Source organism: Hyperolius riggenbachi, chromosome 10, assembly GCF_040937935.1.
Source record: "Hyperolius riggenbachi isolate aHypRig1 chromosome 10, aHypRig1.pri, whole genome shotgun sequence".
In the NCBI taxonomy this organism is placed as follows: domain Eukaryota; kingdom Metazoa; phylum Chordata; class Amphibia; order Anura; family Hyperoliidae; genus Hyperolius; species Hyperolius riggenbachi.
In genome coordinates this window covers 293,958,605-294,246,962 of record NC_090655.1, presented here as the reverse complement: position 1 = coordinate 294,246,962, position 288,358 = coordinate 293,958,605, and the positions used below count along the sequence as shown (strand labels likewise).

General features: G+C 48.5%; 3 protein-coding genes across 3 annotated transcripts in view; 2 read left to right on the top strand and 1 right to left on the bottom strand.

Moving 5' to 3' along the window:
• Positions 1–20,981, bottom strand: part of LOC137537311 (oocyte zinc finger protein XlCOF22-like) — a 24,800-nt gene extending 3,819 nt beyond the window's left edge. The window contains exons 1-4 of the mRNA XM_068259385.1: positions 20,877–20,981; positions 20,711–20,789; positions 17,285–17,382; positions 16,821–17,181 (exon numbers count right to left, since the gene is read on the bottom strand). Of these exons, the coding sequence (XP_068115486.1) occupies positions 16,821–17,181; positions 17,285–17,382; positions 20,711–20,789; positions 20,877–20,981 (643 nt within the window). The remainder of the gene's footprint in view (positions 1–16,820; positions 17,182–17,284; positions 17,383–20,710; positions 20,790–20,876) is intronic.
• A 39,193-nt stretch (positions 20,982–60,174) lies between these two features.
• LOC137536599 (oocyte zinc finger protein XlCOF22-like) lies at positions 60,175–87,409 on the top strand. Its single transcript, XM_068258850.1, has 3 exons — positions 60,175–60,256; positions 70,349–70,983; positions 86,314–87,409. The coding sequence occupies exons 2-3, from the start codon at positions 70,398–70,400 to the stop codon at positions 87,402–87,404; spliced, it is 1,677 nt and encodes a 558-aa protein (XP_068114951.1). The 5' UTR covers positions 60,175–60,256; positions 70,349–70,397; the 3' UTR covers positions 87,405–87,409.
• Positions 87,410–118,426: 31,017 nt separating this feature from the next.
• Positions 118,427–284,532, top strand: LOC137537310 (uncharacterized). The gene is made up of 11 exons (XM_068259384.1): positions 118,427–118,489; positions 120,342–120,448; positions 120,538–120,660; positions 120,780–120,877; positions 120,989–122,849; positions 154,269–155,717; positions 187,379–187,501; positions 188,825–188,922; positions 191,341–191,488; positions 205,830–208,090; positions 283,653–284,532. Exons 3-11 carry the CDS (start codon positions 120,576–120,578, stop codon positions 284,445–284,447), a joined length of 6,918 nt encoding a protein of 2,305 aa, XP_068115485.1. The 5' UTR covers positions 118,427–118,489; positions 120,342–120,448; positions 120,538–120,575; the 3' UTR covers positions 284,448–284,532.
• The last annotated feature ends 3,826 nt before the right edge of the window (positions 284,533–288,358 follow it).

Here is a 288,358-nt window from a genome sequence, read left to right as displayed (position 1 = left end):
CTGGCTACCTATGCTGCGGCCACCTACTACTGGCTACACCTATCCCTGGCTATACCTATGCTGCGGCCCCCTACTACTGGCTACACCTATCCCTGGCTATACCTATACTGCAGCCCCCTATTACTGGCTACACCTATCCCTGGCTATACCTATGCTGCGGCCCCCTACTACTGGCTACACCTATCCCTGGCTACCTATGCTGCGGCCCCCTACTACTGGCTACACCTATCCCTGGCTATACCTATGCTGCGGCCACCTATTACTGGCTACACCTATCCCTGGCTATACCTATGCTGCGGCCCCCTACTACTGGCTACACCTATCCCTGGCTACCTATGCTGCGGCCCCCTACTACTGGCTACACCTATCCCTGGCTATACCTATGCTGCGGCCACCTACTACTGGCTACACCTATCCCTGGCTATACCTATGCTGCGGCCACCTACTACTGGCTACACCTATCCTTGGCTACCTATGCTGCGGCCACCTACTACTGGCTACACCTATCCCTGGCTATACCTATGCTGCGGCCCCCTACTACTGGCTACATCTATCCCTGGCTATACCTATACTGCGGCCCCCTATTACTGGCTACACCTATCCCTGGCTACCTATACTGCGGCCCCCTACTACTGGCTACCCCTATCCCTGGCTATACCTATGCTGCGGCCCCCTACTACTGGCTACACCTATCCCTGGCTATACCTATACTGCGGCCCCCTATTACTGGCTACACCTATCCCTGGCTATACCTATACTGCGGCCCCCTACTACTGGCTACCCCTATCACTGGCTATACCTATGCTGCGGCCACCTACTACTGGCTACACCTATCCCTGGCTACCTATGCTGCGGCCACCTGTTACTGGCTACACCTATCCCTGGCTACCTATGCTGCGGCCACCTACTACTGGCTACACCTATCCCTAGCTATACCTATACTGCGGCCCCCTACTACTGGCTACACCTATCCCTGGCTACCTATGCTGCGAGCACCTACTACTGGCTACACCTATCCCTGGCTATACCTATACTGCGGCCACCTACTACTGGCTACACCTATCCCTGGCTATACCTATGCTGCGGCCACCTACTACTGGCTACACCTATCCCTGGCTATACCTATGCTGCGGCCCCCTACTACTGGCTACACCTATCCCTGGCTACCTATGCTGCAGTTCCTACTACTGGCAACATCTATTCCTGGCTACCTATACTGCGGCCCCCTACTACTGGCTACACCTATCCCTGTCTACCTATGCTGCGGCCACCTACTACTGGCTACCCCTATCCCTGGCTATACCTATGCTGCGGCCACCTACTACTGGCTACACCTATCCCTGGCTACCTATGCTGCAGCCACCTACTACTGGCTACACCTATCCCTGGCTATACCTATGCTGCGGCCACCTACTACTGGCTACACCCATCCCTGGCTACCTATGCTGCGGCCCCCTACTACTGGCTACACGTATCCCTGGCTATACCTATACTGCGGCCACCTACTACTGCCTACACCCATCCCTGGCTACCTATGCTGCAGCCACCTACTACTGGCTATACCTATCCCTGGCTACCTATGCTGCGGCCACCTATTACTGGCTACACCTATCCCTGGCTATACCTATGCTGCGGCCACCTATTACTGGCTATATCTATCCCTGGCTACCTATGCTGCGGCCACCTATTACTGGCTACACCTATCCCTGGCTATACCTATGCTGCGGCCACCTATTACTGGCTACACCTATCCCTGGCTACCTATGCTGCGGCCACCTACTACTGGCTACACCTATCCCTGGCTATACCTATGCTGCGGCCCCCTACTACTGGCTACACCTATCCCTGGCTATACCTATACTGCGGCCACCTATTACTGGCTACACCTATCCCTGGCTACCTATGCTGCAGCCACCTACTACTGGCTACACCTATCCCTGGCTACCTATACTGCGGCCCCCTAGTACTGGCTACACCTATCCCTGGCTATACCTATGCTGCGGCCCCCTATTACTGGCTACACCTATCCCTGGCTATACCTATGCTGCAGCCACCTACTACTGGCTACACCTATCCCTGGCTACCTATGCTGCAGCCACCTACCACTGGCTACACCTATCCCTGGCTATACCTATGCTGCGGCCCCCTATTACTGGCTACACCTATCCCTGGCTATACCTATGCTGCGGCCACCTATTACTGGCTACACCTATCCCTGGCTATACCTATGCTGCAGCCACCTACTACTGGCTACACCTATCCCTGGCTATACCTATGCTGCGGCCCCCTATTACTGGCTACACCTATCCCTGGCTATACCTATGCTGCGGCCACCTATTACTGGCTACACCTATCCCTGGCTATACCTATGCTGCAGCCACCTACTACTGGCTACACCTATCCCTGGCTACCTATACTGCGACCACCTACTACTGGCTACACGTATCCCTGGCTATACCTATGCTGCAGCCCCCTACTACTGGCTACACCTATCCCTGGCTACCTATGCTGCGGCCCCCTACTGCTGGCTACACCTATCCCTGGCTACCTATACTGCGGCCCCCTACTACTGGCTACACCCATCCCTGGCTATACCTATGCTGCGGCCACCTATTACTGGCTACACCTATCCCTGGCTATACCTATGCTGCGGCCTCCTATTACTGGCTACACCTATCCCTGGCTATACCTATACTGCGGCCCCCTACTACTGGCTACACCTATCCCTGGCTATACCTATGCTGCGGCCACCTACTACTGGCTACACCTATCCCTGGCTATACCTATGCTGCGGCCTCCTATTACTGGCTACACCTATCCCTGGCTATACCTATACTGCGGCCCCCTACTACTGGCTACACCTATCCCTGGCTATACCTATACTGCGGCCCCCTACTACTGGCTACACCCATCCCTGGCTATACCTATACTGCGGCCCCCTACTACTGGCTACACCAATCCCTGGCTATACCTATGCTGCGGCCCCCTACTACTGGCTACACCTATCCCTGGCTACCTATGCTGCGGCCACCTATTACTGGCTACACCTATCCCTGGCTATACCTATGCTGCAGCCACCTACTACTGGCTACACCTATCCCTGGCTATACCTATACTGCGGCCACCTACTACTGGCTACACCTATCCCTGGCTACCTATGCTGCGGCCCCCTACTACTGGCTACACCTATCCCTGGCTATACCTATGCTGCGGCCACCTACTACTGGCTACACCTATCACTGACTACCTATGCTGCGGCCCCCTACTACTGGCTACACCAATCCCTGGCTATACCTATGCTGCAGCCACCTATTACTGGCTACACCGATCCCTGGCTATACCTATGCTGCGGCCACCTATTACTGGCTACACCTATCCCTGGCTATACCTATGCTGCGGCCACCTATTACTGGCTACACCTATCCCTGGCTATACCTATGCTGCGGCCACCTATTACTGGCTACACCTATCCCTGGCTACCTATGCTGCGGCCACCTACTACTGGCTACACCTATCCCTGGCTATACCTATGCTGGGGCCCCCTATTACTGGCTACACCTATCCCTGGCTATACCTATGCTGCGGCCACCTACTACTGGCTACACCTATCACTGACTACCTATGCTGCGGCCACCTACTACTGGCTACACCTATCCCTGGCTATACCTATGCTGCAGGCTCCTACTACTGGCTACACCTATCCCTGTCTACCTATGCTGCGGCCACCTATTACTGGCTACACCTATCCCTGGCTATACCTATACTGCGGCCACCTACTACTGGCTACACGTATCCCTGGCTATACCTATGCTGCGGCCCCCTACTACTGGCTACACCTATCCCTGGCTATACCTATGCTGCGGCCACCTACTACTGGCTACACCTATCCCTGGCTATACCTATGCTGCGGCCCCCTACTACTGGCTACACCTATCCCTGGCTACCTATGCTGCGAGCACCTACTACTGGCTACACCTATCCCTGGCTATACCTATACTGCGGCCACCTACTACTGGCTACACCTATCCCTGGCTATACCTATGCTGCGGCCCCCTACTACTGGCTACACCTATCCCTGGCTATACCTATGCTGCGGCCCCCTACTACTGGCTACACCTATCCCTGGCTACCTATGCTGCGGGCACCTACTACTGGCTACACCTATCCCTGGCTACCTATACTGCGGCCCCCTACTACTGGCTACACCTATCCCTGGCTATACCTATGCTGCGGCCACCTACTACTGGCTACACCTATCCCTAGCTATACCTATGCTGCGGCCACCTATTACTGGCTACACCTATCCCTGGCTACCTATGCTGCGGCCACCTATTACTGGCTACACCTATCCCTGGCTACCTATGCTGCGGCCACCTATTACTGGCTACACCTATCCCTGGCTACCTATGCTGCGGGCACCTACTACTGGCTACACCTATCCCTGGCTACCTATGCTGCAGCCCCCTACTACTGGCTACACCTATCCCTGGCTACCTATGCTGCGGCCACCTATTACTGGCTACACCTATCCCTGGCTACCTATGCTGCGGCCCCCTACTACTGGCTACACCTATCCCTGGCTATACCTATGCTGCGGCCCCCTACTACTGGCTACACCTATCCCTGGCTATACCTATGCTGCGGCCACCTATTACTGGCTACACCAATCCCTGGCTATACCTATGCTGCGGCCACCTACTACTGGCTACACCTATCCCTGGCTACCTATGCTGCGAGCACCTACTACTGGCTACACCTATCCCTAGCTATACCTGTGCTGCGGCCACCTATTACTGGCTACACCTATCCCTGGCTATACCTATGCTGCGGCCACCTATTACTGGCTACACCAATCCCTGGCTATACCTATGTTGCGGCCCCCTACTACTGGCTACACCTATCCCTGGCTACCTATGCTGCGAGCACCTACTACTGGCTACACCTATCCCTGGCTACCTATGCTGCGGCCACCTACTACTGCCTACACCAATCCCTGGCTATACCTATGCTGCGGCCCCCTACTACTGGCTACACCTATCCCTGGCTACCTATGCTGCGAGCACCTACTACTGGCTACACCTATCCCTGGCTATACCTATGCTGCGGCCACCTATTACTGGCTACACCTATCCCTGGCTATACCTATGCTGCAGGCTCCTACTACTGGCTACACCTATCCCTGTCTACCTATGCTGCGGCCACCTATTACTGGCTACACCTATCCCTGGCTATACCTATACTGCGGCCACCTACTACTGGCTACACGTATCCCTGGCTATACCTATGGTGCGGCCCCCTACTACTGGCTACACCTATCCCTGGCTATACCTATGCTGCGGCCCCCTACTACTGGCTACACCTATCCCTGGCTACCTATGCTGCGAGCACCTACTACTGGCTACACCTATCCCTGGCTATACCTATGCTGCGGCCACCTACTACTGGCTACACCTATCCCTGGCTACCTATGCTGCAGCCACCTACTACTGGCTACACCTATCCCTGGCTATACCTATGCTGCGGCCACCTACTACTGGCTACACCTATCCCTGGCTATACCTATGCTGGGGCCCCCTATTACTGGCTACACCTATCCCTGGCTATACCTATGCTGCGGCCACCTACTACTGGCTACACCTATCACTGACTACCTATGCTGCGGCCACCTACTACTGGCTACACCTATCCCTGGCTATACCTATGCTGCAGGCTCCTACTACTGGCTACACCTATCCCTGTCTACCTATGCTGCGGCCACCTATTACTGGCTACACCTATCCCTGGCTATACCTATACTGCGGCCACCTACTACTGGCTACACGTATCCCTGGCTATACCTATGCTGCGGCCCCCTACTACTGGCTACACCTATCCCTGGCTATACCTATGCTGCGGCCACCTACTACTGGCTACACCTATCCCTGGCTATACCTATGCTGCGGCCCCCTACTACTGGCTACACCTATCCCTGGCTACCTATGCTGCGAGCACCTACTACTGGCTACACCTATCCCTGGCTATACCTATACTGCGGCCACCTACTACTGGCTACACCTATCCCTGGCTATACCTATGCTGCGGCCCCCTACTACTGGCTACACCTATCCCTGGCTATACCTATGCTGCGGCCCCCTACTACTGGCTACACCTATCCCTGGCTACCTATGCTGCGGGCACCTACTACTGGCTACACCTATCCCTGGCTACCTATACTGCGGCCCCCTACTACTGGCTACACCTATCCCTGGCTATACCTATGCTGCGGCCACCTACTACTGGCTACACCTATCCCTAGCTATACCTATGCTGCGGCCACCTATTACTGGCTACACCTATCCCTGGCTACCTATGCTGCGGCCACCTATTACTGGCTACACCTATCCCTGGCTACCTATGCTGCGGCCACCTATTACTGGCTACACCTATCCCTGGCTACCTATGCTGCGGGCACCTACTACTGGCTACACCTATCCCTGGCTACCTATGCTGCAGCCCCCTACTACTGGCTACACCTATCCCTGGCTACCTATGCTGCGGCCACCTATTACTGGCTACACCTATCCCTGGCTACCTATGCTGCGGCCCCCTACTACTGGCTACACCTATCCCTGGCTATACCTATGCTGCGGCCCCCTACTACTGGCTACACCTATCCCTGGCTATACCTATGCTGCGGCCACCTATTACTGGCTACACCAATCCCTGGCTATACCTATGCTGCGGCCACCTACTACTGGCTACACCTATCCCTGGCTACCTATGCTGCGAGCACCTACTACTGGCTACACCTATCCCTAGCTATACCTGTGCTGCGGCCACCTATTACTGGCTACACCTATCCCTGGCTATACCTATGCTGCGGCCACCTATTACTGGCTACACCAATCCCTGGCTATACCTATGTTGCGGCCCCCTACTACTGGCTACACCTATCCCTGGCTACCTATGCTGCGAGCACCTACTACTGGCTACACCTATCCCTGGCTACCTATGCTGCGGCCACCTACTACTGCCTACACCAATCCCTGGCTATACCTATGCTGCGGCCCCCTACTACTGGCTACACCTATCCCTGGCTACCTATGCTGCGAGCACCTACTACTGGCTACACCTATCCCTGGCTATACCTATGCTGCGGCCACCTATTACTGGCTACACCTATCCCTGGCTATACCTATGCTGCAGGCTCCTACTACTGGCTACACCTATCCCTGTCTACCTATGCTGCGGCCACCTATTACTGGCTACACCTATCCCTGGCTATACCTATACTGCGGCCACCTACTACTGGCTACACGTATCCCTGGCTATACCTATGGTGCGGCCCCCTACTACTGGCTACACCTATCCCTGGCTATACCTATGCTGCGGCCCCCTACTACTGGCTACACCTATCCCTGGCTACCTATGCTGCGAGCACCTACTACTGGCTACACCTATCCCTGGCTATACCTATACTGCGGCCACCTACTACTGGCTACACCTATCCCTGGCTATACCTATGCTGCGGCCCCCTACTACTGGCTACACCTATCCCTGGCTATACCTATGCTGCGGCCCCCTACTACTGGCTACACCTATCCCTGGCTACCTATGCTGCGGGCACCTACTACTGGCTACACCTATCCCTGGCTACCTATACTGCGGCCCCCTACTACTGGCTACACCTATCCCTGGCTACCTATGCTGCGAGCACCTACTACTGGCTACACCTATCCCTGGCTATACCTATACTGCGGCCCCCTACTACTGGCTACACCTATCCCTGGCTACCTATGCTGCGGCCCCCTACTACTGGCTACACCTATCCCTGGCTATACCTATGCTGCGGCCCCCTACTACTGGCTACACCTATCCCTGGCTACCTATGCTGCGAGCACCTACTACTGGCTACACCTATCCCTGGCTACCTATGCTGCGGCCCCCTACTACTGGCTACACCTATCCCTGGCTACCTATACTGCGGCCCCCTACTACTGGCTACACCTATCCCTGGCTACCTATGCTGCGAGCACCTACTACTGGCTACACCTATCCCTGGCTACCTATACTGCGGCCCCCTACTACTGGCTACACCTATCCCTGGCTATACCTATGCTACGGCCCCCTACTACTGGCTACACCTATCCCTGGCTACCTATGCTGCGAGCACCTACTACTGGCTACACCTATCCCTGGCTACCTATGCTGCGGCCCCCTACTACTGGCTACACCTATCCCTGGCTACCTATACTGCGGCCCCCTACTACTGGCTACACCTATCCCTGGCTACCTATGCTGCGAGCACCTACTACTGGCTACACCTATCCCTGGCTACCTATGCTGCGGCCCCCTACTACTGGCTACACCTATCCCTGGCTATACCTATGCTGCGGCCCCCTACTACTGGCTACACCTATCCCTAGCTACCTATGCTGCGAGCACCTACTACTGGCTACACCTATCCCTGGCTACCTATGCTGCGGCCCCCTACTACTGGCTACACCTATCCCTGGCTATACCTATGCTGCGGCCTCCTACTACTGGCTACACCTATCCCTGGCTATACCTATACTGCAGCCACCTACTACTGGCTACACCTATCCCTGGCTACCTATGCTGCGGCCCCCTACTACTGGCTACACCTATCCCTGGCTACCTATACTGCGGCCCCCTACTACTGGCTACACCTATCCCTGGCTACCTATGCTGCGAGCACCTACTACTGGCTACCCCTATCCCTGGCTATACCTATGCTGCGGCCCCCTACTACTGGCTACACCTATCCCTGGCTATACCTATGCTGCGGCCACCTATTACTGGCTACACCTATCCCTGGCTATACCTATGCTGCGGGCACCTACTACTGGCTACACCAATCCCTGGCTATACCTATGCTGCGGCCACCTACTACTGGCTACACCTATCCCTAGCTATACCTATGCTGCGGCCACCTATTACTGGCTACACCTATCCCTGGCTATACCTATGCTGCGGCCACCTATTACTGGCTACACCTATCCCTGGCTATACCTATACTGCGGCCACCTATTACTGGCTACACCTATCCCTGGCTATACCTATGCTGCGGCCCCCTATTACTGGCTACACCTATCCCTAGCTATACCTATGCTGCGGCCACCTACTACTGGCTACACCTATCCCTGGCTATACCTATGCTGCGGCCACCTATTACTGGCTACACCTATCTCTGGCTATACCTATGCTGCGGCCCCCTACTACTGGCTACACCTATCCCTGGCTACCTATGCTGCGGCCCCCTACTACTGGCTACACCTATCCCTGGCTACCTATGCTGCGGCCACCTATTACTGGCTACACCTATCCCTGGCTATACCTATACTGCGGCCACCTACTACTGGCTACACCTATCCCTGGCTACCTATGCTGCGGCCCCCTACTACTGGCTACACCTATCCCTGGCTATACCTATGCTGCGGCCACCTATTACTGGCTACACCTATCCCTGGCTATACCTATACTGCGGCCACCTACTACTGGCTACACCTATCCCTGGCTACCTATGCTGCGGCCCCCTACTACTGGCTACACCTATCCCTGGCTACCTATGCTGCGGCCACCTATTACTGGCTACACCGATCCCTGGCTATACCTATACTGCGGCCACCTATTACTGGCTACACCTATCCCTGGCTATACCTATACTGCGGCCACCTACTACTGGCTACACCTATCCCTGGCTACCTATGCTGCGACCACCTACTACTGGCTACACCTATCCCTGGCTACCTATGCTGCGGCCACCTATTACTGGCTACACCTATCCCTGGCTATACCTATGCTGCGGCCCCCTACTACTGGCTACACCTATCCCTGGCTACCTATGCTGCGGCCCCCTACTACCGGCTACATCTATCCCTGGCTACCTATGCTGCGAGCACCTACTACTGGCTACACCTATCCCTGGCTACCTATGCTGCGGCCACCTATTACTGGCTACACCTGTCCCTGGCTATACCTATACTGCGGCCCCCTACTACTGGCTACACCTATCCCTGGCTATACCTATGCTGCGAGCACCTACTACTGGCTACACCTATCCCTGGCTACCTATGCTGCGGCCACCTATTACTGGCTACACCTATCCCTGGCTACCTATGCTGCGGCCACCTATTACTGGCTACACCTATCCCTGGCTATACCTATACTGCGGCCCCCTACTACTGGCTACACCTATCCCTGGCTATACCTATGCTGCGGCCACCTATTACTGGCTACACCTATCCCTGGCTATACCTATGCTGCGGCCACCTATTACTGGCTACACCTATCCCTGGCTACCTATGCTGCGGCCACCTATTACTGGCTACACCTATCCCTGGCTACCTATGCTGCGGGCACCTACTACTGGTTACACCTATCCCTGGCTATACCTATACTGCGGCCACCTATTACTGGCTACACATATCCCTTACAGATCTATACACAAGTCCTGCCTGACCTACATCTCTGACCTGGTCAGCAGATACACACCTGGCTGCCCACTCCACCCCTCCAACAACCTCCTCCTATCAGGGTTCACTATCCTATGCCTGGCCTACAGATCTATACACAAGTCCTGCCCGACCTACATCTCTGACCTGGTCAGCAGATACACACCTGACTGCCCACTCCTCTCCTCCAACAACCTCCCCCTATCCAGCTTCACTATCCTATGCCTGGCCTACAGATCTATACACAAGTCCTGCCTGACCTACATCTCTGACCTGGTCAGTGATACACACCTGGCTTCCCACTCCACTCCTCCAACAACCTCCCCCTATCCAGCTTCACTATCCTATGCCTGGCCTACAGATCTATACACAAGTCCTGCCTGACCTACATCTCTGACCTGGTCAGTGATACACACCTGGCTTCCCACTCCTCTCCTCCAACAACCTCCTCCTATCCAGCTTCACTATCCTATGCCTGGCCTACAGATCTATACACCAGTCCTGCCTGACCTACATCTCTGACCTGGTCAGCAGATACACACCTGGCTGCCCACTCCTCTCCTCCAACAACCTCCTCCTATCCAGCTTCACTATCCTATGCCTGGCCTACAGATCTATACACCAGTCCTGCCTGACCTACATCTCTGACCTGGTCAGCAGATACACACCTGGCTGCCCACTCCACTCCTCCAACAACCTCCTCCTATCCAGCTTCACTATCCTATGTCTGGCCTACAGATCTATACACAAGTCCTGCCTGACCTACAACTCTGACCTGGTCAGCAGATACACACCTGACTGCCCACTCCACTCCTCCAACCACCTCCTCCTATCCAGCTTCACTATCCTATGCCTGGCCTACAGATCTATAAACAAGTCCTGCCTGACCTACATCTCTGACCTGGTCACTGATACACACCTGGCTGCCCACTCCACTCCTCCAACAACCTCCTCCTATCCAGCTTCACTATCCTATGCCTGGCCTACAGATCTATACACAAGTCCTGCCTGACCTACATCTCTGACCTGGTCAGCAGATACACACCTGACTGCCCACTCCTCTCCTCCAACAACCTCCTCCTATCCAGCTTCACTATCCTATGCCTGGCCTACAGATCTGTACACAAGCCCTGCCTGACCTACATCTCTGACCTGGTCAGCAGATACACACCTGACTGCCCACTCCTCTCCTCCAACAACCTCCTCCTATCCAGCTTCACTATCCTATGCCTGGCCTACAGATCTATACACAAGTCCCGCCTGACCTACATCTCTGACCTGGTCAGCAGATACACACCTGACTGCCCACTCCACTCCTCCAACCACCTCCTCCTATCCAGCTTCACTATCCTATGCCTGGCCTACAGATCTGTACACAAGCCCTGCCTGACCTACATCTCTGACCTGGTCAGCAGATACACACCTGGCTGCCCACTCCGCTCCTCCAACAACCACCTCCTATCCAGCTTCACTATCCTATGCCTGGCCTACAGATCTATACACAAGTCCTGCCTGACCTACATCTCTGACCTATTCAGCAGATACACACCTGACTGCCCACTCCACTCCTCCAACAACCTCCTCCTATCCAGCTTCACTATCCTATGCCTGGCCTACAGATCTATACACAAGTCCCGCCTGACCTACATCTCTGACCTGGTCAGCAGATACACACCTGGCTGTCCACTCCACTCCTCCAACAACCTCCTCCTATCCAGCTTCACTATCCTATGCCTGGCCTACAGATCTGTACACAAGCCCTGCCTGACCTACATCTCTGACCTGGTCAGCAGATACACACCTGACTGCCCACTCCACTCCTCCAACAACCTCCTCCTATCCAGCTTCACTATCATATGCCTGGCCTACAGATCTATACACAAGTCCTCCCTGACCTACATCTCTGACCTGGTCAGCAGATACACACCTGGCTGCCCACTCCTCTCCTCCAACAACCTCCTCCTATCCAGCTTCACTATCCTATGTCTGGCCTACAGATCTATACACAAGTCCTGCCTGACCAACATCTCTGACCTGGTCACTGATACACACCTGGCTGCCCACTCCACTCCTCCAACAACCTCCTCCTATCCAGCTTCACTATCCTATGTCTGGCCTACAGATCTATACACAAGTCCTGCCTGACCTACAACTCTGACCTGGTCAGCAGATACACACCTGACTGCCCACTCCACTCCTCCAACAACCTCCTCCTATCCAGCTTCACTATCCTATGCCTGGCCTACAGATCTATACACAAGTCCTGCCTGACCTACATCTCTGACGTGGTCACTGATACACACCTGACTGCCCACTCCACTCCTCCAACAACCTCCTCCTATCCAGCTTCACATCCTATGCCTGGCCTACAGATCTATACACAAGTCCTGCCTGACCTACATCTCTGACCTGGTCAGCAGATACACACCTGACTGCCCACTCCTCTCCTCCAACATCCTCCTCCTATCCAGCTTCACTATCCTATGCCTGGCCTACAGATCTATACACAAGTCCTGCCTGATGTACATCTCTGACCTGGTCAGCAGCTACACACCTGGCTGCCCACTCCACTCCTCCAACAACCTCCTCCTATCCAGCTTCACTATCCTATGCCTGGCCTACAGATCTATACACAAGTCCCGCCTGACCTACATCTCTGACCTGGTCAGCAGATACACACCTGACTGCCCACTCCACTCCTCCAACAACCTCCTCCTATCCAGCTTCACTATCCTATGCCTGGCCTACAGATCTGTACACAAGCCCTGCCTGACCTACATCTCTGACCTGGTCAGCAGATACACACCTGACTGCCCACTCCACTCCTCCAACAACCTCCTCCTATCCAGCTTCACTATCCTATGCCTGGCCTACAGATCTGTACACAAGCCCTGCCTGACCTACATCTCTGACCTGGTCAGAAGATACACACCTGACTGCCCACTCCACTCCTCCAACAACCTCCTCCTATCCAGCTTCACTATCATATGCCTGGCCTACAGATCTATACACAAGTCCTCCCTGACCTACATCTCTGACCTGGTCAGCAGATACACACCTGGCTGCCCACTCCTCTCCTCCAACAACCTCCTCCTATCCAGCTTCACTATCCTATGTCTGGCCTACAGATCTATACACAAGTCCTGCCTGACCAACATCTCTGACCTGGTCACTGATACACACCTGGCTGCCCACTCCACTCCTCCAACAACCTCCTCCTATCCAGCTTCACTATCCTATGTCTGGCCTACAGATCTATACACAAGTCCTGCCTGACCTACAACTCTGACCTGGTCAGCAGATACACACCTGACTGCCCACTCCACTCCTCCAACAACCTCCTCCTATCCAGCTTCACTATCCTATGCCTGGCCTACAGATCTATACACAAGTCCTGCCTGACCTACATCTCTGACGTGGTCACTGATACACACCTGACTGCCCACTCCACTCCTCCAACAACCTCCTCCTATCCAGCTTCACATCCTATGCCTGGCCTACAGATCTATACACAAGTCCTGCCTGACCTACATCTCTGACCTGGTCAGCAGATACACACCTGACTGCCCACTCCTCTCCTCCAACATCCTCCTCCTATCCAGCTTCACTATCCTATGCCTGGCCTACAGATCTATACACAAGTCCTGCCTGATGTACATCTCTGACCTGGTCAGCAGCTACACACCTGGCTGCCCACTCCACTCCTCCAACAACCTCCTCCTATCCAGCTTCACTATCCTATGCCTGGCCTACAGATCTATACACAAGTCCCGCCTGACCTACATCTCTGACCTGGTCAGCAAATACACACCTGGCTGCCCACTCCACTCCTCCAACCACCTCCTCCTATCCAGCTTCACTATCCTATGCCTGGCCTACAGATCTATACACAAGTCCTGCCTGACCTACATCTCTGACCTGGTCACTGATACACACCTGACTGCCCACTCCACTCCTCCAACAACCTCCCCCTATCCAGCTTCACTATCCTATGTCTGGCCTACAGATCTATACACAAGCCCTGCCAAACCTACATCTCTGACCTGGTCAGCAGATACACACCTGACTGCCCACTCCACTCCTCCAACAACCTCCTCCTATCCAGCTTCACTATCCTATGCCTGGCCTACAGATCTATACACAAGTCCTGCCTGACCTACATCTCTGACCTGGTCAGCAGATACACATCTGACTGCCCACTCCGCTCCTCCAACAACCTCCTCCTATCCAGCTTCACTAGCCTATGCCTGGCCTACAGATCTATACACAAGTCCTGCCTGACCTACATCTCTGACCTGGTCAGCAGATAAACACCTGGCTGCCCACTCCGCTCCTCCAACCACCTCCTCCTATCCAGCTTCACTATCCTATGCCTGGCCTACAGATCTATACACAAGTCCTGCCTGACCTACATCTCTGACCTGGTCACTGATACACACCTGACTGCCCACTCCACTCCTCCAACAACCTCCTTCTATCCAGCTTCACTATCCTATGCCTGGCCTACAGATCTATACACAAGTCCTGCCAGAGCTACATCTCTGACCTGGTCACTGATACACACCTGACTGCCCACTCCTCTCCTCCAACCACCTCCTCCTATCCAGCTTCACTATCCTATGCCTGGCCTACACATCTATACACAAGTCCTGCCTGACCTACATCTCTGACCTGGTCAGCAGATGCACACCTGACTGCCCACTCCACTCCTCCAACAACCTCCTCCTATCCAGCTTCACTATCCTATGCCTGGCCTACAGATCTATACACAAGTCCTGCCTGACCTACATCTCTGACCTGGTCACTGATACACACCTGACTGCCCACTCCACTCCTCCAACAACCTCCCCCTATCCAGCTTCACTATCCTATGTCTGGCCTACAGATCTATACACAAGCCCTGCCAAACCTACATCTCTGACCTGGTCAGCAGATACACACCTGACTGCCCACTCCACTCCTCCAACAACCTCCTCCTATCCAGCTTCACTATCCTATGCCTGGCCTACAGATCTATACACAAGTCCTGCCTGACCTACATCTCTGACCTGGTCAGCAGATACACATCTGACTGCCCACTCCGCTCCTCCAACAACCTCCTCCTATCCAGCTTCACTAGCCTATGCCTGGCCTACAGATCTATACACAAGTCCTGCCTGACCTACATCTCTGACCTGGTCAGCAGATACACACCTGGCTGCCCACTCCGCTCCTCCAACCACCTCCTCCTATCCAGCTTCACTATCCTATGCCTGGCCTACAGATCTATACACAAGTCCTGCCTGACCTACATCTCTGACCTGGTCAGCAGATACACACCTGACTGCCCACTCCACTCCTCCAACCACCTCCTCCTAAACAGTGCACTTATCTCACACTCTCATGCACGACTACAGGATTTAACTAGAGCTGCCCCCTTCCTCTGGAACTCTCTCCCACTCCCCTTGCGATGCCCTAACTCTTCTATTGCACCACCCCACCCTCTAGATTGTAAGCCTTTGGTAGGGCTCTTCCTCCATGTGCTTCCTACCTGACTGTGCACTTATTACAGGCTGGTAGAATGAATATAAACCACACACATGGTAGATTTCTATCACGTGAAATGATCGGTGATTATAGCTACATGTGACAATTTAGTGGCTGTCACAGTTGGAAAGTCCTCCCCTGATCAGCATTGTATTGCTGCTGTGAGATGTAGCCGGATGCTCCTCCCTCCATCGCCCCCTCCCCTCTCCAAAGAACAGAACAGGGAACTCCAATCAGCGTGTCTGTACTGTTATTGTTAGTAAGATGTCGCCAAACACAATCACAATATCTGAGTACAAATAACATCTCCTAACATGGCCAGTCTGTGAGCAGCAATACAGCCACACCAGCAATATACATACACAATTATTCTTCTCGCTCTTCCTCTGCTGCTCCTCTCTGCCAAGCTCTTCACTGGCTGCCAATTAACCAGAGGATCCAGCTCAACCTCCTAACCCTAATCTACAAAGCTCTCCACAACCTCTCTCCCCGGTACATATCCTCACTAATTTCCAGATACAAACCCAATCGCAATCTCAGATCAGCACATGATCTTCTGTTGTCCTCCTTTAGAATCACCTCCTCACATTCACGTTTACAAGACTTCGCACGCGCTGTACTCCTTCTCTGGAATCCCCTCCCCCAACACATCCGTCACTCAGCAACCTTTTGTTACCTTTAAACGCTCTCTAAAAACTCATTTGTTCCGATAAGCATATGCGCTACCTTAGGCCACTTCCCATGTTTGTTTCTTACTTTGTACAGCGCCAGGGAATATGTTGGCGCTTTATAAATAAATAATAATAATACAATAATTCTATATTACTGTTGAATACTCACCTGTTCTGCCCTCTGTAATATTGTCCTCCTCTTTACTTGTCCTCATCAGGTCTCCCTCCTCCATAGACTGCTGATCACTCCTCACATATGTCTCTTCTTCTTCCTCTTTACTTGTCCTCATCATGCCTCCCTCCTCCATAGACTGCTGATCACTCCTCACATACATCTCTTCTTCTTCCTCTTTACTTGTCCTCATCATGTCACCCTCCTCCATAGACTGCTGATCACTCCTCATATACAGCTCTTCTTCTTCCTCTTTAATTTTCACCATTATGACACCCTCCTCCATAGACTGCTGATCACTCCTCACATACATCTCTTCCTCTTTAACCACAGCACCTACATGTATCAGCTCTTCACCCTAAGGTCACAAAAAGAGAACAAACAAATTATGAAGACATATATGAGCTTATGCAGACTACAAAATACAGTTTAGAGTATATGGGGACCCCAATTCCACCTACCTGATAATGGTGGGGGGTGGTTTGACCTTCCTGTGGGCAATCCTGGGAATAAAGAGGACCTGTACATCTCTCTAGAGGGTTTCTGTTACTGGAGACATCTGTAGGAAACACACACACTGACTGAATACATTGTCTCTATGTGATTATCAGATGATGGGGGATCTAGGTGGGCAATCCTGGGAATAAAGAGGACCTGTACATCTCTCTGGTGGGTTCCTATTACTGGATCCATCTGTAGGAAACACACACACTGACTGAATACATTGTCTCTATGTGATTATCAGATGATGGGGGATCTAGGTGGGCAATCCTGGGAATAAAGAGGACCTGTACATCTCTCTGGTGGGTTTCTGTTACTGGATACATCTGTAGGAAACACACACACTGACTGAATACATTGTCTCTATGTGATTATCAGATGATGGGGGATCTAGGTGGACAATCCCGGGAATAAAGAGGACCTGTACATCTCTCTGGTGGGTTTCTGTTACTGGATACATCTGTAGGAAACACACACACTGACTGAATACATTGTCTCTATGTGATTATCAGATGATGGGGGATCTAGGTGGGCAATCCTGGGAATAAAGAGGACCTGTACATCTCTCTGGTGGGTTTCTGTTACTGGATACATCTGTAGGAAACACACACACTGACTGAATACATTGTCTCTATGTGTTTATCAGATGATGGGGGATCTAGGTGGGCAATCCTGGGAATAAAGAGGACCTGTGAATCTCTCTGGTGGGTTTCTGTTACTGGATACATCTGTAGGAAACACACACACTGACTGAATACATTGTCTCTATGTGATTATCAGATGATGGGGGATCTAGGTGGGCAATCCTGGGAATAAAGAGGACCTGTACATCTCTCTGGTGGGTTTCTGTTACTGGATACATCTGTAGGAAACACACACACTGACTGAATACATTGTCTCTATGTGATTATCAGATGATGGGGGATCTAGGTGGACAATCCTGGGAATAAAGAGGACCTGTACATCTCTCTGGTGGGTTTCTGTTACTGGATACATCTGTAGGAAACACACACACTGACTGAATACATTGTCTCTATGTGTTTATCAGATGATGGGGGATCTAGGTGGGCAATCCTGGGAATAAAGAGGACCTGTGAATCTCTCTGGTGGGTTTCTGTTACTGGATACATCTGTAGGAAACACACACACTGACTGAATACATTGTCTCTATGTGATTATCAGATGATGGGGGATCTAGGTGGGCAATCCTGGGAATAAAGAGGACCTGTACATCTCTCTGGTGGGTTTCTGTTACTGGATACATCTGTAGGAAACACACACACTGACTGAATACATTGTCTCTATGTGATTATCAGATGATGGGGGATCTAGGTGGACAATCCTGGGAATAAAGAGGAGCTGTACATCTCTCTGGTGGGTTTCTGTTACTGGACACATCTGTAGGAAACACACACACTGACTGAATACATGGTCTCTATGTGATTATCAGATGATGGGGATCTAGGTGGACAATCCTGGGAATAAAGAGGACCTGTGAATCTCTCTGGTGGGTTTCTGTTACTGGATACATCTGTAGGAAACACACACACTGACTGAATACATTGTCTCTATGTGATTATCAGATGATGGGGGATCTAGGTGGGCAATCCTGGGAATAAAGAGGACCTGTACATCTCTCTGGTGGGTTTCTGTTACTGGATACATCTGTAGGAAACACACACACTGACTGAATACATTGTCTCTATGTGATTATCAGATGATGGGGGATCTAGGTGGACAATCCTGGGAATAAAGAGGACCTGTACATCTCTCTGGTGGGTTTCTGTTACTGGACACATCTGTAGGAAACACACACACTGACTGAATACATGGTCTCTATGTGATTATCAGATGATGGGGGATCTAGGTGGACAATCCTGGGAATAAAGAGGACCTGTACATATCTCTGGTGGGTTCTGTTACTGGATACATCTGCAGGAAACACACACCGACTGAATACATTGTCTCTATGTGATTATCAGATGATGGGGGATCTAGGTGGGCAATCCTGGGAATAAAGAGGACCGGTACATCTCTCTGGTGGGTTTCTGTTACTGGATACATCTGTAGGAAACACACACACTGACTGAATACATTGTCTCTATGTGATTATCAGATGATGGGGGATCTAGGTGGACAATCCTGGGAATAAAGAGGACCGGTACATCTCTCTGGTGGGTTTCTGTTACTGGATATATCTGTAGGAAACACACACACTGACTGAATACATTGTCTCTATGTGATTATCAGATGATGGGAGATCTAGGTGGGCAATCCTGGGAATAAAGAGGACCTGTACATCTCTCTGGTGGGTCTCTGTTACTGGATACATCTGTAGGAAACACACACACTGACTGAATACACTGTCTATGTGATTATCAGATGATGGGGGATCTAGGTGGACAGTCCTGGGAATAAAGAGGACCTGTACATCTCTCTGGTGGGTTTCTGTTACTGGATACATCTGTAGGAAACACACACACTGACTGAATACATTGTCTCTATGTGATTATCAGATGATGGGGGATCTAGGTGGACAATCCTGGGAATAAAGAGGACCTGTACATCTCTCTGGTGGGTTTCTGTTACTGGACACATCTGTAGGAAACACACACACTGACTGAATACATGGTCTCTATGTGATTATCAGATGATGGGGGATCTAGGTGGACAATCCTGGGAATAAAGAGGACCTGTACATATCTCTGGTGGGTTCCGTTACTGGATACATCTGCAGGAAACACACACCGACTGAATACATTGTCTCTATGTGATTATCAGATGATGGGGGATCTAGGTGGGCAATCCTGGGAATAAAGAGGACCGGTACATCTCTCTGGTGGGTTTCTGTTACTGGATACATCTGTAGGAAACACACACACTGACTGAATACATTGTCTCTATGTGATTATCAGATGATGGGGGATCTAGGTGGAGAATCCTGGGAATAAAGAGGACCTGTACATCTCTCTGGTGGGTTTCTGTTACTGGATACATCTGTAGGAAACACACACACTGACTGAATACATTGTCTCTATGTGATTATCAGATGATGGGGGATCTAGGTGGACAATCCTGGGAATAAAGAGGACCTGTACATCTCTCTGGTGGGTTTCTGTTACTGTATACATCTGTAGGAAACACACACACTGACTGAATACATTGTCTCTATGTGATTATCAGATGATGGGGGATCTAGGTGGGCAATCCTGGGAATAAAGAGGACCTGTACATCTCTCTGGTGGGTTTCTGTTACTGGATACATCTGTAGGAAACACACACACTGACTGAATACATTGTCTCTATGTGATTATCAGATGATGGGGGATCTAGGTGGACCCCAAGTACTGCTCTCTCCTGTACAAGAAATGAAAGTCTCCTCTTACCCGGTGATGTGAGGGGCGGCTGACTCTCCATCATGGCGTCCTTGTCGAGGTCCTGCTGTCTTTCTATATACTGCCCCTCCTCCAGGGTGACATAGAGGGTGACAATGTGACAAGTTAGAATTAGGGCTTCAGCAGAGGGGATAGAAATTCAGAAATAACTTATTACCTTCTCCTCTGACAGATCCAGCAATGGCTTCTCTCCACTTCCTCCCACATCACCTCTAACCCCTGACTTCCCTTCTGTGCCAAACAGCACTTCCTGTCTGGCCATCTTGTGGAGAATATGAGAAATGCAGCCTGTTTTATGTTTATTTTTACTGTCCAAGTTTTTCCTGATTGCATTTCTCCTAACTATGAGGTTTGTCCAGAAAGAAAAAGCCATTTTCAACGAATCAGATATCATGGTTTCATGAAAACTGTCCTGGCTTGGTAGGCGTGGTCCCCTGGCACGCTCTGCGATTTCCTGTATTCCTGCAGAGCGATACTTACTTGCCACATGGCAAAATGCATTACAGCCAGGCCAGTGTGCGACTGATAGAGCGATGCTAGAACATCACTATTTTGTTTTATATTTCATAGAATTGTTTATGGTTCTTCCAACTGAACCAGTGTTAGGGGTAAAATATTGGGGGGCTAGTGTTAGGATTAGTTAGGAGGGGTTATTGTTAGGAGTAGGTAGTTGGGAGGTTATTGTTAGATGTAGGTAGTGGGGGAGTTAGTTTTAGGAGTAGGCAGGGGTGGTTAGTGTTAGGAAGGGTTAGGGTTAGGAGTAGGTAGAGGGAAGTTATTGTTAGGAGAAGATAGGAAGGGCTAGTGTTAGGAACATACCTCCCAACTTTTTGAGATGAGAAAAAGGGACACTTAAAGAGAATCTGTACTCTGAAATTCTTACAATAAAAAGCATACCATTCTATTCATTATGTGCTCCTGGTCCCCTCTGTGCTGTTTCTGCCATTCTCTGCTGCAAACCTGGCTTGTAATTGCCAGTTTTAGGCAGTGTTTACAAACAAACTAACCAGCTTCTAATAGGCTCAGCTAAGCAGAGTGTGTTAGTCACACAGAGCCTGCAGGGGGTGTGTACAGCTTCTAGCTAATCACAAGCAGCCCTGCACATTCCAGTCTGACTGCCTCAGCCTGACTGTGCCGACTATAGAGAGAAGATTAGATCATATAACAGAGATAACACAGCTACTGTGCAATTAGGAAAAGCTGCAGTAAGCCAGACCACATTAGAAAAGGCATAGGAACTTATAGCATAGAAGAAATAAAGATAAACAATTTGTTACAGAGTCTCTTTAAGCCATGCCCCTACCACACCCCTGGCCACGCCCTCACCACGCCTCTAGTCACACATACCATAAAGATTTTATAAGAAACATATGTTGTTTTATAATTCAAACCAAACTGGTCCTTTCTATCCTGGTTCAGGAGGGTAAGGGTGCCCGTGGGTGGGGAGGGTGCCCATGGGAGGGGAGGAGGGTAAGGGTGCCTGTGGGTGGGGAGGAGGGTGAGGATGGCCGTGGGTGGTGAGGAGGGTAAGGGTGCCCGTGGGTGGTGAGGAGGGTGAGGGTGCCCGTGGGTGGTGAGGAGGGTGAGGATGGTCATGGGTGGGGAGGAGGGTGAGGATGGCCGTGGGTGGGGAGGAGGGTGAGGATGGCCGTGGGTGGAGAGGAGGATGAGGATGGCCGTGGCTGGGGAGGAGGATGAGGGTGCCCGTGGCTGGGGAGGAGGATGAGGGTGCCCGTGGCTGGGGAGGAGGGTAAAGGTGCCCGTGGGTGGGGAGGAGGGTGAGGATGAATGACCGTGGGTGGGGAGGAGGGTAAGGGTTCCCGTGGGTGTTGAGGAGGGTAAGGGTGCCCGTGGGTGGGGAGGAGGGTAAGGGTGCCCGTGGGTGGTGAGGAGGGTGAGGATGGCCGTGGGTGGGGAGGAGGATAAGGGTGCCCGTAGGTGGTGAGGAGGGTGAGGATGGCCGTGGGTGGGGAGGAGGGTAAGGGTGCCTTTGGGTGGTGAGGATGGCCGTGGGTGGGGAGGAGGATAAGGGTGCCCGTGGGTGGTGAGGATGGCGGTTGGTGGTGAGGAGGGTGAGGGTGCCCGTGGGTGGTGAGGAGGGTGAGGATGGCCGTGGGTGGGGAGGAGGGTGAGGGTGCCCATGGGTGGTGAGGATGGCGGTTGGTGGGGAGGAGGGTGAGGGTGCCCGTGGGTGGTGAGGAGGGAGAGGATGGCCGTGGGTGGGGAGGAGGGTGAGGGTGCCCGTGGGTGGTGAGGAGGGTGAGGATGGCCGTGGGTGGGGAGGAGGATAAGGGTGCCGGTGGGTGGTGAGGATGGCGGTTGGTGGGGAGGAGGGTGAGGGTGCCCGTGGGTGGTGAGGATGGCCGTGAGTGGGGGGGAGGATAAGGGTGCCCGTGGGTGGTGAGGAGGGTGTGGATGGCCGTGGGTGGGGAGAAGGGTAAGGGTGCCCATGGGTGGTGAGGAGGGTGAGGATGGCCATGGGTGGGGAGAAGAGTAAAGGTGCTCGTGGGTGGTGAGGAGGGTGAGGATGGCCGTGGGTGGGGAGGAGGATAAGGGTGCCCGTGGGTCTTGAGGAGGGTGAGGATGGCCGTGGGTGGGGAGGAGGGTGAGGGTGCCCGTGGGTGGTGAGGAGGGTGAGGATGGCCGTGGGTGGGGAGGAGGGTGAGGGTGCCCGTGGGTGGTGAGGATGGCCGTGGGTGGGGAGGAGGATAAGGGTGCCCGTGGGTGGTGAGGAGGTTGAGGATGGCCGTGGGTGGGGAGGAGGGTGAGGGTGCCCGTGGGTGGTGAGGAGGGTGAGGATGGCCGTGGGTGGGGAGGAGGATAAGGGGGTCGGTGGGTGGTGAGGATGGCGGTTGGTGGGGAGGAGGGTGAGGGTGCCCGTGGGTGGTGAGGAGGGTGAGGGTGCCCGTTGGTGGTGAGGAGGGTGAGGATGGCCGTGGGTGGGGAGGAGGATATGGGTGCCGGTGGGTGGTGAGGATGGCGGTTGGTGGGGAGGAGGGTGAGGGTGCCCGTGGGTGGTGAGGAGGGTGAGGGTGCCCGTGGGTGGTGAGGAGGGAGAGGATGGGCGCCACTTTTAAAAAAAAAATTATTGAGGCGCCAGCCACGGGTAAGTGGGATGCGGGACGTGTGCATCCCATTACTACCTCCCTTGGAATCTGGCCCCTGTGTGTCCCCCCGTTAGCAGAGTGCGGAGCGGGCTGTCATTACCTGCCTCCATGCATACCGATGTCCAGCTTCATTCAGCCTTCCTGCTGTAATGATCCGCTCAGCTGGCTGCACAGGCAGACAGCTGTTTGACCATTCCTTATGTCTGAGAGATGCAGGTCACTATTTTGTTTTATATTTCATAGAATTGTTTATGGTTCTTCCAACTGAACCAGTGTTAGGGGTAAAATATTGGGGGGCTAGTGTTAGGATTAGTTAGGAGGGGTTATTGTTAGGAGTAGGTAGTTGGGAGGTTATTGTTAGATGTAGGTAGTGGGGGAGTTAGTTTTAGGAGTAGGCAGGGGTGGTTAGTGTTAGGAAGGGTTAGGGTTAGGAGTAGGTAGAGGGAAGTTATTGTTAGGAGAAGATAGGAAGGGCTAGTGTTAGGAACATACCTCCCAACTTTTTGAGATGAGAAAAAGGGACACTTAAGCCATGCCCCTACCACACCCCTGGCCACGCCCTCACCACGCCTCTAGTCACACATACCATAAAGATTTTATAAGAAACATATGTTGTTTTATAATTCAAACCAAACTGGTCCTTTCTATCCTGGTTCAGGAGGGTAAGGGTGCCCGTGGGTGGGGAGGGTGCCCATGGGAGGGGAGGAGGGTAAGGGTGCCTGTGGGTGGGGAGGAGGGTGAGGATGGCCGTGGCCCTGCTATTTATGAGCTCTGAAGCGAGATTTATTCTCGCTTCAGAGTCTCTTTAAGGGCTATCTTGCCCTGCGTTTCTTTCTTCGTACAATTCCTGTCTGGCGTCTGTGGCAGGGCAGAGGATCTGTTCCTCTGCACTCCACAGCTCCATCTGCCGACAGGAATTTCCCTCTACAGGTGCGTTGCACCTTTTGCTGGGTTCTCTCAAATTATACGCTTGTGGAGGATTTCCGTAGTGTCAGCGCGCGTCCTGTGAGCTGACCACGGAGAGAATTCCACCGTCGTTACACCTGCTTCCTGTGACGTGACAGGAAGCAGAATGAAGCTGGACATCGGTATGCATGGAGGCAGGTAATGACAGCTCGCTCCGCACTCTGCTAACGGGGGGACACACAGGGGGGCCAGATTCCAAGGGAGGGAGGGAGGTAGTAATAGGATGCACGCGTCCCGCATCCCATTTACCCGCGGCTGGCGCCTCAATCATTTTTTTTTACCCTCACTGGTCACTGCCGCCCGGGACTTGGGGGCTCATACTGTGATAGCGGGAGAGCCCCCCAAAATCGTGACAGTTCCGACGAAAACGGGACGGTTGGGCCCTATGTAGGAATAGGTAATGGGAGGTTAGGATTAGATAGTGGGAGGTTAGTGTTAGGAGTAAGTAGGAGGGGGATAGTGGGAGGTTAGTGTTAGGAGTAGGTAGGAGGGGATAGGAGTAGGTAGTGGGAGGTTAGTGTTAGGAGTAGGTAGGAGGGGTTAGGAGTAGGTAGTGGGAGGTTAGTGTTAGGAGTAGGTAGGAGGGGGTTAGTGGGAGGTTAGTGTTAGGAGTAGGTAGGATGGGTTAGGAGTAGGTAGTGGGAGGTTAGTGTTAGGAGTAGGTATTAGGGGTTAGGAGTAGGTAGTAGGAGGTTAGTGTTAGGAGTAGGTAGGAGGGGTTAGGAGTAGGTAGTGGGAGGTTAGTGTTAGGAGTAGGTAGGAGGGGTTAGGAGTAAGTAGTGAGAGGTTAGTGTTAGGAGTAGGCAGGAGGGGTTAGGAGTAGGTAGTGGGAGGTTAGTGTTAGGAGTAGGTAGGAGGGGTTAGGAGTAGGTAGTGGGAGGTTAGTGTTAGGAGTAGGTAGGAGGGGGTTAGTGGGAGGTTAGTGTTAGGAGTAGGTAGGATGGGTTAGGAGTAGGTAGTGGGAGGTTAGTGTTAGGAGTAGGTAGGAGGGGGTTAGTGGGAGGTTAGTGTTAGGAGTAGGTAGGAGAGGTTAGGAGTAAGTAGTGAGAGGTTAGTGTTAGGAGTAGGTAGGAGGGGTTAGGAGTAGGTAGTGGGAGGTTAGTGTTAGGAGTAGGTAGGAGGGGTTAGGAGTAGGTAGTGGGAGGTTAGTGTTAGGAGTAGGTAGGAGGGGGTTAGTGGGAGGTTAGTGTTAGGAGTAGGTAGGATGGGTTAGGAGTAGGTAGTGGGAGGTTAGTGTTAGGAGTAGGTATGAGGGGTTAGGAGTAGGTAGTAGGAGGTTAGTGTTAGGAGTAGGTAGGAGGGGTTAGGAGTAGGTAGTGGGAGGTTAGTGTTAGGAGTAGGTAGGAGGGGTTAGGAGTAGGTAGTGAGAGGTTAGTGTTAGGAGTAGGTAGGAGGGGTTAGGAGTAAGTAGTGGGAGGTTAGTGTTAGGAGTAGGTAGGAGGGGTTAGGAGTAGGTAGTGGGAGGTTAGTGTTAGGAGTAGGTAGGAGGGGTTAGGAGTAGGTAGTGGGAGGTTAGTGTTAGGAGTAGGTAGGAGTGGTTAGGAGTAGGTAGCGGGAGGTTAGTGTTAGGAGTAGGTAGGAGGGGTTAGGAGTAGGTAGTGGGAGGTTAGTGTTAGGAGTAGGTAGGAGGGGTTAGGAGTAGGTAGTGAGAGGTTAGTGTTAGGAGTAGGTAGGAGGGGTTAGGAGTAGGTAGTGGGAGGTTAGTGTTAGGAGTAGGTAGGAAAGGTTAGGAGTGGTAGTGAGAGGTTAGTGTTAGGAGTAGGTAGGAGGGGTTAGGAGTAAGTAGTGAGAGGTTAGTGTTAGGAGTAGGTAGGAGCGGTTAGGAGTAGGTAGTGGGAGGTTAGTGTTAGGAGTAGGTAGGAGGGGTTAGGAGTAGGTAGCGGGAGGTTAGTGTTAGGAGTAGGTAGGAGGGGTTAGAGTAGGTAGCGGGAGGTTAGTGTTAGGATTAGGTAGGAGGGGTTAGGAGTAGGTAGTGGGAGGTTAGTGTTAGGAGTAGGTATGAGGGGTTAGGAGTAGGTAGTGGGAGGTTAGTGTTAGGAGTAGGTAGGAGGGGTTAGGAGTAGGTAGTGGGAGGTTAGTGTTAGGAGTAGGTATGAGGGGTTAGGAGTAGGTAGTGGGAGGTTAGTGTTAGGAGTAGGTAGGAGGGGTTAGGAGTAGGTAGTGAGAGGTTAGTGTTAGGAGTAGGTAGGAGGGGTTAGGAGTAGGTAGTGGGAGGTTAGTTGTAACGATTGGGTGTTGCAACTCAGACATCTGATTATTGTGTGACCTGCAGAATTATCAATAATACAGACTCTGTGGGCTTTATTCACAAAAGAGTGCTAACTGTTAGCACGGCCGTTTTTGTGCGAATTTTCGCGTTGCGCGCGATCGTGAATTTTCGCGCGAAACGATAACGGTTTTCACGTAAAAATTTGCGTTTGCGCGCAAAATCGTTATAGCTTCACACAAAAAATTCGCGATCGCGGGCAATGCGAAAATTCACGCGAAAACGGCCGTGCTAACAGTTAGCACTCTTTTGTGAATCAAGCCCATTACCTGATTATGTGGTGATCTGCAGTATCACCAATAATGCAAGTATAGCTAGCAGATATATAAAGGTGTATGGTGTTTGGTGCACAGTAGAATAAATAGATAGACCTCACCAGAGGAGCTGGCGAGCACTATCCACAACAACAAGGCTAGACCTCACCAGAGGAGCTGGTGGGCACTATCTGCAATTAACGCTAGGCCTCACCAGAGGAGCTGGTGGGTACTAGCTGTAAGAGTAACTGATAGTTTAATGAGACATCACCAGGGGAGCTGGTAAGGTACTATCATCAACAGTAACAGTATAGTTTGGCTAAACCTTACCAGAGGAGCTGGTAAGGTACTATCTGCAAAAGTGACTGTATAGTTTGGCTATACCTTACCAGAGGAGCTTGTAAGGTACTATCAGTCACAGTAACTGAATAGTATAGACTAAACCTCACCAGAGGAGCTGGTGGGTACTTTAGACGAGCACCTCACCAGTGGCAAGGGCCCACTGGTGAGTAGAGTGGTCAGACAGGCAAGGTACGGCAATAGAGAGGCAGATAAAGTACAGAATCGTGAGGCAGAAGAGTAGTAGATAATCAGGCAGAGGTTCAGCAACAAGATCAGATGGGCAGAAGTACAGAATCGATGAGCAATAGCAAGGTCAGAGTATAGCCAGAATCATACACAGGTAATCAGTAATACAATAATAATAGTCCTAGTCTTGTGTGAAATTCCTGGTTTCCTCCCAGATCAAAGCACACCGGATACTAGTCTAAGGTCTGAGCGCTAACACGAGTGTATTCGCAACCGCAGACAACTTGCTAATGACCAGTGAAGGCTTAAGAAGCCGAGGAGAGCTCACAGCCACGCCCCTTACCAATCAGGCAATCCGAGCGGCGTGAGTCACCTCTGACGTCAGCCGCCTAGCAGGTCAGCTGACGCGCCTTCTTCCAGCATAAAGGTCCTGTCTCCGCGCGCTCCCACGCTATACAGCGACCCTATAAGCACGAGACAGTGCCGTTCCCAGCGTGCTAGACGCCAACGGAACGGATGAGGCCTGAGAACAGGGAACAAAGGCGGCTGCGGGTATACCCTGCGTGTCCGCAGCCGCCATAGTTGCAGATGTTACATTAGTGTTAGGAGTAGGTAGGAGAGGTTAGGAGCAGGTAGTGGGAGGTTAGTGTTAGGAGTAGGTAGGAGAGGTTAAGAGTAGGTAGTGGGAGGTTAGTGTTAGGAGTAGGATGGGTTAGGGATAAGTAGTGGGAGGTTAGTGTTAGGAGTAGGTAGGAGGGGGTAGTGGGAGGTTAGTGTTAGGAGTAGGTAGGAGGGGGTATTGGGGGGTTAGTGTTAGGAGTAGGTAGGAGAGGTTAGGAGTAAGTAGTGAGAGGTTAGTGTTAGGAGTAGGTAGGAGGGGTTAGGAGTAGGTAGTGGGAGGTTAGAGTTAGGAGTAGGTAGGAGGGGTTAGGAGTAGGTAGTGTGAGGTTAGTGTTAGGAATAGGTAGGAGGGGGGTAGTGAGAGGTTAGTGTTAGGAGTAGGTAGGAGGGGTTAGGGATAAGTAGTGGGAGGTTAGTGTTAGGAGTAGGTAGGAGGGGTAAGGAGTAGGAAGTGGGAGGTTAGTGTTAGGAGTAGGTAGGAGGGGGTAGTGAGAGGTTAGTGTTAGGAGTAGGTAGTGTGAGGTTAGTGTTAGGAGTAGGTAGGAGGGGGATAGTGGGAGGTTAGTGTTAGGAGTAGGTAGGAGGGGTTAGGAGTAGGTAGTGTGAGGTTAGTGTTAGGAATAGGTAGGAGGGGGGTAGTGGGAGGTTAGTGTTAGGAGTAGGTAGGAGGGGTTAGGGATAAGTAGTGGGAGTTTAGTGTTAGGAGTAGGTAGGAGGGGGGTAGTGGGAGGTTAGTGTTAGGAGTAGGTAGGAGGGGTTAGGGATAAGTAGTGGGAGGTTAGTGTTAGGAGTAGGTAGGAGGGGTTAGGAGTAGGTAGTGGGAGATTAGTGTTAGGAGTAGGTAGGAGGGGGGTAGTGGGAGGATAGTGTTAGGAGTAGGTAGGAGGGGTTAGGGATAAGTAGTGGGAGGTTAGTGTTAGGAGTAGGTAGGAGGGGGGTAGTGAGAGGTTAGTGATAGGAGTAGGTAGGAGGGGGGTAGTGTGAGGTTAGTGTTAGGAGTAGGTAGGATGGGTTAGGGATAAGTAGTGGGAGGTTAGTGTTAGGAGAAGGTATGAGGGGTTAGGAGTAGGTAGTGGGAGGTTAGTGTTAGCAGTAGGTAGGAGCGGTTAGGAGTAAGTAGTGTGAGGTTAGTGTTAGGAGAAGGTAGGATGGGTTAGGGATAAGTAGTGGGTGGTTAGTGTTAGGAGAAGGTAGGAGAGGTTAGGAGTAGGTAGTGGGAGGTTAGTGTTAGCAGTAGGTAGGAGGGGTTAGGAGTAGGTAGTGAGAGGTTAGTGTTAGGAGTAGGTATGAGGGGTTAGGAGTAGGTAGAAGGAGGTTAGTGTTAGGAGAAGGTTGTGGGAGGTTAGTGTTAGGAGTAGGTGTGATGGGTTAGGGATAAGTAGTGTGAGGTTAGTGTTAGGAGTAGGTAGGAGGTGGGTAGTGAGAGGTTAGTGTTAGGAGTAGGTAGGAGGGGTTAGGAGTAGGTAGTGTGAGGTTAGTGTTAGGAGTAGGTAGGAGGGGGGTAGTGGGAGGTTAGTGTTAGGAGTAGGTAGGAGGGGTTAGGGATAAGTAGTGGGAGGTTAGTGTTAGGAGTAGGTAGGAGGGGTTAGGAGTAGGTAGTGGGAGGTTAGTGTTAGGAGTAGGTAGGAGGGGTTAGGAGTAGGTAGTGGGAGATTAGTGTTGGGGGTAGGTAGGAGGGGGGTAGTAGGAGGTTAGTGTTATGAGTAGGTAGGAGGGGGGTAGTGGGAGGTTAGTGTTAGGAGTAGGTAGGAGGGGGGTAGTGAGAGGTTAGTGTTAGGAGTAGGTAGGAGGGGTTAGGGATAAGTAGTGGGAGGTTAGTGTTAGGAGTAGGTAGGAGGGGTAAGGAGTAGGAAGAGGGAGGTTAGTGTTAGGAGTAGGTAGGAGGGGGTAGTGAGAGGTTAGTGTTAGGAGTAGGTAGTGTGAGGTTAGTGTTAGGAGTAGGTAGGAGGGGGATAGTGGGAGGTTAGTGTTAGGAGTAGGTAGGAGGGGTTAGGAGTAGGTAGTGTGAGGTTAGTGTTAGGAATAGGTAGGAGGGGGGTAGTGGGAGGTTAGTGTTAGGAGTAGGTAGGAGGGGTTAGGGATAAGTAGTTGGAGGTTAGTGTTAGGAGTAGGTAGGAGGGGGGTAGTGAGAGGTTAGTGTTAGGAGTAGGTAGGAGGGGGGTAGTGGGAGGTTAGTGTTAGGAGTAGGTAGGAGGGGGTAGTGAGAGGTTAGTGTTAGGAGTAGGTAGTGTGAGGTTAGTGTTAGGAGTAGGTAGGAGGGGGATAGTGGGAGGTTAGTGTTAGGAGTAGGTAGGAGGGGGGTAGTGGGAGGTTAGTGTTAGGAGTAGGTAGGAGGGGGGTAGTGAGAGGTTAGTGTTAGGAGTAGGTAGGAGGGGTTAGGGATAAGTAGTGGGAGGTTAGTGTTAGGAGTAGGTAGGAGGGGTAAGGAGTAGGAAGAGGGAGGTTAGTGTTAGGAGTAGGTAGGAGGGGGGTAGTGGGAGGTTAGTGTTAGGAGTAGGTAGGAGGGGGGTAGTGAGAGGTTAGTGTTAGGAGTAGGTAGGAGGGGTTAGGGATAAGTAGTGGGAGGTTAGTGTTAGGAGTAGGTAGGAGGGGTAAGGAGTAGGAAGAGGGAGGTTAGTGTTAGGAGTAGGTAGGAGGGGGTAGTGAGAGGTTAGTGTTAGGAGTAGGTAGTGTGAGGTTAGTGTTAGGAGTAGGTAGGAGGGGGATAGTGGGAGGTTAGTGTTAGGAGTAGGTAGGAGGGGTTAGGAGTAGGTAGTGTGAGGTTAGTGTTAGGAATAGGTAGGAGGGGGGTAGTGGGAGGTTAGTGTTAGGAGTAGGTAGGAGGGGTTAGGGATAAGTAGTTGGAGGTTAGTGTTAGGAGTAGGTAGGAGGGGGGTAGTGAGAGGTTAGTGTTAGGAGTAGGTAGGAGGGGGGTAGTGGGAGGTTAGTGTTAGGAGTAGGTAGGAGGGGGTAGTGAGAGGTTAGTGTTAGGAGTAGGTAGGAGGGGTTAGGAGTAGGTAGTGGGAGGTTAGTGTTAGGAGTAGGTAGGAGGGGTTAGGAGTAGGTAGTGGGAGATTAGTGTTGGGGGTAGGTAGGAGGGGGGTAGTAGGAGGTTAGTGTTATGAGTAGGTAGGAGGGGGGTAGTGGGAGGTTAGTGTTAGGAGTAGGTAGGAGGGGGGTAGTGAGAGGTTAGTGTTAGGAGTAGGTAGGAGGGGTTAGGGATAAGTAGTGGGAGGTTAGTGTTAGGAGTAGGTAGGAGGGGTAAGGAGTAGGAAGAGGGAGGTTAGTGTTAGGAGTAGGTAGGAGGGGGTAGTGAGAGGTTAGTGTTAGGAGTAGGTAGTGTGAGGTTAGTGTTAGGAGTAGGTAGGAGGGGGATAGTGGGAGGTTAGTGTTAGGAGTAGGTAGGAGGGGTTAGGAGTAGGTAGTGTGAGGTTAGTGTTAGGAATAGGTAGGAGGGGGGTAGTGGGAGGTTAGTGTTAGGAGTAGGTAGGAGGGGTTAGGGATAAGTAGTTGGAGGTTAGTGTTAGGAGTAGGTAGGAGGGGGGTAGTGAGAGGTTAGTGTTAGGAGTAGGTAGGAGGGGGGTAGTGGGAGGTTAGTGTTAGGAGTAGGTAGGAGGGGGTAGTGAGAGGTTAGTGTTAGGAGTAGGTAGTGTGAGGTTAGTGTTAGGAGTAGGTAGGAGGGGGATAGTGGGAGGTTAGTGTTAGGAGTAGGTAGGAGGGGTTAGGAGTAGGTAGTGTGAGGTTAGTGTTAGGAATAGGTAGGAGGGGGGTAGTGGGAAGTTAGTGTTAGGAGTAGGTAGGAGGGGTTAGGGATAAGTAGTGGGTGGTTAGTGTTAGGAGAAGGTAGGAGAGGTTAGGAGTAGGTAGTGGGAGGTTAGTGTTAGCAGTAGGTAGGAGGGGTTAGGAGTAGGTAGTGAGAGGTTAGTGTTAGGAGTAGGTATGAGGGGTTAGGAGTAGGTAGAAGGAGGTTAGTGTTAGGAGAAGGTTGTGGGAGGTTAGTGTTAGGAGTAGGTAGGATGGGTTAGGGATAAGTAGTGTGAGGTTAGTGTTAGGAGTAGGTAGGAGGTGGGTAGTGAGAGGTTAGTGTTAGGAGTAGGTAGGAGGGGTTAGGAGTAGGTAGTGTGAGGTTAGTGTTAGGAGTAGGTAGGAGGGGGGTAGTGGGAGGTTAGTGTTAGGAGTAGGTAGGAGGGGTTAGGGATAAGTAGTGGGTGGTTAGTGTTAGGAGTAGGTAGGAGGGGTTAGGAGTAGGTAGTGTGAGGTTAGTGTTAGGAATAGGTAGGAGGGGGGTAGTGGGAGGTTAGTGTTAGGAGTAGGTAGTAGGGGTTAGGGATAAGTAGTGGAAGGTTAGTGTTAGGAGTAGGTAGGAGGGGGGTAGTGAGAGGTTAGTGTTAGGAGTAGGTAGGAGGGGTTAGGGATAAGAAGTGGGAGGTTAGTGTTAGGAGTAGGTAGGAGGGGTTAGGGATAAGTAGTTGGAGGTTAGTGTTAGGAGTAGGTAGGAGGGGTTAGGAGTAGGTAGTGGGAGGTTAGTGTTAGGAGTAGGTAGGAGGGGGTAGTGAGAGGTTAGTGTTAGGAGTAGGTAGTGTGAGGTTAGTGTTAGGAGTAGGTAGGAGGGGGATAGTGGGAGGTTAGTGTTAGGAGTAGGTAGGAGGGGTTAGGAGTAGGTAGTGTGAGGTTAGTGTTAGGAATAGGTAGGAGGGGGGTAGTGGGAGGTTAGTGTTAGGAGTAGGTAGGAGGGGTTAGGGATAAGTAGTGGGTGGTTAGTGTTAGGAGAAGGTAGGAGAGGTTAGGAGTAGGTAGTGGGAGGTTAGTGTTAGCAGTAGGTAGGAGGGGTTAGGAGTAGGTAGTGAGAGGTTAGTGTTAGGAGTAGGTATGAGGGGTTAGGAGTAGGTAGAAGGAGGTTAGTGTTAGGAGAAGGTTGTGGGAGGTTAGTGTTAGGAGTAGGTAGGATGGGTTAGGGATAAGTAGTGTGAGGTTAGTGTTAGGAGTAGGTAGGAGGTGGGTAGTGAGAGGTTAGTGTTAGGAGTAGGTAGGAGGGGTTAGGAGTAGGTAGTGTGAGGTTAGTGTTAGGAGTAGGTAGGAGGGGGGTAGTGGGAGGTTAGTGTTAGGAGTAGGTAGGAGGGGTTAGGGATAAGTAGTGGGAGGTTAGTGTTAGGAGTAGGTAGGAGGGGTTAGGAGTAGGTAGTGGGAGGTTAGTGTTAGGAGTAGGTAGGAGGGGTTAGGAGTAGGTAGTGGGAGATTAGTGTTGGGGGTAGGTAGGAGGGGGGTAGTAGGAGGTTAGTGTTATGAGTAGGTAGGAGGGGGGTAGTGGGAGGTTAGTGTTAGGAGTAGGTAGGAGGGGGGTAGTGAGAGGTTAGTGTTAGGAGTAGGTAGGAGGGGTTAGGGATAAGTAGTGGGAGGTTAGTGTTAGGAGTAGGTAGGAGGGGTAAGGAGTAGGAAGTGGGAGGTTAGTGTTAGGAGTAGGTAGGAGGGGGTAGTGAGAGGTTAGTGTTAGGAGTAGGTAGTGTGAGGTTAGTGTTAGGAGTAGGTAGGAGGGGGATAGTGGGAGGTTAGTGTTAGGAGTAGGTAGGAGGGGTTAGGAGTAGGTAGTGTGAGGTTAGTGTTAGGAATAGGTAGGAGGGGGGTAGTGGGAGGTTAGTGTTAGGAGTAGGTAGGAGGGGTTAGGGATAAGTAGTTGGAGGTTAGTGTTAGGAGTAGGTAGGAGGGGGGTAGTGAGAGGTTAGTGTTAGGAGTAGGTAGGAGGGGGGTAGTGGGAGGTTAGTGTTAGGAGTAGGTAGGAGGGGGTAGTGAGAGGTTAGTGTTAGGAGTAGGTAGTGTGAGGTTAGTGTTAGGAGTAGGTAGGAGGGGGATAGTGGGAGGTTAGTGTTAGGAGTAGGTAGGAGGGGTTAGGAGTAGGTAGTGTGAGGTTAGTGTTAGGAATAGGTAGGAGGGGGGTAGTAGGAAGTTAGTGTTAGGAGTAGGTAGGAGGGGTTAGGGATAAGTAGTGGGTGGTTAGTGTTAGGAGAAGGTAGGAGAGGTTAGGAGTAGGTAGTGGGAGGTTAGTGTTAGCAGTAGGTAGGAGGGGTTAGGAGTAGGTAGTGAGAGGTTAGTGTTAGGAGTAGGTATGAGGGGTTAGGAGTAGGTAGAAGGAGGTTAGTGTTAGGAGAAGGTTGTGGGAGGTTAGTGTTAGGAGTAGGTAGGATGGGTTAGGGATAAGTAGTGTGAGGTTAGTGTTAGGAGTAGGTAGGAGGTGGGTAGTGAGAGGTTAGTGTTAGGAGTAGGTAGGAGGGGTTAGGAGTAGGTAGTGTGAGGTTAGTGTTAGGAGTAGGTAGGAGGGGGGTAGTGGGAGGTTAGTGTTAGGAGTAGGTAGGAGGGGTTAGGGATAAGTAGTGGGTGGTTAGTGTTAGGAGTAGGTAGGAGGGGTTAGGAGTAGGTAGTGTGAGGTTAGTGTTAGGAATAGGTAGGAGGGGGGTAGTGGGAGGTTAGTGTTAGGAGTAGGTAGTAGGGGTTAGGGATAAGTAGTGGGAGGTTAGTGTTAGGAGTAGGTAGGAGGGGGGTAGTGAGAGGTTAGTGTTAGGAGTAGGTAGGAGGGGTTAGGGATAAGAAGTGGGAGGTTAGTGTTAGGAGTAGGTAGGAGGGGTTAGGGATAAGTAGTGGGAGGTTACTGTTAGGAGTAGGTAGGAGGGGTTAGGAGTAGGTAGTGGGAGGTTAGTGTTAGGAGTAGGTAGGAGGGGGGTAGTGGGAGGTTAGTGTTAGGAGTAGGTAGGAGGGGTTAGGAGTAGGTAGTTGGAGGTTAGTGTTAGGAGTAGGTAGGAGGGGTTAGGAGTAGGTAGTGGGAGATTAGTGTTAGGAGTAGGTAGGAGGGGGGTAGTAGGAGGTTAGTGTTATGAGTAGGTAGGAGGGGGGTAGTGGGAGGTTAGTGTTGGGAGTAGGTAGGAGGGGGGTAGTGAGAAGTTAGTGTTAGGAGTAGGTAGGAGGGGTTAGGGATAAGTAGTGGGAGGTTAGTGTTAGGAGTAGGTAGGGGGGTTAGGGATAAGTAGTGGGAGGTTAGTGTTAGGAGTAGGTAGGAGGGGGGTAGTGGGAGGTTAGTGTTAGGAGTAGGTAGGAGGGGTTAGGGATAAGTAGTGGGAGGTTAGTGTTAGGAGTAGGTAGGAGGGGTTAGGAGTAGGTAGTGAGAGGTTAGTGTTAGGAGTAGGTAGGAGGGGGGTAGTGAGAGGTTAGTGTTAGGAGTAGGTAGGAGGGTTTAGGAGTAGGTAGTGGGAGGTTAGTGTTAGGAGTAGGTAGGAGGGGTTAGGAGTAGGTAGTGGGAGGTTAGTGTTAGGAGTAGGTAGGAGAGGTTAGGTGTAGGTAGTGGGAGGTTAGTGTTAGGAGTAGGTAGGAGGGGTTAGGAGTAGGTAGTGGGAGGTTAGTGTTAGGAGTAGGTAGGAGGGGAGTAGTGGGAGGTTAGTGTTAGGAGTAGGTAGGAGGGGTTAGGAGTAGGTAGTGGGAGGTTAGTGTTAGGAATAGGTAGGAGGGGGTAGTGAGAGGTTAGTGTTAGGAGTAGGTAGGAGGGGGGTAGTGGGAGGTTAGTGTTAGGGGTAGGTTGTGGGATGGTGTTAGCAGTAGGTATGGGGGGGGTTAGGGGTAGGTTGTGGGATGGTGTTAGCAGTAGGTATGGAGGGGGTTAGTGTTGGGGGCAGGTTGTGGGATGGTGTTAGCAGTAGGTATGGAGGAGGTTAGTGTTAGGGGTAGGTTGTGGGATGGTGTTAGCAGTAGGTATGGAGGAGGTTAGTGTTAGAAATAGGTATGGAGGAGGTTAGTGTTAGGGGTAGGTTGTAGGATGGTGTCAGCAGTAGGTATGGAGGAGGATAGTGTTAGGGGTAGGTTGTGGGATGGTGTTAGCAGTAGGTATGGAGGAGGTAAGTGTTAGAAATAGGTATGGAGGAGGTTAGTGTTAGGGGTAGGTTGTGGGATGGTGTCAGCAGTAGGTATGGAGGAGGTTAGTGTTAGGGGTAGGTTGTGGGGTGGTGTTAGCAGTAGGTATGGAGGAGGTTAGTGTTAGGAGTAGGTTGTGGGATGGTGTTAGCAGTAGGTATGGAGGAGGTTAGTGTTAGGAGTAGGTATGGAGGAGGTTAGTGTTAGGGGTAGGTTGTGGGATGGTGTTAGTAGTAGGTATGGAGGAGGTTAGTGTTAGGAGTAGGTTGTGGGATGGTGTTAGCAGTAGGTATGGAGGAGGTTAGTGTTAGGAGTAGGTAGGGGGATGGTGTTAGCAGTAGGTATGGAGGAGGTTAGTGTTAGGGGTAGGGGGATGGTGTCAGCAGTAGGTATGAAGGAGGTTAGTGTTAGGAGTAGGTTGTGGGATGGTGTTAGCAGTAGGTATGGAGGAGGTTAGTGTTAGGGGTAGGTTGTGGGATGGTGTTAGCAGTAGGTATGGAGGAGGTTAGTGTTAGGGGTAGGGGGATGGTGTCAGCAGTAGGTATGGAGGAGGTTAGTGTTAGGAGTAGGTTGTGGGATGGTGTTAGCAGTAGGTATGGAGGAGGTTAGTGTTAGGAGTAGGTATGGAGGAGGTTAGTGTTAGGGGTAGGTTGTGGGATGGTGTTAGTAGTAGGTATGGAGGAGGTTAGTGTTAGGGGCAGGTTGTGGGGTGGTGTTAGCAGTAGGTATGGAGGAGGTTAGTGTTAGGAGTAGGTTGTGGGATGGTGTTAGCAGTAGGTATGGAGGAGGTTAGTGTTAGGAGTAGGTTGTGGGATGGTGTTAGCAGTAGGTATGGAGGAGGTTAGTGTTAGGAGTAGGTTGTGGGATGGTGTTAGCAGTAGGTATGCAGGAGGTTAGTGTTAGGAGTAGGTTGTGGGATGGTGTTAGCAGTAGGTATGGAGGAGGTTAGTGTTAGGAGTAGGTTGTGGGATGGTGTTAGCAGTAGGTATGGAGGAGGTTAGTGTTAGGAGTAGGTTGTGGGATGGTGTTAGCAGTAGGTATGGAGGAGGTTAGTGTTAGGAGTAGGTTGTGGGATGGTGTTAGCAGTAGGTATGGAGGAGGTTAGTGTTAGGAGTAGGTATGGAGGAGGTTAGTGTTAGGGGTAGGTTGTGGGATGGTGTTAGCAGTAGGTATGGAGGAGGTTAGTGTTAGGGGTAGGTTGTGGGATGGTGTTAGCAGTAGGTATGGAGGAGGTTAGTGTTAGGAGTAGGTTGTGGGATGGTGTTAGCAGTATTTATGGAGGAGGTTAGTGTTAGGGGTAGGTTGTGGGATGGTGTCAGCAGTAGGTATGGAGGAGGTTAGTGTTAGGGGTAGGTTGTGGGATGGTGTTAGCAGTAGGTATGGAGGAGGTTAGTGTTAGGGGTAGGTTGTGGGATGGTGTTAGTAGTAGGTATGGGGGAGGTTAGTGTTAGGGGCAGGTTGTGGGGTGGTGTTAGCAGTAGGTATGGAGGAGGTTGGTGTTAGGGGTAGGGGGATGGTGTTAGCAGTAGGTATGGAGGAGGTTAGTGTTAGGGGTAGGTTGTGGGATGGTGTCAGCAGTAGGTATAAAGGAGGTTAGTGTTAGGAGTAGGTTGTGTGATGGTGTTAGCAGTAGGTATGGAGGAGGTTAGTGTTAGGGGTAGGTAGGGGGATGGTGTTAGCAGTAGGTATGGAGGAGGTTAGTGTTAGGAGTAGGTTGTGGGATGGTGTTAGCAGTAGGTATGGAGGAGGTTAGTGTTAGGAGTAGGTTGTGGGATGGTGTCAGCAGTAGGTATGGAGGAGGTTAGTGTTAGGAGTAGGTTGTGGGATGGTGTTAGCAGTAGGTATGGAGGAGGTTAGTGTTAGGAGTAGGTTGTGGGATGGTGTTAGCAATAGGTATGGAGGAGGTCAGTGTTAGGAGTAGGTTGTGGGATGGTGTTAGGGGTAGGTTGTGGGATGGTGTTAGCAGTAGGAATGGAGGAGGTTAGTGTTAGGAGTAGGTTGTGGGATGGTGTTAGCAGTAGGTATGGAGGAGGTTAGTGTTAGGGGTAGGTTGTGGGATGGTGTTAGCAGTAGGTATGGAGGAGGTTAGTGTTAGGAGCAGGTTGTGGGATGGTGTCAGCAGTAGGTATGGAGGAGGTTAGTGTTAGGAGTAGGTTGTGGGATGGTGTTAGCAGTAGGTATGGAGGAGGTTAGTGTTAGGGGTAGGTTGTGGGATGGTGTTAGCAGTAGGTATGGAGGAGGTTGGTGTTAGGAGTAGGTTGTGGGATGGTGTTAGCAGTAGGTATGGAGGAGGTTAGTGTTAGGAGTAGGTTGTGGGATGGTGTTAGCAGTAGGTATGGAGGAGGTTAGTGTTAGGAGTAGGTTGTGGGATGGTGTTAGCAGTAGGTATGGAGGAGGTTAGTGTTAGGGGTAGGTTGTGGGATGGTGTTAGCAGTAGGTATGGAGGAGGTTAGTGTTAGGGGTAGGTTGTGGGATGGTGTTAGCAGTAGGTATGGAGGAGGTTAGTGTTAGGGGTAGGTTGTGGGATGGTGTTAGCAGTAGGTATGGAGGAGGTTAGTGTTAGGAGTAGGTTGTGGGGGTGGTGTTAGCAGTAGGTATGGAGGAGGTTAGTGTTAGGGGTAGGTTGTGGGATGGTGTTAGCAGTAGGTATGGAGGAGGTTAGTGTTATGGGGTAGGTTGTGGGATGGTGTTAGCAGTAGGTATGGAGGAGGTTAGTGTTAGGGGTAGGTTGTGGGATGGTGTTAGCAGTAGGTATGGAGGAGGTTAGTGTTAGGGGTAGGTTGTGGGATGGTGTTAGCAGTAGGTATGGAGGAGGTTAGTGTTAGGAGTAGGTTGTGGGGTGGTGTCAGCAGTAGGTATGGAGGAGGTTAGTGTTAGGGGTAGGTTGTGGGATGGTGTTAGCAGTAGGTATGGAGGAGGTTAGTGTTAGGGGTAGGTTGTGGGATGGTGTTAGCAGTAGGTATTGAGGAGGTTAGTGTTAGGAGTAGGTTGTGGGATGGTGTTAGGAGTAGGTATGGAGGAGGTTAGTGTTAGGAGTAGGTTGTGGGATGGTGTTAGCAGTAGGTATGGAGGAGGTTAGTGTTAGGGGTAGGTTGTGGGATGGTGTCAGCAGTAGGTATGGAGGAGGTTAGTGTTAGGAGTAGGTTGTGGGATGGTGTTAGCAGTAGGTATGGAGGAGGTTGGTGTTAGGAGTAGGTTGTGGGATGGTGTTAGCAGTAGGTATGGAGGAGGTTAGTGTTAGGAGTAGGTTGTGGGATGGTGTTAGCAGTAGGTATGGAGGAGGTTAGTGTTAGGGGTAGGTTGTGGGATGGTGTTAGCAGTAGGTATGGAGGAGGTTAGTGTTAGGGGTAGGTTGTGGGATGGTGTTAGCAGTAGGTATTGAGGAGGTTAGTGTTAGGAGTAGGTTGTGGGATGGTGTTAGGAGTAGGTATGGAGGAGGTTAGTGTTAGGGGTAGGTTGTGGGATGGTGTCAGCAGTAGGTATGGAGGAGGTTAGTGTTAGGAGTAGGTTGTGGGATGGTGTTAGCAGTAGGTATGGAGGAGGTTAGTGTTAGGGGTAGGTTGTGGGATGGTGTTAGCAGTAGGAATGGAGGAGGTTAGTGTTAGGAGTAGGTTGTGGGATGGTGTTAGCAGTAGGTATGGAGGAGGTTGGTGTTAGGAGTAGGTTGTGGGATGGTGTTAGCAGTAGGTATGGAGGAGGTTAGTGTTAGGAGTAGGTTGTGGGATGGTGTTAGCAGTAGGTATGGAGGAGGTTAGTGTTAGGAGTAGGTTGTGGGATGGTGTTAGCAGTAGGTATGGAGGAGGTTAGTGTTAGGGGTAGGTTGTGGGATGGTGTTAGCAGTAGGTATGGAGGAGGTTAGTGTTAGGGGTAGGTTGTGGGATGGTGTTAGCAGTAGGTATGGAGGAGGTTAGTGTTAGGGGTAGGTTGTGGGATGGTGTTAGCAGTAGGTATGGAGGAGGTTAGTGTTAGGAGTAGGTTGTGGGGGTGGTGTTAGCAGTAGGTATGGAGGAGGTTAGTGTTAGGGGTAGGTTGTGGGATGGTGTTAGCAGTAGGTATGGAGGAGGTTAGTGTTATGGGGTAGGTTGTGGGATGGTGTTAGCAGTAGGTATGGAGGAGGTTAGTGTTAGGGGTAGGTTGTGGGATGGTGTTAGCAGTAGGTATGGAGGAGGTTAGTGTTAGGGGTAGGTTGTGGGATGGTGTTAGCAGTAGGTATGGAGGAGGTTAGTGTTAGGAGTAGGTTGTGGGGTGGTGTCAGCAGTAGGTATGGAGGAGGTTAGTGTTAGGGGTAGGTTGTGGGATGGTGTTAGCAGTAGGTATGGAGGAGGTTAGTGTTAGGAGTAGGTTGTGGGATGGTGTTAGCAGTAGGTATGGAGGAGGTTAGTGTTAGGGGTAGGTTGTGGGATGGTGTCAGCAGTAGGTATGGAGGAGGTTAGTGTTAGGAGTAGGTTGTGGGATGGTGTTAGCAGTAGGTATGGAGGAGGTTGGTGTTAGGAGTAGGTTGTGGGATGGTGTTAGCAGTAGGTATGGAGGAGGTTAGTGTTAGGAGTAGGTTGTGGGATGGTGTTAGCAGTAGGTATGGAGGAGGTTAGTGTTAGGGGTAGGTTGTGGGATGGTGTTAGCAGTAGGTATGGAGGAGGTTAGTGTTAGGGGTAGGTTGTGGGATGGTGTTAGCAGTAGGTATTGAGGAGGTTAGTGTTAGGAGTAGGTTGTGGGATGGTGTTAGGAGTAGGTATGGAGGAGGTTAGTGTTAGGGGTAGGTTGTGGGATGGTGTCAGCAGTAGGTATGGAGGAGGTTAGTGTTAGGAGTAGGTTGTGGGATGGTGTTAGCAGTAGGTATGGAGGAGGTTAGTGTTAGGGGTAGGTTGTGGGATGGTGTTAGCAGTAGGTATGGAGGAGGTTAGTGTTAGGAGTAGGTTGTGGGATGGTGTTAGCAGTAGGTATGGAGGAGGTTAGTGTTAGGGGTAGGTTGTGGGATGGTGTTAGCAGTAGGAATGGAGGAGGTTAGTGTTAGGGGTAGGTTGTGGGATGGTGTTAGCAGTAGGTATGGAGGAGGTTAGTGTTAGGAGTAGGTTGTGGGATGGTGTTAGCAGTAGGTATGGAGGAGGTTAGTGTTAGGAGTAGGTTGTGGGATGGTGTTAGCAGTAGGTATGGAGGAGGTTAGTGTTAGGAGTAGGTTGTGGGATGGTGTTAGCAGTAGGTATGGAGGAGGTTAGTGTTAGGGGTAGGTTGTGGGATGGTGTCAGCAGTAGGTATGGAGGAGGTTAGTGTTAGGAGTAGGTTGTGGGATGGTGTTAGCAGTAGGTATGGAGGAGGTTGGTGTTAGGAGTAGGTTGTGGGATGGTGTTAGCAGTAGGTATGGAGGAGGTTAGTGTTAGGAGTAGGTTGTGGGATGGTGTTAGCAGTAGGTATGGAGGAGGTTAGTGTTAGGGGTAGGTTGTGGGATGGTGTCAGCAGTAGGTATGGAGGAGGTTAGTGTTAGGAGTAGGTTGTGGGATGGTGTTAGCAGAAGGTATGGAGGAGGTTAGTGTTAGGGGTAGGTTGTGGGGTGGTGTTAGCAGTAGGTATGGAGGAGGTTAGTGTTAGGGGTAGGTTGTGGGATGGTGTTAGCAGTAGGTATGGAGGAGGTTAGTGTTATGGGGTAGGTTGTGGGATGGTGTTAGCAGTAGGTATGGAGGAGGTTAGTGTTAGGAGTAGGTTGTGGGATGGTGTTAGCAGTAGGTATGGAGGAGGTTAGTGTTAGGGGTGGGTTGTGGGATGGTGTTAGTAGTAGGTATGGAGAAGGTTAGTGTTAGGAGTAGGTTGTGGGATGGTGTTAGCAGTAGGTATGGAGGAGGTTAGTGTTAGGGGTAGGTTGTGGGATGGTGTTAGCAGTAGGTATGGAGGAGGTTAGTATTAGGAGTAGGTTGTGGGGGTGGTGTTAGCAGTAGGTATGGAGGAGGTTAGTGTTAGGGGTAGGTTGTGGGATGGTGTTAGCAGTAGGTATGGAGGAGGTTAGTGTTAGGGGTAGGTTGTGGGATGGTGTTAGCAGTAGGTATGGAGGAGGTTAGTGTTAGGAGTAGGTTGTGGGATGGTGTTAGCAGTAGGTATGGAGGAGGTTAGTGTTAGGGGTAGGTTGTGGGATGGTGTTAGTAGTAGGTATGGAGGAGGTTAGTGTTAGGGGTAGGTTGTGGGATGGTGTTAGTAGTAGGTATGGAGGAGGTTAGTGTTAGTAGTAGGTATGGAGGAGGTTAGTGTTAGGGGTAGGTTGTGGGGTGGTGTCAGCAGTAGGTATGGAGGAGGTTAGTGTTAGGAGTAGGTTGTGGGATGGTGTTAGCAGTAGGTATGGAGGAGGTTAGTGTTAGGGGTAGGTTGTGGGATGGTGTTAGGAGTAGGTATGGAGGAGGTTAGTGTTAGGGGCAGGTTGTGGGATGGTGTTAGCAGTAGGTATGGAGGAGGTTAGTGTTAGGAGTAGGTTGTGGGATGGTGTTAGCAGTAGGTATGGAGGAGGTTAGTGTTAGGGGTAGGTTGTGGGATGGTGTTAGCAGTAGGTATGGAGGAGGTTAGTGTTAGGAGTAGGTTGTGGGATGGTGTTAGTAGTAGGTATGGAGGAGGTTAGTGTTAGGGGTAGGTTGTGGGATGGTGTTAGCAGTAGGTATGGAGGAGGTTAGTGTTAGGGGTAGGTTGTGGGGTGGTGTTAGCAGTAGGTATGGAGGAGGTTAGTGTTAGGAGTAGGTTGTGGGGTGGTGTCAGCAGTAGGTATGGAGGAGGTTAGTGTTAGGGGTAGGTTGTGGGGTGGTGTCAGCAGTAGGTATGGAGGAGGTTAGTGTTAGGAGTAGGTTGTGGGATGGTGTTAGCAGTAGGTATGGAGGAGGTTAGTGTTAGGGGCAGGTTGTGGGGTGGTGTTAGCAGTAGGTATGGAGGAGGTTAGTGTTAGGAGTAGGTTGTGGGATGGTGTTAGCAGTAGGTATGGAGGAGGTTAGTGTTAGGAGTAGGTTGTGGGATGGTGTTAGCAGTAGGTATGGAGGAGGTTAGTGTTAGGGGTAGGTTGTGGGATGGTGTTAGCAGTAGGTATGGAGGAGGTTAGTGTTAGGAGTAGGTTGTGGGATGGTGTTAGTAGTAGGTATGGAGGAGGTTAGTGTTAGGGGTAGGTTGTGGGATGGTGTTAGCAGTAGGTATGGAGGAGGTTAGTGTTAGGGGTAGGTTGTGGGATGGTGTTAGCAGTAGGTATGGAGGAGGTTAGTGTTAGGGGTAGGTTGTGGGATGGTGTCAGCAGTAGGTATGGAGGAGGTTAGTGTTAGGAGTAGGTTGTGGGATGGTGTTAGCAGTAGGTATGGAGGAGGTTAGTGTTAGGGGTAGGTTGTGGGATGGTGTCAGCAGTAGGTATGGAGGAGGTTAGTGTAAGGGGTAGGTTGTGGGATGGTGTCAGCAGTAGGTATGGAGGAGGTTAGTGTTAGGGGCAGGTTGTGGGGTGGTGTCAGCAGTAGGTATGGAGGAGGTTAGTGTTAGGAGTAGGTTGTGGGATGGTGTTAGCAGTAGGTATGGAGGAGGTTAGTGTTAGGAGTAGGTTGTGGGATGGTGTTAGCAGTAGGTATGGAGGAGGTTAGTGTTAGGAGTAGGTTGTGGGATGGTGTTAGCAGTAGGTATGGAGGAGGTTAGTGTTAGGAGTAGGTTGTGGGATGGTGTTAGCAGTAGGTATGGAGGAGGTTAGTGTTAGGAGTAGGTTGTGGGGTGGTGTCAGCAGTAGGTATGGAGGAGGTTAGTGTTAGGGGCAGGTTGTGGGGTGGTGTTAGCAGTAGGTATGGAGGAGGTTAGTGTTAGGAGTAGGTTGTGGGATGGTGTTAGCAGTAGGTATGGAGGAGGTTAGTGTTAGGGGTAGGTTGTGGGATGGTGTTAGCAGTAGGTATGGAGGAGGTTAGTGTTAGGGGTAGGTTGTGGGATGGTGTTAGCAGTAGGTATGGAGGAGGTTAGTGTTAGGAGTAGGTTGTGGGATGGTGTTAGCAGTAGGTATGGAGGAGGTTAGTGCAGGGCCGGCCCGCCCATGAGGCGGGGTGAGGCGGGTTCCTCAGGCGGCAGGAAGTGGAGGGGCGGCACCAGGCATTAAGAGGAAGTGCCTGTGCCTGGTTCTTGCCGCCCTCTGGAGAGACTGGACTGGTCACTGGAGGAGTGGCACTGTGCTATCGCCGCCGCCCGCCTCAAGTGCTGCAGAGCCTGCAGTGAAGTCTCCGTCCGACCCTGCTGCTGCTGGCACAGTGGCACACTGAATCGGTGAGTCCCTGGCCGGCCTGGCTGCACAGACTGTGACGCACCAGCCCTGACTGACGTGCCGCCCACGCCCGGCCCAGGCCCACCCACCCCACCCACCATGCCGGAGTCCGGACTTCCGAGTCCTGAGGCGGGCGGCAGCTCTGCGGCGGCGGCCTACTAGGTCTAGGCCTCTGTGAGGCTTTCCTGGCTGCACCTGCACGCTGCCGCCTACCGCCCGTGACCGTGACAAATTGAGCCCGCCGACCGCCGTTGCAAGCCCCCCCCCCCCCCCCCCCCCGGCCTTGCCCGCCCAGAGATGGAGCATGGAGGAGCAAGCCCGCTGCCCTCTTGCCGCCGGCGCAAGATGGATGCTGGGCTGGCTCGTGTGCCCTCCGCCTGGCCTGCCCTCCGCCATCATCGTCGCCGGACCCCACCGCACCATCCCCGGTGAGTCAGCTTTTGCTGCGGGCTGCGGCTGCCTCTGGGCCTCTGGCTGCTGCTGGGGTCGGATCGGGTCGGATTCCGTTTTTTGTATCTTTTTAATGTAGTATGTGTAGTCAAGGGTGATGAGGATGATGAGGATGGCTGGGGAGGAGGATGATGAGGAGGGCTGGGGAGGAGGATGATGAGGATGGCTGGGGAGGAGGAGGATGAGGATGGCTGGGGAGGAGGAGGATGAGGATAGCTGGGGAGGAGGAGGATGAGGATGGCTGGGGAGGAGGAGGATGAGGATGGCTGGGGAGGAGGAGGATGAGGATGGCTGGGGAGGAGGAGGATGAGGATGGCTGGGGAGGAGGAGGATGGCTGGGGAGGATGAGGATGGCTGGGGAGGAGGAGGATGGCTGGGGAGGATGAGGATGGCTGGGGAGGATGAGGATGGCTGGGGAGGATGAGGATGGCTGGGGAGGATGAGGATGGCTGGGGAGGATGAGGATGGCTGGGGAGGGGGAGGATGAGGATGGCCGTGGCTGGGGAGGATGAGGATGGCCGTGGCTGGGGAGGATGAGGGTGCCCGTGGCTGGGGAGGATGAGGGTGCCCGTGGCTGGGGAGGATGAGGGTGCCCGTGGCTGGGGAGGATGAGGGTGCCCGTGGCTGGGGAGGAGGGTAAGGGTGCCCGTGGCTGGGGAGGAGGGTGAGGATGAATGACCGTGGGTGGGGAGGAGGGTAAGGGTGCCTGTGGGTGGTGAGGAGGGTAAGGGTGCCTGTGGGTGGTGAGGATGGCCGTGGGTGGGAAGGAGGGTAAGGGTGCTCGTGGGTGGTGAGGAGGGCGAGGATGGCCGTGGGTGGGGAGGAGGATAAGGGTGCCCGTGGGTGGTGAGGATGGCCGTGGGTGGGGAGGAGGGTGAGGGTGCCCGTGGGTGGTGAGGATGCGTGCATCCCATTACTACCTCCCTCCCTCTCTTGGAATATGGCCCCTGTGTGTCCCCCCCCGTTAGCAGAGTGCAGAGCGGGCTGTCATTTCCTGCGTCCATGCGTACCGATGTCCAGCTTCATTCAGCCTTCCTGCTTCCTGTGACGTCACAGGAAGCAGAATGCAGCTGGACATCGGTACGCATGGAGGCAGGTAATGACAGCCCGCTCCGCACTCTAACGGGGGGGACACACAGGGGCCAGATTCCGAGGGAGGGAGGTAGTAATGGGATGCACGCGTCCCGCATCCCACTTACCCGCGGCTGGCGCCTCGATCATTTTTTTTTTTTTACCATCACTGCCCACTGCCGCCTGGGACTTGGGGGACTCATACCGTGATAGCGGGAGAGCCCCCCAAAATCGTGACAGTCCCGCAGAAAACGGGACGGTTGGGCCCTATGCGTCAGTGCCTAGAATAGTGGTATTGGTATGCAGGCCCAGCCCTGCATATACAGGCTGCGGCCCTGCATTGCAGGGGGGGTATATCTAACATCCTGTTGGCGTATATATATATATATATATATATATATATATATATATATATATATATATATATATATCTATATCTATATCTATATCTATATCTATATCTATATATATATATATATATATATATATATATCTATCTGTGTTTGGTCCACAAAAATGAAATAAACCAATCAATTAATAGTTAGTTGTGCTGCAGACATTCCCTGTATTTTTAAGTCAGATATACATATCTGATTGTGACTGTATATATGATGTGTACACAGGAATCTCATATATACTAAAAATCATTTACGCTGTAAGAATAAAGCCTGATGTGTAGCCGTGTCACTAATAGAGATGGTCAATGAAATGGAAATAATTCTGCGTTGATGCTGATTTATGCAAATGTATGCACTCTTTGCTCATGAAATCAAATAATTTGATATGTCGGTAAAATTTGGTTTGGTGACTACCTGAGAAGGATGAAAAGAAAAGTTTTATACATACCGGGGGCTTCTTCCAGCCCCCTTCCGGCTAATCAGTCCCTCGCTGTCCACCTCCACCACCTGGGTCTTCTGCTATGAGTCCTGGTAATTCAGCCAGTCAGCGCAGTCCGTCCGCATGCCGCTTCCACAGCCAGGAGCGTTCTGCACCTGCGCAATAGTGCTGCGCAGGTGTAGTACTCTCCCGGCGGCGGAGTGTGTGCATGCACGCTACGCCAGACTGCCTCAAGTACCTGGACTCAGCAGAAGATCCAGGTGACGGAGGAGGACAGCGAAGGTCTAATTAGCCTGAAGGGGGCTGGAGGAAGCCCCAGGTACGTATAAAACTTTAATCTGTCTCAGGTTTACTTTGTTACACAGCAGTACTATACTCTACATATGCACTCCCCACAGAGCTGCAGGGAATCCACTGAGAATGTTGTGCACATTGAACACAGAAGTGTCGTCTATCACCCATAAACCTGTTTCAGATTGTACATGAAGAATGTGTAATAGAGGAAGAATCCCCATATTCCCCTGCAGAGTACCTGCACATCACTCTTACATGTACCCACAGTTACATTGCCTAGGGCCTGATAAATGTTCTTTGTTCCGGTTTGTACCGTCAAGTACTCTTACCAAGGACTAGTTTTAGTGTATGTCTACAAGTATTAGAGGCAGAAGATCAGCCTTATAGCCAGGTAACTGGTATTGTTTAAAAGGGAATAAATATGGCAGCCTCCATATCACTCACACTTCAGTTGTCTTGTAAAATTCCTAAGTGTTGGCAGTGAAGAGATGCATTTTATGTTACATACTTTCAATCAACAAGATTGTAATATGCAAATTAGAGGATTTGGAGTCGGTGGATTTTTGTACCGACTCCACAGCCCTGCATTTCCTCCACATTTACCCTTGATAAGAGCTCTTCCCAAGGGGCCATTTAACTCTGCATCCTAAATGTCAGATGCAGGCCAGTTCTCCTGTACTGTGTGCTTCCTTGTTTGTCAGTCAGGCAATTAATCTTACTATTTCTGCTAATGAGACTCTGCTGTTGCTGCCAGCCGGACTCTGAGCCTGTGTGAGAACAGGAGCTCAGCTACCTATGAGGCTCACTGAGCCTCATAGGTAGCTGAGCTCGTCTCATAGGTAGCTGAGCTCCTGTTCTCACACAGGCTTCATAATGCAGCCTGCATTATAACAGCAGCTTCTCTTGTCCCATCCTGATGCATCCATCCATTCACCTGCATAGGCATGATAGCAGCAGCTTCAATCTGCCCAATCATGGCTTCCATCCATCCACACACAGGCTGCATACCAGCAGCTTCTCTGCACCATCATGGCCCCATCCATCCACAGAGCAGCTTGCGCCCCCTCCCCCCCCCCCCATAGCCCTATCCATCCAACAGCTTTTTTGCCTCTCCTGGAGCTACAGCAAGAGCAGCAGCCAGACACCACAGTCACTGCCTCTGTGCTTCACTCAGACTGCCTGGATGAGATGGCGGCAGGGAGCGAGAGGCCTTAGCCTTAACGTGCATCATTTTGTTTCTCATGGTCTGAATCCTTTAGGCTAATTTCACACCAGGACGTTGCGTTAGAGGGGGCGTTAAGGTCGCATAACGTCCCCCTAACGCAACGCCTGGTGGTGCTGGATCTGGACGTCAGAGTGAGCCGCGTTGTGCAGCTCACTCTGGCGTCAGTGATGCCGTGATGCGTACTCTTGTGCGCATGCGGCATCACGTGGTCCCGCCGGCCAATCGCCGCACAGAGCGGCCGCTCCAGGAAGTAAACACTGCACGTCACACCGTGCAGTGCATATTAATTAGCCATGTGCCTGGCCACTCTCCGCTCCTCCACAAGATTACTGAGCATGTGCAAGCAGTCTAACGCGGCTCAGCCGTGTCTAAAGTACTGCATGCAGTGCGTTGTCTTGTGACGCAGCGTTACAATGTAACGCAACGTCCGCACTGTGAACAGCCCCATTGATTTTTCATTACTGTGAGTTGGGGTGCGTTACAGGCTGCTCTAACGTGCGCCTGTAACGTCCCACTGTGAAACCAGCCTTAGGTGTATTTTGTCACATGCCTTTTACTAAGGAGTGGCTTCTGTCTGACCACTCAAACCATACAGGCTTGATTGCTGCAGAGATGGTTGTTTCTGTCAGTGTAGTTAGCGCTAGGAAGTGTCATGGTTTTGAACCTCTTCCACTTACGAAAAATGAATTTAAAAAAATGATGTGCAGTGAATATTTTGCAGAAGCATTGTATAAATGTATGTATACTGTATGTTTATTTTTCCTTTATTTTTTTTTTTCCTTTCTCTTCTTTCTTCCCCCACGTTCCCCCCGCCCCCCAGATTACATCAAAATGTCAGACGGGCGGAAACGCCTCTCTGGGGCAGCATACAAAAAGAAGAGGGAGGCTAAAGCTTCTGCTCTGGCAAAACAGAAAGGCTCGATGCTGAAGTTTCTTTCACCAGAAACATCAGAAGGAACAACACAACCTGAAGAGACACAAGCATCTAGTTCTGATACTGGCGGAAGTGCTTCGATAATTAGTATTTCTCACTCTTCAGATCTGCATATTGCTGGCGATGAAGGTTCAAGAGATACCAGTCAAGCGTCTACTAGTGCTACCTCAAGAGTGCAAATGGATGTAGAGATGGAAGAAACTGAGGAACAAACCTTGTCAGAAGAATCACAATTTGATCCATCAGTGCTGCAAGACCCTGGCCTATGGATGGATTTGAGCAGCAAATTGAGAGATTATCTGGTACTGCATGGTCCAAAGCAGGTCAAACTTGCTCGTTTCCCAAAAGATAAAAAACACAGAAGCTTTCATCGCAAATATTACAAACGCCACCTGCCAAACTTGGAGACAGCAGAAAGACAGTGGCTGATGTACTCAGAGAGCAGAGATGCTGTCTTCTGCTTTTGTTGCAAGTTATTCCCACCTAAAGTTCCAGTCTCTTTGCTGTGTTCAACAGGATTTAGTGATTGGAGCAATCTAATAAGGAATCTGGAAAGTCATGAGCGAGCAGAATACCATACCATGGCATTCCACAAATGGAAAGACCTAGAGATTAGACTGAGACTCGGATTGACCATTGCTGACACAAATAGAGAACTTATTGATTCACAAACACAGCATTGGAGAAAAGTGTTAAAGAGACTAATGGTGCTCGTTAGAACTATGGCTATGCAGAACCTAGCTTTTCGTGGAAATAGTGACAAAATTTTTCAACCAAACAATGGCAACTTTCTAAAATTGGTGGAGGCAATTAGTGAATTTGATGAGGTAATGAAGAGGCATTTGGACAGAATTACCAACAAGGAAATGCACAATCATTATCTTGGAAAAAGAATTCAAAACGAAATTATACAGCTACTAGCTCAGCAGATCAAGGAGAAGATTTTGGCACATCTTCATGCTGCAAAGTATTATTCTATTATTTTGGATTGTACTCCCGATATAAGCCATAAAGAGCAGATGACATTAATTGTGCGATTTGTCACAGCAACCGAAAGTACGGAAAGCAACTCTGCAGCTGTCTCCATTAAAGAACACTTTTTAACATTTATTGATCTAGATGACACGACAGGAGCTGGCATGACAACAGTACTGCTTCAGGAACTGGAATCATTTGGTATTAGTGTTCATGACATGCGGGGCCAAGGTTACGATAACGGTTCAAACATGAAAGGCAAAATTAATGGTGTGCAGGCTCAAGTGCGCCGGATAAATTCACGAGCTTTTTATGTCCCATGCAGCTCCCATTCATTAAACCTGGTTGTTAGTGATGCTGCATCTACCTGTATTGAGGCAGTCGAGTTCTTCAATATAATACAGAGTTTGTATGTTTTTTTTTCTGCTTCAACACACCGCTGGACTGTTCTAAAGGAACACCTGTCAGTAACACCGCAATGGATTACACTCAAGCCATTGAGCACCACTCGCTGGGAGAGCCGAATTGATGCTGTTAAAGCTGTCCGGAATCAAATTGGAAAAGTAGATGCTGCGCTTTCTGCTGCCATGGAAGATTCCGCTTTGACAGGGGCAACTCGATCAAAAACCATAGCGGAAGCAAGAGGCATCCAAAAAAATATTTGCAGCTTTAAATTCTTGTGTGGATTAGTGTTGTGGTATGATATCTTGTTCAACATTAACATCACAAGCAAGAGACTCCAGGAAATTGAAGCTGATCTTTCGGGAGCAATGGAACAGCTTGAAAAAACAAAATTGTTTCTGCAAAATTACCGTACAGATGAGGAGTTTGAAAAGGTCATCAAGACTGCTCAAACATTGGCTGAAGAGCTGAAGATTGAAGCTAATTTTCCACCTGCTCCGGTTGGGAGAATCCATCGCACTAAAAGGCACTTTGACTATGAATCATTGGATGAGCAGGTCACTGATCCAAAACAGAATTTTAAAGTGCAGTTTTTTAACAGCATTCTAGACTGTGCACTCCAGTCAGTGGAGGACCGTTTCCTGCAGGTTAAAGAATATAGCAGCATCTTCGGTATACTGTACAAAATTCCGACAGTTAAGGAACTGACTGCAGAAGAAGTACGTGAGCAATGTGATCAGCTGGACACAGCACTTTGTCAAGACAAAAAACGAGATATTGAAGCTGCAGACTTGTGTTATGAGCTTCATACACTGTGTAGATATTTACCCAAAGACTGCATGACACCAAGGGCTGTTCTGGAGTACATTTACAAAACCAAAATGTCTACCATATATCCAAACACCTGCATTGCTCTTCGTATTCTCCTTACACTTCCTGTCACTGTTGCAAGTGGTGAACGTAGTTTTTCGAAGCTGAAATTAATTAAAACCTATTTGCGGTCTACAATGACACAAGAGAGACTTCTGGGGCTTGCTACAATATCAATAGAGCATGAGTTGGCCGAGAATATTAATGTGGATGAAGCAATTACAGCCTTTGCCTCCGCCAAGGCACGAAGGGCACCTTTCTTGTAATTCAAGTTTTTTAAAAGTTGACGTTTATAACGAGTTGAAGATGCACAAGTTGACGTTTTATAACGAGTTGAAGATGCACGAGTTGAAGATGCACGAGTTGAAGATGCACGAGTTGAAGATGCACGAGTTGAAGATGCACGAGTTGAAGATGCACGAGTTGAAGATGCACGAGTTGAAGATGCACGAGTTGAAGATGCACGAGTTGAACATGCACGAGTTGAAGATGCACGAGTTGAAGATGCACGAGTTGAAGATGCACGAGTTGAAGATGCACGAGTTGAAGATGCACGAGTTGAACATGCACGAGTTGAAGATGCACGAGTTGACGTTTATAACGAGTTGAAGACTAAAGTTGCCATGGGTTGGGCATACTAAGAAGAAACTGTTTAAAGAATGTTACAGAAGTTAAAGAAACGGGTGTCACTCTTTGGATTCTCTTCACATGCATCTAAGGTATTTTGATTCCACCTTTATAAAACAGAGACCATGTGACCTTCTCTCCTCTTCCCTCTCCATTCTCCTCCTCCTTACCTTCCCTCTCCCCTTCCCTTTCCTCCTTCCCTCTCCTGTTCTGTTTTACGATTTGACTCCATTATTTATTTCTTATAGGTGTCAATTTGGAGGCCTGGACGCAAACTTCTAGAGGTCTTTGGGCCTACAATATGGCTTCAACGTCACACTCTGGATTTCCCTAACATGCATGCAAGGTAAACAATGTGTCCTCCTCTGCCCCCTTCCCTTTCCTCTGCCCCCTTCCCTTTCCTCTGCCCCCTTCCCTTTCCTCTGCCATCTTCCCTTTCCTCTGCCATCTTCCCTTTCCTCTGCCATCTTCCCTTTCCTCTGCCCTCTCCCCTTTCCTCTGCCCTCTCCCCTTTTACGATTTGACTCCATTTATTTATTTCTTACAGGTGGCAATTTGGAGGCCTGGGAGCAAACTTCTAGAGGTCTTTGGTTCTACAATATGGCTTCAACGTCACACTCTGGATTTCCCTAACATGCATGCAAGGTAAACAGACCATGCGTCCTCCTCTGCCCCTTTCCTCTTCCCTTTCCTTTTTCCCCTTTAATTTCCTCTTTCAGTTCCCCTTTCCTCTTTCAGTTCCCCTTTCCTCTTTCAGTTCCCCTTTCCTCTTTCAGTTCCCCTTTCCTCTTTCAGTTCCCCTTTCCTCTTTCAGTTCCCCTTTCCTCTTTCAGTTCCCCTTTCCTCTTTCAGTTCCCCTTTCCTCTTTCAGTTCCCCTTTCAGTTACCCTTTCCTCTTTCCTTTTCCCCTTTCAGTTACCCTTTCCTCTTACCTTTTCCCCTTTCAGTTACCCTTTCCTCTTTCCTTTTCCCCTTTCAGTTACCCTTTCCTCTTTCCTTTTTCCTTTCCTCTTTCATTTCCCCTTTCAGTTACCCTTTCCTCTTTCATTTCCCCTTTCCTCTTTCATTTCCCCTTTCCTCTTTCATTTCCCCTTTCCTCTTTCATTTCCCCTTTCAGTTACCCTTTCCTCTTTCATTTCCCCTTTCCTCTTTCATTTCCCCTTTCCTCTTTCATTTCCCCTTTCCTCTTTCATTTCCCCTTTCCTCTTTCATTTCCCCTTTCAGTTACCCTTTCCTCTTTCAGTTCCCCTTTCCTCTTTCAGTTCCCCTTTCCTCTTTCAGTTCCCCTTTCCTCTTTCAGTTCCCCTTTCCTCTTTCAGTTCCCCTTTCCTCTTTCAGTTACCCTTTTCCCCTTTCAGTTACCCTTTCCTCTTTCCTTTTCCCCTTTCAGTTCCCCTTTCCTCTTTCAGTTCCCCTTTCCTCTTTCAGTTCCCCTTTCCTCTTTCAGTTACCCTTTTCCCCTTTCAGTTACCCTTTCCTCTTACCTTTTCCCCTTTCAGTTACCCTTTCCTCTTTCCTTTTCCCCTTTCAGTTACCCTTTCCTCTTTCCTTTTTCCTTTCCTCTTTCCTTTTTCCTTTCCTCTTTCATTTCCCCTTTCAGTTACCCTTTCCTCTTACCTTTTCCCCTTTCAGTTACCCTTTCCTCTTTCCTTTTCCCCTTTCAGTTACCCTTTCCTCTTACCTTTTCCCCTTTCAGTTACCCTTTCCTCTTTCCTTTTCCCCTTTCAGTTCCCCTTTCCTCTTTCCTTTTTCCTTTCCTCTTTCCTTTTTCCTTTCCTCTTTCATTTCCCCTTTCAGTTACCCTTTCCTCTTACCTTTTCCCCTTTCAGTTACCCTTTCCTCTTTCCTTTTCCCCTTTCAGTTACCCTTTCCTCTTTCCTTTTTCCTTTCCTCTTTCCTTTTTCCTTTCCTCTTTCATTTCCCCTTTCAGTTACCCTTTCCTCTTTCACTTCCCCTTTCAGTTACCCTTTCCTCTTTCATTTCCCCTTTCAGTTACCCTTTCCTCTTTCATTTCCCCTTTCCTCTTTCATTTCCCCTTTCCTCTTTCATTTCCCCTTTCCTCTTTCATTTCCCCTTTCAGTTACCCTTTCCTCTTTCATTTCCCCTTTCCTCTTTCATTTCCCCTTTCCTCTTTCAGTTACCCTTTCCTCTTTCATTTCCCCTTTCCTCTTTCATTTCCCCTTTCCTCTTTCATTTCCCCTTTCAGTTACCCTTTCCTCTTTCATTTCCCCTTTCAGTTACCCTTTCCTCTTTCATTTCCCCTTTCAGTTACCCTTTCCTCTTTCATTTCCCCTTTCAGTTACCCTTTCCTCTTTCATTTCCCTTTTCAGTTACCCTTTCCTCTTTCATTTCCCCTTTCAGTTACCCTTTCCTCTTTCCTTTTCCCTTTCCTCTTTCCTTTTCCCCTTTCAGTTACCCTTTCCTCTTTCCTTTTTCCTTTCCCCTTTCAGTTACCCTTTCCACTTTCCTTCCCCCTTTCAGTTACCCTTTCCACTTTCCTTTTTCCTTTCCTCTTTTATTTCCCCTTTCCTCTTTCATTTCCCCTTTCCTCTTTCATTTCCCCTTTCAGTTACCCTTTCCTCTTTCATTTCCCCTTTCAGTTACCCTTTCCTCTTTCATTTCCCCTTTCCTCCTCTACGATTTGACTCCATTTATTTCTTATAGGTTTCAATTTGGAGGCCTGGGAGCAAATTTCTAGAGGTCTTTAGTCCTACAATATGGCTTCAACGTTACTCTGGATTTCCCTAACATGCATGCAAGGAAAAAAAGACAATGTGTCCTTCTCTCCCCCTTCCCTCTTCCCTCTCCTGGTTTACTATTTGACTCTCCATTTATTTTTATAGGTGTCAATAATTTGGACCTTATGCTGAACAAGCTGTTTATCTGGATTAAGGGACTAGAAATTTTGCCCTGACTGGGCTACGTTACTCTGATAAAGAGACTGTTTTTTTTTAGGTGGCGCTAAAGGTCAGCCTAATCTCTAGCGTTCTGGCAAGCTATGCATATTGTGAATCACAAGAACTTATGGTGTTTGATATTGCTTGGTTACTAGACTGCATACCTCTTTCCTGCTACAGGTTATATTTATGACTTTTAACTATTTGTTATGTTTTGTATTCAATAAATGTACTCATGATTTTACTTTATGGCCTATTGAGTGTGTTTGGATCGCAGACGGGGTTCTGCCACACCAATCTTCAATAATGTGGAGGCCTGGCCCTGGGGAGAAAACTTCTAGAGGTCTTTGGTCCTAAAATATGGCTTGGCTTCAATGGCACTCTGGACTTAACGAACGTGCATGCAAGGTAAACAGACCATGTGACCCTCTCCTCTCCTGTTCCCTCCTCTCCCGTTCCTTTTTGTCTCACTATTTGACTGCACTATCTCCTCTTTTCTCTCCTTCCCCTCTTCCCTTTCCTCCTCCTTCCCTCTCCCATCCCCTCTCATGTTCCTCCTTCTGTCTCACTATTTGACTGCACTATCTCCTCTTCTCTCTCCTCTCTTCCCCCCCCCCCCCTCTTCCCTCTTTGATGTTCCTCTTCTCTCTCCTCTCATTTTCTGTCTTTCTAGTTGACTGCACTACTCCTCTCTTCCCTCCCCTCTCTCCTCCCCTCACCTTTTCCTCTACTCCTCCCTCTCCTCTTCTGTCTCACTATTTGACTCAATTATTTTTATTTTTATAGGTGTCAATCTTTTGGAAGCCTAACTCTTCCTAGAGTTCTTTGGTCCTCGAATACCTTTTCAATGACTTGTTGGATTCTCTTCACATACATGCAAGATAAGGTATCTACTTTACAGAGTAAACACACAGACTATGTAGCCTTATCCCTCTCCTCTTTTTGTCTTTTCCCTTTCTCTCCCTCTCATGGACTATTGAATTAAACTTTCTGTAATTTTTTTTTTAGGATTGCCAATCTGGAGCCCTGAAACCAAACTTTTCATTCTCCTTCAAAGCATACTCTTCCTACAGGTCTCCAGTAATGCAAGGTATGTGATAGTTAATTCACTGTAGAGCAGAAACTGAAGCGGTCTTCTTTAATTCTTTAATTTTGCTTTAAGGAGGGGGGGAGGGGGGGGCCTGGGGCCCGGGGGGGGGGGGGGGGGGGCGCCTTCACGATCTTTGCCTCAGGCAGCAGAAAGTCCAGGACCGGCCCTGAGCACGCATCCCGCATCCCACTTACCCGCGGCTGGCGTCTCGATCATTTTTTTTCACCCTCACTGCCCACTGCTGCCCGGGACTTGGGGGGCTCATACCGTGATAGCGGGAGAGCCCCCAAAATCGTGACAGTTTCGACGAAAACGGGACGGTTGGGCCCTCTGATTACCTCCGATACATTAACTACAACAACCATTACCTCTTACACATGAAATGCAACCACCATTTCCTCCCACACATGACATGCAACTACCATTACCTCCCACACATGAAATGCAGCTAACGGGGAAATGAGGCAAACATTACCTCCCACATGTTAAAATTCTGTAAATGTTACCCCCCACGGACACACACGTAAAATGCAGCACACGTGAAATGCACATACAATTACCCCACATATAGGAAGTGCAGCAAATGTTACCTCAGACGTCAATGCATTAAATGTTACCACCCACTGGATGCTGGTGGGACGGATCTGCTGAGTGGGGTGCGACGTGAGAGGGCAACCCTGAGCAGGGAGGAGGATGACAATGGATGGAAGGAGGGTAACACTGGGTGAGTAGAAGGGTAATACTAGGTGGGAAGGAAGGTGACGCTTTGCCCGGAGGACGACTGGCAGTCGGCCGAAAACGAAACTTAGCCACCAGGGACGGATCTAGGGAGGGGGCAGGCAGGTCTCTTGCCCCAGGCGCAGTTTGGTGAATTCTTAAAAAGGCGGCAAAATGAATGGCAGTTTAGGCGCCAAAACATGACCTTTAGGAGCCAAAACCTGACCTTGCCCCAGGCGCAACTTGGTCTAGAGCCGTCCCTGTTAGCCACGGAGGGAGACCGGAGGGCACCGAAGGACCGGCGCGGGCACAAGACGGCTGCAGGAGGCTTGGGAAAGCCCCAGGTAAGTGAATTTTTTTTCCCGACAGTTAAAGTGAACCAAGCTCCTTTTTTATCATTCAGGACATTTCTATAGCACATGAAAAATGCATGCCGACAATCTGTTTCATTATTAAAATAAACTTTCATTCAAAGTAGATTAATTACCCTGTTTCAGCAGGGCTGCCCGGCTGTCCCCGGCCGCAGAGCTTTCAGGTTACTAATTGTTTTATTGGGCTAATTACCAAGAGGTAAACAATGCTATTAGACAACAAAGGGGGTTAGTAATTAGGACTGTTTCTTGAAAGACCTAGTTTGTGTCAATGTGTCAAGATAGCATCTCTTACTTCTGTAAATAAGGAATGTGAGAAGGGGAGGGGGGAACATGGCAGCTTCTATGCCAGGAGAGATTCCATTGAAAGAGAATGTGCTCAGTTCCCTTTAAAGGAATACTTAAGGGAAACAAAAAAAATGACATTTACTCACCCGGGGCATCCCTCAGCCCCCTGAAGCTGGATGGTGCCCTCGCAGCCCCGCTCCGATCGTCCTGTCCCCGCCGGCGGTTACTTCCGGGTTCGGCGACAGCCGCCGACAGGCTGGGAACGCGGCTGATTTTCCGCGTTCCCACTCGCTATATGCTGCTATAGTGTAGCTATATACGCTATAGCAGCATATAGCGAGTGGGAACGCGGAAAATCAGCCGCGTTCCCAGCCTGTCGGTGGCTGTTGCCGAACCCGGAAGTAGCCGCCGGCGGAGACAGGACGATCGGAGCGGGGCTGCAAGGGCACCATCCGGCTTCAGGGGGCTGAGGGATGCCCCGGGTGAGTAAATGTCATTTTTTTTGTTTCCCTTAAGTTAGAGTGACCATATTTTTGTGGGTCCAACCTGGGACGGGGGGGGGGGCGGCGCGCGTAGCGTGCCACGGCGAAAAGTGGGAAGGAGTAAGGAGCACGCAGCGGCGAAGACTGGGGGAGGGGGGCTGCGGCGCGCGCAGCGCGCCGCGCCGAAACAATGGGCGTGGCCATGACATTGTATGGGCAGAGCTAACGTAATGATGTAACAGCGAGGCATAAGAAAGCAGTGTTTACGCCATGATGTGGACAAACGAGACTTTGTATCATGGGTGTGCAGAAACTGTGTAATGCTAATAGTATACCGTAACCACAAAGCAGCAAACATAGCCATCTATGACCATTAAATAATAAATGCAGTAACAGTTACCCCGGACACCAGAAAATAAACGCAATAGGCAACATGTCAGTATAAAATAAATGCAATGCGGGCAAACATGTCAGTACAAAATAAACGCAATGCGGGCAACATGTTAGTACAAAATAAACGCAATGCGGACAAACATTTCACCAGACAATAAACGCAATGCGGGCAAACATGTCAGTACAAAATAAACGCAATGCGGGCAACATGTCAGTACAAAATAAACGCACTGCGGGCAAACATTTCACCAACAAAAAAGAAACGCACTGCGGGCAAACATTTCACCAGAAAAGAAACGCACTGCGGCCAAACATTTCACCAGAAAAGAAACGCACTGCGGGCAAACATTTCACCAGAAAAGAAACGCACTGCGGCCAAACATTTCACCAGAAAAGAAACGCAATGCGGGCAAACATTTCGCCAGAAAAGAAACGCACTGCGGGCAAACATTTCGCCAGAAAAGAAACGCACTGCGGGCAAACATTTCGCCAGAAAAGAAACGCACTGCGGGCAAACATTTCACCAGAAAAGAAACGCAATGCGGCAAACATTTCGCCAGAAAAGAAACGCACTGCGGGCAAACATTTCGCCAGAAAAGAAACGCACTGCAGGCAAACATTTCGCCAGAAAAGAAACAATGCGGGCAAACAATAACATTTCACTAGAAAAGAAACAATGCGGGCAAACATTTCACCAGAAAAGAAACAATGCGGGCAAACATTTCACCGGAAAAGAAACAATGCGGGCAAACATTTCACCTGGAAAAGAAACAATGCGGGCAAACATTTCACTAGAAAAGAAACAATGCGGGCAAACATTTCACCAGAAAAGAAACAATGCGGGCAAACATTTCACCTGGAAAAGAAAGCATTTACTCACCTGGCAGAAGTGTCCGGCCTCTGGCGCGCTGCTCCGTCCCGGGACCGTCTTGTTCCTCCTGCTCTTCTCTCCCGCGCTGACAGGGCTACGGCAAGATGGCGCCCGAAGCCCTGTACTAGTGACACAAATAGGTCTCCAGTACAGGGCTTCGGCAGCCATCTTGCCGTAGCCCTGCTCGCCTGCCGGTGTCGGAAACAGACACCGGAAGAGGAGGCTGGAGCGGGGCTGCGGGCAATGAACTGGCACGGCGTCTATAGACGCCGCTGCTAGTTCATTGAGGAGAGAGTGGCCAGAGTCCCGAGGCCGGGACGTCCCGCTGCTGAAAGCGGGACGTTTCCCGGGACCTCATTAAGCCTGGGACAGCGGACCCCGAATCCGGGACGTGTCCCGGGCAATCCGGGACGTCTGGTCACTCTACTTAAGTATTCCTTAAGGTTCCCTTTATGTGGACATTCCAGTCCGGACAGTTTCCCAATCTGGTGCAAGAAACTGACACTTCCTGTAACTATGAAGCTCCAGCAACTATCAGGGGGCTGATAATGATAAATAATAATAATAACAATTATTATTATTATTATTAATCATTATGGAATGGGATAGTATTAGATGACTGACTGCAGGTAATTCCACAGAGGCTGCAGTTAGCTTAATGACCACAAGATGGCAATCTTTCCTCTCCCAGATGGAACGCAAGAAAGTAAGCCAAAACACAGGTAATGCTGAAACAAAGAAAGGAAGTGATGCAGCCCAGGCAGGAAGTGATGCAGCCCAGGCAGGAAGTGATGCAGCCCAGGCAGGAAGTGATGCAGCCCAGGCAGGAAGTGATGCAGTACAGCTGGAGGAGGAGTTGCAGGAGGTGGAGGGAACTCTCGGCTAGAGAGGTAATTGTGTGGCTTTTGTTATTTAGTTATATTATACATTGAGGGGAGTGACACACTTTGTTACAGAGGAGGCCATAGTACCAGTGGGGTAACTGAGGAGCTCTGGGCCCCGGTGCAGGACTCACATGGGGCCCCCAAGCACTCTAACTATTGGTACAGCGTCCCAAATCCTGCCAAGGACACCCCCAGTGCCAGAGGGGCAGGAAGGGGGTGGGGAACAGCTTGTGAAAGTGGAACTGTACTCAGAACTCCCCCCTTCCTTTCTGAAAGATAAGCAGCAGCATAATAACCTTTAAAGAAAAGCATTTCTTTGCTACAGCTGATACAAATCCAGTGATAAATCTGCAGTGTGTCTACTTCCTGCTTTCATGGAAGCAGACATACTGTTAACAACCTGTGCTTTTAAATCAGCTTATCTGCCATGGCAGTCATGTGACATGGGGAGAGATTAAATTATAACTTGTGATAAGACACGGATGAGGGGGGATTAGATTGGCTAAACTCTCTATGTATATACAGGGAGCATTTCTCTGTGTTTTCTTTCTGCCCTGTACAAGAGTACAGGTGCACTTTAATGATTAATACTATTCAAAGCATTTATAGAAGTGATTACTAACACAGGAACAATTGAGGGTGGGCCCCTCTGGCCCAAGGGCCCTCAGTGCAGTTGCAATCTCTGCAACCCTTATTGCTACACCCTGCGTGGTACGACTGTCACTCTCCTGATCCACCCCCTGGAAGAAACATGTATATAACTGCTGTGATTTGTTTGCCAGTTTCTAGTGATCCCGTACATGTGCCAAAGATTATGTCTGGCATCTCACCTTCCTAGTAATAACTCACATCACAGAGACAGGAGAAGATGTATATGGAATATAGCCATGTCCTTCCAGTGCCGGCATCTCACCTTCCTAGTAATAATTCAGTCACTTCACAGAGACAAGAGAAGATGTATATGGAATATAGCCATGTCCCTCCAGTGCCGGCATCTCACCTTCCTAGTAATAATTCACATCACAGAGACTAGAGAAGATGTATACGGAATATAGCCATGTCCTTCCAGTGCCGGCATCTCACCTTCCTAGTAATAATTCAGTCACATCACAGAGACATGAGAAGATGTATATGGAATATAGCCATGTCCCTCCAGTGCTGGCATCTCACCTTCCTAGTAATAATTCAGTCACATCACAGAGACAAGAGGAGATGTATATGGAATATAGCCATGTCCCTCCAGTGCCGGCATCTCACCTTCCTAGTAATAACTCACATCACAGAGACAGGAGAAGATGTATATGGAATATAGCCATGTCCTTCCAGTGCCGGCATCTCACCTTCCTAGTAATAATTCAGTCACTTCACAGAGACAAGAGAAGATGTATATGGAATATAGCCATGTCCCTCCAGTGCCAGAATCTCACCTTCCTAGTAATAATTCACATCACAGAGACAAGAGGAGATGTATATGGAATATAGCCATGTCCCTCCAGTGCTGGCATCTCACCTTCCTAGTAATAATTCAGTCACATCACAGAGACAAGAGAAGATGTATATGGAATATAGCTATGTCCCTCCAGTGCTGGCATCTCACCTTCCTAGTAATAACTCACATCACAGAGACAGGAGAAGATGTATATGGAATATAGCCATGTCCTTCCAGTGCCGGCATCTCACCTTCCTAGTAATAATTCAGTCACATCACAGAGACAAGAGAAGATGTATATGGAATATAGCCATGTCCCTCCAGTGCCAGGATCTCACCTTCCTAGTAATTACTCACTTCACAGAGACAAGAGAAGATGTATATGGAATATAGCCATGTCCCTCCAGTGCCGGCATCTCACCTTCCTAGTAATAATTCAGTCACTTCACAGAGACAAGAGAAGATGTATATGGAATATAGCCATGTCCCTCCAGTGCCAGGATCTCACCTTCCTAGTAATTACTCACTTCACAGAGACAAGAGAAGATGTATATGGAATATAGCCATGTCCCTCCAGTGCTGGCATCTCACCTTCCTAGTAATAACTCACATCACAGAGACAAGAGAAGATGTATATGGCATATAGCCATGTCCTTCCAGTACTAGCATCTCACCTTCCTAGTAATAATTCAGTCACTTCACAGAGACAAGAGAAGATGTATATGGAATATAGCCATGTCCCTCCAGTGCTGGCATCTCACCTTCCTAGTAATAATTCAGTCACATCACAGAGACAAGAGGAGATGTATATGGAATATAGCCATGTCCCCCCAGTGCTGGCATGTCACCTTCCTAGTAATAATTCACATCACAGAGACAAGAGAAGATGTATATGGAATATAGCCATGTCCCTCCAGTGCTGGCATCTCACCTTCCTAGTAATAATTCAGTCACATCACAGAGACAATAGGAGATGTATATGGAATATAGCCATGTCCCCCCAGTGCTGGCATGTCACCTTCCTAGTAATAATTCAGTCACATCACAGAGACAAGAGGAGATGTATATGGAATATAGCCATGTCCCTCCAGTGCTGGCATGTCACCTTCCTAGTAATAATTCACATCACAGAGACAGGAGAAGATGTATATGGAATATAGCCATGTCCCTCCAGTGCCGGCATCTCACCTTCCTAGTAATAACTCACATCACAGAGACAAGAGGAGATGTATATGGAATATAGCCATGTCCCTCCAGTGCTGGCATCTCACCTTTCTAGTAATATCTCAGTCACATCACAGAGACAAGAGAAGATGTATATGGAATACAGCCATGTCCCTCCAGTGCTGGCATCTCACCTTCCTAGTAATAACTCACATCACAGAGACAAGAGAAGATGTATATGGAATATAGCCATGTCCCTCCAGTGCCGGCATCTCACTTTCCTAGTAATAATTCAGTCACATCACAGAGACAAGAGAAGATGTATATGGAATATAGCCATGTCCCTCCAGTGCCGGCATCTCACCTTCCTAGTAATAATTCAGTCACATCACAGAGACAAGGGAAGATGTATATGGAATATAGCCATGTCCCTCCAGTGCTGGCATCTCACCTTCCTACTAATAATTCAGTCACATCACAGAGACAAGAGAAGATGTATATGGAATATAGCCATGTCCCCCCAGTGCTGGCATGTCACCTTCCTAGTAATAATTCACATCACAGAGACAAGAGAAGATGTATATGGAATATAGCCATGTCCCTCCAGTGCTGGCATCTCACCTTCCTAGTAATAATTCAGTCACATCACAGAGACAATAGGAGATGTATATGGAATATAGCCATGTCCCCCCAGTGCTGGCATGTCACCTTCCTAGTAATAATTCAGTCACATCACAGAGACAAGAGAAGATGTATATGGAATATAGCCATGTCCCTCCAGTGCTGGCATCTCACCTTCCTAGTAATAATTCAGTCACATCACAGAGACAAGAGGAGATGTATATGGAATATAGCCATGTCCCCCCAGTGCTGGCATGTCACCTTCCTAGTAATAATTCAGTCACATCACAGAGACAAGAGAAGATGTATATAGAATATAGCCATGTCCCTCCAGTGCCGGCATCTCACCTTCCTAGTAATAATTCAGTCACATCACAGAGACAAGAGGAGATGTATATGGAATATAGCCATGTCCCCCCAGTGCTGGCATCTTACTTTCCTAGTAATAATTCGGTCACATCACAGAGACAAGAGAAGATGTATATGGAATATAGCCATGTCCCTCCAGTGCCGGCATCTCACTTTCCTAGTAATAATTCAGTCACATCACAGAGACAAGAGAAGATGTATATGGAATATAGCTATGTCCCTCCAGTGCCGGCATCTCACCTTCCTAGTAATAATTCAGTCACATCACAGAGACAGGAGAAGATGTATATGGAATATAGCCATGTCCCTCCAGTGCCGGCATCTCACCTTCCTAGTAATAATTCACATCACAGAGACAAGAGAAGATGTATATGGAATATAGCTATGTCCCTCCAGTGCCGGCATCTCACCTTCCTAGTAATAACTCACATCACAGAGACAAGAGAAGATGTATATGGAATATAGCTATGTCCCTCCAGTGCCGGCATCTCACCTTCCTAGTAATAATTCGGTCACATCACAGAGACAAGAGAAGATGTATATGGAATATAGCCATGTCCCTCCAGTGCCGGCATCTCACTTTCCTAGTAATAATTCAGTCACATCACAGAGACAAGAGAAGATGTATATGGAATATAGCTATGTCCCTCCAGTGCCGGCATCTCACCTTCCTAGTAATAATTCAGTCACATCACAGAGACAGGAGAAGATGTATATGGAATATAGCCATGTCCCTCCAGTGCCGGCATCTCACCTTCCTAGTAATAATTCACATCACAGAGACAAGAGAAGATGTATATGGAATACAGCCATGTCCCTCCAGTGCTGGCATCTCACCTTCCTAGTAATAACTCAGTCACATCACAGAGACAAGAGAAGATGTATATGGAATACAGCCATGTCCCTCCAGTGCTGGCATCTCACCTTCCTAGTAATAACTCAGTCACATCACAGAGACAAGAGAAGATGTATATGGAATATAGCCATGTCCCTCCAGTGCTGGCATCTCACCTTCCTAGTAATAACTCAGTCACATCACAGAGACAAGAGGAGATGTATATGGAATATAGCCATGTCCCCCCAGTGCTGGCATGTCACCTTCCTAGTAATAATTCACATCACAGAGACAAGAGAAGATGTATATGGAATATAGCTATGTCCCTCCAGTGCCGGCATCTCACCTTCCTAGTAATAACTCAGTCACATCACAGAGACAAGAGGAGATGTATATGGAATATAGCCATGTCCCTCCAGTGCTGGCATCTCACCTTCCTAGTAATAACTCAGTCACATCACAGAGACAAGAGAAGATGTATATGGAATATAGCCATGTCCCTCCAGTGCTGGCATCTCACCTTCCTAGTAATAACTCAGTCACATCACAGAGACAAGAGGAGATGTATATGGAATATAGCCATGTCCCTCCAGTGCCGGCATCTCACCTTCCTAGTAATAACTCAGTCACATCACAGAGACAAGAGGAGATGTATATGGAATATAGCCATGTCCCTCCAGTGCTGGCATCTCACCTTCCTAGTAATAACTCAGTCACATCACAGAGACAAGAGGAGATGTATATGGAATATAGCCATGTCCCTCCAGTGCTGGCATCTCACCTTCCTAGTAATAACTCAGTCATATCACAGAGACAAGAGAAGATGTATATGGAATACAGCCATGTCCCTCCAGTGCTGGCATCTCACCTTCCTAGTAATAACTCAGTCACATCACAGAGACAAGAGTAGATGTATATGGAATATAGCCATGTCCCTCCAGTGCTGGCATCTCACCTTCCTAGTAATAACTCACATCACAGAGACAAGAGGAGATGTATATGGAATATAGCCATGTCCCTCCAGTGCCGGCATCTTACTTTCCTAGTAATAATTCAGTCACATCACAGAGACAAGAGAAGATGTATATGGAATATAGCCATGTCCCTCCAGTGCCGGCATCCCACCTTCCTAGTAATAATTCAGTCACATCACAGAGACAAGAGGAGATGTATATGGAATATAGCCATGTCCCTCCAGTGCTGGCATCTCACCTTCCTAGTAATAACTCAGTCACATCACAGAGACAAGAGGAGATGTATATGGAATATAGCCATGTCCCTCCAGTGCTGGCATCTCACCTTCCTAGTAATAACTCAGTCACATCACAGAGACAAGAGGAGATGTATATGGAATATAGCCATGTCCCTCCAGTGCTGGCATCTCACCTTCCTAGTAATAACTCAGTCATATCACAGAGACAAGAGAAGATGTATATGGAATACAGCCATGTCCCTCCAGTGCTGGCATCTCACCTTCCTAGTAATAACTCAGTCACATCACAGAGACAAGAGTAGATGTATATGGAATATAGCCATGTCCCTCCAGTGCTGGCATGTCACCTTCCTAGTAATAACTCAGTCACATCACAGAGACAAGAGAAGATGTATATGGAATACAGCCATGTCCCTCCAGTGCTGGCATCTCACCTTCCTAGTAATAATTCAGTCACATCACAGAGACAGGAGAAGATGTATATGGAATATAGCCATGTCCCTCCAGTGCTGGCATGTCACCTTCCTAGTAATAACTCACATCACAGAGACAAGAGAAGATGTATATGGAATACAGCCATGTCCCTCCAGTGCTGGCATGTCACCTTCCTAGTAATAACTCAGTCACATCACAGAGACAAGAGAAGATGTATATGGAATATAGCCATGTCCCTCCAGTGCTGGCATCTCACCTTCCTAGTAATAACTCACATCACAGAGACAAGAGAAGATGTATATGGAATACAGCCATGTCCCTCCAGTGCTGGCATGTCACCTTCCTAGTAATAATTCAGTCACATCACAGAGACAAGAGAAGATGTATATGGAATATAGCCATGTCCCTCCAGTGCTGGCATGTCACCTTCCTAGTAATAACTCACATCACAGAGACAAGAGAAGATGTATATGGAATACAGCCATGTCCCTCCAGTGCTGGCATGTCACCTTCCTAGTAATAACTCAGTCACATCACAGAGACAAGAGAAGATGTATATGGAATATAGCCATGTCCCTCCAGTGCCGGCATCTCACCTTCCTAGTAATAACTCACATCACAGAGACAAGAGAAGATGTATATGGAATATAGTGTGTCCTGTCCGCCACTCATACACAAGAACTTCCTGATTTGTACGAGACCTTACAGCCATATCAATCAGAACGTCCTCCGGGGGAAACCCCCTGATGTTGATTATGTACCATTGCATCTCCAACTCCAGATGCTACAGATCTTTCATGAGTCCAAACTAGCAGGGCACCCAGGGGAAACCAAGACTGTGGAACTTATGTCCCGTCATGTGTGGTGGCCTTCCATTAAGAAAGACTGTAAGGCATTTGTGGCAGCCTGCGCCACTTGTGCCGGGAATAAGGTATCTGGGGTGGCTCCCCGAGGTCATCTTGTACCTTTGCCCGTTGCATCGAGACCTTGGTCTCATCTTTCAATGGATTTTGTGGGGGATTTACCTTCTTCAGGAGGTAAAAAAGTTATTTGGGTCACAGGCGAACTGATTTAGTAAAATAGCACATTTTGTACTCGAGAACTAGCTAAGCTATTTATTACACACATTTTCCGTTTGCATGGTATTCCAGAAAACATTGTGTCAGGCGGGGGGGTCAGTTTGTGTCTCGTTTCTGTTGTGCTTTTTGTGATCTTTTAGGCATTAAACTCTCTTTCTCCTCCGGGTTTCATCCGGAAACTAACAGGCAAACAGAGAGAACCAACAAGCCCCTGGAGCAGCATCTCCGCTTTTTTGCATCTGACTATCAGGACTCTTGGTTGGATTATTACCATTTGCTGAATTTGGTTTTAATAACCTCCCTAGTTCATCCACCAAACTGTCACCATTTTGGGTTGTCTCTGGTCAGAATCCTAAGTTTACTTTTTTCCCCTCTTCTCCTTCTCCTCTTCCAGCTTTAGCGGATTGGCGTACTCACATTCAGCGGATTTGGCTCCAGGTACAGCAAAATCTACGCAGTGCTGTATCCAGACAGAAAAGATATGCTGACGCTAAACGTTCACTTGAATTTGAATTTTCCCCGGGGGATATGGTATGGGTTTCTATCCATAATATCCCGTTACGTCACCCTTCTGTGAAATTGGGACCTAGGTTTATAGGTCCTTATCCCATTCAGGAGAAGATTAATGATGTGGTTTATAGGGTAACACTACCTCAATCTATCAGAGGAGTTAACTCATTTCATGTTTCCCTTTTAAAACCAGCAGCAAACACAATTCCATCCTCAGCCCCTCCTCCACCCGTAGAGGTGGATGGTGAAACAGAATATGAAATTGAGAACATTTTGGACTCCAGGAGAGTTTGGGGATTTATACAGTATTTAGTGGATTGGAAAGGTTATGGGCCGGAGGCAAGGTGTTGGCTTCCGGACCGTCAGACACATGCTGATCAGTTAATTCAGGAAATTCATCGGGAATCCCCCAATAAGCCTGGAGGAGAGTGTTCGGAGACCACTCCTCAAGAGGAGGGGGGGAATGTGACGTGCTTACCTTCCAGCGACCTCCGCGCTGGAATCCTCTGGCAGCATCCCCGGCTTCCCTCCGGCCGTGTCTTCTGGCTCGCGCGCGACCCAAAGGTCGCATCGCGCACGCGTGAGTTCTAGTGAGCCTTATAGGCTCAGGAGGAGGATTTAGGATGAGAGCAGGTGATGTCATAAGTGACATCACCAAATGGGAGTGGCCACTGATTGAGGAGTTTTGTATTTAAAGGGGAACTGAAGAGAAAGGTATATGGAGGCTGTCATGTTTATTTCCTTTTAATCAATACCAGTTGCCTGGCAGCCCTGCTGGTCTATTTCTCTGCAGTAGTATCTGATTAAAACCAGAAACAAGCATGCAGCTAGTCTTGTCAGATCAGACTTCTAAGTCTGAACCACTGAAACACCTGATCTGCTGCATGCTTGTTCAGGGGCTATGGCTAATAGTATTAGAGGCAGAGGATCAGCAGGGCTGCCAGGCAACTGGTATTGTCTAAAAGGAAATAAACATGACAGCCTCCATATACCTCTCTCTTCAGTTCCCCTTTAAGGCCAGAGCATTCAGTGCCCGCTGACCTTGATACTAATCAGTTTGCTGGTTCTCGGTCTAGTTAGCTACTTTGAGCTACATTAATATATTGTGTAGACGCACAATATATATGTACTCCAGTTAGTCAGTCTTTGTTGTTTTCTATATGTATATATTTGTAATTCTTTCATAATATCCTGATATTATTGTAGTAACATCTTACTGTATATTTATCTGTGTACTGACTTCTTGCTTGTTTCCTGACCTCGCTCTAGTCTAGTCCTTCTGTACCGCTGCCATCTGAGTTACGTTACTGACTCGGCCTGTCCCTGACTCTGTTACTGCCTGATCCTTGCTATACGACTGACATCTGATACGCGTGTATGACCCGGCTTGCCTCCTGACCTCGCTCTAGTCTAGTCCTTCTGTACCGCTGCCATCTGAGTTACGTTACTGACTCGGCCTGTCCCTGACTCTGTTACTGCCTGATCCTTGCTATACGACTGACATCTGATACGCGTGTATGACCCGGCTTGCCTCCTGACCTCGCTCTAGTCTAGTCCTTCTGTACCGCTGCCATCTGAGTTACGTTACTGACTCGGCCTGTCCCTGACTCTGTTACTGCCTGATCCTTGCTATACGACTGACATCTGATACGCGTGTATGACCCGGCTTGCCTCCTGACCTCGCTCTAGTCTAGTCCTTCTGTACCGCTGCCATCTGAGTTACGTTACTGACTCGGCCTGTCCCTGACTCTGTTACTGCCTGATCCTTGCTATACGACTGACATCTGATACGCGTGTATGACCCGGCTTGCCTCCTGACCTCGCTCTAGTCTAGTCCTTCTGTACCGCAGCCATCTGAGTTACGTTACTGACTCGGCCTGTCCCTGACTGTGTTACTGCCTGATCCTTGCTATACGACTGACATCTGATACGCGTGTATGACCCGGCTTGCCTCCTGACCTCGCTCTAGTCTAGTCCTTCTGTACCGCTGCCATCTGATTTACGTTACTGACTCGGCCTGTCCCTGACTGTGTTACTGCCTGATCCTTGCTATACGACTGACATCTGATACGCGTGTATGACCCGGCTTGCCTCCTGACCTCGCTCTAGTCTAGTCCTTCTGTACCGCTGCCATCTGAGTTACGTTACTGACTCGGCCTGTCCCTGACTCTGTTACTGCCTGATCCTTGCTATACGACTGACATCTGATACGCGTGTATGACCCGGCGAGAATTTGACTACGATTTAGCTTAATTACTTTGTACCTCGATATCTCTAACTTGTGCACAAGTTCTGACCGTTAGATTACGCCTTGAACTTTTGTCGACTATTTATCTGTATGTTAACTCATCACACTCCAGCGTTATGAATTCATACATATGAAACATGAGTATTAAACCACAAAGTAATAATGAGAACCTTTATTATCTTTTTCCTGTCTAAGATCTGAGCTCAAGGAGCAAGAGACATATGTGAGGAGTGATCAGCAGTCTATGGAGGAGGGTGACATGATGAGGACACGTAAAGAGGAAGAAGAAGAGACATATGTGAGGAGTGATCAGCAGTCTATGGAGGAGGGAGACACGATGAGGACAAGTAAAGAGGAAGAAGAAGAGACATATGTGAGGAGTGATCAGCAGTCTATGGAGGAGAGTGACACGATGAGGACAAGTAAAGAGGAAGAAGAAGAGACGTATGTGAGGAGTGATCAGCAGTCTATGGGGGAGGGTGACATGATGAGGACAATTAAAGAGGAGGAAGAGACGTATGTGAGGAGTGATCAGCAGTTTATGGAGGAGGGTGTCCTGATGGTGAAAATTAAAGAGGAAGAAGAAGAGACGTATGTGGGGAGTGATCAGCAGTCTATGGAGGAGGGTGTCATGATGGTGACAGTTAAAGAGGAAGAAGAAGAGACGTATATGAGGAGTGATCAGCACTTGGTGGAGGAGGATGTCATGATGGTGACAATTAAAGAGGAGGAAGAAGATGCGTATGTGAGGGGTGATCAGCAGTGTATGAAGGAGGGTGACATGATGAGGACAACTAGAAAGAAGGACAATGGTACAAAGGGCAGAACTGGTGAGTAATCAAAAATATACATTGAAAATGTTTCTAGTTATTATGACTGCGTCACTGCTCACAGACTGGCCTGATTCCGCAATATGCTATGTACTCCTATTTAGTTACTTTATACAATCAGATTTTTATCCACTGAAGCTATCATTCCGGTTGTATTTGTCGACAGCTTAAAAAAACAAACACTTATAGACTGTGTGATTGGGGGGGGGGGGGGGGGGGGGCGATCTAGGTTTCATCTCTTTTTCTTCTTACTTCTTCTCTCCTCTCTTCTCTAATAAGCTATGTAACTAGCCTGACTTGATTGAGACGTTACAACTTGAAATAATTGGGTTATAATAATTGACATGGACACTATCTTTGGATTCCGGCTTCTGAGACTTTATTAAGACTATTTCTGATAAGATGATTACAAGGAATGACCGCAAGTTATACAATATATGCTGAGTATTAAGAAGTTGTCAACTTCACGTTTGTATACAAGCTTATATCTGTCTATGTTCATTTTCTGTTGGCCTTTGGCACTGGTCTTTGTTTTAAAAAAAAACCTCATTAGGGCCCTTTTCCACCAGCGACTGAATCGCAAAACCGCAAACCGCTAGCGATTTTACAATCGCTACGGTTTGCTTTTTAACATAGGAATCGCGGTAGGTCATTTCCACTACCGCGATTCGCTTTTGTCGGGAACGCGAACGCGCGGCGGAGCGATAATTGCCGCGATTTTGCTATGCAGTGCATAGCATAGCAAAATCGTGGCCGCAAACGTCGGGGGAATCGCCGGTTTTGCGATTCAGCAATCGCTAGCGTTCAGCGTGAACGCTAGCGATTGCAGGTGGAAAAGGGCCCTTAAATTGATTTGTTAAAAAAAACCCAAAAAATAACAAACAGATACTGTGCAGACACGCTGATGGCTTTAATATATAATAATACAGTGTTCTCCCCAGAAATGTTTTCCAGCCGGGTGGCATGAAAAAGTAGCCGGGTGGCGTGTGACGGGGGAATTCAGGGCCAATGCAACTCTGCTTACCGCACAGGATGAGGAGGAAAAACGATGACAGCCGGTGCTTACCAAAATTAGCTGGGTGAAGCACCCCTTTAAAAGTGCCTGATGAGAACACGGAATATTGGTCACTGTTATAGTTTCATTTCATACTAGGGGTGATCGTTTGCATTTAATATGTTGGTTAATTTCACGTACCATACAACAGTGTTTGTTGCATTTCAAAGGGGGAAGGGGGGGGGGGGTAATTATGGCTTTTCATATGGATGTTATTTGTTGCTGGGGTATTGCAGATAGTGTACAGGGGTCAGTATCGTACTAAATTATCTGCAATACCGCTGGACCACAGCAGTAAATAACATCCATATGAAATAACATGCATGTGAACTCTGCGAGAATCACTCCCCACCCACACACTGCCCTTTCAAGCCGGCACCTGCACACACCTTCAACACAGGAACCGTGTTCCATATTTACTTTTTTTGCATCAGTGGGGAACTTTTAACAGACTTTGCACAACTACCACATCCAGATTTGTGCTTTGTACAGTTGTAAATCAAGTAAAGTATAAGCACTTATGGGCAATCAGGCAGGCTGACACAGACAGCATTCAGCACCATCCTCCATCTCCAGCAAGTCAGCTTATCTAAATTGCAGCTGACTGCAGTCATTGTTTGCTTGTTTTCCCAGGTCCCCTATAGCTTGAAAGCTCTGCAGACTGAAATATATCAGATAAAAAGTGCTCCTGCTCATTAGTGGACACATAGATCTAATACCAGTAGAAGGAGTTCCTGTGCAGGATTCCAGGCATCAGAGCGGCATAAATCAGAACAGCTTCTGTTGAAGAGAAGCATCCGGGATACAGAGGGGGCGGGGCGGCTGAGCTCAATGTCGCGTGCACTGCCTGATCTTATCTGTGCACTGCCTCGGAGCTGCACGGAAGGGATGGGACTGGCTGCTGATGACATTCATCCAGCCAGTCCAGGACAGAGGGAACACACTGGTTTTGCTAGGTGTGAGAGAGAATCTGCCCGCAGCTTCGCCTCCCCCCACACAGCAGTAGCCTGCCTGCACTTCACTCAATCACACTAGACGTCCGCCTCCACTAGCTGAGCTGCCTGCGAGTTAACACATGTGAATGCAATGCAGACACAGGCAGCCAGCAAAGCGGGGCGGACTAGCAGAGTATAAACACAGCACTACTAGGGAGAAGCTGAGGCTGACACACTCCGTGAGAAGTTTGGATCTCAGCTCACTCCCGTATGCAGAGCATGGTCCCGCCCCTTACAACTTACCCAGCCAATCGCTGTACCAGGTCACACAGGCAGAGAAGTCTCCTGCAGTGTATATAGCGCAGGCTTTCGCTATTGTCTGAGACGGCCACTGATAGAAGGCAACGAAGTGCTCATGGCTGCAGTTTTACAGCACCACTTTTTTCTAGTTAGACGAGCAGGAAAGCAGGTGGGCGGGCATTCAAATCAGCCGGGCGGCCCGCCCACTTAATTAGGCCTGGGGAGAACACTGTAATATGTTCTCCGCTCTGCCTTCAGTCTCCCATCGGAGATCGACGCTCGGAGACTGTTAGACGGCGAAACCGCCGCCTTTTTACTTTTACTAATCTGCAGCAGCGCTGCACTGGGGACAGCCTTTTGGGCACAAGAAAGCCATCGGCTCTCATAGGCTGAAGCCTATGACAGCCGATCGCCATGATTGGCTGGCTGCGGGGAGGGAGGGAGGAAAAGAAATAATAAATTGTTATATTTATTGAAAAATAAATAAGAAAAATATTGATAAAACATAAATAAATACAGGGGGAGCGATCAGACCCCACCAACAGAGAGCACTGTTGGTGGGGAGAAAAGGGGGGATCACTTGTGTGCTGTGTTGTGCAGCCCTGCAACTTGGCCTTAAAGCTGCAGTGGCCTATTTTGACGAAAATAGCCTGATCTTTAGGGGGGTTTAGCACTGTGGTCCTTAAGTGGTTAAAGGACAACTGTAGTAAGAAGAATTTTGGAGGCTGCCATATTTATTTCCTTTTAAATAATTCCAGTTACCTGGCAGCCCTGCTGGTCTATTTCTCTGCAGTAGTGTCTGAATCACACCAGAAACAAGCATGCAGCTAATCCTGTCAGATCTGACAACAATGTCAGAAACACCTGATCTGCTGCATGCTTGTTCAGGGGCTATGGGTAAAAGTATTAGAGGCAGAGGATCAGCAGGGCTGCCAGGCAACTGGTATTGCTTAAAAGGAAAAAAACATGGCAGCCTCCATATACCTCTCTCTTCAGTTGTCCTTTAACCACTTGACGACCGCAGTGCTAACTCCCCCTAACTTTTGTTATGCTGGGCTGTGCAGGCTTTTCAGCCTTTTGCTCAGCCCAGCTATAATGCCCAGTGATCAGACTCCCCTCCTTTTTTATCCCTAAGGGGACATGCCGCCGGAGGGGACCGATCACTGTGGCCGTGTTTTTTTTTTTTCTTGTTTTTTTTTTCCCAAGCCTCTATGAGGCTCTCTCTCCCTTCCTCCCTCCCCTCCTCTCCTCCCCTCCGTAATCTTTATGGAACAGGACGGTGATCCGTCCTGTTCCGCCTCTCATAGGCATCACCCTATGAGAGGATGGTGATCCCCGGCCAATCAGAGGACGGGGATCGCCGATCTCATACAGAGCTGCCGGGGACTGCAGTGCTGTACGCTTGTAAACAAAGGTGATTTCTTTCCCCTTACGTTTACAAGCAGCCTGCTAGCTGCGATCGGCGTCTAGCAGGCTATTCATGGAACTCCGCTTCGTGAAGGGGCAGGGAACGATCGCACATGCGCGTGGCCATTCCCTGGGAAACTGCAGCCCAAAGACTTGACGCCAATCTCGTCCACGCCCATCGGCATCAGGCGGCCCCCAGATGGTTAAGAAGGGGAGCTCCAGATGCTAGTCCCCTCTCCAGTAGAAATGAGTATAGAGGTACATAGTACCCCTTACCCATTCCCATAAAGGATTAAAGAGTAACTGTCAGGCTGCAGAAGCTAATTTAAACCTCTATTCTCCTGTGTTAAACAGTTTAGAAGGAAGCTCAAAAGCCATTAGTGAAGATAAACATTTCAGTTACCTTTGATGTGTGCTTATCTTAGTCTGTTATAGACCCATAAAGACGCAAGCCGCAGCTAAACTGCAAAGCATTCTGGGGCCCTCCCCTCGGCTGCTAATGAGACGGTACAGGAGCTTCTAATCAGTCCATCGCGAAACACTGATAAATCTCGGGGCAGAGTTTCACTGCAGGAGTCAGCTATTGTTCCTAGCCACATGGCTCATTAATATTCACTGCACACCGTGTTGTTCAAGAACCAGCTTATCTGTGATCAGAAGCAGGCAGGACATGACGACACATTTGGCTTCACAAACATGGAGCCTGCCATGAGCTGTCAGGAGCATCTATCTCTGCATATACTATATACAAATTCTGTGAAATCCAAACGTGGACAGTGAAATGCATATGTAATGTAAGTACAGCCAATCTTTAGCTACTGATATATGTGTTTATTTTCTCTGAGACCCTATACCTAACAGCTCCTCTTTAAAGGAATAAAAACACAACAACGAAAAAAGTCCTTTATTAGTCTTAATTAACCATGAATACTTACTGTACCTTTGTAAAAAATGATCCCACGCCAATATCCTTGAATATGTCCCACGCCAATATTCTCTAGATACCTTGATTGAAGATCTCAGTGCACCGCTGTCACACACTGCCTCTCCCAGCGCAGCTCTAGCTATACTAAGTAGCTACAGCATATAGCTAGAACTTAACCATCTGTAACCACTTCAGGACCACAGTCCTAAACACCCAGGTCATTTTTTTTACTAAAAGAGTCACTGCAGCTTTAAGGGGTCACTGCAGGGCCGCACAACTCATCACACAAGTGATCCTCCCCCCCCTCCCATTTTCTCCCCACCAACAGAGTTTTCTGTTGGTGGGGTCTGATCGCCCCCCAGATGTTTATTTGTTTTTTTATAAATATTTATTGTATTTATTTTTTATTATTTAAACATATTTTTTAGTATTTTTCACATACACCCTCCCTACCTCTCCCGGCCAGCCTATCACTGCCGATCGCTCCTGTGTCCCACGGGGGGACAGCCGTATCACATGGCTGTCCCCAATACAGCGCTGCAGTAGATCGCAGCGCTGTACTTTGTTTATAGACGGCGTCTAACAGTCTCCGGGCGGCGATCACCACTGGGAGACTGAAGGCGGGGCGAAGCTCTGACATCCAAGCAGGAGATGCGCGCAGCTTGCACGCAATCTCCTGCACAAGCAAGCTCCAGGACCTGACGCGGTCCTGGGGCTGCCGCCGCGGTAACGCCCGTTGGCATGAGGCGGTCTTAGGGTAGTTACATTTCCCTCCAGGGCTCCGAATTGGTCTATTAACAGACCAAAGTGAATCTGGAGGATTACCATTGGTCTGTTAATAGACCAGTGGGGAGCCCTGGAGGGAAATGCAAACATTCTTAAAGGGAACCTTAAAGGAGAACTGAAGTGAGAGGTATACAGAGGCTGCCATATTTATTTCCTTTTAATCATTACCAGTTGCCTGGCAGCCCTGCTGGTCTATTTCTCTGCAGTAGTGTCTGAATCCCCCGCCGCCTGCCCCCTGCAGCTGTCCTGTGCCCTAGCAATCACACACTGATCCTCCAGCCCCCCGCCACCAGCCCCCTGCAGCCATCCTGTGCCTTAGCAATCACTCGCGGATCCTCCGGTCCCCAGCTGCCAGCCCCCTGCAGCCATCCTGTGCCCTAGCAATCACACACTGATCCTCCAGTCCCCCGCCGCCAGCCCCCTGCTGCTGTCCTGTGCCCTAGCAATCACACACTGATCCTCCGGTCCTCCGCCGCCAGCCCCCTGCAGCTGTCCTGTGCCCTAGCAATCACACACTGATCCTCCGGTCCTTCGCCGCCAGCCCCCTGCAGCTGTCCTGTGCCCTAGTAGCAATCACACACTGATCCTCCGGTCCTCCGCCGCCAGCCTCCTGCAGCTGTCCTGTGCCCTAGTAGCAACCACACACTGATCCTCCGGTCCTCCGCCGCCAGCCCCCTGCAGCTGTCCTGTGCCCTAGCAATCACACACTGATCCTCCGGTCCTCCGCCGCCAACCCCCTGCAGCTGTCCTGTGCCCTAGTAGCAATCACACACTGATCCTCCGGTCCCCCGCCGCCAGCCCCCTGCAGCCGTCCTGTGCCCTCGCAATCACTCGCTTATCCTCCTGTCCCCCGCCGCCAGCCCCCTGCAGCCATCCTGTGCTCTCACAGTCACTCACTGATCCTCCAGTCCCACTGCAGCCGTCCTGTGCCCTCCCAGTCACTCACTGATCCTCCGGTCCTCCCCCCCCCCCCCCCCCCCGCCAGTCACCTGCAGCCACCCTGTGCCCTCGCAATCACTCACTGATCCTCCAGTCCCCCGCCGCCAGCCCCCTGCAGCCATCCTGTGCCCTAGCAATCACACACTGATCCTCCGGTCCTCCGCCGCCAGCCCCCTGGAGCAGTCCTGTGCCCTAGCAATCACACACTGATCCTCTGGTCCCCCGCCAGCCCCCTGCAGCCGTCCTGTGCCCTAGCAATCACTCGCGGATCCTCCGGTCCCCGGCCGCCAGCCCCCTGCAGCCATCCTGTGCCCTAGCAATCACTCACTGATCCTCCGGTCCACTGCCGCCAGCCCCCTGCAGCTGTCCTGTGCCCTCGCCGTCACTCACTGATCCTCCGGTCCCCCACCGCCAGCCCCCTGCAGCCGTCCTGTGCCCTCGCAATCACTCGCGGCTCCTCCTGTCCCCCGCCACCAGCCCCCTGCAGCCGTTCTGTGCCCTAGCAATCACTCACTGATCCTCCTGTCCCCCGCCGCCAGCCCCCTGCAGCCGTCCTGTGCCCTCGCAATCACTCACTGATCCTCCAGTCCCCCGCCGCCAGCCCCCTGCAGCGGTCCTGTGCCCTAGCAATCACTCGCGACTCCTCCTGTCCCCCGCCGCCAGCCCCCTGCAGCCGTCCTGTGCCCTAGCAATCACTCACTGATCCTCCGGTCCCCCACTGCCAGCCCCCTGCAGCGGTCCTGTGCCCTAGCAATCACTCACTGATCCTCCGGTCCCCCACTGCCAGCCCCCTGCAGCCGTCCTGTGCCCTCCCAGTCACACCCGGATCCTCCAGCTCCCTGCCACCAGCCCCCTGCAGCCGTCCTGTGCCCTAGCAATCACTCGTGTATCCTCCAGTCCCCCGCCGCCAGCTAGTTTCATCTTTGCTGACTCGGAGTCGGGGGGCCGCCACGTATAGCTTTGCATTTCTGCTGGTGCAGGAAGCAATCGCGGACGTTAACACGTACAGTTTTACGCGTTAATCTCCGCGATCCCTTCCTGCACCAGCCGTACCTGATATTTATCTCTTTCAGGCAGAGAAAGAAAAAAAGGAACATAGCCTAGTTATTTGTGTGCTAGGCACTGTACATACCCATGTCTATCTCATCATGTCACACGTCACTTCGGGCATCCTTTAACATACCCTGAAAATGTGGTGTTTCTGGCACATACATGGGCTTTGCTATTAACTGCTACATTTGGCAGCGATTGACTTTAATGTTAAATGTGAATGCTGATTTTTGACAGAAATGTTTGCATTAAAGTGAATCGGTGAACGGCCGTTGTTCGCAGGAAACTGTCCTCTTGTGAACTTTTTGGTCCGTCACTAAATAAGAATGTGTAAGTGACACCACATTGCTCTACAAACATAACACAGATGTCTTGCTATAAGTACATAGAGGTCTGTTGTCACAGGAGTAACACATTGCTGCCATTGTTTCATCAAGCTCTACAATTTACTGCTTACCATGTATGGCCAATGCTTTATGTGTAGGGAGGGGCAATGACATGCAAATAACCCTGACTTGTATGCAAATGTGATGCAAATTGTATGCAAATAATCAGATTTGCCAGGAAATGCATTTGATTGGCTGAATTCCTAGCTACATTTTTTTTCATGCAAGGCAACGTTATTGCCATGTGATTGGCTGTCTGTTTTGAGTACAACCTTCTGCATTGTTTTGTCAGGCTGATGATTAGTGATGGTCAGTGACATGCCAATAGCTCTGAGATGGTGCAAATGATATGCTAATTATATGCAAAGTAATGCAGCTGCTATATTTGGTCCATTTCCAATCAGCTTAAAGAGACACTTAAGCCAGAAAAAAAATGAGTTTTACTCACCTGGGGCTTCTACCAGCCCCCTGCAGCAGTCCTGTGCCCTCGCAGCCACTCACTAATCCTCTGGTCCCCTGCCACCAGCTAGTTCTGCTTCTACCAGCCCCCTGCAGCAGTCCTGTGCCCTCACAGCCACTCACTAATCCTCTGGTCCCCCGCTGCCAGCTAGTTCTGCTTCTACCAGCCCCCTGCAGCAGTCCTGTGCCCTCGCAGCTACTCACTAATCCTCTGGTCCCCCCGCTGCCAGCTAGTTCTGCTTCTACCAGCCCACTGCAGCCATCCTGTGCCCTCGCAGCCACTCACTAATCCTCTGGTCCCCCACAGCCAGCTAGTTCTGCTTCTACCAGCCCCCTGCAGCAGTCCTGTGCCCTCGCAGCCACTCACTAATCCTCTGGTCCCCCGCCACCAGCTAGTTCTGCTTCTACCAGTCCCCTGCAGCAGTCCTGTGCCCTCGCAGCCCCTCACTTATCCTCTGGTCCCCCTCTGCCAGCTAGTTTCGTTTTTGCCGACAGGCCCGTCAGGACTGGCCACGCGTAGCTTTTTCCGCATTCCCGACTGTAATTAGCACTATTGCAGGCCACAACGCATATCTATGCGTGCGTAATGCGGCAACGCGTATTTTTGTACGCATTGCGGCCCGCAATAGCGCTAATTACAGTCGGGAATGCGGAAAAAGCTACGCGTAGCCAGTCCTGACGGGCCTGTCGGCAAAAACGAAACTAGCTGGCAGAGGGGGACCAGAGGATTAGTGAGGGGCTGCGAGGGCACAGGACTGCTGCAGGGGACTGGTAGAAGCAGAACTAGCTGGTGGCGGGGGACCAGAGGATTAGTGAGGGGCTGCGAGGGCACAGGACTGCTGCAGGGGACTGGTAGAAGCAGAACTAGCAGGCAGCGGGGGACCGGAGGATTAGTGAGTGGCTGCGAGGGCACAGGACTGCTGCAGGGGGCTGGTAGAAGCAGAACTAGCAGGCAGCGGGGGACCGGAGGATTAGTGAGTGGCTGTGAGGGCACAGGATGGCTGCAGGGGGCTGGTAGAAGCAGAACTAGCTGGCAGAGGGGGACCAGAGGATTAGTGAGTGGCTGCGAGGGCACAGGACTGCTGCAGGGGACTGGTAGAAGCCCCAGGTGAGTAAAACTCATTTTTTTTCCTGACTTAAAGAGAACCAGAGATGAAGCACCCTCATGTATTTTATTACATTTATCAGTGGGAACATGACAGTAAACACCTACCCTGCTTTTAGTTTCATTGTTATCTGCTTAATTAGTCTATTAGCAACTGTGATAAGAATCCACCGACTATTCAGTCGAGGTTTGACCTGGAATCATTATAGCTGAGTCACTTTTCTGTGGAGTCCTTTCAAGCCCAAGCCTTCCCCCTCCTGGCTTAGATCTTCTGCTTTGCATACTGAGAGCTGTGATGACTGGGAGAGGCTGCTGCTCCTGAGAGAGAAGCTCTGTGGCTGTAATATGATCCCTGTGTGCTCTGTCTGCACTAGATACTGATAATAACGGCAGTTTCATTCCTATGAGAGACACTCCCTACAGGCAAGCTGTACATCATACCAAAATGAAAGCACATAGATGAAAGGCTGCATTTAGCCTAGATAGCAGCATAGTCTCATATAGCCTAGACAGCACATCCAGAACAACTGATAACCCGGAAGGAGAAGGGATATGAGCCGGCGGCCATATTTGATTTTTCCTGGAGCAATAATGGATAAAAAACACTAAAAAAGGCACACCAGAGCGGCAAAATTATCAGGTAGAGCATTTATTCTTTACAAGCTATCAACTGATATGTTTATTTTGTGTGAAACGTTCATCTCTGGTTCCCTTTAAGGTTCACTTTAAAGGACAACTGTAGTGAGAAATATATGGAGGCTGCCATATTTATTTCCTTTTATACAATACCAGTTGCCTGGCAGTCCTTCCGGTCAGAAATGAGGGTGCAGCTAATCTTGTCAGATCTGACAACAATATCAGAAACACCTGATCTGCTGCATGCTTGTTCAGGGGTTATGTCTAACAGTAGAGGCAGAGGATCAGCAGGGCAGCCAGGCAACTGGTATTGCTTAAAAGGAAATAAATATGTCATCCTCCATATCCCTCTCACTCCAGCTGTCCTATAAACTTTGCACCAACTTGGATTTATCAGCAGCTCACTGACCCTCCCTAATGATAATCGCTCCTTTGTCAAGAATATTTTATCTTTATTATCAAGTTGTCATTAGGTACTTATCAAGTGAGCTGTAAGAATCAGAAATATATATGCTTATCTCATGGTATATGACTAATGCATCTGTTAGCATTATTATATCATGTGTAGTGTGTGTTTAACAATCCTAGTTATACCTGGAGTGCTGTGACTTATAATACCAAATATACAAATAGGGTCAGCAGCAAACACCACTTAGCAATTTATATAGATAGTGTGCAGAACAGATTATGAACCGCATATATGAATAGAGCAAGAAAAAGCAGATCTGATTACAGTGCACCACTCCCCGCACACCGCACCACTCCCCGCGCACCGCACCACTCCCCGCGCACCGCACCACTCCCCGCGCACCGCACCACTCCCCGCGCACCGCACCACTCCCCGCGCACCGCACCACTCCCCGCGCACCGCACCACTCCCCGCGCACCGCACCACTCCCCGCGCACCGCACCACTCCCCGCGCACCGCACCACTCCCCGCGCACCGCACCACTCCCCGCTCACCGCACCACTCCCCGCACACCGCACCACTCCCCGCACACCGCACCACTCCCCGCACACCGCACCACTCCCCGCACACCGCACCACTCCCCGCACACCGCACCACTCCCCGCACACCACTCCCCGCACATCGCACCACTCCCTGCACACTGCACCACTCCCTGCACACCGCACCACTCCCTGCACACCGCACCACTCCCTGCACACCGCACCGCACCACTCCCCGCACACCGTACCGCACCACTCCCCGCACACCGCACCACTCCCCGCACACCGCACCACTCCCCGCACACCCCACCACTCCCCGCACACCGCACCACTCCCAGCACACCGCACCACTCCCCGCACACCGCACCACTCCCCGCACACCGCACCACACCCTGCACACCGCACCACTCCCTGCACAGTGCACCACTCCCTGCACAGTGCACCACTCCCTGCACAGTGCACCACTCCCTGCACAGTGCATCACTCCCCGCACAGTGCACCACTCCCCGCACAGTGCACCACTCCCCGCACAGTGCACCACTCCCCGCACAGTGCACCACTCCCCGCACACCGCGCCACTCCCCGCACACCGCGCCACTCCCCGCACACCGCGCCACTCCCCGCACACCGCGCCACTCCCCGCACACCGCGCCACTCCCCGCACACCGCGCCACTCCCTGCACACCGCGCCACTCCCTGCACACCGCACCACTCCCTGCCCTCGCACCACTCCCTGCACACCGCACCGCACCACTCCCTGCACACCGCACCACTCCCTGCACACCACACCACTCCCTGCACACTGCACCGCAACACACCCTGCACACCGCACCACTCCCTGCACGCCGTACCACTCCCTGCACACCACACCACTCCCTGCCCTCGCACCACTCCCTGCACACCGTACCACTCCCTGCACACCACACCACTCCCTGCCCTCGCACCACTCCCTGCACACCGTACCACTCCCTGCACACCACACCACTCCCTGCACACTGCATGCCATTCCCATTCCCATTGTTAATCTTTACTGCATGCTGCATTTTTCCGTTTTTCTGTTGAATGTATTCAGGGAAAATCGGAATAGACAATCGGAAACGGAATCAGAATGGGATTTGCAGTGTACAGGGAGCCTAATCCATTAGAAAATACATCTTTATTCATATCAAAAAATGACATACATCTAAAAACAATGAAAACACCAAATAAGTGGCTGTCACGCTCCAATAGTAGATTACACGTAAATAATACTGGTAAAACATCCCTAAACCATTCCACTGGTAATGCAAACAGAGGACATATATACCAAAATATACATTATTATATTCAAACAACTTCAAGAGGTAAAAAAGGCTAATATTGCACTAATGGTGAACATGGACTATGCCACAATGTGTCCAAAGTGATGACCAAAGTAATAAACAGGAGCCAGAAGTTGTGTAAAGCGAGTAAGACACAGAGAAATGGAATAAGTCAAAGATTGTGCTAAGGGGATGCAGGGGTTGCCAAATAGTGAGTCTGGAGATAGATTGTGCTAAGGGGATGCAGGGGTTGCCAAATAGTGAGTCTGGAGATAGAGTAAGAGAGGAATAAAGGCTGGGAAGTCTCCGCTCTGGAGAAGAATGTGAAGGGTGTTGAAGTGGAAAAAATGGGGTGTAAAGGTGAGGAGTAGTAGCTCGCCCACCTTGGGTACGAGTTTATCTCCCAGTTTATTTCAAAGTACTGATAGGCCTCAGCCCACATGGCTAACACACAGGGGGTCCTATAGATGTGGGTATAACACATGTAGGTATTGCAGAGTTCATAATCAAACACGTCAAGTGGTCTCACTCTCCCGACATAGCAGCCATGATATGAGACAATATATCAATTGTCAGACTTGTAGTGTTGTTTATTTGGTTACATGTGTGAAGTGTGAGACACGGTATGTGGGCTGTACTACCCGTCCCCTTCGTCAAAGAATTTCAGAGCATTACAACGGGGCAGGTAGATGTCTCAGGAATGCTGCATATATTACTAGTGCCTCTAGTGTTTCCAAACATTTTTACTTTGATCATTCCAGTGGTATGTCAGGGTTTCAGTTTCAGGGTATAGAGAGAGTGGCGCACTCTGCAAGGGGGGGAGATCTATATAACAGGCTTTTGAAAAGAGAGGCATTCTGGATTTGGAAATTGGGAACGCGTTCCCCTTTGGGACTCAATTCCAGAATGGACCTCAATACATTTTATGATAAATAACCAACAGTTTGTATTCCTTTTCTGTTTGTTCTCCCCCCCCCCCCCCCCCTTTGCATGGAGAGATCTTTTTCTAGGTTTGCTGGATTCTACTTTTGATTCTGGACTTGCTTTTCTTTTCTTTTTGTCCTTCTCCTCTTTAGTACTTAGCTGCCACATACATGAATACAAATAATTGTTTCATAATAACCGATTTGCGACAATACGATGTGGATTTGCATGTGTTTTTATATGTAGTTTTATTTACAATGTATTGGTTCACACCATTTTAGATTTGTGATGTCTGTAACTTTAAGGCCTAGATGGACACCCAGATGGGTGTGGCCTTGTATACTATATAACTTGTAATTAGCCAAGTTTAACATGTGATCTATGCAAAAAGTGCACTTTACATGGTAAGGGCTCCGCAAAGGACTACAGAGTCATCCAGTGGTGAAGAATAACATTGCAACTATTCCATACAGCAGGAACATGCAATTAATGTTAAGCAAAAACCACAAAGGGTATATTATACTTTGCATGCAAACTATAGTGGAAGCCAAAGTTCCTCCATAGTATAATAAATGTACAATTTGTTTTGGATGCAGGGCATGCATTTTCAACCTAATAGAGGTGGTGCATGCCTGAGTGATTAACCAGTCAATTTCAGCATGTTTGTAGGTATGCGCAACCCCCCCCCCCCCCCCCCCCCCTCCTTTTCATAATGTTGCTAGTATGTAACTACCAGGTTGTATTCTTGAGTTTCCCGTTTGCATGGTAAGTAATAGTAGTTATGCATATGATTTGCATCTGAATTGAATGCGAAGTGTGCAGATAGCTTATTATAGGTGCTGCACATGTGAGCTGGTGGTCATTTCAGATGCAGCCTTTGTGGTATGCGCTGGCCCTCTCCTCGCTGTTCATTAAAATGTAAGTTACACATTTTTGCTTAGCTGCTCCCCAGGTTATACATATGTTGTTTTTAATTTAGGTTAGGCCACTTGCCCGGAGGTCTGCCTCACCGTGGCGCAAGTGTCAAGTATATTATGCTTTTGGACGCAGGGCATGCATTTTCAGCCTAATAGAGGTGGTGCAGCCTGAGCGATTAACCAGTCATTTGCAGCATGTTTTTAGGGATGCGCAACCCCCCCCCCCCTTTTTCCTTATTTTGTAATAGAGGTGGTGCATGCCTGAGCGATTGATATTGTAGATGTTAGAACAATATTTAGTTCATTATTTCCAAGATTTGTAATAAATTCCTGTGCCAGCATTTCTGGTCCATCCCAGAGTATTAAGATATCATCAATGAAACTGTACCACCCCAAAATGTAGGGGTGATACCGTTCCAGGGACTGGGTCCAGACAACTTCTCGCTCCCACCAACCTAAGAATAGCGACTGTGAAAACTGTGACTTCTAATAGTCGTATGACTCGCTTTTAAACTGGTATACTTTTCACCTACTTAAATATGAACTGTCTGAACGACAATAGAACTCTCAACTGAACTTAGTATGAACTTTGAGTGAACTGCAGAATGAACTGTGGTTGAACCTCAAAATGAACTCTGTTTCAACTTTGAGAATACAGTTCATGCACCTGCAAAGTGTATATTCTAAGTTGGCTCAAATTCCAGGTCAGGCGCATCACGTGGTGAGACAGGTCTAGTCATGTCTTTCTAGTTAGACCCGAAACTCACAAGAGTATAAATATGGCCTTGAAAAGCTCTGTTGGGATTCATTAAAGGCACCCTATGTCATATGGCTTAGAATGAGACTCTTCATTTCAGGATCGTAGGTTCGGACACACAGGAATGAGAGTTTGTGTAAAGTAGCTTTTTAAATTCATGTACTTCAGCTGACCAAAGCTGTTAGATATTACTTATGTTACTTCAATGTTTTTATAACAATTCACTATGTAATGTTGTATATCATTTGTATATAACTACAAGAATACATTTTTATACAAAAGGATCTACGTCTAACACTCTATTATTTCAATGGCGATATCTGTGATACTACAAATATATATTGTTGGTATGACTGGTTAAGAACCCATCTGACCAATCTTAGGAGAACTAACACTTCACTGAGTTAATATTCTCCATAGTTGGTTACCTATTTTATATAGGAACTGGCACCTCCCCTCAGAATTCTCTAACAGGAAGTGATGTTGTTTCTCTATTTGCAGCACGGAGTCCCGTCATCAGGAAACTCTCAAAGACTCGTCTCTCTGTATCCACAGACTGTACAGCGGATGATGATGTCACTGGACAAGCGTCTCCTGCAGACTCCCCTCACCTGTCCAATACCAGGGCATCTCATACCAAACGCAGTGCTCCCACTGCTCGAGGTTCTTATTTCTGTTCCACGTGTGGGAAATGTTTTGTGCACAAATCACATCTTGTTGTACACGAGAGATATCACACTGGTGAGAGGCCATATTCATGTGCTGAGTGTGGGAAATGTTATGCACAGAAATCAGATCTTGTCAGACATGAGAGATCTCACACTGCTGAGAAGCCCTATCCATGTGCTCAGTGTGGGAAATGTTTTGCTTATAAATCAGACCTTGTTGTACATGGGAGAATTCACACTGGTGAGAAGCCCTATCCATGTACTGAGTGTGGGAAATGTTTTGGGCATAAATCAGAGCTTGTCACACATAAGAGATTGCATACTGGAGAGAAGCCCTATTCATGTTCTGTGTGTGGTAAATGTTTTGTACAGAAATCACAGCTTGTTGGTCATGAGAGAACTCACACTGGTGAGAAGCCCTATTCATGTGCAGAGTGTGGGAAATGTTTTGTATGGAAATCAAAGCTTGTCATACATGAGAAATCTCACACTGGTGATAGGCCACATGCATGTGCACAGTGTGGGAAATGTTTTATATTGAAATCACATCTTGTCAAGCATGAAAGATCCCACACTGGTGAGAAGCCCTATTCTTGTGCTGAATGTGGGAAATGTTTTGTTAACAAAACAGACCTTGTTAAACATGAGAGAACTCACACTGGTGATAAGCCATATTCATGTGCTGAGTGTGGGAAATGTTTTTTACAGAAATCCCATCTTGTCAAACATGAGAGATCTCACATTGATGAAAAGCCATATCCATGTGCTCAGTGTGAAAAATGTTTTGCATTTAAATCACAGCTTGTCCGACATGAGAGATCTCACACTGGAGAAAAGCCCTATCCATGTGCTGAGTGTGGGAAATGTTTTGCACATAAATCAGATCTTGTCAAGCACAAGAGATCTCACACTGGTGGTAAGTAAGGGTCAGTGATAGCTTTCCAGTGAACCTGAAGTGGCCACAGCATACTGCTCTCCATCTCCCCAGCATAGCAGGCAGTAGGGAGGATGGAGAGGGGGGGTGCAGCAGCCAATAACAGGCTTGCTCAGTTCCGCTTATCCCTCTCTCATCACTGGGAGAAGCTCTATTACTGCTCTGAGTGTGGAAAATGTTTTGCGCATAAATCATATCTTGTCAGTCATGAGAAATCTCACACTGGTGAGAAGCCATATTCATGTGCTGAGTGTGGGAAATGTATTGGCTGGAAATCACATCTTGTCAGACATGAGAGATCTCACACTGGTGGTAAGTAAGGGTCAGTGATAGCTTTGCCTCCAGTGAACCTGAAGTGGCCACAGCATACTGCTCTCCATCTCCCCAGCATAGCAGGCAGTGGGGGGGATGGAGAGGGGGGGTGCAGCAGCCAATAACAGGCTTCCTCAGTTCCGCTTATCCCTCTCTCATCACTGGGAGAAGCTCTATTGCTGCACTGAGTGTGGGAAATTGTTTGGCCATCAGTGTTGTTTTCCATTATATATGTAGCCTGGCAGCTAATAATTAATGAGAAATGGGGAAGTATAATTGTGCCAGCCGCTAAGGAATGGCAAAACCGATGCTTTGAACTCTAAAATATAGAAACTAGCTATACTGGCCCTGCTAGTGCCAGGTGGGAAACCGCCAAAAATACCTGGGATACAAGAAACCAAAACAAAACTGCTCACACATATATTTATCTGGGGGGGGGGGGGGGGGGGGGGTAGTTACATGCACGCTGTTCCTTTTTGTATTTGTGTTTTTATTCTCATCTTCTCCACCTTTTCTCACTATCCTCTCTTCTCTCTTTGCTCACTCTTTTCACCGCCCAACTGATTCTTAAAAAGATAAAAAAACAACAACAAAAACTGAAAAAAAGTAGTTGTTTTCCAATGTTACTTCTATTCCTTGCTAGATGCACACGACAGCATATTTACCAAATAAGTAATGATGGCCACTCGTTTTCCTTTACTTAGCTGCTTTTTTCTTGCCATAATACAAATTCTAACAGTCTATTCAGTAGGACTATCAGCTGTGTATCCACCTGACTTCTCCACAACGCAACTGATGGTCCCAACCCCATTTATAAGGCAAGAAATCCCACTTATTAAACCTGACAGGGCACACCTGTGAAGTGAAAACCATTTCATGTGACTACCTCTTGCAGCTCATCAAGAGAATGCCGAGAGTGTGCAAAGCAGTAATCAAAGCAAAGGGTGGCTACTTTGCAGAACCTAGAATAGGACATATTTTCAGTTGTGTCACACTGTTTGGTTATGTACTATACTTCCACATGTGCTAATTCATAGTTTGGATGCCTTCAGTGTGAATCTACAATGTTCATAGTCATGAAAATAAAGAGAACTCTTTGTATGAGAAGGTGTGTCCAAACTTTTATTCTGACTGTATATGTAAGAAATGTGCTGCTTTTGGCCCACAGCATGCTTCAGTGCCGCAGCCATTTTAGGTCTGACCTCATGGACTTAAACAATAACCTTTACTTCCTGTGAAGTCTGACCTTAGGGGGAGTTAAGTTTTAAACCTGCTGAAAAAAAGTCTTTAGCCAATCCCTGAGGCTTCTGGAAGGGAAGCTGAGGGGGTGGAGTCGGGGGATGCGTGCTGAGGGGGTGGAGTTGGGAGATGCGTGCTGAGGGGGTGGAGTTGGGAGATGCGTGCTGAGGGGGTGGAGTCGAGGATGTGTGCTGAGGGGGTGGAGTCGAGGATGTGTGCTGAGGGGGTGGAGTCGAGGATGTGTGCTGAGGGGGTGGAGTTGGGGGATGTGTGCTGAGGGGGTGGAGTCGGGGATGTGTGCTGAGGGGGTGGAGTCCAGGGATGTGTGCTGAGGGGGTGGAGTCCAGGGATGTGTGCTGAAGGGGTGGAGTCCATGGATGTGTGCTGAAGGGGTGGAGTCCAGGGAGAATATACACTGCACCAGGTGGCTTTTAGAGGGGTCTTTTGGTGTGCTTGTGGCTGGGTGAGCAGCAGTAAGGGTGTGCAGTGTGCTTGCGGCTGGGTGAGCAGCAGTAAGGGTGTGCTGTGTGGTTGCAGCTGGGTGAGCAGCAGTAAGGGTGTGCAGTGTGGTTGCGGCTGAGTGAGCAGCAGTAAGGGTGTGCTGTGTGCTTGTGGCTGGGTGAGCAGCAGTAAGGGTGTGCAGTGTGGTTGCGGCTGGGTGAGCAGCAGTAAGGGTGTGCAGTGTGGTTTTGGCTGGGTGAGCAGCAGTAAGGGTGTGCAGCGTGGTTGCGGCTGGGTGAGCAGCAGTAAGGGTGTGCAGTGTGGTTGCGGCTGGGTGAGCAGCAGTAAGGGTGTGCAGTGTGGTTGCGGCTGAGTGAGCAGCAGTAAGGGTGTGCTGTGTGCTTGTGGCTGGGTGAGCAGCAGTAAGGGTGTGCAGTGTGGTTGCGGCTGGGTGAGCAGCAGTAAGGGTGTGCAGTGTGGTTTTGGCTGGGTGAGCAGCAGTAAGGGTGTGCAGTGTGCTTGCGGCTGGGTGAGCAGCAGTAAGGGTGTGCTGTGTGGTTGCAGCTGGGTGAGCAGCAGTAAGGGTGTGCAGTGTGGTTGCGGCTGAGTGAGCAGCAGTAAGGGTGTGCTGTGTGCTTGTGGCTGGGTGAGCAGCAGTAAGGGTGTGCAGTGTGGTTGCGGCTGGGTGAGCAGCAGTAAGGGTGTGCAGTGTGGTTTTGGCTGGGTGAGCAGCAGTAAGGGTGTGCAGCGTGGTTGCGGCTGGGTGAGCAGCAGTAAGGGTGTGCAGTGTGGTTGCGGCTGGGTGAGCAGCAGTAAGGGTGTGCAGTGTGGTTGCGGCTGAGTGAGCAGCAGTAAGGGTGTGCTGTGTGCTTGTGGCTGGGTGAGCAGCAGTAAGGGTGTGCAGTGTGGTTGCGGCTGGGTGAGCAGCAGTAAGGGTGTGCAGTGTGGTTGCGGCTGGGTGAGCAGCAGTAAGGGTGTGCAGTGTGGTTGCGGCTGGGTGAGCAGCAGTAAGGGTGTGCATTGTGGTTGTGGCTGGGTGAGCAGCAGTAAGGGTGTGCAGTGTTCTTGCGGCTGGGTGAGCAGCAGTAAGCGTGTGCAGTGTGGTTGTGGCTGGGTGAGCAGCAGTAAGGGTGCGCAGTGTGGTTGTGGCTGGGTGAGCAGCAGTAAGGGTGTGCAGTGTGGTTGCGGCTGGGTGAGCAGCAGTAAGGGTGTGCAGTGTGGTTGCGGCTGGGTGAGCAGCAGTAAGGGTGTGCAGTGTGGTTGCGGCTGGGTGAGCAGCAGTAAGGGTGTGCAGTGTGGTTGCGGCTGGGTGAGCAGCAGTAAGGGTGTGCAGTGTGGTTGCGGCTGGGTGAGCAGCAGTAAGGGTGTGCAGTGTGGTTGCGGCTGGGTGAGCAGCAGTAAGGGTGTGCAGTCTGGTATGTATTTTGTGAAGTGTTTGGGAGCTGCACTAAGGCTCGTTATGAACTGTATGTGAAATGCTGCTTCCTGCAGCGGATCTATATCTGTACCTGCATTATAAGTCTCACATGCAATAAACTCTCATTATACTGGTGTTGTGTCTCCTTCTTCTGCCAACTGACCACCTAGAAGTGACATTGAAATTGTTGGGAATATTGCATCAACAATGAGATATTTATAAATACAACATTATCAATTTCTTGTAAATTCAATTTCTGCGCAGAAGCCACGGGAGCACGATGATGGGGGCACACACATGGCCAGGCCACGCAGAATGCTTCCAGCCACGGGAGCACGATGATGGGGGCACACACATGGCCAGGCCACGCAGAATGCTTCCAGCCACAGGAGCACGATGATGGGGGCACACACATGGCCAGGCCACGCAGAATTCTTCCAGCCACGGGAGCACGATGATGGGGGCACACACATGGCCAGGCCACACAGAACGCTTCCAGCCACGGCAGCACGATGATGGGGGCACACACATGGCCAGGCCACGCAGAATGCTTCCAGCCACAGGAGCACGATGATGGGGGCACACACATGGCCAGGCCACGCAGAATGCTTCCAGCCACAGGAGCACGATGATGGGGGCACACACATGGCCAGGCCATGCAGAACCCATCCAGCCACGGGAGCACGATGATGGGGGCACACACATGGCCAGGCCACACAAAATGCTTCCAGACACGGGAGCACGATGATGGGGGCACACACATGGCCAGGCCATGCAGAATGCTTCCAGCCACAGGAGCACGATGATGGGGGCACACAGGTGGTCAGGCCATGCAGAACCCATCCAGCCACGAGAGCACGATGATGGGGCACACACATGGCCAGGCCACGCAGAATGCCTCCAGCCACGGGAGCACGATGATGGGGGCACACACGTTGCCAGGCCACGCAAAATGCTTCCAGCCACAGGAGCACGATGATGGGGGCACACACGTGGTCAGGCCATGCAGAACCCATCCAGCCACGGGAGCACGATGATGGGGGCACACACATGGCCAGGCCACACAGAATGCTTCCAGCCACAGGAGCACGATGATGGGGCACACACATGGCCAGGCCACGCAGAATGCCTCCAGCCACGGGAGCACGATGATGGGGGCACACACATGGCCAGGCCACGCAGAATGCTTCCAGCCACGGGTACACGATGATGGGGGCACACACATGGCCAGGCCACGCAGAACCCATCCAGCCATGGGAGCACGATGATGGGGGCACACACGTGGCCAGGCCACGCAGAACCCATCCAGCCACGGGAGCACGATGATGGGGGCACACACATGGCCAGGCTACGCAGAATGCATCCAGCCACGGGAGCACGATGATGGGGGCACACACATGGCCAGGCCACGCAGAATGCTTCCAGCCACGGGAGCACGATGATGGGGGCACACACATGGCCAGGCCACGCAGAATGCCTCCAGCCACGGGAGCACGATGATGGGGGCACACACATGGCCAGGCCACGCAGAATGCTTCCAGCCACGGGAACACGATGATGGGGGCACACACATGGCCAGGCCACGCAGAACCCATCCAGCCACGGGAGCACGATGATGGGGGCACACACATGGCCAGGCCACACAGAATGCCTCCAGCCACGGGAGCACGATGATGGGGGCACACACGTAGCCAGGCCACGCAGAACCCATCCAGCCACGGGAGCACGATGATGGTGGCACACACATGGCCAGGCCACACAGAATGCCTCCAGCCACGGGAGCACGATGATGGGGACACACGTGGCCAGGCCACACAGAACCCATCCAGCCACGGGAGCACGATGATGGGGGCACACACGTGGCTGGGCCAGGCAGAACGATGATGGGGCACATGTAACCAGTCCACGTAGAAGAGCATAACTGGCCACGAGAGCACAATGATGGGGGCACACACATGTCCAGGCCATGCAGAATGCATCCAGCCACAGGAGCATGATTATGGGGGGGCACACGTGGCCGGGCCACGCAGAAGAGCATGACTGGCCACGACTGCTCAGAAAGGGAGAAGAAAGCAGCTAGGAAAGATGGACCTCATGGCCTGGAGGAAATCCCAGGTAAGTATATATCCTGCAGAGCTGGGACCAGGTCCTCCAGCACCCAAAGCTGAGACACCAAAGTGCGTCCAATCCATCCCTCCCACCCCAGCCGTCACACTGATTGCTATTAGACTAAGAGGCGCCCCAAGGCCCACTTATTTCTCAGGAGGAAGAAATAAGAAACACAATAGGGGAATGATAGCTGAGTGAGTTGTGCGCCCCTCCTACACTGCACCCTGAGGCTGGAGCCTCTCCTTCCTCAGCCCTGCTCTGCACTCCCTCCAACACTGCGCCTTGGCCCGGCACTCACTGACAACTGCTCTGCAGCTTCCTCCTCTCTCCCCTCACTGACACTGCCCTGCACCTTCCTCCTGTCTCCCCTCACTGACACTGCCCTGCACCTTCCTCCTGTCTCCCCTCACTGACACTGCCCTGCAGCTTCCTCCTTTCTCCCCTCACTGACACTGCCCTGCTGCTTCCTCCTGTCTCCCCTCACTGACACTGCCCTGCAGCTTCCTCCTGTCTCCCCTCCCTGACACTGCCCTGCAGCTTCCTCCTGTCTCCCCTCACTGACACTGCCCTGCACCTTCCTCCTGTCTCCCCTCACTGACACTGCCCTGCACCTTCCTCCTGTCTCCCCTCACTGACACTGCCCTGCAGCTTCCTCCTGTCTCCCCTCACTGACACTGTCCTGCAGCTTCCTCCTGTCTCCCCTCACTGACACTGCCCTGCAGCTTCCTCCTGTCTCCCCTCACTGACACTGACCTGCAGCTTCCTCCTGTCTCCCCTCACTGACACTGACCTGCAGCTTCCTCCTGTCTCCTCTAACTAACACTGACCTGCAGCTTCCTCCTGTCTCCCCTCACTGACACTGACCTGCAGCTTCCTCCTGTCTCCCCTCACTGACACTGACCTGCAGCTTCCTCCTGTCTCCCCTCACTGACACTGACCTGCAGCTTCCTCCTGCCTCCCCTCACTGACACTGCTCTGCAGCTTCCTCCTGTCTCCCCTCACTGACACTGCCCTGCAGCTTCCTTCTGTCTCCCCTCACTGACACTGCCCTGCAGCTTCCTCCTGTCTCCCCTCACTGACACTGCCCTGCAGCTTCCTCCTGTCTCCCCTCACTGACACTGCCCTGCAGCTTCCTTCTGTCTCCCCTCACTGACACTGCCCTGCAGCTTCCTCCTATCTCCCCTCACTGACACTGCCCTGCAGCTTCCTCCTGTCTCCCCTCACTGACACTGCCCTGCAGCTTCCTCCTGTCTCCCATCACTGACACTGCCCTGCAGCTACCTCCTGTCTCCCCTCACTGACACTGCCCTGCAGCTACCTCCTGTCTCCCCTCACTGACACTGACCTGCAGCTTCCTCCTGTCTCCCATCACTGACACTGACCTGCAGCTTCCTCCTGTCTCCCCTCACTGACACTGACCTGCAGCTTCCTCCTATCTCCCCTCACTGACACTGCCCTGCACCTTCCTCCTTTCTCCCCTCACTGACACTGCCCTGCAGCTTCCTCCTGTCTCCCCTCACTGACACTGACCTGCAGCTTCCTTCTGTCTCCCCTCACTGACACTGCCCTGCACCTTCCTCCTGTCTCCCCTCACTGACACTGCCCTGCAGCTTCCTCCTGTCTCCCCTCACTGACACTGCCCTGCAGCTTCCACCTGTCTCCCCTCACTGACACTGCCCTGCAGCTTCCTCCTGTCTCCCATCACTGACACTGCCCTGCAGCTACCTCCTGTCTCCCCTCACTGACACTGACCTGCAGCTTCCTCCTGTCTCCCATCACTGACACTGACCTGCAGCTTCCTCCTGTCTCCCCTCACTGACACTGACCTGCAGCTTCCTCCTGTCTCCCCTCACTGACACTGCCCTGCACCTTCCTCCTGTCTCCCCTCACTGACACTGCCCTGCAGCTTCCTCCTGTCTCCCCTCACTGACACTGACCTGCAGCTTCCTTCTGTCTCCCCTCACTGACACTGACCTGCACCTTCCTCCTGTCTCCCCTCACTGACACTGCCCTGCAGCTTCCTCCTGTCTCCCCTCACTGACACTGACCTGCTGCTTCCTCCTGTCTCCCCTCACTGACACTGACCTGCACCTTCCTCCTGTCTCCCCTCACTGACACTGACCTGCTGCTTCCTCCTGTCTCCCCTCACTGACACTGCCCTGCAGCTTCCTCCTGTCTCCCCTCACTGACACTGCCCTGCAGCTTCCTCATGTCTCCCCTCACTGACACTGCCCTGCAGCTTCCTCCTGTCTCCCCTCACTGACACTGCCCTGCTGCTCCCTCCTGTCTCCCCTCACTGACACTGCCCTGCAGCTTCCACCTGTCTCCCCTCACTGACACTGACCTGCAGCTTCCTCCTGTCTCCCATCACTGACACTGCCCTGCAGCTACCTCCTGTCTCCCCTCACTGACACTGACCTGCTGCTTCCTCCTGTCTCCCCTCACTGACACTGCCCTGCAGCTTCCTCCTGTCTCCCCTCACTGACACTGACCTGCTGCTTCCTCCTGTCTCCCCTCACTGACACTGCCCTGCAGCTTCCTCCTGTCTCCCCTCACTGACACTGACCTGCAGCTTCCTCCTGTCTCCCCTCACTGACACTGCCCTGCAGCTTCCTCCTGTCTCCCCTCACTGACACTGCCCTGCAGCTTCCTCCTGTCTCCCCTCACTGACACTGCCCTGCAGCTTCCTCCTGTCTCCCCTCACTGACACTGCCCTGCAGCTTCCTCCTGTCTCCCCTCACTGACACTGCCCTGCAGCTTCCTCCTGTCTCCCCTCACTGACACTGACCTGCAGCTTCCTCCTGTCTCCCATCACTGACACTGACCTGCAGCTTCCTCCTGTCTCCCCTCACTGACACTGACCTGCAGCTTCCTCCTGTCTCCCCTCACTGACACTGCCCTGCACCTTCCTCCTGTCTCCCCTCACTGACACTGCCCTGCAGCTTCCTCCTGTCTCCCCTCACTGACACTGACCTGCAGCTTCCTTCTGTCTCCCCTCACTGACACTGACCTGCACCTTCCTCCTGTCTCCCCTCACTGACACTGCCCTGCAGCTTCCTCCTGTCTCCCCTCACTGACACTGACCTGCTGCTTCCTCCTGTCTCCCCTCACTGACACTGACCTGCACCTTCCTCCTGTCTCCCCTCACTGACACTGACCTGCTGCTTCCTCCTGTCTCCCCTCACTGACACTGCCCTGCAGCTTCCTCCTGTCTCCCCTCACTGACACTGCCCTGCAGCTTCCTCATGTCTCCCCTCACTGACACTGCCCTGCAGCTTCCTCCTGTCTCCCCTCACTGACACTGCCCTGCTGCTCCCTCCTGTCTCCCCTCACTGACACTGCCCTGCAGCTTCCACCTGTCTCCCCTCACTGACACTGACCTGCAGCTTCCTCCTGTCTCCCATCACTGACACTGCCCTGCAGCTACCTCCTGTCTCCCCTCACTGACACTGACCTGCTGCTTCCTCCTGTCTCCCCTCACTGACACTGCCCTGCAGCTTCCTCCTGTCTCCCCTCACTGACACTGACCTGCTGCTTCCTCCTGTCTCCCCTCACTGACACTGCCCTGCAGCTTCCTCCTGTCTCCCCTCACTGACACTGACCTGCAGCTTCCTCCTGTCTCCCCTCACTGACACTGCCATGCAGCTTCCTCCTGTCTCCCCTCACTGACACTGCCCTGCAGCTTCCTCCTGTCTCCCCTCACTGACACTGCCCTGCAGCTTCCTCCTGTCTCCCCTCACTGACACTGCCCTGCAGCTTCCTCCTGTCTCCCCTCACTGACACTGCCCTGCAGCTTCCTCCTGTCTCCCCTCACTGACACTGCCCTGTAGCTTCCTCCTGTCTCCCCTCACTGACACTGCCCTGCAGCTTCCTCCTGTCTCCCCTCACTGACACTGCCATGCAGCTTCCTCCTGTCTCCCCTCACTGACACTGCCCTGCAGCTTCCTCCTGTCTTCCCTCACTGACACTGCCCTGCAGCTTCCTCCTGTCTTCCCTCACTGACACTGCCCTGCAGCTTCCTCCTGTCTCCCCTCACTGACACTGCACTGCACCTTCCTCCTGTCTCCCCTCACTGACACTGCCCTGCAGCTTCCTCCTGTCTCCCCTCACTGACACTGCCCTGCAGCTTCCTCCTGTCTTCCCTCACTGACACTGCCCTGCAGCTTCCTCCTGTCTTCCCTCACTGACACTGCTCTGCAGCTTCCTCCTGACTCCCCTCACTGACACTGACCTGCAGCTTCCTCCTGTCTCCCCTCACTGACACTGCCCTGCAGCTTCCTCCTGTCTCCCCTCACTGACACTGCCCTGCAGCTTCCTCCTGTCTCCCCTCACTGACACTGCCCTGCAGCTTCCTCCTGTCTCCCCTCACTGACACTGCCCTGCAGCTTCCTCCTGTCTCCCCTCACTGACACTGCCCTGCAGCTTCCTCCTGTCTCCCCTCACTGACACTGACCTGCAGCTTCCTCCTGTCTCCCATCACTGACACTGACCTGCAGCTTCCTCCTGTCTCCCCTCACTGACACTGACCTGCAGCTTCCTCCTGTCTCCCCTCACTGACACTGCCCTGCACCTTCCTCCTGTCTCCCCTCACTGACACTGCCCTGCAGCTTCCTCCTGTCTCCCCTCACTGACACTGACCTGCAGCTTCCTTCTGTCTCCCCTCACTGACACTGACCTGCACCTTCCTCCTGTCTCCCCTCACTGACACTGCCCTGCAGCTTCCTCCTGTCTCCCCTCACTGACACTGACCTGCTGCTTCCTCCTGTCTCCCCTCACTGACACTGACCTGCACCTTCCTCCTGTCTCCCCTCACTGACACTGACCTGCTGCTTCCTCCTGTCTCCCCTCACTGACACTGCCCTGCAGCTTCCTCCTGTCTCCCCTCACTGACACTGCCCTGCAGCTTCCTCATGTCTCCCCTCACTGACACTGCCCTGCAGCTTCCTCCTGTCTCCCCTCACTGACACTGCCCTGCTGCTCCCTCCTGTCTCCCCTCACTGACACTGCCCTGCAGCTTCCACCTGTCTCCCCTCACTGACACTGACCTGCAGCTTCCTCCTGTCTCCCATCACTGACACTGCCCTGCAGCTACCTTCTGTCTCCCCTCACTGACACTGACCTGCTGCTTCCTCCTGTCTCCCCTCACTGACACTGCCCTGCAGCTTCCTCCTGTCTCCCCTCACTGACACTGACCTGCTGCTTCCTCCTGTCTCCCCTCACTGACACTGCCCTGCAGCTTCCTCTTGTCTCCCCTCACTGACACTGACCTGCAGCTTCCTCCTGTCTCCCCTCACTGACACTGCCATGCAGCTTCCTCCTGTCTCCCCTCACTGACACTGCCCTGCAGCTTCCTCCTGTCTCCCCTCACTGACACTGCCCTGCAGCTTCCTCCTGTCTCCCCTCACTGACACTGCCCTGCAGCTTCCTCCTGTCTCCCCTCACTGACACTGCCCTGCAGCTTCCTCCTGTCTCCCCTCACTGACACTGCCCTGTAGCTTCCTCCTGTCTCCCCTCACTGACACTGCCCTGCAGCTTCCTCCTGTCTCCCCTCACTGACACTGCCATGCAGCTTCCTCCTGTCTCCCCTCACTGACACTGCCCTGCAGCTTCCTCCTGTCTTCCCTCACTGACACTGCCCTGCAGCTTCCTCCTGTCTTCCCTCACTGACACTGCCCTGCAGCTTCCTCCTGTCTCCCCTCACTGACACTGCACTGCACCTTCCTCCTGTCTCCCCTCACTGACACTGCCCTGCAGCTTCCTCCTGTCTCCCCTCACTGACACTGCCCTGCAGCTTCCTCCTGTCTTCCCTCACTGACACTGCCCTGCAGCTTCCTCCTGTCTTCCCTCACTGACACTGCTCTGCAGCTTCCTCCTGACTCCCCTCACTGACACTGCCCTGCAGCTTCCTCCTGTCTCCCCTCACTGACACTGCCCTGCAGCTTCCTCCTCTCTCCCCTCACTGACACTGCCCTGCAGCTTCCTCCTGTCTCCTCTCACTGACACTGCCCTGCAGCTTCCTCCTGTCTCCCCTCACTGACACAGCTCTGCAGCTTCCTCCTGTCTCCCCTCACTGACACTGCCTTGCAGCTTCCTCCTGTCTCCCCTCACTGACACTGCCCTGCAGCTTCCTCCTGTCTCCCCTCACTGACACTGCACTGCAGCTTCCTCCTGTCTCCCCTCACTGACACTGCCCTGCAGCTTCCTCCTGTCTCCCCTCACTGACACTGCCCTGCAGCTTCCTCCTGTCTTCCCTCACTGACACTGCCCTGCAGCTTCCTCCTGTCTTCCCTCACTGACACTGCCCTGCAGTTTCCTCCTGTCTCCCCTCACTGACACAGCTCTGCAGCTTCCTCCTGTCTCCCCTCACTGACACTGCCTTGCAGCTTCCTCCTGTCTCCCCTCACTGACACTGCCCTGCAGATTCCTCCTGTCTCCCCTCACTGACACTGCCCTGCAGCTTCCTCCTGTCTCCCCTCACTGACACTACCCTGCAGCTTCCTCCTGTCTCCCCTCACTGACACTGTCCTGCACCTTCCTCCTGTCTCCCCTCACTGACACTGACCTGCAGCTTCCTCCTGTCTCCCCTCACTGACACTGTCCTGCACCTTCCTCCTGTCTCCCCTCACTGACACTGCCCTGCAGCTTCCTCCTGTCTCCCCTCACTGACACTGCCCTGCTGCTTCCTTCTGTCTCCCCTCACTGACACTGCCCTGCAGCTTCCTCCTGTCTCCCCTCACTGACACTGCCCTGCAGCTTCCTCCTGTCTCCCCTCACTGACACTGCCCTGCAGCTTCCTCCTGTCTCCCCTCACTGACACTGCCCTGCAGCTTCCTCCTGTCTCCCATCACTGACACTGCCCTGCAGCTTCCTCCTGTCTCCCCTCACTGACACTGCCCTGCAGCTTCCTCCTGTCTCCCCTCACTGACACTGCCCTGCAGCTTCCTCCTGTCTCCCCTCACTGACACTGCCCTGCAGCTTCCTCCTGTCTCCCCTCACTGACACTGCCCTGCAGCTTCCTCCTGTCTCCCCTCACTGACACTGCCCTGCTGCTTCCTCCTGTCTCCCCTCACTGACACTGCCCTGCTGCTTCCTCCTTTCTCCCCTCACTGACACTGCCCTGCAGCTTCCTCCTGTCTTCCCTCACTGACACTGCCCTGCAGCTTCCTCCTGTCTTCCCTCACTGACACTGCTCTGCAGCTTCCTCCTGACTCCCCTCACTGACACTGCCCTGCAGCTTCCTCCTGTCTCCCCTCACTGACACTGCCCTGCAGCTTCCTCCTCTCTCCCCTCACTGACACTGCCCTGCAGCTTCCTCCTGTCTCCCCTCACTGACACTGACCTGCAGCTTCCTCCTTTCTCCCCTCACTGACACTGCCCTGCAGCTTCCTCCTGTCTCCCATCACTGACACTGCCCTGCAGCTTCCTCCTGTCTCCCATCACTGACACTGTCCTGCACCTTCCTCCTGTCTCCCCTCACGGACACTGACCTGCAGCTTCCTCCTGTCTCCCCTCACTGACACTGCCATGCAGCTTCCTCCTGTCTCCCCTCACTGACACTGCCCTGCAGCTTCCTCCTGTCTCCCCTCACTGACACTGCCCTGCAGCTTCCTCCTCTCTCCCCTCACTGACACTGCCCTGCAGCTTCCTCCTGTCTCCCCTCACTGACACTGCCATGCAGCTTCCTCCTGTCTCCCCTCACTGACACTGCCCTGCAGCTTCCTCCTGTCTCCCCTCACTGACACTGCACTGCACCTTCCTCCTGTCTCCCCTCACTGACACTGCCCTGCAGCTTCCTCCTGTCTCCCCTCACTGACACTGCCCTGCAGCTTCCTCCTGTCTTCCCTCACTGACACTGCCCTGCAGCTTCCTCCTGTCTTCCCTCACTGACACTGCCCTGCAGCTTCCTCCTGTCTCCCCTCACTGACACAGCTCTGCAGCTTCCTCCTGTCTCCCCTCACTGACACTGCCTTGCAGCTTCCTCCTGTCTCCCCTCACTGACACTGCCCTGCAGATTCCTCCTGTCTCCCCTCACTGACACTGCCCTGCAGCTTCCTCCTGTCTCCCCTCACTGACACTACCCTGCAGCTTCCTCCTGTCTCCCCTCACTGACACTGTCCTGCACCTTCCTCCTGTCTCCCCTCACTGACACTGACCTGCAGCTTCCTCCTGTCTCCCCTCACTGACACTGTCCTGCACCTTCCTCCTGTCTCCCCTCACTGACACTGCCCTGCAGCTTCCTCCTGTCTCCTCTCACTGACACTGCCCTGCTGCTTCCTTCTGTCTCCCCTCACTGACACTGCCCTGCAGCTTCCTCCTGTCTCCCCTCACTGACACTGCCCTGCAGCTTCCTCCTGTCTCCCCTCACTGACACTGCCCTGCAGCTTCCTCCTGTCTCCCCTCACTGACACTGTCCTGCACCTTCCTCCTGTCTCCCCTCACTGACACTGACCTGCAGCTTCCTCCTTTCTCCCCTCACTGACACTGTCCTGCAGCTTCCTCCTGTCTCCCCTCACTGACACTGCCCTGCAGCTTCCTCCTGTCTCCTGTCACTGACACTGCCCTGCAGCTTCCTCCTGTCTCCCCTCACTGACACTGCCCTGCAGCTTCCTCCTGTCTCCCCTCACTGACACTGCCCTGCTGCTTCCTCCTGTCTCCCCTCACTGACACTGCCCTGCTGCTTCCTCCTTTCTCCCCTCACTGACACTGCCCTGCAGCTTCCTGATGTCTCCCCTCACTGACACTGCCCTGCAGCTTCCTCCTGTCTTCCCTCACTGACACTGCCCTGCAGCTTCCTCCTGTCTTCCCTCACTGACACTGCTCTGCAGCTTCCTCCTGACTCCCCTCACTGACACTGCCCTGCAGCTTCCTCCTGTCTCCCCTCACTGACACTGCCCTGCAGCTTCCTCCTCTCTCCCCTCACTGACACTGCCCTGCAGCTTCCTCCTGTCTCCTCTCACTGACACTGCCCTGCAGCTTCCTCCTGTCTCCCCTCACTGACACTGCCCTGCAGCTTCCTCCTGTCTCCCCTCACTGACACAGCTCTGCAGCTTCCTCCTGTCTCCCCTCACTGACACTGCCTTGCAGCTTCCTCCTGTCTCCCCTCACTGACACTGACCTGCAGCTTCCTCCTGTCTCCCCTCACTGACACTGCCCTGCAGCTTCCTCCTGTCTCCCATCACTGACACTGCCCTGCAGCTTCCTCCTGTCTCCCATCACTGACACTGTCCTGCACCTTCCTCCTGTCTCCCCTCACTGACACTGACCTGCAGCTTCCTCCTTTCTCCCCTCACTGACACTGCCCTGCAGCTTCCTCCTGTCTCCCATCACTGACACTGCCCTGCAGCTTCCTCCTGTCCCCATCACTGACACTGTCCTGCACCTTCCTCCTGTCTCCCCTCACGGACACTGACCTGCAGCTTCCTCCTGTCTTCCCTCACTGACACTGCCATGCAGCTTCCTCCTGTCTCCCCTCACTGACACTGCCCTGCAGATTCCTCCTGTCTCCCCTCACTGACACTGACCTGCAGCTTCCTCCTGTCTCCCCTCACTGACACTGACCTGCAGCTTCCTCCTGTCTCCCCTCACTGACACTGCCCTGCAGCTTCCTCCTCTCTCTCCTCACTGACACTGCCCTGCAGCTTCCTCCTGTCTCCCATCACTGACACTGCCCTGCAGCTTCCTCCTGTCTCCCCTCACTGACACTGCCCTGCAGCTTCCTCCTGTCTCCCCTCATCAGACACTGCCCTGCAGCTTCCTCCTGTCTCCCCTCACTGACACTACCCTGCAGCTTCCTCCTGTCTCCCCTCACTGACACTGCCCTGCAGCTTCCTCCTGTCTCCCCTCACTGACACTGCCCTGCAGCTTCCTCCTGTCTCCCCTCACTGACACTGCCCTGCAGCTTCCTCCTGTCTCCCCTCACTGACACTGCCCTGCAGCTTCCTCCTGTCTCCCCTCACTGACACTGCCCTGCTGCTTCCTCCTGTCTCCCCTCGCTGACACTGCCCTGCTGCTTCCTCCTGTCTCCCATCACTGACACTGCCCTGCTGCTTCCTCCTGTCTTCCCTCACTGACACTGCCCTGCAGCTTCCTCCTGTCTTCCCTCACTGACACTGCCCTGCAGCTTCCTCCTGTCTCCCCTCACTGACACAGCTCTGCAGCTTCCTCCTGTCTCCCCTCACTGACACTGCCTTGCAGCTTCCTCCTGTCTCCCCTCACTGACACTGCCCTGCAGATTCCTCCTGTCTCCCCTCACTGACACTGCCCTGCAGATTCCTCCTGTCTCCCCTCACTGACACTACCCTGCAGCTTCCTCCTGTCTCCCCTCACTGACACTGTCCTGCAGCTTCCTCCTGTCTCCCCTCACTGACACTGTCCTGCAGCTTCCTCCTGTCTCCCCTCACTGACACTGTCCTGCACCTTCCTCCTGTCTCCCCTCACTGACGCTGCCCTGCAGCTTCCTCCTGTCTCCCCTCACTGACACTGACCTGCAGCTTCCTCCTGTCTCCCCTCACTGACATTGACCTGCAGCTTCCTCCTGTCTCCCCTCACTGACACTGCCCTGCAGCTTCCTCCTCTCTCTCCTCACTGACACTGCCCTGCAGCTTCCTCCTGTCTCCCATCACTGACACTGCCCTGCAGCTTCCTCCTGTCTCCCCTCACTGACACTGCCCTGCTGCTTCCTCCTGTCTCCCCTCACTGACACTGCTCTGCAGCTTCCTCCTTTCTCCCCTCACTGACACTGCCCTGCAGCTTCCTCCTGTCTCCCCTCACTGACACTGCCCTGCAGCTTCCTCCTGTCTCCCCTCACTGACACTGCCCTGCAGCTTCCTCCTGTCTTTCCTCACTGACACTGCCCTGCAGCTTCCTCCTGTCTTTCCTCACTGACACTGCACTGCAGCTTCCTCCTGTCTCCCCTCACTGACACTACCCTGCAGCTTCCTCCTGTCTCCCCGCACTGACACTGCCCTGCAGCTTCCTCCTGTCTCCCCTCACTGACACTGCCCTGCAGCTTCCTCCTGTCTCCCCTCACTGACACTGCCCTGCAGCTTCCTCCTGTCTCCCATCACTGACACTGCCCTGCAGCTTCCTCCTGTCTCCCCTCACTGACACTGTCCTGCAGCTTCCTCCTGTCTCCCCTCACTGACGCTGCCCTGCAGCTTCCTCCTGTCTCCCCTCACTGACGCTGCCCTGCAGCTTCCTCCTGTCTCCCCTCACTGACACTGCCCTGCAGCTTCCTCCTGTCTCCCCTCACTGACGCTGCCCTGCAGCTTCCTCCTGTCTCCCCTCACTGACACTGACCTGCAGCTTCCTCCTGTCTCCCCTCACTGACATTGACCTGCAGCTTCCTCCTGTCTCCCCTCACTGACACTGCCCTGCAGCTTCCTCCTCTCTCTCCTCACTGACACTGCCCTGCAGCTTCCTCCTGTCTCCCATCACTGACACTGCCCTGCAGCTTCCTCCTGTCTCCCCTCACTGACACTGCCCTGCAGCTTCCTCCTGTCTCCCCTCATCAGACACTGCCCTGCAGCTTCCTCCTGTCTCCCCTCACTGACACTACCCTGCAGCTTCCTCCTGTCTCCCCGCACTGACACTGCCCTGCAGCTTCCTCCTGTCTCCCCTCACTGACACTGCCCTGCAGCTTCCTCCTGTCTCCCCTCACTGACACTGCCCTGCAGCTTCCTCCTGTCTCCCCTCACTGACACTGCCCTGCAGCTTCCTCCTGTCTCCCCTCACTGACACTGCCCTGCTGCTTCCTCCTGTCTCCCCTCACTGACACTGCCCTGCTGCTTCCTCCTGTCTCCCCTCACTGACACTGCCCTGCAGCTTCCTCCTGTCTCCCATCACTGACACTGCCCTGCAGCTTCCTCCTGTCTCCCATCACTGACACTGCCCTGCAGCTTCCTCCTGTCTCCCATCACTGACACTGTCCTGCACCTTCCTCCTGTCTCCCCTCACTGACACTGACCTGCAGCTTCCTCCTGTCTCCCCTCACTGACACTGCTCTGCAGCTTCCTCCTGTCTCCCCTCACTGACACTGCCCTGCAGCTTCCTCCTGTCTCCCCTCACTGACACTGCCCTGCAGCTTCCTCCTGTCTTCCCTCACTGACACTGCCCTGCAGCTTCCTCCTGTCTTCCCTCACTGACACTGCCCTGCAGCTTCCTCCTGTCTCCCCTCACTGACACAGCTCTGCAGCTTCCTCCTGTCTCCCCTCACTGACACTGCCTTGCAGCTTCCTCCTGTCTCCCCTCACTGACACTGACCTGCAGCTTCCTCCTGTCTCCCCTCACTGACACTGCCCTGCAGCTTCCTCCTGTCTCCCATCACTGACACTGCCCTGCAGCTTCCTCCTGTCTCCCATCACTGACACTGTCCTGCACCTTCCTCCTGTCTCCCCTCACTGACACTGACCTGCAGCTTCCTCCTGTCTCCCCTCACTGACACTGCCATGCAGCTTCCTCCTGTCTCCCCTCACTGACACTGCCCTGCAGCTTCCCCCTGTCTCCCCTCACTGACACTGCCCTGCAGCTTCCTCCTCTCTCCCCTCACTGACACTGCCCTGCAGCTTCCTCCTGTCTCCCCTCACTGACACTGCCATGCAGCTTCCTCCTGTCTCCCCTCACTGACACTGCCCTGCAGCTTCCTCCTGTCTCCCCTCACTGACACTGCACTGCACCTTCCTCCTGTCTCCCCTCACTGACACTGCCCTGCAGCTTCCTCCTGTCTCCCCTCACTGACACTGCCCTGCAGCTTCCTCCTGTCTTCCCTCACTGACACTGCCCTGCAGCTTCCTCCTGTCTTCCCTCACTGACACTGCCCTGCAGCTTCCTCCTGTCTCCCCTCACTGACACAGCTCTGCAGCTTCCTCCTGTCTCCCCTCACTGACACTGCCTTGCAGCTTCCTCCTGTCTCCCCTCACTGACACTGCCCTGCAGATTCCTCCTGTCTCCCCTCACTGACACTGCCCTGCAGATTCCTCCTGTCTCCCCTCACTGACACTACCCTGCAGCTTCCTCCTGTCTCCCCTCACTGACACTGTCCTGCACCTTCCTCCTGTCTCCCCTCACTGACACTGACCTGCAGCTTCCTCCTGTCTCCCCTCACTGACACTGTCCTGCACCTTCCTCCTGTCTCCCCTCACTGACACTGCCCTGCAGCTTCCTCCTGTCTCCTCTCACTGACACTGCCCTGCTGCTTCCTTCTGTCTCCCCTCACTGACACTGCCCTGCAGCTTCCTCCTGTCTCCCCTCACTGACACTGCCCTGCAGCTTCCTCCTGTCTCCCCTCACTGACACTGCCCTGCAGCTTCCTCCTGTCTCCCCTCACTGACACTGCCCTGCAGCTTCCTCCTGTCTCCCCTCACTGACACTGCCCTGCAGCTTCCTCCTGTCTCCCATCACTGACACTGCCCTGCAGCTTCCTCCTGTCTCCCCTCACTGACACTGCCCTGCAGCTTCCTCCTGTCTCCCCTCACTGACACTGCCCTGCAGCTTCCTCCTGTCTCCCCTCACTGACACTGCCCTGCAGCTTCCTCCTGTCTCCCCTCACTGACACTGCCCTGCTGCTTCCTCCTGTCTCCCCTCACTGACACTGCCCTGCTGCTTCCTCCTTTCTCCCCTCACTGACACTGCCCTGCAGCTTCCTGATGTCTCCCCTCACTGACACTGCCCTGCAGCTTCCTCCTGTCTCCCCTCACTGACACTGCCCTGCAGCTTCCTCCTGTCTCCCCTCACTGACACTGCCCTGCTGCTTCCTCCTGTCTCCCCTCACTGACACTGCCCTGCAGCTTCCTCCTCTCTCCCCTCACTGACACTGCCCTGCAGCTTCCTCCTGTCTCCCCTCACTGACACTGCCCTGCTGCTTCCTCCTTTCTCCCCTCACTGACACTGCCCTGCAGCTTCCTCCTGTCTCCCCTCACTGACACTGCCCTGCAGCTTCCTCCTGTCTCCCCTCACTGACACTGCCCTGCAGCTTCCTCCTGTCTCCCATCACTGACACTGCCCTGCAGCTTCCTCCTCTCTCCCCTCACTGACACTGCCCTGCAGCTTCCTCCTGTCTTCCCTCACTGACACTGCACTGCAGCTTCCTCCTGTCTCCCCTCACTGACACTACCCTGCAGCTTCCTCCTGTCTCCCCGCACTGACACTGCCCTGCAGCTTCCTCCTGTCTCCCCTCACTGACACTGCCCTGCAGCTTCCTCCTGTCTCCCCTCACTGACGCTGCCCTGCAGCTTCCTCCTGTCTCCCCTCACTGACACTGACCTGCAGCTTCCTCCTGTCTCCCCTCACTGACATTGACCTGCAGCTTCCTCCTGTCTCCCCTCACTGACACTGCCCTGCAGCTTCCTCCTGTCTCCCCTCAATGACACAGCTCTGCAGCTTCCTCCTGTCTCCCCTCACTGACGCTGCCCTGCAGCTTCCTCCTGTCTCCCCTCACTGACGCTGCCCTGCAGCTTCCTCCTGTCTCCCCTCACTGACGCTGCCCTGCAGCTTCCTCCTGTCTCCCCTCACTGACGCTGCCCTGCAGCTTCCTCCTGTCTCCCCTCACTGACGCTGCCCTGCAGCTTCCTCCTGTCTCCCCTCACTGACGCTGCCCTGCAGCTTCCTCCTGTCTCCCCTCACTGACACTGACCTGCAGCTTCCTCCTGTCTCCCCTCACTGACATTGACCTGCAGCTTCCTCCTGTCTCCCCTCACTGACACTGCCCTGCAGCTTCCTCCTCTCTCTCCTCACTGACACTGCCCTGCAGCTTCCTCCTGTCTCCCATCACTGACACTGCCCTGCAGCTTCCTCCTGTCTCCCCTCACTGACACTGCCCTGCAGCTTCCTCCTGTCTCCCCTCATCAGACACTGCCCTGCAGCTTCCTCCTGTCTCCCCTCACTGACACTACCCTGCAGCTTCCTCCTGTCTCCCCGCACTGACACTGCCCTGCAGCTTCCTCCTGTCTCCCCTCACTGACACTGCCCTGCAGCTTCCTCCTGTCTCCCCTCACTGACACTGCCCTGCAGCTTCCTCCTGTCTCCCCTCACTGACACTGCCCTGCAGCTTCCTCCTGTCTCCCCTCACTGACACTGCCCTGCTGCTTCCTCCTGTCTCCCCTCACTGACACTGCCCTGCTGCTTCCTCCTGTCTCCCCTCACTGACACTGCCCTGCAGCTTCCTCCTGTCTCCCATCACTGACACTGCCCTGCAGATTCCTCCTGTCTCCCCTCACTGACGCTGCCCTGCAGCTTCCTCCTGTCTCCCCTCACTGACACTGACCTGCAGCTTCCTCCTGTCTCTCCTCACTGACATTGACCTGCAGCTTCCTCCTCTCTTTCCTCACTGACACTGCCCTGCAGCTTCCTCCTGTCTCCCCTCACTGACACTGCCCTGCAGCTTCCTCCTGTCTTCCCTCACTGACACTGCTCTGCAGCTACCTCCTGTCTCCCCTCACTGACACTGACCTGCTGCTTCCTCCTGTCTCCCCTCACTGACACTGCCCTGCTGCTTCCTCCTGTCTCCCATCACTGACACTGCCCTGCTGCTTCCTCCTGTCTCCCCTCACTGACACTGCCCTGCTGCTTCCTCCTGTCTCCCATCACTGACACTGCCCTGCTGCTTCCTCCTGTCTCCCCTCACTGACGCTGCCCTGCAGCTTCCTCCTGTCTCCCCTCACTGACGCTGCCCTGCAGCTTCCTCCTGTCTCCCCTCACTGACGCTGCCCTGCAGCTTCCTCCTGTCTCCCCTCACTGACGCTGCCCTGCAGCTTCCTCCTGTCTCCCCTCACTGACGCTGCCCTGCAGCTTCCTCCTGTCTCCCCTCACTGACGCTGACCTGCAGCTTCCTCCTGTCTCCCCTCACTGACATTGACCTGCAGCTTCCTCCTGTCTCCCCTCACTGACACTGCCCTGCAGCTTCCTCCTCTCTCTCCTCACTGACACTGCCCTGCAGCTTCCTCCTGTCTCCCATCACTGACACTGCCCTGCAGCTTCCTCCTGTCTCCCCTCACTGACACTGCCCTGCAGCTTCCTCCTGTCTCCCCTCATCAGACACTGCCCTGCAGCTTCCTCCTGTCTCCCCTCACTGACACTACCCTGCAGCTTCCTCCTGTCTCCCCGCACTGACACTGCCCTGCAGCTTCCTCCTGTCTCCCCTCACTGACACTGCCCTGCAGCTTCCTCCTGTCTCCCCTCACTGACACTGCCCTGCAGCTTCCTCCTGTCTCCCCTCACTGACACTGCCCTGCAGCTTCCTCCTGTCTCCCCTCACTGACACTGCCCTGCTGCTTCCTCCTGTCTCCCCTCACTGACACTGCCCTGCTGCTTCCTCCTGTCTCCCCTCACTGACACTGCCCTGCAGCTTCCTCCTGTCTCCCATCACTGACACTGCCCTGCAGCTTCCTCCTGTCTCCCCTCACTGACGCTGCCCTGCAGCTTCCTCCTGTCTCCCCTCACTGACACTGACCTGCAGCTTCCTCCTGTCTCTCCTCACTGACATTGACCTGCAGCTTCCTCCTCTCTTTCCTCACTGACACTGCCCTGCAGCTTCCTCCTGTCTCCCCTCACTGACACTGCCCTGCAGCTTCCTCCTGTCTTCCCTCACTGACACTGCTCTGCAGCTTCCTCCTGTCTCCCCTCACTGACACTGACCTGCTGCTTCCTCCTGTCTCCCCTCACTGACACTGCCCTGCTGCTTCCTCCTGTCTCCCATCACTGACACTGCCCTGCTGCTTCCTCCTGTCTCCCCTCACTGACACTGCCCTGCTGCTTCCTCCTGTCTCCCATCACTGACACTGCCCTGCTGCTTCCTCCTGTCTCCCATCACTGACACTGCCCTGCTGCTTCCTCCTTTCTCCCCTCACTGACACTGCCCTGCAGCTTCCTCCTGTCTCCCCTCACTGACCCTGCCCTGCTGCTTCCTCCTGTCTCCCCTCACTGACACTGCCCTGCAGCTTCCTCCTGTCTCCCCTCACTGACTCTACCCTGCAGCTTCCTCCTGTCTCCCCTCACTGACACTGCCCTTCACCTTCCTCCTGTCTCCCCTCACTGACACTGCCCTGCAGCTTCCTCCTGTCTCCCCTCACTGACACTGCCCTGCAGCTTCCTCCTGTCTCCCCTCACTGACACTGCCCTGCAGCTTCCTCCTGTCTCCCCTCACTGACACTGCCCTGCAGCTTCCTCCTGTCTCCCCTCACTGACACTGCCCTGCAGCTTCCTCCTGTCTCCCCTCACTGACACTGCCCTGCAGCTTCCTCCTGTCTCCCCTCACTGACACTGCCCTGCAGCTTCCTCCTGTCTCCCCTCACTGACACTGCCCTGCAGCTTCCTCCTGTCTCCCCTCACTGACACTGCCCTGCAGCTTCTTCCTGTCTCCCCTCACTGACACTGCCCTGCAGCTTCCTCCTGTCTCCCCTCACTGACACTGACCTGCAGCTTCCTCCTGTCTCCCCTCACTGACACTGCCCTGCAGCTTCCTCCTGTCTCCCCTCACTGACACTGCCCTGCTGCTTCCTCCTGTCTCCCCTCACTGACACTGCCCTGCAGCTTCCTCCTGTCTCCCATCACTGACACTGTCCTGCACCTTCCTCCTGTCTCCCCTCACTGACACTGACCTGCAGCTTCCTCCTGTCTCCCCTCACTGACACTGCCCTGCAGCTTCCTCCTGTCTCCCATCACTGACACTGCCCTGCAGCTTCCTCCTGTCTCCCATCACTGACACTGTCCTGCACCTTCCTCCTGTCTCCCCTCACTGACACTGACCTGCAGCTTCCTCCTGTCTCCCCTCACTGACACTGCCCTGCAGCTTCCTCCTGTCTCCCCTCACTGACACTGCCCTGCAGCTTCCTCCTGTCTCCCCTCACTGATACTGCCCTGCAGCTTCCTCCTGTCTCCCATCACTGACACTGCCCTGCAGCTTCCTCCTGTCTCCCCTCACTGACACTGCCCTGCAGCTTCCTCCTGTCTCCCCTCACTGACACTGCCATGCAGCTTCCTCCTGTCTCCCCTCACTGACACTGCCCTGCAGCTTCCTCCTGTCTCCCCTCACTGACACTGCCCTGCTGCTTCCTCCTGTCTCCCCTCACTGACACTGCCCTGCTGCTTCCTCCTGACTCCCCTCACTGACACTGCCCTGCAGCTTCCTCCTGTCTCCCCTCACTGACACTGCCCTGCAGCTTCCTCCTGTCTTCCCTCACTGACACTGCCCTGCAGCTTCCTCCTGTCTTCCCTCACTGACACTGCTCTGCAGCTTCCTCCTGACTCCCCTCACTGACACTGCCCTGCAGCTTCCTCCTGTCTCCCCTCACTGACACTGCCCTGCAGCTTCCTCCTCTCTCCCCTCACTGACACTGCCCTGCAGCTTCCTCCTGTCTCCTCTCACTGACACTGCCCTGCAGCTTCCTCCTGTCTCCCCTCACTGACACTGCCCTGCAGCTTCCTCCTGTCTCCCCTCACTGACACAGCTCTGCAGCTTCCTCCTGTCTCCCATCACTGACACTGTCCTGCACCTTCCTCCTGTCTCCCCTCACTGACACTGACCTGCAGCTTCCTCCTGTCTCCCCTCACTGACACTGCCCTGCAGCTTCCTCCTGTCTCCCCTCACTGACACTGCCCTGCAGCTTCCTCCTGTCTCCCCTCACTGACACTGCCCTGCAGCTTCCTCCTGTCTCCCATCACTGACACTGTCCTGCACCTTCCTCCTGTCTCCCCTCACTGACACTGACCTGCAGCTTCCTCCTGTCTTCCCTCACTGACACTGCCCTGCAGCTTCCTCCTGTCTCCCCTCACTGACACTGCCCTGCAGCTTCCTCCTGTCTCCCCTCACTGACACTGCCCTGCAGCTTCCTCCTGTCTTCCCTCACTGACACTGCCCTGCAGCTTCCTCCTGTCTTCCCTCACTGACACTGCCCTGCAGCTTCCTCCTGTCTCCCCTCACTGACACAGCTCTGCAGCTTCCTCCTGTCTCCCCTCACTGACACTGCCTTGCAGCTTCCTCCTGTCTCCCCTCACTGACACTGACCTGCAGCTTCCTCCTGTCTCCCCTCACTGACACTGCCCTGCAGCTTCCTCCTGTCTCCCATCACTGACACTGCCCTGCAGCTTCCTCCTGTCTCCCATCACTGACACTGTCCTGCACCTTCCTCCTGTCTCCCCTCACTGACACTGACCTGCAGCTTCCTCCTGTCTCCCCTCACTGACACTGCCATGCAGCTTCCTCCTGTCTCCCCTCACTGACACTGCCCTGCAGCTTCCTCCTGTCTCCCCTCACTGACACTGCCCTGCAGCTTCCTCCTCTCTCCCCTCACTGACACTGCCCTGCAGCTTCCTCCTGTCTCCCCTCACTGACACTGCCATGCAGCTTCCTCCTGTCTCCCCTCACTGACACTGCCCTGCAGCTTCCTCCTGTCTCCCCTCACTGACACTGCACTGCACCTTCCTCCTGTCTCCCCTCACTGACACTGCCCTGCAGCTTCCTCCTGTCTCCCCTCACTGACACTGCCCTGCAGCTTCCTCCTGTCTTCCCTCACTGACACTGCCCTGCAGCTTCCTCCTGTCTTCCCTCACTGACACTGCCCTGCAGCTTCCTCCTGTCTCCCCTCACTGACACAGCTCTGCAGCTTCCTCCTGTCTCCCCTCACTGACACTGCCTTGCAGCTTCCTCCTGTCTCCCCTCACTGACACTGCCCTGCAGATTCCTCCTGTCTCCCCTCACTGACACTGCCCTGCAGCTTCCTCCTGTCTCCCCTCACTGACACTACCCTGCAGCTTCCTCCTGTCTCCCCTCACTGACACTGTCCTGCACCTTCCTCCTGTCTCCCCTCACTGACACTGACCTGCAGCTTCCTCCTGTCTCCCCTCACTGACACTGTCCTGCACCTTCCTCCTGTCTCCCCTCACTGACACTGCCCTGCAGCTTCCTCCTGTCTCCTCTCACTGACACTGCCCTGCTGCTTCCTTCTGTCTCCCCTCACTGACACTGCCCTGCAGCTTCCTCCTGTCTCCCCTCACTGACACTGCCCTGCAGCTTCCTCCTGTCTCCCCTCACTGACACTGCCCTGCAGCTTCCTCCTGTCTCCCCTCACTGACACTGCCCTGCAGCTTCCTCCTGTCTCCCCTCACTGACACTGCCCTGCAGCTTCCTCCTGTCTCCCATCACTGACACTGCCCTGCAGCTTCCTCCTGTCTCCCCTCACTGACACTGCCCTGCAGCTTCCTCCTGTCTCCCCTCACTGACACTGCCCTGCAGCTTCCTCCTGTCTCCCCTCACTGACACTGCCCTGCAGCTTCCTCCTGTCTCCCCTCACTGACACTGCCCTGCTGCTTCCTCCTGTCTCCCCTCACTGACACTGCCCTGCTGCTTCCTCCTTTCTCCCCTCACTGACACTGCCCTGCAGCTTCCTGATGTCTCCCCTCACTGACACTGCCCTGCAGCTTCCTCCTGTCTCCCCTCACTGACACTGCCCTGCAGCTTCCTCCTGTCTCCCCTCACTGACACTGCCCTGCTGCTTCCTCCTGTCTCCCCTCACTGACACTGCCCTGCAGCTTCCTCCTCTCTCCCCTCACTGACACTGCCCTGCAGCTTCCTCCTGTCTCCCCTCACTGACACTGCCCTGCTGCTTCCTCCTTTCTCCCCTCACTGACACTGCCCTGCAGCTTCCTCCTGTCTCCCCTCACTGACACTGCCCTGCAGCTTCCTCCTGTCTCCCCTCACTGACACTGCCCTGCAGCTTCCTCCTGTCTCCCATCACTGACACTGCCCTGCAGCTTCCTCCTCTCTCCCCTCACTGACACTGCCCTGCAGCTTCCTCCTGTCTTCCCTCACTGACACTGCACTGCAGCTTCCTCCTGTCTCCCCTCACTGACACTACCCTGCAGCTTCCTCCTGTCTCCCCGCACTGACACTGCCCTGCAGCTTCCTCCTGTCTCCCCTCACTGACACTGCCCTGCAGCTTCCTCCTGTCTCCCCTCACTGACGCTGCCCTGCAGCTTCCTCCTGTCTCCCCTCACTGACACTGACCTGCAGCTTCCTCCTGTCTCCCCTCACTGACATTGACCTGCAGCTTCCTCCTGTCTCCCCTCACTGACACTGCCCTGCAGCTTCCTCCTCTCTCTCCTCACTGACACTGCCCTGCAGCTTCCTCCTCTCTCTCCTCACTGACACTGCCCTGCAGCTTCCTCCTGTCTCCCATCACTGACACTGCCCTGCTGCTTCCTCCTGTCTCCCCTCACTGACACTGCTCTGCAGCTTCCTCCTTTCTCCCCTCACTGACACTGCCCTGCAGCTTCCTCCTGTCTCCCCTCACTGACACTGCCCTGCAGCTTCCTCCTGTCTCCCCTCACTGACACTGCCCTGCAGCTTCCTCCTGTCTTTCCTCACTGACACTGCACTGCAGCTTCCTCCTGTCTCCCCTCACTGACACTACCCTGCAGCTTCCTCCTGTCTCCCCGCACTGACACTGCCCTGCAGCTTCCTCCTGTCTCCCCTCACTGACACTGCCCTGCAGCTTCCTCCTGTCTCCCCTCACTGACACTGCCCTGCAGCTTCCTCCTGTCTCCCATCACTGACACTGCCCTGCAGCTTCCTCCTGTCTCCCCTCACTGACACTGTCCTGCAGCTTCCTCCTGTCTCCCCTCACTGACGCTGCCCTGCAGCTTCCTCCTGTCTCCCCTCACTGACGCTGCCCTGCAGCTTCCTCCTGTCTCCCCTCACTGACACTGCCCTGCAGCTTCCTCCTGTCTCCCCTCACTGATGCTGCCCTGCAGCTTCCTCCTGTCTCCCCTCACTGACACTGACCTGCAGCTTCCTCCTGTCTCCCCTCACTGACACTGACCTGCAGCTTCCTCCTGTCTCCCCTCACTGACACTGCCCTGCAGCTTCCTCCTCTCTCTCCTCACTGACACTGCCCTGCAGCTTCCTCCTGTCTCCCATCACTGACACTGCCCTGCAGCTTCCTCCTGTCTCCCCTCACTGACACTGCCCTGCAGCTTCCTCCTGTCTCCCCTCATCAGACACTGCCCTGCAGCTTCCTCCTGTCTCCCCTCACTGACACTACCCTGCAGCTTCCTCCTGTCTCCCCGCACTGACACTGCCCTACAGCTTCCTCCTGTCTCCCCTCACTGACACTGCCCTGCAGCTTCCTCCTGTCTCCCCTCACTGACACTGCCCTGCAGCTTCCTCCTGTCTCCCCTCACTGACACTGCCCTGCAGCTTCCTCCTGTCTCCCCTCACTGACACTGCCCTGCTGCTTCCTCCTGTCTCCCCTCACTGACACTGCCCTGCTGCTTCCTCCTGTCTCCCCTCACTGACACTGCCCTGCAGCTTCCTCCTGTCTCCCATCACTGACACTGCCCTGCAGCTTCCTCCTGTCTCCCCTCACTGACGCTGCCCTGCAGCTTCCTCCTGTCTCCCCTCACTGATGCTGACCTGCAGCTTCCTCCTGTCTCTCCTCACTGACATTGACCTGCAGCTTCCTCCTCTCTTTCCTCACTGACACTGCCCTGCAGCTTCCTCCTGTCTCCCCTCACTGACACTGCCCTGCAGCTTCCTCCTGTCTTCCCTCACTGACACTGCTCTGCAGCTTCCTCCTGTCTCCCCTCACTGACACTGACCTGCTGCTTCCTCCTGTCTCCCCTCACTGACACTGCCCTGCTGCTTCCTCCTGTCTCCCATCACTGACACTGCCCTGCTGCTTCCTCCTGTCTCCCCTCACTGACACTGCCCTGCTGCTTCCTCCTGTCTCCCATCACTGACACTGCCCTGCTGCTTCCTCCTGTCTCCCATCACTGACACTGCCCTGCTGCTTCCTCCTTTCTCCCCTCACTGACACTGCCCTGCAGCTTCCTCCTGTCTCCCCTCACTGACCCTGCCCTGCTGCTTCCTCCTGTCTCCCCTCACTGACACTGCCCTGCAGCTTCCTCCTGTCTCCCCTCACTGACTCTACCCTGCAGCTTCCTCCTGTCTCCCCTCACTGACACTGCCCTTCACCTTCCTCCTGTCTCCCCTCACTGACACTGCCCTGCAGCTTCCTCCTGTCTCCCCTCACTGACACTGCCCTGCAGCTTCTTCCTGTCTCCCCTCACTGACACTGCCCTGCAGCTTCCTCCTGTCTCCCCTCACTGACACTGCCCTGCAGCTTCCTCCTGTCTCCCCTCACTGACACTGCCCTGCAGCTTCCTCCTGTCTGCGTACATTTGAAATCGGCGCCGGTAGACTTGGGCGCAGGATACAGCGGTATATGGCTGATCCTGCTTCTGCACAAGTCCGGGCCGATTTAATTACTATTCCCCCTCCAGGCCGACATGGATAGTGGGGGAATGAAATAATTCGGCTTCCAGCGATTGCTGGAGGCCGAATTATTATGTTTTTAAGCAACTTCGGCTCTGTCTTCTGACGGAGCCGACGTTACTCACTGAGCGCTTCAATAGGAATGATTCCTATTGAAGTCTATGGAGGCGCCGGCTGCGCCCAAATCTAGCAGCGCTGAAAAGCACTGCTCCGTCCTGTCTCCCCTCACTGACACTGCCCTGCAGCTTCCTCCTGTCTCCCCTCACTGACACTGCCCTGCAGCTTCCTCCTGTCTCCCCTCACTGACACTGCCCTGCAGCTTCCTCCTGTCTCCCCTCACTGACACTGCCCTGCAGCTTCCTCCTGTCTCCCCTCACTGACACTGCCCTGCAGCTTCCTCCTGTCTCCCCTCACTGACACTGCCCTGCAGCTTCCTCCTGTCTCCCCTCACTGATACTGCCCTGCAGCTTCCTCCTGTCTCCCCTCACTGACACTGCCCTGCAGCTTCTTCCTGTCTCCCCTCACTGACACTGCCCTGCAGCTTCCTCCTGTCTCCCCTCACTGACACTGCCCTGCAGCTTCCTCCTGTCTCCCCTCACTGACACTGCCCTGCAGCTTCCTCCTGTCTCCCCTCACTGACACTGCCCTGCAGCTTCCTCCTGTCTCCCCTCACTGACACTGCCCTGCAGCTTCCTCCTGTCTCCCCTCACTGACACTGCCCTGCAGCTTCCTCCTGTCTCCCCTCACTGACACTGCCCTGCAGCTTCCTCCTGTCTCCCCTCACTGACACTGCCCTGCAGCTTCCTCCTGTCTCCCCTCACTGACACTGCCCTGCATCTTCCTCCTGTCTCCCCTCACTGACGCTGCCCTGCAGCTTCCTCCTGTCTACCCTCACTGACACTGCCCTGCAGCTTCCTCCTGTCTCCCATCACTGACACTGCCCTGCACCTTCCTCCTGTCTCCCCTCACTGACACTGCCCTGCAGCTTCCTCCTGTCTCCCCTCACTGACACTGCCCTGCAGCTTCCTCCTGTCTCCCCTCACTGACACTGCCCTGCAGCTTCCTCCTGTCTCCTCTCACTGACACTGCCCTGCAGCTTCCTCCTGTCTCCCCTCACTGACACTGCCCTGCAGCTTCCTCCTGTCTCCCCTCACTGACACTGCCCTGCAGCTTCCTCCTGTCTCCCCTCACTGACACTGCCCTGCAGCTTCCTCCTGTCTCCCCTCACTGATGCTGACCTGCAGCTTCCTCCTGTCTTCCCTCACTGACACTGCCCTGCAGCTTCCTCCTGTCTCCCCTCACTGACACTGCCCTGCAGCTTCCTCCTGTCTCCCCTCACTGACACTGCCCTGCAGCTTCCTCCTGTCTCCTCTCACTGACACTGCCCTGCAGCTTCCTCCTGTCTCCCCTCACTGACACTGCCCTGCAGCTTCCTCCTGTCTCCCCTCACTGACACTGCCCTGCAGCTTCCTCCTGTCTTCCCTCACTGACACTGCCCTGCAGCTTCCTCCTGTCTACCCTCACTGACACTGCCCTGCAGCTTCCTCCTGTCTCCCATCACTGACACTGCCCTGCAGCTTCCTCCTGTCTACCCTCACTGACACTGCCCTGCAGCTTCCTCCTGTCTCCCATCACTGACACTGCCCTGCAGCTTCCTCCTGTCTACCCTCACTGACACTGCCCTGCAGCTTCCTCCTGTCTCCCATCACTGACACTGCCCTGCACCTTCCTCCTGTCTCCCCTCACTGACACTGCCCTGCAGCTTCCTCCTGTCTCCCCTCACTGACACTGACCTGCAGCTTACTCCTGTCTCCCCTCACTGACACTGCCCTGCAGCTTCCTCCTGTCTTCGTTCCTGCGCAGGCATACTAGCATCACTTTAGACTGGAAACAGCCGAGCCCCATCGTATCCGCTCTACTTCGTGAGTCCTTTGCGTCTGCGCTGTAGAGTGGATCGATCAGGGTCGGCTATTTCTGTCTTAGCCTGAACGGAGAGTCGCTAGTGCGCCTGCGCAGGGTTGCAGTAGCGCCAACATGTTACGCAGCGCTGGACAATAAATACGTACACAGGATAACCCCGCCCCTTTCTCGCCTCGTTGGTCTCCAGTTCTTTCCTCTTCACATGAAGCATAATAGAGGCTGCAGTGATCTTACTGACCACAAGATGGCGATCACAAGCTTTCCCCTCCAGCGGCTGGAACGCAGAGGCTAGATGGGCTGGAACGCACAGACAGGAAGGGAGGGGAGTGGCGGGAAATGGAGACAAGACTTTGCTGGGACTGGCAGCAGAGGAGGTGATGGGAGACTTTTATTCCAATATTTTCACTTAAACCAACATTATTATAACTTATAGAATATACAAGTCATATGATGGGGAGACAGATATTGGGGTGGGGAGTACAGGTTTGAAGTTGGGGAGCACTTAGAGGGGAGGACAGGTATTGGGGTGGGGGAGGAGCATATAGTGGGGGAGTGGAGGACAGGTATTGGGGTCGGGGAGGAGCACATAGTGGGGAGGGGAGGACAGGTATTGGGGTGAGGGAGGAGCATATAGTGGGGAGGGGACTGGTATTGGGGTGGGGGAGGAGCACATATTGTGGGAGGGAGGACAGGTATTGGGGTGAGGGAGGAGCACATAGTGGGGGAGGGGAGGACAGGTATTGGGGTGAGGGGAGGAGCATATAGTGGGGGAGGACAGGTATTGGGGTGAGGGAGGAGCACATAGTGGGGGAGGAGAGGACAGGTATTGGGGTGAGGGGAGTACAGGTATTGGGGTGAGGGGAGGAGCACATACTGGGGGCGGGGAGAGCACGTATTGGGGTGAGTGGAGGAGCACATAGTGGGGGAGGGGAGAGCATGTATTGGGGTGAGAGGAGGAGCACATAGTGGGGGAGGGGAGGGCAAGTATTGGGGTGAGGGGAGGAGCACATACTGGGGGCGTGGAGGACAGGTATTGGGGTGAGGGGAGGAGCACATACTGGGGGAGGGGAGGACAGGTATTGGGGTGAGTGGAGGAGCACATAGTGGGGGAGGGGAGGGCAGGTATTGGGGTGAGGGAGGAGCACATACTGGGGGCGGGGAGGGCAGGTATTGGGGTGAGGGAGGAGCACATAGTGGGGAGGGGAGGACAGGTATTGGGGTGTGGGAGGAGCACATAGTGGGGAGGGGAGGACAGGTATTGGGGTGAGGGAGGAGCACATAGTGGGGGAGGTGACAACAGGTATTGGGGTGAGGGGAGGAGCACATGGTGGGGCAGGGGAGGACAGGTATTGGGGTGGGGGAGGAGCACATAGTGGGGGAGGGGAGGATAGGTATTGGGGTTGGGGAGAAGCACATAGTGGGGGAGGGGAGGATAGGTATTGGGGTGGGGGAGGCGCACATAGTGGGGGAGAAGAGGGCGGGATAGGTATTCGAGTGGGGAAGGGCAGGACTGGTCAGCGGTGGGCTCTCCAGTCCCTAAGGACTTGAATTTGTGATTGAAATTAGGCTTAATTGGCTCAGCTGTGCGGCTGGGAGAGAAGGGGTTACTTACCCATAAGTCCATTGTCTTCTATGCGTTCCAAACGTCTTCAAGTTGGAAGGAGAAAGTGTGCGGTAGTGAGTCTTGCATCCAACAGGTTGCGTGCGAGACATTGGGAACGCATAGAAGACAACGGACTTACCCATAGGTAAGTAACCCCTTCTCTCCCAGCCACACAGCTGAGGCAATTAAGCCTCATTTCAATAACGAATTTGAGACCTTAGGGACTGGTGAGCACAACCCTAGGACTGGTATTGAGGTGGGGAAGTGTTTAGTGTAGAGGATATTCTGTGCACTTCCTGTCCGTCACATGAAGCTGATAGACACCCCCTGTAGACGTGACTGGAGAGGTGAGGAGGGTTCTGGGAGTGTCACATGACTGGAGAGGTGGGGAGGATTCTGGGAGTGTCACATGACTGGAGAGGTGGGGAGGATTCTGGGAGTGTCACATGACTGGAGAGGTGAGGAGGATTCTGGGAGTGTCACATGACTGGAGAGGTGAGGAGGGTTCTGGGAGTGTCACATAACAGGAGAGGTGAGGAGGATTCTGGGAGTGTCGCATGACTGGAGAGGTGAGGAGGATTCTGGGAGTGTCACATGACCTTACCTTCAGTCTCTCCATACAGAGTCTCCCTTCTGTGAAGTCTGGTGACCATCGCGGTGCCCCCACCTCTCCCCCTGATATCTGAGAGACACGAGACGCCCACAACATCCTCACTGATCTGCTGTCGGGGTGAGTTGAGCATTACCAGGAATTATGGGACAGTATCCAGTGACAGCTAGTGATTTATATGGTGGTGACTGTATCATTCTGTGTGTTAGGTTCCTATAAGGAGGCTCATTGTCTCATCTATTTCTCCATGGAGGAGGGGCAGTATATAGAAGGACACCAGGACCTCTACAAGGACGCCATGATGGAGAGTCAGCCGCCCCTCACATCACCAGGTAAGAGGAGACTTTCATTGTACAGGAGAGAGCAGTACTTGGGGTCCACCTAGATCCCCCCCATCATCTGATAATCACATAGAGACAATGTATTCAGTCAGTGTGTGTGTTTCCTACAGATGTATCCAGTAACAGAAACCCACCAGAGAGATGTACAGGTCCTCTTTATTCCCGGGATTGTCCACAGGATGATCTCGCCCCCCTCGGCCATTATCAGGTAGGTGGGACTGGGGGTCTTCAGAGGCTCTGTACTGTATTATATTATCCTTCTGGATGTGCTGTTATCTGTGTTCACATTTTAAATTATTTCACATTTTGGGGCACTTAGGGTGGAGAACTGACACATGTAAGTGCTGTGGTTAAAGAGGAAGAAGAGGAGACATATGTGAGGAGTGATCAGCTGTCTATGGAGAAGGGTGACATGATGAGGACATGCAAAGAGGAAGAAGAAGAGACATATGTGAGGAGTGATCAGCAGTCTATGGAGGAGGGTGACATGAGGAGGACTATTAAAGAAGAAGAAGAAGAGACGTATGTGAGGAGTGATCAGCAGTCTATGCAGGAGGGTGACATGAGGAGGACAAGTAAAGAGGAAGAAGAAGAAACATTTGTGAGGAGTGATCAGCAGTCTATGGAGGAGGGAGACGTGATGGGGACAAGTAAAGAGGAAGAAGAAGAGACGTATGTGAGGAGTGATCAGCAGTCTATGGAGGAGGGTGACAAGAGGAGGACAATTAAAGAGGAAGAAGAAGAGACGTATGTGAGGAGTGATCAGCAGTCTATGGAGGAGGGAGACGTGATGGGGACAAGTAAAGAGGAAGAAGAAGAGACGTATGTGAGGAGTGATCAGCAGTCTATGGAGGAGGGTGACATGAGGAGGACAATTAAAGTGGAAGAAGAAGAGACGTATGTGAGGAGTGATCAGCAGACTATGGAGGAGGGTGTCATGATGAGGACATGTAAAGAGGAAGAAGAAGAGACGTATGTGAGGAGTGATCAGCAGACTATGGAGGAGAGTGACATGATGAGGACATGTAAAGAGGAAGAAGAAGAGACATATGTGAGGAGTGATCAGCAGTCTATGGAGGAGGGGGGGGACATGATGAGGACATGTAAAGAGGAAGAAGAGGAGACATATGCGAGGAGTGATCAGCAGTCTATGGAGGAGGGTGACATGAGGAGGACAATTAAAGTGGAAGAAGAAGAGACGTATGTGAGGAGTGATCAGCAGACTATGGAGGAGGGTGAGATGATGAGGACATGTAAAGAGGAAGAAGAAGAGACATATGTGAGGAGTGATCAGCAGTCTATGGAGGAGGGGGGGGACATGATGAGGACAAGTAAAGAGGAAGAAGAAGAGACATATGTGAGGAGTGATCAGCAGTCTATGGAGGAGGGAGGCATGATGAGGACATGTAAAGAGGAAGAAGAGGAGACATATGTGAGGAGTGATCAGCAGTCTATGGAGGAGGGTGACATGATGAGGACATGTAAAGAGGAAGAAGAGGAGACATATGTGAGGAGTGATCAGCAGTCTATGGAGGAGGAAGACATGATGAGGACAAGTAAAGAGGAAGAAGAAGAGACGTATGTGAGGAGTGATCAGCAGTGTATGGAGGAGGGAGGCATGATGAGGACAAGTAAAGAGGAAGAAGAAGAGACGTATGTGAGGAGTGATCAGCAGTCTATGGAGGAGGGTGACATGATGAGGACAAGTAAAGAGGAAGAAGAGACATATGTGAGGAGTGATCAGCAGTCTATGGAGGAGGGTGACATGAGGACAAGTAAAGAGGAAGAAGAAGAGACGTATGTGAGGAGTGATCAGCAGTCTATGGAGGAGGGTGACATGATAAGGACATGTAAAGAGGAAGAAGAAGAGACGTATGTGAGGAGTGATCAGCAGTCTATGGAGGAGGGTGACATGATGAGGACAAGTAAAGAGGAAGAAGAGACATATGTGAGGAGTGATCAGCAGTCTATGGAGGAGGGTGACATGAGGACAAGTAAAGAGGAAGAAGAAGAGACGTATGTGAGGAGTGATCAGCAGTCTATGGAGGAGGGTGACATGATAAGGACATGTAAAGAGGAGGAAGAAGAGACGTATGTGAGGAGTGATCAGCAGTCTATGGAGGAGGGAGACATGATGAGGACAAGTAAAGAGGAGGACAGTGTTACAGAGGGCAGAACAGGTGAGTAATCAGCAGTAATACAGGATAATGTGGATGGTTATTGCTGGTGTGGCTGTATTGCTGCTCACAGACTGGCCTGATTTAGGGTTATGCTTTGTAGAATTATTAGATTGTTATCATCTTCAAAGATCACTATCCTGAAATAATGTAATGAGAATACAATACAGGTGTAAATAGCCAGTATCTGAGAATCCTAATGAGGCAGCACTTACACAGACGTTATATAGTCTTATACATCTGCAAAGGATTATAGTCTCATCAGATTCCTGATATATGAGAACAAGGAGATTAAGCGCTAATAAACTAGCAAAGTGTCACTCTTCATACTATACATCTGAACAATGTCCTGCCATAAATATACACACCAACAAAGTCCACATAAATATCTCTTAAAATGTCCTCCAGTACACCGTCAGTATCTTTAAATGATTCCACAGCTTTTCATGTATCAAATAGTACAGTGAACGTTCACCAGATTGTATGGCTGAGCACATTAGGATCAGCAATCTGCGCCTCTGGCCTTGCCAGTTTAACAGGAATCCTGCAGCTAATCGTCCTCCAATCTTCAAAACTCCATACATGGCAATAGTGTGATACTGTATGGCTTAAGCATACAAAATGCCACCGGTGCTCTCCAATTGTACTGCAAGCACCCAGTGTTCCCCCACCAAGCAATAACTTAAGCCTCTCACCAGATCCTTTTGCCAATCCAATACAGATCAGCAAACTGCGCTTGAATATGAGTCACGATCATTTCTTCCAGCAGATCAGTTCCTAAGACTCAAACAGGCTTATAGTGTGAATCCAGCTTTATTTGAAAAGGTTAAGAAGCACTTACCAATTTCCAATTTCTATGCGCATATACAAAACGTTTCTCCCGGACTCGTCCTAGCGTCTCCTCGCTACTTTGTTGAGCGCACTGTGTTTAGTTTTGTTGAATTCTCTTTAAAGAGAATCTGAAGCGAGTATAAAACTCGCTTCTTCTCTTATATTCAGCAGGGGCATGTGTGCCCCTGCTAAACCTCCGCTATCCCGCCGCAGAATGGGGGTCCCTTACCCCCCAAATCCCCTCTGTCCTTGCCGGGGATCTCTTCCTGGTGGGCAGGGCTAATAACCGCAGCCCTGCCTCTCACACGTCTGTCAGCGCATATCTCCGCCTCTCGCCCGCCCCTCTCCCTCTTCCTTCACTGAGAGGGGCGGGGAGAGGCTGAGATCCGCCGCTGATAGACGGCGCTGAGAGGCAGGGCTGCGTCTATTAGCCCTGCCTCTAGAGCAGCAAAATCTACGACCAAGTTGGTCGTAGATTTTGCAGGGGGGGAATTGGGAGGTAAGGGACCCCCGTTGTGCGGCGGGATAGCGGCGGTTTAGCACGGGCACACATGCCCCTGCTGAATATAAGAGAAGAAGCGAGTTTTTTACTCGCTTCAGTGTCTCTTTAAAGTGTTATGCACACTTAGGTAACAGGTGCGATCCAACCTACGGGGGTAGATCAATTTTATTAGGTTATCTGGTAACAAAATTGAGGAGCGCACTTTGTGGCGCCATTTTATTGAATACACTCAAGTTACATCATTTCCAGGAGACAGCTGGACATCAGCGTTGGTTAAAGGCCTGTCAGATAAGATGGATTACAAGCAAGAAATATTCATGGAAATATTAATGGTCCCTGTACATTACTGTACACAGATTGGTCACAGTAGGGGTGACTTAGTGTTACTGGCCTGTAATAAGCTGATAATGGTCACTGTACATTACTGTACACAGATTGGTCACAGTTGTGGTGACTTAATGTTACTGGCCTGTAATAAGCTGATAATGGTCACTGTACATTACTGTACACAGATTGGTCACAGTGGGGGTGACTTAGTGTTACTGGCCTGTAATAAGCTGATAATGGTCACTGTACATTACTGTACACAGATTGGTCACAGTGGGGGTGACTTAGTGTTACTGGCCTGTAATAAGCTGATAATGGTCACTGTACATTACTGTACACAGATTGGTCACAGTATGGGGTGACTTAGTGTTACTGGCCTGTAATAAGCTGATAATGGTCACTGTACGTTACTGTACACAGATTGGTCACAGTAGGGGTGACTTAGTGTTACCGGCCTGTAATAAGCTGATAATGGTCACTGTACATAACTGTACACAGATTGGTCACAGTAGGGGTGGCTTAGTGTTACTGGCCTGTAATAAGCTGATAATGGTCACTGTACATTACTGTGTACACAGATTGGTCACAGTAGGGGGTGACTTAGTGTTACTGGCCTGTAATAAGCTGATAATGGTAACTGTACATTACTGTACACAGATTGGTCACAGTAGGGGTGACTTAGTGCTGCTGGCCTGTAATAAGCTGATAATGGTCACTGTACATTACTGTACACAGATTGGTCACAGTAGGGGTGACTTAGTATTACTGGTCTGTAATAAGCTGATAATGGTCACTGTACATAACTGTACACAGACTGGTCACAGTAGGGGTGACTTAATGTTACCGGCCTGTAATAAGCTGATAATGGTCACTATACATTACTGTACACACATTGGTCACAGTAGGGATGACTTAGTGTTACTGGCCTGTAATAAGCTGATAATGGTCACTGTACATTACTGTACACAGATTGGTCACGGTAGGAGGTGACTTAGTGTTACTGGCCTGTAATAAGCTGATAATGGTCACTGTACATTACTGTACACAGATTGGTCACAGTAAGGGTGACTTAGTGTTACCTGACTGTAATAAGCTGATAATGGTCACTGTACATTACTGTACACAGATTGCGAACAATAGGGGTGACTTAGTGTTACTGGCCTGTAATAAGCTGATAATGGTCACTGTATATTACTGTACACAGATTGGTCACGGTAGGAGGTGACTTAGTGTTACTGGCCTGTGATAAGCTGATAATGGTCACTGTACATTACTGTACACAGATTGGTCACAGTAGGGGTGGCTTAGTGTTACTGGCCTGTAATAAGCTGATAATGGTCACTGTACATTATTGTACACAGATTGGTCACAGTAGGGGTGACTTAGTGTTACTGGCCTGTAATAAGCTGATAATGGTCACTGTACATTACTGTACACAGATTGGTCACAGTAGGGGTGACTTAGTGTTACTGGCCTGTAATAAGCTGATAATGGTCACTGTACATTACTGTATACAGATTGGTCTCAGTAGGGGTGACTTAGTGTTACTGGCCTGTAATAAGCTGATAATAGTCACTGTACATTACTGTACACAGATTGGTCACAGTAGTGGTGAGTTAGTGTTATTGGCCTGTAATAAGCTGATAATGGGCACTGTACATTACTGTACACAGATTGGTCACAGTAGGGGTGACTTAGTGTTACTGGCCTGTAATAAGCTGATAATGGTCACTGTACATTACTGTACACAGATTGGTCACAGTAGGGGTGACTTAGTGTTACCAGCCTGTAATAAGCTGATAATGGTCACTGTACATTACTGTACACAGATTGGTCACAGTAGGGGGTGACTTAGTGTTACTGGTCTGTAATAAGCTGATAATGGTCACTGTACATTACTGTACACAGATTGGTCACAGTAGGAATGACTTTGTGTTATCAGCCTGTAATAAGCTGATAATGGTCACTGTACATTACACAGATTGGTCACAGTAGGGATGACTTATTGTTATCAGCCTGTAATAAGCTAATGGTTACTGTACATTACTGTACACAGATTGGTCACAGTAGGGGTGAGTTAGTGTTACTGGTCTGTAATAAGCTGATAATGGTCACTGTACATAAGCTGATAATGGTCACTATACATTACTATACACAGATTGGTCACAGTAGGGGTGACTTAGTGTTACTGGCCTGTAATAAGCTGATAATGGTCACTGTACATTACTGCACACCGATTGGTCACAGTATGGGTGACTTAGTGTTACCAGCCTGTAATAAGCTGATAATGGTCACTGTACATTACTGTACACAGATTGGTCACAGTAGGGGGTGACTTAGTGTTACCGGCCTGTAATAAGCTGATAATGGTCACTGTACATTACTGTACACAGATTGGTCACAGTAGGGGTGACTTAGTGTTACCGGCCTGTAATAAGCTGATAATGGTCACTGTACATTACTGTACACAGATTGGTCACAGTAGGGGGGAGTTAGTGTTACCGGCCTGTAATAAGCTGATAATGGTCACTGTACATTACTGTACACAAATTGGTCACAGTAGGGGTGACTTAGTGTTACCAGCCTGTAATAAGCTGATAATGGTCACTGTACATTAATGTACATAGATTGGTCACAGTAGGGGTGACTTAGTGTTACTGGCCTGTAATAAGCTGATAATGGTCACTGTACATTACTGTACACAGATTGGTCACAGTAGAGGTGACTTAGTGTTACCGGCCTGTAATAAGCTGATAATGGTCACTGTACATTACTGTACACAGATTGATCACAGTAGGGGGTGACTTAGTGTTACCGGCCTGTAATAAGCTGATAATGGTCACTGTACATTACTGTGCACAGATTGGTCACAGTAGGAATGACTTAGTGTTATCAGCCTGTAATAAGCTGATAATGGTCACTGTACATTACTGTACACAGATTGATCACAGTAGGGGGAGTTAGTGTTACTGGTCTGTAATAAGCTGATAATGGTCACTGTACATTACTGTACACAGACTGGTCACAGTAGGGGTGACTTAGTGTTACCGGCCTGTATTAAGCTGATAATGGTCACTGTACATTACTGTACACAGATTGGTCACAGTAGGGGTGACTTAGTGTTATCAGCCTGTAATAAGCTGATAATGGTCACTGTATATTACTGTACACAGATTGGTCACAGTAGGGGTGACTTAGTGTTACTGGCCTGTAATAAGCTGATAATGGTCACTGTACATTACTGTACACAGATTGGTCACAGTAGGGGTGACTTAGTGTTACTGGCCTGTAATAAGCTGATAATGGTCACTGTACATTACTGTACACAGATTGGTCACAGTAGAGGTGACTTAGTGTTACCGGCCTGTAATAAGCTGATAATGGTCACTGTACATTACTGTACAAAGATTGGTCACAGTAGGGGTGACTTGGTGTTATCAGCCTGTAATAAGCTGATAATGGTCACTGTACATTACTATACACAGACTGGTCACAGTAGGGGTGGCTTAGTGTTACTGGCCTGTAATAAGCTGATAATGGTCACTGTACATTATTGTACACAGATTGGTCACAGTAGGGGGTGACTTAGTGTTACCGGCCTGTAATAAGCTGATAATGGTCACTGTACATTACTGTACACAGATTGGTCACAGTAGGGGTGGCTTAGTGTTACTGGCCTGTAATAAGCTGATAATGGTCACTGTACATTATTGTACACAGATTGGTCACAGTAAGGGTGACTTAGTGTTACTGGCTTGTAATAAGCTGATAATGGTCACTGTACATTACTGTACACAGATTGGTCACAGTAGGGGTGACTTAGTGTTACTGGCCTGTAATAAGCTGATAATGGTCACTGTACATTACTGTATACAGATTGGTCTCAGTAGGGGTGACTTAGTGTTACTGGCCTGTAATAAGCTGATAATAGTCACTGTACATTACTGTACACAGATTGGTCACAGTAGTGGTGAGTTAGTGTTATTGGCCTGTAATAAGCTGATAATGGGCACTGTACATTACTGTACACAGATTGGTCACAGTAGGGGTGACTTAGTGTTACTGGCCTGTAATAAGCTGATAATGGTCACTGTACATTACTGTACACAGATTGGTCACAGTATGGGGTGACTTAGTGTTACTGGCCTGTAATAGGCTGATAATGGTCACTGTACATTACTGTACACAGATTGGTCACAGTAGGGGTGACTTAGTGTTACTGGTCTGTAATAAGCTGATAATGGTCACTGTACATTACTGTACACAGATTGGTCACAGTAGGGGGTGACTTAGTGTTACTGGTCTGTAATAAGCTGATAATGGTCACTGTACATTACTGTACACAGATTGGTCACAGTAGGGGTGAGTTAGTGTTACTGGTCTGTAATAAGCTGATAATGGTCACTGTACATTACTGTGCACAGATTGGTCACAGTAGGAATGACTTAGTGTTATCAGCCTGTAATAAGCTGATAATGGTCACTGTACATTACTGTACACAGATTGGTCACAGTAGGGGTGACTTAGTGTTACTGGTCTGTAATAAGCTGATAATGGTCACTGTACATTACTGTACACAGATTGGTCACAGTAGGGGGTGACTTAGTGTTACTGGTCTGTAATAAGCTGATAATGGTCACTGTACATTACTGTACACAGATTGGTCACAGTAGGGGTGAGTTAGTGTTACTGGTCTGTAATAAGCTGATAATGGTCACTGTACATTACTGTGCACAGATTGGTCACAGTAGGAATGACTTAGTGTTATCAGCCTGTAATAAGCTGATAATGGTCACTGTACATTACACAGATTGGTCACAGTAGGGATGACTTATTGTTATCAGCCTGTAATAAGCTAATGGTTACTGTACATTACTGTACACAGATTGGTCACAGTAGGGGTGAGTTAGTGTTACTGGTCTGTAATAAGCTGATAATGGTCACTGTACATAAGCTGATAATGGTCACTATACATTACTATACACAGATTGGTCACAGTAGGGGTGACTTAGTGTTACTGGCCTGTAATAAGCTGATAATGGTCACTGTACATTACTGTACACAGATTGGTCACAGTAGGGGGTGACTTAGTGTTACCGGCCTGTAATAAGCTGATAATGGTCACTGTACATTACTGTACACAGATTGGTCACAGTAGGGGTGACTTAGTGTTACCGGCCTGTAATAAGCTGATAATGGTCACTGTTCATTACTGTACACAGATTGGTCACAGTAGGGGGGAGTTAGTGTTACCGGCCTGTAATAAGCTGATAATGGTCACTGTACATTACTGTACACAAATTGGTCACAGTAGGGGTGACTTAGTGTTACCAGCCTGTAATAAGCTGATAATGGTCACTGTACATTAATGTACATAGATTGGTCACAGTAAGGGTGACTTAGTGTTACTGGCCTGTAATAAGCTGATAATGGTCACTGTACATTACTGTACACAGATTGGTCACAGTAGGGGTGACTTAGTGTTACCGGCCTGTAATAAGCTGATAATGGTCACTGTACATTACTGTACACAGATTGGTCACAGTAGGGGTGACTTAGTGTTACCGGCCTGTAATAAGCTGATAATGGTCACTGTACATTACTGTACAAAGATTGGTCACAGTAGGGGTGACTTGGTGTTACCAGCCTGTAATAAGCTGATAATGGTCACTGTACATTACTGTACACAGATTGGTCACAGTAGGGGGTGACTTAGTGTTACCGGCCTGTAATAAGCTGATAATGGTCACTGTACGTTACTGTACACAGATTGGCCACAGTACTGGTGACTTAGTGTTACCGGCCTGTAATAAGCTGATAATGGTCACTGTACATTACTGTACACAGATTGGTCACAGTAGGGGGTGACTTAGTGTTACCGGCCTGTAATAAGCTGATAATGGTCACTGTACATTACTGTACACAGATTGGTCACAGTAGGGGTGACTTAGTGTTACTGGCCTGTAATAAGCTGATAATGGTCACTGTACATTACTGTACACAGATTGGTCACAGTAGGGGGGACTTAGTGTTACTGGCCTGTAATAAGCTGATAATGGTCACTGTACATTACTGTACACAGATTGGTCACAGTAGGGGTGACTTAGTGTTACTCCCCTGTAATAAGCTGATAATGGTCACTGTACGTTACTGTACACAGATTGGTCACAGTAGGGGGTGACTTAGTGTTACCAGCCTGTAATAAGCTGATAATGGTCACTGTACATTACTGTACACAGATTGGTCACAGTAGGGGGAGTTAGTGTTACTGGTCTGTAATAAGCTGATAATGGTCACTATACATTACTGTACTCAGATTGGTCACAGTAGGAGTTACTTAGTGTTACTGGACTGTAATAAGCTGATAATGGTCACTGTACATTACTGTACACAGATTGCTCACAGTAGGGATGACTTAGTGTTACCGGCCTGTAATAAGCTGATAATGGTCACTGTACATTACTGTACACAGCTTGGTCACAGTAGGGGGTGACTTAGTGTTACTGTCCTGTAATAAGCTGATAATGGTCACTGTACATTACTGTACACAGATTGGCCACTGTAGGGGTGACTTAGTGTTACTGGCCTGTAATAAGCTGATAATGGTCACTGTACATTACTGTACACAGATTGGTCACGGTAGGAGGTGACTTAGTGTTACTGGCCTGTAATAAGCTGATAATGGTCACTGTACATTACTGTACACAGATTGGTCACAGTAGGGGTGACTTAGTGTTACCTGACTGTAATAAGCTGATAATGGTCACTGTACATTACTGTACACAGATTGCGAACAATAGGGGTGACTTAGTGTTACTGGCCTGTAATAAGCTGATAATGGTCACTGTATATTACTGTACACAGATTGGTCACGGTAGGAGGTGACTTAGTGTTACTGGCCTGTAATAAGCTGATAATGGTCACTGTACATTACTGTACACAGATTGGTCACAGTAGGGGTGGCTTAGTGTTACTGGCCTGTAATAAGCTGATAATGGTCACTGTACATTATTGTACACAGATTGGTCACAGTAGGGGTGACTTAGTGTTACTGGCCTGTAATAAGCTGATAATGGTCACTGTACATTACTGTACACAGATTGGTCACAGTAGGAGTTACTTAGTGTTACTGGACTGTAATAAGCTGATAATGGTCACTGTACATTACTGTACACAGATTGCGAACAATAGGGGTGACTTAGTGTTACTGGCCTGTAATAAGCTGATAATGGTCACTGTATATTACTGTACACAGATTGGTCACGGTAGGAGGTGACTTAGTGTTACTGGCCTGTAATAAGCTGATAATGGTCACTGTACATTACTGTATACAGATTGGTCTCAGTAGGGGTGACTTAGTGTTACTGGCCTGTAATAAGCTGATAATAGTCACTGTACATTACTGTACACAGATTGGTCACAGTAGTGGTGAGTTAGTGTTATTGGCCTGTAATAAGCTGATAATGGGCACTGTATATTACTATACACAGATTGGTCACAGTAGGGGTGACTTAGTGTTACTGGCCTGTAATAAGCTGATAATGGTCACTGTACATTACTGTATACAGATTGGTCTCAGTAGGGGTGACTTAGTGTTACTGGCCTGTAATAAGCTGATAATAGTCACTGTACATTACTGTACACAGATTGGTCACAGTAGTGGTGAGTTAGTGTTATTGGCCTGTAATAAGCTGATAATGGGCACTGTACATTACTGTACACAGATTGGTCACAGTAGGGGTGACTTAGTGTTACTGGCCTGTAATAAGCTGATAATGGTCACTGTACATTACTGTACACAGATTGGTCACAGTAGGGGTGACTTAGTGTTACCAGCCTGTAATAAGCTGATAATGGTCACTGTACATTACTGTACACAGATTGGTCACAGTATGGGGTGACTTAGTGTTACTGGCCTGTAATAAGCTGATAATGGTCACTGTACATTACTGTACACAGATTGGTCACAGTAGGGGTGACTTAGTGTTACTGGTCTGTAATAAGCTGATAATGGTCACTGTACATTACTGTACACAGATTGGTCACAGTAGGGGGTGACTTAGTGTTACTGGTCTGTAATAAGCTGATAATGGTCACTGTACATTACTGTACACAGATTGGTCACAGTAGGAATGACTTAGTGTTATCAGCCTGTAATAAGCTGATAATGGTCACTGTACATTACACAGATTGGTCACAGTAGGGATGACTTATTGTTATCAGCCTGTAATAAGCTAATGGTTACTGTACATTACTGTACACAGATTGGTCACAGTAGGGGTGAGTTAGTGTTACTGGTCTGTAATAAGCTGATAATGGTCACTGTACATAAGCTGATAATGGTCACTATACATTACTATACACAGATTGGTCACAGTAGGGGTGACTTAGTGTTACTGGCCTGTAATAAGCTGATAATGGTCACTGTACATTACTGCACACCGATTGGTCACAGTATGGGTGACTTAGTGTTACCAGCCTGTAATAAGCTGATAATGGTCACTGTACATTACTGTACACAGATTGGTCACAGTAGGGGGTGACTTAGTGTTACCGGCCTGTAATAAGCTGATAATGGTCACTGTACATTACTGTACACAGATTGGTCACAGTAGGGGTGACTTAGTGTTACCGGCCTGTAATAAGCTGATAATGGTCACTGTACATTACTGTACACAGATTGGTCACAGTAGGGGGGAGTTAGTGTTACCGGCCTGTAATAAGCTGATAATGGTCACTGTACATTACTGTACACAAATTGGTCACAGTAGGGGTGACTTAGTGTTACCAGCCTGTAATAAGCTGATAATGGTCACTGTACATTAATGTACATAGATTGGTCACAGTAGGGGTGACTTAGTGTTACTGGCCTGTAATAAGCTGATAATGGTCACTGTACATTACTGTACACAGATTGGTCACAGTAGAGGTGACTTAGTGTTACCGGCCTGTAATAAGCTGATAATGGTCACTGTACATTACTGTACACAGATTGGTCACAGTAGGAATGACTTAGTGTTATCAGCCTGTAATAAGCTGATAATGGTCACTGTACATTACTGTACACAGATTGATCACAGTAGGGGGAGTTAGTGTTACTGGTCTGTAATAAGCTGATAATGGTCACTGTACATTACTGTACACAGACTGGTCACAGTAGGGGTGACTTAGTGTTACTGGCCTGTAATAAGCTGATAATGGTCACTGTACATTACTGTACACAGATTGGTCACAGTAGGGGTGACTTAGTGTTACCGGCCTGTATTAAGCTGATAATGGTCACTGTACATTACTGTACACAGATTGGTCACAGTAGGGGTGACTTAGTGTTATCAGCCTGTAATAAGCTGATAATGGTCACTGTATATTACTGTACACAGATTGGTCACAGTAGGGGTGACTTAGTGTTACCGGCCTGTAATAAGCTGATAATGGTCATTGCACATTACTGTACACAGATTGGTAACAGTACTGGTGACTTAGTGTTACTGGCCTGTAATAAGCTGATAATGGTCACTGTACATTATTGTACACAGATTGGTCACAGTAGGGGTGACTTAGTGTTACTGGCCTGTAATAAGCTGATAATGGTCACTGTACATTACTGTACACAGATTGGTCACAGTAGGGGTGACTTAGTGTTACTGGCCTGTAATAAGCTGATAATGGTCACTGTACATTACTGTACACAGATTGGTCACAGTAGAGGTGACTTAGTGTTACCGGCCTGTAATAAGCTGATAATGGTCACTGTACATTACTGTACAAAGATTGGTCACAGTAGGGGTGACTTGGTGTTACCAGCCTGTAATAAGCTGATAATGGTCACTGTACATTACTGTACACAGATTGGTCACAGTAGGGGGTGACTTAGTGTTACCGGCCTGTAATAAGCTGATAATGGTCACTGTACATTACTGTACACAGATTGGTCACAGTAGGGGTGGCTTAGTGTTACTGGCCTGTAATAAGCTGATAATGGTCACTGTACATTATTGTACACAGATTGGTCACAGTAAGGGTGACTTAGTGTTACTGGCTTGTAATAAGCTGATAATGGTCACTGTACATTACTGTACACAGATTGGTCACAGTAGGGGTGACTTAGTGTTACTGGCCTGTAATAAGCTGATAATGGTCACTGTACATTACTGTATACAGATTGGTCTCAGTAGGGGTGACTTAGTGTTACTGGCCTGTAATAAGCTGATAATAGTCACTGTACATTACTGTACACAGATTGGTCACAGTAGTGGTGAGTTAGTGTTATTGGCCTGTAATAAGCTAATAATGGGCACTGTACATTACTGTACACAGATTGGTCACAGTAGGGGTGACTTAGTGTTACTGGCCTGTAATAAGCTGATAATGGTCACTGTACATTACTGTACACAGATTGGTCACAGTATGGGGTGACTTAGTGTTACTGGCCTGTAATAGGCTGATAATGGTCACTGTACATTACTGTACACAGATTGGTCACAGTAGGGGTGACTTAGTGTTACTGGTCTGTAATAAGCTGATAATGGTCACTGTACATTACTGTACACAGATTGGTCACAGTAGGGGGTGACTTAGTGTTACTGGTCTGTAATAAGCTGATAATGGTCACTGTACATTACTGTACACAGATTGGTCACAGTAGGGGTGAGTTAGTGTTACTGGTCTGTAATAAGCTGATAATGGTCACTGTACATTACTGTGCACAGATTGGTCACAGTAGGAATGACTTAGTGTTATCAGCCTGTAATAAGCTGATAATGGTCACTGTACATTACACAGATTGGTCACAGTAGGGATGACTTATTGTTATCAGCCTGTAATAAGCTAATGGTTACTGTACATTACTGTACACAGATTGGTCACAGTAGGGGTGAGTTAGTGTTACTGGTCTGTAATAAGCTGATAATGGTCACTGTACATAAGCTGATAATGGTCACTATACATTACTATACACAGATTGGTCACAGTAGGGGTGACTTAGTGTTACTGGCCTGTAATAAGCTGATAATGGTCACTGTACATTACTGTACACAGATTGGTCACAGTAGGGGGTGACTTAGTGTTACCGGCCTGTAATAAGCTGATAATGGTCACTGTACATTACTGTACACAGATTGGTCACAGTAGGGGTGACTTAGTGTTACCGGCCTGTAATAAGCTGATAATGGTCACTGTTCATTACTGTACACAGATTGGTCACAGTAGGGGGGAGTTAGTGTTACCGGCCTGTAATAAGCTGATAATGGTCACTGTACATTACTGTACACAAATTGGTCACAGTAGGGGTGACTTAGTGTTACCAGCCTGTAATAAGCTGATAATGGTCACTGTACATTAATGTACATAGATTGGTCACAGTAAGGGTGACTTAGTGTTACTGGCCTGTAATAAGCTGATAATGGTCACTGTACATTACTGTACACAGATTGGTCACAGTAGGGGTGACTTAGTGTTACCGGCCTGTAATAAGCTGATAATGGTCACTGTACATTACTGTACACAGATTGGTCACAGTAGGGGTGACTTAGTGTTACCGGCCTGTAATAAGCTGATAATGGTCACTGTACATTACTGTACAAAGATTGGTCACAGTAGGGGTGACTTGGTGTTACCAGCCTGTAATAAGCTGATAATGGTCACTGTACATTACTGTACACAGATTGGTCACAGTAGGGGGTGACTTAGTGTTACCGGCCTGTAATAAGCTGATAATGGTCACTGTACGTTACTGTACACAGATTGGCCACAGTACTGGTGACTTAGTGTTACCGGCCTGTAATAAGCTGATAATGGTCACTGTACATTACTGTACACAGATTGGTCACAGTAGGGGGTGACTTAGTGTTACCGGCCTGTAATAAGCTGATAATGGTCACTGTACATTACTGTACACAGATTGGTCACAGTAGGGGTGACTTAGTGTTACTGGCCTGTAATAAGCTGATAATGGTCACTGTACATTACTGTACACAGATTGGTCACAGTAGGGGGGACTTAGTGTTACTGGCCTGTAATAAGCTGATAATGGTCACTGTACATTACTGTACACAGATTGGTCACAGTAGGGGTGACTTAGTGTTACTCCCCTGTAATAAGCTGATAATGGTCACTGTACGTTACTGTACACAGATTGGTCACAGTAGGGGGTGACTTAGTGTTACCAGCCTGTAATAAGCTGATAATGGTCACTGTACATTACTGTACACAGATTGGTCACAGTAGGGGGAGTTAGTGTTACTGGTCTGTAATAAGCTGATAATGGTCACTATACATTACTGTACTCAGATTGGTCACAGTAGGAGTTACTTAGTGTTACTGGACTGTAATAAGCTGATAATGGTCACTGTACATTACTGTACACAGATTGCTCACAGTAGGGATGACTTAGTGTTACCGGCCTGTAATAAGCTGATAATGGTCACTGTACATTACTGTACACAGCTTGGTCACAGTAGGGGGTGACTTAGTGTTACTGTCCTGTAATAAGCTGATAATGGTCACTGTACATTACTGTACACAGATTGGCCACTGTAGGGGTGACTTAGTGTTACTGGCCTGTAATAAGCTGATAATGGTCACTGTACATTACTGTACACAGATTGGTCACGGTAGGAGGTGACTTAGTGTTACTGGCCTGTAATAAGCTGATAATGGTCACTGTACATTACTGTACACAGATTGGTCACAGTAGGGGTGACTTAGTGTTACCTGACTGTAATAAGCTGATAATGGTCACTGTACATTACTGTACACAGATTGCGAACAATAGGGGTGACTTAGTGTTACTGGCCTGTAATAAGCTGATAATGGTCACTGTATATTACTGTACACAGATTGGTCACGGTAGGAGGTGACTTAGTGTTACTGGCCTGTAATAAGCTGATAATGGTCACTGTACATTACTGTACACAGATTGGTCACAGTAGGGGTGGCTTAGTGTTACTGGCCTGTAATAAGCTGATAATGGTCACTGTACATTATTGTACACAGATTGGTCACAGTAGGGGTGACTTAGTGTTACTGGCCTGTAATAAGCTGATAATGGTCACTGTACATTACTGTACACAGATTGGTCACAGTAGGAGTTACTTAGTGTTACTGGACTGTAATAAGCTGATAATGGTCACTGTACATTACTGTACACAGATTGCGAACAATAGGGGTGACTTAGTGTTACTGGCCTGTAATAAGCTGATAATGGTCACTGTATATTACTGTACACAGATTGGTCACGGTAGGAGGTGACTTAGTGTTACTGGCCTGTAATAAGCTGATAATGGTCACTGTACATTACTGTATACAGATTGGTCTCAGTAGGGGTGACTTAGTGTTACTGGCCTGTAATAAGCTGATAATAGTCACTGTACATTACTGTACACAGATTGGTCACAGTAGTGGTGAGTTAGTGTTATTGGCCTGTAATAAGCTGATAATGGGCACTGTATATTACTGTACACAGATTGGTCACAGTAGGGGTGACTTAGTGTTACTGGCCTGTAATAAGCTGATAATGGTCACTGTACATTACTGTATACAGATTGGTCTCAGTAGGGGTGACTTAGTGTTACTGGCCTGTAATAAGCTGATAATAGTCACTGTACATTACTGTACACAGATTGGTCACAGTAGTGGTGAGTTAGTGTTATTGGCCTGTAATAAGCTGATAATGGGCACTGTACATTACTGTACACAGATTGGTCACAGTAGGGGTGACTTAGTGTTACTGGCCTGTAATAAGCTGATAATGGTCACTGTACATTACTGTACACAGATTGGTCACAGTAGGGGTGACTTAGTGTTACCAGCCTGTAATAAGCTGATAATGGTCACTGTACATTACTGTACACAGATTGGTCACAGTATGGGGTGACTTAGTGTTACTGGCCTGTAATAAGCTGATAATGGTCACTGTACATTACTGTACACAGATTGGTCACAGTAGGGGTGACTTAGTGTTACTGGTCTGTAATAAGCTGATAATGGTCACTGTACATTACTGTACACAGATTGGTCACAGTAGGGGGTGACTTAGTGTTACTGGTCTGTAATAAGCTGATAATGGTCACTGTACATTACTGTACACAGATTGGTCACAGTAGGAATGACTTAGTGTTATCAGCCTGTAATAAGCTGATAATGGTCACTGTACATTACACAGATTGGTCACAGTAGGGATGACTTATTGTTATCAGCCTGTAATAAGCTAATGGTTACTGTACATTACTGTACACAGATTGGTCACAGTAGGGGTGAGTTAGTGTTACTGGTCTGTAATAAGCTGATAATGGTCACTGTACATAAGCTGATAATGGTCACTATACATTACTATACACAGATTGGTCACAGTAGGGGTGACTTAGTGTTACTGGCCTGTAATAAGCTGATAATGGTCACTGTACATTACTGCACACCGATTGGTCACAGTATGGGTGACTTAGTGTTACCAGCCTGTAATAAGCTGATAATGGTCACTGTACATTACTGTACACAGATTGGTCACAGTAGGGGGTGACTTAGTGTTACCGGCCTGTAATAAGCTGATAATGGTCACTGTACATTACTGTACACAGATTGGTCACAGTAGGGGTGACTTAGTGTTACCGGCCTGTAATAAGCTGATAATGGTCACTGTACATTACTGTACACAGATTGGTCACAGTAGGGGGGAGTTAGTGTTACCGGCCTGTAATAAGCTGATAATGGTCACTGTACATTACTGTACACAAATTGGTCACAGTAGGGGTGACTTAGTGTTACCAGCCTGTAATAAGCTGATAATGGTCACTGTACATTAATGTACATAGATTGGTCACAGTAGGGGTGACTTAGTGTTACTGGCCTGTAATAAGCTGATAATGGTCACTGTACATTACTGTACACAGATTGGTCACAGTAGAGGTGACTTAGTGTTACCGGCCTGTAATAAGCTGATAATGGTCACTGTACATTACTGTACACAGATTGGTCACAGTAGGAATGACTTAGTGTTATCAGCCTGTAATAAGCTGATAATGGTCACTGTACATTACTGTACACAGATTGATCACAGTAGGGGGAGTTAGTGTTACTGGTCTGTAATAAGCTGATAATGGTCACTGTACATTACTGTACACAGACTGGTCACAGTAGGGGTGACTTAGTGTTACTGGCCTGTAATAAGCTGATAATGGTCACTGTACATTACTGTACACAGATTGGTCACAGTAGGGGTGACTTAGTGTTAACGGCCTGTATTAAGCTGATAATGGTCACTGTACATTACTGTACACAGATTGGTCACAGTAGGGGTGACTTAGTGTTATCAGCCTGTAATAAGCTGATAATGGTCACTGTATATTACTGTACACAGATTGGTCACAGTAGGGGTGACTTAGTGTTACCGGCCTGTAATAAGCTGATAATGGTCATTGCACATTACTGTACACAGATTGGTAACAGTACTGGTGACTTAGTGTTACTGGCCTGTAATAAGCTGATAATGGTCACTGTACATTATTGTACACAGATTGGTCACAGTAGGGGTGACTTAGTGTTACTGGCCTGTAATAAGCTGATAATGGTCACTGTACATTACTGTACACAGATTGGTCACAGTAGGGGTGACTTAGTGTTACTGGCCTGTAATAAGCTGATAATGGTCACTGTACATTACTGTACACAGATTGGTCACAGTAGAGGTGACTTAGTGTTACCGGCCTGTAATAAGCTGATAATGGTCACTGTACATTACTGTACAAAGATTGGTCACAGTAGGGGTGACTTGGTGTTACCAGCCTGTAATAAGCTGATAATGGTCACTGTACATTACTGTACACAGATTGGTCACAGTAGGGGGTGACTTAGTGTTACCGGCCTGTAATAAGCTGATAATGGTCACTGTACATTACTGTACACAGATTGGTCACAGTAGGGGTGGCTTAGTGTTACTGGCCTGTAATAAGCTGATAATGGTCACTGTACATTATTGTACACAGATTGGTCACAGTAAGGGTGACTTAGTGTTACTGGCTTGTAATAAGCTGATAATGGTCACTGTACATTACTGTACACAGATTGGTCACAGTAGGGGTGACTTAGTGTTACTGGCCTGTAATAAGCTGATAATGGTCACTGTACATTACTGTATACAGATTGGTCTCAGTAGGGGTGACTTAGTGTTACTGGCCTGTAATAAGCTGATAATAGTCACTGTACATTACTGTACACAGATTGGTCACAGTAGTGGTGAGTTAGTGTTATTGGCCTGTAATAAGCTAATAATGGGCACTGTACATTACTGTACACAGATTGGTCACAGTAGGGGTGACTTAGTGTTACTGGCCTGTAATAAGCTGATAATGGTCACTGTACATTACTGTACACAGATTGGTCACAGTATGGGGTGACTTAGTGTTACTGGCCTGTAATAGGCTGATAATGGTCACTGTACATTACTGTACACAGATTGGTCACAGTAGGGGTGACTTAGTGTTACTGGTCTGTAATAAGCTGATAATGGTCACTGTACATTACTGTACACAGATTGGTCACAGTAGGGGGTGACTTAGTGTTACTGGTCTGTAATAAGCTGATAATGGTCACTGTACATTACTGTACACAGATTGGTCACAGTAGGGGTGAGTTAGTGTTACTGGTCTGTAATAAGCTGATAATGGTCACTGTACATTACTGTGCACAGATTGGTCACAGTAGGAATGACTTAGTGTTATCAGCCTGTAATAAGCTGATAATGGTCACTGTACATTACTGTACACAGATTGGTCACAGTAGGGGTGACTTAGTGTTACTGGTCTGTAATAAGCTGATAATGGTCACTGTACATTACTGTACACAGATTGGTCACAGTAGGGGGTGACTTAGTGTTACTGGTCTGTAATAAGCTGATAATGGTCACTGTACATTACTGTACACAGATTGGTCACAGTAGGGGTGAGTTAGTGTTACTGGTCTGTAATAAGCTGATAATGGTCACTGTACATTACTGTGCACAGATTGGTCACAGTAGGAATGACTTAGTGTTATCAGCCTGTAATAAGCTGATAATGGTCACTGTACATTACACAGATTGGTCACAGTAGGGATGACTTATTGTTATCAGCCTGTAATAAGCTAATGGTTACTGTACATTACTGTACACAGATTGGTCACAGTAGGGGTGAGTTAGTGTTACTGGTCTGTAATAAGCTGATAATGGTCACTGTACATAAGCTGATAATGGTCACTATACATTACTATACACAGATTGGTCACAGTAGGGGTGACTTAGTGTTACTGGCCTGTAATAAGCTGATAATGGTCACTGTACATTACTGTACACAGATTGGTCACAGTAGGGGGTGACTTAGTGTTACCGGCCTGTAATAAGCTGATAATGGTCACTGTACATTACTGTACACAGATTGGTCACAGTAGGGGTGACTTAGTGTTACCGGCCTGTAATAAGCTGATAATGGTCACTGTTCATTACTGTACACAGATTGGTCACAGTAGGGGGGAGTTAGTGTTACCGGCCTGTAATAAGCTGATAATGGTCACTGTACATTACTGTACACAAATTGGTCACAGTAGGGGTGACTTAGTGTTACCAGCCTGTAATAAGCTGATAATGGTCACTGTACATTAATGTACATAGATTGGTCACAGTAAGGGTGACTTAGTGTTACTTGCCTGTAATAAGCTGATAATGGTCACTGTACATTACTGTACACAGATTGGTCACAGTAGGGGTGACTTAGTGTTACCGGCCTGTAATAAGCTGATAATGGTCACTGTACATTACTGTACACAGATTGGTCACAGTAGGGGTGACTTAGTGTTACCGGCCTGTAATAAGCTGATAATGGTCACTGTACATTACTGTACAAAGATTGGTCACAGTAGGGGTGACTTGGTGTTACCAGCCTGTAATAAGCTGATAATGGTCACTGTACATTACTGTACACAGATTGGTCACAGTAGGGGGTGACTTAGTGTTACCGGCCTGTAATAAGCTGATAATGGTCACTGTACATTACTGTACACAGATTGGTCACAGTAGGGGTGACTTAGTGTCACCAGCCTGTAATAAGCTGATAATGGTCACTGTACGTTACTGTACACAGATTGGCCACAGTACTGGTGACTTAGTGTTACCGCCCTGTAATAAGCTGATAATGGTCACTGTACATTACTGTACACAGATTGCTCACAGTAGAGGGGACTTAGTGTTACTGGCCTGTAATAAGCTGATAATGGTCACTGTACATTACTGTACACAGATTGGTCACAGTAGGGGTGACTTAGTGTTACTGGCCTGTAATAAGCTGATAATGGTCACTGTACATTACTGTACACAGATTGGTCACAGTAGGGGGTGACTTAGTGTGACCGGCCTGTAATAAGCTGATAATGGTCACTGTACATTACTGTACACAGATTGGTCACAGTAGGGGTGACTTAGTGTGACCGGCCTGTAATAAGCTGATAATGGTCACTGTACTTTACTGTAAACAGATTGGTCACAGTAGGGGTGACTTAGTGTTACTCCCCTGTAATAAGCTGATAATGGTCACTGTACTTTACTGTACACAGATTGGTCACAGTAGGGGTGACTTAGTGTTACTGGCCTGTAATAAGCTGATAATGGTCACTGTACATTACTGTACACAGATTGGTCACAGTAGGGGTGACTTAGTGTTACTGGCCTGTAATAAGCTGATAATGGTCACTGTACATTACTGTACACAGATTGGTCACAGTAGGGGGAGTTAGTGTTACTGGTCTGTAATAAGCTGATAATGGTCACTATACATTACTGTACTCAGATTGGCCACAGTAGGAGTTACTTAGTGTTACTGGACTGTAATAAGCTGATAATGGTCACTGTACATTACTGTACACAGATTGGTCACAGTAGGGGGTGACTTAGTGTTACTGGCCTGTAATAAGCTGATAATGGTCACTGTACATTACTGTACACAGATTGGTCACAGTAGGGGTGACTTAGTGTTACTGGCCTGTAATAAGCTGATAATGGTCACTGTACATTACTGTACACAGATTGGTCACAGTAGGGCTTAGTGTTACCGGCCTGTAATAAGCTGATAATGGTCACTGTACATTACTGTACACAGATTGGTCACAGTAGGGGTGACTTAGTGTTACTGGCCTGTAATAAGCTGATAATGGTCACTGTACATTACTGTACACAGATTGGTCACAGTAGGAGTGACTTAGTGTTACCAGCCTGTAATAAGCTGATAATGATCACTGTACATTACGGTACACAGATTGGTCACAGTAGGGGGTGACTTAGTGTTACTGGCCTGTAATAAGCTGATAATGGTCACTGTACATTACTGTACACAGATTGGTCACAGTAGGGCTTAGTGTTACCGGCCTGTAATAAGCTGATAATGGTCACTGTACATTACTGTACACAGATTGCTCACAGTAGGGATGACTTAGTGTTACCGGCCTGTAATAAGCTGATAATGGTCACTGTACATTACTGTACACAGATTGGTCACAGTAGGAGTGACTTAGTGTTACCAGCCTGTAATAAGCTGATAATGATCACTGTACATTATTCTACACAGATTGGTCACAGTAGGGATGACTTAGTGTTACTGGCCTGTAATAAGCTGATAATGGTCACTGTACATTACTGTACACAGATTGGTCACAGTAGGGGTGACTTAGTGTTACTGGCCTGTAATAAGCTGATAATGGTCACTGTACATTACTGTACACAGATTGGTCACAGTAGGGGTGACTTAGTGTTACTGGCCTGTAATAAGCTGATAATGGTCACTGTACATTACTGTACACAGATTGGTCACAGTAGGGGTGACTTAGTGTTTCTGGCCTGTAATAATCTGATAATGGTCACTGTACATTACTGTACACAGATTGGTCACAGTAGGGGTGACTTAGTGTTACCGGCCTGTAATAAGCTGATAATGGTCACTGTACATTACTGTACACAGATGGGTCACAGTAGGGGTGACTTAGTGTTACTGGCCTGTAATAAGCTGATAATGGTCACTGTACATTACTGTACACAGATTGGTCACAGTAGGGAGTGACTTAGTGTTACTGGCCTGTAATAAGCTGATAATGGTCACTGTACATTACTGTACACCGATTGGTCACAGTAGGGGTGACTTAATGTTACCGGCCTGTAATAAGCTGATAATGGTCACTGTACATTACTGTACACAGATTGGTTACAGTGGGGGTGACTTAGTGTTACTGGCCTGTAATAAGCTGATAATGGTCACTGTACATTACTGTACACAGATTGGTCACAGTACTGGTGACTTAGTGTTACTGGCCTGTAATAAGCTGATAATGGTCACTGTACATTACTGTACACAGATTGGTCACAGTAGGGGGGACTTAGTGTTACTGGCCTGTAATAAGCTGGTAATGGTCACTGTACATTACTGTACACAGAATGGTCACAGTAGGGGGTGACTTAGTGTTACCGGCCTGTAATAAGCTGATAATGGTCACTGTACATTACTGTACACAGATTGGTCACAGTAGGGGGTGACTTAGTGTTTCCGGCCTGTAATAAGCTGATAATGGTCACTGTACATTACTGTACACAGATTGGTCGCAGTAGGGGTGACTTAGTGTTACCGGCCTGTAATAAGCTGATAATGGTCACTGTACATTACTGTACACAGATTGGTCACATTAGGGGTGACTTAGTGTTACCGGCCTGTAATAAGCTGGTAATGGTCACTGTACATTACTGTACACAGATTGGTCACAGTAGGGGGTGACTTAGTGTTACCAGCCTCTAATAAGCTGATAATGGTCACTGTACATTACTGTACACAGATTGGTCACAGTAGGGGTGACTTAGTGTTACTGGCCTGTAATAAGCTGATAATGGTCACTGTACATTACTGTACACAAATTGGTCACAGTAGGGGTGACTTAGTGTTACCGGCCTGTAATAAGCTGATAATGGTCACTGTACATTACTGTACACAGATTGGTCACAGTAGGGGTGACTTAGTGTTGCCGGCCTGTAATAAGCTGATAATGGTCACTGTACATTACTGTACACAGATTGGTCACAGTAGGGGTGACTTAGTGTTACCGGCCTGTAATAAGCTGGTAATGGTCACTGTACATTACTGTACACAGAATGGTCACAGTAGGGGGTGACTTAGTGTTTCCGGCCTGTAATAAGCTGATAATGGTCACTGTACATTACTGTACACAGATTGGTCACAGTAGGGGTGACTTAGTGTTACCGGCCTGTAATAAGCTGATAATGGTCACTGTACATTACTGTACAAAGATTGGTCACAGTAGGGGTGACTTGGTGTTACCAGCCTGTAATAAGCTGATAATGGTCACTGTACATTACTGTACACAGATTGGTCACAGTAGGGGGTGACTTAGTGTTACCGGCCTGTAATAAGCTGATAATGGTCACTGTACATTACTGTACACAGATTGGTCACAGTAGGGGTGACTTAGTGTCACCAGCCTGTAATAAGCTGATAATGGTCACTGTACGTTACTGTACACAGATTGGCCACAGTACTGGTGACTTAGTGTTACCGGCCTGTAATAAGCTGATAATGGTGACTGTACATTACTGTACACAGATTGCTCACAGTAGGGGGGACTTAGTGTTACTGGCCTGTAATAAGCTGATAATGGTCACTGTACATTACTGTACACAGATTGGTCACAGTAGGGGTGACTTAGTGTTACTGGCCTGTAATAAGCTGATAATGGTCACTGTACATTACTGTACACAGATTGGTCACAGTAGGGGGTGACTTAGTGTGACCGGCCTGTAATAAGCTGATAATGGTCACTGTACATTACTGTACACAGATTGGTCACAGTAGGGATGACTTAGTGTTACTGGTCTGTAATAAGCGGATAATGGTCGCTGTACATTACTGTACACAGATTGGTCACAGTAGGGGTGACTTAGTGTTACTGGCCTGTAATAAGCTGATAATGGTCACTGTACATTACTGTACACAGATTGGTCACAGTGGGGGTGACTTAGTGTTACCGGCCTGTAATAAGCTGATAATGGTCACTGTACTGTACTGTACACAGATTGGTCACAGTAGGGGTGACTTAGTGTGACCGGCCTGTAATAAGCTGATAATGGTCACTGTACTTTACTGTAAACAGATTGGTCACAGTAGGGGTGACTTAGTGTTACTGGCCTGTAATAAGCTGATAATGGTCACTGTACATTACTGTACACAGATTGGTCACAGTAGGGGTGACTTAGTGTTACCGGCCTGTAATAAGCTGATAATGGTCACTGTACATTACTGTACACAGATTGCTCACAGTAGGGATGACTTAGTGTTACCGGCCTGTAATAAGCTGATAATGGTCACTGTACATTACTGTACACAGATTGGTCACAGTAGGGGGTGACTTAGTGTTACTGGCCTGTAATAAGCTGATAATGGTCACTGTACATTACTGTACACAGATTGGTCACAGTAGGGGTGACTTAGTGTTACTGGCCTGTAATAAGCTGATAATGGTCACTGTACATTACTGTACTCAGATTGGTCACAGTAGGGGTGACTTAGTGTTACCGGCCTGTAATAAGCTGATAATGGTCACTGTACATTACTGTACACAGATTGCTCACAGTAGGGATGACTTAGTGTTACCGGCCTGTAATAAGCTGATAATGGTCACTGTACATTACTGTACACAGATTGGTCACAGTAGGGGGTGACTTAGTGTTACTGGCCTGTAATAAGCTGATAATGGTCACTGTACATTACTGTACACAGATTGGTCACAGTAGGGGTGACTTAGTGTTACTGGCCTGTAATAAGCTGATAATGGTCACTGTACATTACTGTACACAGATTGGTCACAGTAGGGGTGACTTAGTGTTACTGGCCTGTAATAAGCTGATAATGGTCACTGTACATTACTGTACACAGATTGGTCACAGTAGGGGTGACTTAGTGTTACTGGCCTGTAATAAGCTGATAATGGTCACTGTACATTACTGTACACAGATTGGTCACAGTAGGGGTGACTTAGTGTTTCTGGCCTGTAATAATCTGATAATGGTCACTGTACATTACTGTACACAGATTGGTCACAGTAGGGGTGACTTAGTGTTACCGGCCTGTAATAAGCTGATAATGGTCACTGTACATTACTGTACACAGATGGGTCACAGTAGGGGTGACTTAGTGTTACTGGCCTGTAATAAGCTGATAATGGTCACTGTACATTACTGTACACAGATTGGTCACAGTAGGGAGTGACTTAGTGTTACTGGCCTGTAATAAGCTGATAATGGTCACTGTACATTACTGTACACAGATTGGTCACAGTACTGGTGACTTAGTGTTACTGGCCTGTAATAAGCTGATAATGGTCACTGTACATTACTGTACACAGATTGGTCACAGTAGGGGGGACTTAGTGTTACCGGCCTGTAATAAGCTGGTAATGGTCACTGTACATTACTGTACACAGAATGGTCACAATAGGGGGTGACTTAGTGTTACCGGCCTGTAATAAGCTGATAATGGTCACTGTACATTACTGTACACAGATTGGTCACAGTAGGGGGTGACTTAGTGTTTCCGGCCTGTAATAAGCTGATAATGGTCACTGTACATTACTGTACACAGATTGGTCGCAGTAGGGGTGACTTAGTGTTACCGGCCTGTAATAAGCTGATAATGGTCACTGTACATTACTGTACACAGATTGGTCACATTAGGGGTGACTTAGTGTTACCGGCCTGTAATAAGCTGGTAATGGTCACTGTACATTACTGTACACAGATTGGTCACAGTAGGGGGTGACTTAGTGTTACCAGCCTCTAATAAGCTGATAATGGTCACTGTACATTACTGTACACAGATTGGTCACAGTAGGGGTGACTTAGTGTTACTGGCCTGTAATAAGCTGATAATGGTCACTGTACATTACTGTACACAAATTGGTCACAGTAGGGGTGACTTAGTGTTACCGGCCTGTAATAAGCTGATAATGGTCACTGTACATTACTGTACACAGATTGGTCACAGTAGGGGTGACTTAGTGTTACCGGCCTGTAATAAGCTGGTAATGGTCACTGTACATTACTGTACACAGAATGGTCACAGTAGGGGGTGACTTAGTGTTACCGGCCTGTAATAAGCTGATAATGGTCACTGTACATTACTGTACACAGATTGGTCACAGTAGGGGGTGACTTAGTGTTTCCGGCCTGTAATAAGCTGATAATGGTCACTGTACATTACTGTACACAGATTGGTCGCAGTAGGGGTGACTTAGTGTTACCGGCCTGTAATAAGCTGATAATGGTCACTGTACATTACTGTACACAGATTGGTCACAGTAGGGGTGACTTAGTGTTACCGGCCTGTAATAAGCTGGTAATGGTCACTGTACATTACTGTACACAGATTGGTCACAGTAGGGGGTGACTTAGTGTTACCGGCCTGTAATAAGCTGATAATGGTCACTGTACATTACTGTACACAGATTGGTCACAGTAGGGGTGACTTAGTGTTACCGGCCTGTAATAAGCTGATAATGGTCACTGTACATTACTGTACACAGATTGGTCACAGTAGGGGTGACTTAGTGTTACCAGCCTGTAATAAGCTGATAATGGTCACTGTACATTACTGTACACAGATTGGTCACAGTAGGGGTGACTTAGTGTTACCAGCCTGTAATAAGCTGATAATGGTCACTGTACATTACTGTACACAGATTGGTCACAGTAGGGGTGACTTAGTGTTACCGGCCTGTAATAAGCTGATAATGGTCACTGTACATTACTGTACACAGATTGGTCACAGTAGGGGTGACTTAGTGTTACCAGCCTGTAATAAGCTGATAATGGTCACTGTACATTACTGAACACAGATTGGTCACAGTAGGGGTGACTTAGTGTTACCGGCCTGTAATAAGCTGATAATGGTCACTGTACATTACTGTACACAGATTGGTCACAGTAGGGGTGACTTAGTGTTACTGGCCTGTAATAAGCTGATAATGGTCACTGTACATTACTGTACACAGATTGGTCACAGTAGGGGTGACTTAGTGTTGCCGGCCTGTAATAAGCTGATAATGGTCACTGTATATTACTGTACACAGATTGATCACGGTAAGAGGTGACTTAGTGTTAGTGGCCTGTAATAAGCTGATAATGGTCACTGTACATTACTGTACACAGATTGGTCACAGTAGGGGTAACTTAGTGTTACAGGCCTGTAATAAGCTGATAATGGTCACTGTACATTATTGTACACAGATTGGTCACAGTAGGGGTGACTTAGTGTTACTGGCCTGTAATAAGCTGATAATGGTCACTGTACATTACTGTACACAGATTGGTCACAGTAGGGGGGACTTAGTGTTACTGGCCTGTAATAAGGTGATAATGGTCACTGTACACAGATTGGTCACATTAGAGAAAAGGAAAGGGACTCTCTTAAGCCTCATCTACATGCAGCGATGTTACTTATCAATCGAGCCGCTAATGCGGCTCGATTGATAAGATTTGTCAGGTCAGATTTCCCCACCGCCGATTCCCTGCTCGTTCCCCACGAGGGGACAGTGGCAGGGAATCGAGCAGAAGTTAAGATGCGCCGGGACGAGGGCGGATTGAAACCGACGCATGCGCGGCGAGCGAGGACGCAGTGGGTACGCGCAGGGAAGCGGAAGAGGCGATCCGGCGGCTAATCGAGCGGCCGGATCGCAGCGTGTAAATGAGGCTTTAGGCCTCTTGCACACCTGGACCAATAACCTGCGTTGCCTTACCCTCCGCTACCTCAAGGGGGCACAAAGGCAATGCAAGTCTATGGAGCCTTACAGACATATTGTGGTGTGTTGGAAGCTGCTGATCTGACATAAAGGCTGCAGCATGTTACTGCTTGACCTCCCGGCCACAGCCATTGTAGTGAAGGGGCAACACTGGCCTTCTGCTAAAATGTTAGCGGTGCGCAGGTGCGGACGACAGGATACCCAGCTACACCCAGTGACATACTGCATGTCCAGCAGGGAGGATATCACAGATGGGGGGGAGGAGCCTCGCGGGGGGAGGGGGCGGAGGAGTACCTCACAGAGCGGGGGGTATGTTGGGGGTGGGGGGACGTCACAGGGGTGGGGTGCGCTGGTTACGCCACGGGGGGTCAGATAGAAGGGGGCGGAGATTACGCCGGGGGGGGACATCGGAGAGCAGGGGGCGGAGAGTACATCAGGGGGGTTCAGCATGTCACAGAGGGAATGGAAAGTACGTCACAGAGGTGAGGGGGGGTACATCAGGGAGCGGGAAGGGAGAGAATGTTACAGAGTGGTGGGGGGGTGGGTTATGTCACAGACTGGGTGAGTGCATCACAGAGCGGAGGAGTGAGGACATCATGGAGCTGGGGGGGGGGTGGGGTAAGTCACAGACCGGGGGGCGGGGCTATGCATAGGACCTGCTGTCGGCGCACTTTGCTGCAGGGTCATATTTGTATATTTTTGCTATTGCAGTGTGATGTGACATGTTGTATAACTCCGCTCAACTTAGATGTAAAAGGGGCCTTAATCAGGGAGCAGAGATTATCCATATCATATTGCTCTAGACTCCAGCCTGCCTTTCCTTTCATTCCTAAACAGTCATGTGTAGCAAAAGATTCCAATAACCAGAGGAAAACATATGGATGGACAGAATAACAGTATTCTCATTGCACATGAAGTGGCCATAAAATACCAATCAGCAGGGGCGTAACTAGAAATCACTGGGCCCCCCTGCGAATATTTGGATGGGCCCCCCCCCCCATAGGTGCCAAATAATCGTAACGGGGCAGCGCTTCACTGTAAATTAATTGTAAAGTGGGCAGCATTTTACCAGACAATCGTAATGTGGGCCAGAAAATCGTAATGTGGGCAGAGTTCACCAGAAAATTGCAATGTGGGCAGCAGTCACCAGAAAATCGTAATGTGGGCAGAGTGCACCAAAAAATCGTAATGTGGGCAGAGTGCACCAGAAAATCGCCATGTGGGCAGCAGTCACCAGAAAATTGTAACGTGGGCAGCAGTCACCAAAAAATTGTAACGTGGGCAGCAGTCACCAGAAAATTGTAACGTGGGCAGCAGTAACCAGAAAATTGAAACGTGGACAGCATTCACCAGACAATCGTAATGTGGGCAGCGTTCACCAGAATATCGTAATGTGGGCCAGAAAATCGTAATGTGGGCAGCGTTCACCAGAAAATCGTAACGTGGACACTGGACAGCATTCACCAGAAAATCGTAATGTGGGCAGAGTTCACCAGAAAATCGCAATGTGGGCAGCAGGCACCAGAAAATCGCAATGTGGGCAGCAGGCACTAGAAAATCGTAATGTGGGCAGCAGACTGCAGAATATCGTAAAATGTGGGCAGCAGTTACCAGGAAAAAAAATGCCCCTGTAAAAAGAAAAACAATTCACTTACCTGTCAGGAGTCTCTCCTGGCCTCTGGTGCGCAGTTCCCCGATGATCCACCTGTGCACTGTAGCACATCTCCCGCGCTGACAGGCAGAGTGCAGGGCTACGGCAAGATGGCTGCCGAAGCCCGGTACTGGAGACACAAATAGTCTCCAGTGCAGGGCTTCTTCGGCAGCCATCTTGCCGTAGCTCTGCTCTGCCTGCCGGAGGAATATGCAGGCTGCTGGAGCGGGGCTGCGTGGAATGAACTGGCGCAGCGTCTATTAGACGCTGCGGCCAGTTGAGCGCCTTGTGTGGGGTCCAGAATCGGGCGGGCGGCGGCGGCCCTCCCCCGCGCACAGTGAGCGGGCCCTAGAGCGGCCCCGGGCCCCCCTGCGGCTGATGGGGTCGCATCCCCGGTAGGTACGCCGGTGCCAATCAGAAATTGTGTATGCAAATGATACAAAGTTGGTGAGAGTATAGAATAATATAGTACAGTAGTATGTGAAACGTAATAAATGTCCTCCCAGAGAAATGGGGTATATGTTAGTTCCATATGGTTTAGGAGGTTATACTCACCTCCGCCCCTCTGCTCCCGGATACAATGCTATACACATGCCCCAATCTACAGGACCCCGATCTCCGGAGCCCCTCCAATGGGCCAGGGGAATAACTATCTCCACTCCCCTTCACCCTTTATCAGTGAAGCGGCTCAGATCTAGTTCCATATTCAGATCTTAAGGCCCACTCACACTTAAATATGCAGGGCGATTTTACCACGATTAGCGGAGTAAAAAAAATCACTGGACACCCTTGTGATTCCCGACGATCGCGATCTGCACTTTGTTAAGCACTGTACTGCGATCACTCGAGAATCGCGGCAAAATGCTGCATGCAACACGTGATTGCCGCTAATCGTGGAATGCCTGCGATCGGCGGCAATCGCGACAGTGAGATCACTGCCATACAGTTACAATTGCGCTAGCGCTTTAAAATTGCCCGCCAATCACCATAGTGTGAATGGGTTTCCATCTTAACCACTTAAGCCTATCTGGACGAATATGTTCGTCCAGATAGGCTGTGCACCTTCCAGTGTGCGGTGCGCGCGATCGCGTGCTCTCCCGCTGTTATCCCACCGATCAGTGAATGGGAATATACTTCCCATTCACCGATCTAAGTCCCCGCAGAAAAACCGACGGTCACTCATCAGAGACCGTGGTATTTCTGCAAAAACAAAAGTTACCCGGCTTCATTCTTGTTCCTGGAAGCGTCATCGTACACTTCCAGGACTTTTTTTGACTGTGGCCAAATAGTAAACTACACCCACATATATTTATTGATAAATAAATACATTCAATTACATTTAAAAATTAGCTGTTTACCTCCCCACACCAAAAATTACCCAAATAAAATTTTTAATTGAAAAAAAATAATTACAATTTAAAACAAAAGAAATCATAAATAGTTACCTAAGGTCTGAACTTTTTAAATATGCATGTCAAAGGAATATATTAATGTACATTTTTAAATTATAAGCTTGTAAGTAGTGATGGACGCAAAATGAAAAAAATGCACCTTTATTTCCAAATAAAATATCGGCGCCATAAATTGTGATAGGGACATCATTTAAATGGTGTAATAAGCGGGACAAATGGGCAAATAAAATACATACTGTAGGTTTAAATTATGGTAACGTATTCATTTCAAACTATGTTGGCCAAAAACTGAGAAATAATGATTTTTTTCCATTTCTTTCTTAATCTTCCTGTTAAAATGGATTTAGAATAAAATAATTCTTAGCAAAATGTACCACCCACAGAAAGCTTAATTGGTGGTGGAAAAAACAAGATGTAGATCAATTCATTGTGATGAGTAGTGATAAAGTTATTGGCAAATGAATGGGAGGTGAAAGTTGCTCAGGTGCAAAAAATAAACAACCCTCCGGGCTGAAGTGGTTAAAGATCTACTCCATCTATTTTATGAGAGGGATCTGATAAGATCTGCATTCATTGTCTGAATTCCTAACTACATATCCATGGAAGGCAAGGTTATTGTCCTGTGATTGGCCGCCTGTAATGAGCACAACCTTCTGCAGTTCTATGTCAGGCTGATAACTAGTGATGGTCAGTGACATGCCAATATCTCTGAGATGGTGAAAATTGTATGCTAATTATATGCAAAGTAATACAGCTGCTGCATCTGGTCCATTCCTAACCTGCATAAACTTTGCACCAACTTGGAATTATCAGCAGCTCACTGACCCTCCCTAATGATAATTGCTCCTCCCCTCAGAATTCTCTAACAGGAAGTAATGATGTTTCTCTATTTGCAGCACGGAGTCCCGGCATCAGGAACCTCTCAGAGACGCGTCTCTCTGTATCCACAGACTGTACAACGGATGATGATGTCACTGGACAAGAGTCTCCTGCAGATATCCTGGTGACCCCAAATATTCCCCCAGACTCCCCTCACCTGTCTAACCCCGAGGGGCCTCATACCCAGCACAGCTCTCCCCCTGCTGGAGGGTCTAATTCCTGTTCCAAGTGTGGAAAATGTTTTGTATGGAAATCACAGCTTGTCAGACATGAGAGATCTCATACTAGAAAGAAGCCCTATTCATGTGCAGAGTGTGGGAAATGTTTTGTAAGGAAAGCAGAACTTGTCAGACATGAGAGATCTCACACTGGGGAGAAGCCCTATTCATGTGCTGAGTGTGGGAAATGTTTTGCACAGAAATCATACCTTGTCATACATGAAAGATCTCACACTGGTGAGAAGCCGTATTCATGTGCCGAGTGTGGGAAATGTTTTGCACAGAAATCAGAACTTGCCAGACATGAGAGATGTCACACTGGTGAGAAGCCCTATTCATGTGCTGAGTGTGGGAAATGTTTTCGGTCTAAAGTAGAGCTTGGCCAACATGAGAGATGTCACACTGGTGAGAAGCCCTATTCATGTGCTGAGTGTGGGAAATGTTTTGTGCAGAAATCACGGCTTGTCATACATGAGCGATCTCACACTGGTGAGAAGCCCTATCCATGTGCTGAGTGTGGGAAATGGTTTCCAGATAAAGCACATCTTGTCAGACATAAAATATCTCACGCTGGTGAGAAGCCATATACATGTGCTGAGTGTGGGAAATGTTTTGGATGGAAATCACATCTGGTCACACATGAGAGATCTCACACTGGTGAGAAGCCTTATTCATGTGCTGAGTGTGGGAAATGTTTTACACAGAAATACCGTCTTGTCATACATAAGCGATATCACACTGGTGAGAAGCCCTATTCATGCGCTGAGTGTGGGAAATGTTTTCTGTCTAAAGAGGAGCTTGTCCGACATGAGACATCTCACACTGGTGAGAGGCCCTATTCATGTGCTGAGTGTGGGAAATGTTTTGTATGGAAAGCACAGCTTGTCAGTCATGAGAGATCTCACACTGGTGAGAAGCCCTATTCATGTGCTGAGTGTGGGAAATATTTTACACATAAACCACATCTTGTCACACATGAGAGATCCCACACTGGTGAGAAGCTCTATTCATGTGCTGAGTGTGGGAAATGTTTTTCACTAAAATCACATCTTGTCCAACATGAGAGAATTCACACTGGTGAGAAGCCATTTTCATGTGCTGAGTGTGGGAAATGTTTTGTATGGAAACCACAGCTTGTCGCACATGAGAGATTTCACACTGGAGAGAAGCCCTATTCATGTGCAGAGTGTGGGAAATGTTTTGCACTTAAATCAGATCTTGTCAGTCATGAGAGATCTCACACCGGTGGTAAGTAAGGGTCAGTGATAGCTTTGCCTCTAGTGAACCTGAAGTGGCCACAGCATACTGCTCTCCATCTCCCCAGCATAGCAGGCAGTAGGGAGGAGGAGGGGGGGGGGGGTGCAGCAGCCAATAACAGGCTTGTTCAGTTCCGCTTATCCCTCTCTCATCACTGGGGAGAAGCTCTATTACTGCACTGAGTGTGGGAAATGCTTTGGCCATAAGTGTTCCTATTATCTCTTGCTAGAGGCACATGGCAGCATATTTACCCAGAATCCCGAGGACTCTCTCATGCTGATCAGTACACCTGTTGAGTTGATTAAAACAGCTGTTCCCAATCAGGGTAATTGGGATGCTTTAGAACAGCTTGGACTGTTTGGAATGATATAGAACTTTGGATTTTCCCGCAGGCTGTGACAGTTTGTGAAGGGTAGGAATAATTGTGGACTGGACACTTTTTGCTGAGATGTAAATAAAAGCTGAGAAATGTGTTTCCCACAATATTGCCTCTTGTACGTCGTCTTATTATCCTTTGGGAGACACTTCTGTCATTTCCCATCAAAACATTACTTGCTGGTTGAATAAAAGTAACTGTAAGTGGCAATTTGCAGGGGGATGAATAATTATGGGCAGCACTGTATATAATATACAGATTTTCTCCCCAGGGTTTTTTTTCCAGCCGGGTGGCATGAAAAAGTAGCCGGGTGGGGTGTGAGGGGGAATGCAGGACAAGTACAAGTCTGCTTACAGCATAGGAGGGGGAGGAGGAGAGACGGGCCGATGTATCTGCTAGGCACACACAATGCAATCTTCCAACAGATTTACTGTCAGATCGACTATTTCCAACATGATCAATCTGATTTTCATTCGATTTTCCGGTCACTTCTATGGGAAATCGAGCAGAAATTTGATCAGAAATCAGATCAGACATGTTGGAAATAGTCGATCTTACAGTAAATCTGTCAGAAAATTGCATCATGTGTACCTAGCATTAGGGAGAAATTCTTTCAGATTACAGAGCTCAGGTCCATGTAAAGCAGGCCAGCACTCAGTGCCTCCTCTCTCCTATAAAACATAAGCAACAACATAATAAACTTTAAAGAAAAACATTTCATTGTTACACCCAATACAAATGCTACAATTATTCTGCACTGTTTCCACCTACTGCTTTCAAGGAAGCAGACATATTGTTATCCTCTTGTGCTTTCAAATGAGTTTATCTGCCATGGCAGTCAGCTGACACAGGGGAGAAAGAAAATTACAAATTGTGATCACACAAGAGGGGTAATTAGACAGGCCAGGATCCTGTGTTCCTGCAGTGTGATTGCTGGAGGGGGAGGGGAGCACTAGAGACAGGATGCCAACTGGGGGGGAGACACAGCAGGGGAGCAGAGGAGAGAGGAGTGCACAGGAGGCTGCCTGGGGAACACCCTGTACTACTCCATCCTCTGTCCCTCAAACTAAACCAGAAACACCCTGTCACTGTACATTCCGAGTACTGCTCTGTCCCCCCCCCCCCAACTAAACCGGAAACACCCTGTCACTGTACATTCCGAGTACTGCTCTGCCCCCCCCCCCAACTAAACCGGAAACACCCTGTCACTGTACATGTAGTGTACTGCTCTGTCCCCCCCCCCCCAACTAAACCGGAAACACCCTGTCACTGTACATGTAGTGTACTGCTCTTCCCCTCCCCCCCCAACTAAACCGGAAACACCCTGTCACTGTACATGCCGTGTACTGCTCTTCCCCCCCCCCCCCAACTAAACCGGAAACACCCTGTCACTGTACATGTAGTGTACTGCTCTTCCCCCCCCCCCAACTAAACCGGAAACACCCTGTCACTGTACATGCCGTGTACTGCTCTTCCCCCCCCCCCCAACTAAACCGGAAACACCCTGTCACTGTACATGCCGTGTACTGCTCTGTCCCCCCCCCCCCCCCCCAACTAAACCGGAAACACCCTGTCACTGTACATGTAGTGTACTGCTCTCCCCCCCCCCCCCCCAACTAAACCGGAAACACCCTGTCACTGTACATGCCGTGTACTGCTCTTCCCCTCCCCCCCCAACTAAACCGGAAACACCCTGTCACTGTACATGTAGTGTACTGCTCTGTCCCCCCCCCCCCCCAACTAAACCGGAAACACCCTGTCACTGTACATGTAGTGTACTGCTCTGTCCTCTGCCCCCCCCCCCAACTAAACCGGAAACACCCTGTCACTGTACATTCCGTGTACTGCTCTCCCCCCCCCCCCCCAACTAAACCGGAAACACCCTGTCACTGTACATGTAGTGTACTGCTCTGTCCTCTGCCCCCCCCCCCCCCCCAACTAAACCGGAAACACCCTGTCACTGTACATGTAGTGTACTGCCCTCCCCCCCCCCCCCAACTAAACCGGAAACACCCTGTCACTGTACATGTAGTGTACTGCTCTCCCCCCCCCCCCCCCCAACTAAACCGGAAACACCCTGTCACTGTACATGCCGTGTACTGCTCTGTCCCCCCCCCCCCCCCCCAACTAAACCGGAAACACCCTGTCACTGTACATGTAGTGTACTGCTCTCCCCCCCCCCCCCAACTAAACCGGAAACACCCTGTCACTGTACATGTAGTGTACTGCTCTTCCCCCCCCCCCCCCCCCAACTAAACCGGAAACACCCTGTCACTGTACATGTAGTGTACTGCTCTGTCCTCTGCCCCCCCCCCCCCAACTAAACCGGAAACACCCTGTCACTGTACATGTAGTGTACTGCTCTCCCCCCCCCCCCCCCCCCAACTAAACCGGAAACACCCTGTCACTGTGAGCAAGAACATAACCAAATATGCACCAATTTGTCTAAAGAAACTTCCAATCAAACCAAATATGCTACCTATGCTGATTCCACCCGTCGTTCCCTATCTCCCTAGCTTGCTGTTGCAGTTCCTTTACCTTCTGTAGATGATTGTGTACCATATCACCGTTATCGTCTATCCAGGAACAGCAGTCTTCCCCTATAACAATGCACATTCCCCCTGAAGCGGCTAGTAGGTCATCTAAAGCTAGTTTCTCTTGTAAGGCCAGTTTGCGGGTCTGAGCTATTGCCACAGTGTTTGCTGTAATTGCTGCAATTGTTTCATTGAACATCTGATCAATTAACCCAGAGTAATTGTTTAACCTTAACATCATTTCAGTTCCCCAACCTGTCCAGGTTGGAAAGAAAGCCCAAGCATAATCATCCATTTGAAACAAATCCCTTTTGTATAACTTATGATGAGTCGGTCCTCTGCTCCTCCATCCTCGTCTGGTATACTGGTGCCTCTGCCAGTGACAGATACAAACTACAGAGGGTCATCAGAACAGCGGAGAAAATAATCGGGAAGCCCCTCCCCCCACTGGAGCTCATTCACAACTCCAGGTTGGGGTCCAGAGCAAAGAAGATTGCCAACGATTCATCACATCCAGGTCATCGCTTCTTTACATGGCTGCCATCGGGCCGGAGGTTTCGTGCTATCCACACCAAAACAACGAGGCACAGAGACACTTTCTTCCCCACAGCAGTGAGACTCTTAAACTCCAACTAAGCCCCCTCCCCCAAGGATGCATCTTTCTAGATGCTGAGCCCGTGTTACTGAGAGTGTTATTCTTACTTTTACTTTAAAAGTCTGTCCTTTGTCCTCCATTGTTACTTATCTTTTTCTTTTTGCACTGTTATTGTTATTGCTACCATGGAAATGTCTGTCTTTCTCTCGCACTGTCCTTTCCTCATTGTCTTTTTTTGCTTGCTGCAGCAACATATCTTCTACTGTCCGCGTGTCACCGAAATTCAATGTATTGCCAACTTGTGCCTGTTTTGTTGCTAAAACCAATTCCAGGCATGACCCAGTCGTGCTTGGCGAAATATAAGGATTCCGATTCTGATGAGGCAACAAGTATTTCTTTGCAGTTAGAGCCTTGTCATCTACCACTGCTAGTGCTAACGTAGCAACAGTACATTGGCCAAAACTACCTCTAGGTAACCATGCATAAGCCCATCTTCCACAGACAAAATAATAAGGTGGCTGTAATGTGATAATACCTCATGAAAACATTTCCTCTGAAACATTTGCATGTGCCCCTGCTCCTATCATAGCAAGCTCTATTCCTAGCAAGTTTGCACATTCTGGGATTCGGATAGCATCTTGAACAGTAAAATCACATAAAGTTTTGTTAACACCTTGATCTGACGGATAATTCATATACCCAGTCTGACCTCCTAGGAGCATAAGTAAAGCTATACCCAGAGACCATGCATCAGTACCTATATCACTTACATTTATATTTTTCCAGGTCATTGAAAAATTATATGTGGCGTTATCACAATATGAGCTGGGCAATCTGCCTAAGGACACTGGTGGCTGCTCGAGGGACCTACTAATGTCTATGCATACAGTGGGTTTTGCATTGGGCATGGGTTTTAGTACGGGAGTTCTCCAAACAGCTCTAGCCCTCTCTGCAGAATGATTTCTACCTATAATTTCCTTGCTAACTAATACATCTCGAGTTATGGGAATGGCTAATAATGGTATACCCTTTGAATCCTTTGGTCTCATACCGCATACCCAACACTTAGTTTTGTTGTCAGCTTGTGCCACTCTTTTCTGCAGAGTCATATAAAGATTTGGTTCTTCCTCGTAGGAATCTTGAGCCTGAAACACACTGACAAAATACACAAACACCACAATATATAAGCCTGTCAGATTAACCATCTTTGTCTTTGGTCACTTTCTTACAATGACTGACGTGTGTCCAGGTAGTGAATCCTTCAAGTTTTACTGCTGTAGTTGTCACAAGAAGAACTTGATATGGACCGTGATATCTGGCTTCCAGGGATTTTCTGTTAAACTGTTTCACCACAACATAATCTCCTGGCTTAAAGAGAAACTCCGACCAAGAATTGAACTTTATCCCAATCAGTAGCTGATACCCCCTTTTACATGAGAAATCTATTGCATTTCACAAACAGACCATCAGGGGGTGCTGTATGACTGATTTTGTGCTGAAACCCCTCCCACAAGAAGCTCTGAGACCGCGGTACTCTGGGCAAACTGCCACAATGTAACAATGTTCACAGACAGGAATTAGCTGTTTACAGCTGTCTCTAACAGCCAAAACAGCTAGCAGCAGCTACATAACCTACCCACAGTAAAAATGTCACCATGATGATAAATGTCAGAATGTAAATCTGGGCGTCATGATCGCTGCTGCAGCAGGTTTTGCTGGAAGTAGTAGTGCTGCAGCTCAGGCAGTTCTGATCTCTTTCCATGCAAGCTGCATAGCTTTGTCTGCCTTTTCCTGCTTTCAGCTTGTGACTGATTGTCATTCACCTGTGTGGGAATCTGCATGTCTGCTCCCATTGGATGACCTCAGTATAAAGATCTGCTTCCTGCAGGACTCCTCGGGTTATCATAGCTTCAGTTTAAGCCCGTCTTGCTGTTGCTTCAGCCCCAGATCGTGTTTCTTGTTCTAAAGATACTTTGCTGGTCTTGCATCATATATTGGTTCATTGCCAATATATATGCATACCAGCACGTTTATTATTTTCCTTGTATTCGTGTTACGTTGATACATCAGTGTCGCTGATGTATACGTACACGAACTGTTTATATCCTGTGTTCAGTTAGTCAGCTTTCCAGCACGTTTTGGTAGTTTGCGCGTATCGTGATCACCCGTGCTGAGTTAGTTATACTGCTCCTGGTTCTGTTTGTGGATTGCGTTCATCTCTGCGAAGAGATAGCGAATCCTTCTGAGTCCTGTTCCCTGTATTGCTCCAGTCCTAGTCAGTGTTCCTGCTTATGTCATATATCGGTTCATTGCCGATATATACATATGTTAGTCAGACGTTACAAATAGTTTCATTGATAGCTGTAATTGTAATACGCTGGGAAACATACTTATTGTATTTTTGTCTGTGTTACGTTCATCTATCTCGATCCTGCTATTTCCTGACTATCCTGTCCTGTCTTTGTGAGGCACGCCATCGCTGCAAACGCATTGGCTGCCTCATTCCAGTCTGTCTTGTTGTGGACGCTTGCTGTCACTAAGTAGCGGCTAGTTAGCAAGCGTTCATTCTGTCTACCTGTCCTGATCTCCTCAGTTCTGGTTTATGCGGTCAGCGCTACTTTGCGCTGAGACGTTATAGCGAAAGTATTGTTTGTGGCTGTCGGATCTGCACCGGCTCTGTGCGCCACAATCTCCTATTGGAGTCAGTCCTCCCCTCCTTATATACTAGGGATAGCCTGTTTCCTTGTGCTAGTGTGTGTACCTCCTTCACGTCAGCTCATGCGTTGCATGCTGACTGTGGTGAATACACCACCAAGCCTAACATTATGATAACCCCATTACCAATCCCCATTGTGGGGGGGATTCCCAGAACGTATGACACTGTTAATTATGGTTCCTGTTCCTTTAAGAAATTTGAAGAACTTAACTCTGAAACAGAAAATGAGTTTTTCTCTGAATGTGCCAGGTTCCTGGCCAATCCCGATCTCCAAGCGACTCCTGTTTCAACCTGGGCACTCCAGCTAAGTTATATTTTGTTTAAAGGGGAATTGTTTCAGTGGGCATTTGATGTCCTCGATCATACCAATTTGAAAGAGAGACCGCTGGAATTTCTAGCGTTTGTGATCCATAACTGGCTGCGCAAAACTAATTTGCCTTACCCTTTTAATGAACTCCTGGCAGCAGGCCAATCAGCTGCTCCTTCAATTGCTTGCAAAAATGATCAGCAAGCAGAGAGTATTACTGATAATTTTCCTGCAGCTTTGAATAAATCACCAAAGGCAGCAGGGTCTAAGGCCAAACGCAAACGTTATAAGAAACGTGTCCGATCTGCAGAATCGTTATCTTTAGCGACTGCGCATCAGACCTGTAATGAGATTCTGCCATTAACGGATAATGAAATGCAATTGTCTTTCAGGGGAGTTAAATGGACTTATGAAACTACTAATGAACTTTCATCCCTGGCTAGGGAAAATAAAGCTTTTTGTTTAAAAGAATTATCTGAGTATGATTATGATGAGATATTACAGAGTATTGAACAAATCAACTTATTTGTGAACCAAGGGAAGTTTGCATACACTACAGTTCAACACTTGCTACAGGTATTGGAGATTCTTAAGAATAAGGAATCTGCCAATCACCTGCTAATTAACCCTATACATGGACCTCCCACAATCATATCTGCAAACTGTGATCAACCTAAATGTTTCGCTGTTAAGTATGCATGGGATCCTCCATTCGAGAGGGGAGAGATGGAAGCTCTGGTCAAGGAATGGAAGAATGATTCAAGTTCATTTTGTCAATTTTACAGTGCAAAAAGTGAATTAGTATTGAATGCATGCATTAAGTCAGCCTATAACCTAATAAAAACTGGTGTGTGTGGGTATGACTTTGTGGCTCCATTGATTGATGTGTGGGAACTGATTTTGGATGATTTTTATGTGACTCCGAATTCGCAAATTTGGCGTTCTGACCCGCCTGCTTCAGCACCTTTGGTTGATTCAGCAGGTGATTCAGAGCTCTTTTTGTGTGAAATTGAAGTTCCTGCAATTCCACCCTGTACCATGGATAACTCAGTTTTACTTTCCAGTAAAACAGAAGCCACTGATACTTTCTTAACTTTGCCCTGCACAAATTTCTCAGCAGAGAATCCAGAGGTCCTGCTGACTTCCGAGTCCAGCCTAGCCAGTACTCATGACTCTTTGTTCAGTGAAACAGACATCAGAAAAATCTTGCCTGCCTCTGCAAACACTTCTGCAGAAATTACCTGTGTTAATAAAGTTCAACTCCTGTCTGATCCAGCAGATGCCAATAGATGCATTATATTATCTTCTGAGTCCCAGCAATCCTGTCTAGAAACCTCAGAACCCCAGCATCTGAATCTCCCAATTTTACAAATGAATGGTGATTCAGATGCGCAAACATTGTGTCTTGATCTTCCTGTTTCTACACCTCGCTCTAGTTTCGTGAATAGCTCAGAGCATCTGCTATGTAACCCTGAAATCGCAGAATTATTACCTTGTTCAGAAAATGTTCCAGTAAATTTGCCCTGTATCGTGAATAGCTCAGAGCATCTGCTATGTGAACCTGAAATCGCAGAATTATTACCTTGTTCAGAAAATGTTCCAGTAAATTTGCCCTGTACCATGAATTGTGCAGTAGATCTCTCCTATGAAGCTCAGGTCACAGAATCCTTATGCTGTCCAGCAGGTGCTTTGTCGGGCGTTTTGTCAATGTTTGTATTAATCGTTAAAAATAAATATAAAATCAAAAAAATGTAATGCTCCTGGAAAAAAATGGGAGGAGCTAAAAATACAAACACACGCCTAACTGGGTGAGCTCGTTTTTTCGAGGTTTTACAGTACTGGTTTAAACATGTAAATAAACGTAGACCAATTTGTAAAAATATTAATTTAATATCGAATAAATATTACAATATCAAAACAATATAAATTGCATTTTTGATTTAAACAAGACTCATAAGATTATCCTTATAATGAGCAATGAGATGGATCATACAATTTCAGTAAAACAATCAAAAGGTTATACGCATTTACCAATAAGCAAAAGACTTAAACCATTGGCAGTCAATTCAAATGCAATGCAGAGCTATGACTCATCAAATATGGCTGCCGGCCATGTTACCACAGAATTTGTGAAAACAAAATGGCTGAATCAAAAAAAAATGGCTGCTATTAAAATCAAAATGGCTGTTATTAAAATCAAAATGGCTGCTATCAAAAATCAAAATGGCTGCTATTAAAATCAAAATGGCTGCTATTAAAAATCAAAATGGCTGCTATTAACAATCAAAATGGCGCTATCAAAATCAAAATTGCGCAGTCAAAATCAAAAATGCGCTATCCAAAATAAAATGGCTGGTGTCAGCTTTACCATTCACTATGACAAATTTAGGATGACTCAGTGGATATACTGACTGGGCGTTGCCCCACAATTGCTATGCAATCAACTATGAATGACAGGAATTTTCCCTCTGTCTACACTTTAACCTCCGCTGGCCTGTATTACTACACAGAGCAAGCGGGTAACATATATATAATTTTGGAATAAAATATCTATTGAGTCATCCTACACCTTGCTAGGCGTGGCCTGCACATACTGCGGCAAAATATCAATACTTGGAGGTAGCTTGAAATATCTAGCGCTTTTATCCAAAACAAGTTATGGCATTCACAGTCAGCGATTCTTGAACGATTGATTGTGTTTATCTAAAGAAAAGATTCCCACTGAATGGGTTTTATCAAATATATGGAAAGGGCAATTCCTGTGCACTGGAAGAGTCCACTCCCTTTGGCTATAAATGACTATAAACTACGAAAGACAATTGTCAATAAATCAAAAGTTCAGATATTCGTGCTGTGATAAGCCATATGACTAAAAAGAAAAATTTATAACTGGGTTCAAGTATAGTCACCAAGATGGCCTCTGGGGCGTATTCCTTTAGGCGTGGCTGCTTGCGATCATTCAGATGGCATGGATTCCCCTGTGAGCCCTCCTCTGCTGGTGATCTGCTCAGATCTGCTGCTGGTCTCAGCTGATTGCCTCCCCTCATTGAATTCCCCCTCTCATTTTATTCCCCTCACTACCTATGGTCCTGCCCAGGAGATTAAATCTTCCAACCTATCACAAGGCAGTGGGAGTGATCAGTGGGAGTGATCAGTCACTAATCTTTAACCCAAGTGTAATGTTGGATTTCACCCTCTAGAGGTGCTGTTGGATAACTAATCACATTCTTGATGGGATATGTGGCAAACTAAAGACATAAATTATAGTGGCATATTAAAAAAAAAAATCACCATGGATTTCTCTTTATAACACCTTATAAATGTCTGCAAAGTTTTAACCCTTAATATAATTGTCAAAATGCAACACAGGTACTATATAGCATTTCCATACTATTCTGGATATATTCATTCAAAGAGTTTTGATATTGACACATATTATAATTTCATATTATGACTGGTTTGTCCAGCTATAAGAAAAATGAAAGTAACATTCTTAATTGATATGCCATAATACCTATATATATGCTGCCTGAACTAACCTTAATTGTTTTAATTGGAATTCATATTGTGCTATACCATGTTGATGTTTGGTGACTCATCCTAGTTTGGTCTATCCATTAACTAAGGAACCTGTTTTTCTCAGCTAACACTGTCTACCCTTCACAATGAGGACATCTGGCTTTACTTGGATTAAGGTGTAGTCATTCACACAAAAGGGGTTTGAGCAATTGCACACAAAAACTGGTTCATTTACAAACAAAAGTTAGTGAAGGTTTGTCTCTTTTATTGTTTTCAGACTCCTCTTGTTTGGCAATTGTTTGTCCTAGCAAGGTACTGTGTTACCTATTGCAAATAGCACATCAGCTGACTGCCTGTTTTTCATAGCTAACCTCACCTTATAGCCACAGACAATGCAATTCAGCATTACAAGTTATATTAAAATAAGCCATATATATATTTCTAAATAATAAATGCACCTATATTAATCTACAATCACCATACATTAAAAAGTCTTTGTCCTCTGTAACCTAAGGGAAGGAAATTATTAGGTTTATTTGTATTTGATCATGTACAGTTCAGTTTATCGGAAAAACGATATTCCGCCATATGGAAATCTCGACAGCTTCCATGGTTTTGCCCTGCAATATGGACTGTTCAGTGATCTTGTCCAGTGAAGCTGGGGTCGCAGAGTCCTATGCTTCACCCAGTACTTTGGATACTTCAAACCCTCTAGCAGAAGACTCTGAGGCACTGCTTACCTCAGTGGGTGTTGCAGCAATATTCACTTGTTTAGCAGCTGTCTTAGAATTAAAGTCCACTCTAAATAAACTTGATGAATCTTTGTCTAATGAAGCAGAAGTCATTGAAATATTGTCCTCGTCAGCAAGTGTTTTAGATACCTTGCCCTGTACACAGTCTGATTTAACCAATGTTGTTGAGTCCCTCTCCAGTGTTGTAACAGCCGAGGAACTCCAGCCCTGTCCTCTGAATGTTTCAGAAGTCTTGCCCTGTAACATGGATAATTCTGATTCTCTGGTCAAAATAACAGAAGTCTCAGAATTTCAGTCTGATTTAGTAAGTGTTCCTGAAAACCCGCCTGGTATCTTGGAAAATTCTGATTCTCTGGCCGGTGTGGCAGAGATTCCGGAGTTCCCTTCCTGTCCAGGGAATTCCTCAGATTTGCCTAGTCCAGTGGGGGTTTCTGCAATACTGACTTGTTCTGCAGCCCCTCATGAGCTCCAATCCAGTGTATTAGATGAGTCTCTGTCCAGTCCAGAGGTAGTTGTGGAGTCCCTATCTAGTTCAGTGCGTACATCAGAAGAGTTGTCCTGTCTTATTAGTGCCCCTGAACCTGATTTGTTAATAACCTTGCTGGAATCAGCGACATCTAAGTCTGATCCTGCATTCTTTTGTGAGAGTCCAGTAGTTGCGAAGTCTAGTCATGATGGATTTTTTTTGGCCAGTCCTGGTTTTGGTCCGATCTTGGCTGACCCTGAGGCTCACAGTTCCTTGACATGCCCAGAGGTTTCTCTTGTGCCAGTGTGCCCAGATGTGCTTTGTGTGCCAGAATGCCCAAGTGTGTCTAAGGTGTTAGCATACTCGGATACTTCCTTAGTGGGAACATGTTCTGATGTTGCCAGTCTGCCTGCATGCCCAGAGATGGTTCTGGTCCCTGAAAGCCCTGATATTGATGTTTGTCCTTGTGGCCCTGACTCGGGAATTGCCATAGGTTCCATAGGGGTTCTTGATAGTTCTCCATGTGAGCCTAAAGGGCGTTCTGACCTTTTGGGATCTCTTTGGAACTTTAAAGTGTTCTGGGAGATCTCTGAGGAAGCTTGTCCTGGTACCTTGGACTGGTTCAACAGTGGGTTTTGTGTTGGTAAAGACAGTTCCGGTGGGCATTGCAAAGGCTTTGGCATTTTTGGACGGTCCCTGGAAGGCAGTGGGTATCGCTCAGAGAGCTTCGGGGGGCTTTTTTCTGGAAATCATGGTTCTGATGGGTGTCACACTGAGACTTGTAGTACTGATGGGCATGGTTCTGTAGGTTCTGGTTCTGATGGGTCCAGTCTTGTGATGACTGATTCTGGAATTTGGTCTTGCCGGGCTGTCCCGGTCATTATGAATTATCAGTTAGGTTGTCTCCTTGGGAATGTCAGTTTTGAGAGGCGTCTGGTATCCGCCTTTAAGGGCGGGGGTACTGTCATGATCGCTGCTGCAGCAGGTTTTGCTGTAAGTAGTAGTGCTGCAGCTCAGGCAGTTCTGATCTCTTTCCATGCAAGCTGCATAGCTTTGTCTGCCTTTCCCTGCTGTCAGCTTGTCACTGATTGTCATTCACCTGTGTGGGAATCTGCATGTCTGCTCCCATTGGATGACCTCAGTATAAAGATCTGCTTCCTGCAGGACTCCTCGGGTTATCATAGCTTCAGTTTAAGCCCGTCTTGCTGTTGCTTCAGCCCCAGACCGTGTTTCTTGTTCTAAAGATACTTTGCTGGTCTTGCATCATATATTGGTTCATTGCCAATATATATGCATACCAGCACGTTTATTATTTTCCTTGTATTCGTGTTACGTTGATACATCAGTGTCGCTGATGTATACGTACACGAACTGTTTATATCCTGTGTTCAGTTAGTCAGCTTTCCAGCACGTTTTGGTAGTTTGCGCGTATCGTGATCACCCGTGCTGAGTTAGTTATACTGCTCCTGGTTCTGTTTGTGGATTGCGTTCATCTCTGCGAAGAGATAGCGAATCCTTCTGAGTCCTGTTCCCTGTATTGCTCCAGTCCTAGTCAGTGTTCCTGCTTATGTCATATATCGGTTCATTGCCGATATATACATATGTTAGTCAGACGTTACAAATAGTTTCATTGATAGCTGTAATTGTAATACGCTAGGAAAACATACTTATTGTATATTTGTCTGTGTTACGTTCATCTATCTTGATCCTGCTATTTCCTGACTGTCCTGTCTTTGTGATGCACGCCATCGCTGCAAACGCATTGGCTGCCTCATTCCAGTCTGTCTTGTTGTGGACGCTTGCTGTCACTAAGTAGCGGCTAGCTAGCAAGCGTTCATTCTGTCTACCTGTCCTGATCTCCTCAGTTCTGGTTTATGCGCTCAGCGCTACTTTGCGCTGAGACGTTATAGCGAAAGTATTGTTTGTGGCTGTCGGATCTGCACCGGCTCTGTGCGCCACAATCTCCTATTGGAGTCAGTCCTCCCCTCCACTATACTAGGGATAGCCTGTTTCCTGGTGCTAGTGTGTGTACCTCCTCCACGTCAGCTCATGCGTTGCATGCTGACTGTGGTGAATACACCACCAAGCCTAACACTGGGAGAGGAAAGATTTTACAATGAGCAAACACTGACTAAATCATTTATACATAATTATTGTAAAAATGAAGCACTTTTTTTATTACATTATTTTCACTGGAGTTCCTCTTTAAGCTTGTGAGTATCTTGTACACAATTGGGGTCTGGAATGGAATCATATATGCTTTTATGAGTTTCAGTTAAATGATTCTGTAGGGAAATGACATAGTCAGCTAAGTTTGAATGAAAGGACTGTAGCTGCTGAGGTAGATATATTTTTGTGCGTGGTACCTGTCCAAACAAAATTTCATAAGGACTCAACCCAAGTCTGTGTTTCATTGGAGCAGTTCTGATGCTGTACAGAACCACAGGTAGACACTCTGTCTGCGGCTTACCAGTTTCTTCACACATTTCCCCTAGCTTTGTCTTAATTGTACCATTTAATCTTTCTACCTTACCACTACTTTGTGGATGATAGGGCGTATGGAAAGCCTGTTTGATTCCCATTGCTTGCATTATTTCCTGTACCACTTGTCCTGTAAAATGGGAACCTTGATCACTGCATATTACCTCTGACATCAACTTCTTAGCGACTGTTTTCGCATTTGCTTTGGCCACCGGCCAGCACTCAGGCCAACCTGAAAAGACATCAACACAAACCAAAGCATATTCATACACCCCTACCTTTGGTAGCTGTATGAAATCAATTTGCAACCTCTGAAACGGGTACTCTGGCCTAGGCATATGTCTTTGTCTCACCTTGACCATTTGTCCAGCATTATGGCGCATGCAGATCTCACAATTAGCTGAGACTCGGGCAGCAATAGAGCTGAACCCCGGAGCTATCCAGTGTTTACCTACCAGAGAAACCATATTGTTTTTACCCAGGTGCGTAGGCCCATGTATCATAGTAGCCATCATCGATCACAGTGATCTAGGAAGGCAATACACAGTTCCTGCCCGCCATATACCATCATCTTCCTGTTTAGCTCCTTTGCTTACCCATTCAGCTTTGTGACTGGCTGCCTTCTGCCTCTGGAGGGTTCTGAGTATCTCCACATCCACTGGAACGGCTGGAATCTCTGAGACTCTGAACAGGGTAGCTTCTGCTAGAGGAGCGAGGGCTGCGGTTTTGGCAGCAGCATCAGCTCTGCGATTTCCTTTTGCTTCTTTTGACTGCTCTCTGGTGTGTGCCTGCACTTTTAACCACCTTAGCGGTATGGACGAGCTCAGCTCGTCCATTACCGCCAGAGGGTGCCGCTCAGGCCCTGCTGGGCCGATTTTCATGAAATAAAGAGCAGCACACGCAGCCGGCACTTTGCCAGCCGCGTGTGCTGCCCGATCGCCGCCGCTCTGCGGCGATCCGCCGCGAGCAGCGGCGAAAGAGGGTCCCCCCAGCCGCCTGAGCCCTGCGCAGCCGGAACAAATAGTTCCGGCCAGCGCTAAGGGCTGGATCGGAGGCGGAGGACGTCGGCTGATGTCCATGACGTCACTCCGCTCGTCGCCATGGCAACAGGAGAAGCCAAACACGGAAGGCTGCTCATTGCGGCCTTCCGTGTTACTTTTGGCCGCCGGAGGCGATCAGAAGAACGCCTCCGGAGCGCCATCTAGTGGGCTTTCATGCAGCCAACTTTCAGTTGGCTGCATGAAATAGTTTTTTTTTTATTTAAAAAAAACCCTCATGCAGCCGCCCTGGCGATCTTAATAGAACGCCAGGGTGGTTAATATGGCTACCCTGGATGGCAACTGGAGAGCTTTGAACAATTCATTTACCAAATCAGCATTTTTAATTGGTTTACCTGCAGCTGTCATAAAGTTCCTGGACCTCCAAATCGGACCATAGTCATGTGATATAGCAAACCCATCTTTTTGTTCTGGACTAAGAGGGTATTGGTGCACTCGTGGCAAAACAGCACCAGGTTTCAACTCAATGGAGACTGGTGGAACATCAAGCTTCCCTACGTCCTATTTTCCTTTGGCCCACAAGTGGGAGGGCACTGCCTCCAGCTCAGGGGCCAGAGGTTCCTCTCCTTGCTCTTCACCTGGAAATTGAACAAAAGCAGACATAAGATTTAAAACATGTGTATCCAAAGGTGAAGTTACTTTAATTCCATCTGGAGTAAAGTCTATGTTAGCCTGTATTTGATTCAGAATGTCTGCTCCTAACAAGTTTTCTGGAGAAGTATCAGATACCAATACAGATGTTACAATTTCAATTTGATCTCCAATACGCATTGGCCTTTCCTTAGTTTCTTTTAATTTGACTTGTTTACTACCTACTCCTATACCAACAATGTTATTTTTAGCTGTAAGCAGGTGTGAGGGTACTTCAGAAGCCTTTAGAATAGAATTACTGGCCCCTGTATCCACCAGGCACTCAAAACATGAAAAAGGTGCTTCTTTAAAGCGGATCCGAGATGAAAAACGAACTATAACAAGTAACTTGTCTATATATTTTATCTAAAGTTTAGATGGTTTACACAGCAAATCTAGCTGCAAACAGTTTTAATAGAATATGATTATTTATTCCTGTGATACAATGACAGCAGCCATGTTGTTTGTAAACATTACACAGAGGCAGGCTTACCTGTATCTTGAGCCATCAGCCTAATCCCCTCTCCTCCTCCCTCCTCCCCTCTACCTCTGAAATCAATGGCTAGTAACACCTCCCCCTCCTTCTGCCCAGACTGAGCTCCCATGAGCCCTTGCTACTGCCTTGGCTCTCTGAAAACCTGTGGGCATGGCTTTTTTAGTTTATAGGGAATTAGAGTATTAAAACAAAAACAAAAAAAGTATTTGGCTTGAGGAATGCCCTATAAACAATAGGAAATGAACACAATTATGCAATGTGTAAAAGTTCACCTCGGATCCACTTTAAGCCACAGTGTTACATAGGCTTCCTTTGACCCCTTAGGATGGTGTAAAGAGTAGGTGGGTACAGATTGGCCAATTTCCTATTCCAAGTCTTCATGTGCGTACATGGCCCTTGTTGCATGTGCTGGGGCTTCCTCAGCATTAGATTGTCCTGCAACTTCCTGTGTACAACTCCAAGCCATGTGACCCTTCTTACCACACCTGTAGCAATCTCTCTCACTCAGGGGAGTATAAGGAAAACCTCTACCACAGCCACCTCTTCCCCGGCCTCTGCCATAATAATTACCTCTGAAGGCCCCTTTTCCTCGTCCTTTGGGGGTATTCCTGTATTAACATAACTTTTGTGACAGGTGCCTTTTCTCTTTTCTTAAATGTATCATCTATTCCCCCTACAACTGGCAGCAGATGATCTTCTATCAGTTCCTTTGCTTCAGGTCTACTTGTAAGCAAAGCTTCCCTGTACTCTCTTTTCAGCCCTCTTAGGAATGTAGTCCTTAACTGAGCTTGATCCCTCATTATTTTCATCATAATTAGCATCTTGGAAAGCCTTTTTAATCCTGTACCAAAAAGTTATGGCATTCTCATCACTTAACTGGGTTAGGCCCGTGGTATGCTGCCAGGACTTGCTAAGGCGTCCCTTTAACCAGGTATTACGGAGATAAATTATAAATTTTAAACCTTCGTCTCTTGTATTTTTAGGATCCACCAAATTATGACCAGCTATTATTGGATCCACTACTGAAGAGTGAGCTACTTTCAGCATTTGCTCAAGATCCAACAGAGTTGCATCATAGTTTGTCTGAATGGTTTCAACAGCTTTTACAAAACCTGCTGGGTCTGTTACTGGACAGGGAACACTTTTAGCTCAAGATAATTGTTCCGTTCTACTCCAAGGCTGAAACCATTCAATATTGTACTTCACATCTGTAGCATGTCCCTCTCTTACTGCTTGAGTCCTCATTGGGTAAAAAGGCTGAGCAACTTCCTTAAGATCAGGATATATTTTCTCAACCTCCTTAGCCACTGAAGATGAAGCATTAGTATATGGGGGTGGTACATCTTGAGGTGCCCTTTTAACTAAATTTGCTGTCACACCAGATTCATTGGAAGAATCTACAAAAAGTGTACTTTCCTCACTATCTCTCCTAGATTTCTCCTTCTCTGCCTGCTGCTTCACCCTTCTGTAAATATAATACCACTTCTGATACTCAGCAGAACCTCTAGAGCTAGCAAAATGAGCAGTTGTCAACAATTTCCTCCCTTCATTTGGCATTCTCATGTACTCTTCTAACCATTCTTCAGCTCTTCCTTCCAAATGCTTATGCTTCTTCAACAAAAAAGTTATTTGATCTTTTACTGATTGCACAAAAATTAGCTTTGGATTACTTTCCACTGATGTGCCTTGTGAACCACTAGATGTTGCTGCTGTACTACCAGTACCTCCTTCCAAATCTAACAATGCTAACACTGTGCCAAGATTATCTGGACTGAGATCTAAGTCACCAATAATACTTTCATCTGGCCACCCTGCTGGCAAACGATTCCTATGTGCATATCTATACTGTCCTGCATAAAAACATTCAGCTATCTGAACTGGCTTTTTCTGAGATTCCTCCAACCAAAGACGGATTTGTGTAGTTCATTTCCTTTTATCAAGCCATTTTTGATACTTATCAATAAAATTCTTCCACAATGTATAATCTAACCTTGCACCCTCTGGCATTTCTATCTTCTTACTAATCTCTTGGAGAGGGGCAGTAGCCCAAGTCCCGTGATTATATGTCATCCATTCAATAGCTGATTTACCTGGGGGCTGGGAGGCAAGACCAGCTTGCTCCGCTGTGTCAAGAGGGGATGACAACCTATTCCCCATCTTAACTTTTTACTTTTACACAACTACTTTGAAAGTGCACTTTCTAACAAATGGGTTGATCAACCACTTACTCTACTCACTTACAAAATAAACCCCTTACAACACTATAGCAATATCTAGAATGACAATACTTTAACCTTCTAATGCCAGTTAAACAACTTCAAACCTTCTAATTTTGCATACATTCAGACCACATATACTTTAAAAGGCTGCCTTTGTACTTTGCGTGTCAGTCCAGACTATTTATGCTTATCTACAGGATGGGAATGCTTTCACAGTATGGATACAATGGAGATCTGGGCCCTAGATCAATTGTAACCAGATTACAGTCTATAAGCCATTATAATGTGAGATGAATTAACTCACCAGCTGCCTAGGCTGTAATTCATTAATTGGTATAGCCTGGACTGAAATGGTTAATCAGGTTAAAGGCAGACAAGACAGATGCTTAGACACTGACATAAAGTGTCTACTTTACAATCTTATCTTGCTAGTATATGGGAGTCTAAAGGTTGCAACACTGCTTGATATTCATAACTAACCTCAAAAAAACACCACAATTCAGATTAACTAGACAGCAAATATCATCTAAAAACTAGGGATGGGACGACGAATCCGGCGAATCCACGAATCCCTCGAATATTAGGAAATATTCGATATTCGTGGACTCGAATCCCGACGCCATTTTCCGCTCGCCGAATCCGCCGAATCCCGACGCTGCATCGCCGCGCACCCGCCGCTTTCCCCGCTCGCAAATGTCCTCCTCCCGCTCCCCGCAGCCTCCTCCGCTCGCCCGCCGCATAAATAAGAAGCAGCAGCCTCTCACCTCCAGCGTGGAGCCCGGAGCGGCAGACCTCCTGCAGACTTCCTTATTCCCCCTAGTGACTGGCTCTTACTACGTCATCAGTAAGAGCCGGTCAGGTGGCCACTAGGGGGAACTAGGAAGTGAAGTCTGCTGCACTGCACTCCACGCTGGAGGTGAGAGGCTGCTTCTGCTTATTTATGCAGGGGGGCGAGCGGAGGAGGCTGCGGGGAGCGTGAGGAGGAGGATATGACCCAGCTACCTACTGCAGTGTAGGTAAGGTAGCCCACCCAGCCTGCTAACTACACTGATCCCCCCAGCCTGCTACCTACACTGAGCCCCCCAGCCTGCTACCTATACTGAGCCCCCCAGCCTGTTACCTACACTGAGCCCCCCAGCCTGCTACCTATACTGAGCCCCCCAGCCTGCTACCTATACTGATCCCCCAGCCTGCTACCTATACTGAGCCCCCCAGCCTGCTACCTATACTGAGCCCCCCAGCCTGTTACCTACACTGAGCCCCCCAGCCTGCTACCTATACTGAGCCCCCCAGCCTGCTACCTATACTGAGCCCCCCAGCCTGTTACCTACACTGAGCCCCCCAGCCTGCTAACTATACTGAGCCCCCCAGCCTGCTACCTATACTGAGCCCCCCAGCCTGCTACCTATACTGATCCCCCCATAGCCTGCTACCTATACTGAGCCCCCCAGCCTGCTACCTATACTGAGCCCCCCAGCCTGCTACCTATACTGATCCCCCCATAGCCTGCTACCTATACTGAGCCCCCCAGCCTGCTACCTATACTGATCCCCCCAGCCTGCTACCTATACTGATCCCCCCAGCCTGCTACCTATACTGATCCCCCCAGCCTGTTACCTACACTGAGCCCCCCAGCCTACTACCTATACTGATCCCCCCAGCCTGCTACCTATACTGATCCCCCAGCCTGCTACCTATACTGAGCCCCCCAGCCTGCTACCTATACTGAGCCCCCCAGCCTGCTACCTATACTGAGCCCCCCAGCCTGCTACCTATACTGAGCCCCCCAGCCTGCTACCTATACTGAGCCCCCCAGCCTGCTACCTATACTGAGCCCCCCAGCCTGCTACCTATACTGATCCCCTCATAGCCTGCTACCTATACTGATCCCCCCAGCCTGCTACCTATACTGATCCCCCCAGCCTGCTACCTATACTGATCCCCCCAGCCTGCTACCTATACTGATCCCCCCAGCCTACTACCTATACTGAGCCCCCCAGCCTGCTACCTATACTGAGCCCCCCAGCCTGCTACCTATACTGATCCCCCAGCCTGCTTCCTATACTGATCCCCCCCCAGCCTGCTACCTATACTGAGCCCCCCAGCCTGCTACCTATACTGATCCCCCCAGCCTGCTACCTATACTGATCCCCCCATAGCCTGCTACCTATACTGATCCCCCCATAGCCTGCTACCTATACTGATCCCCCCAGCCTGCTACCTATACTGATCCCCCCAGCCTGCTACCTATACTGAGCCCCCCAGCCTGCTACCTATACTGAGCCCCCATAGCCTGCTACCTATACTGAGCTCCCCATAGCCTACTACCTATACTGAGCCCCCCATAGCCTGCTACCTATACTGATCCCCCCATAGCCTGCTACCTATACTGATCCCCCCATAGCCTGCTACCTATACTGGATCCCCCCATAGCCTGCTACCTATACTGAAGCCCCCCATAGCCTGCTACCTATACTGAAGCCCCCCATAGCCTGCTACCTATACTGAAGCCCCCCATAGCCTGCTGCCTATACTGAAGGCCCCTATACCCTGCTGCCTATACTGAAGGCCCCTATACCCTGCTGCTTATACTAAAGCCCCCTATACCCTGCTGCCTATACTGAAGGCCCCTATACCCTGCTGCCTATACTGAAGGCCCCTATACCCTGCGGCCTATACAGAAGGCCCCTATACCCTGCGGCCTATACTGAAGGCCACTATACCCTGCTGCCTGTACTGAAGGCCCCTATACCCTGCGGCCTATACTGAAGGCCCCTATACCCTGCTGCCTATACTGAAGGCCACTATACCCTGCTGCCTATAATGAAGGCCACTATACCCTGCAACCTATAGTGAAGGCCCCTATACCTTGCAACCTATAGTGAAGGCCCCTATACCTTGCTAGCTATACTGAAGACACCTTTACCTAGCTACCTATACTGCGGGCACCTATGCCTGGGTACCTATACTGCGGGCAACTATACCATGGATCGCACAATTCTTATGTGCAGGATTCGTTAGATTCGGGATTCGAAAGGTTCGAGATATTCGAGAACCTTTTTAGATTCGGATCCGGATTCGGATTCGAAGAAATTGTGGATTCGTCCCATCCCTACTAAAAACCAGTAGCTAAAATGCAAATACACAGCAGAAATACAAAATACAGCAATCTATAACACACTTCTATAATCTTCTAGCGAATGCAATTACAAACAGCATTGAACAACTGCAAATGATAGTAAAATGACACCACTTGATGTGACTTCAAAATGACATTTGTTACAACCCCACATATAAAACCAATTACATAAAAACAAACAGTACAAACAAAACAGATACATCCACTAGTCAAGGTTCATCTTTCGAGACAGTAATATACTTACCTGATTCCCGTGTGAGGCTGTGAGAGAGAGGAGACAGGGATAGATAGAAGCTAAGTCAAGCAGGTTCTTACCAGGTTGACGGATCTCCTGCTGCTGTTGTCCACTGTCCCACACCTCAGACGATCTTCAGGTAGATATTATCTGTTCGGTCCCTGTTCGGGCGCCAATATTGTCAGGTTTCGAGGGGGCCTACGTCTATTCTTTTAGGTTAGGCCAATCGCCTCAAGTTGACTAGTGGATTCCGGATCCACAAGTAGGCCGCAGGCTTGAAAGAAAGTCACACAGAGACCCTTCTTACTCCAACAGTCAGATGTGAGTGTCTTGACTGTTCACTTATTACCTCTTTATACAACTTGGAAAAGTAAAAAAAAACATTTCATAACAAGTTAATCCATTACCACTTATCCTACCAGCACATTCTAGAAACACCCATAATCATTGTTATCTATATCAAACTGCCACCATTTAGCCAAAGGGGACTATTGTCTCTTATCTGTTTAATTGTCCATTAAAATACCTGAGCTCAGGCTAAAGGTGGGGACACAAACTTGTGAACTATTGAGTGAATCCTATAGCTATATAATAGATTTATACAAAAGTATATCAAAGTATATTAAGGACACATTCACATCACTGACACTGCCCTGCAGCTTCCTCCTGTCTCCCCTCACTGACACTGCCCTGCAGCTTCCTCCTGTCTCCCCTCACTGACACTGCCCTGCAGCTTCCTTCTGTCTCCCCTCACTGACACTGCCCTGCAGCTTCCTCCTGTCTCCCCTCACTGTCACTGCCCTGCAGCTTCCTCCTGTCTCCCCTCACTGACACTGCCCTGCAGCTTCCTCCTGTCTCCCCTCACTGACACTGCCCTGCTGCTTCCTCCTGTCTCCCCTCACTGACACTGCCCTGCAGCTTCCTCCTGTCTCCCCTCACTGACACTGCTCTGCAGCTTCCTCCTGTCTCCCCTCACTGACACTGCCCTGCTGCTTCCTCCTGTCTCCCCTCACTGACACTGCCCTGCAGCTTCCTCCTGTCTCCCCTCACTGACACTGCTCTGCAGCTTCCTCCTGTCTCCCCTCACTGACACTGCCCTGCAGCTTCCTTCTGTCTCCCCTCACTGACACTGTCCTGCAGCTTCCTCCTGTCTCCCCTCACTGACACTGCCCTGCAGCTTCCTCCTGTCTCCCCTCACTGACACTGCCCTGCAGCTTCCTCCTGTCTCCCCTCACTGACAGTGCCCTGCAGCTTCCTCCTGTCTCCCCTCACTGACACTGCTCTGCAGCTTCCTCCTGTCTTCCCTCACTGACACTGCCCTGCAGCTTCCTTCTGTCTCCCCTCACTGACACTGTCCTGCAGCTTCCTCCTGTCTCCCCTCACTGACACTGCCCTGCAGCTTCCTCCTGTCTCCCCTCACTGACACTGCCCTGCAGCTTCCTCCTGTCTCCCCTCACTGACACTGCCCTGCAGCTTCCTCCTGTCTCCCCTCACTGACACTGCCCTGCAGCTTCCTCCTGTCTCACCTCACTGACACTGCCCTGCAGCTTCCTCTTGTCTCACCTCACTGACTCGGCCCTGCAGCTTCCTCCTGTCTCCCCTCACTGACACTGCCCTGCAGCTTCCTCCTGTCTCACCTCACTGACACGGCCCTGCAGCTTCCTCCTGTCTCCCATCACTGACACTGCTCTGCACCTTCCTCCTGTCTCCCCTCACTGACACTGCCCTGCAGCTTCCTCCTGTCTCCCCTCACTGACAGTGCCCTGCAGCTTCCTCCTGTCTCCCCTCACTGACACTGCCCTGCAGCCTCCTCCTGTCTCCCCTCACTGACACTGCCCTGCAGCTGCCTCCTGTCTCCCCTCACTGACACTGCCCTGCAGCTTCCTCATTTCTCCCCTCACTGACACTGCCCTGCAGCTTCCTCCTGTCTCCCCTCACTGACACTACCCTGCAGCTACCTCCTGTCTCCCCTCACTGACACTGCCCTGCAGCTTCCTCCTGTCTCCCCTCACTGACACTGCCCTGCAGCTTCCTCCTGTCTCCCCTCACTGACACTGCCCTGCAGCTTCCTCCTGTCTCCCCTCACTGACACTACCCTGCAGCTACCTCCTGTCTCCCCTCACTGACACTGCCCTGCAGCTTCCTCCTGTCTCCCCTCACTGACACTGCCCTGCTGCTTCCTCCTGTCTCCCCTCACTGACACTGCCCTGCAGCTTCCTCCTCTCTCCCCTCACTGACACTGCCCTGCAGCTTCCTCCTGTCTCCCCTCACTGACACTGCCCTGCAGCTTCCTCCTGTCTCCCCTCACTGACACGGCCCTGCAGCTTCCTCCTGTCTCCCATCACTGACACTGCTCTGCACCTTCCTCCTGTCTCCCCTCACTGACACTGCCCTGCAGCTTCCTCCTGTCTCCCCTCACTGACACTGCCCTGCAGCTTCCTCCTGTCTCCACTCACTGACACTGACCTGCAGCTTCCTCCTGTCTCCCCTCACTGACACTGCCATGCAGCTTCCTCCTGTCTCCCCTCACTGACACTGTCCTGCAGCTTCCTCCTTTCTCCCCTCACTGACACTGCCCTGCAGCTTCTTCCTGTCTCCCCTCACTGACACTGCCCTGCAGCTTCCTCCTGTCTCCCCACACTGACACTGCTCTGCAGCTTCCTCCTGTCTCCCCTCACTGACACTGCCCTGCAGCTTCCTCCTGTCTCCCCTCACTGACACTGCCCTGCAGCTTCCTCCTGTCTCCCCTCACTGACACTGCCCTGCAGCTTCCTCCTGTCTCCCCTCACTGACACTGCCCTGCAGCTTCCTCCTCTCTCCCCTCACTGACACTGCCCTGCTGCTTCCTCCTGTCTCCCCTCACTGACACTTCCCTGCAGCTTCCTCCTGTCTCCCCTCACTGACACTACCCTGCAGCTTCCTCCTGTCTCCCCTCACTGACACTGCCCTGCTGCTTCCTCCTGTCTCCCCTCACTGACACTGCCCTGCAGCTTCCTCCTGTCTCCCCTCACTGACACTACCCTGCAGCTTCCTCCTGTCTCCCATCACTGACACTGCCCTGCAGCTTCCTCCTGTCTCCCCTCACTGACACTACCCTGCTTCTTCCTCCTGTCTCCCCTCACTGACACTGCCCTGCTGCTTCCTCCTGTCTCCCCTCACTGACACTGCCCTGCAGCTTCCTCCTGTCTCCCCTCACTGACACTACCCTGCAGCTTCCTCCTGTCTCCCCTCACTGACACTGCCCTGCAGCTTCCTCCTGTCTCCCCTCACTGACACTGCCCTGCAGCTTCCTCCTGTCTCCCCTCACTGACACTGCCCTGCAGCTTCCTCTTGTCTCCCCTCACTGACACTGCCCTGCAGCTTCCTCCTGTCTCCCCTCATAGACACTGCTCTGCAGCTTCCTCCTGTCTCCCCTCACTGACACTACCCTGCAGCTTCCTCCTGTCTCCCCTCACTGACACTGCCCTGCAGCTTCCTCCTGTCTCCACTCACTGACACTGCCCTGCAGCTTCCTCCTGTCTCCCCTCACTGACACTGCCCTGCAGCTTCCTCCTGTCTCCCCTCACTGACACTGCCCTGCAGCTTCCTCCTGTCTCCCCTCACTGACACTGCCCTGCTGCTTCCTCCTGTCTCCCCTCACTGACCCTGTCCTGCAGCTTCCTCCTGTCTCCTCTCACTGACACTGCCCTGCAGCTTCCTCCTGTCTCCTCTCACTGACACTGCCCTGCAGCTTCCTCCTGTCTCCCTCTCACTGACACTGCCCTGCTGCTTCCTCCTGTCTCCCCTCACTGACACTGCCCTGCTGCTTCCTCCTGTCTCCCCTCACTGACACTGCCCTGCAGCTTCCTCCTGTCTCCCCTCACTGACACTGCCCTGCAGCTTCCTCCAGTCTCCCCTCACTGACACTGCCCTGCAGCTTCCTCCTGTCTCCCCTCACTAACACTGCCCTGCAGCTTCCTCCTGTCTCCCTCTCACTGACACTGCCCTGCTGCTTCCTCCTGTCTCCCCTCACTGACACTGCCCTGCAGCTTCCTCCTATCTCCCATCACTGACACTGCCCTGCAGCTTCCTCCTGTCTCCCCTCACTGACACTGCCCTGCAGCTTCCTCCTGTCACCCCTCACTGACACTGACCTGCAGCTTCCTCCTGTCTCCCCTCACTGACACTGCCCTGCTGCTTCCTCCTGTCTCCCCTCACTGACACTGCCCTGCTGCTTCCTCCTGTCTCCCCTCACTGACACTGCCCTGCAGCTTCTTCCTGTCTCCCCTCATCTGACCCTGCCCTGCAGTTTCCTCCTGTCTCCCCTCACTGACACGGCCCTGCAGCTTCCTCCTGTCTCCCCTCACTGACACTGCCCTGCTGCTTCCTCCTGTCTCCCCTCACTGACACTGCCCTGCAGCTTCCTCCTGTCTCCCCTCACTGACACTGTCCTGCAGCTTCCTCCTCTCTCCCCTCACTGACACTGACCTGCAGCCTCCTCCTGTCTCCCCTTACTGACACTGCTCTGCAGCTTCCTCCAGTCTCCCCTCACTGACACTGCCCTGCAGCTTCCTCCTGTCTCCCCTCACTGACACTGCCCTGCAGCTTCCTCCTGTCTCCCCTCACTGACACTGCCCTGCTGCTTCCTCCTGTCTCCCCTCACTGACACTGCCCTGCAGCTTCCTCCTGTCTTCCCTCACTGACACTGCCCTGCAGCTTCCTCCTGTCTCCCCTCACTGACACTGCTCTGCAGCTTCCTCCTGTCTTCCCTCACTGACACTGCCCTGCAGCTTCCTCCTGTCTCCCCTCACTGACACTGCCCTGCAGCTTCCTCCTGTCTCCCCTCACTGACACTGCCCTGCAGCTTCCTACTGTCTCCTCTCACTGACACTGCCCTACAGCTTCCTCCTGTCTCCCCTCACTGACACTGCCCTGCAGCTTCCTCCTGTCTCCCCTCACTGACACTGCCCTGCAGCTTACTCCTGTCTCCCCTCACTGACACTGCCCTGCAGCTTACTCCTGTCTCCCCTCACTGACACTGCCCTGCAGCTTCCTCCTGTCTCCCCTCACTGACACTGCCCTGCAGCTTCCTCCTGTCTCCTCTCACTGACACTGCCCTACAGCTTCCTCCTGTCTCCCCTCACTGACACTGCCCTGCAGCTTCCTCCTGTCTCCCCTCACTGACACTGACCTGCAGCTTCCTCCTCTCTCCCCTCACTGACACTGCCCTGCAGCTTACTCCTGTCTCCCCTCACTGACACTGCCCTGCAGCTTCCTCCTGTCTCCCATCACTGACACTGCCCTGCAGCTTCCTCCTGTCTCCCCTCACTGCCCTGCAACTTCCTCCTGTCTCCCCTCACTGACACTGCCCTGCAGCTTCCTCCTGTCCCCCCCCCCTTGACACTGACCTGCAGCTTCCTCCTGTCTCCCCTCACTGACACTGCCCTGCAGCTTACTCCTGTCTCCCCTCACTGACACTGCCCTGCAGCTTCCTCCTGTCTCCCATCACTGACACTGCCCTGCAGCTTCCTCCTGTCTCCCCTCACTGACACTGCCCTGCAGCTTCCTCCTGTCTCCCCTCACTGACACTGCCCTGCAGCTTACTCCTGTCTCCAGTCACTGACACTGCCCTGCAGCTTCCTCCTGTCTTCCCTCACTGACACTGCTCTGCAGCTTCCTCCTGTCTCCCCTCACTGACACTGCCCTGCAGCTTCCTCCTGTCTCCCCTCACTGACACTGACCTGCAGCTTCCTCCTGTCTCCCCTCACTGACACTGCCCTGCAGCTTCCTGCTGTCTCTCCTCACTGACACTGCCCTGCAGCTTCCTCCTGTCTCCCCTCACTGACACTGCCCTGCAGCTTCCTCCTGTCTCCCCTCACTGACACTGCCCTGCAGCTTCCTCCTGTCTCCCCTCACTGACACTGACCTGCAGCTTCCTCCTCTCTCCCCTCACTGACACTGCCCTGCAGCTTACTCCTGTCTCCCCTCACTGACACTGCCCTGCAGCTTCCTCCTGTCTCCCATCACTGACACTGCCCTGCAGCTTCCTCCTGTCTCCCCTCACTGACACTGCCCTGCAGCTTCCTCCTGTCTCCCCTCACTGACCCTGCCCTGCAGTTTCCTCCTGTCTCCCCTCACTGACACTGCCCTGCAGCTTCCTCCTGTCTCCCCTCACTGAAACTGCCCTGCAGCTTCCTCCTGTCTCCCCTCCTTGAAGACACTACTAACAACATATTGGTACTGCTACCAGAGTGGGTGAATGTGGAATGCATGTGCAGTGTGGATGGGTTAGAGCGCTCCAACATTAGGCAACATTTAAAGAGGAACTGAAAATAGGTGGAACAAGAAAGAGATTCACTTACCTGGGGTCTCTCCCAGCCTCCTGCAGCCGTCCTGTCCCACTACATACTGGAATGATCCTCTCTTCAACCACTGCGGCTCACTTTCCCTTCTGCCAGTCGATAGGCACTGTGCCTGTGAAGCCCTAGCCACCCGCATCCTTGTTCCTGCTCCTGTTACCGTCAGTGTACTGTGCAGAAGACATTTTCTGGTACTGAGCCTGCGCAGCTCACTCCAGGCCACTGACGTGCAAATGAGGATGCTTGCAGCCAGGCCCACGCGGGCACCATGGTTGTCAACTTCATTGTCAGCAGTGAAGAAACAGAGCCACGGCAGGAGACCGGAGGATCTTAAAGGACCGGCGAGTGACAGGACAGCTGCAGGGGGCGGAGAGAAGCCCCAGGAAGTCATCACCTTTTTTCCTATGTATCTTCACTTCCACCTCAAAGAAAACCTGTAAGGAAAGAAAAACCCTCTGGGTGATACTTAGCTCGGGTGGGGGAAGCCTCTGGGGGACACGTACCTCGGGAGGGGGAAGCCTCTGGGGAAGTATCCTGAAGCTTCCCCGTCCTCCTCCGTCCTGGCAATCCAGCGCTGGGACCCCGCAAACAGTGGTGAGGTAAATATTTACCCTCCGCGTTCCTGTGCAGGCGTACTAGCCTCTCTCTAGCCCCATCGTATCCGCTCTACTTCGCGAGTCCTTTGCGTCTGCGCTGTAGAGTGGATCGATCAGGGTCGGCTATTTCTGTCTTAGCCTGAACGGAGAGCCGCTAGTGCGCCTGCGCAGGGTTGCAGTAGCGCCAACATGTTACGCAGCGCTGGACAATAAATACGTACACAGGATAACCCCGCCCCTTTCTCGCCTCGTTGGTCTTCAGTTCTTTCCTCTTCACATGAAGCATAATAGAGGCTGCAGTTAGCTTACTGACCACAAGATGGCGACCACAAGCTTTCCCCTCCAGCGGCTGGAACGCAGAGGCTAGATGGGCTGGAACGCACAGACAGGAAGGGAGGGGAGTGGCAGGAAATGGAGACAAGACATTGCTGGGACTGGCAGCACAGGAGGTGATGGGAGACTTTTATTCCAATATTTTCACTTAAACCAACATTATTATAACTTATAGAATATACAAGTCATATGATGGGGAGACAGATATTGGGGTGGGGAGTACAGGTATGAAGTTGGGGAGCACTTAGAGGGGAGGGGAGGACAGGTATTGGGGTGAGGGAGGAGCATATAGTGGGGAGGGGAGGAGCATATAGTGGGGGAGAGGAGGACAGGTATTGGGGTGAGGGAGGAGCACATAGTGGGGGAAGGGAGGGCAGGTATTGGGGTGGGGGAGGAGCACATAGTGGGGGAGGGGAGGACAGGTATTGGGGGTAGGGGAGGAGCACATAGTGGGGGAGGGGAGGGCAGGTATTGGGGTGGGGGAGGAGCACATAGTGGGGAGGAGAGGACAGGTATTGGGGTGAGGGGAGGAGCACATAGTGGGGGAGGGGAGGACAGGTATTGGGGTGGGGGAGGAGCATATAGTGGGGGAGTGGAGGACAGGTATTGGGGTGAGGGAGGAGCATATAGTGGGGGAGGGGAGGACAGGTATTGGGGAGGGAGGAGCACATAGTGGGGGAGGGGAGGGCAGGTATTGGGGTGAGGGGAGGAGCACATAGTGGGGGAGGACAGGTATTGGGGTGAGGGAGGAGCACATAGTGGGGGAGGGGAGGACAGGTATTGGGGTGAGGGGAGGAGAACATAGTGGGGGAGGGAAGGACAGGTATTGGGGTGTGGGAGGAGCACATAGTGGGGAGGGGAGGACAGGTATTGGGGTGAGGGAGGAGCACATAGTGGGGGAGGGGAGGACAGGTATTGGGGTGAGGGAGGAGCACATAGTGGGGGAGGGGAGGACAAGTATTGGGGTGAGGGGAGGAGCACATAGTGGGGAGGGGAGGGCAGGTATTGGGGTGAGGGGAGGAGCACATAGTGGGGTGGGGGAGGAGCACATAGTGGGGGAGAGGGGACAGGTTTTGGGGTGAAGGGAGGAGCACATACTGGGGGCGGGGAGGGCAGGTATTGGGGTGAGAGGAGGAGCACATAGTGGGGGAGGGCAGGTATTGGGGTGAGGGGAGGAGCACATAGTGGGGGAGGGGAGGGCAGGTATTGGGGTGAGGGAGGAGCACATAGTGGGGGAGGGGAGGACAGGTATTGGGGTGAGGAAGGAGCACATATTGGGGTGAGGGAGGAGCACATAGTGGGGGAGGGGGGGGCAGGTATTGGGGTGGGGAGGAGCACATAGTGGGGGAGGGGAGGACAGGTATTAGGGTGAGGGGAGGAGCACATAGTGGGGGAGGGGAGGACAGGTATTGGGGTGAAGGAGGAGCACATAGTGGGGAGGGGAGGACAGGTATTGGGGTGTGGGAGGAGCACATAGGGGGGAGGGGAGGACAGGTTTTGGGGTGAGGGAGGAGCACATAGTGGGGGAGGTGACAACAGGTATTGGAGTGAGGGGAGGAGCACATTTTGGGGTGAGGGGAGGAGCATATAGTGGGGGAGGACAGGTATTGGGGTAGGGGAGGAGCACATAGTGGGGGAGGGGAGGGCAGGTATTGGGGTGAGGGAGGAGCACATAGTGGGGGAGGGGAGGGCAGGTATTGGGGTGAGGGAGGAGCACATAGTGGGGGAGGGGAGGGCAGGTATTGGGGTGAGGGAAGGAGCACATAGTGGAGAAGGGTAGAACAAATATTGGGGTGAGGGAGGAGCACATAGTGGGGGAGGGGAGGACAGGTATTGGGGTGAGGGAGGAGCACATAGTGGGGGAGGGGAGGATAGGTATTGGGGTGGGGGAGGAGCACATAGTGGGGGAGAAGAGGGCGGGATAGGTATTCGAGTGGGGGAGGGCAGGACTGGTCAGCGGTGGGCTCTCCAGTCCCTAAGGACTCGAATTTGTGATTGAAATTAGGCTTAATTGGCTCAGCTGTGCGGCTGGGAGAGAAGGGGTTACTTACCCATAAGTCCATTGTCTTCTATGCGTTCCAAACGTCTTCAACGTCTTCAAGTTGGAAGGAGGAAGTGTGTGGTAGTGAGTCTTGCGTCCAACAGGTTGCGTGCGAGACATTGGGAACGCATAGAAGACAACGGACTTATGGGTAAGTAACCCCTTCTCTCCCAGCCACACAGCTGAGGCAATTAAGCCTCATTTCAATAACGAATTCGAGACCTTAGGGACTGGTGAGCACAACCCTAGGACTGGTATTGAGGTGGGGAAGTGTTTAGTCTAGAGGACATTCTGTGCACTTTCTGTCACATGAAGCTGATAGACACCCCCTGTAGACGTGACTGGAGAGGTGAGGAGGGTTCTGGGAGTGTCACATGACTGGAGAGGTGAGGAGAATTCTGGGAGTGTCACATGACTAGAGAGGTGGGAAGGATTCTGGGAGTGTCATATGACTGGAGAGGTGAGGAGGATTCTGGGAGTGTCACATGACTGGAGAGGTGAGGAGGATTCTGGGAGTGTCACATGACTGGAGAGGTGAGGAGGATTCTGGGAGTGTCACATGACTGGAGAGGTGAGAAGGATTCTGGGAGTGTCACATGACCTTACCTTCAGTCTCTCCATACAGAGTCTCCCTTCTGTGAAGTCTGGTGACCATCGCGGTGCCCCCACCTCTCCCCCTGATATCTGAGAGACACGAGACGCCCACAACATCCTCACTGATCTGCTGTCGGGGTGAGTTGAGCATTAGCAGGAATTATGGGACAGTATCCAGTGACAGCTAGTGATTTGTATGGTGGTGACTGTATCATTCTGTGTGTCAGGTTCCAATAAGGAGGCTCATTGTCTCATCTATTTCTCCATGGAGGAGGGGCAGTATATAGAAGGACACCAGGACCTCTACAAGGACGCCATGATGGAGAGTCAGCCGCCCCTCACATCACCGGGTAAGGGGAGACTTTCATTGTAAAGGAGAGAGCAGTACTTGGGGTCCACCCAGATCCCCCATTATCTGATAATCACATAGAGACAATGTATTCAGTCAGTGTGTGTGTTTCCTACAGATGTATCCAGTAACAGAAACCCACCAGAGAGATGTACAGGTCCTCTTTATTCCCAGGATTGTCCACCTAGATCCCCTATCATCTGATAATCACATAGAGACAATGTATTCAGTCAGTGTGTGTGTTTCCTACAGATGTATCCAGTAACAGAAACCCACCAGAGAGATGTACAGGTCCTCTTTATTCCCAGGATTGCCCACCTAGATCCCCCATCATCTGATAAACACATAGAGACAATGTATTCAGTCAGTGTGTGTGTTTCCTACAGATGTATCCAGTAACAGAAACCCACCAGAGAGATGTACAGGTCCTCTTTATTCCCAGGATTCTCCACCTAGATCCCCCATCATCTGATAATCACATAGAGACAATGTATTCAGTCAGTGTGTGTGTTTCCTACAGATGTATCCAGTAACACAAACCCACCAGAGAGATGTACAGGTCCTCTTTATTCCCAGGATTGCCCACCTAGATCCCCCATCATCTGATAATCACATAGAGACAATGTATTCAGTCAGTGTGTGTGTTTCCTACAGATGTATCCAGTAACAGAAACCCACCAGAGAGATGTACAGGTCCTCTTTATTCCCAGGATTGTCCACCTAGATCCCCCATCATCTGATAATCACATAGAGACAATGTATTCAGTCAGTGTGTGTGTTTCCTACAGATGTATCCAGTAACAGAAGCCCACCAGAGAGATGTACAGGTCCTCTTTATTCCCGGGATTGTCCACCTAGATCCCCTATCATCTGATAATCACATAGAGACAATGTATTCAGTCAGTGTGTGTGTTTCCTACAGATGTATCCAGTAACAGAAACCCACCAGAGAGATGTACAGGTCCTCTTTATTCCCAGGATTGCCCACCTAGACCCCCCATCATCTGATAATCACATAGAGACAATGTATTCAGTCAGTGTGTGTGTTTCCTACGGATGTATCCAGTAACAGAAACCCACCAGAGAGATGTACAGGTCCTCTTTATTCCCAGGATTGCCCACCTAGATCCCCCATCATCTGATAATCACATAGAGACAATGTATTCAGTCAGTGTGTGTGTTTCCTACAGATGTATCCAGTAACAGAAACCCATCAGAGAGATGTACAGGTCCTCTTTATTCCCAGGATTGTCCACCTAGATCCCCCATCATCTGATAATCACATAGAGACAATGTATTCAGTCAGTGTGTGTGTTTCCTACAGGTGTATCCAGTAACAGAGACCCACCAGAGAGATGTACAGGTCCTCTTTATTCCCGGGATTGTCCACAGGATGATCTCGCCCCCCTCGGCCATTATCAGGTAGGTGGGACTGGGGGTCTTCAGAGGCTCTGTACTGTATTATATTATCCTTCTGGATGTGCTGTTATCTGTGTTCACATTTTAAATTATTTCACATTTTGGGGCACTTAGGGTGGAGAAGTGACACATAAGTGTGCGGTGGTTAAAGAGAAAGAAGAAGAGACATATGTGAGGAGTGATCAGCAGTCTATGGAGGAGGGAGACATGATGAGGAGAAGTAAAGAGGAAGAAGAAGAGACGTATGTGAGGAGTGATCAGCAGTCTATGGAGAAGGGAGACATGATGAGGAGAAGTAAAGAGGAAGAAGAAGAGACGTATGTGAGGAGTGATCAGCAGTCTATGGAGGAGGGTGACATGATGAGGACATGTAAAGAGGAAGAAGAGACGTATGTGAGGAGTGATCAGCAGTCTATGGGGGAGGGTGACATGATGAGGACAAGTAAAGAGGAAGAAGAAGAGACGTATGTGAGGAGTGATCAGCAGTCTATGGAGGAGGGTGACATGATGAGGACAAGTAAAGAGGAGGAAGAAGAGACATATGTGAGGAGTGATCAGCAGTCTATGGAGGAGGGTGACATGATGAGGACATGTAAAGAGGAAGAAGAGACGTATGTGAGGAATGATCAGCAGTCTATGGAGGAGGGAGACATGATGAGGACAAGTAAAGAGGAAGAAGAAGAGACATATGTGAGGAGTGATCAGCAGTCTATGGAGAAGGGAGACATGATGAGGACAAGTAAAGAGGAAGAAGAAGAGACGTACGTGAGGAGTGATCAGCAGTCTATGGAGGAGGGAGACATGATGAGGACAAGTAAAGAGGAAGAAGAAGAGACGTATGTGAGGAGTGATCAGCAGTCTATGGAGAAGGGAGACATGATGAGGACAAGTAAAGAGGAAGAAGAAGAGACATATGTGAGGAGTGATCAGCAGTCTATGCAGGAGGGTGACATGATGAGGACATGTAAAGAGGAAGAAGAAGAGACGTATGTGAGGAGTGATCAGCAGTCTATGGAGGAGGGTGACATGATGAGGACATGTAAAGAGGAAGAAGAGACGTATGTGAGGAGTGATCAGCAGTCTATGGAGGAGGGTGACATGAGGACAAGTAAAGAGGAAGAAGAAGAGACGTATGTGAGGAGTGATCAGCAGTCTATGGAGGAGGGTGACATGATGAGGACAAGTAAAGAGGAAGAAGAAGAGACATATGTGAGGAGTGATCAGCAGTCTATGGAGGAGGGTGACATGATGAGGACAAGTAAAGAGGAAGAAGAAGAGACGTATGTGAGGAGTGATCAGCAGTCTATGGAGGAGGGAGACATGATGAGGACAAGTAAAGAGGAAGAAGAAGAGACTTATGTGAGGAGTGATCAGCAGTCTATGGAGGAGGGTGACATGATGAGGACAAGTAAAGAGGAAGAAGAAGAGACGTATGTGAGGAGTGATCAGCAGTCTATGGAGAAGGGTGACATGATGAGGACATGTAAAGAGGAAGAAGAGGAGACATATGTGAGGAGTGATCAGCAGTCTATGGAGGAGGGTGACATGATGAGGACAAGTAAAGAGGAAGAAGAAGAGACATATGTGAGGAGTGATCAGCAGTCTATGGAGGAGGGAGGCATGATGAGGACAAGTAAAGAGGAAGAAGAAGAGACATATGTGAGGAGTGATCAGCAGTCTATGGAGGAGGGGGACATGATGAGGACAAGTAAAGAGGAAGAAGAAGAGACAAATGTGAGGAGTGATCAGCAGTCCATGGAGAAGGGAGACATGATGAGGACAAGTAAAGAGGAAGAAGAGGAGACGTATGTGAGGAGTGATCAGCAGTCTATGGTGGAGGGAGACATGATGAGGACAAGTAAAGAGGAAGAAGAAGAGACAAATGTGAGGAGTGATCAGAAGTCTATGGTGGAGGGTGACATGATGGGGACATGTAAAGAGGAAGAAGAAGAGACGTATGTGAGGAGTGATCAGCAGTCTATGGAGAAGGGAGACATGATGAGGACAAGTAAAGAGGAAGAAGAAGAGACGTATGTGAGGAGTGATCAGCAGTCTATGGAGGAGGGAGACATGATGAGGACAAGTAAAGAGGAAGAAGAAGAGACGTATGTGAGGAGTGATCAGCAGTCTATGGAGGAGGCAGACATGATGAGAACAAGTAAAGAGGAAGAAGAAGAGACGTATGTGAGGAGTGATCAGCAGTCTATGGAGGAGGGTGACATGATGAGGACAAGTAAAGAGGAGGAAGAAGAGACGTATGTGAGGAGTGATCAGCAGTCTATGGAGGAGGGAGACATGATGAGGACAAGTAAAGAGGAGGAAGAAGAGACGTATGTGAGGAGTGATCAGCAGTCTATGGAGGAGGGTGACATGATGAGGACAAGTAAAGAGGAGGAAGAAGAGACGTATGTGAGGAGTGATCAGCAGTCTATGGAGGAGGGAGACATGATGAGGACAAGTAAAGAGGAGGAAGAAGAGACGTATGTGAGGAGTGATCAGCAGTCTATGGAGGAGGGAGGCATGATGAGGACAAGTAAAGAGGAGGACAGTGTTACAGAGGGCAGAACAGGTGAGTAATCAGCAGTAATACAGGATAATGTGGATGGTTATTGCTGGTGTGGCTGTATTGCTGCTCACAGACTGGCCTGATTTAGGGTTATGCTTTGTAGAATTATTAGATTGTTGTCATCTTCAAAGATCACTATCCTGAAATAATGTAATGAGAATACAATACAGGTGTAAATAGCCAGTATCTGAGAATCCTAATGAGGCAGCACTTACACAGACGTTATATAGTCTTATACATCTGCAAAGGATTATAGTCTCATCAGATTCCTGATATTTGAGAACAAGGAGATTAAGCGCTAATAAACTAGCAAAGTATCACTATACATCTGAACAATGTCCCGCCATAAATATACACACCAACAAAGTCCACATAAATATCTCTTAACATGTCCTCCAGTACACCGTCAGTATCTTTAAATGATTCCCCAGCTTTTCATGTATCAAATAGTACAGTGAACGTTCACCAGATTGTATGGTGACCACATTAGGATCAGCAATCTGCGCCTCTGGCCTTGCCAGTTTAACAGGAATCCTGCAGCTAATCGTCCTCCAATCTTCAAAACTCCATACATGGCAATAGTGTGATACTGTATGGCTTAAGCATACAAAATGCCACCGGTGCTCCCCAATTGTACTGCAAGCACCCAGTGTTCCCCCACCAAGCAATAACTTAAGCCTCTCACCAGATCCTTTTGCCAATCCAATACAGATCAGCAAACTGCGCTTGAATATGAGTCACGATCATTTCTTCCAGCAGATCAGTTCCTAAGACTCAAACAGACTTATAGTGTGAATCCAGCTTTATTTGAAAAGGTTAAGAAGCACTTACCAATTTCCAATTTCTATGCGCATATACAAAACGTTTCTCCCGGACTCGTCCTAGCGTCTCCTCACTACTTTGTTGAGCGCACTGTGTTTAGTTTTGTTGAATTCTCTTTAAAGACAATCTGAAGCGAGTATAAAACTCGCTTCTTCTCTTATATTCAGCAGGGGCATGTGTGCCCCTGCTAAACCGCCGCTATCCCGCGGCTGAACGGGGGTCCCTTACCCCCCAAATCCCCTCCATCCTTGCCGGGGATCTCTTCCTGGTGAGGCAGGGCTAATGGCCGCAGCCCTGCCTCTCACACGTCTGTCAGCGCATATCTCCGCCTCTCATACTTTTATTTTCAGGTATATAGTGTTTTTTCTAACATTGCATCATTCTATAATATGTGCAGATTACACAACACTCAGCATTCAAAATGATTCTTTCAGAGCAGTCTGTGAAGTAATGACCTCTCCTCTGCCAGAGGAAAAGTAAATAGTCCAGGAACAGTTGAGATAATAAAAGTCAGATAACAGCCCTCTCCACGACTAACTTAGTGGGAGAGCTTAATGGCTTGTTTGCATAGAGATAACAACTGGAGTTTCTCAACTCTTCCTGTACTGGAAACAATTACACTGATGTATCTGATCTTAACCAGCTGAGCGGTCTGGACGAGCTCAGCTCGTCCAACACCGCCAGCGGCTGCCGCTCAGGCCCTGCTGGGCCGATTTTAACGAAATAAAAAGCAGCACACGCAGCCGGCACTTTGCCAGCCGCGTGTGCTGCCTGATCGCCGCCGCTCTGCGGCGATTCGCCGCGAGCAGCGGCGAAAGAGGGCCCCCCTAGCCGCCTGAGCCCAGCGTAGCCGGAACAAAAAGTTCCGGCCAGCGCTAAGGGCTGGATCGGAGGCGGCTGACGTCAGGACGTCGGCTGACGTCGATGACGTCACTCCGCTCGTCGCTATGGCGACGATATAAGCGAAACAAGGAAGGCCGCTCATTGCGGCCTTCCTTGTTTATTCTGGGCGCCGGAGGCGATCGGAAGATCGCCTCCGGAGCGCCCTCTAGTGGGCTTTCATGCAGCCAACTTTCAGTTCGCTGCATGAAATAGTTTTTTTTTTATTTAAAAAAAACCCTCCCGCAGCCACCCTGGCGATTTAATCAGAACACCAGGGTGGTTAATGTTTTATTTCTTAGCTGTGATACACATACAAATCATAATATCATCATTTTTTTTTCGCTTCAGTGTCTATTTAAAGGCCTGTCAGATAAGATGGATTACAAGCCAGAAATATTCATGGAAATATTAATGGTCCCTGTACATTACTGTACACAGATTGATCACAGTAGGGGGTGACTTAGTGTTACTGGCCTGTAATAAGCTGATAATGGTCACTGTACATTACTGTACACAGATTGGTCACAGTAGAGGGTGACTTAGTGTCACTGGCCTGTAATAAGCTGATAATGGTCACTGTACATTACTGTACACAGATTGGTCACAGTAGGGGTGACTTAGTGTTACCGGCCTGTAATAAGCTGATAGTGGTCACTGTACATTACTGTACACAGATTGATCACAGTAGGGGGTGACTTAGTGTTACTGGCCTGTAATAAGCTGATAATGGTCACTGTACATTACTGTACACAGATTGGTCACAGTAGGGGTGACTTAGTGTTACTGGCCTGTAATAAGCTGATAATGGTCACTGTACATTACTGTACACAGATTGGTAACAGTAGGGATGACTTAGTGTTACCGGCCTGTAATAAGCTGATAATGGTCCCTGTACATTACTGTACACAGATTGATCACAGTAGGGGGTGACTTAGTGTTACTGGTCTGTAATAAGCTGATAATGGTCACTGTACATTACTGTGCACAGATTGGTCACAGTAGGGGTGACTTAGTTTTACTGGCCTGTAATAAGCTGATAATGGTCACTGTACATTACTGTACACAGATTGGTAACAGTAGGGATGACTTAGTGTTACCGGCCTGTAATAAGCTGATAATGGTCACTGTACATTACTGTACACAGATTGGCCACAGCACTGGTGACTTAGTGTTACCGGCCTGTAATAAGCTAATAATGGTCACTGTACATTACTGTACACAGATTAGTCACAGTAGGGGTGACTTAGTGTTACCGGCCTGTAATAAGCTGATAATGGTCACTGTACATTACTGTACTCAGATTGGTCACAGTAGGAGTTCCTTAGTGTTATCAGCCTGTAATAAGCTAATAATGGTCACTGTACATTTCTGTACACAGATTGATCACAGTAGGGAGAGTTAGTGTTACTGGTCTGTAATAAGCTGATAATGGTCACTGTACATTACTGTACACAGATTGGTCACAGTAGTGGTGACTTAGTGTTACCGGCCTGTATTAAGCTGATAATGGTCACTGTATATTACTGTAAACAGATTGGCCACAGTAGGGGGTGACTTAGTGTTACTGGCCTGTAATAAGCTGATAATGGTCACTGTATATTACTGTACACAGATTGGTCACAGTAGTGGTGACTTAGTGTTACCGTCCTGTAATAAGCTGATAATGGTCACTGTACATTACTGTACACAGATTGGTCACAGTAGGGGTGACTTAGTGTTACCGGCCTGTATTAAGCTGATAATGGTCACTGTACATTACTGTACACAGATTGGCCACAGTACTGGTGACTTAGTGTTACCGGCCTGTAATAAGCTGATAATAGTCACTGTACATTACTGTACACAGATTGGTCACAGTAGGAGTTACTTAGTGTTACCGGCCTGTAATAAGCTGATAATGGTCACTGTACATTACTGTACACAGATTGGTCACAGTAGGGGTGACTTAGTGTTACCGGCCTGTAATAAGCTGATAATGGTCACTGTACATTACTGTACACAGATTGGTCACAGTAGGGGTGACTTAGTGTTACTGGCCTGTAATTAGCTGATAATGGTCACTGTACATTACTGTACACAGATTGGTCACAGTAGGGGTGACTTAGTGTTACTGGCCTGTAATTAGCTGATAATGGTCACTGTACATTACTGTACACAGATTGGTCACAGTAGGGGGTGACTTAGTGTTACTGGCCTGTAATTAGCTGATAATGGTCACTGTACATTACTGTACACAGATTGGTCACAGTAGGGGTGACTTAGTGTTACCGGCCTGTAATAAGCTGATAATGGTCACTGTACATTACTGTACACAGATTGGTCACAGTAGGGATGACTTAGTGTTACCGGCCTGTAATAAGCTGATAATGGTCACTGTACATTACTGTACACAGATTGGTCACAGTAGGGGGTGACTTAGTGTTACTGGCCTGTAATTAGCTGATAATGGTCACTGTACATTACTGTACACAGATTGGTCACAGTAGGGGTGACTTAGTGTTACTGGCCTGTAATTAGCTGATAATGGTCACTGTACATTACTGTACACAGATTGGTCACAGTAGGGGGTGAATTGGTGTTATCAGCCTGTAATAAGCTGATAATGGTCACTGTACATTACTGTACACAGATTGGTCACAGTAGGGATGACTTAGTGTTACCGGCCTGTAATAAGCTGATAATGGTCACTGTACATTACTGTACACAGATTAATCACAGTAGGGGGAGTTAGTATTACTGGTCTGTAATAAGCTGATAATGGTCACTGTACTTTACTGTACACAGATTGGTCTCAGTAGGGGGTGACTTAGTGTTACCGGCCTGTAATAAGCTGATAATGCTCACTGTACATTACTGTACACAGACTGGTCACAGTAGGGGGTGAATTGGTGTTATCAGCCTGTAATAAGCTGATAATGGTCACTGTACATTACTGTACACAGATTGGTCACAGTAGGGGTGACTTAGTGTTACTGGCCTGTAATAAGCTGATAATGGTCACTGTACATTACTTTACACAGATTGGTCACAGTAGGGGTGACTTAGTGTTACTGGCCTGTAATAAGCTGATAATGGTCACTGTACATTACTGTACACAGATTGGTCACAGTGGGAGTGACTTAGTGTTACTGGCCTGTAATAAGCTGATAATGGTCACTGTGCGTTACTCTACACGGATTGCTCACAGTAGGGGTGACTTAGTGTTACCGGCCTGTAATAAGCTGATAATGGTCACTGTACATTACTGTACACAGATTGGTCACAGTAGGGGTGACTTAGTGTTACCGGCCTGTAATAAGCTGATAATGGTCACTGTACATTACTGTACACAGATTGGTCACAGTAGGGGGTGACTTAGTGTTACTGGCCAGTAATAAGCTGATAATGGTCACTATACATTACTGTACACAGATTGGTCACAGTAGGGGGTGACTTAGTGTTACTGGCCTGTAATAAGCTGATAATGGTCACTGTACATTACTGTACACAGATTGGTCACAGTAGGGGTGACTAAGTGTTACCGGCCTGTAATAAATTGATAATGGTCCCCGTACATTACTATACACAGATTAATCACAGTAGGGGTGACTTAGTGTTACTGGCCTGTAATAAGCTGATAATGGTCACTGTACATTACTGTACACAGATTGGTCACAGTAGGGGTGACTTAGTGTTACTGGCCTGTAATAAGCTGATAATGGTCACTGTGCGTTACTCTACACGGATTGCTCACAGTAGGGGTGACTTAGTGTTACCGGCCTGTAATAAGCTGATAATGGTCACTGTACATTACTGTACACAGATTGGTCACAGTAGGGGTGACTTAGTGTTACTGGCCTGTAATAAGCTGATAATGGTCACTGTACATTACTTTACACAGATTGGTCACAGTAGGGGTGACTTAGTGTTACCGGCCTGTAATAAGCTGATAATGGTCACTGTACATTACTGTACACAGATTGGTCACAGTAGGGGTGACTTAGTGTTACCGGCCTGTAATAAGCTGATAATGGTCACTGTACATTACTGTACACAGATTGGTCACAGTAAGGGTGACTTAGTGTTACTGGCCTGTAATAAGCTGATAATGGTCACTGTACGTTACTGTACACAGAATGGCCACAGTAGGGGTGACTTAGTGTTACCGGCCTGTAATAAGCTGATAATGGTCACTGTACATTACTGTACACAGATTGGTCACAGTAGGGATGACTTAGTGTTACCGACCTGTAATAAGCTGATAATGGTCACTGTACATTACTGTACACAGATTGGTCACAGTAGGGGTGACTTAGTGTTACTGGCCTGTAATAAGCTGATAATGGTCACTGTACATTACTGTACACAGATTGGTCACAGTAGGGATGACTTAGTGTTACTGGCCTGTAATAAGCTGATAATGGGCACTGTTCATTACTGTACACAGATTGATCACAGTAGGGGGAGTTAGTGTTACTGGTCTGTAATAAGCTGGTAATGGTCACTGTACATTACTGTACACAGATTGGTCACAGTAGGGGTGACTTAGTTTTACCGGCCTGTAATAAGCTGATAATGGTCACTGTACATTACTGTACACAGATTGGTCACAGTAGGGGTGACTTAGTGTTACCAGCCTGTAATAAGCTGATAATGGTCACTGTACATTACTGTACACAGATTGGTCACAGTAGGGGAGACTTAGTGTTACTAGCCTGTAATAAGCTGATAATGGTAACTATACATTACTGTACACAGATTGGTCACAGTAGGGGGTGAATTGGTGTTATCAGCCTGTAATAAGCTGATAATGGTCACTGTACATTACTGTACACAGATTGGTCACAGTAGGGGTGACTTAGTGTTACCAGCCTGTAATAAGCTGATAATGGTCACTGTACATTACTCTACACGGATTGCTCACAGTAGGGGTGACTTAGTGTTACCGGCCTGTAATAAGCTGATAATGGTCACTTTACATTACTGTACACAGATTGGTCACAGTAGGGGTGACTTAGTGTTACTGGCCTGTAATAAGCTGATAATGGTCACTGTACATTACTTTACACAGATTGGTCACAGTAGGGGTGACTTAGTGTTACCGGCCTGTAATAAGCTGATAATGGTCACTGTACATTACTGTACACAGATTGGTCACCGTATGGGATGACTTAGTGTTACTGGCCTATAATAAGCTAATAATGGTCACTGTACATTACTGTACAGAGATTGGTCACAGTAGGTGTGACTTACTGTTACCGGCCTGTAATAAGCTGATAATGGTCACAGTACATTACTGTACACAGATTGGCCACAGTAGGGGTAACTTAGTGTTACTGGTCTGTAATAAGCTGATAATGGTCACTGTACATTACTGTACACAGATTGGTCACCGTATGGGGTGACTTAGTGTTACTGGCCTGTAATAAGCTGATAATGGTCACTGTACATTACTGTACACAGATTGGTCACAGTAGGAGTGACTTAGTGTTACAGGCCTGTAATAAGCTGATAATGGTCACTGTACATTACTGTACACAGATTGGTCACAGTAGGAGTGACTTAGTGTTACCAGCCTGTAATAAGCTGATAATGGTCACTGTATATTACTGTACACAGATTGGTCACAGTAGAGGTGACTTAGTGTTCCATCCCTGTAATAAGCTGATAATGGTCACTGTACATTACTGTACACAGTTTGGTCACAGTAGGGGTGACTTAGTGTTTCCGGCCTGTAATAAGCTGATAATGGTCACTGTACATTACTGTACACAGATTGGTCACAGTAGGAGTGACTTAGTGTTACCGGCCTGTAATAAGCTGATAATGGTCACTGTACATTACTGTACACAGATTGGTCACAGTAGGAGTGACTTAGTGTTACCAGCCTGTAATAAGCTGATAATGGTCACTGTACATTACTGTACACAGATTGGTCACAGTAGGGGTGACTTAGTGTTACCAGCCTGTAATAAGCTGATAATGGTCACTGTACATTACTGTACACAGATTGGTCACAGTAGGGGTGACTTAGTGTTACTGGCCTGTAATAAGCTGATAATGGTCACTGTACATTACTGTACACAGATTGGTCACGGTAGGAGGTGACTTAGTGTTACTGGCCTGTAATAAGCTGATAATGGTCACTGTACATTACTGTACACAGATTGTTCACAGTAGGGATGGCTTAGTGTTACTGGCCTGTAATAAGCTGATAATGGTCACTGTACATTACTGTACACAGATTGATCACAGTAGGGGTGACTTAGTGTTACCGGCCTGTAATAAGCTGATAATGGTCACTGTACATTACTGTACACAGATTGGTCACAGTAGGAGTGACTTAGTGTTACCGGCCTGTAATAAGCTGATAATGGTCACTGTACATTACTGTACACAGATTGGTCACAGTAGGAGTGACTTCTTACTGTTACCAGCCTGTAATAAGCTGATAATGGTCACTGTACATTACTGTACACAGATTGGTCACAGTAGGGGTGACTTAGTGTTACCAGCCTGTAATAAGCTGATAATGGTCACTGTACATTACTGTACACAGTTTGGTCACAGTAGGGGTGACTTAGTGTTTCCGGCCTGTAATAAGCTGATAATGGTCACTGTACATTACTGTACACAGATTGGTCACAGTAGGAGTGACTTAGTGTTACCGGCCTGTAATAAGCTGATAATGGTCACTGTATATTACTGTACACAGATTGGTCACAGTAGAGGTGACTTAGTGTTCCATCCCTGTAATAAGCTGATAATGGTCACTGTACATTACTGTACACAGATTGGTCACAGTAGGGGTGACTTAGTGTTACCGGCCTGTAATAAGCTGATAATGGTCACTGTACATTACTGTACACAGATTGGTCACAGTAGGGGAGACTTAGTGTTACCGGCCTGTAATAAGCTGATAATGGTCACTGTACATTACTGTACACAGATTGGTCACAGTAGGGGAGACTTAGTGTTACCGGCCTGTAATAAGCTGATAATGGTCACTGTACATTACTGTACACAGATTGGTCACAGTAGGGGTGACTTAGTGTAACCGGCCTGTAATAAGCTGATAATGGTCACTGTACATTACTGTACATAGATTGGTCACAGTAGGGGAGACTTAGTGTTACCGGCCTGTAATAAGCTGATAATGGTCACTGTACATTACTGTACACAGATTGGTCACAGTAGGGGTGACTTAGTGTTACCGGCCTGTATTAAGCTGATAATGGTCACTGTACATTACTGTACACAGATTGGTCACAGTAGGGGTGACTTAGTGTTACTGGCATGTAATAAGCTGATAATGGTCACTGTACATTACTGTACACAGATTGGTCACAGTAGGAGTGACTTAGTGTTACTGGCATGTAATAAGCTGATAATGGTCACTGTACATTACTGTACACAGATTGGTCACAGTAGGAGTGACTTAGTGTTACCGGCCTGTAATAAGCTGATAATGGTCACTGTATATTACTGTACACAGATTGGTCACAGTAGGGGTGACTTAGTGTTACTGGCCTGTAATAAGCTGATAATGGTCACTGTATATTACTGTACACAGATTGGTCACAGTAGGGGTGACTTAGTGTTACTTGCCTGTAATAAGCTGATAATGGTCACTGTACATTACTGTACACAGACTGGTCACAGTAGGAGTGACTTAGTGTTACTGGCATGTAATAAGCTGATAATGGTCACTGTACATTACTGTACACAGATTGGTCACAGTAGGAGTGACTTAGTGTTACCGGCCTGTAATAAGCTGATAATGGTCACTGTATATTACTGTACACAGATTGGTCACAGTAGGGGTGACTTAGTGTTACTGGCCTGTAATAAGCTGATAATGGTCACTGTACATTACTGTAAACAGACTGGTCACAGTAGGAGTGACTTAGTGTTACTGGCATGTAATAAGCTGATAATGGTCACTGTATATTACTGTACACAGATTGGTCACAGTAGGAGTGACTTAGTGTTACTGGCCTGTAATAAGCTGATAATGGTCACTGTATATTACTGTACACAGATTGGTCACAGTAGGGGTGACTTAGTGTTACTTGCCTGTAATAAGCTGATAATGGTCACTGTACATTACTGTACACAGACTGGTCACAGTAGGAGTGACTTAGTGTTACTGGCATGTAATAAGCTGATAATGGTCACTGTACATTACTGTACACAGATTGGTCACAGTAGGAGTGACTTAGTGTTACCGGCCTGTAATAAGCTGATAATGGTCACTGTATATTACTGTACACAGATTGGTCACAGTAGGGGTGACTTAGTGTTACTGGCCTGTAATAAGCTGATAATGGTCACTGTACATTACTGTACACAGACTGGTCACAGTAGGAGTGACTTAGTGTTACTGGCATGTAATAAGCTGATAATGGTCACTGTATATTACTGTACACAGATTGGTCACAGTAGGAGTGACTTAGTGTTACCGGCCTGTAATAAGCTGATAATGGTCACTGTATATTACTGTACACAGATTGGTCACAGTAGGGGTGACTTAGTGTTACTGGCCTGTAATAAGCTGATAATGGTCACTGTATATTACTGTACACAGATTGGTCACAGTAGGGGTGACTTAGTGTTACCGGCCTGTAATAAGCTGATAATGGTCACTGTACATTACTGTACACAGATTGGTCACAGTAGGGGTGACAGTGTTACTGGCCTGTAATAAGCTGATAATGGCCACTGTATATTACTGTACACAGATTGGTCACAGTAGGGGGTGACTTAGTGTTACTGGTCTGTAATAAGCTGATAATGGTCACTGTACATTACTGTACACAGATTGGTCACAGTAGGGGGTGACTTAGTGTTACTGGCCTGTAATAAGCTGATAATGGTCACTGTACATTACTGTACACAGATTGGTCACAGTAGGGCTGACTTAGTGTTACTATCCTGTAATAAGCTGATAATGGTCACTGTACATTACTGTACACAGATTGGTCACAGTAGGGGTGACTTAGTGTTACTGGCCTGTAATAAGCTGATAATGGTCACTGTACATTACTGTACAGAGATTGGTCACAGTAGGGGTGACTTAGTGTTACTGGCCTGTAATAAGCTGATAATGGTCACTGTACATTACACAGATTGGTCACAGTAGGGGTGACTTAGTGTTACTGGCCTGTAATAAGCTGATAATGGTCACTGTACATTACACAGATTGGTCACAGTAGGGGTGACTTAGTGTTACCGGCCTGTAATAAGCTGATAATGGTCACTGTACATTACTGTACACAGATTGGTCACAGTAGGGAGTGACGTAGTGTTACCGGCCTGTAATAAGCTGATAATGGTCACTGTACATTACTGTACACAGATTGTTCACATTAGAGTAAAGGAAATGGGCTCTCTAATGCTGGATCCACACGGTGCGTTTGCGCTCTCGATTTCCCGCTCGATTCCCATCGATTCGTTTATTTCCAACATGTCTGATTTGGATTTCGATGGATCGTTAGGTCGATTCGCATGCAAAGTATGGCAAATCGACCTAACGATCCATCGAATTCGAAATCGGACATGTTGGAAATAAACAAATCGACGGGAATCCAGCGGGAAATTGAGTGTAGTGCGCGAACGCACCGTGTGGATACAGCATTAGGCCTCTTGCACACCTGGACCAATAACCTGCGTTGCCTTACCCTCCGCTACCTCAAGGGGGCACAAAGGCAATGCAAGTCTATGGAGCCTTACAGACATATTGTGGTGTGTTGGAAGCTGCTGATCTGACATAAAGGCTGCAGCATGTTACTGCTTGACCTCCCGGCCACAGCCATTGTAGTCAATGGGCAACACTGGTCTTCTGCTAAAATGTTAGCGGTGCGCAGGTGCGGACGGCAGGATACCCAGCTACACCCAGTGACATACTACATGTCCAGCAGGGAGGATGTCACAGATGGGGGGGAGGAGCCTCGCGGGGGAGGGGGCGGAGGAGTACCTCACAGAGCGGGGGGTATGTTGGGGGTGGGGGGACGTCACAGGGGTGGAGTGCGCTGATTACGCCACGGGGGGGGGTCAGATAGAAGGGGGCGGAGAGTACGTCGGGGGGGGGGTCAGAGAGAAGGGGGCGGAGAGTACGTCGGGGGGGAGTCAGAATGCAGGGGGCGGAGATTACGTCGGGGGGGGGACGTCAGAGAGCAGGGGGCGGAGAGTACGTTGGGGGGACGTCAGAGAGCAGGGGGAAAAGAGTACGTCGGGGGGGGGGTCAGAGAGAAGGGGGCGGAGAGTACGTTGGGGGGTTCAGCATGTCACAGAGGGAATGGAAAGTACGTCACAGAGGTGAGGGGGGGTACATCAGGGAGCGGGAAGGGAGAGAATGTTACAGAGTGGTGGGGGGGGGGGTTATGTCACAGACTGGGTGAGTGCATCACAGAGCGGAGGAGTGAGGACATCATGTAGCTGGGGGGGTGGGGTACGTCACAGACCGGGGGGTGGGGCTATGCATATGACCTGCTGGCGACGCACTCTGCTGCAGGGTCATATTTGTATATTTTTGCTATTGCAGTGTGATGTGACATGTTGCATAACTCCGCTCAACTTAGATGTAAAAGGGGCCTTAATCAGGGAGCAGAGATTATCCATATCATATTGCTGTAGACTCCAGCCTGCCTTTCCTTTAATGCCAAAACAGTCATGTGTAGCAAAAGATTCCAATAACAAGAGGAAAACATATGGAGGGACAGAATAACAGTATTCTCATTGCACAGGAAGTGGCCATAAAATACCAATCAGAAATTGTGTAAGAAAATGATACAAAGTTGGGGAGAGTATAGAATAATATAGTACAGTAGTATGTGAAATGTAATAAATGTCCTCCCAGAGAAATGGGGTATATGTTAGTTCCATATGGATTAGGAGGTTATACTCACCTCCGCCCCTCTGCTCCCGGATACAATCCTATACACATGCCCCAATCTACAGGACCCCGATCTCCGGAGCCCCTCCAATGGGCCAGGGAAATAACTATCTCCACTCCCCTTCACCCTTTATCAGTGAAGTGGCTCAGATCTAGTTCCATATTCAGATCTTAAGGCCCACTCACACTTAAATATGCAGGGCGATTTTACCACGATTAGCGGAGTAAAAAAAATCACTGGACACCCTTGTGATTCCCGACTATCGCGATCTGCACTTTATTAAGCACTGTACTGCGATCACTCGAGAATCACGGCAAAATGCTGCATGCAACACGTGATTGCCGCTAATCGAGGAACGCCCGCGATCGGCAGCAATCGTGAGTGAGATCACTGCCATACAGTTACAATTGCGCTGGCGCTTTAAAAATTGCCCGCCAATTACCATAGTGTGAATGGGTTTCCATCTTAACCTCTTAAGCCTATCTGGATGAATATGTTCGTCCAGATAGGCTGTGCACCTTCCAGTGTGCGGTGCGCGCGATCGCGTGCGCTCCCACTGTTATCCCACCGATCAGTGAATGGGAATATACTTCCCATTCACCGATCTTAATCCCCCGCAGAAAAACCGACGGTCACTCATCAGAGACCGTGGTATTTCTGCAAAAAAAAAAGTTACCCGGCTTCATTCTTGTTCCTGGAAGCGTCATCGTACGCTTCTAGCACTTTTTTGACTGTGGCCAAATAGTAAACTACACCCACATATAGTTTTTGATAAATAAATACATTCAATTACATTTAAAAATTAGCTGTTTACCTCCCCACACCAAAAATTACCCAAATAAAATTTTTTATTGAAAAAAAATAATTACAATTTAAAACAAAACAAATCATAAATAGTTACCTAAGGTCTGAACTTTTTAAATATGCATGTCAAAGGAATATATTAATGTACATTTTAAAATGAAGGGCTTTTAAATAGTGATGGACGCAAATTGAAAAAATTGCAGCTTTATTTCCAAATAAAACATCGGCACCATACATTGTGATAGGGACATCATTTAAATGGTGTAATAACCGGGACAAATGGGCACATAAAATACATACTGTCGGTTTAAATTATGGTAACGTGTTCATTTCAAACTATGATGGCCAAAAACTGAGAAATAATGAATTTTTTCCATTTCTTTCTTAATATTCCTGTTAAAATGGATTTAGAATAAAATAATTCTTAGCAAAATGTATCACCCACAGAAAGCCTAATTGGTGGCGGAAAAAACAAGATATAGATCAGTTCATTGTGATGAGTAGTGATAAAGTTATTGGCAAATGAATGGGAGGTGAAAGTTGCTCAGGTGCAAAAAATAAACAATCCTCCGGGCTTAAGTGGTTAAAGATCTACTCCATCTATTTTATGAGAGGGATCTAATTAGATCTGCATTTCATTGTCTGAATTCCTAACTACATATCCATGGAAGGCAAGGTAATTGTCCTGTGATTGGCCGCCTGTAATGAGCACAACCTTCTGCAGTTCTATGTCAGGCTGATAACTAGTGATGATCAGTGACATGCCAATATCTCTAAGATGGTGCAAATTGTATGCTAATTACATGCGAAATAATGCAACTGCTGCAGTTGGCCCATTTCCTATCTGCATATACTTTGCACCAACTTGGAGTTATCAGCAGCTCACTGACCCTCCCTAATGATAATTGCTCCTCCCCCTCAGAATTCTCTAACAGGAAGTGATGATGTTTCTCTATTTGCAGCGTGGAGTCCCGGCATCAGGAACCTCTCAGAGACTCGTCTCTCTGTATCCACAGACTGTACAACGGATGATGATGTCACTGGACAAGAGTCTCCTGCAGATATCCTGGTGACCCCAAATATTCCCCCAGACCTCCCTCACCTGTCTAACCCTGAGGGGCCTCATACCCAGCACAGCTCTCGCACTGCTGGAGGGTCTTATTCCTGTTCCACGTGTGGGAAATGTTTTGTGCGGAAATCACTGCTTGTCACTCATGAGAGATCTCACACTGGTGAGAAGTCCTATTCATGTGCTGAGTGTGGGAAATGTTTTGTAAGGAAAGCAGAACTTGTCAGACATGAGAGATCTCACACTGGGGAGAAGCCCTATTCATGTGCTGAGTGTGGGAAATGTTTTGCACAGAAATCATACCTTGTCATACATGAAAGATCTCACACTGGTGAGAATCCCTATTCATGTGCAGAGTGTGGGAAATGTTTTGTAAGGAAAGCAGAACTTGTCAGACATGAGAGATCTCACTCTGGGGAGAAGCCCTATTCATGTGCTGAGTGTGGGAAATGTTTTGCACAGAAATCATACCTTGTCATACATGAAAGATCTCACACTGGTGAGAAGCCCTATTCATGTGCTAAGTGTGGGAAATGTTTTGCACAGAAATCAGAACTTGCCAGACATGAGAGATGTCACACTGGTGAGAAGCCCTATTCATGTGCTGAGTGTGGGAAATGTTTTGCACAGAAATCATACTTTGTCATACATGAAAGATCTCACACTGGTGAGAAGCCCTATTCATGTGCTGAGTGTGGGAAATGTTTTGTGCATAAATCACAGCTTGTCATACATGAGCGATGTCACACTGGTGAGAAGCCCTATTCATGTGCTGAGTGTGGGAAATGTTTTGCACAGAAATCAGACCTTTCCAGACATGAGAGATGTCACACTGGTGCAAAGCCCTATCCATGTGCTGAGTGTGGGAAATGTTTTGCTTGGAAATCAGAACTTGCCAGACATGAGAGATGTCACACTGGTGAGAATCTCTATTCATGTGCTGAGTGTGGGAAATGTTTTGTGCATAAATCACAGCTTGTCATACATGAGCGATGTCACACTGGTGAGAAGCCCTATTCATGTGCTGAGTGTGGGAAATGTTTTGCTCGGAAATCATACTTTGTCATACATGAAAGATCTCACACTGGTGAGAAACCCTATTCATGTGCTGAGTGTGGGAAATGTTTTGCACAGAAATCAGAACTTTCCAGACATGAGAGATGTCACACTGGTGCAAAGCCCTATCCATGTGCTGAGTGTGGGAAATGTTTTGCTTGGAAATCAGAACTTGCCAGACATGAGAGATGTCACACTGGTGAGAAGCTCTATTCATGTGCTGAGTGTGGGAAATGTTTTGTGCTTAAATCACAGCTTGTCATACATGAGCGATGTCACACTGGTGAGAAGCCCTATTCATGTGCTGAGTGTGGGAAATGTTTTGCTCAGAAATCAGAACTTTCCAGACATGAGAGATTTCATACTGGTGAGAAGCCCTATTCATGTGCTGAGTGTGGGAAATGTTTTCCAGATAAAGCACATCTTGTCAGACATAAAATATCTCACGCTGGTGAGAAGCCATATACATGTGCTGAGTGTGGGAAATGTTTTGGATGGAAATCACATCTCGTCGTACATGAGAGAACTCACACTGGTGAGAAGCCCTATTCATGTGCTGAGTGTGGGAAATGTTTTGTGCAGAAATCACATCTTTCCAAACATAAGAGATCTCACACTGGTGAGAGGCCCTATTCATGTGCTGAGTGTGGGAAATGTTTTCGGTCTAAAGGGGAGCTTGTCCGACATGAGAGATCTCACACTGGTGAGAGGCCCTATTCATGTGCTGAGTGTGGGAAATGTTTTCTGTCTAAAGGGGAGCTTGTCGGACATGAGAGATCTCACATTGGTGAGAAGCTCTATTCATGTGCTGAGTGTGGGAAATGTTTTGTATGGAAAGCACAGCTTGTCAGTCATGAGAGATGTCACACTGCTGAGAAGGCCTATTCATGTGCTGAGTGTGGGAAATGTTTTTTACTTAAATCACATCTTGTGAGGCATGAGAGAATTCACACCGGTGAGAAGCCATATTCATGTGCTGAGTGTGGGAAATGTTTTGTGCAGAGATCACAGCTTGTTGCACATGAGAGATCCCACACTGGTGAGAAGCCATATTCATGTGCTGAGTGTGGGAAATGTTTTGCATATAAATTACAGCTTGTTAGACATGAGAGATCTCACACTGGTGGTAAGTAAGGGTCAGTGATAGCTTTGCCTCCAGTGAACCTGAAGTGGCCACAGCATACTGCTCTCCATCTCCCCAGCATAGCAGGCAGTAGGGGGGATGGAGAGGGGGGGTGCAGCAGCCAATAACAGGCTTCCTCAGTTCCGCTCATCCCTCTCTCATCACTGGGAGAAGCTCTATTACTGCTCTGAGTGTGGGAAATGCTTTGGCCATAAGTGTTCCTATTATCTCTTGCTAGAGGCACATGGCAGCATATTTACCCAGAATCCCGAGGACTCTCTCATGCAGCTCAGTACACCTGTTGAGTTGATTAAAACAGCTGTTCCCAATCAGGGTAATTGGGATGCTTTAGAACAGCTTGGTCTATTTTGACTGGTATAATAGAACTTTGGATTTTCCCGCAGACTGTGACAGTTTGTGAAGGGTAGGAATAATTGTGGACTGGACACTTTTTTGCTGAAATGTAAATAAAAGCTGAGAAATGTGTTTCCCACAATATTGCCTCTTGTACGTCGTCTTATTATCCTTTGGGAGACACTTCTGTCATTTCCCATCAAAACATTACTTGCTGGTTGAATAAAAGTAACTGTAAGTGGCAATTTGCCGGAGGATGAATAATTATGGGCAGCACTGTATATAATATACAGATTTTCTCCCCAGGGTTTTTTTCCAGCCGGGTGGCATGAAAAAGTAGCCGGGTGGGGTGTGAGGGGGAATGCAGGACAAGTACAAGTCTGCTTACAGCATAGGAGGGGGAGGAGGAGACGGGCCGATGTATCTGCTAGGCACACACAATGCAATCTTCCAACAGATTTACTGTCAGATCGACTATTTCCAACATGATCAATCTGATTTTCATTCGATTTTCCGGTCACTTCTCTGGGAAATTTGATCAGAAATCAGATCAGACATGTTGGAAATAGTCGATCTTACAGTAAATCTGTCAGAAAATTGCATCATGTGTACCATGTATTAGGGAGAAATTCTTTCAGATTACAGAGCTCAGGTCCATGTAAAGCAGGCCAGCACTCAGTGCCTCCTCTCTCCTATAAAACATAAGCAACAACATAATAAACTTTAAAGAAAAACATTTCATTGTTACACCCAATACAAATGCTACAATTATTCTGCACTGTTTCTACCTACTGCTTTCAAGGAAGCAGACATATTGTTATCCTCTTGTGCTTTCAAATGAGTTTATCTGCCATGGCAGTCAGCTGACATTACAAATTGTGATCACACAAGAGGGGTAATTAGACAGGCCAGACTCTAAATACATACAGGGGACATTCCATTATATTTCCCTCTGTGCAAGAGATCAGCCCCACTGTGTTCATGCAGTGTGATTGCTGGAGGGGGAGGGGAGCACTACAGACAGGATGCCAGCTGGGGGGGAGACACAGCAGAGGAGTGCACAGGAGGCTGCCTGGGGAACACCCTTTACTGCTCTGTCCTCTGTCCCCCGAACTAAACCGGAAACACCCTGTCACTGTACACGCCTTGTACTGCTCTGTCCTCTGTCCCCCCCGAACTAAACCGGAAACACCCTGTCACTGTACATGTAGTGTACTGCTCTGTCCTCTTTCTTCCCCCTCCCCAACTAAACCGGAAACACCCTGTCACTGTACATGTAGTGTACTGCTCTGTCCTCTTTCTTCCCCCTCCCCAACTAAACCGGAAACACCCTGTCACTGTACATGTAGTGTACTGCTCTGTCCTCTGTCCCCCTGAACTGAACCAGAAACACCCTGTCACTGTACATGTAGTGTACTGCTCTGTCCTCTGTCCCCCCAACTAAACCGGAAACACCCTGTCACTGTACATGTAGTGTACTGCTCTGTCCTCTGTCCCCTGAACTAAACTGGAAACACCCTGTCACTGTACACGCCTTGTACTGCTCTGTCCCCCCCCCCCAACTTAACCCGGAAACACCCTGTCACTGTACATATAGTGTACTGCTCTGTCCCCCCCAAACTAAACCGGAAACACCCTGTCACTGTACATGTAGTGTACTGCTCTGTCCTCTGTCCCCCCCGAACTGAACCGGAAACACCCTGTCACTGTACATGTAGTGTGCTGCTCTGTCCTCTGTCCCCCGAGCTAAACCAGAAACACCCTGTCACTGTACATGTAGTGTACTGCTCTGTCCTCTGTCCCCCCCCCCCCAACTAAACCATAAACACCCTGTCACTGTACATTCCGTGTACTGCTCTGTCCTCTGTCCCCCCAAACTAAACCGGAAACACCCTGTCACTGTACATGTAGTGTACTGCTCTGTCCCCTGAACTAAACCGGAAACACCCTGTCACTGTACATGCCGTGTCCTGCTCTGTCCCCCCCCCCCCCCCCAACTTAACCCGGAAACACCCTGTCACTGTACATATAGTGTACTGCTCTGTCCCCCCCAAACTAAACCGGAAACACCCTGTCACTGTACATGTAGTGTACTGCTCTGTCCTCTGTCCCCCCGAACTAAACCGGAAACACCCTGTCACTGTACACGCCTTGTACTGCTCTGTCCTCTGTCCCCCCCGAACTGAACCGGAAACACCTTGTCACTGTACATGTAGTGTACTGCTCTGTCCTCTGTCCCCCCCCCCCCCCCGAGCTAAACCAGAAACACCCTGTCACTGTACATGTAGTGTACTGCTCTGTCCTCTGTCCCCCGAACAAAACTGGAAACACCCTGTCACTGTACATGTAGAGTACTTCTCTGTCCTCTGCCCCCCCCCCCCCCCCTCAACTAAACCATAAACACCCTGTCACTGTACATTCCGTGTACTGCTCTGTCCTCTGTCCCCCCAAACTAAACCGGAAACACCCTGTCACTGTACATGTAGTGTACTGCTCTGTCCTCTGTCCATTGAACTAAACCGGAACACCCTGTCACTGTACATGTGGTGTACTGCTCTGTCCCCCCCCCCCCCCCCCCGAACTAAACCGGAAACACCCTGTCACTGTACATGCCATGTACTGCTCTGTCCTCTGTCCCCCGAAGTAAACCAGAAACACTTTGTCACTGTACATGTAGTGTACTGCTCTGTCCTCTGTCCCCCCCCCCCCCCCCCGAACTAAACCGCTAAACCGGAAACACCCTGTCACTGTACATGTAGTGTACTGCTCTGTCCTCTTTCTTCGCCCTCCTTGCACTAAACCAGAAACACCCTGTCACTGTACATGCCGTGTACTGCTCTGTCCTCTGTCCCCCGAACTAAACCGGAAACACCCTGTCACTTTACATGTAGTGTACTGCTCTGTCCTCTTTCTTCCCCCTCCCCAAACTAAACCAGAAACACCCTGTCACTGTACATGCCGTGTACTACTCCGTCCTCTGTCCCCCAAAATAAACCGGAAATACCCTGTCACTGTACATGCGGTATACTGCTCTGTCCTCTGTCCCCCACCCCCCCCCCGAACTAAACCAGAAACACCCTGTCACTGTACATGCCATGTACTGCTCTGTCCTCTGTCCCCCCCAAACTAAACCGGAAACACCCTGTCACTGTACATGCCGTGTACTGCTCTGTCCTCTGTCCCCCGAACTAAACCGCCAACACCCTGTCACTGTACATGCTGTGTACTGCTCTGTCCTCTGTCCCCTGAACTAAACCGTAAGCACCCTGTCACTGTACATGCCGTGTACTGCTCTGTCCTATGTTCCCTCCGAACTAAATCAGAAACACCCTGTCACTGTACATGCCTTGTACTGCTCTGTTCTCTGTCCCCCAAACTGACCTGGAAACACCCTGTCACTGTACATGTAGTGTACTCCTCTGTCCCAGCGAACTAAACCGAAAACACCCTGTCACTGTACATGTAGTGTACTGCTCTGTCCTCTGTCCCCCTGAACTGATCCGGAAACACCCTGTCTCTGTACATGTTGTGTTGTTAAGGTTCCTATTATCGTTTTTCCAATTAATTGAACTGTTATATGATCAAATAAAAATAAGCCTAATTTTTCTTCCATTAGGTACAGAAGATGATATCCAGGAGATGAATAATGTAACATGTTTATGATTATAGAAGTGTATCATTGACAGGGCCGGCTCTAGACTTTTTGCCGCCTGAGGCAAATTATTAAAAAAATTGCCGCCGCTGCCCCCCCCCCCCCCCGTGGGGGGGCCGCCGAGCTGGAGGGGTAGCTGGCAGGACCCCCCCCCTCCCTCGCCTGGGTCCCCCGTCCTCCGCTCCCCTCCAGCCTTAAATAGAAGCAGCCGCTATGTGTAAGAGGAACGGGCGGGGAGGACACTCACCTCTTCCCAGCGTGCGCTCCACTGACGTCACTTCCTGCAGCGTTGCAGGAAGTGACGTCAGTGGAGCGCACGCTGGAACGAGGAAGAGGTGAATCCTCCCCGCCCGTTCCTCTTACACATAGCGGCTGCTTCTATTTAAGGCTGGAGGGGAGCGGAGGACGGGGGACCCAGGCGAGGGAGGGGGGGGTCCGACCCCCCTCCCCGCCGCTGGCCCAATACCCCCGTCCTGCCAGCTACCCCTCCAGCTCGGCGGCCGGCTCCCCGCACCCACGGACGGGCGGGTGCCGCCCCTGGAAATTTGCCGCCTGAGGCAAAATTTTCACCCCGCCTCATGAGCGGGCCGGCCCTGATCATTAAGAATATTATTGTAATTTAGGTATACATTATAGGTATTTGATTACACTTTATAGTAAGAGTTTAATGAATCATGCAGTCCACTTCACAAGCTACAAACACACACAGCTTGTAGCTGTGCTATCTTCAATGGCTAATCTATTTCACATTGCGTAGGTAATTTAACCACATAAGGACCACAGTCTTTCTACCCCTTAAGGACCAGACACTTTTTTTCCATTCAGACCACTGCAGCCTTAATGGTTTATTGCTCGGTCATACAACCTACCACCTAAATGAATTTTCCCTCCTTTTGTTGTCACTAATACAGCTTTCTTTTGGTGCTATTTGATTGCTGCTGCGAGTTTTACTTTTTATTATATTATTTTTCAAATAAAGTAAAATTTCTGTATACATTTTTGTCCTAATTTATTGTGCTACATGTCTGATAAAAAAAACATTCAGTGTATATTTATTGGTTTGGGTAAAAGTTTATAGCGTTTACAAACTACGGTGCAAAAGTGAATTTTCCCATTTGAAGCATCTCTGACTTTTCTGACCCCCTGTCATGTTTCATGAGGTGCTAAAATTCCAGGATAGTATAAATACCCCCCAAATGACCCCATTTTGGAAAAAAGACACCCCAAAGTATTCACTGAGAGGCATGGTGAGTTCATAGAAGATTTTATTTTTTGTCACAAGTTAGCGGAAAATGACACTTTGTGACAAAAAAAAAAAGTTTCCATTTCTGCTAACTTGTGACAAAAAAAAATGAAATCTGCCACGGACTCACCATGCCCCTCTCTAAATACCTTGAAGTGTCTACTTTCCAAAATGGGGTCATTTGTTGGGTGTGTTCACTGTCCTGGCATTTTGGGGGGTGCTAAATTGTAAGCACCCCTGTAAAGCCTAAAGGTGCTCCTTGGACTTTGGGCCCCTTAGCGCAGTTAGGCTGCAAAACAGTGTCACACATGTGGTATTGCCGTACTCAGGAAAAGTAGTATAATGTGTTTTGGGGTGTATTTTTACACATACCCATGCTGGGTGGGAGAAATATCTCTGTAAATTACAATCTTTTGTTTTTTTCTTACACACAATTGTCCATTTACAGAGATATTTCTCCCACCCAGCATGGGTATGTGTACAAATACACCCCAAAACACATTATACTACTTCTCCTGAGTACGGCAATACCACATGTGTGGCACTTTTTTGCACCCTAACTGCGCTAAGGGGCCCAAAGTCCAATGAGTACCTTTAGGATTTCACAGGTCATTTTGAGACATTTGGTTTCAAGACTACTCCCGGTTTAGGGCCCCTAAAATGCCAGGGCAGTATAGGAACCCCACAAGTGACCCCATTTTAGAAAGATGACACCCAAAGGTATTCTGTTAGGAGTATGGTGAGTTCATAGAAGATTTTATTTTTTTGTCACAAGTTAGCGGAAGTTGGTTTTTATTGTTTTTTTTCACAACGTGTCATTTTCCGCTAACTTGTGACCAATAAAGAAAAACTTCTATGAACTCACCATACTCCTAAAGGAATACCTTGGGGTGTCTTCTTTCAAAAATGGGGTCATTTGTGGGGTTCCTATACTGCCCTGGCATTTTAGGGGCCCTAAACCGTGAGGAGTAGTCTCAAAATGACCTGTCAAATCCTAAAGGTACTCATTGGACTTTGGGCCCCTTAGCGCAGTTAGGGTGCAAAAAAGTCACACGTGGTATTGCCGTACTCAGGAGAAGTAGTATAATGTGTTTTGGGGTGTATTTTTACACATACCCATGCTGTGTGGGAGAAATATCTCTGTAAATGGACACTTGTGTGTAATAAAAATCAAAAAAATCTCATTTACAGAGATATTTCTCCCACCCAGCATGGTTATGTGTAAAAATGCACCCTAAAACACATCATACTACTTCTCCTGAGTACGGCAATACCACATGTGTGGCACTTTTTTTGCAGCCTAACTGCGCTAAGGGGCCCAAAGTCCAAGGAGCACCTTTAGGCTTTACAGGGGTGCTTACAATTTAGCACCCCCCCCACTTGCCAGCACAGTTAACAAACCCCACAAATGACCCCATTTTGGAAAGAATACACGCCAAGGTATTCCGTTAGGAGTATGGTGAGTTCATAGAAAATTTTATTTTTTGTCACAAGTTAGCGGAAAATGACACTTTGTGGTAAAAAAAAAAAAAAACAATTTCTGCTAACTTGTGACAAAAAATAAAATGTTCTATGAACTCACCATACACCTCACGGAATACTTTGGGGTGTCCTCTGTCTAAAATGGCATCATTCATGGGGTCTTTCCTGGCATTTTAGGGTCTCTGCAATCATTACATGTATGGCCAGTATTAGGAGTTTCTGCTGTACTCCTTATATTGGACATACGGGTAATGCACTCTGGGCTGTGGATGAAAAAATATCTGCCCAAAAATGTGAAAAAAAAGAGGGGAAGGCATCTGCCAGGACATAGGAGCTGCCACCCAAAAACGTCCACCCACTCAGCTCGTATGCCCTGGCAAACCCGATTTATCCATTCACACCGATCGATGTGGATGAACAAATCATTTCCAGAGTTCTTTTTTGATACAAAGTGCTTGCCAAAGCATAGGAACTCCAACACCGCTCTCAGCTCATATGCCTCGGCAAACGTATCTTTTTTTACTGCGGAGTAGAAATCTCGTCCTGCAGCGCTGCATGCACCGATTTTGTGTAACCTGGCAGACGTGCAATGCTTCTGTCAGGATGCACCATCAGTGCTGCAGCTGGTTGTCAGTCAGATTAGATGGACAGCAGTTTTCAGATCTTGCCACAGATTCTCGATTGGATTTAGATCTGGACTTTGACTGGGCCATTCTAACACATGGATATGTTTTGTTTTAAACCATTCCATTGTTGCCCTGGCTTTATGTTTAGGGTCGTTGTCCTACTGGAAGGTGAACCTCCGCCCCAGTCTCAAGTCTTTTGCAGACTCCAAGAGGTTGCCTTCCAAGATGTCCTGTATTTAGCTTCATCCATCTTCCCATCAACTCTGACCAGCTTCCCTGTCCCTGCTGAAGAGATCCACCCCCCGAGCATGATGCTGACACCACATTTGACAGTGGGGATGGTGTGCTCAGAGTGATGTGCAGTGTTAGTTTTCCGCCACACATAGCGTTTTGCATTTTGGCCAAAAAGTTCAATTTTGGTCTCATCTGACCAGAGCACCTTCTTCCACATGGTTGCTGTGTCCCCCACATGGCTTGTGGCAAACTGCAAACGGGACTTCGTATGCTTTTCTGTTAACAATGACTTTCTTCTTGCCACTCTTCCATAAGAGCCAACTTTGTGCAGTGCATGACTAATAGTTGTCCTATGGACAGAGTCTCCTACCTGAGCTGTAGATCTCTGCAGCTCATCCAGAGTCACCATGGGCCTCTTGACTGCATTTCTGATCAGCGCTCTCGTTGTTCGGCCTGTGAGTTTAGGTGGACGGCCTTGTCTTGGTAGGTTTACAGTTGTGCCATACTCCTTCTATTTCTGAATGATCGCTTGAACAGTGCTCCGTGGGATGTTCAAGGCTTTGGAAATCTTTTTGTAGCCTAAGCCTGCTTTAAATTTCTCAACTTTATCCCTGACCTGTCTGGTGTGTTTTTTGGCCTTCATGGTGTTGTTGCTCCCAATATTCTCTTAGACAACCGCTGAGGCCGTCACAGAGCAGCTGTATTTGTACTGACATTAGATTACACACAGGTGCACTCTATTTAGTCATTAGCACTCATGGAAAACCACACGTTGGAAAACCACACCAGGTTTTCCAACATAGCAGCATCCTGTGTATTACGCCCTTAGAAAGTCCTGGTGTGCATCTGGTTGGTACAGATGCCCACTTGTTTATATGTCTGGCTTTTTTGCCTTTCAGTTGAGTCTTGCAGAACTGTGTGTTACGGCCTGATGAAGGGCATAATTATTTTGTAAAACTGCCTGAAACGAACATGTGCCGTTGCCGTCTCTAATACATACATCTACCAGGGGTCGCAACTAGACATCAAGTCAAACCAGAATATTGCCACTATCAGCCTTAGTTATTGGTGTTTTGATATTGTTGAATTTATGAAGACTGATTATGTGGAACCAAAGATATCGTTTTAACGCTTTTTGCTATTTTTTGCTATATGTGTCAATAAAATTTATATGAAGAAGTTCTTTGTACCATAAAACGGCATTCTATTTCCTCTTTTTTGCAAATCTTGAGTCCTTTCCATAAAGTAACAAAAACTCTTCCACCATAGTCCTGGGGCTCCCGTGGTTACACCAACATTCTCCCCAGATTGACTGGAACACAGGGCAATTGCTGGCTTGGTCTCCAGCTTGTCAAGATTACTGTTTAGAGAAAATTACCCTGTGTTCTACTGAGGTTCATGTTGAAGGTGTTCCTCTTCCGTATGTCGCTTATTCTGATGTTTTTTGCCCACGAGCTGCCGACAAACTTCCCCCTCACAGGGAATTTGATTGTCCCATAGATCTAAGGCCAGGTACCATACCCCCCAGGGGACATTTGTACAACCTCTCAGGTCCAGAACAGTTGGCCATGAAGGACTACATCAAGGAGAACCTTGAGAAAGGTTTCATCCGTCCCTCCAAATCACCAGCTGGGGCAGGGTTTTTCTTTGTTCAAAAAAAAGATGCTGGACTTCGTCCCTGTATAGACTATAGAGCTTTGAACAAGATAACCATTCCTAATCGTTATCCCCTGCCTTTGATAGAAGATTTGTTTTCACAAGTTTCTGGGGCGCAATTGTTTTCTAAACTGGACCTGAGAGGGGCATACAACTTGATACATATCAGACAAGGAGATGAGTGGAAGACGGCCGTCAACACACCCGATGGGTATTATGAATATCTGTTGATGCCCTTCGGGTTGTGTAATGTCCCTGCTGTGTTTCAGGACTTCGTTAATGAGATTTTCAGAGACATATTGGGACTTTTTTTGTCGTATACTTAGATGACATTTTGATCTTTTCCAAAAGTCTCAGGGAACACAGGGAACACGTTAAGTTTGTATTGGATAAACTCAGACAGAATTGTCTTTATGCAAAACTTGAAAAATGTTTGTTTGAGGTCTCGGAAGTTTCATTCTTGGGGTACATCATTTCCACCGATGGTCTGTCGATGGACCCCAAAAAAGTATCCGCTGTGTTGGAGTGGCCGTAACCCGTTGGCTTGGAGGCCCTCCAAAGATTTTTAGGTTTTGCAAACTACTACAGAAAATGTATTAAGGGATTCTCCTTGGTGGTCGGTCCCCTTACCAATTTGACCAAAAAAGGGGCTGATACTTATAATTGGTCTGAGGAAGCCAGCAAGGCATTTTCTCAGCTTAAAACACTCTTTTGTGCTGCTCCCATTCTGCATCATGTAGATGTTACACATCCATTTATTGTAGAAGTAGATGCCTCCGAGGTAGGAGTGGGGGCTGTACTGTCTCAGTATTCTGGAATTCAGGAACGGTTGCATCCATGTGTGTTCTTTTCCCGCAAGTTTTCACCAGCGGAAAAGAATTACGACATCGGCAACAGGGAATTGTTAGCCATAAAAATGGCTTTTGACGAGTGGCGCCACTGGTTGGAGAGGGCGGAGCATGTGTTTATGGTATATACAGACCATAAGAATCTGAAGTATATCGAAGGGGCAAAGAGGCTCAACCCGAGACAAGCTCGGTGGGCACTCTTTTTCTCCCGATTCAGGTTCATAATTACGTACAAACTTGGCAATAAAAACATTAAGGCCGACGCATTGTCTCGTTGCTTTGAACCTGAGACAGTTCAGCCCTCACTCCCCGTAAATATCTTGCCTGAGCACATAGTGGTGGCTGCTACAGAACCCATGGAGGATCTGACAAACACTTTGCAGTCTTATCAGATTGATGCTCCAGAGGGAAAGCCAGATGGTGCCCTGTTTGTCCCGTTACATTTGCGCCTTCAAGTTCTGCAGATGTTTCATAGCCATTAAAAGGTAGGACATCCTGGTATAGCCAGAACAGAAGAATTACTGTCTCGTAGTGTAGTGGCCGTCACTGAAAAATGATTGTAGAGAATTTGTGATGTCCTGTACAGTGCTCACAGCAAGCCTTCCAGACAGGCTCCTGCGGGGACACTGCAGCCTTTGCCAGTACCCACAGAACCATGGACTCACATTTCCATGGATTCTGTGGGGGAACTCCCTGCTTCTGAAGGGAAAACCGTGATCTGGGTGGTAGTGGACCGCTTTAGTAAAATGGTTCACTTTGTGCCTCTGAAAAAACTCCCGTCTGCCCAAGAGCTAGCGGACCTCTTTGTTACTCACATCTTTCGCTTGCATGGGATACCAGAAAACATAGTGTCAGACAGGGGAGTGCAGTTCGTATCAAAATTTTGGCGAGCATTCTGTCAACATTTGGGCCTAACCTTGTCCTTTTCCTCCGGTTACCACCCTCAGGCAAATGGCCAAACTGAAAGAATAAACCAGTCTTTAGAGCAATTTCTCCGTTGCTATGTGGCCGACTCTCAACATGAGTGGGTAAAATTCCTTTATTTTGCAGAGTTTGCCCATAACAATCTCAGGAACGCTTCCTCAGGCTTTTCTCCATTTCAAGTGGTCACGGGGAGGTCAGCAAAGTTTTGTCCATTACCAGTGACTAATTCTCTCTTCCCTGCATTAGAAGGGTGGCAAGACTCTTGTAAGAGAATCTGGTCTTTGGTAAAAGCCAATCTGGAAAAGGCGTTTGACGTTCAAAAAAGGCACGCTGATAGGAAGCGTTCACCTGAGTGGGATTTTACCCCAGGAGATATGGTTTGGGTCTCCACACGTCATATCGCCTTGAGACAGCCTTCAGCCAAGTTGGGGCCTAAGTATATTGGTCCATACCTTATTACTGAGAAAATTAATGAGGTAGCTTATAGAGTTGCTCTCCCAGCTACCATGAGAGGTGTAAAGTCCTTTCACGTGTCTTTACTTAAGCCGGCTGTGTACGTGGATTCCCCCCCCCCCCCCCTGTGGTTGTTGATGGAGAGCCAGAATATGAAGTTGAGGAGATTTTGGATTCTCTCAAGGTGCGGAATTCAATTCAGTATTTGTTCCATTGGAGAGGGTATGGTCCTGAGGAGAGGTCATGGGTCCCAGCTCATCATCTTCATGCTGAGGAATTAAAACAACAATTTCACTCATCACATCCTGAAAGCGCATCGGGGGCGTGTCCAGAGGCCACGCCTCGAGGGGGGGGGGTAATGTTAGGAGCGATGTAGTTACCTCTGCAGTGGGTAGCGGTGCGGCCGCCGCTTCCGCATCTGACGTCAACACGGATCTCGCTGCGTCTTCACAGACATCTCCTTCCGGCAGAACAGGTCTCTCCAGCTTACATCAGAACAGAGCAGCGCATGTGCGCACCAGGAGATAGGACCTTTATGCACTGAGAAGGCAGGTCAGCTGACCTGCCGGTCAGCTGACAGGAGTGCATGACTCTCGCTGCTAATTGGCCAGGTTTCGCTGGGCGGGTAGTTTGGAATTGCCTGTCTGTATTTAAACCCTGTATTGTCAGTAGCTCATTGTCTGCTGTTGCTGAAACTTCGCAGTGAAAGCTCTCAGACCTTAGTCATATCCATGTGTGTTTGATCCGGCAGGCCCCCGGGGATTCACACTTAGCTTAGGAAGATATTATTATTATTGTATATTGATATATTGTGTATGATCTCTTGCCTGAACCTCTAATTACTCTCTGCCTCTCGAACCTGTACCTTTCCCTATCTGATCTGTTGCTGACATTAGCCTGAACTCTTACTCTGATTTAGCCTCCTGATTCTGTACCTTTCCCTATCTGATCTGTTGCCGACCTCGGTCTGAATACTCACTACGATTTTGCCTGACGATTCTGTACCGCTGACTGACCGATCTGTTACCGACCCTGCTTGTACGACCTCTCTCTATTTAGTGATAGCCCCAGCCACTAAGGGCTATCACTTAGGAGTACTCCTGTGTATTACTGTGCACCCAAACACGTGTGATCACACTTTGAATAAAATACTGATTATTGTGCTGATAGAGCTTGTTCTGATCATTACATCTATTTTTTTTTTATATCCCATTAAGAGTTCAGAGGTGGAACAACAGCACCTCCACAGGCAGGGTAAAGAGAAATATTGCCATAATGAAAATTATGAATTCGATTAGTTAGCCAACAGCACCTCTAGAGGAAGAAATCCAGTATTGCACTTGGATTAAAACTTAGTTACAAGAAAACTCCCACTGGTCACCAATGAACTAAACCGGAAACACCCTGTCACTGTACATGCCGTGTACTGCTCTGCCCTCTGTCCCCTGAACTAAACCGCCAACAACCTGTCACTGTACATGTAGTGTACTGCTCTGTCCTCTGTCACCTGAACTAAACCGGAAACACCCTGTCACTGTACACGCCGTGTACTGCTCTGTCCTCTGTCCCCCGAACTAAACCAGAAACACCCTGTCACTGTACACGCCATGTACTGCTCTGTCCTCTGTCCCCTGAACTAAACCGCCAACAACCTGTCACTGTACATGTAGTGTACTGCTCTGTCCTCTGTCGCCTGAACTAAACTGGAAACACCCTGTCACTGTACATGCCGTGTACTGCTCTGTCCTCTGTCCCCCGAACTAAACCGCCAACAACCTGTCACTGTACATGTAGTGTACTGCTCTGTCCTCTGTCGCCTGAACTAAACCGGAAAAACCCTGTCACTGTACACGCCGTGTACTGCTCTGTCCTCTGTCCCCCGAACTAAACCAGAAACACCCTGTCACTGTACACGCCGTGTACTGCTCTGTCCTCTGTCCCCTGAACTAAACTGGAAACACCCTGTCACTGTACATGTAGAGTACTGCTCTGTCCTCTGTCCCCCGAACTAAACCAGAAACACCCTGTCACTGTACATGCCATGTACTGCTCTGTCCTCTGTCCCCCGAACTGAACTGGAAACACCCTGTCACTGTACATGTAGAGTACTGCTCTGTCCTCTGTCCCCCCTGAACTAAACCAGAAACACCCTGTCACTGTACATGTAGTGTACTGCTCTGTCCTCTGTCCGCCGAACTAAACCCGAAACACTCTGTCACTGTACATGCCGTGTACTGCTCTGTCCTCTGTCCTCCAAACTAAACCGGAAACACCCTGTCACTGTACATGCCGTGTACTGCTCTGTCCTCTGTCCCCCGAACTAAACCGCCAACAACCTGTCACTGTACATGTAGTGTACTGCTCTGTCCTCTGTCCCCCCCGAACTAAACCAGAAACACCCTGTCACTGTACATGTAGTGTACTGCTCTGTCCGCCGAACTAAACCCGAAACACTCTGTCACTGTACATGCCGTGTACTGCTCTGTCCTCCAAACTAAACCGGAAACACCCTGTCACTGTACATGCCGTGTGCTCTGTCCTTTGTCCCCTGAACTAAACCGGAAACGCCCTATCACTGTACACGCCTTGTACTGCTCTGTCCTCTGTCCCCCTGGAACTGAACTGGAAACACCCTGTCACTGTTCATGTAGTGTACTGCTCTGTCCTCTGTCCCCCCAAACTAAACCGGAAACACCCTGTCACTGTACACGCCGTGAACTGCTCTGTCCTCTGTCCCCCCGAACTGAACCGGAAACACCCTGTCACTGTACATGTAGTGTACTGCACTGTCCTCTGTCCTCCAGAACTAAACCGGAAACACCCTGTCACTGTACATGCCGTGTACTGCTCTGTCCCCCGAACTAAACCGCCAACAACCTGTCACTGTACATGTAGTGTACTGCTCTGTCCTCTGTCCCCCGAACTAAACTGGAAACACCCTGTCACTGTACATGTAGTGTACTTCTCTGTCCTCTGTCCCCCCAAAACTAAACCGGAAACACCCTGTCACTGTACATGTAGTGTACTGCTCTGTCCTCTGTCCCCCCAAACTAAACCGGAAACACCCTGTCACTGTACATGTAGTGTACTGCACTGTCCTCTGTCCTCCAGAACTAAACCGGAAACACCCTGTCACTGTACATGCCGTGTACTGCTCTGTCCCCCGAACTAAAACGCCAACAACCTGTCACTGTACATGTAGTGTACTGCTCTATCCTCTGTCCCCCGAACTAAACTGGAAACACCCTGTCACTGTACATGCCGTGTACTGCTCTGTCCTCTGTCCCCCGAACTAAACCAGAAACACCCTGTCACTGTCCACACAGTGTACTGCTCTGTCCTCTGTCCCCCAGAACTAAACCGGAAACACCCTGTCACTGTACATGTAGTGTACTGCTCTGTCCTCTGTCCCCCCAAACTAAACCGGAAACACCCTGTCACTGTACATGTAGTGTACTGCTCTGTCCTCTGTCCCCCAAACTAAACCAGAAACACCCTGTCACTGTACACGCCGTGTACTGCTCTGTCCTCTGCCCCCCCCCCCCAAACTGAACTGGAAACACTTTGTCACTGTGCATGTAGTGTACTGCTCTGTCCTCTGTCCCCTGAACTAAACCGGAAACACCCTGTCACTGTACATGTAGTGTACTGCTCTGTCCTCTGTCTCCCCCCCCCCCCCCGAATTAAACCAGAAACACCCTGTCACTGTACATGCCATGTACTGCTCTGTCCTCTGTCACCCCGAATTAACCGGAAACACCCTGTCACTGTACATGCCGTGTACTGCTCTGTCCTCTGTCCCCCGAACTAAACCGCCAACAACCTGTCACTGTACATGTAGTGTACTGCTCTGTCCTCTGTCGCCTGAACTAAACCGGAAACACCCTGTCACTGTACACGCCGTGTACTGCTCTGTCCTCTGTCCCCCGAACTAAACCAGAAACACCCTGTCACTGTACACGCAGTGTACTGCTCTGTCCTCTGTCCCCCAGAACTAAACCGGAAACACCCTGTCACTGTACATGTAGTGTACAGCTCTGTCCTCTGTCCCCCCAAACTAAACTGGAAACACCCTGTCACTGTGCATGTAGTGTACTGCTCTGTCCTCTGTCCCCCAAACTAAACCAGAAACACCCTGTCACTGTACACGCCGTGTACTGCTCTGTCCTCGGCCCCCCCCCCCTCGAACTGAACTGGAAACACTTTGTCACTGTACATGTAGTGTACCGCTCTGTCCTCTGTCCCCTGAACTAAACCGGAAACACCCTGTCACTGTACATGTAGTGTACTGCTCTGTCCTCTGTCTCCCCCCCCCCCCCGAACTAAACCAGAAACACCCTGTCACTGTACATGCCATGTACTGCTCTGTCCTCTTTCCCCCAAACTAAACCAGAAACACCCTGTCATTGTACATGCCTGCCGTATACTGCTCTGTCCTCTGTCCTCCCCCCCCCCCCGTACTAAACCAGAAACACCCTGTCACTGTACATGCCATGTACTGCTCTGTCCTCTGTCCCCCAAACGAAATCGGAAACACCCTGTTACTGTACATGTAGTGTACTGCTCTGTCCTCTGTCTCACCTCCGAACTAAACCAGAAACACCAGGGGACATGGCCTGCAGGCGATGTGAGAGCACATAACTCACAGAGCTCCCGAGGTGATCCTGTTGGTATTTGATCCTGACAGCAGCTGGAGCCCACTAATCCTTTTAATCCTAGAGGAATTCAAGAGGGGAAGTGTCCGGGAACATTCCTGATGATTTACAGTCTGATTGGACCCGAATGAACCAGCAAGAGAAAGCAGACCTGGCCTTACCGCCAAAAGGGCAAGATGGCACTGGCTTGTCAGCTATGCAGCCTTTGAAGCAAGATGCTAAAGCTTCTACAGTGGCAGCTAAGCTGGAGAAATACGCTTATAAAGATCAAAGGTATGAGGGGGTGAGTGTGGAGAAGGGGGCATCAGCCGGGGAGTGGAATACTCCTGCAGCAGAGGAGAAAGATAAAGGCATTGCTGATGAGGCCTGGGATTCAGATGCAGACTCCGAGACGCTATGTAAATAGTCAGGGCCTACTATGGACATTGATTATCAACAACTTTCAGTGCAAACTGAGCCCTCGCTTAGTGAAATCCTTACGGCCGTACAGTCCTGTAATACTGCCATTTCTTTACTAGCGCAGCAAACGGGGGATTAAAGAGGAGCTGGTCCTGCTAAGACAAGATATGTCAAAAATGAGGGAAAGAACCTCTGCTTTGGAGAAGCGAGTGAGTGAAGTGGAAGATACGCTGGGCCCTGCTGAGGGAGACTTAAAAAGAGTTATTGCGCACTCCATTGCCAATACAGATAAATCTGATGATATTGAGAATCGCTTGCGGAGAAATAATGTCCGTATAGTGGGTCTCCCTGAAAAAACGGAAACCGCAGATGTCGCATGTTTTATGGAAACTTGGCTCGTAGAAGTGTTTGGGCCAGATACTTTTTCAAAGCTTTTTGCAGTGGAGCGTGCCCACCGTGTTCCCGCTCGTCCCCCTCCCCCTGGTGCTGCACCTAGACCGATGCTTGTTAAACTACTGCACTACCGGGGTAGAGAAGCTATCCTGCGTCAGGCCAGACTAAAGGGAAATATCACTGTTGGCAACTACAAAATATCATTTTATCCGGATTTTTCTACAGAGGTTCAGAAGCAACGTGCTAAATTCTATGAGGTCACAAAACGACTGCAAGCTCTTAACCCATTCGCGTTCCGTCGTTTTCACTTGAGAAATGTTCACCTCCCATTCATTAGCCTATAACTTTATTACTACTTATCACAATGAACTGATCTATATCTTGTTTTTTCCGCCACCAATTAGGCTTTCTTTGGGGGGTACATTTTGCTAAGAGCCACTTTACTGTAAATGCATTTTAACAGGAAGAAGAAGAAAAAAACGGAAAAAATCATCATTTCTCAGTTTTCAGCCATTATAGTTTTAAAATAATACATGCCTCCATAATTAAAAGTCATGTATTGTATTTGCCCATATGTCCCGGTTATTACACCGTTAAAATTATGTCCCTATCACAATGTATGGCGACAATATTTTATTCGGAAATAAAGGTGCATTTTTTCCGTTTTGCATCTGTCACTATTTACAAGTTTAAAATAAAAAAATATAGAAATATATCATCTTTACATTGATATTTAAAAAGTTTAGACCCTTAGGTAAATATTTACATGTTTTTTTTTTATTGTAATGTTTTTTTTTTATTATTAAACATTTTATTTGGGTAGTTTTGGGAGGGTGGGATGTAAACAATAGGTTTAAAATGTAAATGTGTGTTGATTTTAATTTTTTTTTACTTTTGGTTGTAGTATTACTTTTTGGCCACAAGATGGCGGCCATGAGTTTGTTTACATGACGTCACTCTAAGTGTAACACACACTTAGAGCGACGCATGGGGGAGGTAACAGCCAGAAAAGGCGCAGCTTCCGAGAGAAGCTGTCGCTTTTTCAGCGGGGGAGAGGAATCAGTGATCGGGCACCGTAGCCCGATTCACTGATTGCCTGGCTAACGAACCGCGGGCCGGGAGCGCGCGTGCACACGCGCGATCGGCCGCTGTAGCACGCATGGTTCCTGGACGTAGTTTCTACGTCCAGGAACCAAAATAGGTTAAAATACCAAATGCAATGATGTATCCGGCAAAATTGAAAATGATAATGAATGATAACACCCACTTTTTCTCGACTCCTAAGGAAGCCATGTCTTGGCTGGATGATAATGAGCAGCATGTTGGAAAGCAGCAAAACTCCATAAAGGACTGAACTTTACTAGGCCAGTGATTAGGAATACTGAGGTCATGTTAGGGTCCTGAACTTAGTATAATTCCAACGTCTTCTGTTTTAGATGTCCCGGATGCTTGTTCCTCTACATGTCAAGGTCCCACTTTGTCATATGGCCAGATCTGCTAGTCCAGCCGCCTGGTGATGACTGGTCTGGGAGCAGTGATTTCAGCTTTACCTTTTCTCCTTATTGCACTACTTTATACTAGCCATTGGGAACTGCCTTCTGGTTGTCAGAGGGCAAGGTGTTCTGGTTTAGAGCTAAATCTCAGTTATTTGGGACTTTACCTGCTGGGATGGGTGGGAAGATTGGGGGAGGGAAAATGTATGTAAATACTGTTTGGTTCATGCAGTGATGTGCAAATCAATGTGTGCAGTGCGCCTCACTTTAATTGCATAGCAGTCTTTTCCAGGATTCTCAGCTATTATATTATTCTGTTATTGCCATTCTCTATATGTATTATATATGTCAAATAATCATGTATGTGTATTAGGATGGAAAGTGAGAGGTCTCTCAGATATGATGAAGCGTCAGTCGGTACTGGATTTCTTGCGGAAGCAGGTCCTGCAGTGTACTGTCTTCAAGAAACCCATCTTACTACTCAAATTCTGCATTTGCTTAAAGGGACACTGTAGGGGGGTCGGGGGAAAATGAGTTGAAGTTACCCGGGGCTTCTAACGGTCCCCCGCAGACATCCTGTGCCCGCGCAGCCACTCACCGATGCTCCAGCCCCCTCCCCCCCGCAGACATCCTGTGCCCGCGCAGCCACTCACCGATGCTCCGCCCCCTCCCCCCCGCAGACATCCTGTGCCCGCGCAGCCACTCACCGATGCTCCGGCCCCGCCTCCGGTTCACTTCTGGAATTTCTGACTTTAAAGTCTGAAAACCACTGCGCCTGCATTGCCGTGTCCTCGATCCCGCTGATGTCATCAAGAGCGCACAGCGCAGGCCCAGTATGGTCTGTGTCTGCGCAGTGCGCTCCTGGTGACATCAGCGGGATCGAGGACACGGCAACACAGGCGCCGTGGTTTTCTGACTTTAAAGTCTGAAATTCTAGAAGTGAACCGGAGGTGGGGCCGGAGCATCGGTGAGCGGCTGCGCTGGCACAGGATGTCTGCGGGGGACCATTAGAAGCCCCGGGTAACTTCAACTCATTTTCCCCCGACCCCCCTACAGTATCCCTTTAATAGGAAGTGGTTCCCTCATGCATTTCATTCTACACATACTTCTTACTCCAGAGGGGTGTCCCTTCTTATTCATGCAAAAGTCTCATTTAAACTTATAAAAGTGATAAAAGATGTAGATGGTAGATTTGCCATTGTTCATGGATTGTTTAATGCCTTGGAATGTATTATAGCTGTGGTATATCCCCCCCCCCCCCCCCTCCTCTCCTTCTAACCTCTAATAGAATATCTCCATGACAAAATGCATATTCCTATGATGTGGATAGGAGATTTCAATATGTTATTAGATCCTTTTTTGGACAGATTTCAGTCGGGGTCTCAGGCGAGTCAATCCTCTCCCTTGGCGAGGCTGTTAAAGGAATTGGGGCTATGCAAAATTTGGAGAAGTAAAAACCCTTTAACTAAAGCGTATTCTTGTTTTTGTAAAACGTATATGACACTTTCCAGGATTGATTTAGCGATTTGCAAATTGCCGCTGCTTGGCCTAGTCACTCAAGCAAATTATTTACCTAGATCTCTCTCTGACCACGCCCCCTTAAAGTGGTACTTCAGGCTGCGGTAAGTGGGGGTCGTTATCGACAACCCTGGAAGCTTAACCCTCATTGGCTTTCTTTAATCACCTCTCATTCAATGATTATAGATGAAATTAAGTCATTTTTCTTCCACAATAGAGACCCTCAAGCTTTAATTTGGGTGTGGGAATCTTTAAAAGCTGCCCTAAGAGGTATTTTTTCTAAGGAAATCAATAAAATCAGATCTAACTCCAGAGGTCATGAAAAAAAGGTTATTTGATACAGTCAGTGACTCTGGGGCTCAATTCCTCGTTTCCCCAACCCAAGAAAATAAAAGTGCCTGGATAGAAGCACAAGACAAGTTAAACGGCTACTTACAGACCAAAGCAAGACATAAGAGATTTTTTAATGAAACAACAGGGTGATCACTTGTTATCTGTAATTACAAAAGCACAAGACCCTCCGGCATTTATAGTTGCATTAAATACAGCCTCTCAGACTATCTGTACAGATACCCCTGGTATTCTAAGGGAACTGGAGAGATATTATAGCAATTTATATTCTTCAAAGATCTCTTACTCTCAAGATGAACTAAGAGATTACATCAGATCTATCCTATTACTAATGATAAATGATGAAGACAAGGCTCTGTTGGATGCCCCTATTATGCTGGAGGAAATAGAGATTGCATATGGCATACCCATAGAGGTCTATAAACGATATTCACAACTCCTGTTACCTGAACTACTGGAAAGTTTTCGCCATATATTTCAAAAAGAAACACTTCCCCCTTCTATGACGGAAGCCATAATAGTTCTTTTACTTAAACCAGGTAAGGATCCCTTACAACCAGACTCTTATAGGCCTATTTCTCTGCTTACGACAGATGTGAAGATACTGTCAAAGGTCTTTGCAAATCATCTCTCTAAAGTAATAACAAACATTATAAAAGCTGACCAATCAGGTTTTATACCTGCAAAATCTATGGCTATAAATATTCGAAGAGCATATTTGAACATGCAACTTCCTGCTGACAATTCGGGTGATAGGTGTATTCTGTCTTTGGATATTGCCAAGGTCTCTGACAGTGTAGAGTGGGAACACTTATATACAGTACTTGAGGCTATGAATTTTGGGCCTAACTTTTTGAAGTGGGTAAATATTTGTATAAGTCCCCTAAGGCATCTTTAATAGTAAATAATGCAAGGTCAGATGGGTTTGTGTTGGGCAGAGGAACCAGGCAGGGCTGTCCCCTTTTGCCATTACTGTTCGCTATTGCTATAGAGCCTTTGGCTGAAGTAATTAGAAATGCTTCTGACATAAAAGGGTTTCAATTTGGTAACCTTGAAGAAAAGGTGGCGTTATATGCGGATGACATACTTCTTTTTCTCCAGGATTCCAGCTCTTCTCTTGTTAGGGACGTGGAGATCCTTTCACAATGCAGTTGCTTCTCAGGCCTTTTGGTGAATTGGAATAAGTCTTGCCTGCTTCCTCTGGATAGGATTGCCCCTGTCCTCCCTGATGGATGTGCAGATATTCAGGTAGTTACATCTTTTAAATATCTTGGGATTGTGCCATCTCCCAATGTAAGTTCTTTTGAAGCTTTAAATGTTACTGCTTTATTGTCTATTATTAGACAAAATTTAAAGACTTGGGCAAAATTACCATTATCTCCAGTTGCTAGAATTAACTTACTCGAGATGGTCACCATGCCACAATTGCTGTATATTCTACATAATTCTCCTGTTTAGCTGCATCTTAAACTATTTAAAACTATTGATAAAATATTCAGAGATTTTATTTGGGGTAATGGGAGAGTTACAATTAAACTTCAGTATCTGCAATATCCCAAGGACGAGGGTGGTTTAGCAGTTCCCAATGCTTGGGTCTACTATTTGGCCTCCCAGGCTCGGCACATTGTAGGTTGGATGCATGAAGATTTGGTGGATTCATCCAGATTGCTGCTTAATAGAGTCTTGGGATTTGATTCCATTTACGCTGCGCTTGAGGCGAATGTTGTGAAATCCCTGAATTTTAAGGCGGAGACCCTAACTTTCTTACAAAAGAATTGGGAAAGGTTTAGGGTCATGCAGAGTATTACTGGCTGTACAAATTATTCTCCATTATATAATAACATGAGATTACCAGAGTTGAGAGAGCTGACTTTCCTAAAGGTGTGGGCCAGGGAGGGGGTTGACTCGCTATCTCATATTCTTGAGCAGGGGCAAATGTGTCATATGGATACTATTTTCACAAGACTGGGTGCTACTAAGACTCCGATAATGTGTTATCAATACTCTCAACTGGTTTATGCTATAAATCGTCAGAAAGCTGATGTGGATCTAAGTTTATCTCCTTCTCCTATATTCAATATGATTAGTCAAACTACGTCTAGAAGTGGATTTATATCTTATAGTTATACCTTCTTATTAGCATTCTTTCTTAAAAAATATCCATTGAAATGTTTAGAAGGGTGGCGATATGACTGGGGAGGAATGGGAGGATATACTCCAGACCGTACCTACTATCTCTACCAATGCTACACAAAAATGATCCCAACTTTCTATAATTCATAGGAGCTGTTTAACTCCCCAAAATATTACACAGTATGGGCTTGAGGGAAGATCCCTTATGTGCTAGATGGACGAGAGACCATGGGGACCTTCTGCACATGTTATGGAAATGTCCAAAATTGCATAGGTACTGGGGGGGAAGTATTTGACTCTTTAGACACTGTCACTTGCTCTGCCATTTCGAGAACAACTAAAACCTGTGTTTGTGGTTTATTATCTGGTCTGAATATGGCAGAACATAAGCAGTTAATGGTACAAAGAGCGCTGTTCCAAGCTAGAAAATGAATACTTCTGATGTGGAAACAACCACTCCCTCCCAAGGTTAGTGATTGGTTATTACATATGAATAATTATCTGAAAATGGAAAAATGAATATATGCTCACAGAGGTGCCCCTCAAACATGTGAGAAAATATGGGCTCCATGGTTAGACACCCCTGGTCTTGCTGATTATGATCTTGTAAAATATAGACTATTTGGAAATTTAAATTCAATCTGAGCTCTATATATTATGTGACGATCATTATATTATTGTTAACAATACCTCTCATCTTCCACAGAGATAATTGATGCTGAAGCTACTGTTGGAAAAGTTAGGAGGCGCACTGCTACACTGCATATTCTGTCATATGTTCCTTTTCTTTCTTGAATACACACTGATTTAAAAAAAAAAACAGAAACACCCTGTCACTGTACATGCCGTGTACTGCTCTGTCCTCTGTCCCCCTGAACTGAATCGGAAACACCCTGTCACTGTACATGTAGTGTACTGCTCTGTCCTCTGTCCCCCTGAACTGAATCGGAAACACCCTGTCACTGTACATGTAGTGTACTGCTCTGTCCTCTGTCCCCCTGAACTGAACCAGAAACACCCTGTCACTGTACATGTAGTGTACTGCTCTGTTCTCTGTCCCCCCAAACTAAACCGGAAACACCCTGTCACTGTACATATAGTGTACTGCTCTGTCCTCTGTCCCCCTGAACTGAACCAGAAACACCCTGTCACTGTACATGTAGTGTACTGCTCTGTTCTCTGTCCCCCCAAACTAAACCGGAAACACCCTGTCACTGTACATATAGTGTACTGCTCTGTTCTCTGTTCCCCCCGAACTAAACCGGAAACACCCTGTCACTGTACATGCGGTGTACTGCTCTATCCTCTGTCCCCCGAACTAAACCGGAAACATGCTGTCACTGTACATGTAGTGTACTGCTCTGTCCTCTGTCCCCCGAACTAAACCGGAAACATGCTGTCACTGTACATGTAGTGTACTGCTCTGTCCTCTGTCCCCCCGAACTAAACCGAAAACACCCTGTCACTGTACATGTAGTGTACTGCTCTGTCCCCCAAAACTAAACAGGAAACATGCTGTCACTGTACATGTAGTGTACTGCTCTGTCCTCTGTCCCCCTGAACTGAACCGGAAACACCCTGTCACTGTACATGCCGTGTACTGCTCTGTCCTCTGTCCCCCTGAACTGAACCGGAAACACCTTGTCACTGTACATGTAGTGTACTGCTCTGTCCTCTGTTCCCCCCGAACTAAACCGGAAACATGCTGTCACTGTACATGTAGTGTACTGCTCTGTCCTCTGCCCCCCCCCCCCCGAACTAAACCAGAAACACCCTGTCACTGTACATGCCGTGTACTGCTCTGTCCCCTGTCCCCCCGAACTAAACCGGAAACACCCTGTCACTGTACATGCGGTGTACTGCTCTGTCCTCTGCCCCCCCCCCCCAAACTAAACCAGAAACACCCTGTCACTGTACATGCCGTGTACTGCTCTATCCTCTGTCCCCTGAACTAAACCGGAAACACCCTGTCACTGTACATGTAGTGTACTGCTCTGTCCTCTTTCCCCCCGAACTAAACCGGAAACACCCTGTCACTGTACATGCCGTGTACTGCTCTATCCTCTGTCCCCTGAACTAAACCGGAACACCCTGTCACTGTACATGTAGTGTACTGCTCTGCCCCCCCCCCCCCCCACTAAACCGGAAACACCCTGCCACTGTACATGCCGTGTACTGCTCTGTCCCCCCAAACTAAACCGGAAACACCCTGTCACTGTACATGTAGTGTACTGCTCTGTCCTCTGTCCCCCGAGCTAAACCGGAAACACCCTGTCACTGTACATGTAGTGTACTGCTCTGTCCTCTGTCCCCCGAACAAAACTGGAAACACCCTGTCACTGTACATGTAGTGTACTGCTCTGTCCTCTGTCCCCCGAACTAAACTGGAAACACCCTGTCACTGTTCATGTAGTGTACTGCTCTGTCCCCCCCCCCCCCCCCCAACTTAACCCGGAAGCACCCCTGTCACTGTACATGCCGTGTCCTGCTCTGTCCCCCCCCCCCCAACTTAACCCGGAAACACCCTGTCACTGTACATGTAGTGTACTGCTCTGTCCCCCCCCCCCCCCCCAACTTAACCCGGAAACACCCTGTCACTGTACATCACTGTACATGCCGTGTCCTGCTTTGTCCCCCCCCCCCCCAACTTAACCCGGAAACACCCTGTCACTGTACATGCCGTGTACTGCTCTGTCCTCTGTCCCCCTGAACTGAACCGGAAACACCCTGTCACTGTACATGTAGTGTACTGCTCTGTCCTCTGTCCCCCCGAACTGATCCGGAAACACCCTGTCACTGTACATGTAGTGTACTGCTCTGTCCCCCCCCCCCCCAACTTAACCCGGAAACACCCTGTCACTGTACATGCCGTGTCCTGCTCTGTCCCCCCCCAACTTAACCCGGAAACACCCTGTCACTGTACATGCCGTGTCCTGCTCTGTCCCCCCCCCCCCCCAACTTAACCCGGAAACACCCTGTCACTGTACATGCCGGGTACTGCTCTGTCCCCCTGAACTGAACCGGAAACACCCTGTCACTGTACATGCCGTGTACTGCTCTGTCCTCTGTCCCCCTGAACTGAACCGGAAACACCCTGTCACTGTACATGTAGTGTACTGCTCTGTCCTCTATCCCCCCCGAACTGAACCGGAAACACCCTGTCACTGTACATGTAGTGTACTGCTCTGTCCTCTGTCCCCCCGAACTGATCCGGAAACATCCTGTCACTGTACATGTAGTGTACTGCTCTGTCCCCCCCCCCCCCCCAACTTAACCCGGAAACACCCTGTCACTGTACATGCCGTGTCCTGCTCTGTCCCCCCCCCCCAACTTAACCCGGAAACACCCTGTCACTGTACATGTAGTGTACTGCTCTGTCCCCCCCCCCCAACTTAACCCGGAAACACCCTGTCACTGTACATGCCGTGTCCTGCTCTGTCCCCCCCCCCCCCCCCAACTTAACCCGGAAACACCCTGTCACTGTACATGCCGTGTACTGCTCTGTCCCCCTGAACTGAACCGGAAACACCCTGTCACTGTACATGCCGTGTACTTCTCTGTCCTCTGTCCCCCTGAACTGAACCGGAAACACCCTGTCATTGTACATGTAGTGTACTGTTCTGTCCTCTGTCCCCCCCGAACTGATCCGGAAACACCCTGTCACTGTACATGTAGTGTACTGCTCTGTCCTCTGTCCCCCCGAACTAAACCGGAAACATGCTGTCACTGTACACGCCTTGTACTGCTCTGTCCTCTGTCCCCCTGAAGTAAACTGGAAACACCCTGTCACTGTACATGTAGTGTACTGCTCTGTCCTTTGTCCCCCCGAACTAAACCGGAAACATGCTGTCACTGTACACGCCTTGTACTGCTCTGTCCTCTGTCCCCCCGAACTAAACTGGAAACACCCTGTCACTGTACATGTAGTGTACTGCTCTGTCCTCTGTCCCCCCGAACTAAACCGGAAACATACTGTCACTGTACACGCCTTGTACTGCTCTGTCCTCTGTCCCCCCGAACTAAACTGGAAACACCCTGACACTGTACATGTAGTGTACTGCTCTGTCCTCTGTCCCCCCGAACTAAACCGGAAACACCCTGTCACTGTACACGCTGTGTACTGCTCTGTCCTCTGTCCCCCTGAACTGAACCGGAAACACCCTGTCACTGTACATGTAGTGTACTGCTCTGTCCTCTGTCCCCCCCCGAACTAAACCGGAAACATGCTGTCACTGTACATGTAGTGTACTGCTCTGTCCTCTGTCCCCCGAGCTAAACCGGAAACACCCTGTCACTGTACATGTAGTGTACTGCTCTGTCCTCTGTCCCCCCCCGAACTAAACATTGCGTTTGTTTGTAAATTGTGTTTTGCTGCTGTGATATCTGGTGGCTTGTGCATTGCGGTTCATCTGATATCTAGCAGCAAGTGTTAGTTTTTAAAAGTACATTTTTTTTCTTTTTCCCTGTAGTTTTCTTAGCAGCAGGCAGGCAATTAGCTAGGGGGAGGGATTAGCTGTAACAGGAGGTATTTGGTCAGCTTCAGGACTCAGTACCTGAGCTTGCTCAGTCTGTGGCTTGCTCACTAAGTGGCTTCTACACAAGTGGCATAGGTGTTAAAAACAGGCTTTAGAACACAGGCACAAAGAGAGAGGTGAGAGGAAGCAGGTAAGGACTAAAAAAAAGAAACCTTCAACCAATATTGAGTTTTTTTGCATTGGTTAGAATGTGCTAGGCACGTTGTGGTGTAGTCTTAAGTTTTGAGGACTCCACCCCAGCTTCACTCACTCTCCCTCTCCTCCTCCCCAGCTTCACTCACTCTCCCTCTCCTCCTCCCCAGCTTCACTCACTCTCCCTCTTCTCCTCCCTAGTTTCACTCACTCTCCCTCTCCTCCTCCCCAGCTTCACTCACTCTCCCTCTCCTCCTCCCCAGCTTCACTCACTCTCCCTCCTCCACCCCAGCTTCACTCACTCTCCCTCTCCTCCTCCCCAACTTCACTCACTCTCCCTCTCCTCCTCCCCAGCTTCACTCACTCTCCCTCTCCTCCTCCCTAGCTTCACTCACTCTTCCCCTCCTCCTCCCCAGCTTCACTCACTCTCCCTCTCCTCCTCCCCAGCTTCACTCACTCTCCCTCTCCTCCTCCCCAGCTTCACTCACTCTCCCTCCTCCACCCCAGCTTCACTCACTCTTCCTCTCCTCCTCCCCAGCTTCACTCACTCTCCCTCTCCTCCTCTTCAGCTTCACTCACTCACTCTCCCTCTCCTCCTCCCCAACTTCACTCACTCTCCCTCTCCTCCACCCCAGCTTCACTCACTCTCCCCCTCCTCCACCCCAGCTTCACTCACTCTCCCTCTCCTCCTCCCCAGCTTCACTCACTCTCCCTCTCCTCCTCCCCAGCTTCACTCACTCTCCCTCTCCTCCACCCCAGCTTCACTCACTCTCCCTTTCCTCCTCCCCAGCTTCACTCACTCCCCAACTTCACTCACTCTCCCTCTCCTCCACCCCAGCTTCACTCACTCTTCCTCTCCTCCTCCCCAGCTTCACTCACTCTCCCTCTCCTCCTCCCCAGCTTCACTCACTCTCCCTCTCCTCCTCCCCAGCTTCACTCACTCACTCTCCCTCTCCTCCTCCCCAGCTTCACTCACTCTCCCTTTCCTCCTCCCCAACTTCACTAACTCTCCCTCTCCTCCTCCCCAGCTTCACTCACTCTCCCTCTCCTCCTCCCCAGCTTCACTCACTCCCCAACTTCACTCACTCTCCCTCTCCTCCACCCCAGCTTCACTCACTCTTCCTCTCCTCCTCCCCAGCTTCACTCACTCTCCCTCTCCTCCACCCCAGCTTCACTCACTCTCCCTCTCCTCCTCCCCAGCTTCACTCACTCTCCCTCTCCTCCTCCCCAGCTTCACTCACTCCCCAACTTCACTCACTCTCCCTCTCCTCCACCCCAGCTTCACTCACTCTTCCTCTCCTCCTCCCCAGCTTCACTCACTCTCCCTTTCCTCCTCTTCAGCTTCACTCACTCTCCCTCTCCTCCTCCCCAGCTTCACTCACTCTCCCTCTCCTCCTCCCCAGCTTCACTCACTCATTCTCCCTCTCCTCCTCCCCAACTTCACTCACTCTCCCTCTCCTCCTCCCCAGCTTCACTCACTCTCCCTCTCCTCCTCCCCAGCTTCACTCACTCTCCCTCTCCTCCTCCCCAGCTTCACTCACTCCCCAACTTCACTCACTCTCCCTCTCCTCCACCCCAGCTTATCTCACTCTTCCTCTCCTCCTCCCCAGCTTCACTCACTCTCCCTCTCCTCCACCCCAGCTTCACTCACTCTCCCTCTCCTCCTCCCCAGCTTCACTCACTCTCCCTCTCCTCCTCCCCAGCTTCACTCACTCACTCTCCCTCTCCTCCTCCCCAGCTTCACTCACTCTCCCTTTCCTCCTCCCCAGCTTCACTCACTCTCCCATTTCATCTTTTACCGCCACAGTTTACTTTAAATAATTTTTCCCCACACAATCGTCATCATGTTGGACTATGCAGTACAGTGTACATCCTGCGACATGTATGCATGCCTTGATCAGCGGATTGAGGGTGTTTACTGTTGCCCTGGGTGTGTGCGTGTTGCTCAGTTAGAGGCGGAAGTCGCAGAGCTAAATAAGCATCTCGCAACACTGAGACGCATACACAACATGGAGATGAGCTTGGATCTCACGATCCAGACACTGGATAGAACTGTTGAAGATGAGGAGGGTGGAGTACAGCCGGACCAAGAAGCAGAGGCAGCCGCTAGTTGGGTCACAGTTAGAAGGGGTAGGGGAAAAAGTGGCAGGGAGGCTAGTCCTGAGTTGTCCCTCACTAATAAGTATGCTTGTTTGCGTAATATTGGGGAGGATGATTCTGGAGTAGCAATGCTGCAGCAGGATGTGCTCCTTAGCAACCAAGGGGCAGACTGCTGTAACGAGAAAGGGAATAGGAGTGCAGCTAAGGCTAGACAGGTACTGGGGGTAGGGGATTCAATTATTAGGCGCACAGATAGGGTAATTTGTCGAAGAAACCGTGAATGCCGTACAGTCTGTTGCCTCCCGGGTGCTCGGGTTCGGCATGTAGCAGAAAGAATTGAAAGATTACTGGGTGGGGCTGGGGAAGACCCGGCTGTCATGGTACACATTGGCACCAATGACAAAGTTAGTGGGAGATGGAAGGTCCTCAAAAATGATTTTCAGGTACTTGGAGATAAACTTAAAGCAAGGACCTCCAAGGTGGTGTTCTCTGAAATACTGCCAGTGCCACGCGCTACATCTGAGAGACAGAGGGAGCTTAGGGAGTTAAATAAGTGGTTGAGAAATTGGTGTAGGAAGGAAGGGTTTGGGTTCCTGGAGAACTGGGCAGACTTTGCAGTCGGCTACAGGTTCTACAGCAGGGATGGGCTGCACCTTAATGGGGAGGGTGCAGCTGCATTGGGGGAGAAGATGGCTAAACGGTTGGAGGAGATTTTAAACTAGGATCTGGGGGGAGGCGGGAGGATAAAGTCTTAATATGTAGACAAGATGAGGTAAAAAGACAGTGGGAACCTATCATTATAGAGGGTGGAGAGGGGGGTGGGGACAGTGTAAAGATTAAGGAGGTTGGTAAAAATTCAAGTAGCCCATTTCATGTAAACAAAATTGGTAAATGTGGTGGTAAAAATATAAAGTGCATGGTAACCAATGCTCGGAGCCTTGCAAATAAAATAGACGAACTAGAGTTCATTCTGAATGACAAAGGCTATGACATTGTGGGAATAACCGAGACATGGATGGATGAAAGCCATGACTGGATAGCTAATTTAAAAGGATACAATGTGTTTAGGAGGGATAGAACAGGGAAAAAAGGTGGAGGGGTTTGTCTCTTTGTTAAGAATTATTTTACAGCTGTTCTCAACGATGAGATGGAGGAAGATTGCGAAGATGTGGAGTCCGTTTGGGTAAATATTCATGGTGGAAATAAAAGTTGCCAATTGCTTATTGGGGTATGCTACAGGCCACCTCTTATTAATGAAGCTGCAGAACTGCGATTACTACAGCAGATTGAAAAAGCTGCAGGTAAAAATGAGGTCATAATTATGGGTGACTTCAACTTTCCAGACATTGACTGGGGTATTGAGGCTACCCATTCTGGTAAAAGCAGCAGATTTCTGGCAGCACTACAGGACAGTTACCTGACTCAAATGTGTAACAGAACCAACTAGGGGGAATGCGTTACTGGATCTGATCATTTCTAATAGACCAGATAATGTATCAAATGTGCAGGTTCAAGAACATTTGGGAAATAGTGATCACAACATGATAGCGTTTGATCTGGTGACTGATAGGCCACGGGGCAGCGGGACCACTAAAACTATGAATTTTAGAAAAGTAAAGTTCAAACAAATTAGGCAGGCACTAAGTTTGGTGAACTGGGATAATGTACTACAAGGGGAGGACACTGAAGGGAAATGGCAAGCTTTTAAACTTATTCTCAATCAATATTGTAGTATGTATATCCCATATTGTAATAGATAGCGGAGATACCGCCGCAGAGGCAAGTGGCATGGCGGCTATCTCCGTGTATCAGCCGGCGGCCTCTGCCGCGCAGTTACATCCTGGTGCTCTGCCTGGTCCTTCTATTGCACATAGATTGAGGGCTACATGTGCATGCGCCAGGCGACAGGACCTTTATGCGAATAGAAGGGGAGTCAGCTGATCTGCCAAGTCACGGTACTTTAGATTGGCTGAGTGATGGGGGCGGCGCTGCGGAGCGCTTCTGTATATATAGTACTAGTCTGTCAGTTGCCCGTGTCTGCTGTTGCGAATGCTAACGTGTTAGCGCCCAGACCCTAGTCAGATCCCAAAGTGTGCTAGAACCGGCTGGAGCCACACTTAGCCAGATTCTGTTGATAGCTTAAAGTACTAATTGCATTGTATTATCTGTTATGACCCTCTGCTCCCTTTGACCACTCTCCTGCTTGTTGATTCTGTACCTCTGCCCATCTGATTCCTCTTGCCGACTCTGCCTGAACTTAACACTGAATCAGCCTTCTGTCTTTGTACTTTATCTGTCCGTACGTTGCCTACTCTGCCTGTCTGACCTTCCTGTCCTCACCAGTGGGCCTAGCCACTGGTGAGGGATTTGTAGTATTCATCACCTGCTCCTCAGGTGAAGCTTAGCTGCAGCGCAGTCTGTAACACCTGCTCCTCAGGTGTCCACTAGCTGCTGTACAGTCTTAATCACCTGCTCCTCAGGTCATCATCATTTGTAGCACAGCCGGTAACACCTGCTCCTCAGGTGTCCACTGGCTGCAGTACAGTCTTAATCACCTGCTCCTCAGGTGATCACCGTTTGCAGCACAGCCTATAACACCTGCTCCTCAGGTGTCCACTGGCTGCAGTACAGTCTTAATCACCTGCTCCTCAGGTGATCACCCGTTGCTGGACAGTCTGTGACGCCTGTTCCTCAGGTGCTCATTGACTGCAGTACAGCCTGAATTGCCTGCTCCTCAGGTGATTCTCGGCTGCAGTACTGTCTGAATCACCCGCTCCACGGGAGATCTCCTCTTCCTCATTACTGTTGCACCAAACACTTATCTCACATTGGTTGTCCAATACTAGCATTGTTGGTGATTCTGCAGATCACCACATAATCAGGTATAGTGTCTGTATTATTGGTGATGCTGCAGATCACCAATAATCAGAAAATCTGATTTGCTGACACCAATCGTTACACATATGGAAACAAAATGTCTAGGAATAAAAAAAAGGCCTCTATGGATGAATAGAAAGGTTAGAGATAAAATGAAGAGGAAAAATAATGCCTATAAGGAGGGGACCGAGGCTACACTAAGCAAGTATAAGGAGTGCAATAAAAATTGTAAGAAAGAAATTAGGCTGGCAAAGATCGAAGCTGAAATTCAAATCGCTAGGGATATCAAATCTAACCCAAAAAAGTTTTACAAGTACATTAACTCTAAAAAAAGAAAGGTTGACTGTATAGGACTCCTAAAGGATGAGGGTGGGAACTCAATGGTGGATGACCAAGGTAAGGCAGAGTTATTAAATGCTTTCTTTGCTTCTGTCTTCACAAAAGAAACAGCACTGTTGCAAACTACAGAGGCGGAAGAGTCTCAATCTTCTAACTGTAATATTAAATACTTAATGCAGGAAGAAGTGAAGGCAAGACTAAATAAATTAAAAATAGACAAGGCACCTGGCCCGGATGGCATGCATCCTCGGGTCCTAAGGGAATTAAGTTCAGTTATAGATAAACCCCTTTATCTTATCTTTTGTGACTCTCTTTCAACTGGCAGAGTCCCAATGGATTGGTGTACAGCCCACGTTTTCCCATTATTTAAGAAGGGCAAAAAATCAGATCCAGGAAATTATAGACCTGTAAGCTTAACATCAGTTGTATGCAAACTATTTGAGGGGTTACTAAGAGATACTATACATGACTTCATAGTAGAAAATAATCTTATTTCTCAGCATCAACATGGGTTTACTAAAGACAGGTCCTGTTTGACTAACATGCTCAGCTTTTATGAGGTAGTGAATGCTAATATGGATATTGGGAATGCTGTAGATGTGATATACTTGGACTTTGCAAAGGCCTTCGACACTGTTCCCCACAAAAGTCTGGTGCAAAAGATGAGGATGCAAGGACTGGGGAAGAGTCTGTGTGCTTGGATAGGGAACTGGCTAATGGACAGAAAACAAAGAGTTGTGGTCAATGGATCGTACTCAAAATGGGAGACTGTTAGCAGTGGGGTCCCACAGGGGTCTGTTCTGGGTCCAGTGCTCTTCAATTTATTTATTAATGACCTAGTATATGCAGTAGTGAGCAATGTTGATATTTTTGCAGATGATAAAAAATTGTGCAGAATCATCAACTCTCAGAAAGATAGTGTCATATTGAAACAGGATCTGGATAGGATGGCTATATGGGCACATACATGGCAGATGAAATTCAATGTTGAAAAATGTAAAGTCATGCATTTTGGTCGTACCAATGGTCTAGCACCATACAAAATAAATGGGATACAGTTGGGGACATCAAACTTGGAGAAGGACTTAGGAGTACTCATCGACAACAAGTTAAATAATCGTACTCAATGCCAAGCCGCTGCAGCGAAAGCTAACAAAATTTTGGGATGCATTAAAAGGGAAATAAAAACTCGAGATGCTAGCATAATATTGACCCTGTTTAACTCTCTAGTAAGGCCACATCTGGAATATGGAATTCAGTTCTAGGCACCACATTACAGGAAAGATATTGCAGTTTTAGAGCAGGTGCAGAGACGAGCAACAAAATTGATACGTGGGATGGAAGGTCTCGCTTACCAAGAAAGGATAGATAGACTGGGTTTATTTAGTCTAGAGAAAAGACGCCTTAGAGGAGATTTAATTAACATGTATAAATACATCAGAGGGCAATATAATAGCTTGGCGGATGAGCTTTTTGTCCCTAGGCCTTCTCAAAGGACTAGAGGACATGATCTGCGCACTGAGGAAAAACGTTTTAGCCATTTATTTAGGAAAGGGTTCTTTACAGTAAGAGTGATTAAGATGTGGAATGCATTGCCACAGGAAGTCGTTATGGCAAAGTCTATACCTGCATTTAAAGGGGGCTTAGATGCTTTCCTTGCATTGAAAGACATCCATGGCTACAATTACTAGGTAATGCCTAATGATGTTGATCCAGGGATTTTATCTGATTGCCATCTGGAGTCGGGAAGGAATTTTTCCCTTTTGGGGCTAATTGGACCATGCCTTGAAAGGGTTTTTTCGCCTTCCTCTGGATCAACAGGGATATGAGAGGGAGCAGGCTGGAGTTGTACTTTATACTGGTTGAACTCAATGGACGTATGTCTTTTTTCAACCAAAATAACTATGTAACTATGTATGTATTTACAGCTGTATATAGCACTGACATCCTCTGCAGCACATTACTGAGCACACAGTTATGTCACTGGCTGTCCTCAGAGGAGCTCACAATCTAATCCTACCATAGTCATAGACTAATGTCCTACCATATTATTATTATGTATTTATATAGCACTGACATCTTCTGCAGCACTGTACAGAGTACATAGTCCTGTCACTGACTGTCCTCAGAGGAGCTAACACTCTAATCCTACCATAGTCATAGACTAATGTCCTACCATATTATTGTTATGTATTTATATAGCACTGACATCTCCTGCAGCACATTACAGAGTACATAGTCATGTCACTGACTGTCCTCAGAGGAGCTAACACTCTAATCCTACCATAGTCATAGTCTAATGTCCTACCATATTATTATTATGTATTTATATAACACTGACATCTTCTGCAGCACATTACAGAGTACATAGTCATGTCACTGACTGTCCTCAGAGGAGCTCACACTCTAATCCTACCATAGTCATAGTGTAATGTCCTACCATATTATTATTATGTATTTATATAGCACTGACATCTCCTGCAGCACATTACACAGTACATAGTCATGTCACTGACTGTCCTCAGAGGAGCTCACACTCTAATCCTACCACAGTCATAGTCTAATGTCCTACCATATTATTATTATGTATTTATATAGCACTGACATCTTCTGCAGCACATTACAGAGTACATAGTCATGCTACTGACTGTCCTCAGAGGAGCTCACACTCTAATCCTACCATAGTCATAGTCTAATGTCCTACCATATTATTATTATGTATTTATATAGCACTGACATCTTCTGCAGCACTGTACAGAGTACATAGTCATGTCAGTGACTGTCCTCAGAGGAGCTCACAGTCTAATCCTACCATAGTCATAGTCTAATGTCCTATCATATTATTATTATGTATTTATATAGCTGTGACATCTTCTGCAGCACATTACAGAGTACATAGTCATGTCACTGACTGTCCTCAGAGGAGCTCACTATCTAATCCTACCATAATCATAGTCTAATGTCCTACCATATTATTATTATTATGTATTTATATAGAACTGACATCTTCTGCAGCACATTACAGAGTACCTAGTCATGTCACTGACTGTCCTCAGAGGAGCTCACACTCTATCCTACCATAGTCATAGTCTAATGCCCTACCATATTATTATTATTATTATTATGTATGTACAGCTGTATATAGCACTGACATCCTCTGCAGCACATTACAGAGTACATAGTCATGTCACTGGCTGTCCTCAGAGGTGCTTCAATTACAATTATGATGTTTTTATTATGAGTAGCTAACGTCATAGCTCACAATAGTCCTGAATGTGATAAGTGACAGATAAAGGGGAATTAGACAGGCTTAACTCTCTAAACACATACAGGGTGCATTTCTCTGGTTTCCTTCTGTATACCTCCCAACCTTTTGAGATGAGAAAGAGGGACACTTAAGCCACACCCCTGATCACGCCCCCATCACACCCCTAGTCATGCATACCATAAAGATTTCATAAGAAAAATATTTTGTTTTATAATTTAAACCACACTGGTCCTTTCTATCCTGGTTCATTTTCCTTCATATGTTCCTTCATAACATTTTAAAATTAGTAATATATCAATTTAAAGGTTGGGAATAAAGTTTTGAGTCAATCAAACACATTATTTAGTAGAGAAATATATATATTTACATAGAAAGAGGGACAAAGTCCTGAAAGAGGGACAAATGAGGAGGAAAGAGGGACAGAGGGACAGGGCTCCCAAAGAGGGACTGTCCCTCTGAAAGAGGGACAGTTGGGAGCTATGCTTCTGTCCTGTGCAAGGGTTTAAGGCCCACTTTATAGTGTTGTCCGGATTATGAACGATTCGGATCTTTGATCCGAATCTCTTTTGTGAGTCAAATCATCCGAATCATCAAAATGAACGATTTGGTTCACAAAGGGGGTGGAGCCAGGAGCGGCACGCCCCCCCTCTCAGCGGGCACCGGGGTCCTGGAAGCAGAGATGGATCGCTCAGTTGGAGGGGAGCTAGCCTTGCACTGGGACAGGTAGATGAGAGAGAGGGGACATGGGTGCCACTGCCAGATATGTGTAGAGCACACGTACTGGCTGCAATGTGCTGCTGAATATAGGCTGTCTGTTCCGTAGTTGTGAACAATTGGGAAAGTTTTGGCTCAGAAGCACAGCTCAGTAACTCTACAGACAGCGTGCTGGGCTAGAATGACAGGGCAGGCACTGTGATTGCAGGGCAATATGATCCTCCTGCACTCTGCTCTAAACAGCTGCACTTCACTTCTCCCTAAATGTATGATAAGTGTTCAGGTGAGGAAAGGGGAATGCTTTCTTTCACTGTGTGACGTTTGCATTGACAGTATACAGATGTACATATAGGTTAAATATATGTAAAGCATATGATTGCAGCATGTGGGTAATGTGTGCAAAAAAAAACATTTTGGCTCTCTGTTCTCCCCTCTTCGTCCACCTCCTCCCTTCTCTGTCCACTCCCTGCCCTTCTCTGTCCACTCCCTGCCCTTCTCTGTCCACCATCTCCCCTTCTTTGGCTGTCCACCCCCTCCCCTTCTCTGTCCACTGCAGGGAAAGTCCTGTCCTGCTAGTCCTTTCACCCCCAAATGATTCGGTAGTAAAATGATTCGAGATTCGGATCAAAGATCCGGGTCTTTTTAATGATCCGATTCAAATCATCCGAATCATTGAAAAGATCCGGACTTCCCATCTCTACCACTTTAAACTCACTGGCTGCTCTGCCTTCCTATGATTAATAATGGAGGCTGCAGTTAGCTGACTGACCACAAGATGGCAAACCCACCTCCAGCAGCTGGAACGCAAATACACAATCACCGGAAATAGAACCACAGAGAAGAAGTAATGACAGACCGGAAGTAAATCAGGGATTTCCTCGCGCTGCCGACTTAGAGGTGAGAGGGGAGTTTATATTTGTAAAACAACTCCGTTATAAATAATACTATAAGAGTAAAAAGTGGGGAAATATTTGTATGTGCAGCCAACACAGGGGGAGGGAAGGAGCACATAGTGGGGGAGGGGAGGACAGGTATTGGGATGAGGGAGGAGCACATAGTGGGGAGGGGAGGACAGGTATTGGGGTGAGGGAGGAGCACATAGTGGGGGAGGGGAGGACAGGTATTGGGGTGTGGGAGGAGCACATAGTGGGGGAGGGGAGGAGCACATAGTGGGGGAGGGGAGGACAGGTATTGGGGTGAGGGAGGAGCACATAGTGGGGGAGGGGAGGACAGGTATTGGGGTGAGGGAGGAGCACATAGTGGGGGAGGGCAGGTATTGGGGTGAGGGGAGGAGCACATAGTGGGGGAGGGGAGGACTGGTATTGGGGTGTGGGAGGAGCACATAGTGGGGGAGGGGAGGACAGGTATTGGGGTGTGGGAGGAGCACATAGTGGGGGAGGGGAGGACAGGTATTGGGGTGAGGGAGGAGCACATAGTGGGGGAGGGGAGGACAGGTATTGGGGTGTGGGAGGAGCACATAGTGGGGGAGGGGAGGACAGGTATTGGGGTATGGGAGAAGCACATAGTGGGGAGGGGAGGAGCACATAGTGGGGGAGGGGAGGACAGGTATTGGGGTGAGGGAGGAGCACATAGTGGGGGAGGGGAGGACAGGTATTGGGGTAAGGGGAGGACAGGTATTGGGGTGAGGGAGGAGCACATAGTGGGGGAGGGGAGGACAGGTATTGGGGTGTGGGAGGAGCACATAGTGAGGAGGGGAGGAGCACATAGTGGGGGAGGGGAGGACAGGTATTGGGGTGTGGGAGGAGCACATAGTGGGTAGGGGAGGAGCACATAGTGGGGGAGGGGAGGACAGGTATTGGGGTGGGAAGGAGCACATAGAGGGGGAGGAGCACAAAGTGGGGGAGGGGAGGACAGGTATTGGGGTGAGGGAGGAGCACATAGTGGGGGAGGGGAGGACAGGTATTGGGGTGTGGGCGGAGCACATAGTGGGGAGGGGAGGACAGGTATTGGGGTGTGGGAGGAGCACATAGTGGGGGAGGGGAGGACAGGTATTGGGGTGAGGGGAGGAGCACATAGTGGGGAGGGGAGGGCAGGTATTGGGGTGGGGGAGGGGAAGAGCACATAGTGGGGGAGGGTTGTAAAACAACTCCGCTATAAATAATATTATAAGAGAAAAAAGTGGGGAAATATTTGTATTTGCAGTAGAGATGGGAAGTTCGGATCTTTTCAATGATCCGGATGATTCGAATCGGATCATTGAAAAGATCCGGATCTTTGATCCGAATCTCGGATCATTTTACAAGGGAAGCATTCGGGGGTGAAATGACTAGCAGGACAGGAGAAGGGGAGGGGGGTGGACACACAGAGAAGGGGAGGGGGGTGGACACACAGGAAGGGGAGGGGGGTGGACACACAGAGAAGGGGAGGGGGGTGGACACACAGGAAGGGGAGGGGGGTGGACACACAGAGAAGGGGAGGGGGGTGGACACACAGAGAAGGGGAGAAGATGGACAGAGGGCAGGGAGTGGACAGAGAAGGGAGGAGGGACGAGCAGAGAGCAGACATGTTTGCACACAATACCCACATGCTGCAATCATATGCTTTATATATATTTCACCTATATGGTCATCTGCATACTTTAAATGCAAACGTCGCACAGTGAAAGAAAGCATCCCCCAAAGCATTCCCAGAAGATAAGTGCAGCTGTTTAGAGCGAGTGCAGGAGGATCATATTGCGCTGCAATCACAGTGCCTGCAAAGTTACTGAGCTGTGCTGAGCTGAGCCAAAAGCTTCCAATGTGTTCACTGTGCACAACTACGGAACAGACAGCCTGTTATCAGCAGCACATTGCAGCCAGTATGTGTGCTCTACACATATCTGGCAGTGGCACCCATGTCCCCTCTCTCTCATCTACCTGTCTCCCTGCAAGGCTGGCTCCCATCCAACAGAGCGATCCATCTCTGCTCTGCTTCCAGGACCCCGCTGCCCGCTGAGAGGGGGCGTGTTGCTCCTGGCCCCGCCCCTTTTGCGATCCGAATCACTCATTTTGATGATTCGACTCACAAAAAAGATTCGGATTGAAAGATGTTCATGATCCGGACAACACTAATTTGCAGCCAACACAGGGTGAGGGATGGAGCACATAGTGGGGGAGGGGAGGACAGGTATTGGGGTGTGGGAGGAGCACATAGTAGGGGAGGGGAGGACAGGTATTGGGGTGTGGGAGGAGCACATAGTGGGGTAAGGGAGGGCAGGTATTGGGGTGGGGTAGGGGAAGAGCACATAGTGGGGGAAGGGAGGGCAGGTATTGGGGTGTGGGAGGAGCACATAGTGGGGGAGGGGAGGACAGGTATTGGGGTGAGGGAGGAGCCCATAGTGTGGGAAGAGAGAATAGGTATTGGGGTGAGGGGAGGAGCACATAATGGGGGAGGGGAGGACAGGTATTGGGGTGAGGGGAGGAGCCCATAGTGTGGGAAGAGAGGATAGGTATTGGGGTGAGGGGAGGAGCACATAATGGGGGAGAGGAGGACAGGTATTGGGGTGAGGGAGGAGCACATAGTGGGGGAGGGGAGGACAGGTATTGGGGTGAGGGGAGGAGCACATAGAGGGGGAGGGGGGGACAGGTATTGGGGTGGGGAGGAGCACATAGTGGGGGGAGTGGAGGACAGGTATTGGGGTGAGGGAGGAGCACATAGTGGGGGAGGACAGGTATTGGGGTGAGGGAGGAGCACATAGAGGGGGAGGGGAGGACAGGTATTGGGGTGAGAGGAGGAGCACATAGTGGGGGAGGGGAGGACAGGTATTGGGGTGAGGGGAGGAGCACATAGAGGGGGAGGGGAGGACAGGTATTGGGGTGAGGGGAGGAGCACATAGAGGGGGAGGGGAGGACAGGTATTGGGGTGAGGGAGGAGCACATAGTGGGGGAGGGGAGGACAGGTATTGTGGTGAGGTAGGAGCACATAGTGGGAGAGGGGAGGACAGGTATTGGGGTGAGGGGTGGAGCATATAGTGGGGAGGGGAGGACAGGCAGTTGGGGTGAGGGGAGGAGCACATAGTGGGGGAGAGGAGGGAAGGTATTGGGGTGAGGGGAGGAGAGGAGAGGTGTTGGGGTAGGGGGAGGAGCACATGGTGGGGGAGAGGAGGACAAGTATTGGGGTGAGGGGAGGAGCACAGAGTGGGGGAGGGCAGGTATTGGGGAGGGGAGGAGCACATAGTAGGGGAGGGGAGGGCAGGTATTGTGGTGAGGGAGGAGCACATAGTGGGGGAGGGGAGGGCAGGTATTGGGGTGAGAGGGAGGAGCACATAGAGGGGGAGGGGAGGACAGGTATTGGTGTGAGGGGAGGAGCACATAGTGGGGGAGGGGAGGACAGGTATTGTGGTGAGGGAGGAGCACATAATGGGGGAGGGGAGGACAGGTATTGGGGTGAGGGGAGGAGCCCATAGTGTGGGAAGAGAGGATAGGTATTGGGGTGAGGGGAGGAGCACATAATGGGGGAGAGGAGGACAGGTATTGGGGTGAGGGAGGAGCACATAGTGGGGGAGGGGAGGACAGGTATTGGGGTGAGGGGAGGAGCACATAGAGGGGGAGGGGGGGACAGGTATTGGGGTGGGGAGGAGCACATAGTGGGGGGAGTGGAGGACAGGTATTGGGGTGAGGGAGGAGCACATAGTGGGGGAGGACAGGTATTGGGGTGAGGGAGGAGCACATAGAGGGGGAGGGGAGGACAGGTATTGGGGTGAGAGGAGGAGCACATAGTGGGGGAGGGGAGGACAGGTATTGGGGTGAGGGGAGGAGCACATAGAGGGGGAGGGGAGGACAGGTATTGGGGTGAGGGAGGAGCACATAGTGGGGGAGGGGAGGACAGGTATTGTGGTGAGGTAGGAGCACATAGTGGGAGAGGGGAGGACAGGTATTGGGGTGAGGGGTGGAGCATATAGTGGGGAGGGGAGGACAGGCAGTTGGGGTGAGGGGAGGAGCACATAGTGGGGGAGAGGAGGGAAGGTATTGGGGTGAGGGGAGGAGAGGAGAGGTGTTGGGGTAGGGGGAGGAGCACATGGTGGGGGAGAGGAGGACAAGTATTGGGGTGAGGGGAGGAGCACAGAGTGGGGGAGGGCAGGTATTGGGGAGGGGAGGAGCACATAGTAGGGGAGGGGAGGGCAGGTATTGTGGTGAGGGAGGAGCACATAGTGGGGGAGGGGAGGGCAGGTATTGGGGTGAGAGGGAGGAGCACATAGTGGGGGAGGGGAGGACAGGTATTGGTGTGAGGGGAGGAGCACATAGTGGGGGACGGGAGGAAAGGTATTGTGGTGAGGGAGGAGCACATAGTGGGGGAGGGGAGGGCAGGTATTGGGGTAGGGGAAGGAACACATGGTGGGGGAGAGGAGGGCAGGTATTGGTGTGAGGGGAGGAGCACATAGTGGGGAGGGGAGGACAGGTATTGGGGTGAGGGAGGAGCACATAGTGGGGGAGGGGAGGGCAGGTATTAGGGTGAGGGGAGGAGCACATAGTGGGGGAGGGTAGGACAGGTATTCAAGTGGGGGAGGGAAGGACTGGTCAGCAGTGTGCTCACCAGTCCCTAAGGACTCAATTTCGTGATTGAAATGACGCTTAATTGCCTCAGCTGTGCGGCTGGGAGAGAGGGGGTCACTTACCCATAAGTCCGATGTCTTCTATGCGTTCCCAACGTCTCGCACGCAACCTGTTGGACGCAAGACTCACTACCGTGCACTTCCTCCTCCGGCATTTCAATCACGAATTTGAGACCTTAGGGAATGGTGAGCACAACCCTAGGACTGGTAATGAGGTGGGGAAGAGTACATTCTATACACTTCCTGTCTATAACATGAAGCGGATAGACACCCCTTGCAGACGTGACTGGAGAGGTGAGGAGGATTCTGGGAGTGTCACATGACTGGAGAGGTGAGGAGGATTCTGGGAGTGTCACTTGACTGGAGAGATGAGGAGGATTCTGGGAGTGTCGCATGACTGGAGAGGTGAGGAGGATTCTGGGAGTGTCACATGACCTTACCTTCAGTCTCTCCATACAGAGTCTCCCTTCTGTGAAGTCTGGTGACCATCGCAGTGCCCCCACCTCACCCCCTGATATCTGAGAGACACGAGAAGCCCACAACATCCTCACTGATCTGCTGTCGGGGTGAGTTGAGCATTTGCAGGAATTATGGGACAGTATCCAGTGATTTGTATGGTGGTGACTGTATCATTCTGTGTGTCAGGTTCCTATAAGGAGGCTCATTGTCTCATCTATTTCTCCATGGAGGAGGGTCAGTATATAGAAGGACACCAGGACCTCTACAAGGACGCCATGATGGAGAGTCAGCCGCCCCGCACATCACCAGGTAAGGGGAGACTTTCATTTCTTGTACAGGAGAGAGCAGTACTTGGGGTCCACCTAGATCCCCCCATCATCTGATAATCACATAGAGACAATGTATTCAGTCAGTGTGTGTGTTTCCTACAGATGTATCCAGTAACAGGAACCCACCAGAGAGATGTACAGGTCCTCTTTATTCCCAGGATTGCCCACCTAGACACCCCATCATCTGATAAACACATAGAGACAATGTATTCAGTCAGTGTGTGTGTTTCCTACAGATGTATCCAGTAACAGAAACCCACCAGAGAGGTGTACAGGTCCTCTTTATTCCCAGGATTGTCCACCTAGATCCCCCATCATCTGATAATCACATAGAGACAATGTATTCAGTCAGTGTGTGTGTTTCCTGCAGATGTATCCAGTAACAGAAACCCACCAGAGAGAAGTACAGGTCCTCTTTATTCCCAGGATTGCCCACCTAGATCCCCCATCGTCTGATAAACACACAGAGACAATGTATTCAGTCAGTGTGTGTGTTTCCTACAGATGTATCCAGTAACAGAAACCCACCAGAGAGATGTACAGGTCCTCTTTATTCCCAGGATTGTCCACCTACACCCCCCATCATCTGATAATCACATAGAGACAATGTATTCAGTCAGTGTGTGTGTTTCCTACAGATGTATCCAGTAACAGAAACCCACCAGAGAGATGTACAGGTGCTCTTTATTCCCAGGATTGTCCACCTAGATCCCCCATCATCTGATAATCACATAGAGACAATGTATTCAGTCAGTGTGTGTGTTTCCTACAGATGTATCCAGTAACCGAAACCCACCAGAGAGATGTACAGGTCCTCTTTATTCCCAGGATTGTCCACCTAGATCCCCCATCATCTGATAATCACATAGAGACAATGTATTCAGTCAGTGTGTGTGTTTCCTACAGATGTATCCAGTAACAGAAACCCACCAGAGAGATGTACAGGTCCTCTTTATTCCCGGGATTGTCCACAGGATGATCTCACCACCCTTGACCATTATCAGGTAGGTGGGACTGGGGGTCTTCAGAGGCTCTGAACTGTATTACATTATCCTTCTGGATGTGCTGTTATCTGTGTTCACATTTTAAATTATTTCACATTTTGGTGCACTTAGGGTGGAGAAGTGACACATGAAAGTGCTGTGGTTAAAGAGGAAGAAAAAGAGACATATGTGAGGAGTGATCAGCAGTCTATGGAGGAGGGAGGCATGATGAGGACATGTAAAGAGGAAGAAGAAGAGACATATATGAGGAGTGATCAGCAGTCTATGGAGGAGGGTGACATGATGAGGACAAGTAAAGAGGAAGAAGAAGAGATGTATGTGAGGAGTGATCGGCAGTCTATGGAGGAGGGTGACATGATGAGGACAATTAAAGAGGAAGAAGAAGAGACATATGTGAGGAGTGATCGGCAGTCTATGGAGGAGGGAGACATGATGGGGACAAGTAAAGAGGAAGAAGAGGAGACGTATGTGAGGAGTGATCAGCAGTCTATGGAGGAGGGTGACATGATGAGGACAAGTAAAGAGGAAGAAGAAGAGACGTATGTGAGGAGTGATCAGCAGACTATGAAGGAGGGTGACATGAGGACAAGTAAAGAGGAAGAAGAAGAGACGTATGTGAGGAGTGATCAGCAGTCTATGGAGGAGGGTGACATGATGAGGACATGTAGAGAGGAAGAAGAAGAGACGTATGTGAGGAGTGATCAGCAGTCTGTGGAGGAGGGTGACCTGATGAGGACAAGTAAAGAGGAAGAAGAAGAAACATATGTGAGGAGTGATCAGCAGTCTATGGAGAAGGGTGACATGATGAGGACAAGTAAAGAGGAAGAAGAAGAGACATACGTGAGGAGTGATCAGCAGTCTATGGAGGAGGGTGACATGATGAGGACAAGTAAAGAGGAAGAAGAGACATATGTGAGGAGTGATCAGCAGTCTATGGAGGAGGGTGACCTGATGAGGACAAGTAAAGAGGAAGAAGAAGAAACATATGTGAGGAGTGATCAGCAGTCTATGGAGAAGGGTGACATGATGAGGACAAGTAAAGAGGAAGAAGAAGAGACATACGTGAGGAGTGATCAGCAGTCTATGGAGGAGGGTGACATGATGAGGACAAGTAAAGAGGAAGAAGAGACATATGTGAGGAGTGATCAGCAGTCTATGGAGGAGGGAGACATGATGAGGACAATTAAAGAGGAAGAAGAAGAGACGTATGTGAGGAGTGATCAGCAGTCTATGGAGGAGGGTGACATGATGAGGACAAGTAAAGAGGAAGAAGAAGAGACGTATGTGAGGAGTGATCAGCAGTCTATGGAGGAGGGTGACATGATGAGGACAAGTAAAGAGGAAGAAGAAGAGACATATGTGAGGAGTGATCAGCAGTCTATGGAGGAGGGAGACATGATGAGGACATGTAAAGAGGAAGAAGAAGAGACGTATGTGAGGAGTGATCAGCAGACTATGGAGGAGGGAGGCATGATGAGGACAAGTAAAGAGGAGGAAGAAGAGACGTATGTGAGGAGTGATCGGCAGTCTATGGAGGAGGGAGACATGATGGGGACAAGTAAAGAGGAAGGAGAAGAGACGTATGTGAGGAGTGATCAGCAGTCTATGGAGGAGGGTGACATGATGAGGACAATTAAAGAGGAAGAAGAAGAGACATATGTGAGGAGTGATCGGCAGTCTATGAAGGAGGGAGACATGATGAGGACAAGTAAAGAGGAAGAAGAGGAGACGTATGTGAGGAGTGATCAGCAGTCTATGGAGGAGGGAGACATGATGAGGACAAGTAAAGAGGAAGAAGAAGAGACATATGTGAGGAGTGATCAGCAGTTTATGGAGGAGGGTGACATGATGAGGACAAGTAAAGAGGAAGAAGAAGAGACATATGTGAGGAGTGATCGGCAGTCTATGAAGGAGGGAGACATGATGAGGACATGTAAAGAGGAAGAAGAGGAGACGTATGTGAGGAGTGATCAGCAGTCTATGGAGGAGGGTGACATGATGAGGACATGTAAAGAGGAGGACAATGTTACAGAGGGCAGAACAGGTGAGTAATCAGCAGTAAACATTGAATATGTTTCTAGTTATTATGACTGTGTTTATACCTCATTACAGACACACTGTGCAGTCACATTACACATCACACCCCTATTACTTCTCACATTCCCTGTGTACATAGTGTGTTTATACCTCATTACAGGCACACTGTGCAGCCACATTACACACATCACACCCCTATTACTCCTCACATTCCCTGTGTACATGGTGTGTTTATACCTCATTACAGGCACACTGTGCAGTCACATTACACACATCACACCCTATTACTCCTCACATTCCCTGTGTACATAGTGTGTTTATACCTCATTACAGGCACACAGTGCAGTCACATTACACACGTCACACCCCTATTACTTCTTACATTCCCTGTGTACATAGTGTGTTTATACCTCATTACAGGCACACTGTGCAGTCACATTACACACATCACACCCCTATTACTTCTCACATTCCCTGTGTACATAGTGTGTTTATACCTCATTACAGGCACACTGTGCAGTCACATTACACACGTCACACCCCTATTACTTCTTACATTCCCTGTGTACATAGTGTGTTTATACCTCATTACAGGCACACTGTGCAGTCACATTACACACATCACACCCCTATTACTCCTCACATTCCCTGTGTACATGGTGTGTTTATACCTCATTACAGGCACACTGTGCAGTCACATTACACACGTCACACCCCTATTACTTCTTACATTCCCTGTGTACATAGTGTGTTTATACCTCATTACAGGCACACTGTGCAGTCACATTACACACATCACACCCCTATTACTCCTCACATTCCCTGTGTACATGGTGTGTTTATACCTCATTACAGGCACACAGTGCAGTCACATTACACACGTCACACCCCTATTACTTCTTACATTCCCTGTGTACATAGTGTGTTTATACCTCATTACAGGCACACTGTGCAGTCACATTACACACATCACACCCCTATTACTCCTCACATTCCCTGTGTACATGGTGTGTTTATACCTCATTACAGGCACACTGTGCAGTCACATTACACATCACACCCCTATTACTTCTCACATTCCCTGTGTACATAGTGTGTGTATACCTCATTACAGGCACACTGTGCAGTCACATTACACATCACACCCCTATTACTCCTCACATTCCCTGTGTACATAGTGTGTTTATACCTCATTACAGGCACACTGTGCAGTCACATTACACACATCACACCCCTATTACTCCTCACATTCCCTGTGTACATAGTGTGTTTATACCTCATTACAGGCACACTGTGCAGTCACATTACACATCACACCCCTATTACTGCTCACATTCCCTGTGTACATAGTGTGTTTATACCTCATTACAGGCACACTGTGCAGTCACATTACACACATCACATCCCTATTACTTCTCACATTCCCTGTGTACATAGTGTGTTTATACCTCATTACAGGCACACTGTGCAGTCACATTACACATCACACCCCTATTACTGCTCACATTCCCTGTGTACATAGTGTGTTTATACCTCATTACAGGCACACTGTGCAGTACATTACACATCACACCCCTATTACTCCTCACATTCCCTGTGTACATAGTGTGTTTATACCTCATTACAGGCACACTGTGCAGTCACATTACACACATCACACCCCTATTACTTCTCACATTCCCTGTGTACATAGTGTGTTTATACCTCATTACAGGCACACTGTGCAGTCACATTACACACATCACACCCCTATTACTCCTCACATTCCCTGTGTACATAGTGTGTTTATACCTCATTACAGGCACACCGTGCAGTCACATTACACACATCACACCCTATTACTCCTCACATTCCCTGTGTACATAGTGTGTTTATACCTCATTACAGGCACACTGTGCAGTCACATTACACACATCACACCCCTATTACTTCTCACATTCCCTGTGTACATAGTGTGTTTATACCTCATTACAGGCACACTGTGCAGTCACATTACACACATCACACCCCTATTACTCCTCACATTCCCTGTGTACATAGTGTGTTTATACCTCATTACAGGCACACTGTGCAGTCACATTACACACATCACACCCCTATTACTTCTCACATTCCCCGTGTACATAGTGTGTTTATACCTCATTACAGGCACACTGTGCAGTCACATTACACACATCACACCCCTATTACTTCTCACATTCCCTGTGTACATAGTGTGTTTATACCTCATTACAGGCACACTGTGCACTCACATTACACACATCACACCCCTATTACTTCTCACATTCCCTGTGTACATAGTGTGTTTATACCTCATTACAGGCACACTGTGCAGCCACATTACACGTCACACCTGTTAAACCAAAATAACTTACTCAATGAGACTTCTCCAATTCGTGCCAATGAAAATGAAATCTTTATTCATTTAGCTGAGGACCCTTTTATATACCAGCATTTATTAAAGGAGAAACAGGCTAGCTGCAGCCTGGCCAGTCACACCAGGGTGGAGACTTCCTCCCTCTGTTGATCTTTATACCCCAGTTAACATGCTAATATATTCCTCCCTCCAAACAGTCTGTAATCCCATGAGTCCAATGAGCAATGTCCAGTTTCTTCTTCTGGGTGGGGTCGTTCTTCCTCTGTGTCCCTCATGAATAAATGAAAGTCAACAGGAAGAAGAAATCCTCTGACATCAGTTCCTTGTCTCATGTCCTTCAAAATCACCCACACTTTCAGAGAACTGGTTTTAGGCTGTTCTTTCCAACTCGCTGCCCCGTGCTTGGCACAGAATGACACTGGGGGGAGGTTTAAAGGTTGTTCTGGTCTTTTACTGTGAAGGAATATAGAAAGCTGTGCACAGTGAATGGTTCAAAACATATATATAACATATATTCAGTGATATCGTGATAACTCCTTGGTTAACAATAATCCTTTTACTTAAAGTGTCACTCTAACACAATAATCTAATCTTGTGCATGTGGTCTGTATAGCCACATAGGTTACACAGGATATACATAAAGGTTAACAGATTAATTATAAAATTCTTTCCACACACCCCTATTACTTCTCACATTCCCTGTGTACATAGTGTGTTTATACCACATTACAGGCACACTGTGCAGTCAGATTACACATCACACCCCTATTACTTCTCACATTCCCTGTGTACATAGTGTGTTTATAACTCATTACAGGCACACTGTGCAGTCACATTACACACATCACACCCCTATTACTTCTCACATTCCCTGTGTACATAGTGTGTTTATACCTCATTACAGGCACACTGTGCAGTCACATTACACACATCACACCCCTATTACTCCTCACATTCCCTGTGCACATAGTGTGTTTATACCTCATTACAGGCACACTGTGCAGCCACATTACACATCACTCCCCTATTACTTCTCACATTCCCTGTGTACATAGTGTGTTTATACCTCATTACAGGCACACTGTGCAGTCACATTACACATCTCACCCCTATTACTTCTCACATTCCCTGTGTACATAGTGTGTTTATACCTCATTACAGGCACACTATGCAGTCACATTACACACATCACACCCCTATTACTTCTCACATTCCCTGTGTACATAGTGTGTTTATACCTCATTATAGGTACACTGTGCAGTCACATTACACACATCACACCCCTATTACTTCTCACATTCCCTGTGTACATAGTGTGTTTATACCTCATTACAGGCACACTGTGCAGTCACATTACACATCACACCCCTATTACTTCTCACATTCCCTGTGTACATAGTGTGTTTATACCTCATTACTGGCACACTGTGCAGTCACATTACACATCACACCCCTATCACTCCTCACATTCCCTGTGTACATAGTGTGTTTATACCTCATTACAGGCACACTGTGCAGTCACATTACACACATCACACCCCTATTACTGCTCACATTCCCTGTGTACATAGTGTGTTTATACCTCATTACAGGCACACTGTGCAGTCACATTACACACATCACACCCCTATTACTGCTCACATTCCCTGTGTACATAGTGTGTTTATACCTCATTACAGGCACACTGTGCAGTCACATTACACATCATACCCTATTACTCCTCACATTCCCTGTGTATATAGTGTGTTTATACCTCATTACAGGCACACTGTGCAGTCACATTACACACATCACACCCCTATTACTTCTCACATTCCCTGTGTAAATAGTGTGTTTATACCTCATTACAGGCACACTGTGCAGTCACATTACACACATCACACCCCTATTACTGCTCACATTCCCTGTGTACATAGTGTGTTTATACCTCATTACAGGCACACTGTGCAGTCACATTACACATCATACCCTATTACTCCTCACATTCCCTGTGTACATAGTGTGTTTATACCTCATTACAGGCACACTGTGCAGTCACATTACACACATCACACCCCTATTACTTCTTACATTCCCTGTGTACATAGTGTGTTTATACCTCATTACAGGCACACTGTGCAGTCACATTACACACATCACACCCCTATTACTTCTCACATTCCCTGTGTACATAGTGTGTTTATACCTCATTACAGGCACACTGTGCAGTCACATTACACACATCACACCCCTATTACTCCTCACATTCCCTGTGTACATAGTGTGTTTATACCTCATTACAGGCACACTGTGCAGTCACATTACACACATCACACCCCTATTACTTCTCACATTCCCTGTGTACATAGTGTGTTTATACCTCATTACAGGCACACTGTGCAGTCACATTACACACATCACACCCCTATTACTGCTCACATTCCCTGTGTACATAGTGTGTTTATACCTCATTACAGGCACACTGTGCAGTCACATTACACACATCACACTCCTATTACTTCTCACATTCCCTGTGTACATAGTGTGTTTATACCTCATTACAGGCACACTGTGCAGCCACATTACACATCACACCCCTATTACTTCTCACATTCCCTGTGTACATAGTGTGTTTATACCTCATTACAGGCACACTGTGCAGCCACATTACACACATCACACCCCTATTACTTCTCACATTCCCTGTGTACATAGTGTGTTTATACCTCATTACAGGCACACTGTGCAGTCACATTACACATCATACCCTATTACTCTTCACATTCCCTGTGTACATAGTGTGTTTATACCTCATTACAGGCACACTGTGCAGTCACATTACACATCACACCCCTATTACTGCTCACATTCCCTATGTACATAGTGTGTTTATACCCCATTACAGGTACACTGTGCAGTCACAGTACACACATCACACCCCTATTACTTCTCACATTCCCTGTGTACATAGTGTGTTTATACCTCATTAAAGGCACACTGTGCAGTCACATTATACACATCACTCCCCTATTACCACATTACAGGCACACTGTGCAGTCACATTACACATCACACCCCTATTACTTCTCACATTCCCTGTGTACATAGTGTGTTTATACCTCATTACAGGCACACTGTGCAGTCACAATACACAAATCACACCCCTATTACTTCTCACATTCCCTGCGTACATAGTGTGTTTATACCTCATTACAGGCACACTGTGCAGTCACATTACACATCACACCCCTATCACTCCTCACATTCCCTGTGTACATAGTGTGTGTATACCTCATTACAGGCACACTGTGCAGTCACATTACACACATCACACCCCTATTACTGCTCACATTCCCTGTGTACATAGTGTGTTTATACCTCATTACAGGCACACTGTGCAGTCACATTACACACATCACACCCCTATTACTGCTCACATTCCCTGTGTACATAGTGTGTTTATACCTCATTACAGGCACACTGTGCAGTCACATTACACATCATACCCTATTACTCCTCACATTCCCTGTGTATATAGTGTGTTTATACCTCATTACAGGCACACTGTGCAGTCACATTACACACATCACACCCCTATTACTTCTCACATTCCCTGTGTAAATAGTGTGTTTATACCTCATTACAGGCACACTGTGCAGTCACATTACACACATCACACCCCTATTACTGCTCACATTCCCTGTGTACATAGTGTGTTTATACCTCATTACAGGCACACTGTGCAGTCACATTACACATCATACCCTATTACTCCTCACATTCCCTGTGTACATAGTGTGTTTATACCTCATTACAGGCACACTGTGCAGTCACATTACACACATCACACCCCTATTACTTCTCACATTCCCTGTGTACATAGTGTGTTTATACCTCATTACAGGCACACTGTGCAGTCACATTACACACATCACACCCCTATTACTTCTCACATTCCCCGTGTACATAGTGTGTTTATACCTCATTACAGGCACACTGTGCAGTCACATTACACACATCACACCCCTATTACTTCTCACATTCCCCGTGTACATAGTGTGTTTATACCCCATTACAGGCACACTGTGCAGTCACATTACACACATCACACCCCTATTACTTCTCACATTCCCCGTGTACATAGTGTGTTTATACCACATTACAGGCACACCGTGCAGTCACATTACACACATCACACCCCTATTACTTCTCACATTCCCTGTGTACATAGTGTGTTTATACCTCATTACAGGCACACTGTGCAGTCACATTACACACATCACACCCCTTTTACTCCTCACATTCCCTGTGTACATAGTGTGTTTATACCTCATTACAGGCACACTGTGCAGTCACATTACACACATCACACCCCTATTACTCCTCACATTCCCGGTGTACATAGTGTGTTTATACCACATTACAGGCACACTGTGCAGTCACATTACACATCATACCCTATTACTCTTCACATTCCCTGTGTACATAGTGTGTTTATACCTCATTACAGGCACACTGTGCAGTCACATTACACACATCACACCCCTATTACTGCTCACATTCCCTGTGTACATAGTGTGTTTATACCTCATTACAGGCACACTGTGCAGTCACATTACACATCATACCCTATTACTCTTCACATTCCCTGTGTACATAGTGTGTTTATACCTCATTACAGGCACACTGTGCAGTCACATTACACACATCACACCCCTATTACTCTTCACATTCCCTGTGTACATAGTGTGTTTATACCCCATTACAGGCACACTGTGCAGTCACATTACACACATCACACCCCTATTACTCCTCACATTCCCTGTGTACATAGTGTGTTTATACCTCATTACAGGCACACTGTGCAGTCACATTACACACATCACACCCCTATTACTGCTCACATTCCCTGTGTACATAGTGTGTTTATACCTCATTACAGGCACACTGTGCAGTCACATTACACACATCACACCCCTATTACTGCTCACATTCCCTGTATACATAGTGTGTTTATACCTCATTACAGGCACACTGTGCAGTCACATTACACACATCACACCCCTATTACTCTTCACATTCCCTGTGTACATAGTGTGTTTATACCTCATTACAGGCACACTGTGCAGTCACATTACACACATCACACCCCTATTACTTCTCACATTCCCCGTGTACATAGTGTGTTTATACCTCATTACAGGCACACTGTGCAGTCACATTACACACATCACACCCCTATTACTGCTCACATTCCCTGTGTACATAGTGTGTTTATACCTCATTACAGGCACACTGTGCAGCCACATTACACACATCACACCCCTATTACTTCTCACATTCCCTGTGTACATAGTGTGTTTATACCTCATTACAGGCACACTGTGCAGTCACATTACACACATCACACCCCTATTACTGCTCACATTCCCTGTGTACATAGTGTGTTTATACCTCATTACAGGCACACTGTGCAGTCACATTACACACATCACACCCCTATTACTCCTCACATTCCCTGTGTACATAGTGTGTTTATACCTCATTACAGGCACACTGTGCAGTCACATTACACACATCACACCCCTATTACTCCTCACATTCCTTGTGTACATAGTGTGTTTATACCTCATTACAGGCACACTGTGCAGTCACATTACACATCACACCCCTATTACTTCTCACATTCCCCGTGTACATAGTGTGTTTATACCTCATTACAGGCACACTGTGCAGTCACATTACACACATCACACCCCTATTACTTCTCACATTCCCTGTGTACATAGTGTGTTTATACCTCATTACAGGTACACTGTGCAGTCACATTACACACATCACACCCCTATTACTCCTCACATTCCCCGTGTACATAGTGTGTTTATACCTCATTACAGGCACACTGTGCAGTCACATTACACACATCACACCCCTATTACTTCTCACATTCCCTGTGTACATAGTGTGTTTATACCTCATTACAGGCACACTGTGCAGTCACATTACACATCACACCCCTATTACTCTTCACATTCCCTGTGTACATAGTGTGTTTATACCTCATTACAGGCACACTGTGCAGTCACATTACACACATCACACCCCTATTACTTCTCACATTCCCTGTGTACATAGTGTGTTTATACCTCATTACAGGGACACTGTGCAGTCACATTACACATCACACCCCTATTACTTCTCACATTCCCCGTGTACATAGTGTGTTTATACCTCATTACAGGCACACTGTGCAGCCACATTACACACATCACACCCCTATTACTTCTCACATTCCCCGTGTACATAGTGTGTTTATACCTCATTACAGGCACACTGTGCAGTCACATTACACACATCACACCCCTATTACTCCTCACATTCCCCGTGTACATAGTGTGTTTATACCTCATTACAGGCACACTGTGCAGTCACATTACACACATCACACCCCTATTATTCCTCACATTCCCTGTGTACATAGTGTGTTTATACCTCATTACAGGCACACTGTGCAGTCACATTACACACATCACACCCCTATTACTCCTCACATTCCCTGTGTACATAGTGTGTTTATACCTCATTACAGGCACACTGTGCAGTCACATTACACATCACACCCCTATTACTTCTCACATTCCCTGTGTACATAGTGTGTTTATCCCTTATTACAGGCACACTGTGCAGTCACATTACACACATCACACCCCTATTACTTCTCACATTCCCTGTGTACATAGTGTGTTTATACCTCATTACAGGCACACTGTGCAGTCACATTACACACATCACACCCCTATTACTCCTCACATTCCCTGTGTACATAGTGTGTTTATACCTCATTACAGGCACACTGTGCAGTCACATTACACACATCACACCCCTATTACTTCTCACATTCCCTGTGTACATAGTGTGTTTATACCTCATTACAGGCACACTGTGCAGTCACATTACACACATCACACCCCTATTACTCCTCACATTCCCTGTGTACATAGTGTGTTTATACCTCATTACAGGCACACTGTGCAGTCACATTACACATCACACCCCTATTACTCCTCACATTCCCGGTGTACATAGTGTGTTTATACCTCATTACAGGCACACTGTGCAGCCACATTACACACATCACACCCCTATTACTCCTCACATTCCCTGTGTACATAGTGTGCTTATACCTCATTACAGGCACACTGTGCAGTCACATTACACACATCACACCCCTATTACTCCTCACATTCCCTGTGTACATAGTGTGTTTATACCCCATTACAGGCACACAGTGCAGTCACATTACACACGTCACACCCCTATTACTTCTTACATTCCCTGTGTACATAGTGTGTTTATACCTCATTACAGGCACACTGTGCAGTCACATTACACATCACATCCCTATTACTGCTCACATTCCCTGTGTACATAGTGTGTTTATACCTCATTACAGGCACACCGTGCAGTCACATTACACACATCACACCCCTATTACTTCTCACATTCCCTGTGTACATAGTGTGTTTATACCTCATTACAGGCACACTGTGCAGTCACATTACACATCACACCCCTATTACTTCTCACATTCCCTGTGTACATAGTGTGTGTATACCTCATTACAGGCACACTCTGCAGTCACATTACACACATCACACCCCTATTACTTCTCACATTCCCTGTGTACATAGTGTGTTTATACCTCATTACAGGCACACTGTGCAGCCACATTACACACATCACACCCCTATTACTCCTCACATTCCCTGTGTACATAGTGTGCTTATACCTCATTACAGGCACACTGTGCAGTCACATTACACACATCACACCCCTATTACTCCTCACATTCCCTGTGTACATAGTGTGTTTATACCCCATTACAGGCACACTGTGCAGCCACATTACACACATCACACCCCTATTACTTCTCACATTCCCTGTGTACATAGTGTGTTTATACCCCATTACAGGCACACTGTGCAGCCACATTACACACATCACACCCCTATTACTCCTCACATTCCCTGTGTACATAGTGTGTTTATACCCCATTACAGGCACACTGTGCAGCCACATTACACACATCACACCCCTATTACTCCTCACATTCCCGGTGTACATAGTGTGTTTATACCTCATTACAGGCACACTGTGCAGTCACATTACACACATCACATCCCTATTACTTCTCACATTCCCTGTGTACATAGTGTGTTTATACCTCATTACAGGCACACTGTGCAGTCACATTACACACATCACACCCTATTACTCCTCACATTCCCCGTGTACATAGTGTGTTTATACCTCATTACAGGCACACTGTGCAGTCACATTACACATCACACCCCTATTACTCCTCACATTCCCTGTGTACATAGTGTGTTTATACCTCATTACAGGCACACTGTGCAGCCACATTACACGTCACACCCCTATTACTTCTCACATTCCCTGTGTACATAGTGTGTTTATACCACATTACAGGCACACTGTGCAGCCACATTACACATCACACCCCTATTACTTCTCACATTCCCTGTGTACATAGTGTGTTTATACCTCATTACAGGCACACTGTGCTGTCACATTACACACATCACACCCCTATTACTCCTCACATTCCCTGTGTACATAGTGTGTTTATACCTCATTACAGGCACACTGTGCAGTCACATTACACATCACACCCCTATTACTTCTCACATTCCCTGTGTACATAGTGTGTTTATCCCTTATTACAGGCACACTGTGCAGTCACATTACACACATCACACCCCTATTACTTCTCACATTCCCTGTGTACATAGTGTGTTTATACCTCATTACAGGCACACTGTGCAGTCACATTACACACATCACACCCCTATTACTCCTCACATTCCCTGTGTACATAGTGTGTTTATACCTCATTACAGGCACACTGTGCAGTCACATTACACACATCACACCCCTATTACTTCTCACATTCCCTGTGTACATAGTGTGTTTATACCTCATTACAGGCACACTGTGCAGTCACATTACACACATCACACCCCTATTACTCCTCACATTCCCTGTGTACATAGTGTGTTTATACCTCATTACAGGCACACTGTGCAGTCACATTACACATCACACCCCTATTACTCCTCACATTCCCGGTGTACATAGTGTGTTTATACCTCATTACAGGCACACTGTGCAGCCACATTACACACATCACACCCCTATTACTCCTCACATTCCCTGTGTACATAGTGTGCTTATACCTCATTACAGGCACACTGTGCAGTCACATTACACACATCACACCCCTATTACTCCTCACATTCCCTGTGTACATAGTGTGTTTATACCCCATTACAGGCACACAGTGCAGTCACATTACACACGTCACACCCCTATTACTTCTTACATTCCCTGTGTACATAGTGTGTTTATACCTCATTACAGGCACACTGTGCAGTCACATTACACATCACATCCCTATTACTGCTCACATTCCCTGTGTACATAGTGTGTTTATACCTCATTACAGGCACACCGTGCAGTCACATTACACACATCACACCCCTATTACTTCTCACATTCCCTGTGTACATAGTGTGTTTATACCTCATTACAGGCACACTGTGCAGTCACATTACACATCACACCCCTATTACTTCTCACATTCCCTGTGTACATAGTGTGTGTATACCTCATTACAGGCACACTCTGCAGTCACATTACACACATCACACCCCTATTACTTCTCACATTCCCTGTGTACATAGTGTGTTTATACCTCATTACAGGCACACTGTGCAGCCACATTACACACATCACACCCCTATTACTCCTCACATTCCCTGTGTACATAGTGTGCTTATACCTCATTACAGGCACACTGTGCAGTCACATTACACACATCACACCCCTATTACTCCTCACATTCCCTGTGTACATAGTGTGTTTATACCCCATTACAGGCACACTGTGCAGCCACATTACACACATCACACCCCTATTACTTCTCACATTCCCTGTGTACATAGTGTGTTTATACCCCATTACAGGCACACTGTGCAGCCACATTACACACATCACACCCCTATTACTCCTCACATTCCCTGTGTACATAGTGTGTTTATACCCCATTACAGGCACACTGTGCAGCCACATTACACACATCACACCCCTATTACTCCTCACATTCCCGGTGTACATAGTGTGTTTATACCTCATTACAGGCACACTGTGCAGTCACATTACACACATCACATCCCTATTACTTCTCACATTCCCTGTGTACATAGTGTGTTTATACCTCATTACAGGCACACTGTGCAGTCACATTACACACATCACACCCTATTACTCCTCACATTCCCTGTGTACATAGTGTGTTTATACCTCATTACAGGCACACTGTGCAGTCACATTACACACATCACACCCCTATTACTTCTCACATTCCCTGTGTACATAGTGTGTATACCTCATTACAGGCACACTGTGCTGTCACATTACACACATCACACCCCTATTACTTCTCACATTCCCTGTGTACATAGTGTGTTTATACCTCATTACAGGCACACTGTGCAGTCACATTACACATCACATCCCTATTACTCCTCACATTCCCTGTGTTCATAGTGTGTTTATACCTCATTACAGGCACACTGTGCAGCCACATTACACACATCACACCCCTATTACTCCTCACATTCCATGTGTACATAGTGTGTTTATACCTCATTACAGGTACACCGTGCAGTCACATTACACATCACACCCCTATTACTCCTCACATTCCCTGTGTACATAGTGTGTTTATACCTCATTACAGGCACACTGTGCAGTCACATAACACACATCACACCCCTATTACTCCTCACATTCCCTGTGTACATAGTGTGTTTATATCTCATTACAGGCACACTGTGCAGTCACATTACACACATCACACCCCTATTACTTCTCACATTCCCTGTGTACATAGTGTGTTTATACCTCATTACAGGCACACTGCGCAGTCACATTACACACATCACACCCCTATTACTGCTCACATTCCCTGTGTACCTAGTGTGTTTATACCTCATTACAGGCACACTGTGCAGTCACATTACACACGACACCCCTATTACTTCTCACATTCCCTGTGTACATAGTGTGTTTATACCTCATTACAGGCACACTGTGCAGTCACATTACACACATTACACCCCTATTACTTCTCACATTCCCTGTGTACATAGTGTGTTTATACCTCATTACAGGCACACTGTGCAGTCACATTACACATCACACCCCTATTACTCCTCACATTCCCCGTGTACATAGTGTGTTTATACCTCATTACAGGCACACTGTGCAGTCACATTACACACATCACACCCCTATTACTTCTCACATTCCCTGTGTACATAGTGTGTTTATACCTCATTACAGGCACGCTGTGCAGCCACATTACACACATCACACCCCTATTACTCCTCACATTCCCTGTGTACATAGTGTGTTTATACCTCATTACAGACACACTGTGCAGCCACATTACACACATCACACCCCTATTACTCCTCACATTCCCTGTGTACATAGTGTGTTTATACCTCATTACAGGCACACTGTGCAGTCACATTACACACATCACACCCCTATTACTTCTCACATTCCCTGTGTACATAGTGTGTTTATACATCATTACAGGCACACTGTGCAGTCACATTACACACTTCACACCCCTATTACTTCTCACATTCCCTGTGTACATAGTGTGTTTATACCTCATTACAGGTACACTGTGCAGCCACATTACACACATCACACCCCTATTACTTCTCACATTCCCTGTGTACATAGTGTGTTTATACCTCATTACAGGCACACTGTGCAGTCACATTACACATCACACCCCTATTACTCCTCACATTCCCTGTGTACATAGTGTGTTTATACCTCATTACAGGCACACTGTGCAGTCACATTACACATCACACCCCTATTACTTCTCACATTCCCTGTGTACATAGTGTGTTTATACCTCATTACAGACACACTGTGCAGTCACATTACACACATCACACCCCTATTACTCCTCACATTCCCCGTGTACATAGTATGTTTATACCTCATTACAGGCACACTGTGCAGTCACATTACACATCACACCCCTATTACTCCTCACATTCCCTGTGTACATAGTGTGTTTATACCTCATTACAGGCACACTGTGCAGTCACATTACACATCACACCCCTATTACTCCTCACATTCCCTGTGTACATAGTGTGTTTATACCTCATTACAGGTACACTGTGCAGTCACATTACACACATCACACCCCTATTACTTCTCACATTCCCTGTGTACATAGTGTGTTTATACCTCATTACAGGCACACCGTGCAGCCACATTACACACATCACACCCCTATTACTTCTCACATTCCCTGTGTACATAGTGTGTTTATACCTCATTACAGGCACACTGTGCAGTCACATTACACATCACACCCCTATTACTCCTCACATTCCCTGTGTACATAGTGTGTTTATACCTCATTACAGGCACACTGTGCAGTCACATTACACATCACACCCCTATTACTCCTCACATTCCCTGTGTACATAGTGTGTTTATACCTCATTACAGGCACACTGTGCAGTCACATTACACATCACACCCCTATTACTCCTCACATTCCCTCTGTACATAGTGTGTTTATACCTCATTACAGGCACACTGTGCAGTCACATTACACATCACACCCCTATTACTTCTCACATTCCCCGTGTACATAGTGTGTTTATACCTCATTACAGGCACACTGTGCAGTCACATTACACATCACACCCCTATTACTCCTCACATTCCCTGTGTACATAGTGTGTTTATACCTCATTACAGGCACACTGTGCAGTCACATTACACACATCACAACCCTATTACTCCTCACATTCCCTGTGTACATAGTGTGTTTATACCTCATTACAGGCACACTGTGCAGTCACATTACACACATCACACCCCTATTATTCCTCACATTCCCTGTGTACATAGTGTGTTTATACCTCATTACAGGTACACTGTGCAGTCACATTACACACATCACACCCCTATTACTCCTCACATTCCCTGTGTACATAGTGTGTTTATACCTCATTACAGGCGCACTGTGCAGTCACATTACACACATCACACCCCTATTACTCCTCACATTCCCTGTGTACATAGTGTGTTTATACCTCATTACAGGCACACTGTGCAGTCACATTACACATCACACCCCTATTACTTCTCACATTCCCTGTGTACATAGTGTGTTTATACCTCATTACAGGCACACTGTGCAGTCACATTACACACATCACACCCCTATTACTGCTCACATTCCCTGTGTACATAGTGTGTTTATACCTCATTACAGGCACACCGTGCAGTACATTACACACATCACACCCCTATTACTTCTCACATTTCCCGTGTACATCGTGTGTTTATACCTCATTACAGGCACACTGTGCAGTCACATTACACACATCACACCCCTATTACTTCTCACATTCCCTGTGTACATAGTGTGTTTATACCTCATTACAGGCACACACTGTGCAGTCACATTACACACATCACACCCCTATTACTTCTCACATTCCCTGTGTACATAGTGTGTTTATACCTCATTACAGGCACACTGTGCAGTCACATTACACACATCACACCCCTATTACTTCTCACATTCCCTGTGTACATAGTGTGTTTATACCTCATTACAGGCACACTGTGCAGTCACATTACACACATCACACCCTATTACTCCTCACATTCCCTGTGTACATAGTGTGTTTATACCTCATTACAGGCACACCGTGCAGTCACATTACACACATCACACCTCTATTACTCCTCACATTCCCTGTGCACATAGTGTGTTTATACCTCATTACAGGCACACTGTGCAGTCACATTACACATCACACCCCTATTACTCCTCACATTCCCTGTGTACATAGTGTGTTTATACCTCATTACAGGCACACTGTGCAGTCACATTACACACATCACACCCCTATTACTTCTCACATTCCCCTGTGTACATAGTGTGTTTATACCTCATTACAGGTACACTGTGCAGCCACATTACACACATCATACCCCTATTACTCCTCACATTCCCTGTGTACATAGTGTGTTTATACCTCATTACAGGCACACTGTGCAGTCACATTACACACATCACACCCCTATTACTTCTCACATTCCCTGTGTACATAGTGTGTTTATACCTCATTACAGGCACACTGTGCAGTCACATTACACATCACATCCCTATTACTTCTCACATTCCCTGTGTACATAGTGTGTTTATACCTCATTACAGGCACACTGTGCAGTCACATTACACACATCACACCCCTATTACTCCTCACATTCCCTGTGTACATAGTGTGTTTATACCTCATTACAGGCACACTGTACAGTCACATTACACACATCACACCCCTATTACTCCTCACATTCCCTGTGTACATAGTGTGTTTATACCTCATTACAGGCACACTGTGCAGTCACATTACACACATCACACCCCTATTACTCCTCACATTCCCTGTGTACATAGTGTGTTTATACCTCATTACAGGTACACTGTGCAGCCACATTACACACATCATACCCCTATTACTCCTCACATTCCCTGTGTACATAGTGTGTTTATACCTCATTACAGGTACACTGTGCAGCCACATTACACACATCACACCCCTATTACTTCTCACATTCCCTGTGTACATAGTGTGTTTATACCTCATTACAGGCACACTGTGCAGTCACATTACTCACATCACACCCCTATTACTTCTCACATTCCCTGTGTACATAGTGTGTTTATACCTCATTACAGGCACACTGTGCAGTCACATTACACACATCACACCCCTATTACTCCTCACATTCCCTGCGTACATAGTGTGTTTATACCTCATTACAGGCACACTGTGCAGTCACATTACACACATCACACCCCTATTGCTCCTCACATTCCCTGTGTACATAGTGTGTTTATACCTCATTACAGGCACACTGTGCAGTCACATTACACACATCACTCCCCTATTGCTCCTCACATTCCCTGTGTACATAGTGTGTTTATACCTCATTACAGGCACACTGTGCAGTCACATTACACATCACACCCCTATTACTTCTCACATTCCCTGTGTACATAGTGTGTTTATACCTCATTACAGGCACACTGTGCAGTCACATTACACACATCACTCCCCTATTGCTCCTCACATTCCCTGTGTACATAGTGTGTTTATACCTCATTACAGGCACACTGTGCGTTCACATTACACATCACACCCCTATTACTCCTCACATTCCCTGTGTACATAGTGTGTTATACCTCATTACAGGCACACTGTGCAGTCACATTACACACATCACACCCCTATTACTTCTCACATTCCCTGTGTACATAGTGTGTTTATACCTCACTACAGGCACACTGTGCAGTCACATTACACACATCACACCCCTATTACTTCTCACATTCCCTGTGTACATAGTGTGTTTATACCTCATTACAGGCACACTATGCAGTCACATTACACACATCACACCCTTATTACTCCTCACATTCCCTGTGTACATAGTGTGTTTATACCTCATTACACATCATACCCCTATTACTCCTCACATTCCCTGTGTACATAGTGTGTTTATACCTCATTACAGGCACACTGTGCAGTCACATTACACACATCACACCCCTATTACTCCTCACATTCCCTGTGTACATAGTGTGTTTATACCTCATTACAGACACACTGTGCAGTCACATTACACACGTCACACCCCTATTACTCCTCACATTCCCTGTGTACATAGTGTGTTTATACCTCATTACAGCACACTGTGCAGTCACATTACACACATCACACCCCTATTCCTTCTCACATTCCCTGTGTACATAGTGTGTTTATACCTCATTACAGGCACACTGTGCAGTCACATTACACACATCACACCCCTATTACTCCTCACATTCCCCGTGTACATAGTGTGTTTATACCTCATTACAGGCACACTGTGCAGTCACATTACACATCACACCCCTATTACTACTCACATTCCCTGTGTACATAGTGTGTTTATACCTCATTACAGGCACACTGTGCAGTCACATTACACACATCACACCCCTATTACTTCTCACATTCCCTGTGTACATAGTGTGTTTATACCTCATTACAGGCACACTGTGCAGTCACATTACACATCACACCCCTATTACTTCTCACATTCCCCGTGTACATAGCGTGTTTATACCTCATTACAGGCACACTGTGCAGTCACATTACACATCACACCCCTATTACTGCTCACATTCCCTGTGTACATAGTGTGTTTATACCTCATTACAGGTACACTGTGCAGTCACATTACACATCACACCCCTATTACTCCTCACATTCCCTGTGTACATAGTGTGTTTATACCTCATTACAGGCACACTGTGCAGTCACATTACACATCACACCCCTATTACTGCTCACATTCCCTGTGTACATAGTGTGTTTATACCTCATTACAGGTACACTGTGCAGTCACATTACACATCACACCCCTATTACTACTCACATTCCCTGTGTACATAGTGTGTTTATACCTCATTACAGGCACACTGTGCAGTCACATTACACACATCACACCCCTATTACTTCTCACATTCCCTGTGTACATAGTGTGTTTATACCTCATTACAGACACACTGTGCAGTCACATTACACACATCACACCCCTATTACTCCTCACATTCCCTGTGTACATAGTGTGTTTATACCTCATTACAGGCACACTGTGCAGTCACATTACACACATCACACCCCTATTACTCCTCACATTCCCTGTGTACATAGTGTGTTTATACCTCATTACAGGCACACTGTGCAGTCACATTACACACATCACACCCCTATTACTCCTCACATTCCCTGTGTACATGGTGTGTTTATACCTCATTACAGGCACACTGTGCAGTCACATTACACACATCACACCCCTATTACTTCTCACATTCCCTGTGTACATAGTGTGTTATACCTCATTACAGGCACACTGTGCAGTCACATTACACATCACACCCCTATTACTCCTCACATTCCCCGTGTACATAGTGTGTTTATACCACATTACAGGCACACTGTGCAGTCACATTACACACATCACACCCTATTACTTCTCACATTCCCTGTGTACATAGTGTGTTATACCTCATTACAGGCACACTGTGCAGTCACATTACACATCACACCCCTATTACTCCTCACATTCCCCGTGTACATAGTGTGTTTATACCACATTACAGGCACACTGTGCAGTCACATTACACACATCACACCCCTATTACTCCTCACATTCCCTGTGTACATAGTGTGTTTATACCTCATTACAGGCACACTGTGCAGTCACATTACACACATCACACCCCTATTACTTCTCACATTCCCTGTGTACATAGTGTGTTATACCTCATTACAGGCACACTGTGCAGTCACATTACACATCACACCCCTATTACTCCTCACATTCCCTGTGTACATAGTGTGTTTATACCACATTACAGGCACACTGTGCAGTCACATTACACACATCACACCCTATTACTTCTCACATTCCCTGTGTACATAGTGTGTTTATACCTCATTACAGGCACACTGTGCAGTCACATTACACACGTCACACCCTTATTACTCCTCACATTCCCTGTGTATATAGTGTGTTTATACCTCATTACAGGCACACTGTGCAGTCACATTACACACATCACACCCCTATTACTCCTCACATTCCCTGTGTACATAGTGTGTTTATACCTCATTACAGGCACACTGTGCAGTCACATTACACATCACATCCCTATTACTTCTCACATTCCCTGTGTACATAGTGTGTTTATACCTCATTACAGGCACACTGTGCAGTCACATTATACACATCACTCCCCTATTACTGCTCACATTCCCTGTGTACATAGTGTGTATACCTCATTACAGGCACACTATGCAGTCACATTACACACATCACACCCCTATTACTCCTCACATTCCCTGTGTACATAGTGTGTTTATACCTCATTACAGGCACACCGTGCAGTACATTACACATCACACCCCTATTACTCCTCACATTCCCTGTGTACATAGTGTGTTTATACCTCATTACAGGCACACTGTGCAGTCACATTACACACATCACACCCCTATTACTCCTCACATTCCCTGTGTACATAGTGTGTTTATACCTCATTACAGGCACACTGTGCAGTCACATTACACACATCAAACCCCTATTACTTCTCACATTCCCTGTGTACATAGTGTGTTTATACCTCATTACAGGCACACTGTGCAGTCACATTACACACATCACACCCCTATTACTCCTCACATTCCTTGTGTACATAGTGTGTTTATACCACATTACAGGCACACTGTGCAGCCACATTACACACATCACACCCCTATTACTCCTCACATTCCCTGTGTACATAGTGTGTTTATACCTCATTACAGGCACACTGTGCAGTCACATTACACACATCACACCCTATTACTTCTCACATTCCCTGTGTACATAGTGTGTTTATACCTCATTACAGGCACACTGTGCAGCCACATTACACACATCACACCCCTATTACTCCTCACATTCCCTGTGTACATAGTGTGTGTATACCTCATTACAGGCACACTGTGCAGTCACATTACACACATCACACCCCTATTACTCCTCACATTCCCTGTGTACATAGTGTGTTTATACCTCATTACAGGCACACTGTGCAGTCACATTACACACATCACTCCCCTATTACTCCTCACATTCCCTGTGTACATAGTGTGTGTATACCTCATTACAGGCACACTGTGCAGTCACATTACACACATCACACCCCTATTACTTCTCACATTCCCTGTGTACATAGTGTGTTTATACCCCATTACAGGCACACTGTGCAGTCACATTACACATCACACCCCTATTACTCCTCACATTCCCTGTGTACATAGTGTGTTTATACCTCATTACAGGCACACTGTGCAGCCACATTACACACATCACACCCCTATTACTCCTCACATTCCCTGTGTACATAGTGTGTTTATACCTCATTACAGGCACTGTGCAGTCACATTACACATCACACCCCTATTACTCCTCACATTCCCTGTGTACATAGTGTGTTTATACCCCATTACAGGCACACTGTGCAGTCACATTACACATCACACCCCTATTACTGCTCACATTCCCTGTGTACATAGTGTGTTTATACCTCATTACAGGCACACTGTGCAGCCACATTACACACCTCACACCCCTATTACTTCTCACATTCCCTGTGTACATAGTGTGTTTATACCTCATTACAGGCACACTGTGCAGTCACATTACACACATCACACCCCTATTACTGCTCACATTCCCTGTGTACATAGTGTGTTTATACCTCATTACAGGCACACTGTGCAGTCACATTACACACATCACACCCCTATTACTCCTCACATTCCCTGTGTACATAGTGTGTTTATACCTCATTACAGGCACACTGTGCAGTCACATTACACACATCACACCCCTATTACTCCTCACATTCCCTGTGTACATATTGTGTTTATACCTCATTACTGGCACACCGTGCAGTCACATTACACACATCACACCCCTATTACTGCTCACATTTCCTGTGTACATAGTGTGTTTATACCTCATTACAGGCACACTGTGCAGTCACATTACACACATCACACCCCTATTACTCCTCACATTCCCCGTGTACATAGTGTGTTTATACCTCATTACAGGCACACTGTGCAGTCACATTACACATCACACCCCTATTACTTCTCACATTCCCTGTGTACATAGTGTGTTTATACCTCATTACAGGCACACTGTGCAGTCACATTACACATCACACCCCTATTACTCCTCACATTCCCTGTGTACATAGTGTGATTATACCTCATTACAGGCACACTGTGCAGCCACATTACACACAGATTGGTCACATCTGCCTACCAGAATTTGCAGGATCTAAACTATCCACCTGCCTTCCTGCCCATCCTTTGGGCGGGGCTGCATGGGTGGTCCCCCCTGGACACAGGCCATATGTGGTTGGTGAACCAGCCATGTGCTCTCGCTCCCCCCTCCATGGGGGCCAGTTACGGCACTACCGGGCAGTGTATGCCTTGTGCAGGATACAGTTGTGTTTCTTTCTTCCTGGGGGTGTTGTGGTGGCAGGAGGGGGGCGGGGTGCGGATGGGCTTGCCCAGCAGTGGCAGAGTCTGGGGTGCTTGTCTGCGCCCTGCCTACCCCCCCTCCTCCCCTTCACCCCACTGTTGGTGTGTTCGCTCCCAGGACATGCAATCTGCACCACAGGTAGGTAAATTCGCAAGGTAGGGAATCTATCCTTTGGGGGGGGGGGCAGCACAGGTGGCCCCCCTGGGCACAGGCCATGTCTGGGGGGTGTGCTGGCCATGCTCTCTCGCTCCCCCCTCCCATGGGGGGCAGTTGCGGTGCTCCCGGGCAGTGGATGCCTTGTGGGGGTGTCTGCACTGCCCTTCATTCTTGGGGGTACAAGGAGGCCTACATGCAGCACCCCTGTTGAGATGCAATGTATACTGCGTGGGCCAACTCCTGCAGGAAGGCAGGTTGATAGTTTAGATCCTGCAAATTCTGGTAGGCGAATGCAACATGCCAACGCTTTGCCATTTTAATTAATCAGCAGACTTGAGGCAGCCAGTATTTAAGTCAGGAGTTGACAGGTCTGAGCACACATCCCTTGTTCTTGTGCAGCATAAAGTTTTTACCCTTACTCTAACCTCAGACTATTACAGTTACTCAATATTGAATCTGATCGGATGTCTGTGGCTGAAAGACATTATAAAGCTATGAGCCCTTTTTGGGGCGTCTGAGGAAGCAGTGTGTGGCAACGAAACGTGTGTCAGCCATTCCTTCTGAGTTACTACAGGGGATTGTAGCTTCCAGTACTTCTGTTTATAAGATGTGTCTTACTGTTTGATGAAATGGAGCGTGTGATAAATAACAATATGTTTACTACCCCTGTAGTTATAGCCAGAAATCTTTGTTGTTGTTTACAGTTGCTATAAGAAGAAGATATAACCGTAAATTCTTCAATGACCTGAGTATTTTTTAATCTTATACTGTGCAATTACACACACAGTGCTACGGCTTGTAATAATCTGATTATAGTCTCTGTACCTTAATCTACACAGATTGGTCACAGTACTGGTGACTTAGTGTTACTGGTCTGTAATAAGCTGATAATGGTCACTGTACATTACTGTACATAGATTGGTCACAGTAGGGGTGACTTAGTGTTACCAGCCTCTAATAAGCTGATAATGGTCACTGTACATTACTGTGCACAGATTGGTCACAGTAGGGGTTACTTAGTGTTACTGTCCTGTAATAAGCTGATAATGGTCACTGTACATTACTGTACACAGATTGGTCACAGTAGGGGTGACTTAGTGTTACTGTCCTGTAATAAGCTGATAATGGTCACTGTACATTACTGTACACAGATTGGTCACAGTAGGGGTGACTTAGTGTTACCAGCCTCTAATAAGCTGATAATGGTCACTGTACATTACTGTGCACAGATTGGTCACAGTAGGGGTTACTTAGTGTTACTGGCCTGTAATAAGCTGATAATGGTCACTGTACATTACTGTGCACAGATTGGTCACAGTAGGGGTTACTTAGTGTTACTGGCCTGTAATAAGCTGATAATGGTCACTGTACATTACTGTACACAGATTGGTCACAGTAGGGGGTGACTTAGTGTTACCGGCCTGTAATAAGCTGATAATGGTCACTGTACATTACTGTACACAGATTGGTCACAGTAGGGGTGACTTAGTGTTACCAGCCTGTAATAAGCTGATAATGGTCACTGTACATTACTGTGCACAGATTGGTCACAGTAGGGGTTACTTAGTGTTACAGGCCTGTAATAAGCTGATAATGGTCACTGTACATTACTGTACACAGATTGGTCACAGTAGGGGGTGACTTAGTGTTACCGGCCTATAATAAGCTGATAATGGTCACTGTACATTACTGTACACAGATTGGTCACAGTAGGGGGTGACTTAGTGTTACCGGCCTGTAATAAGCTGATAATGGTCACTGTACATTACTGTACACAGATTGGTCACAGTAGGGGTGACTTAGTGTTACCGGCCTGTAATAAGCTGATAATGGTCACTGTACATTACTGTACACAGATTGGTCACAGTAGGGGTGACTTAGTGTTACTGGCCTGTAATAAGCTGATAATGGTCATTGTACATTACTGTACACAGATTGGTCACAGTAGGGGGTGACTTAGTGTTACCGGCCTGTAATAAGCTGATAATGGTCACTGTACATTACTGTACACAGATTGGTCACAGTAGGGGTGACTTAGTGTTACCGGCCTGTAATAAGCTGATAATGGTCACTGTACATTACTGTACACAGATTGGTCACAGTAGGGGTGACTTAGTGTTGCTGGCCTGTAATAAGCTGATAATGGTCACTGTACATTACTGTACACAGATTGGTCACAGTAGGGGTGACTTAGTGTTACTGTCCTGTAATAAGCTGATAATGGTCACTGTACATTACTGTACACAGATTGGTCACAGTAGGGGTGACTTAGTGTTACCGGCCTGTAATAAGCTGATAATGGTCACTGTACATTACTGTACACAGATTGGTCACAGTAGGGGTAACTTAGTGTTACTGGTCTGTAATTAGCTGATAATAGTCACTGTACATTACTGCACACAGATTGGTCACAGTAGGAGTGACTTAGTGTTACTGTCCTGTAATAAGCTGATAATGGTCACTGTACATTACTGTACACAGATTGGTCACAGTAGGGGTGACTTAGTGTTACTGGCCTGTAATAAGCTGATAATGGTCACTGTACATTACTGTACACAGATTGGTCACAGTAGGGGTGACGTAGTGTTACCGGTCTGTAATTAGCTGATAATAGTCACTGTACATTACTGTACACAGATTGGTCACAGTAGGGGTGACTTAGTGTTACCGGCCTGTAATAAGCTGATAATGGTCACAGTACATTACTGTACACAGATTGGCCACAGTAGGGGTAACTTAGTGTTACTGGTCTGTAATTAGCTGATAATAGTCACTGTACATTACTGCACACAGATTGGTCACAGTAGGAGTGACTTAGTGTTACTGTCCTGTAATAAGCTGATAATGGTCACTGTACATTACTGTACACAGATTGGTCACAGTAGGGGTGACTTAGTGTTACTGGCCTGTAATAAGCTGATAATGGTCACTGTACATTACTGTACACAGATTGGTCACAGTAGGGGTGACGTAGTGTTACCGGTCTGTAATTAGCTGATAATAGTCACTGTACATTACTGTACACAGATTGGTCACAGTAGGGGTGACTTAGTGTTACCGGCCTGTAATAAGCTGATAATGGTCATTGTACATTACTGTACACAGATTGGTCACAGTAGGGGTGACTTAGTGTTACCGGCCTGTAATAAGCTGATAATGGTCACTATACATTACTGTACACAGATTGGTCACAGTAAGGGTGACTTAGTCTTACCAGCCTGTAATAAGCTGATAATGGTCACTGTACATTACTGTACACAGATTGGTCACAGTAGGGGTGACTTAGTGTTACAGGCCTGTAATAAGCTGATAATGGTCATTGTACATTACTGTACACAGATTGGTCACAGTAGGGGGTGACTTAGTGTTACCGGCCTGTAATAAGCTGATAATGGTCACTGTACATTACTGTACACAGATTGGTCACAGTAGGGGTGACTTAGTGTTGCTGGCCTGTAATAAGCTGATAATGGTCACTGTACATTACTGTACACAGATTGGTCACAGTAGGGGTGACTTAGTGTTACTGTCCTGTAATAAGCTGATAATGGTCACTGTACATTACTGTACACAGATTGGTAACAGTAGGGGGTGACTTAGTGTTACTGGCCTGTAATAAGCTGATAATGGTCACTGTACATTACTGTACACAGATTGGTCACAGTAGGGATGACTTAGTGTTACTGGCCTGTAATAAGCTGATAATGGTCACTGTACATTACTGTACACAGATTGGTCACAGTAGGAGTGACGTAGTGTTACCGGTCTGTAATTAGCTGATAATAGTCACTGTACATTACTGTACACAGATTGGTCACAGTAGGGGTGACTTAGTGTTACTGTCCTGTAATAAGCTGATAATGGTCACTGTACATTACTGCACACAGATTGGTCACAGTAGGGGTGACGTAGTGTTACCGGTCTGTAATTAGTTGATAATAGTCACTGTACATTACTGTACACAGATTGGTCACAGTAGGGGTGACTTAGTGTTAGTGGCCTGTAATAAGCTGATAATGGTCACTGTACATTACTGTACACAGATTGGCCACAGTAGGGATGACTTAGTGTTACCGTCCTGTAATAAGCTGATAATGGTCACTGTACATTACTGTACACAGATTGGTCACAGTAGGGGTGACTTAGTGTTACTGACCTGTAATAAGCTGATAATGGTCACTGTACATTACTGCACACAGATTGGTCACAGTAGGGAGTGACGTAGTGTTACCGGTCTGTAATTAGCTGATAATAGTCACTGTACATTACTGTACACAGATTGGTCACAGTAGGGGTGACATAGAGTTACTGGCCTGTAATAAGCTGATAATGGTCACTGTACATTACTGTACACAGATTGATCACAGTAGGGGGTGACTTAATGTTACTGGCCTGTAATAAGCTGATAATGGTCACTGTACATTACTGTACACAGATTGGCCACAGTACTGGTGACTTAGTGTTACCGGCCTGTAATAAGCTGATAATGGTCACTGTACATTACTGTACACAGATTGGTCACAGTAGGGGGTGACTTAGTGTTACCGGCCTGTAATAAGCTGATAATGGTCACTGTACATTACTGTACACAGATTGGTCACAGTAAGGGTGACTTAGTCTTACCAGCCTGTAATAAGCTGATAATGGTCACTGTACATTACTGTACACAGATTGGTCACAGTAGGGGTGACTTAGTGTTACCGGCCTGTAATAAGCTGATAATGGTCACTGTACATTACTGTACACAGATTGGTCACAGTAGGGGTGACTTAGTGTTACTGTCCTGTAATAAGCTGATAATGGTCACTGTACATTGCTGTACACAGATTGGTCACAGTAGGGCTAGACTTATGTATAGGAGTATATATGTATGTATGTATATCCAGCTACAGCAGTATTAGTGGTTTGGGATCTCTGACATAAATGGATCATTCCTCCACCTCGCAGCTCCTATAATTTAGTGTTGTGTAACGTCACAATATCTTTATTTGCACAATTGGGGACAAGAGAGAGATAAAGGGACATTACAAGCGGCATATGAGTGACACGAGGATACAATGGTAATAAGAATGTGTAAGTGACACCACATTGCTCTACAAACATAACACAGATCTCTTGCTAGAAGTAGTGTTGGGCGAACAGTGTTCGCCACTGTTCGGGTTGTGCAGAACATCACCCTGTTCGGGTGATGTTCGAGTTCGGCCATATGGCCGAACTAAGAGCGCATGGCCGAACGTTACCCGAACGTTCGGCTAGCGCTGTGATTGGCCGAACGGGTCACGTGTAGTGTTGGGCGAACATCTAGATGTTCGGGTTCGGGCCGAACATGGCCGCGATGTTCGGGTGTTCGAGCCGAACTCCGAACATAATGGAAGTCAATGGGGACCCGAACTTTCGTGCTTTGTAAAGCCTCCTTACATGCTACATACCCCAAATTTACAGGGTATGTGCACATTGGGAGTGGGTACAAGAGGGGGAAAAAATTTGCAAAAAGCGCTTATAGTTTTTGAGAAAATCGATTTTAAAGTTTCAAAGTGAAAACTGCCTTTTAAATGCGGGAAATGTCTGTTTTCTTTGCACAGGTAACATGCTTTTTGTCGACATGCAGTCATAAATGTACAACCCAACAACCCATTGACTTCCATTATGTTCGGAGTTCGGCTCGAACACACGAACATCGCGGCCATGTTCGGCCTGTTCGGCCCGAACATCTAGATGTTTCGCCCAACACTAGCTATAAGTACATAGAGGTCTGTTGTCACAGGAGTAACACATTGCTGCCATTGTCTTATCAAGCTCTGCAATTTACTGCTTTCCAGGTGTGGCCAATGCTTTATGTGTAGGGAGGGTCAATGACATGCAAGTAACGCTGAGATGGTGCAAATTGTATGCTAATTATATGCAAAGTTATGCAGCTGCTGCATCTGGTCCATTTCCACTCTGCATGAACTTTGCACCAACTTGGAATTATCAGCAGCTCACTGACCCTCCCTAATGATAATTGCTCCTCCCCTCAGAATTCTCTAACAGGAAGTGATGATGTTTCTCTATTTGCAGCGCGGAGTCCCGGCATCAGGAACCTCTCAGAGACTCGTCTCTCTGTATCCACAGACTGTACAACGGATGATGATGTCACTGGACAAGAGTCTCCTGCAGATATCCTGGTGACCCCAAATATTCCCCCAGACTCCCCTCACCTGTCTAGCCCTGAGGGGCCTCATACCCAGCACAGCTCTCCCCCTGCTGGAGGGTCTCATTACTGTTCCACGTGTGGGAAATGTTTTATGGGGAAATCACAGCTTGTTAATCATGAGAAAACTCACGCTACTGGGAATTATTCATGTGCTAAGTGTGAGAAATGTTTTGTATGGAAATCATATCTTGTCAGACACGAGAGAACTCACACTGGTGAAAAGCCCTATTCATGTGCTGAGTGTGGGAAATGTTTTGTACAAAAATCATACCTTGCCAAACATGACAGATCTCACACTGGTGAGAAGCCCTATCCATGTGCTGAGTGTGGGAAATGTTTTGCACAGAAATCATACCTTGTCATGCATGAAAAATATCACACTGGTGAGAAGCCCTATTCATGTGCTGAGTGTGGGAAATGTTTCGGACGGAAATCAGAGGTTCGTATTCATGAGAGAACTCACACTGGTGAGAATCCCTATTCATGTGCTGAGTGTGGGAAATGGTTTGGACGGAAATCACATCTTGTCATACATGAGAGATCTCACACTGGTGAGAAGCCATATTCATGTTCTGAGTGTGGAAAATGTTTTAGAGATACATCATATCTTGTGAAACATGAGAAAATTCATACTGGTGAGAAGCCCTATTCATGTGCTGAGTGTGGGAAATCTTTTGCACAGAAATCATACCTTGTCATGCATGAAAGATCTCACACTGGTGTGAAGCGCTATTCATGTGCTGAGTGTGGGAAATGCTTTGGACGGAAATCAGAGGTTCGTATTCATGAGAGATCTCACACTGGTGAGAAGCCTTATTTATGTGCTGAGTGTGGGAAATGGTTTGGACGGAAATCACTGCTTGTCATACATGAGAGATCTCACACTGGTGAGATGCCCTATTCATGTTCTGAGTGTGGAAAATGTTTTAGACATACATCACATCTTGTGAAACATGAGAAAATTCATACTGGTGAGAAGCCCTATTCATGTGCTGAGTGTGGGAAATGTTTTGGGCAAAAATCACATCTCATCAGACATGAGAGATCTCACACTGGTGAAAAGCCCTATTTATGTGCTGAGTGTGGGAAAAGTTTTGCACGGAAAACACATCTTGATAAGCATAAGAGATCTCACACTGGAGAGAAACCCTATTCATGTGCTGAGTGTGGGAAATGTTTTGTACAGCAATCAGGGCTTGCTATCCATGAGAGAACTCACACTGGAGAGAAGCCATATTCATGTGCTGAGTGTGGGAAATGTTTTGTACAAAAATCATACCTTGTCATACATGAGAGAATTCACACAGGAGAGAAGCCATATTCATGTGATGAGTGTGGGAAATGTTTTACACACAAAACACAGTTTGTAAGTCATGAGAGATCTCACACTGTCGGGAAACCCTATTCATGTGCTGAGTGTGGGAAATGTTTTGTACGGAAATCACATCTTATCATGCATGAGAGATCTCACACTGGTGAGAAGCTCTATAACTGCACTGAGTGTGGGAAATGTTTTGGAAGGAAATCACATCTTACCAGACATGAGAGATCTCACACTGGTGGTAAGTAAGGGTCAGTGATAGCTTTGCCTCCAGTGAACCTGAAGTGGCCACAGCACACTGCTCTCCATCTCCCCAGCATAGCAGGCAGTAGGGGGGGGGGGGGTGCAGCAGCCAATAACAGGCTTCCTCAGTTCCGCTTATCCCTCTCTCATCACTGGGGAGAAGCTCTATTACTGCACTGAGTGTGGGAAATGGTTTGGTCATCAGTGTTCCTATTATCTCTTGCTAGAGGCACATGGCAGCATATTTACCCAGAATCCAGAGGACTCTCTCATTGTTATGATCGCTTCTGCAGCGTTTACTGCTGACTGCAGTGGTATTGCAAACCAAGCAGTTCTGATGTCATTACATGCATTTGCTTGCATAGTTTGGTTTGCACTTAAACTAGTTGCTGATTCCATCTGCAGTCACTCTGAAGTTAATGACAGTTTAATATGCTTTTGTGTAAACAAACATTGTCTGCTGAAGTGGAGGGGCGGTCCCTTTCCTGCAGGCTGCATATCATTGTCTGCCTTTTCCTGCTATCAGCCTGTGATTAATTACCATTCACTTGTGTGGGAGTCTGCAGGTCTGCTCCCATTGGATGACCTCAGTATAAAGAACTGCTTCCTGCAATGCCTCATGGGCTACCATAGTCTCAGACTCTATCTGTTACTCTGCTCGTGCCCCACCTCGTTCCTGGTCCGTGTGGACTGCGCTGACTCCTGCGAAGGGGTCAGCGAGTCCTCCTAGTTCTGCTCTTGTTCTAGAAGTTGCTACTTGCTTGTCTTGTGTCATATATTGGTTCATCGCCAATATATACGCATACTTGCGCATTTTGTTATTTTCCTTGTATTCGTGTTACGTTAATATATCAGTGTCGCTGATATATACGTACATGAACTGTTTATTTCCTGTGTTCAGTTAGTCAGTTTTCCAGCACGTTTTGGTAGTTTGCGCGTACCGTGAACACCCGTGCTGAGCTAGTTATCCTGTTCCTGGTTCTGTTTGTGGATTGCGTTCATCTCTGCGAAGAGATAGCGAATCCTTCTGAGTCCTGTTCCCTGTATTACTCCAGTCTTAGTCAGCGTTCCTGCTTATGTCATATATCGGTTCATTGCCGATATATACATATGTTAGTCAGACCTTACAAAGAGTTTCATTGATAGCTGTAATTGTAATACGCTAGGAAAACATACTTATTGTATATTTATCTGTGTTACGTTCATCTGTCTCGATCCTGCTATTTTCTGACTATCCTGTCCTGTCTTTGTGAGGCACGCCATCGCCGCATCGCATTGGCTGTCTCATTCCAGTCTGTCTGGTTTTGGACGCTTGCTGTCGCTAAGTAGCCGCTAGCTAGCAAGCGTTCATTCTGTCTACTTGTTCTGATCTCCTCAGTCCTGGTTTATGCGCTCAGCGCTACTTGCGCTGAGACGTTATTACGAAAGTGTTGTTTGTGGCTATTCGGATCTGCACCGGCTCTGTGCACCACAATCTCCTATTAGAGTCAGTCCTCTCCTCCACTAAACTGGGGATATCCTGATCCCTTGTGCTGGTGTGTGTACCTCCTTCACGTCAGCTTATGTGTTGTATGCTGACTGTGGAGATTACACCTCCAAGCTTAACATTCTGATAGCCCCTTTACCAATCCCCATTGTGGGGGGGGTTCCCAGCAAAAATGACACTGTTTGTTATGGTTCCTGTTCCTTTAAGAAATTTGAGAAGCTCAATTCTGAAACAGAAAATGAGTTTTTTTCTGAATGTACCAGGTTCCTGGCCAATCCCGAGCTCCAGGCTACTCCTGTTTCAACGTGGGCCCCCCAGCTAGTTTATGTTTTATTTAAGGGAAATTTGTTCCAGTGGGCCTACGATGTCTTGGATCATACCAATTTAAAAGAAAGACCACTGGAATTTCTAGCGTTTGTGATCCATAACTGGCTGCGCAAAACCGATTTGCCTAGCCCTTTTGATAAGCTCCTGGCAGCTTGTCAATCAGCTGCTCCTTCTACTGCCTACAAAAATAATCAGCAAGCAGATAATTGTTCTGATAACTTTTCTTCTGCTAAGGCAGCAGGGTCTAAAGCCAAACATAAACGCTCCAAAAGAAAAGCGTTACAATCAGCGGAGTCGTTGCCCTTGGCGACTGCGCATCAGATCTGTAATGAGACTCCGCCAGTAGCAGATAATGAAATTCAGTCACCATTCAGGGGAGTCAAATGGACCTATGAAACTACTAATGAACTTTCATTGCTAGCCAGGGAAAATAAACGTTCTTGTTTAAATGAATTATCTGAATATGATTATGAAGATATATTACAGAGTATTGAACAGATCAATTTATTCGTGCAGCAAGGGAAATTTGCATACACTACAGTTCAACACTTGCTACAGGTATTGGAGATCCTTAGGAATAAGAAATCGGCCAATCACCTGCTAAATAACCCAATGTATGTTTCTGCCACTAACACATTTGCAAACTATGATCAGCCGGAATGCTCAGCTGTTAAATATGCATGGGATCCTCCATTTGAGAAAGGAGATATGGAAGCCCTGGTCTATGAATGGAAGAAAGATGCAAGTTCATTTTGTCAGTTTTACAGTGTAAAGAGTGAATTAGTATTGAATGCATGCATTAAGTCTGCCTATAACCTAATAAAAACTGGTGTGTGTGGGTATGACTTTGTGGCTCCATTGATCGATGTGTGGAGAATGATTCTGGACGATTTTTATGCGATTCAATCAGTTGATACCAGGGAAGACACACTGTCAAGTGGAGATTGTTCCACTTCCTCAGTTCCTGAGGACTCGCCTGCTTCAGCACCTTTGGCTGATTCAGCGAGTGATTCAGAGCTCCTTTTGTGTGAAATTGAAGTTCCTGTAATTCCACCCTGTACCATGGATAACTCAGTGTTACTTCCCAGTAAGACAGAAATTACTAATACTTCCTTAATCTTGCCATGCACAAATTTCTCAGCAGAGGACCCAGAGGTCCTGCTGACTTCTGAGTCCAGCTTAGCCAGTACTCATGAGTCTTTGTTCAGTGAAACAGACACCAGAAAAATCTTGCCTGTCTCTGCAAACACTTCTGCAGAAATTACCTGTGTTAATAAAGTTCAATTCCTGTCTGATCCAGCAGATGCCAATAGATGCACTACATCAGTTTCTGAGTCCCAGCAATCCTGTCCAGAAATCTCAGAACCCCAGCATCTGAATTTTCCAATTTCACAATTGAATGGTGATTTAGATGCGCAAACATTGTGTTTTGATCTTCCTGTTTCTACACCTCACTCTAGTCTCATGAATAGCTCAGAGCGTCTGCTATGTGAGTCCGAAATCGCAGAATTATTACCTTGTTCAGAAAATGTTCCAGTGAACTTGCCCTGTACCATGAATTGTGCAGTAGATCTCTCCAATGAAACTCAGGTCACAGAATCATTATGCTGTCCAGCAGGTGCTTCCATGGTTTTGCCCTGCAGTGTGGACTGTTCGGTGATCCTGTCCAGTGAAGCTGTGGTCACAGAGTCTTATGCTTCACCCAGTACTTTGGATACTTCAAACCCTCTAGCAGAACAGCCTGAGGCACTGCTTACCTCAGTTGGTGTTACAGTAATATTCACTTGTCTAGCAGCTGTTTTGGAATTACAGTCTGCTTTAATAAAACTTGATGAATTTCTGCCCAGCGAAGCAGAAGCCATTGAAATATTGTCCTCGTCAGCAAGTGTGTTAGATACCTTGCCCTGTACACAGTCTGATTTAACCAATGTTGTTGAGTCCCTCTCCAGTGTTGTAACAGCCGAGGAACTCCAGCCCTGTCCTCTGAATGTTTCAAAAGTCTTGCCCTGTAACATGGATAATTCTGACTCGCTGGAAAAAATAATAGAAATCTCAGAATTTCAGTCCGCGTTAATGAGTGTTTCTGAAACCCAGCCCTGTATCC

Excerpts from the sequence above, each read along its gene's own strand:
- LOC137536599 (XM_068258850.1), top strand. The coding sequence starts at position 70,398 with ATGGAGGAGGGTGACATGATGAGGACACGTAAAGAGGAAGAAGAAGAG. Across the intron at positions 70,984-86,313 it reads TGGTACAAAGGGCAGAACTG|CACGGAGTCCCGTCATCAGG; the intron begins GTGAGTAATCAA and ends CTCTATTTGCAG.
- LOC137537310 (XM_068259384.1), top strand. The coding sequence starts at position 120,576 with ATGGAGGAGGGGCAGTATATAGAAGGACACCAGGACCTCTACAAGGAC. Across the intron at positions 187,502-188,824 it reads GCCGCCCCTCACATCACCGG|GTGTATCCAGTAACAGAGAC; the intron begins GTAAGGGGAGAC and ends TGTTTCCTACAG. Across the intron at positions 188,923-191,340 it reads CCCCCCTCGGCCATTATCAG|CAGCAGTCTATGGAGGAGGG; the intron begins GTAGGTGGGACT and ends GTGAGGAGTGAT.